Source organism: Nannobrachium achirus (genome assembly GCF_963921795.1).
Source record: "Nannobrachium achirus genome assembly, chromosome: 13".
NCBI classification, from domain to species: domain Eukaryota; kingdom Metazoa; phylum Chordata; class Actinopteri; order Myctophiformes; family Myctophidae; genus Nannobrachium; species Nannobrachium achirus.
This window is the reverse complement of record NC_137833.1, coordinates 44,046,389-44,334,746: the sequence shown is the minus strand read 5'-3', so window position 1 is coordinate 44,334,746 and position 288,358 is coordinate 44,046,389. Positions and strand designations below refer to the sequence as shown.

The 288,358-nt window shown below is 41.9% G+C and overlaps 7 protein-coding genes across 8 annotated transcripts; 4 read left to right on the top strand and 3 right to left on the bottom strand.

Moving 5' to 3' along the window:
- Positions 1 to 44,260: 44,260 nt before the first annotated feature.
- Positions 44,261 to 61,252, top strand: LOC308296634 (uncharacterized protein). The gene is made up of 5 exons (XM_080739964.1): positions 44,261 to 44,561; positions 45,970 to 46,178; positions 56,964 to 57,123; positions 58,266 to 58,395; positions 58,923 to 61,252. Exons 2-5 carry the CDS (start codon positions 46,132 to 46,134, stop codon positions 59,768 to 59,770), a joined length of 1,185 nt encoding a protein of 394 aa, XP_080596090.1. The 5' UTR covers positions 44,261 to 44,561; positions 45,970 to 46,131; the 3' UTR covers positions 59,771 to 61,252.
- A 7,969-nt stretch (positions 61,253 to 69,221) lies between these two features.
- Positions 69,222 to 101,603, top strand: ppp2r5d (protein phosphatase 2, regulatory subunit B', delta). Of its 2 annotated transcripts, XM_080740908.1 has the most exons (17): positions 69,222 to 69,331; positions 70,823 to 70,897; positions 78,489 to 78,663; positions 80,172 to 80,371; positions 81,997 to 82,107; positions 82,592 to 82,684; positions 82,861 to 82,991; positions 83,287 to 83,346; positions 83,892 to 84,000; positions 84,124 to 84,177; positions 86,023 to 86,193; positions 87,299 to 87,426; positions 96,447 to 96,548; positions 97,883 to 97,955; positions 98,539 to 98,586; positions 99,567 to 99,677; positions 99,978 to 101,603. In XM_080740908.1, the coding sequence occupies exons 1-17, from the start codon at positions 69,302 to 69,304 to the stop codon at positions 100,116 to 100,118; spliced, it is 1,812 nt and encodes a 603-aa protein (XP_080597034.1). In that variant the 5' UTR covers positions 69,222 to 69,301; the 3' UTR covers positions 100,119 to 101,603. The 2 variants fall into 2 exon arrangements, with proteins under 2 accessions (XP_080597034.1, XP_080597035.1); XM_080740909.1 differs by lacking the exons at positions 97,883 to 97,955; positions 98,539 to 98,586; positions 99,567 to 99,677; positions 99,978 to 101,603 and adding an exon at positions 97,356 to 97,420.
- A 5,746-nt stretch (positions 101,604 to 107,349) lies between these two features.
- mea1 (male-enhanced antigen 1) lies at positions 107,350 to 112,109 on the bottom strand. Its single transcript, XM_080739899.1, has 4 exons — positions 112,035 to 112,109; positions 110,081 to 110,385; positions 108,918 to 109,026; positions 107,350 to 107,728 (listed from the first exon to the last, which is right to left on the bottom strand). The coding sequence occupies exons 2-4, from the start codon at positions 110,336 to 110,338 to the stop codon at positions 107,547 to 107,549; spliced, it is 549 nt and encodes a 182-aa protein (XP_080596025.1). The 5' UTR covers positions 110,339 to 110,385; positions 112,035 to 112,109; the 3' UTR covers positions 107,350 to 107,546.
- A 382-nt stretch (positions 112,110 to 112,491) lies between these two features.
- On the top strand, positions 112,492 to 117,027 carry dnph1 (2'-deoxynucleoside 5'-phosphate N-hydrolase 1). Its single transcript, XM_080740257.1, has 4 exons — positions 112,492 to 112,732; positions 113,387 to 113,458; positions 114,540 to 114,650; positions 116,422 to 117,027. The coding sequence occupies exons 1-4, from the start codon at positions 112,597 to 112,599 to the stop codon at positions 116,538 to 116,540; spliced, it is 438 nt and encodes a 145-aa protein (XP_080596383.1). The 5' UTR covers positions 112,492 to 112,596; the 3' UTR covers positions 116,541 to 117,027.
- On the bottom strand, positions 114,723 to 115,778 carry LOC308296701 (kelch domain-containing protein 3-like; the record flags this gene model as incomplete). The annotated part of the gene is made up of 1 exon (XM_080740029.1): positions 114,723 to 115,778. One exon carries the CDS (start codon positions 115,776 to 115,778, stop codon positions 114,723 to 114,725), a length of 1,056 nt encoding a protein of 351 aa, XP_080596155.1.
- Positions 117,028 to 117,573: 546 nt separating the features above from the next.
- Positions 117,574 to 124,118, bottom strand: LOC308296540 (isoaspartyl peptidase/L-asparaginase). The gene is made up of 7 exons (XM_080739835.1): positions 124,000 to 124,118; positions 123,106 to 123,297; positions 121,107 to 121,249; positions 120,458 to 120,621; positions 120,073 to 120,191; positions 119,134 to 119,244; positions 117,574 to 118,631 (listed from the first exon to the last, which is right to left on the bottom strand). The coding sequence occupies exons 2-7, from the start codon at positions 123,287 to 123,289 to the stop codon at positions 118,426 to 118,428; spliced, it is 927 nt and encodes a 308-aa protein (XP_080595961.1). The 5' UTR covers positions 123,290 to 123,297; positions 124,000 to 124,118; the 3' UTR covers positions 117,574 to 118,425.
- Positions 124,119 to 131,990: 7,872 nt separating this feature from the next.
- khdrbs2 (KH domain containing, RNA binding, signal transduction associated 2) lies at positions 131,991 to 255,036 on the top strand (the record flags this gene model as incomplete). Its single annotated transcript, XM_080740759.1, has 9 exons — positions 131,991 to 132,081; positions 153,731 to 153,861; positions 193,974 to 194,090; positions 198,713 to 198,859; positions 223,039 to 223,169; positions 225,463 to 225,637; positions 250,833 to 250,915; positions 251,792 to 251,850; positions 254,942 to 255,036. 9 exons carry the CDS (start codon positions 131,991 to 131,993, stop codon positions 255,034 to 255,036), a joined length of 1,029 nt encoding a protein of 342 aa, XP_080596885.1.
- Positions 255,037 to 288,358: the final 33,322 nt, after the last annotated feature.

Genomic DNA, 288,358 nt, shown 5'->3' with positions numbered 1-288,358 from the left:
AATATGGAGATGACTGATGTCTCACATCATAGATGTCTGATGTCATAGACCACATGAGATTGACACAATAAGTCCATATATGGGCATTCCCAGATTTGGGCTTAATATTTATGACACCAGGGTACTTCATATATGTGCATAAAAGGGACAAGGACGGAATTCCCTTGCAAGTGTGAATCACGCTGCGGCAAAGGACAGCATTAATTTGCAAGGGTCTTGGCCGTAGTGGTTAGATAGATAGATAGATAGATAGATAGATAGATAGATAGATAGATGTCAAATATCATGAATATTCAAATATCATGACTATTCAATCAAAATGAGGTCACTGATTTTTTTTAATTATTTTTTTAAGTTGCTGTCAATGATTAGCCAATTTATTATTATTATTATTATTATTATTAGGCCTACTATTATTGTTGGATTATAGTTTGAGGTAAAACCAGTGGTACTCACATTCATTACTTGAGTAAAAGTATAAATACTGCAATATAGAAATACTCTGTTACAAGTAAAAATTCATGTACTTGAGTAAAAGTACAAAAGTATTGGAATAAAAGTAAAAGTAGAAAAAGTAAAAATAGGCCTACTAATGTTTGAAAATAGCAGATCTACAAGCTGAGAAAAAAAGAAAATACTCTGGTAAATTAAAAGTACTTGAGTAAATAATTAGTTACTTTCCTCTGGGTAAACCCATAGAGTTATAGGGTAAAACGTAGAGATGCTTTGTGTTGATAAAACAGACTCAAAAGATACGTTATGTATCTTTCAGGACCATTGCCTGCTTTCGTCACAGCCCCAGCGAGCTCCTACGGTAATTACTACATGATGCGCAGCGAACTTTGGACGTCGGCTCACTTCACCTCCCGTTTGGCAAAGTCGGATGGCTTCACTCCAGTCTTAAAAGCCCCTTGCTGTTTTCCCCCTCTCTTTGTCACTTTTCAATCAATCTGAGTTCCCAGAGGTCTACTTTTCAATGGTCTTCACACAAACGTGAGCAACAGTTAACTCGTAATGCATAGCCTACCGTACGCTATTAATCCTACCGTAGGAGACGCCGTTTGAAGGAGCGCTCGTTTTATTGTCCACGACATTGCAAGCGGCGCGAAGGCCAGCGGACCTTGGTCCTGCTCTTCGCCCCCGAGCGCCGCAGGCGCGAGTGGCCGCGAAGAGCGGGCCAGGGCCGCGCGGCCGGCGGAGAGCCGCGCGAGTTACGAAGCCGTGGTGAATGCAATCGTTATATTTATGCCCAGGCCGTAAGGCCTGGGCAAGCCCACGATAAACGCCCTGTCCACGATAAACGCATTCACACCCGCCCGCGCAGTCCAAGTGACCACAGCCGAGCGCTCCAGAACTCCGCTCCAGCCAATCACAGGCCGCGCTTTCTAATTCATGCACACGCGTCTCCTATGGTAGGAACATTCGCCTACCGTACTGGGGAGCTGTTCTGTCCTGGTCTTGTTCCTGGGATATATGGTTCACTTGAAGCTCAGAAAACAACAACGGGATGAATGAAATTAACTGACTGTACTATGCTAGCGTAGCGTAGCGGTTATAGCAATCATAACATGACCTAAAGCTCCCGAGAGACTAAAACATGAGACAATCCCAACAACGGCCACCGCTAGCTGCCACCAGTGTAAGCGACGTGGGTGTGGGTGTAGAAGAATACATCCAGTTCGACACTGTAGGCTAGGTATTATAGCCTACGTTACTGACTGTAGTCTTCCCCCCAAAAAAGAACAGTCCAAACAACACACTCTCCCTCCCAAAACGGCGGTCCAACAGACGTAAACAATAGAATGAATTAATCAAAGAGACCCCCATTCCTCTCTTCTTCTCTCCTTTCTTCTCTAGTTTTTCCCACAGTGCCCCTCTCATCTTGAACAATGTTAGCCTCGGGAACCCAGGCTTTAGAACAATGTAGCCTAATAACCACAAAGTCTGAAGTCACCGAATTAACTTAAAGGGGAGCTCCGGTCGTTTTAAAGGGCTTTTGTAATCCCATATGATATTAAAGTACAAATAATTAACCTTTCCGTGCAGTGCAGGCCCCACTGATCCAGCAGATCCACCAGTGATTGTAGAAGAATGATGTAGCGTAGCCGTAGAAGAATAGTAGGTCTATTTACATCTGCAACAAACCAGTTTCTCAAAAAATGCAATACTTGTCGTTGGCCACAAGATGTCTCACTGCACCACGAAATCAAGAGGCTTTCATTCATGCTAGAAGTTTGACAATCAACACCAGTTTGTCCAAAGGGGGGAAAGAAATCTTGGCTTTAGCCTACATGTGTAGGCCCACAGATCCACCTAAAATAAAGATATTGTGTAAAAGTTCATTTTCTTCTGTAATATAATTTAAAAAATAATGAAACGTGTGTGTGTGTGTGTGTGTGTGTGTGTGTGTGTGTGTGTGTGTGTGTGTGTGTGTGTGTGTGTGTGTGTGTTTTATTTTTATTTTTTACAATACAGCATGAATATCAAAAATCCACATGTCAAATATTAGAATATTACACGCTACCACACTTGAAAGAAGGATTTGTACAGAAATGTCAAACGTTCTGTTCATTTATGCACTTTGTACTGGAATACTTTTGAACAAATGTCCTCATCAATGGGGCGTGGCATGAAGGAGATCAGCCTGTGGTACTGCAGAGGTGTTGTCCAAGCCCAGGTTTTCTTTGATAGAGGCTGTGGGGTTCAGGTCAGGCCAGTTGGCTGGTCAGTTAAGCCCAATAATACCACGGTCAGTACACCGGTCAGTACCCCAGTCAGCATCTCCATAAAGCTTGTTGTCTACCTACGGAAGCACAAAGTGCTCTAAATCCATGGGTGAATGGCTGTGTTGAGTCTGAACTTGATAAAACAGTGGAGGAAAACCAGCATATTCCATTGTATTGCTGGTGTTGGCTCCTAAGTGACGCCAAAACCACATTATACATAGGGCTGAGCGAACATACTGTATAGGGTCTAAATTCATATTGGGGAACATACGGCTGAAGGAACATATAAAGCGCCTAATTGGAAGTTTCTTTTTTTTTTAGAGATTGAGGGAACATAGGGCTGAGGGATATATATATAGGCATCACCCCCAATATATGACCCAGTTAACTTCCGTCTTCCAGCATTGAACAGAGTTCAGATCTATGTTAGCTCTGAGTTAGCAGCAAGTCACAGATGGAGAAATGAACCCAGACATGATATTTACGTTCTATATGCACAGTATAGCCATATTGAGCCAACAGTGATGATATGAAGTGTTTCTCCATGCACCCCAAGAGGTTACATGAGAAATGGAATAAATGATAAAACATTGACAAACTGTGTGTGAACCTACTGATCTGTGATATGTAAAACCAAATTAATTAAAAAACAACTGTTACTGAATAGAAAATAATACTCATTTGCACATCATTTGAACATATTTACATCAAGTGGGGATGGGGGTGTGATATTTACTTTTAAAATAGCACAAAGGGGAAATTCAAAAACAAGGTTTTCTTCCATACACTTGGGTCGGGTGACAATGATACGTAGCAAAGAAAGGGAAAGACCAGTGCACTCTAGTGGAACAATTAAAAAGCCTTTATTGTATTGTATGGCTAATGCATACTTGCATTGACAGGAAATTATATAATGCACCTATAGTAGGCTACTGTATGCTTTGCATTACACAGCCATCATCAGTGTGTCTAAACCAGTGGTTCCCTAACATTTTAGCCCGTGACCCAAAAGACAAATTCTCTGTCTCCCTGGGACCCAACCTATAGTGAAAATAGCAGATCTACAAGCTCAGTGCGGCACAAAGAGACACTTTATGAGCTGGTAGATCTTCTATTTTCATTTCAGCTTAAAAGTTAGCAAAATAAATAAATAAATGGTGCAGACAACCACGTCTCCCCCAATACACTTCAGTCACCAGCTCTGCTTTTCACTAGACAGTGGGCTTCACTGGCCATTCAAAGTTCCCCTCCCCACTGAACAGGCACCCCTAATAGTGACGTGGACACTGTCTCTCCCTTGCTGGCTTCCCAGCCACCAAAACTGACAATTATGTTCGTTGGAGCGCCCAGCTTAGCCAGAGGCTCCACGGCCAGGAGGTGAAACTACTGTATACAGCAGAAGACCCTGGAGAAAGGAAGTAGGCCTATGTATTCAAACTTTGTCAGACCCCAGACTAATGTTATAAACCACACCCACCGCAATTTGAATGAATATTTTAAAAACATGGTTTTAAAGTTATAAAAAATAAGCTGTTGTTTTTCTACCGATGGGTGTGGGGGGTGTCCAATGAAGACAGTGCAACAATTAAGTTATCCTTACAAGTGCCATCAGATGACATCAATCAATCTCAACTGTGTCATCACATGAGGTGTTTATCCCCACCCAGAAAAACTGATCTCGCCAAAACAGAACATTTCCATTTTGCAGTTATCGTAGAGTGTCAAATATATAGTATTAATTGCGACCGTAGGTCGCATTTACCCTGAAAAACCTTGTCGCTTGAGTGACCTTCTGTACAGGAAGTGATGTCAGTGTGATGTCAGTGAGTCATGACATCACTTCCTGTACGGGGCGGCTACACAAGACTAAGAAAGAAAGAAAAAAGAGAAGGATACACAAGACTAAGAAAGACAAAAAAAGAGAAGAATAAAAAAGAAAAAAAGGAGGAGGATAAAGATACCAAAAGGAGAGAGAAGAAAGGGTGAATGAGGTACCATGTGCGGTATCTTCCTCCGATCTGATACAGGGTGGCTGGATTTAGATCATCAAAGAAAATGTAACAAGGAGGTGGCAACGGGGCGGCCAGATAAATTATTAGGCCTGGATCCGACTTTAAGTCGACGTACAGGATTCCAGAAGTGTAGCGCTTATTTGCTCTTGTATCAAACTGTTACTCGAAACGTTCTTAGAATTTAACATATTTTCTAAAGTAAATATGGGGGCGTCTGTGTTAAGAACGTTTCGTTGTCAAGCTCAACGTTGGGCATTTGGACCTATACATGGAGAAATGGAGCGAACCTGGTTGGTCTAAACATGGAGATGTGGAGAACACTATATTTGGAGATAGTCCAGTCTATCATGTCATATGGGACTACCGTCATAGACACTAGCCATTAGGCCGGAGTTAGGCCCTGCTTGGCATTACTTACGTACATTTTATACCCATATATGGAGATTCCTATATTGTCAATATTAAGGACATTATTAAGGATATTATGTTATTAATATTAAGGACATATAACTATCATGAAACATAACTATCATGAATGGCCAGGTGGCCAAGAATTGGCGTGACCTCGCCCTTTAAGGCGAGATCGCATGTCACCCTGAGGTCGCAACTTCTCGCAAGTCACCCTCAGGTGTCTTACTAGTATATCCATAGGTGCTTGTATAAGCTCCTTCCCCACGAACATATTAATTCTCACCGTTTCAGTGGAGATGATTTCCCCTTGATGTGCTTACACTGGTGTTTCTTAGGAGTACTTGACCGAGAGAAACTCGTCACTTGTATTACAATGGAAAGGTTTTTTCTCCAGTGTGGAGATGCGCGTGTCTCTTCAGTGTTCTTAACTCACTGAAACTCTTGCCACATGTATGACTATATGTGAAGTGAGCAGGAGTAACTTAGCAACAAGACTTCAGATGGCCGATCTCTTCAGAATAAGAGTACACCAAAGCCATTGAAAAACGTTGTAAAACGATTCATTTTGCCATGATATGCACATTCAAATATAGATAAAAGAACATACAAAATGCAAATTATGTTTCTGGGTAAAATTTATTTAATAACATTTAATAACATTAAAAAGAAAAAAAAAAGATAAATGGATAAATGCTCTTCATTGGAGTGCATAGCCTTTACAAATTTGACTCTGGTCAGGAGACGGCTCTTTGTGTCGCCACTTTGGACCCATGCACGCGTTCGGGGAGACCTCCTCTGCCATACCACACTGTCAGTGTCTGCTAAGCCGGAGAGGTGTAAAATAAAGTGCTCTTGGCTTTCCAGTGCAGCCAGATGCACAAAAAAAAATTAGTTTTCAGACTCTAGTTGGCGCTGGAAAGCAGACGGCTCTTTGTGTCGCCACCTTGGACCTTGTCTGCCACACTACACTCTCCGCTAAGCCGGAGAGGTGTAAAAATGGCACTATATACAGATCTACAAGCTCAAAATGCGTTGTGATGCAACACATTCTGCACAATGAGTACTTTTACTTTTGATACCTTAAGTACATTTTAATGATAATAGGCTACTTTTGTACTTTTACTCAAGTATATTTTGAATTCTGGAACTTAATAGGCCTACTTGCAACAGAGTATTTTTTATATTGAAGTTTTATGGTGAGTTGTTAGAAGTACTCTAGTAGGCCTAAAGAGACATACATCATACACACAATTTTTAAATACATTTCGCGCTGGACGGCAAATATTTTGTTTACACCTCTCTGGCTTAGCGGAGAGTGAGGTGTGGAAGAGGAGGTCTCCCCGGTTCAAAGTGCCGACGCAAAGAGCCGCCTCCTGTCCAGCGCCCACTAGAGTCTGAAAATGGGACCTTTTCTATGTCTGGCCGTACTGAACGGCCAGCAAATATTCTTTTTACACCTCTCTGGCTTAGCGGAGCGTGTGGTGTGGAAGAGGAGGTCTCCCCGAACGCGTGCATGTGTTCAAAGTGCTGACGCAAAGAACCGTCTACTGTCCAGAGTCCAATTTGTAAAGGCCATTCACTGCAGTGAACAGTATTTATCCATTTATAATTGTTTTATGTTATTAAAACTTTTTTTTACCCAGAAACATAATTAGCATTGTGTATGTTCGTGTAATGCTTAATCTATATGTTGAATGTGCATATCATGGGAAAATTCATTGTTGAAAAAAAAAAAAAAAAAAAAAAAAAACAATTGCCTCAGGGCGAGTCAGGGGTACTCTTATTCTGAAGAGATTGGCTTATATTCGCCTGTTTCACATAATAAGGATAAAGCAGAAGTATTGGCTAAGGCATTTGCTAGGGTTCACAGTGTGGATAATCTAACAATGGAAGGGAGAAGAAGAAGAGAGGTTAATTTTAGTAAATATCCAGGTGTACTTGATATGAGGGAAGAAGTGGGGGAGATGTGTGATGATAATTTTACAATGGCAGAGCTTGTGAGAGCAGTTAAATTAAAAAAGCAAAGCCTTCAGCTCCAGGGGGAGATCAAGTGAGTTATGTAATGTTAAAACATTTAGGACCAAATGGTATGGATAAAATGTTACAATTATACAATAGAGTGTGGAAGGAGGGGAAGTTGCCAAGTGTATGGAAGGAAGCGGTGGTGATCCCTATTAGGAAGCCTGGAAAGGATCCCTGTAAACCTTCAAGCTATAGACCTATAGCATTAACATCCAATATCTGCAAGATAATGGAGAGACTAGTAACAGAAAGGTTAACCTATGAGCTTGAGAAGAGAGGCATGTTGACTACCGTTCAAAGTGGTTTTAGAAAAGGTAGAAGTACTATGGATGCAGTGATACGACTGGAAAATGAAATAAGGAAAGCACAAGCAAATAAAGAATCAGTTGTTGTAGTGTTTTTTGACATAGAAAAAGCCTATGACATGATGTGGAAAGAAGGTTTGCTAATTAAATTGCATAAGATGGGAATTGGAGGAAGGGTTTTTAACTGGATAAAGATTTTTTTGTTTGATCGGAGATTACAGGTCCGAATTGGATGTGAGCTGTCAAGTAAATATATGGTGGGGAATGGCACTCCCCAAGGAGTGTAATAAGTCCATTATTGTTCATAATTATGATAAACGATGTATTTTCAAATGTTCCAGCAGATATTGGAAGTTCACTGTTTGCTGATGATGGGGCATTGTGGAAAAGAGGAAGAAATGTGGAGTATATTGTCAGTAAAGTCCAGTCAGCAATTGATGGAGTGGCAGAGTGGGGATTTGAATGGGGATGTAGATTTTCAGTAGAGAAAACACAAACAGTAATTTTCACCAGGAAAAGAATGGTGGAAGGGATGAAGTTATACATGTATGGCAAAGAGCTAGAAAGAGTCGGATCATTTAAATATCTTGGAGTGGTGTTTGACTCAAAATTAACGTGGGTAGACCATATAAAGAAAATTGAGGACAAATGTAAAAAAGTAATCAATGTCATGAGATGTCTGACGGGTAGAGAATGGGGGGCAAGTTGTGATTCATTGAAGACAATGTAGCTATGATAAGATCTGTTATTGACTATGGAAGCATAGTATATGGCTCAGCGGCAGTATCTCTTTTAAAAAAGTTGGATGGGATTCAAGCGAAGGCTCTGAGGATATGCAGTGGGGCTTTCAGATCAATGCCAGTATGTGCTCTACAAGTAGAGTTAGGAGAAATGCTGTTATAGGGCTGAGAAGAAAACAGCTGATGGGAAATTATTGGGCTTCGTTACAAGGCCACAGTGAGTCTCACCCTACTAAGAGAGTTCTGAAGGAATGCTGGGAGTATGGGAAATGTAAGAAGGATATCTTTGGTAGGGTGGTGAATGAAATTGTAAAATAGTTAGGTGTGGCAGAGATGAAGTTAAGCCCTACAGTGGCATATCCAATAATGCCCCCATGGAGGATGGTATGGCCAGAAGTAGACTGGCATTTGTTGTAAATAAAGAAAGAGCGGGAACAGGAGGACATGGTCAATGAAGCTACTCAGTATCTGATAAGAGAGTACAGTGAGTTTCTGGAAGTATACAGATGGTTCAAAGAAACCAGAAACCGGAGTGACCGGGTTTGGAGTTGTGGTACCTGTAAAGGGAATAGAATTGAACAGAAGAACTACTGACCACTTATCAGTATACACAGTGAAGATGTTGGGGGTACTTGTTGCCCTGAAATGGGTGGAAATGGTTCAAGTTCAAAAAGTAGTGATATGCACAGATTCAACAGCAGTCCTAGCCAGCATGAGATCTTTTCATTCGAATAGTCGGCAAGGGTTATTGTATGAGGTCCTTCAATCAGTCACTAGAATAGTGCTGTAGGGGTGTGAAATAAAGTTTTTATGGGTTCCAGCTCATGTAGGAGTGAAGGGTAATGAGTTGGCAGATAAGATGGCCAAGAAGGCATTAGAAAAAGTGGTTGTTGAAATGAAGGTAAATATCAGTAAAGCAGAAGTTAAAAGTGTTATTTGGGAAAAGGTTAATATAATGTGGCAAGAAAAATGGGACAATGAGGTCAAAGGAAGACATTACTATAATAATCAAAAGAGCATTCTAGTTAAAAGGGTGGGGAGTGGGAGAAGAAAAGAAGAAATGGTATTAACAAGATTAAGGTTGGGGCATAGTGCTCTAAATAAAACCTTGCAGTTGATAGGAAAGCATCATAATGGTCTTTGCCAGGGTTGTCAAGAAGACGAGACAATAGAGCATGTTTGGTAATGGTTTTCTGGTTTGCAGAAGATATGAGACATAGAGGGAGACATTGAGGGAAAAAATGAGGGAATTAGAAGTACAGGAAGTTACTATAAAGAGGTTATTAAAAATGGAGAACAGAAAACATGTAAAAGTGTTACTTGAGTTTCTAAGAGAAACAGGATTATATGATAGAATATAGAACAAGGAGAGTGAATGAGTGTGATTGAGTTTGATTAGTCTGGTCCATGAAAATGGACCAGTAGAGGGCGGTAATGCACCGGAGAAGGTGATAGAGGACATCTCCCTGAACGCGTGCGTGTCTCCAAAGTGCCGACACAAAGAGCCGCCTCCTGTCCAGTGCCCAATTTGTAAAGGCTATGCACTCCAGTGAACTGCATTTATCCATTTATAATGTTTTTCTAATGTTAATAAAACTTTTTTTTTACCCAGAAACACAATTAGCATTAGCATATCATCGGACAATTACTCGTTTTTCAACATTTTTCAATTGCCTCAGGGGTACTCTTATTCTGAAGAGATCGGCACCGGAAGTCTTATTGCAGCTAACGCTAATGCAGCTCACTTCACATAGGCCTTCACAGAGCTCGGGATTGAGTCTTTAATTCATTTGTTTTCCTGTTTTGCTTGGACACGAAGCATTTGAGGAGAACCCGATAAGTGTCGAACTGCAGTGTATTCTGCACCCATACGTTGTGGGCAGCGGTGGCCGTTGGGATTTTCTAACTTTTTAGTCTCTCGGGAGCTTTACGCTAGTTTAGCTTGAGTCGTTCACCGTTGTTGTTTTCTGAGCTTCAAGTGAACCACCACCAGCTGAGCTGAACAGGACCAGGACAACTTCCCACGGTATGCATGATGATGAGTGACTGAACAGTTGCTCACGTTTGTGAGGACTGAGGAGTCGGAGGACCATTGAAGTGACAAAGAAAGAAAGAAAAGGGGGAAAAAGAACAAAAATCAAATGAAGGGAAAGATGGTAACAAAGTAGGCCTACCTCCGTGAAGTTGGCACCCCATATGTGGAAAAAAAATGGTGTCATTATTTAGTGCTGAATTTGTGCTGAATTGTGCCGTAAATTTTATAATTTGTGCTGGTATCATTTTTGAGACATTTCAAGTTATAGTTTTGCTGAGCCTTGCACCCCCAATTTTTTGGCTCCAAATCGGGAAAAAGGGTCTAATTCTTTAGTGCTGGATGTGCTCTAATTTGTGCCGTTGAAATCATCAATTGTGCTTTTATATATATATATATATATATACATATATATATATATATATATATATATATATATATATACCTATATATATATATATATATATATATATATATATATATATTATGAATTAGCAGATTTATCAGCATTACAATGGTGTGGCCTGCAGAGGGCGATGGAGAGCAGCAGTGCTTAATGGTAGAACATAGGAGCAGAACAGTGGTGTTATGTAGAATATCTCAAAAATGATACCAGCACAAATTATACAATTTACGGCACAATGGACCAATCCCCAATCACATACACACCTATTGTAACAGTTACAATGGGTGTGTATGTGATTGGGGATTGGTCTATTCAGCACAAATTCAGCACTAAATAATGACACCATTTTTATATATGTTTTCAAATATGGGGTGCCAACTTCACAGAGTTTAATAAAGTTCAGATTTTTCAGGGGGTTATTTCATTGTTCAGGATATAAGTGCTCCTGCTCGGGGCACAGCATTACGTGCGCATCCCGCATCAAAAACTCATTCAAGTCACCCAGGGACTCATTCATGTCATGGTCCTGGGGTCCCGGGGACTCCATTGGAGTCCATGTTAAAATAATTTACCGCGTCGCGGTAAAAAAAAAGAAATGTCCACAGACACCACCATTGTTCATGGGTGAAAGCATCCTACTTTACCCTACGTTAACACAAATAAAATCCACGTAGAAAGTCTTAAACAGGCGATAGAAACGTCAATGTTTTGATTCCACCGACGTCCGACGCCATTTTGCGCGCGTAAACTTTATATTGAGGACCCAGAAAAAAACTTTTCTGGGACCCATTTGAATGACCACCTGTGGGTCCCGGGACCCATTACATTGAAAACCTAGTAACATCACTGGCACAGTCATAGAGGTAATATATAAGGGCGCAGTGGGAAAAGCTAGAGAAGGAGGGAGAGAAGAAGAGAGCGAGGAACGGGGCCCCTTTTAGCATTCATTCTATTGTTTACGTCTGTTGGACGGTTCTGTTTTGCTTAGAGACTACAGAGGGCTAGTCCCAGTTGTCCGACGTCCCAGATGTCCAACGTCCCAGTTGTCCTACTGTGTCCCAGTTGTCCTACTGTATGGGCGAGAACCTGATACAGTATCGAACTGAGGGGGTCCATCCTATGTTCCCCAGGTCTTATGTTCCCCCCAAAAAGGTTCTAGGATCTACTGTATGTTCCCCACCAAAAAAAGAAAGGAAAAGGTGCCCAGATGCCCAGTTATAACAAAAGTATGGTGTCCAGTTGTCCCTAGTTCCCCCTGTCCTATTAGTATTCGTATTTTTTCCCCCCATTATTGTGTGTTTTGAGTTGTTATTAAGTGTGCCTGCCATGCAACGCAATGGCAAAACACTTACTGTAATCCGCCATTAATTAGTTTCGCCACAAATTTCTGCACGTAAACTGCCTCACAATTTACGCCACCCACGCAATATATACATCAAAGCGTGCGGCTCGGCCGGGAATAGGTTGCTAATACTTTTCTTTCCGATTCACGTTACCATGGCGACGTAATTCGCAAAAAACGACGGCCAAATACCCCATTGACTTAGAATGGGGGAAATTTTGGCACATAATAACTGCCACAAGATTTACGCCACCCCTGCAATATAGACATTAAAATTTGCGGCTCGGCCGGGAATGGTGTGCTATTACTTTTCTTTCCGATCCGCGTTACCATGGCAACGTAATTCGTAAAAAACAACGCTCAAAAACTCCCATTGACTTTGAATGGGGGACTGAAAAAAAACCAGAAACTTTGGCCCCACATTACTCTGACATACTTTTGCCTAGCAACGTCATTTAAACTTTAAAATGCACACACAACTTTGGTCTTTTTCCGGCCAATAGGGATGAGCTGTAATTGATTAAGCCCTGCCCCCTCTGTAACAGGAAGTGCCCTTCGCCAAACAGGAAGTGCCTCTTTATCTCGTGAACCGTTTGTCGTACAGACGCGTGGGTGGTGTCATATGACTTGATTAAGAGTCTTAACCTTAATTGGGGCCTATTTCTCTAAACAGGAAGTGCCCCTCACCAAACAGGAAGTGACCCTTTATCTCGTGAACCGTTTGTCGTACAGACTTGTTGATGGCATATTATGACTTGATTAAGAGTCCTATACCTTAATTGGGGCCTACTTCGCCAAACAGGAAGTGCCCCTCGCCAAACAAGAAGTGACGCTATATCTCGTGAACCGTTTGTCATAAGACTTGTGGATGGCGTCAAATGACTTGATTAAGAGTCCTTAACCTAAATTGGGGCCTATTTCGCCAAACAGGAAGTGCCCCTCGCCAAACAGGAAGTGACCCTTTATCTCATGAACCGTTTGTCTTACAGACTTGTGGGCGGTGTCAAATGACTTGATTAAGAGTCCTTAACCTTAATTGGGGCCTATTTTGCCAAACAGTAAGTGCCCTTCGCCAAACAGGAAGTGCCTCTATATCTCATGAACCGTTTGTCGTACAGACGCGTGGGTGGCGTCATATGGCTTGATTAAGAGTCCTTAACCTTAATTGGTGCTTCCTTCGCCAAACAGGAAGTGCCCTTCGCCAAACAGGAAGTGCCTCTATATCTCATGAACCGTTTGTCGTACAGACACGTGGGTGGCGTCATATGGCTTGATTAAGAGTCCTTAACCTTAATTGGTGATTCCTTCGCCAAACAGGAAGTGCCTCTATATCTCATGAACCGTTTGTCGTGCAGTCGATAATGCTAAAGCTAATGAAAAGAATGCTAATGTTAAAAAATCTAAAGCTAATCTACCGCTAATGCTAACACCAAAAAAAATCTAACGCTAATGCTAACACCAGCCGTTACAGTAGGTTGCACACATTTAGCAAGCTGCAGGCACACTTAAAGTTTTTTTCTTTTCTAGTTAATAATTAGAAACTGTTAATAAATGAATGTTTCCTGCATTTTTGGATGAGTGGGGACCATAGAACCTTTTTTAAGTTGAGCGGGGAACATAGACCCTTTTTTGTGGCAGTAAGTGGGGAACATAGGACCTTTTTTGGTTAAGTGGGTAACATAACCTTTTTTGTGGGGGTAAATGGGGAACATAGAACCTGGAGAACATAGTTACGGTCCCGAACTGAGTGTGTTCTGCTCCCACACCCACTCACTCCACTTATAGACTAATTTACTGCTGTCTGACGAGTTTCCCAATGGTCCACTTATCAGTCATCAAATGCAGAGGAGAGACTGACCTGGACATGTTCACAGGTATGGTGAACAACAGTGTTCCCATGGTGTTTAGGCGTGTTTTTCAATGAAGTCGCTTGCAAATATTCGCAGGTGCGTTATTTTGAGGGGCTAGCTTGATTCTAAAGTTATGTTTTTTATTTGGGCTTGCTTCTAGGGATGTCTGATATTGTGTGTGGTGGGTCACACACACACAGGTCAGTTTATTCTCCCGATCAGAGCGCATGCCAGCGCACACACACACATTGATTGATTGCATTAAAAAGAACCTCTTCCTCCATCCAACCCTCTTCATCCATCCAACCAACACCTCTGTTGGTACACAACATTTACACAGGCTTTACACCCCATGTGCATTTGTTAAATTTTACATTGTGTGTGTGTGTGTGTGTGTGTGTGTGTGTGTGTGGGCACGCGCACGGTGACTCATGTCCAATAGTGATGGTGTTATGATGCTGATTGATAACTAAACATTTCTATTGGTGATTTCCACAGAGCACCACGGGAGGAGATCTACTCCATCAAGAGAGATGGCCTCCAAAATATATTTAGCCTGGTCAGAGAAACAGCGAGAGATGGGCCAAAGACATGGACTGTTTGATGCAACATTGCAACCCGTAGTAAAGTTGTACAGGATAGGTATGTACCGATCTATTTACAGGTAGTTAAACATGTGCTCCTTTTGAAGCGGGTATATCAGCATAACTTAAAGCTGCCCTTTGTAACCTTCCTGTTGTTGGATTCAAACGCCGGTTCTCCTGCACAAGTGCTGAAATCTTTGCCTCTGAGCTAATACAGCCCACCTGCTTTCTCTGTGGAGAAATGTAAATTGGACCATCAGGCAGTATCACTGCCAGTCATGTCAAAATAGACCTATGTAGATCTAGATCTATCTAGATCAGTGGTAACCAACCCTTTGAAGCCAGTGAGAACTTTCTATTCCAATGACAATGATTTTCTGTTTGCTATTCAATAATAATGTAAGCCAGACAGCCACACTCACATACAGAGCACTGTGCAGTGAGGGAGCCGAGCGTAGCCTACTAGTCTGCAGACTGGGTCAGTCCACTTTCAATAATTTGAGGTGGTGGACATTATTGTCACGTAGATTATGATCGACCAGTTGGTTGTCACTGATTTAGATCTAAATAGAAGACCAGAGAGAGCAAACACTACCAACCCAGTTGGATACATCCATTTCCATATGCATAAGCTCATGGAAGGACATTTCTGTAAAAAGGTAGATAGATAGATGGATAGATAATATTAGTTAATTAAATAAAATACTAGACATAATTAATAAACAAATCAATAAGAGGGAGAATTAATCTTATCCAATGAGAAAAAAATGATGAGTTGGTCTTTGCTGATGTTACATCCTCTCTCCTCCTTCTAGATTTCCCGCACCTCCCTGTGGAGGAGTTTACCCCTGAACAGCAGGAAAGCAGCCCCAGTCTGGTCCAGGTGAAACTAGAACCTCCACATATTAAAGAGGAACAGCAGGAAAGCAGCCCCAGTCTGGTCCAGGTGAAACTAGAACCTACACAGATTAAAGAGGAACAGGAGGAGCTACTGCGAAGACCAGAGGAGGCTGATGGGTCATCATTGAAAGTGAAAAGTGAAGATGATGATGAAAACATAGAGACAGACATGAAATCTCAAGCTGTTCTAGAGGACTGTGGAACTTCACCGCCAACTAGAAATGACCAGCTTCTCTCGTCACGTTGTTCTGAATCTGACACGGAAGACAGTGATGAGTGGACTCCACCCTGTTCTCAATCTGACACTGAAGACAGTGACTGGGAGTCACACAAGACACAGAATGTGGAAGGACGACGATTGTCTTTGAGCAACAAGCTGTCCCAATATCTGAAATCATCAAAACAAACTCCATCCATGAGCAGTCATGCAGGGAGATATCTGAAAGGACAGATGAAGACTGATACAGGTAAATAAAGAAAATAGTAATATTTACATCTAGCCTACAGTTTGTAAAAGAAGCATCTTTCAAAAGACTCATCTGAAGATGCACATGAATACAGACAAATACAGTGTCAGTGTGTGTGTTTGTGTGTGTGTGGTGACAGTGCGTGGACAGCCACACACACAACGTTCACATGCACAGCAAATAGCCGATCTACAAGCTCACAACACGTTGCGGGGGCGACGTGTTGTGTGAGTTTGTAAATCGGCTATTTTCTTTGTGCAAGGATCGGTGCGACGAAGTGCTTTTACTCGAGTATTTTATTCCAGACGTTTACTTGTAACACTGTGTTTCTAGATCTCAGTGTAACGGCGGGGCTTCGAACCGTGGCCTCCCGTGTGAGAGTCTAACATCTTAATCACTAGACCAAAGAGACATCTAGACTTTTGAGGCTTCAGGCTGGGGCTGCGACTCTCTCCGCCACACTCAGACCTCCTCCCACAGGGAAACCTGGCCCCACATCGGGCACCATTGTAACGCCCGGGCTTCGACCCGGGTCTCCCGCGTGAAAGTCCAATATTTAGACCAAAGAGACTTCTCCTTGGTTCTGGGCGAGATACTAGACTTTTGAGGCTTCAGCCTGGGGCTGCGACTCTCTCCGCCACATCAGTATTGATACTTTACTCATGTAAAAAATGTGAGTACTTTTTCCACCACTGAGTCGAATAGCCCCATGGTCGGGACAGCAGCAGCAGTCGCATAACTGCGTTCTCTCACGGGCCACGGCATGTAAACGCCATGAGTCAGCTGGAAGCGAGTCAACAACGGCGAACAACCCATCGCTAAAATACTAAAATGAAATATATCCTACTAAAACCATTGAAAATACTAATATGATAAAACACCAAATACAAAGAAACTACCCAAAATCTAAAGAACGGTCCGAATTGTGAGAGAGAAGCAGGAAACATAGACACTACACAGTGTTAAGTTAAACTGTGGGCTACTGTGGGAGTCTGTCTCTGCTCTCTGGCTGCGAGTACAGTGAAACCACGCCCCACTGATACAAATCTAAATAAATCAAACATTAATATTAATTAGATATGCTTGCAAGTTGCATCTTGCCGCATTAATAGAATGCGGTGAGCAAATATGTAATGAGTGGCTCTGCACAAAAAGTGATTTTGGGTTTCATGTCCCTTTAAAGTTATACTATGTAACTTTCTTTATAAAACATATCTTAAAATTGTCCTAACTATTGAATCGCTAAAGTTTTAGAACCCCCACTCCGTTCATTTCAGCCCCAAAAGCCTTTTCTTTATATGTTTTCTACTTAACCGTGACAGGGGCGGGCTTTCCCGGCAAAATTACGTCATTTGCATCATCTGTATACGTTGTGTATACGTTGGCCAATCACATCGCGGATCATACACACGTGATACACTACCGGCCAATCACAGTCTCTTCAGGAAGTAGCCTCCCTCAGCAACCAGTGTTTACGATGGTGAAGGATTCTTAACCTCTAACTCTCCAAATGCATACATACGCTCTTGGAAAATTACGTTCTACCCCTCCACGGACTCGTATGGGTTGCGGTGGTTTGCGGCGCCACTCCGGTGGTCCTCGGCGGTGGGCCGAAAAAAGCAATACCGCGACTGACCACTAGTTTAGCAACTTACACAGTATAGCTTTAAGTAGCAAGCAACGTCTTAAGGATGCTTATACATGTAAACTGCTTGTGTTCATATTTGGAAGCCTTGGTAATGTCCATAAATCTGTTGTGAAATGCCTGCAGATTGTAGGAATGCCCAAGCCAAGAGCTAAAGCATTGGAAAAAATCAGTTCAATGTCTTTGATAATTGGCAGTCGCCATATATGGAAGAGGTGGTGCTTCCTGTGCATCTACCATTGTTTTTGTTAAAGAATGTCTTGTTAAATGTGAACGCGTGTGTGTGTGTGTGTGTGTGTGTGTGTGTGTGTGTGCGCGCGCGTGTGTGTGTGTGTGTGTGTGTGTGTGTGTGTGTGTGTGTGTGTGTGTGTGTGTGTGTGTGTGTGTGTGTGTGTGTGTGTGTGTGTGTGTGTGTGTGTGTGTGTGTGTGTGTGTGTGTGTGAGTGAGAGACTTAGCTTAGTTTTCATGCAACAATCTCAAGGACAAGAATATAAAACAAATGTGAGAATGAGGAGTTACATTCAGTGTTGCATCCCAGTCTGAAACAGTTGATCAATGTCTACTTATGACTCTGACTCACACTCTCTCTCTCTCTCTCTCTCTCTCTCTCTCTCTCTCTCTCTCTCTCTCTCTCTCTCTCTCTCTCTCTCTCTCTCTCTGTCTCTCAGGGGTAAGGTCCCAGACTCAGGTGTTCTCTTGTTCAGAATGTCCTGATGCCTTCACATCTCAGGCCTTCCTCCATAAACACATCAAGTGGAGCCACAATGACCTCTACCGCCGAATGCTGAGGGATGGACAGATGACATCAGCAGCCTGCCAGCCAATCACCACCTCTGTAACCAGCCAGAAACACATAGACACAGACAAACCAGCATCTTACAGTCATCAACAGTTTACCGGGACTTTAACGCAACCAGAACAAGTAAAAACACATCAGCCAGCTTGCCCAAGAAAGAAAACTCAAAAATGTAAACACTGTGGCAAGTGTTTCAATAGCTTAAGTGCCTTGAAGACGCACCATTATGTCCACACTGGAGAAAAACCTTTCCACTGTAATAAATGCGACAAGAGTTTCAGTGAGTCAAGTTCTCTGAATCTACACATGCGTATCCACACTGGAGAAAAACCTTTCTACTGTGAACAGTGTGGCAAGAGTTTCAGGTTGTCACATCACCTGAGAACACACATGCTTGTCCACACTGGAGAAAAACCTTTCGAATGTAGCCAGTGTGGCAAAAGATTCGGAAATTCAAGTCACCTGAAACTGCACATGCGTACCCACACTGGAGAAAAACCCTTCCATTGTAACCAGTGTGACAAGAGTTTTAGCCAGTCAAGTGCCCTGAAGACACACCAGCGTCTCCATACATGGTGTGTCTTGAAAAGTGTAGAAAGACCTTTCCACTGTAATGCATGTGACAAGAGTTTCAGGTCCTCATATCACCTGGAGAGACACTTGCGTACCCACACTGGCGAAAAACCTTTCCACTGTAATGCATGTGACAAGGTTTTCAGTACATCATATAACCTGGAGAGACACTCGCTTACCCATACTGACGAAAAACCTTTCCACTGTAATAAATGTGACAAGAGTTTCAGACAGTCGGGTAACCTGAAGTTGCACATGGTCACACACACTGGAGACAAACCTTTCCAATGTCAAACATGTGGCAAGAGTTTCAGAGTGTTAAGAACATTGAAGAATCACATGCGTGTCCACACTGGAGAAACGCCTTTCCAATGTCATACATGTGGCAAGAGTTTCACTGAGTTAAAAACACTCCAGAAACACCAGTGTAAGCACACCAAGGGGAAATCATCTCCACTGAAATGGTGAGAATTAGTATGTTAGTGGGGAAGGAGCTTATACAAGCACCTATGGATATATTAATACTATTTGACACACAAACAGGAAATGTCTTTTTTTTTTTTTGCTTAGATCAGTTTTTCTTTTTTTTTAACACCTCATGTGATGACACAGTTGAGAGTGATTGATGTCATCTGATGGCAGTTGTAAGGATAAAATAATTGTTGCACTGTTTTCATTGGACACCCCCCACACCCATCGGTAGAGAAACAACAGCTTATTTTTTTATTACTTTGACAAAGTTTGAATACATAGGCCTACTTCCTTTCTCCAGGGTCTTTAAAGAATTGACAGTGACTTCACGGCACCACTGCTGTATAGAGTAGTTTCACCTCCTGGCCTTTGGCTAGGCTGGGCGCTCCAAAGAACATAATTGTCAGTTTTGGTGGCTGGGAAGCCAGCAAGGGAGAGTGTCCACGTCACTGGATTAGGGGTGCCTGTTCAGTGGGGAGGGGAACTTTGAATGGCCAGTGAAGACCACTGTCTAGTGTAAAGCAGCGCTGGTGACTGAAGTGTATCGGGGGAAACGTGGTTGTCTACACCATTTATTTATTTATTTTTGCTAACTTTTAAGCTGAAATGAAAATAGAAGATCTACCAGCTCATAATGTGTCGCTTTATGCCGCGCTGAGCTTGTAGATCTGCTATTTTCACTAGGCTGGGTCCCAGGGAGAAACAGAATGTGTCTTTTGGGTCACAGGCTAAAACGTTAGGGAACCACTGGTTTAGACACACTGATGATGGCTGTGTAATGCAAAGCATACAGTAGCCTACTATAGGTGCATTATATAATTTCCTGTCAATGCAAGTATGCATTAGCCATACAATACAATAAAGGCTTTTTAATTGTTCCACTAGAGTGCCCTGGTCTTTCCCTTTCTTTGCTACGTATCATTGTCACCCGACCCAAGTGTATGGAAGAAAACCTTGTTTTTGAATTTCCCCTTTGTGCTATTTTAAAAGTAAATATCGCACCCCATCCCCACTTGATGTAAATATGTTCAAATGATGTGCAAATGAGTATTGTTTACTATTCAGTAACAGTTGTTTTTTAATTAATTTGGTTTTACATATCACAGATCAGTAGGTTCACACACAGTTTGTTATTGTTTTATCATTTATTGTGACAGAAAAATAAATTATTCCATTTCTCATGTAACCTCTTGGGGTGCATGGAGAAACACTTCCATCATAGCATCACTGTTGGCTCAATATGGCTACTGTGCATATAGAACTTAAAGATCACGTCCCTTAACTGTCCACAGCCCTTCTCTGCTCTGAGACATACTAGACCTAAATGGTGCTATCTTAAAGTTATCATTCGTGAGGACCAAATGAAGATCGGTTGAAAATTATTTTATTTTTTACAGCATCTGGATTCATTTCTCCACCCGTGACTTCCTGCTAACTCAGAGCTAACATAGATCTGAACTCTGTTCAATGCTGGAAGACGGAAGTTAACTGGGTCATATATTGGGGGTCATGCCTATATTATGTTCCCTCAGCCCTGTGTTCCCTCAATCTCTAACACAAAAAAAGAAGAAAAAAAAACGTCCAAATTAGGTGCTATATATGTTCCTTCAGCCGTATGTTCCCCCATATGAATTTAGACCCTACAGTATGTTTGCTCAGCCCTATGTGTCCCCCCTCCCCAACCCTATGTTCCTGCAACCTCTAATAGTCTAGTAGGAAGAAGGGTTTTTCATGCACCCCCCGGAAATATATTTCTAATCAGTGTTTCCTTATTGGGAAAGAAATGCTGAAAATTATGAGCTATGTTAAAAAGGCCCTACTACCCCAAACCCCCCCCTTTTGTTATATAGCTCTGGTGAAATTGTGTAAAGCCAAATATGAATTCACTAAAATTACATAAATAGCCATGGAAGTCTGAAATTGCGCATGGAGTATCCTGAGACATAGGGAGGGCATAGGGGTAAGAAACAGAATAGGATTTTGGGGCGTGCTATGATTGTATGTTTAAATATGACCAGCATCATCCCCAGAAACACACAAAAATATACTGTCCGATTGACAAACAACAAGGATGATTAATTTCCAGCACTTTATGGTGAATACCACTGCCTCTGCAAATTAGTAGTTAATAGTTATTGAAAAATCGGCTGTCACTATGTCTCAGCCAATATTGCACTAAAATGAACAAATAAGGTGTCTAGACCTATGTTTTGAGGGTCGAGGATCTCATTGAAACTATTCTTAAAGTGGCCACACCTTGTTGGTGTGAAAATCAGTACCGCCATTACAATATAATCACAATATATTTCCGGGGGGGTTCATGAAAAGCCCTTCTTACTACTAGACTACTACTGTATGTTCCCTTAGCAGATCACAGATGGCCCTGCCATATACTGTAATGTGGTGTTGGTGTCACTTGTAGGAGCCAACACCAGCAATACAATGCAATGCTGGTTTTCCTCCACTGTTTTATCAAGTTCAGAGTCTACACTGCCATTTCACCCATGGATTTAGAGCACTTTGTGCTTCCTTAGGTAGACAACAAGCTTTATGGAGATGCTGACTGGTGTAGGCCTACTGACCTTGGTATTATTGGGCTTAACTGACCAGCCAACTGGCCTGGCCTGATTCACCTGAACCCCACAGAGATCGTGTTGTGTTGTCAAGAGGAAGATGAGAGACACCAGACTCAACCACACAGATGAGCTTAAAGGCCTCTATCAAAGAAAACCTGGGCTTCGACAACACCTCTGCAGTACCACAGGCTGATCACCTTCATGCCACGCCCCATTGATGAGGACATTTGTTCAAAAGTATTCCAGTACAAAGTGCATAATTTAACATACCGTTTGACATTTCTGTATTACAAATCCTTCTTTTGAGTGTGGTAGGGTGTAATATTCTAATATTTGAGATGTGGATTTTTGATATTCCTGAGCTGTAGTGTAAAAATCTAAATCTAAAACACACACACACACACACACACAGACACACAAAGTTTCATTATTTAAATTATATTTAAAGAAAATTAACTTTTACACAATATCTTTATTTTAGGTGGATCTGTGGGCCTATATAGCCTAGGTTTCTTTATCCCCTTTGGACAAAAGGGACGGACTGGGACTAAAATTCAGCCCTGGCATCTTGGCCAGACCAGCCCCCACAACCAACGCGCGCGAAGATACTCTACCGGTCGAGGGCGGCACATATAAATACACAAGTGTTAAATACCACAACTTTTACAGACAACAAATGATAACTACACAACTACACAATCCATAAATTGTATAACATACAGTTCTCACCACCAAACAGCGGAGTATGAACATGATTAGTGCCAAAATGTGTCAGAACTTTATATTTTCTTTCTTTCTTTTTTTTTTTTACACCAGCCCCCCCAGCCCCCTAGCCTACCAGCCCACCGGGCAAATGCCCTGTATGGCATACAGGGTATGCCAGATGGCCAGCCCGCCCCTGGGACAAACTGGTGTTGACTTGACTGTCAAACTGCAGCGCAGCAAACTGGTTTGGTGGATTTTCTAGCATGAATGAAAGCCTCTTGATTTCGTGGTGCAGTGAGACATCTTGTGGCCAACGACAAGTGTTGCATTTTGAGAAACTGGTTTGTTGCAGATGTAAATTACTATTCTTCTACAATGTAGAAGAATAATTGATGTAGAATCTACATCATTCTTCTACAATACTATTCTCATCACTGGTGGATCTGCTGGATCAGTGGGGCCTGCACCGCACGGAAAGGTTAATTATTTGTAGGCTACTTTAACATGTTAATTCGGTGACTTTCAACTTGTGGTTATTACATTTTAAAGCCTGGGTTCCCGAGGCTAACATTGTTCAAGATGAGAGGGACACTGTGGGAAAAGCTAGAGAAGAAAGGAGAAGAGAGCGATGAATGGGGGTCTCTTTGATTTATTCATTCTATTGTTTACGTCTGTTGGACCGCCGTTTTTTGGGGGGAGAGTGTGTTGTTTGGAGCTGTTTCTTTTTTGGGGGGAAGAACACCCACGTCGCTTACACTGGTGGGCAGCCAGCGGTGGCCGTTGTTGGGATTTTCTCATGTTTTAGTCTCTCGGGAGCTTTAGGCCATAACGGTATGATTGCTAACCGCTACGGTACGCTAGCATAGTCTATTAAGTAGGCCTACAGTCAGTTAGTTTCAGTCATCCCGTTGTTGTTTTCTGAGCTTCAAGTGAACCATCCCCTGAACAGGACCAGACCAGGACAGCTCCCCAGACACTACGGTATGATGAATGAACTGTTGCTCACGTTTGGACCATTGAAAAGTAGACCTCTGGGAACTCAGATTGATTGAAAGTGACAGACGGGGGAAAAAAGAAAACAAAAAAGCATTAGTCTATAAAAATCTAATGAAGGGAAAGAAAGATTCAGCAGTAGGCTAATAAAGTTCAGCAGTGGGAGAAGCTAGGAAGGAAAGAAGAAGAGAGCGAGGGAACGGGGCTCCCTGTAATGCAGGGGTCTTCAACAGGGGGTCCGGGACCCCTAGGGGGTCCTCAGAGTCACTACAGGGGGTCCTCCAAATCCCTTTTCTTCTTTTTATATATTAACCACTTGAACTCTTGTGTCCTTATTCTGAGAACTTTAGCCAAAAATAGCAGATCTACAAGCTCACAACGCCTGCAAGGCTTGTATCTGCTATTTTTGGCAAAGAGCTTTGGTGTAGAGTGGAACAAGAGCAGACTAATGACTGAGTGAAAGGTCATGTTTATTAAGTCTTGAGTTGTTAAATATCTGAAAACACAAATTGACACAAATCCAAAATACACAGATGATTGTGCCGTCCAACAATGAAACTATATGGAACCTATGGGTTGTGGGGGGTCCCTGCTTCATCTCTCTCTAGACTAGGGGTCCTTGGCCTGAAAACGTTGAAGACCCCTGCTTTCATGCATTCATTCTATTGTTTACGTCTGTTGGACTGTTCTGTTTTTCTGGGAGACTTCAGTAAAGTATTTGAGGAGAACCTGATACAGTGTCGAACTGAGTGTATTCTGCTCCAACACCCAGATGGGCGCTTTGCTTTCATTCCAATGTTTCATTCAGCATGCATGGATAGGAATCCCCAAAGTCGCCTATTAGCTTGATCTTGTTTGACAGTGAGTAAGGGAGTAAGGCTGCAACTAACGATTATTTCCATAATCGATTAATCAGGCGATTATTTAAACGATTGATCGATTAATTGGATAATGGCATTTTTTTTTAAATTACCTTTACAATTTAGCTAGAAGTTGTTTTAGGCATTTTCTAACCATCAATAAAGACAATATAAATGTATTCTTCCTTCAGAAATAATATTTTATATTTCTAGACTGTACATAACTGTACTTTTACATTTGATTAAAAAAAGGAAAGACATTTGTCAAGCTAAATTGTAACATATCTCTAACTCAAATGCATTTATTATTAGGCCTATTCATTCACATGTTTTATTTTACATTAAAAACAACATTCTAGTCCAGTGGTTCTCAAAGTGGATTCCAGGGGTTCCTTTAGGGCACTGGTTCCCAAGCACTGGTTCAGGGCCCATTTGAGCCAACTTAAGATAGCAAAATGTGTGGGAGAAACATGGGTCATGGGCCCCACGTTGAGAAGTAGCCGAATCAGTTTGTTTTGGGAGGTTTGTGTGTGTGTGTGTGTGTGTGTGTGTGTGTGTGTGTGTGTGTGTGTGTGTGTGTGTGTGTGTGTGTGTGTGTGTGTGTGTGTGTGTGTGTGTGAGCCAACTTAAGCTAGCAAAATGTGTGGGAGAAACATGGGTCATGGGCCCAACGTTGAGAAGTAGCCGAATCAGTTTGTTTTGGGAGGTTTGTGTGTGTGTGTGTGTGTGTGTGTGTGTGTGTGTGTGTGTGTGTGTGTGTGTGTGTGTGTGGGGGGGGGGGGGGGGGGGGGGGTGCGTGGTGCATCCAATAGTGATGGACACAGCATGTCCCATCAGGATGGTGTTATCGTGCTGCATGATAACTAAACATTTCTATTGGTGATTTCCACAGAGCACCACGGGAGGAGATCTACTCCATCAAGAGAGATGGCCTCCAAAAGATGTTTAGCCTGGTCAGAGAAACAGCAAGAGATGGACCAAAGACATGGACTGTTTGATGCAACACTGCAACCCGTAGTAAAGTTGTACAGAATAGGTATGTACCGTTCTATTTACAGGTAGTTAAACATGTGCTCCTTTTGAAGTAGGTATCAGCATAACTTAAAGCTTCCCTTTGTAACCTTCCTGTTTTTGAGCGGTGGTCTCTCGCCGCTCCTGTGTTTGGCTTTCACAATCTGTTACTGGCTGGCCGTGTCCGTAGCCTGCCATACCTCTCCTGACCACACACACACACACACACACACACACACACACACACACACACACACACACACAAGTTAAAGGAGGGGCACTGTTGAGCAGGACACAGACACACAGACACACAGACACACAGACACACACACACACAGACACACACACACACACACACACACACACACACACACACACACACACACACACACACACACACACACACACCACAGCATACGACAGCATGACACAGCAAGGGGTCAATCGGTCAGGGGTCATTGAGGTCCACACAAGCCAGAAGAGACCAGAGACACGCACACGCACACACGCGCGCACGCACGCACGCACGCACGCACGCACGCACGCACGCACGCGCGCGCGCGCGCACGCACGCACACACACACACACACACACACACACACACACACACACAGCCCCCCCCCCCACTAGCCCTTTAGAGAGTTGGATTCGATCATTTTCCATTACACAAAACCTCTATCGGTAAGAAACAAATTGACCCTTTTAACTGTGATTATAATACAATATACATTGTTAAAATGTATTACAACTATCCTAATTATAATACACTATAATGGATTATAACTGTGATTATAATACACTATAAATCATGTATTACAACTATATCTTGGAGGTCTAAATGAAAAGTCAGCCATTATGAAGTGTTGGGCCCTGTTTGTCCTAGCTCAGGCCTACTCTGGAGTGGATACTTTTTAGTACCACGTTTAGTACCACTTTCACACCACTCTACCCAGGTCCTTGTAGTGGAAAACCTGGCACAAGTGGGTGGTGTGGAGTGGTGTGGTGTTGGGCCATTTCAGTGGAAAAGGGGCTATAGAAGACCAGGGAGAGCAAACACAACCACCCCAGTTGAATAAATCCATTTCCATATGTATAAGCTCATGGAAAGACATTTCTGTAAAAAGGTAGATAGATGGATAGATAATGAATTAGTTAATTAAATAAAATACTAGACATTATTACAAAACAAATCAATAAGAAGGAGAATCAATCTTATCCAATCAGAAAGAACGATGAGTTGGTCTTTGCTGATGTTACATCCTCTCTCCTCCTTCTAGATTTCCCACAACTCCCTGTGTGTAAGGAGAAGCTTACCCCTGAACAGCAGGAGAGGAGCCTCAGTCCAGTCCAGTTGAAACTAGAACCTCCACATATTAAAGAGGAACAGCAGGAGAGTAACCTGGTCCAAGAGTACCAGGAGCTTCCACAGATTAAACAGGAACAGCAGGAAAGTAGCTCCAGTCTGGTCCAGGTGAAACTAGAACCTTCACAGATTAAAGAGGAACCGGAGGAGCTACTGCTAAGACCAGAGGAGGCTGATGGGGCAATGTTGACAGTGAAAAGTGATGATGATGATGATGATGATGATGATGAAAACATAGAGACAGACCCTATAGCCAGCACCTCAACAGAACACATGAAATCACAAGCCGTTCTAGAGGACTGTGCAACATCACAGCCAACTAGAGATGACCAGCTCCTCTCGTCACACTGTTCTGAATCTGAAACTGAAGACAGTGATGAGTGGACTCCACCCTGTTCTGAATCTGACATAGAAGACAGTGACTGGGAGGACACCGGGGAAGGTGAGTCAACTTTAAACAAACGTAAGTTACACATGACGGAAAATGTGGATGGACGACGTTTATCTTTGAGCAACAAGCTGTCCCAGAACCCAACATCAACAAAACAAACTCCTTCCATGAGCAGTCACACAGGGAGATATCTGAAACGACACATGAAGACTGATACAGGTAAACTAGACTGCACTCGACTTCACTATACGCAGCCCCCTCATTGGCTAAAGGCCCTGCCTTTGTACTGTCAGCCACATGCATAGATAGAAATCTCTTATTTGAACATGAACATGCTTTTTTCAAAGAAACAATTTGAGATGAAACGTGATATTTCATACCAGTAAGACTCCCTAATCGGGAGATAAGCGACCGTCAGGTCGCAGCGTGATTTTAGGCCAAAATGTGTAGGAGCAGTGTCCAAAAATGTTTTTGAAAAAATCGGCCTGATGGTGGCGCTATATGGGACAGATCCATGTTAATGAGATGAGTGTAGACATACTGTGTACCGATTTGCGTGATTTTAGGGCAAAATCTGTAGGAGCAGTGTCCAAAAATGTGTTTGAAAAAATCAGCCTGATGGTGGCACTATATGGGACAGATCCATGTTGATGACATGAGTGTAGAGCAAGTGTGTACCGATTTGTGTGATTTTAGGGCAAAATCTGTAGGAGCAGTGTCCAGAATTGTGTTTTGCAAGAATCGGCCTCATGGTGGCGCTAGAAGAGGGCCATGTGAGAATTGATGGGTGGAGGTTGTAGTTTGGCAGGCAAGGACTGTGTGTGCAAAATTTGGCATGGATCGGGGCAACGGTTGTGGAGATATGAGGAGGGCAAAAGTGTGACGTGTGACAGACAGACTGACAGACAGACAGACAGCTGGTCGAGGTTTTGATAGTAACTGCGACCTGACTGTCGCTACAAAACGTCCTATAGTGATTAACTAAATAGACAGTAACGTAGACAGTGACATTTGTACAGTATATACACTGTGTGTGTTACCCTCTGTTTGATCTTAGTAAGGGCTACTTTTATTGTTATTTATCACCAGACAGAAGTTCATACGTTTCATCATCTGCCAGAAACTATAAGCTATAAGCGCGCAATTGTGAAAATTATGCCTTTTCAGATGTCACAGCTAATACAGATGTTGTTGTTGATGACCATTCAAAGAATAAATAACGCACATCCTCTGTTGTTTGGTTGTCGTTCCCCTTGACTGAATTGCATGAATTTTCATGCAACAATGTGGTCTTTCGAGGCTTGAGGTGGACTATAATATAAAACAAGTGTTGCATCCCTGTCTGAAACTCTTAATCAATGTCTACCTCTCTCTCTCTCTCTCTCTCTCTCTCTCTCTCTCTCTCTCTCTCTCTCTCTCTCTCTCTCTCTCTCTCTCTCTCTCAGGGGTGAGGTCCCAGACTGAACACGTCAAGAGGAGCCACAAAGACCTCTACCACCGAATGCTGAGGGATGGACAGATCACCTCAGCAACCTGCCAGCCAATCACCAGCTCGGTAACCAGCCAGAAACACGCAGACACAGACAAACCAGCATCTTACAGTCATCATCAGTTTACCGGGACTTTAACGCAACCAGGACAAGTAAAAACACATCAGCCAGCTTGCCCAAGAAAGAAAACTCAACAATGTAAACACTGTGGCAAGTGTTTCAATAGCTTAAGTGCCTTGAAGAAGCACCATTATGTCCACACGAAAACTCAACAATGTAAACACTGTGGCAAGTGTTTCAATAGCTTAAGTGCCTTGAAGAAGCACCATTATGTCCACACTGGAGAAAAACCTTTCCACTGTAATAAATGCGACAAGAGTTTCAGTGAGTCAGGTGCTCTGAATCTACACATGCGTATCCACACTGGAGAAAAACCTTTCTACTGTGAACAGTGTGGCAAGAGTTTCAGGTTGTCAGGGCACCTGAAAACACACATGCTTGTCCACACTGGAGAAAAACCTTTCCATTGTCAACAATGTGGCAAGAGATTCAGTTTGTCAAATCACCTGAAACTACACATGCGTACCCACACTGGAGAAAAACCCTACCATTGTAACCAGTGTGATAAGAGTTTCAGTCAGTCTAGTGCCCTGAAGACACACCATTGTCTCCATGCTAGAGAAACACCTTTCCAGTGTAACCAGTGTGACAAGGGTTTCAGTCTGTCTAGTGCCCTGAAGAGACACCAGCGTCTCCATACTGGAGAAAAACCTTTCCATTGTAACCAGTGTGACAAGAGTTTCAGGTTGTCATATCACTTGGATAGACATTTGTATACCCACACAAGCGTAAAACCTTTCCCATGTAATACATGTGACAAGAGTTTCAGTGCGTCATATCGCCTGGAGAGACACTTGCATACCCACACAGGTGAAAAACCTTTCCACTGTAATACATGTGGAATGAGTTTCAGACAGTCAGGTAATCTGAAGACACACATGCGAGTCCACACTGGAGAACAACCTTTCCAATGTAATACATGTGGCAAGAGTTTCACTAACTTACGAAGTCTGAAGACACACATGCGAGTCCACACTGGAGAACAACCTTTCCAATGTAATACATGTGGCAAGAGTTTCACTAACTTACGAAGTCTGAAGACACACATGGGAGTCCACACTGGAGAAAAACCTTTCCAATGTAATACATGTGGCAAGAGTTTCACTAACTTACGAAGTCTGAAGACACACATGCGAGTCCACACTGGAGAACAACCTTTCCAATGTAATACATGTGGCAAGAGTTTCACTAACTTACAACATCTGAAGAGCCACATGCTTGTCCACACTGGAGAAAAACCTTTCCATTGTAATACATGTGACAAGAATTTCACTAGGTCAATGACTCTTAAGAGACACCAGCGTACGCACATCATGGGGAAATCATCTCCACTGAAACAGTGAGAATTAATCAGCTGTATGTTCGTGGGGAAGTAGCTTATTTAAGCAACATATTGATATTAATACTACGCAACACTATGATAAGTTCAACAGGAAATGCCCTGTTTTGGGCAGTTTTTTTCCCCCTTTTTTTTCTGGGTGGGGATGAATACCTCATGCGATGACACAATGTTAGTTGAGATTCAGTGATGACATCTGATGGCAGAAGACTGGTGTCTTACGGATAAAATAATTATCTCACTGCCTTAAGTGAGATAATTAAAACCTTGAAAACCATTTGACTTTGAAACCATTGTTCCATATATGTAACATGGTTTTAAAGTATCATTGTAATTTAGCTGGTGGTTTATAACATTATTCTGTGGTTTGAATACATAATACTGCTTATAGGCCTACTTCCTGTTTACAGGGACTTTATAGAAACAGGTTGTGTACATATTGTGAATTGTGAAAACACCACTGCCAGGTTTGCTCCCTGGCTGTGAAGTACACCCCGCATGTTAAATTACCCAATCAAATTAATTTATTGCAGTTACTGCCTGAAAATAGTATAGTAACTGCAATAAATTCATTTGATTGGCTAATATGGGGGGAGTGGCGGAGTTGAGTGTGCATATCATTATATTCTGAAACTACCCCCAGAGAAGCTGTGCGAGATGGAAATGCGACTTTGCAAAAAAAAAAAAAAAACTAGCCGCTGTTTTCAACAAACAAGCCGCTGGAGATTAGTAGCCAGGGTCTCGCTTTCTCCACCCCATGTTCTGGACTTTTCTTGCGGCTGTGTCCTTCAGTCTAATCAATAAAACATCCGGAGCGACGACCACGGGGCTGTTGTTCACTGTTGTTCAGCAGTGAGCGCTTCTCCTCCTCTCCCCCAACACTAAACGCGTGCGCGCGTGTGTGTGTGTGTGTGTGTGTGTGTGTGTGTGTGTGTGTGTGTGTGTGAAGTATACATTCACTACTAACTACGCAGTCAGTCACTCTGTGCAGAGTCTGATACAGTCCCGCCCCATTTTCAGACTGTTTGGAGAAAGACCACGTGACCTACTGTAGCATAATGTAATATGTTGGTGCGTGACATCACACCTCTAAGGAAATTAACTCATAAAAGGCACCGCTCACTTCACAATGGGTGTGGTTTATAATATATACTAGTCTTTTCTTTGACCTGAGAAGAAGAATGTGTCATATTGTTTATTGTAGAATGTGGTGCTTTCCTTCTACATGTTATCGTCATGTCCTGTTGTATATTGTATAATGTTTTGACTATGCTACTGTGATTGTACTTTGCTGTGAATTTTGTCTTGATGGCTGATTGGTTTGAACAGTGTTTTTTATGTAAGAATAATTTGATTGTTGACAGTCTTTTATATTGTGTTGTTTATAAGAGATGTGTATTTTGTGTTTTGTAGAGCGCATATACTTTATATCCCGAACGAAGCTCCTCTCCTGTGAATCTTTTATTGAAGTCACTTCATGTATAGCAGTGGTCCCCAAACCTTTTAGCCAGTGACCTAAAAGAGAAATTAGACCGGGACCCAAACTAGTGAAAACAGCAAATCTACAAGCTCACAACACGTCACTTGTAGATTGTCCATTTCCGCTACTTCTTAAACATGTGTTTTCTAGTTTATGGAATTTCTTCAATTTCTTTTTATCTATTCATGAAATTACATAGAAAAATCATTGCATTTTATTTTTATTCAAGAGAATGTTTTTTCTTTTTTTTAATGTTTTGAAATAATTAAAAACAAAATATAGGAAACAAAAAATGAAGGGACCCACACATATGTGTCTGTGACCCACAACTGGGTCCCGGCCAGGAACCAGTGATGAGTGATCTATTGTAGAAGCCTGGTCCTCTGTTTCAGTATGACTTAACAGCTACAGGGAAATACTGTTGCTGTAGGGCAGAAACCTCTTATCTCCATGTTAATAAATGAAAGTATGTAAATATAATAATGCAATAAATGATATAAAATGTAGACTGTATTGCTATTATCTCCATTTGCTTCTGAGGATGAATTGGCACAAAGAAATGTTATGAGCCAGTTACCCACATAAATCTGAGAACAGTGGTTCTGTATTGCTTCAGTAGCCCCTTTCCTGATTTCTTATTCCAATTCCCCCTTAGAAGAAATGGGATGAAAATGGCCGAAACGGCTGTACCAACCTTGCCACCGTGCCCCTCAATAAATAGGCCTAATTCTTGGCCCCTTTAATATAATACTATACATTGAAACTCAATAAACCCCTGCCTCTCCCCATATGCACAGGAGAAATGGTGCAGTCCAATTCACTCTTTGTCAAGTCCCACCCCATGTCGCTCTGTTACTAGGTGGGACAATAAAGCCAGGGAAGACTATTTTTATAATGGAAGTGAATGGGAAAAAAAAGATTTGTCATAGCCTCATTATTGCTATTTAAAGTACCAAAAGAAAAACATCTACTTGATATTAAAGGGCCACTTCTCCTCTGGGACAACCTTATCTTATTTTATTGTTGTTTGGGACACGATCAACACACTCCTGAGTTATTTTTTGTGTTCAATCTGTGTTTTTGGATATTTTAGTATTTCAGCATGACTAGTGATGCATTTTGCATCATCAGTGATGCGTTTTGCATCATATGATGCAAAACGCATGACTAGTACATGCTGAAATACTAAAATATCTCAAAAAACAGATTGAACACAAAAAATAACTCAGGATTGTGTTGATCGTGTCACAAACAACAATAAAATAAGATCGGGTTGTCCCAGAGGTGAAGTGGCCCTTTAATAAAAAAGGAACAAAAAAGTACAGTAGTTACATTGCAAAAAATACATGTTTTAATTTGTTTAATCCTCTGAAACAGGCAGAGGGCATAGAGAGAGAGAGAGAGAGAGAGAGAGAGAGAGAGAGCGAGCAGTGCATCTTGGGTACCTCGCACTGACCAGGAAGTTGTGGAACTATAGGCTCAACCCTCAACATAAAATGTATTTTAATTGTAATTCTGCCCATTTAAAATATATGTACTCAATCAAATATCTTAGTTACATCGATATCGTTCATGTGAACTAGTTTGTTGAAGCTTATTCAATTTCATTATACTTATCGAAATCGCTATGACCGCGCCGCATCCTGGCCGTACCGCGCATCACTGCACAATGCAGTGTCTAGCAGGAGATGTCTATGCAAGACTAGTAATCCACATAGCGATTTTTTATCATTTCAACAAATATTCACTGTGTATTCAGGGGAGGGGACATGTCTCCATTCCGACATGTCGCCACTCCCGACATTGACTTCTTATTGTCGGAGTGGCACTTCCATAGAGGTTACGTAAGTTTAGGGTTAGGGTAAGAGATAGGGTTAGTGTCGGAAAGGAGACATGTCGGAAAGGAGACATGTCGGCATGGAGACATGTAACCGTGTATTCACTCCATTTTGTTCCAAAATGTTCCTATTTATCATGACAAAGCAAAAAATATAAATAAATATCAATTTAAAACTACACTCTGGCCATTAATATTAATGGTAGAATGTGGACTTTGTCCCACTGCATAACTCCGCCCCCGGTAGCAAAAGAGAATGATTTTTCTGGTTGGCCAGTCAGGGTCCAATCAGAAGGCTGACAAAGGGAGGACGAGTGGATCCCTGTCTTAGATGATCTGAGTGAACGGGTGGGGTTGTAGGGGTTGATCAGGCTTTGGAGGTATATGGAGTTGCCATACCGTTGGCTGCTTTGAAGGCCACCACAAAATCAAGAGGCTTTCATTCATGCAAGAAAATCCCCCAAACCAGTTGTTGGCGCAGTTTGACCAAGACCAGTTTGTCAAAAATGTGATTTTCTATTTACACATTTTCACTGGCATATTTCTTTCTCAATAAAAATTTCACATACAGACAATTACTGTATGATACAGTAATTATCTCCGCCAGGACGAAAGGCATGGCCGAGACTATGTTTCTGCCCTTGTTCGTCTGTGTGCATGTCCATGTGTTCTTCCATCTGTGGACAGCTAATCTCCGGTACCGTTGGACAGTAAAGAGTTTTAAATGTGATGTAAAGTGTAATGAATAAAACACTCATCTAAAGTGCTGTTCCGTCCTTTTAGGAGCTGCTCTAATCTGAGTCCCCAGAAGTTATTTAGCTCACCACTAGGGGGATACAGTCAATCACCACCAGCTGACGTCACTTAAATCAGTGAGTCGCCACAGGGCTTAAGGGACCCCAGACCCAGACGAGTCTCTCAGAGTTATGGTGCGAAGTGCGAACTTGCCATTTCCAAGGATGTCCGAATAAGTATGGGTCAAAAAGAACCTTCCATCGTTTCGCCACGGATAAAGCCACCAGACAACTTTGGCTCGTTGCAGCGGGTTTCCCCATTCATACAGCATTGCCGAGGGTAAACCAACTCCGCATATGTAGTGATCATTTCACTCAAGATGATTATGACCCCACAAAGAAGAGGCATGTTTTGAAGTTCGGTGCTGTGCCAGCACCCCTAACACCCCAGGTAAGACAGGAGGACAAAGTAAACATACATAAAATATATCGTCTGTTACCAAAATTGATTCACAAAGTGGGGTCCGGGCCTCCAGGGCAGGGTCACTGAGTATAAGGGTTAGTAGACGGCGATTTCTTCTACCATTTACTTGTAGTGTAGATACTCCCAACAACACAGCGGTGTGTCCTTTTGGCAAATCTAGGCTGGAAAATGTAAGACTTCCGGTCGTCGATCTCTTCAGAGTATAGGGTAGTCCTGAAGCCATTGAAAAACGATTAAATATTTTGCACATTATATCGTAAACTGACACGTTTTACAGCTTCCCTCTAGGCAAACTAAAAGATATATTAGTACAAATTTACACATTTTCCAGTAATTTGGGATGTCCTAACAATGGAAGTTATCAGAATATATCTATACATACATTTTAGAACTGCAGCCAGCGGTATTTATTTATTTGGTAGACACGACCAAATGCAGCACTCCAATTGGCTAGGACTGATCACGTGGCACACGTGCCGGAAGTGCGTCCGGCCTTCAAATATGTCCGACTGGAAACGTTTTTTCAAAAAAACTTTTTTTTTTCAAAAACCTTTTTTTTTTTTCAAAAAACTTTTTTTTTTAGCCATATGAGCTTTTCACGTTAACAACGAGGCGAGGGGGCGTAGATGTGAGCGGCGCGTAGCGCCGCGAACCTCTAGTTCAATACAAAAGGCAGTGAAAATGTTTTTTTTTTGTTTGTTTGTTTTTTTGTAGCCTAAGTGGTCTTGTGTCTCACTTTACCCCAACACCGGGGTAAACTGAGACAGACCAGAGAAATCAATGGGGTAAAGTGATCCACTTACATTTATCACTTTAAAACTAGCATAAAAAACACAAAAACCCATTGTGTTGACAGGTTAAATACGGTAAGCACAATTAAAACATTTACATAGCAGAATTTTTGAATAGGGTTTGTCCTATCATTTCCACCGATGTGTCAAATAATTTGAAAGAACAGGAAAAACCCTATAAAAAGGGTTTACCAAACAGTTGATCTTTATGTAATTTTTTTTAAAACATGCACTACACGTTGGGAAAACGGTTTAAATCGCTTATTTAGTCTCGGAAAAGCCCCCGACGGCAGGTGCCAGTACCGCATCCTTCCTATTGTAGCAGAATAAACCAGTGGTGAGATAAATCCAAGGGTTCGGATTGCACCTCCTCCACTGCGCGGCACAGTGTGCCAGTGGAGTGTAGAGTTGCGTTGGCGAGCAAGCACCGCCCGTGCGGGAAGCACGATGGCGCTTAACGAACGCACCGGGAAAGGAGTCGCTGCTGTTGCGGGACCGTCGTAAGATGGCGCCCTTGGCCCGTCCCAAGATGGCATCGCTGATGACGCTTTCGGCCGCCTGGTGCGGCTGGAAGGCGTCAGCGATGGAGCTAGCACCGCCCGGGCGGGAGGCGCTGTGGAGCTCAACGAGCGCTCGGGCTACTGGAACGCACCCTCGTAAGATGGCGCCGGTGGTGACACTGCTGGCCGCTTGGCAGGGCAAAATGGCGGCGGGCCGGTCACGTGATGCGCTGTAGGAAGCGCAGTAAGACACCTGGGGTGTGATTTCTTTAGTTTTGCCCAACTCGGGCCTAGAGAAAGAGTTTCCAAACTCTGAGGGGAAGCGCGTTTTAACCTTAGCTTTCCTGGAAAAGTCCCGGAAGGTGTCACGGGGCAGCCGTGCCCTATACATGCATACACACACAATCAAGGACCGTGCACACATACCTCATAGCTGAGTCAACCTGATCAATTGACAACCAGCTGGATTGGAAGTGACTGTTCAATGGTGTTGCATATATGTGTACAAAGGACAAGTTTAAGTAATTTAACGGAGTGTAAATATGTCTATGTGGGTTCATTCATTGTCACTGAAGTTAAATGATGTGTTGATCACCTGTCTCTCCTCTGCAGTGCTGGCAATCCTGCTGATTGGAATGGGCCAAGCACTGTAGAGGAGGAGGGGTGTCTGTTTTGGTTATTTGGTATTTGTTTATTGTTTGTGTTTGGTGCCTGAAATATTTATGGAAGTATATTTTTTTGAAAATGAGTTAAAGAAGCACAGGTAATTGTATATCAACTCATGGGCCGTGGTTTGCCTTGTTTGAGCTAATTGATTCAATTATTACTTTTGTGCTTGGTTTGCCCCACCTGTTTAAGAGCAGGCATGTTGCAGGTGAGGGAAGTTCAGTATGTCTTGAGGCTTGTATGAGACAGCATCAGGGGAGAGCTGCTAGGGGCCTCATAGTCATGGAGGCATAGCCTTGTAGCAGTGTCTTAAGTTCCTGTTTGTTGTTTTTCTTAAGTTAGTTTCAAGTGTTAATTCTTTTTTCCTAATTTTGGAACGTTTACTTTTGGCCAGTGTTATTTTTGTTTATACTGTCGCCGGCTTTCACTGTCTGGGTCTTTGGGGAGGTAAATAAAATACCAAGAAAATGTACAAATGGACCTGTCTGCTTTGTGGAGCCTCGAACCGTCGACCAGCCTTTCCACATGTGGTGTCAGAAGAAAAAGTAAAGGGACAGTCCACAGTGCATCCAAAGGCAGCAGCAGTGGCCAGCAGAGGCCTCAGAGGAAGGGGGGCCACACAGGGACGAGGAAAGTGTCCAGCAGTGATCACCGCCTTTTCCGAGGAGGCAACAGCGTCCAACCGGGCCAGGAAGTTCCAGATGAAGGAAGGAGAGAGGGAGCAGCAGGAGTGGCAGCTTGGCTTCCTCAACCACCACAGCACCCAGCTCCTAGGAGCATTGCGGCAACCAGCGCGAGGCCAAGTGTACCTGCTCAGCGCGGCGAGGAGTGTCGGTGGCAGCGACAGATCGACACGGGCAGCAGGATCAGCGGCAGCACCGGTGCCAGGGGAGATCCAATCATGGTGGGCGACATGGACACAAAGGCCAGAATGAGGTGGTTCCATGTCATGTGATTGTTCAACTTTGTGGCCCTCCACAGAAAGGGGTTTGAACTGCAGCAGACTTCTTTCGAGGACGCCACATGGGGCGTCATTTGAAGGGGGGGGAAATGTCACGGGGCAGCCGTGCCCTATACATGCATACACACACAATCAAGGACCGTGCACACATACCTCATAGCTGAGTCAACCTGATCAATTGACAACCAGCTGGATTGGAAGTGACTGTTCAATGGTGTTGCATATATGTGTACAAAGGACAAGTTTAAGTAATTTAACGGAGTGTAAATATGTCTATGTGGGTTCATTGTCACTGAAGTTAAATGATGTGTTGATCACCTGTCTCTCCTCTGCAGTGCTGGCAATCCTGCTGATTGGAATGGGCCAAGCACTGTAGAGGAGGAGGGGTGTCTGTTTTGGTTATTTGGTATTTGTTTATTGTTTGTGTTTGGTGCCTGAAATATTTATGGAAGTATATTTTTTGAAAATGAGTTAAAGAGGCACAGGTAATTGTATATCAACTCATGGGCCGTGGTTTGCCTTGTTTGAGCTAATTGATTCAATTATTACTTTTGTGCTTGGTTTGCCCCACCTGTTTAAGAGCAGGCATGTTGCAGGTGAGGGAAGTTCAGTATGTCTTGAGGCTTGTAAGAGACAGCATCAGGGGAGAGCTGCTAGGGGCCTCATAGTCATGGAGGCATAGCCTTGTAGCAGTGTCTTAAGTTCCTGTTTGTTGTTTTTCTTAAGTTAGTTTCAAGTGTTAATTCTTTTTTCCTAATTTTGGAACGTTTACTTTTGGCCAGTGTTATTTTTGTTTATACTGTCGCCGGCTTTCACTGTCTGGGTCTTTGGGGAGGTAAATAAAATACCAAGAAAATGTACAAATGGACCTGTCTGCTTTGTGGAGCCTCGAACCGTCGACCAGCCTTTCCACAGAAGGGCTCATGGGTTTTAACCTTAGCACCGATACATAAAATATATTGTTACCGTAATTGGTTCTCAAAGTGGGGTCCTGGCCTCCGTTTGCTTGAAAATATAATGATCACATGACATGACCACAAATGTGTTCCATTGCCTAGATACAGGGGGTGTCTCAGTTTACCCGGTGTCTCAGTTTACCCCACTCTCCCCCAACAAAAATTATGTTTGTGTAAAAAAGATTTTAAATGTTTTAATAATAGTGGCGTGCATAGCCTTTACAAATTTGACACTGGACAGGAGATGGCTCTTCGTGTCGGCACTTTTGACACGCGCACGCGTTCAAGGAGACCTCTTCCACACCACACTCTCCGCTAAGCCAGGGAGGTGTAAAAAGAAATGCCGGCCGTCCAGTGTGGCCAGACAAAAGTGCAATTTTCAGACTCTAGTGGGCGCAGGACAGGAGACGGCTCTTTTTGTCGGCACTTTTGACACAGGCACACGTTTGGGGAGACCTCCTCTGCCACACCACACTCTCCGTTAAGCCGGAGAGGTGTAACAAAATCACACCGTGTGAACAGAGCGGTGGAGGCTGCATGTGTGTGTGTGTGTGCGTGCGTGCATGCATGCGTGAGTGTGAGTGTGCCTGGCCTGAACAACAGCGCCCCTCCCTTAACATGTGTGGTCATTAAAGGTATTGCAGGCTACATACAGACAGACACGCACGCATACACACACACACAGCCACGTATAGGAGACGGTGTGACCACCGCTCAAAAAAGTGTGGCAGGCTATCCAGTGTGGCCAGATGTGGCTTGCCCACTTCCAACCCATGCCCAGTTAGCCCATATGTAGACCATATGGGAACTCACAGGCTTGCTCATGTAAAGTGCACTCATAGAGTTGTCATTTATCTTTTATAAATGTGTGAAATGTAATAATGCACCACATTATGCATCACAATACAGGACAATGTGGAAAATATTGGCTTTGATTCCATACCATGTCCATTACCAATATTAGTAAGACGCCTCAGGGCGACGGGCGAGGTCGCGCCATGTTTTGGCCGTCTGGCCAGTGATGTATATCGGACCAGTTCCCCATATATGGATACGAAGTCCTGTTAGATATGGGCTTAGTATATTGATGACATCAGGGATCTCCATATATGGGCGGGTGGGTGACGTGACGTAACGTTTTCGCTGTCCTCGGTGTCAAACATGTATAAATAAAAAATATATTTGTCAAAAACCTTCTGAATATTGTGCAGGACATTAAGCTTTATGTGAACTTACTCAAGATTAAAACATTTCATTCCTCATTTCTTCAGAATTTTCAACCAAACATGGCAAAACTCATATGGTGTGACTGTCCTGACCTTGTTTCTCAAAGTGGGAACTTGAATAAAACTAAGAAAAAGAATTGCTAAAAATCATTTGAAAATGAATTTAGGCTAAAAAAATGTCTATTTGTGAGCCTATATCTTTTCAAAGTCAAAGCATAATGTTTTCAGTCATTTCTGATCAAAAACATTTTGTCCCCAAACCAAAATCATTTGGTGTGACACTAGTTTGGACAAATTAAACAGGCAATTATTTGGACACCTATTGGCTAGAGAGGTCCTTCTTCTGTAAGGCTATTCAGCACTCCCAGCACAACTGCAAGACAGGTGTCTGAGGTGAGTTATGATTTTAACATTTTCATGAAATGCCATCTTGTTGAAACTTTGACAAACTCACCACTTTGGATGTCCGTTGGTGTGACACCTTTTCATTAAAAAAAGCTTAAGTTATTTGAAGATTTGGTCATATTTCCATGTAGATCTAGGTTGCTTTGTTATAGCTAGCATGCTGTTAGCATGCTAATGTGTACATAGTAGCCTCAAGGTAAACCTAAATGCAGAAAACGTAATATGGTGTGACACTTAATCATAATGGTGTGACATGTCTGCTTGTCACGCCATATGACTTGATTGTCACACCATATGATTTATACTGTATTTAACTACAGATATAACAATAAATAACAAAGTTCCATGTTTCTTTTGTACATTTAAACATTTGTTTTAAACATTTTTACATAAAATGTAATTTAGCTTCATTCAGTGATACTTCAAATTCATCAGACAGAGCAGAAACCCCTTCACAGAAACCTTAACATATTGTTTCAATCTAAACAATATTTTCTCTTTGTCTTAAACTATACATTCCATTTCCTTTTGTCAGCTGGAAAATGACAAGTGCTGAGAGAACGAGAAAGTACAGGGAGAAACTAAACAATGACCCAGCAAGGAGAGAGGAGCCAAAGGGGCAAGACTGCATTTTCTACGAAGAGCAGGAGGTTGTCTGTGGCATAGCAGAACCGCAACAAGGCAGCCGGTTTGCTACCCTCACCAAATACGACTGGCTGATGTACAATACAGTCTAAATGTATAATCTAATCTGATCTAATACTTTTGTACTTTCACTCACTGGACTGGACAGTGGACAGTGTTAAGGTAGGACCCGAGACAAAACTAGCGAAAATAGCTGATCTACAAAACAAGTTGTGCTGCGAGAGCTTGTAGATCAGCTATTTTCGGAGTTGCGCAACCCAGCACTCTTTAGCTAGTGGAGATGTGGTGTAATGTCATGATTCCTAATTACATTTGTTCAACACAAAATGCTGTGTTCAAGTTCAGGAGACTTCGGAAAAAAGCAATTTACCTGAATGCTGAGTTCTGTTTCCACTAATTGGTGTTAATAAAATGTTGCCTTGGCTCCAAGTGTGGCTATGCGCCTTATTGTCTCTTTAGGATCCTTCTGCCGTGGGCCGGCAGAAGACTTAGGTGTGCGTAGCATTCCTGTGCACATCCTCATCATCCATCTACTACTACAATTCTTTCTTATCCCATGTTAAAGCCCTACAATAATATCCTGTTCAGAAATATTAAGGCCATGTTATCCTGGGTAATTGTTTAATCAATCAGTAAAGTTCAGTACTCACTAATAGGTAGGTTAAAACACAGTTTGCTTTGACACATGAAGATATGATCATACGGTGTGACACTAAATCATTTGGTGTGACATTCCAAATAGTGAAAAATCATACCTTTATTAATGATTAAACCAAAAAAATGTTTATGGATTACATAGAGAATATTATCAGGAAGAGTCACAAATATTTGTGTAATTTTAGAGAAAGTTTTGACAGAATACATTTAAAATATGTTGTAAGATCATGAACATGGGCCTCACACAGAGTGTTGATTATGAAAAGAATATACAGATATAATTAATTTTCAAAAAACTATAGTGGATCACTGGTTAGTTATGATAAAGGACTTTGATAAAGTGAGTAACTTAAGAAAGATGTACTCCATTTTCATTTTATGAACAATTATTTTCATGTCACACCATATGACGATTTTAGGCACAAGTACAACAAACTGCTGAATAAAGTCTGATTCCAATAAAATATCTAAAAACAAAATGTATTTCCATAAGGTTGAGAGTGAGTAGAACAAAAGTAAATAACTTTTATGCCTGCAATTTAAAGTTTTTTTAAAAACACATTTTTTGGGGCGTCACGTCACTGACCCGGGCATAGAGTGGTTCTCATGACATCGCCACATACAAACCCTTTTATGCCCATACATGGAGATCCCTGTCTGAACCAGCCACACCACTGTGATGTCACTTTTCCCGAAATTGTATTCACAAAGTAAAGGTAGTTCCACGCTCCCAGACTATGGTTTTCCATCCCACGGTACATAAATCGCTTATTTAGTCTCATTAAATTCGGAAAAGCCCCCGGCAACAGCTGCCAGTGCTGCATCCTTCCCAATTCCCATTGTAGCAGAATAAGGAGCAGTACTGGCAAATGCCGCTGGGGGAGTTCTGGTTAAATGGGAAAACATTACAAAACTAGCGGTTGTTTCATGCCGTAGAGCATGAAACAACAACATGTGCATGTTTTATGTACCGTGGGATGGAAAACCATAGTCTGGGAGCGTGGAACTACCTTTACTTTTTGGATGCAATTTTGAGAAAAGTGTTTTCTACCTCACCGTGGAGGTATTCTACCCCAGCCCGGGGATACCCCGGTAGGACCTCATCTCGGAACACAACAGTATGCAGCGGAGGTTGAGGTTCTTTATGGGGCTAGGGAACCACAGTGTCAGGCGTTACACATATAGCCTACTTTACACATATACAGACAAGCTGTGCCGGTTCTGACAGTAAACTGCAACTGACATTTCTAAAACAAACATCTGCTTTACAAAAAGGTCACACACGGCTTGGAGCAGCAGCTGCAGAATAGTGCCCATTTACTGGGGATCAATAGCCAATTTAAATCTGTAAAACACTGGTAGGGCACTTAGAAGTAGTCACCAGTATAAGCAATTTAAAAATACATATAGGCCTACATTTTTTATAAATGTATGTTATTAAAAAAAAAGAAAGGAAAAAAAAACATTTATAAATGGTTGTATTTTGAAGGCGAATCAATCAAACCGGAAAATGTGCTTCCTCTAAAACCGGATGTTTTAGATTTGCCAAAGGAACGGAGCTCAACAACAACATGCCAGCATCGCCATCTTTGGAATGTGGGAGGTGTCTCAGTCCTCTGTTCACACATTCACAGCTCAGGGAAAGTACCGTGCTATCTACACTACATTGTTGATTCTACTGTTTGTTTCCAAGGATATTATTCACAAGATAAAGAAGCCTAACTCATTATGGTTCGTGGTTGTGCTTACCCGAATTGTGTTAATAAAATGGACAGATTGAACCCGAAAACAACTGCGCTTAGTTTCCATAGACTGCCTTTACAGTGTCCACAGACATTGAAACTATGGCTCATTGTTCTGCAAATGGACGTAAAAAAATCTGCAGAAGAATTGAGGGCTAAAGACTATAGAGTTTGCAGCGTTCATTTCGACTACGAAGACTACATTCATAACCGAAGAAAGGAAAAAAAAGGAATAAAACCACTGAAGTTGTATCTGAAGCCAGATGCTGTTCCAAGAGCTGTCGGACATGAGGTAAAATAATAATTTCTTGATATAATGAAGAATAGTAGACGGACCTATATGCCTTGATGATGGTAATGGTAAGGAAAAAGGAGTGAATAGACAAGTAGTTGTTTGTCTGTACTCTGTACTGTGAGTGAATGCGCAGTCAGTCGCACAACTGATCGAATCAATCACTGGGGGCTGACATACTAGCCTGGCACGAATACAGGAAAACTCGACCTAAAACAAACTCGACTCGTTTCCCAACGGGTCTGTGGCCTTAAGCTAGATGCAGAATAGACCAAAATCAAATCTTTGCTTGGGGGTCCCTGTAGCCCTAGAATGTCTGTAATTAAAACGAATAAGTATTCGTGTTTAATACTCAGCCATAGAACGCCCCCATAGCACGGCGGTTAGCAACTAATCTGCACGGCACTAAAGTGCTGCACGTTACTTTCCAAGTCTTGGTGAGCCTTCCTCGGCGACACGTTTTCCGGCGACCTTCATTCCGGCGACTCTGCCGGTTACCATCATAGGTTACCATCGGTTACCATCCACAAAACAATGCTCGTTCAACTTTGACCCCTCTGTCACATGGTACTATTTTTCCTCTCGAGTGTATCACTGCGCCGCATTCAACTCAACCAGGCTCTGAACTAGGCGCATCCCGCGGCGGCAGCAGCCGCAGCACACGCCCCACCAAAACAAGCAGCGCTGGCAGCGCTGCAGTCTAGTAGCTGGTCGCAACTCGCAAGCTAGAACGCACGGTTCCAGTGTTTTACGTTACTAGTTATTGTTTCTGCCAGAGGATATCAACATGGTGCTAATTTGCCATTTCCAGTGATGTCCGAATAAGGCCATTGTTGGGCTAAAAACAACTTTCTTCCACCGTTTCCCCAAGGATAAAGCCAACAGACAACTTTGGCTTGCTGCAGCGGGGTTGCCCATTCGTACAACATTGACGAAAGTACAATATCTCCGCATATGTAGTGATCATTTCACTGAAGATGATTATGACCACACAAAGAAAAAACATGTTTTGAAGTGCAGTGCTGTGCCTGGCCCTGCACCCACAACACCCCAGGTAAGACGGACGGACCCGACCAACATACACCAGTTAAGTCTCTATCAGAGTCCAGGGTGAACTTCACCGCAGTGTAGTTTTCTAGCTATCACCTAAAAATACATAACAAAGCCTAGGTGACAGCTAGGAAACTACAATGCGTGAAGTGAATAGCTCTTCACCCTGGACTCTGATAGACTATCAGATATATGGGCATAAAAAGTATGTCACGTGACATCACTTCCTGTACTGACAGTCAAACAAGCTACGAGATTTCTCAGGGTATAAAAGTCCATATATGGTCATTCCCAGAAAAAGAAAAAAAACTTTTATGTCCATACATGGAGATTTCTGATGTCATAAATCCCAGGTCGAAAATGAGAATGTTAGGGTACCCCCTTATGCCCATATATGGAGATCCACAGGCATCAAACCAAGGCCCTAACTCACCAAGGCCCTGCTTGGCATTACTTAGGTACGTTTTATGCCCATATATGGAGATTCCTATATTGTCAATATTAAGGACATAAGGATATTATGTTATATTGACATATGTTATGTCAATATTAAGGACATATATGGGAATGCCCATATTTGGTAATGTCCATATATGGGCATGTTTTGACATAACATAACTATGTCTAAACCTAACTCTAACCCTAACCTCAGTCGACCCAACGGGAGTTCGACCTATGGGGCAGTCCCCGGATGCCATGCCACTTTAGCGCCTAGCTGGAAGTGCGAAAAGGTGATAATTTTATCTGTCAAATCTTGTATTGTCACTGAGGGATATTGGTCTTATTGTTGTACTGTCTGGCATTAGGTGATAAAACAGTTGCCTCAGTGGTGGAGGAACAGTATTCATGGAAAGGTTTTGTTTGATATGGAAAGGACGGCCAAGGCTTTAAAGGACCAGGTCACCTCTGGGACAACCAGATCTTATTTTATTGTTGTGTGGGACACGATCAACACAATCCTGAATAATTTTTTGTGTTCAATCTGTGTTTTTAGATATGTTAGTATTTCAGCATGCTACAACTGGTCATATGATGCATTTTGCATCATATGACCAGTTGTAGCATGCTGAAATCGGCTGAAATACTAAAATATCTAAAAACACAGATTGAACACAAAAAATAACTCAGGATTGTGTTGATCGTGTCCCACACAACAATAAAATAAGATCTGGTTGTCCCAGAGGTGACCTGGTCCTTTAAGGGAGGATTCACAGAGGGAGGAACACGCCCACAGCGTCCCCCGGCGGGAATCGAACCCAGGAGCTTCTAGCTGTGAGGCGAAGCGCTAACCACTGCGCCACCGTGCCCCCGTCTAAATCACAGACCGTAGTCGCATTGCATTGCTCACGCAGTTTGACATTACAAACTATAAAATGTGGTTGTAATGTCAAACATTCTTATCTCTTTACTAGTTGAAGGAGGAGCATGAGACTGCAGTGACGGTGGGGGAGGAGGGAGAGGAGTCTGTGGTTGCAGTGACAGTGAAAGAGGAAGAGGAGGAGTCTCAGGCTGTGACGGTGACGGTGGAGGAAGGGCAGGACTATGTGGTGGAGAAGGTGCTGGATCGACATGAGATGAATGGAAGGGTGAAGTACCTCCTCAAATGGAGAGGTTTCTCAGAGTGAGTCCAAGCCTCCTTTCTTCCCAAGTGATTAACATATCTGTCCTTCTTGTCTACCAACCCAATACATTCAATAATCAAAGTACCTTGATACATTGGCTACATATATGGCCAATTCCATGCCTCGCAATAGTACAAAATGATACACATCTGTTCTCTCAAGGGGTCAGTTTGGGCACGGTCACTCAACATGAACATCAGATCTCGTGAACGTCTTGTGATCACTGTTAATGGATCTGGTGTGTTGTGGTCAGGCCTGGAATGTCATCCTTAGGGTCTAGGCCTCTTGACCTTTTCCAAATTTAAGGGCAAGGAGAACATCAAAGTCATGGAAATAATGAAAATATATGTATACATATTAAATTAGAGCTCGGCTTGGCTCTGACGCGAGTTCGTTCCTCCTCGGCAGAACCTCTGTAAGGACTTCTTATAAGACTCTAACAATGCCTAGTCCTCTATCTGGGGTGCTGTGCTTATGTGCTTAAACTTAGTTATTGCTATGCCTGGTTCGGGACTTCGTCGGTGTTCCACTGGACTAGCTGGGACAACTCAACGATCTAACTGAGAAGCTGGTTTATATGCGTTCTGGTGACGTCATATTGATGACGTCACTCTGACCTGTATGCCGTTCAATCCTGGTTGCCATTGACTCCTCTAACAAATGGCTACTGTCTATGACGGTAGTCCCATATGACATGATGGAATGGACTATCTCCATATATAGTGTTCTCCACTTCTCCATATTAGGCCAAACGGGTCCGCTCCATATCTCCATGTATAGGCCTAAATGCCCGACGTTGAGCTTGGCAACGAAACGTTCCTAACAGCCGCCCCCATATTTACTTTAGAAAATATGTTAAGTTCAAAGAACGTTTCTTGATTCTAGGGCGATGAGACACCCTCGGAAGCTTGTGTGTCAGGTATTGCTCCAGGCCTGATGATCTTCATCTGGCCGCCCCGTTTATAACTTATTTGTTGCACTTCCTCTCCATGCTTAATGATTTCCACCTGGCCGCCCCGTGTTGGATTTAGGGAACACAAAGGTGAATTAGCTGAAGTAGGATTCAAGTTGTTACTGGATATCGTTCTGTCTCTATGACCTCTCAACATGGTAGATTATTAACTCTCCGACTTCTCAACATGTTGGACTGAAGCGTCCTGCCGTCCCATGAAGGGTCTTGCCACCTCATGAAAAGTTTGCCGCCCCTTGAGGGGACTGTCCGGTGTCCCTGAGTCTTGATGTCCGCAACATCTTGCTAAGCTGAGAAGGTCTTTGGTCTTGATCAACACGGTAGACTCCGTCCGTCACTGCCCGTATGCTCAACATCACCTTGCGCTGCCTGCAAAGCCTGCAAAAAGCTCAGATCCTCCTCTCCCAACCAAACTCGATCACATCCTGCTTTCTAGCATAGAGCCTGTATCTCTGGCCAGAGGAACATGGGTGCTTCCTCTATTCGTCATTCTTTTCCCTTGAGGTTTGTCCCCTGATTGGATAGTGGATGAATCCTCTAGTCCTCATTCTCTTCCCTGAGGTCCATCCCATGGTTGGAGGGAAATTCATAAGGCTTCCCGCTAGTTATAATGAAACGCCATCAGGTAAAAGTTGACACCCAAACTGTCGATAAGGTCTGGATCTTCTTCTTGTGTATCATCGTCCTTGATGATTGATTGACATCCCTCCACTTCACAACATTTCTTGCCACCTAGGGATGGTGTCGTCTTCCCCTTGCTGACGTCAGTTTCTGTGTGATCATACATTTCCGATCGTTCTCCATCTTTGACAATTGCTCTCCATCTTTATTCTATCCTCTTCACCAACGGACAATCCTTCTCCATCTTTGTTCCGTCCTTCCTGCCACAGAGTAGGGCCGAAGCGAAGCCCTTTACGCCTGTACTGAGGTGCTCTCCGTTGTATCTGTACATTCGCCGCCCCACAGATTTCCTTCTAGGAAATATGTAAAGGTATCCAGGGCACAGCACCTTCAGTGGTGAGTCTAACTATCCAGAGGAGTTTGGTCGTTGATCAACCAATCAGGTCCGTCCACACTCCGTTCCATATCGAGCACAATTGGCTAACACTGCTTTATCAAGTTAATTGCTGGCTGATGGGTATTGTAACTTCTATGAGCTCTTGGGGTCAGCCTGTGGCTTTGTGTGGCTGAACTGTGGCTCTGTGGAGGCATAGACTTGCCTTCCAGCTTCCTGATCTGTTACACCTGTCCATGGTCACTTCACCACCCTCAATCGACTCCCCCAGTTGGGGTCTCATCTCCAGCGTATCCAACATCTCTGGCATCGCCTGCCGCGTCCTCGCCTATCAAGTCTGCAGTGTCCTCGCTGATTGCCTGCAACCCTACATGCAGCATCTGTAGCATATCTCCAGCATCGGCAGTATTGCCTCCAGCATCAGAAGTATCCCTGCCATCGCCTCCACAACCTGGGGCATTCCTGGTGTCTCAGCCAGAGAACACCTCGTCCTTCCTTCCTGTTTGTCCACCAGGCAAGGCCTCATCTTTCTATCCTGTTCGTCCACCAGTCTCTCCACCCAGGCCATCTGCCTGACAATGCCTCTGATGGGCCGCCCCGTCTGGGCCTCCTCATCTTGTCTTGCTGTCCTGGCTGTCTGCCTGATGTCACTGGCTTAGTCCTGGTGCTGCATCCAGGTTGTTCGCCTGGCAACACAGCTGCTGCTTCATCCCAACATCCAGGCCGCCCTTCTGGCATCTTCCACTCAGCCCCAGTACATCATCCGGGCCGTCCTCCTGATTTGCCAGTCTTTCCCTCATCCTGGTCTCTGTGCCGTCTACCCAATGCTGCCAGTTCTGCCTCATTGCAGCCTCCAGGCTGTCTGTCTGGGGTCGGTCCATGTTTCAAGATGGTCTGTTTCTAGCCTTGCTCTCCCTCCTAGTAGGCCTGCGACATTGTAAATACCTCCTCTCCATGTCCCGATCTCCCTCTGAACGGGATCCCTCACAATTCACATCTCCATTCTTTGATCCATTATCATTTCTGGTCTAAAGGTAGCTTCTTACAGTCGTCACAGGAAGTCTTATCTCTGATATTTGCCGATCCACCCCACTGGGTCCGAGGCTAGGGTATGGACAGTGTTGGTCCCCATCTCGTCTCCTGTCAACATCCTTGGTGGTAGTGACACTGAGCCTGAGACTGGCATGTGATTGTATCCTCTTTGCCTGTGACACCCAAAGCCATGTCTGATGTCAAGGACAGCCGTAAGCAGCGCCTGCGCCAAACAGCTCTCTTCGGCTGTGAAGCGCCCGCATCCTCTTTGTCCTCGTCCACCAAAATGACATCTTTGGCCCAATCCTCTCCCCAAAGACCTATCCTGACCAATCCTCTCCTCCATGACCAATCCTGACCAATCCTGACCAATCCTCTCCTCCATGACCAATCCTGACCAATCCTCTCCTCCATGACCAATCCTGACCAATCCTCTCCTCCATGACCAATCCTGACCAATCCTGACCAATCCTCTCCTCCATGACCAATCCTGACCAATCCTCTCCTCCATGACCAATCCTGACCAATCCTCTCCTCCATGACCAATCCTGACCAATCCTGACCAATCCTCTCCTCCATGACCAATCCTGACCAATCCTCTCCTCCATGACCAATCCTGACCAATCCTCTCCTCCATGACCAATCCTGACCAATCCTGACCAATCCTCTCCTCCATGACCAATCCTCTCCTCCATGACCAATCCTGACCAATCCTGACCAATCCTCTCCTCCATGACCAATCCTGACCAATCCTCTCCTCCATGACCAATCCTGACCAATCCTCTCCTCCATGACCAATCCTGACCAATCCTCTCCTCAAAGACCAATCCTGACCAATCCTCTCCTCAAAGACCAATCCTGACCAATCCTCTCCTCACAGACCAATCCTGACCAATCCTCTCCTCAAAGACCAATCCTGACCAATCCTCTCCTCAAAGACCAATCCTGACCAATCCTCTCCTCAAAGACCAATCCTGACCAATCCTCTCCTCAAAGACCAATCCTGACCAATCCTCTCCTCAAAGACCAATCCTGACCAATCCTCTCCTCAAAGACCAATCCTGACCAATCCTCTCCTCAAAGACCAATCCTGACCAATCCTCTCCTCAAAGACCAATCCTGACCAATCCTCTCCTCAAAGACCAATCCTGACCAATCCTCTCCTCAAAGACCAATCCTGACCAATCCTCTCCTCAAAGACCAATCCTGACCAATCCTCTCCTCAAAGACCAATCCTCTCCTCTCGGCACTGGTCAACTCTGGTGACAGACACGACTGGAAGTCTGGGTACGTGTCGTCTTGTACGCTCGCCACAAAGTCTTCCACTGTTGAATCCATCGTGTCGATGGTAGGTGCTCCATCCGGGAGGCTGTCCGTCTCAACTGGGGTTCTGGAGCCTCTACCCAGAAGCTTGGTCCTACGGCTGGACCTAGGCATCGTGTCCTCAGACAGTTCTGCTATCCCACTTCTGACACCCTAAATTAGAGCTCGGCTTGGCTCTGACGCGAGTTCGTTCCTCCTCGGCAGAACCTCTGTAAGGACTTCTTATAAGACTCTAACAATGCCTAGTCCTCTATCTGGGGTGCTGTGCTTATGTGCTTAAACTTAGTTATTGCTATGCCTGGTTCGGGACTTCGTCGGTGTTCCACTGGACTAGCTGGGACAACTCAACGATCTAACTGAGAAGCTGGTTTATATGCGTTCTGGTGACGTCATATTGATGACGTCACTCTGACCTGTATGCCGTTCAATCCTGGTTGCCATTGACTCCTCTAACAAATGGCTACTGTCTATGACGGTAGTCCCATATGACATGATGGAATGGACTATCGAGAGACAGCCGCTGGCCGCCGCGTCCACGTCCATGGACGCGACCGTGGACGCGTCCATGGACGCGGCCGCGAAAAAAACGTCCGTGGACGCGAGGCCGCGTCCACGGACGCAAACGGCCGGCCGTCCCGGCCGTGGACGCGACCGTGGACGCGGCCGTGGACGCAGACGGCCGGGGACGCGGCCGTGGACGCGGCCGTGGACGAGGCCGCGGCCGTGGACGCAAACGGCCGGCCGTGGACGCAAACGGCCGGCCGTGGACGGGTCCATGGACGAGGTCGCGAAAAAAAGGCAGCGAAAAAGAAAAAAAAAGGTGTCTATTGTATGTATTTTTTGATGGAGAATTCAAATATGACCTTCTTTTTTGCATAGGACAACTCTAACCTGCATCAATTGGTATTTTATAATTGCCAATTGTACCCTATCCATCTAAAAAACAAATTGGATGTCTATTGTATGTATTTTTTGATGGAGAATTCAAATATTACCTTCTTTTTGGGATAGGACAACTCTAACCTGCATCAATTGGTATTTTATAATTGCCAATTGTACCCTATCCATCTCAAAAACAAATTGGATGTCTATTGTATGTATTTTTTGATGGGGAATTCAAATGTTACCTTCTTTTTTAGATATGACAACTCTGACCTGCATCAATTGGTGCATCAACCTACTTACTATCTATCTATCTATCTATCTATCTATCTATCTATCTATCTATCTATCTATCTATCTATCTATCCATATATCCATCTATCTATCCATCTATTTATTTATACTTCACCTTTAGTCCAGAAGAGAGTTCAGCCTCAGGAACTTGCACACATGGAACTGTGTCATGACTGTGTCATGGAGCTAAAACAGAGCCATGTTAAATACTCACAATGACTCTGATGGACCAATCAGGGTGGTGGTGGGGGGAGGGATCAACAATAGACAGAAACTGGATAATGCTTTGTTAACTGTCCCACCTAAGTCCCTGCTAGTCTGAACAAACATCACCTTCCCTCTCATAACACTACTACTACTACATTTATATAAAGCTGCTCTTGCATTTGAATTCAAGTCTGACACAAGTTAAGGTTAACTTAGGTAGTATTTCATTTTGCTGGCTTTTAGGGTCTGTGTGAGTGTGTAGGCTCACAAATTATTATAATTGTCATTAAGTGACTCTGAGATCTATCCATCCATCCATCCATCCATCCATCCATCCATCCATCCATTTATTTATACTTACTGTTTACATTTTCTATAAATATTTATTTCTATATAAAACTCAGTTGTGTGGAGTTATTGTGTGCCTTTTCTTGTTGCTAAAGAGTCCATTTGTTCACTAGACATTAAGTCAAGGTTACTATTTTGAGTTGAAGCTAAGTGTTTTATTGCTTTGTGGTTTAACATGATTTAAAAGGCAAATTCATTGTTATGGTTACTTTAGAAGACTGCTTTTGCATTCATGAGTTAAGAGAGCCAAGCTAATTCAAAGAGTTAGGTTAAAGGAACACAAAACATGACCTAACTCACAGCTGCCATTGGACAGACAGTTACAACATACTCTTATCTTTCACAGAACAGACAATTTTCATTTATTTGATCTATTTGAGACTATGTAGCTGCTCTAGGGGAAATAGAGCATTATATCAGCCTATTCAATTGATAATGACCAATGGGTGCCAGTTTCTAAGTAGTTAAAGCATATTAACATAACAATATATGTGGCCTAGACATGGACATTGCCCAATCAACTCGTAATCTACAGAAATGTCCACCACATCACACAGTATAAAACCTAGTAGGCTTAGTGGATTACCTATGTTAAATCATGTCAGGTTAGTTTGGTTCAAGATTCAAGTATAATAATTTATGAGACAAAAATGTAAACAGCACAAATGTACAATCACATCTAGGCTAGAATGATAACATAAAGTCCTGACTACTCCTTGTTATTGTGGTCCTAAATACTACAATGATTAGTTTGGATGCATTGCTTCTATCATGTCCAATTAAAAATAAATACATTACATACATACAGAAATCTGCCTTCTCCTGTATTGTATTAGTGACATTCATTATAAATAGTAAAATAACAGGACAGAGCAAAAAAGGCCTCTGTTGTGTCTTTATCTGATCACATGCAATCAGACACTCACACTGCACAGCAATACTTTATTACAGGCTCAAGGCCCACAGGGTAAGAAGACCATACATTACAAAGATAATAATTAAAAAAACAACAACAGAGTACATTCACCAAGCCCCAACAGAGCTAAAAAGGCACTCATGCCAGTGGCCTCTAACGGTAGACATGTACCTGACAGAGTTTTCCCCACATTGGTTACAGATATAAGGTTTCTCTCCGGTGTGAATTTGTTGGTGTATTTTGATATGTTCCAGTCTAGGAAAGCTCTTTCCACACTGGTCACAGCAATAAGGTTTCTTTCCAGTGTGATTTTTCTGGTGTGCTTTGAGATGATGAATATCACTGAACCTTTTCTCACACTGGACACAGCAGTATATGGCTTCTCACCAGTGTGGATTTTCAGGTGTCTTTTCAGAGCCGTCTTCAGAGTGAACCTTTTCCCACATTGGTGACAGCAGTAAGGTCTCTCTCAAGTGTGAATCTTCTTGTGTTGTACGAGGCTAGATTTTACAGTGAAACGTTTGCCACAGTGTTCACAGCAGTAAGGCTTTTCTTCGGTGTGAAATCTCTGGTGTACTTTCAGAGCAGCCGTTAAACTGAACTTTTCCCCACATTGGACACAGCTGTACGGTTTCTCTCCTGTGTGAATTCGTTCATGTATTTTGAGATAAGACAATCGAGTAAAGCTTTTCCCACACTGGTCACAGCAATAGGGCTTCTCTCTAGTGTGAATTCTCTGGTGTTCTTTTAAAATCCCCTTTTGAACAAATCTTTTCCCACACTGGTCACAACAATAAGGTTTCTCTCCAGTATGTGAACGCTTATGATCTTTTAATTGTCCAGACGAGCAAAATACTTCCCACATTGTTCACAGCTGAATGGCTTCACTCCGGTATGAATTCTCTGGTCTACTTTGAGATAATAAATTGAGCTGAAGGCTTTTTCCACATTGGTCACAACAGTACTGTCTTGGTTTAACTGAGGACAGCACAGGACAGGGAGAGAAAACACACACCTGATAAGAGCCAGATTCACACATTGATCAGCATTTAAGTAACATCATCATTATTATTGTTGAGTCTGAAAAGAACAATACAATGTGATAGATCTTTACACATCTGACCCATAACATTATTAGCAATTCACATGGTTACTATAATAGGTGAGTCTTCTAGCTTTTAAAAAAAATATATGTCATTAATTCTTTCTCTTACTAAGTGGAACATCCCACTTCTTAATTGTATATTATTTGGAAAGGGTTGAGTAGCAAAATGTTTGCCATAAATTCAATGCTGAGTTGCATTTGTTTTCCTACATTTCCCCTTCAATGTATTATTACAATGTATTTACTATTTCTTACTTAGGTCTACTTAACTTTGTATTTTTACATTATTATATTGATCAACATTAACACATAGTGTGTGTTAGGTTAGGTTAGTTGCAGAGGCCTTTTTTGCAATCCTGTTATTTTACTATTTATAATGAATGTCACTAATACAATACAGGAGAAGGCAGATTTCTGTATATGTAATGTATTTATTTTTAATTGGACATGATAGAAGCAATGCATCCAAACTAATCATTGTAGTATTTAGGACCACAATAACAAGGAGTAGTCAGGACTTTATGTTATCATTCTAGCCTAGATGTGATTGTACATTTGTGCACATTTTTGGCTCATAAATTATTATACTTGAACCTTGAACCAAACTAACCTGACATGATTTAACATAGGTAATCCACTAAGCCTACTAGGTTTTATACTGTGTGATGTGGTGGACATTTCTGTAGATTACGAGTTGATTGGGCAATATCCATGTCTAGGCCACATATATTGTTATGTTAATATGCTTTAACTACTTAGAAACTGGCACCCATTGGTCATTATCAATTGAATAGGCTGATATAATGCTCTATTTCCCCTAGAGCAGCTACATAGTCTCAAATAGATCAAATAAATGATAATTGTCTGTTCTGTGAAAGATAAGAGTATGTTGTAACTGTCTGTCCAATGGCAGCTGTGAGTTAGGTCATGTTTTGTGTTCCTTTAACCTAACTCTTTGAATTAGCTTGGCTCTCTTAACTCATGAATGCAAAAGCAGTCTTCTAAAGTAACCATAACAATGAATTTGCCTTTTAAATCATGTTAAACCACAAAGCAATAAAACACTTAGCTTCAACTCAAAATAGTAACCTTGACTTAATGTCTAGTGAACAAATGGACTCTTTAGCAACAAGAAAGGGCACACAATAACTCCACACAACTGAGTTTTATATAGAAATAAATATTTATAGAAAATGTAAACAGTAAGTATAAATAAATAGATGGATGGATGGATGGATGGATGGATAGATCTCAGAGTCACTTAATGACAATTATAATAATTTGTGAGCCTACACACTCACACAGACCCTAAAAGCCAGCGAAATGAAATACTACCTAAGTTAACCTTAACTTGTGTCAGACTTGAATTCAAATGCAAGAGCAGCTTTATATAAATGTAGTAGTAGTAGTGTTATGAGAGGGAAGGTGATGTTTGTTCAGACTAGCAGGGACTTAGGTGGGACAGTTAACAAAGCATTATCCAGTTTCTGTCTATTGTTGATCCCTCCCCCCACCACCACCCTGATTGGTCCATCAGAGTCATTGTGAGTATTTAACATAGCTCTGTTTTAGCTCCATGACACAGTCATGACACAGTTCCATGTGTGCAAGTTCCTGAGGCTGAACTCTCTTCTGGACTAAAGGTGAAGTATAGATAGATAGATAGATAGATAGATAGATAGATAGATAGATAGATAGATAGATAGATAGATAGATAGACAGATAGATAGATAGATAGTAAGTAGGTTGATGCACCAATTGATTTAGGTTAGAGTTGTCATATCTAAAAAAGAAGGTAACATTTGAATTCCCCATCAAAAAATACATACAATAGACATCCAATTTGTTTTTGAGATGGATAGGGTACAATTGGCAATTATAAAATACCAATTGATGCAGGTTAGAGTTGTCCTATCCCAAAAAGAAATTAATATTTGAATTCTCCATCAAAAAATACATACAATAGACATCCAATTTGTTTTTTAGATGGATGGGGTACAATTGGCAATTATAAAATACCAATTGATGCAGGTTAGAGTTGTCCTATGCAAAAAAGAAGGTCATATTTGAAATCTCCATCAAAAAATACATACAATAGCCACCTTTTTTTTTCTTTTTCGCTGCCTTTTTTTCGCGGCCTCGTCCATGGACCCGTCCACGGCCGGCCGTTTGCGTCCACGGCCGGCCGTTTGCGTCCACGGCCGCGGCCTCGTCCACGGCCGCGTCCACGGCCGTCTGCGTCCACGGCCGCGTCCACGGCCGGGACGGCCGGCCGTTTGCGTCCGTGGACGCGGCCTCGCGTCCACGGACGTTTTTTTCGCGGCCGCGTCCATGGACGCGTCCACGGCCGCGTCCATGGACGTGGACGCGGCGGCCAACGGCTCTTGCTGGGACTATCTCCATATATAGTGTTCTCCACTTCTCCATATTAGGCCAAACGGGTCCGCTCCATATCTCCATGTATAGGCCTAAATGCCCGACGTTGAGCTTGGCAACGAAACGTTCCTAACACATATATTTGTAATGGTATAACTATAAGTGGGGATGAAAGTGCTTACAATTGGGATAATCGCCTACATAATTGCAGACACCTACTGTATAAGCCGTGTCTGTCTGTCTGTCTGTCTGTCTGTCTGTCTGTCTGTCTGTCTGTCTCTCTCTCTCTCTCTCTCTCTCTATTATGTGTGTGCAGGGAGGAAAGCACATGGGAACCAGAAGAAAATCTGGAGTGTTCCGACCTGATCGCTGAGTACATGATGCAGAAAGAGAAAGAAGAGAAGAAGAGGAATGCAGACAGTGAGACGCCTGCAGACGGAGGAGAGGAGATGGGAAGCAAGAGGAAGAAATACAAGGTGAGAAGAAAGGAATAGAGGAGGCCTAGAAGGTATATCTTACTTTATGTACGGTGTCAGAGGAGAGAGCGAGAAATACCAGCAGCACAAAAGAATAAATACAAAATAAATGCTAGGTTATAACAGTGGTTCTGAAACATTTTCACGTGAAAGACCCTCAAATGGATAGCCCCACAAGTCACAATGCATCATGACACATTATGACTTAGTAAATACATTTTTGAATAGGGTTGCCAACGGTCCCGTATTGGCCGGGACGCCCCGTATTCTGACCGAAAGAGGCGCGTCCCGTAAGGGACGTCGCTTGTCCCGGTAAAGGGACTATGCCCATAAAATATATATGTTTCTGTGCGTGCGGCAGACATCGTCTGCCTGCCTTTGTGTGTGTGTGCTGTATGTGAAGGGCTCTAGGACCCTGGGGGTGCCTCGTCGCGTACGTGCGTGCTGCGTGCGTCCCTGTGTAACATGAACGCTCAGCTGCTGTGCGTTGTTGAATGCGAGCCAGCGCGGGCGACACAAAACAAAAGTTGCAACTAACATTTCTCTACCGAAAATAAGTACCTGCATGTGAGATGAGGTTTGTTAGCCAAAGCTCGTTTTGCCCCAAAACTGTGGGACATTCTGAAAGAATGAGTCTCATCTGCAGCAGGTGAGCTGTGTGGGTCTGTGTGTCTGTAGGCTATGTGGCAAAATGCTATAATACTATCTATGGGTTCTTGAGAATCTTCACGTTGAAGAGCTCCAAGCAGATTACTTGTTCCCCCCTTTCTCTGTAGCAGTATATTGTTGACCAGTGCAGTGGTTCCAAAACATTTTAGCCCAAGACCCAAAAGAGAAATGAGACATTTACCCAAACTACGGTTAGGTTTTGGTGGTCGGACCAAAGGGTGTTCGACCTAATGCCATGTTACCGTTTGCACAGAAACTAGTCAAACTGAAGGCATTGAGATGTGGCTTGACAGGAGCGTCTCAGAGACAACCCCTTTCTAAACATGAAAACCTCCCTGCGGGTCCGTTACAGTTGTAGATCTACTATTTTCGTGTGACACCATTGTACAACAAAGTATAATAAATGATTAAGTGGTTACTCAAACTACTCGATTTAGTCAAGTTCAGCTCTATTTTATGTTTATGTTTTACAGGTAGTGCACTCAGAGGACTGGGTCTCGGATGAAGAAGAAAATCAGACGGTCCCAGAGAATGGTTCTGACAGTGATTTTGAACCCTGGGATCAATACGATATCGACAGCGAGTTTACAGGCAGTGACTCAGGTATAGAGCTGCAACTGTTCTCATCAATCTATGACGTAGCTGTCGGGTAGCAACCTTATCTCCATATTTCCAACTCTTTTTGTAAATTAACATCCGACTCCGACGTGATCATACTACAGCGTCACACAAAAGTCACAGAACTGCAAGCTCTAAACGCGGAGCAAAGCGACATGTTTTGAGCTTGTTGATATGCTATTTTGTTTTTTGGAATCCGGTAAAGTTACACTTTTGGACTTTTGGTTAATTATATATTTGTTAATTAACCTGAACACACATTTTTTTTTTTTTTTTTTTTGCAAAAATAGTGAAAATAGCAGATCTACAAGCTCACAACGTGTTGTGATGTGAAACGTTGTGACCTTGTAGATCGGCTATTTCCACTAGCTTTGAGCTGAATTTGCCTATAAATACATGCCCAAAATTGGGATAGATTATTCATTGATTACTTTTTGCAATTATTATTATTAATATTTTCTTGTTTGATAATCTGTTAAATCGATTAGTTTTACTTTTGCACCTCTACTCAGGTACTGATGAGCTTGTTGAAGATATTGATGGAGGAAAACGTCCGCTCTGTCCCAAACGCCAGCTCTGTACCCAATGCGGAAAGTTACTCAACAAGCTTCATAGGAAGACTCACACGTGTGAGATATACAAACTTAAGCCCTATCCTTGTAGTTTGTGTGGCAAGAGTTTTGTTTCTGAGAGGGATCTGAAAATCCACAGCGGCAGGGTCCATAAGGAAGGCTACAAGCATAGATGCACCTTCTGCCTCAAAACCTTCAAAGTAAGGGGAGAAAAGATTGCTCACGAGAAGAGCCATCCGCCCGCAGAGAAACCCTACCAGTGTCCCGACTGTCCGGAGGTGTTTGCCAAGCGTCAAGAGCGCCACGACCACCGGAGGAGCCACAGAGGCCCCCACTGTCCCGTGTGTGACATGGAGTTTTCTAATCACTTTAAATTGGAGCGGCATATGGTTGTGCACACAGGAGCAAAGCAGTTTGTATGTGAGGTGTGTCAACGTTCATTCGGCCAGGCAAGCCACCTGAAATCTCACATGCGTGTCCACACAGGAGAGAAACCCTACCGGTGTCAACTCTGTGATCAGAGCTTTACTCACAAGGTTAGCCTGAAGAGTCACGTCCAGCGTTACCATGGACAAGACCCCCCTGACACAGGAAAGAAGACGGAAAGGAATGAATTCGATGTGACGAATGAACTGGAGAACAATGCTGCTGAGGCTGAGCAAAGTAAGAAAGACACAGAGTACAAGCCTGAGGAGGAGGGAGAGATGAGAGAGGAAGGTACAAAGACAGGGTCTCAAAAGACCACAGGTAGACCCAGAGGAAGGCCAAAAAGATATGCAGTGGATTAGGGCAGGGAAATTAACCAAAAATACTGTATATCGAAACCGATATTTGTTGATGTAGGTTAATTGATTTATCAAATAAATCACTTTTTGTGTCATTTCTTAGATGAAACGAATCGAAGCAAAATGATCTGTCCGAGATAAAATGATCATGCATTAATCATAACAAGGGCGAAAGTTTGAAATTGTGATATTGTTTTGAAGTCATATCGAACAGCCCTAACCCGTAAGTTTAGACGGAGATGTAAATGAAGGTTCATTGGTCTGACTGTCCTGTAAATGACTTGGAGTTGTTAATGAAGACTGACAGAGGTTAGCAATTTGAAGATTTGTTTCTGTTCTTGCAGACGTGATTGGAACTTCCACCACTATACTTCCACCACTGACTGTAAATAGTAGTAGTAATATGAATACTACTTGCATAGATCCAGTTATCCCAATAGATGGCAGTGTGCCCCCTAATATTGGGATCCTAATGAAACATGAGCATGTGATATTGATGAAGGTTACTTGTTTGAACATGTTGCAGTGCTCCATGCATAAAGAGTGTGCATATGTACTACAACAGCTTTGTAAGTGTATCTCAAGAATTTAGGTTAACTTTCATTTTATGACTTGTGTTTTAATCTTCTTACTTGCCTGTAAAGGGAAATTCTCACTGTTGGAAAGTAACAAGTGTTGTACTTGCTGTATTGTGTTTTGAGCTATTAATGTTATTCTCCCCAAAGTATGAGAAATATTGAAAAAGGTTCTGTACTTTTACTTTGAAACTGTATCCAGTATATTTTGATGCTAATACTTTTGTAATTATCTTTCACGCAATTATCGCTTACGTAAGTGTACTATATATTTTTTTTCTTCATATTGAGGTATTGCTACTTAAATTTCTCACCACTGCCAAAAAGCTGTTTTGCAACCAGATGATTTTGGGAAACTGCAGGGCCCCCATTGAGAGCAGCCTCCCCATCCCAACTCGTCATCTCAACACGTTTTGCACAGGACATTTGTGGGATGATGTAGGTGGTCCAAATCCAGCAAGGATGTGCATTGTAAGGGGACTAAATTAGCCAATTGAAATCGTGAAAGCATCTGCGTCTTTTACATTTTAGCTAAGTATTATACTTTGGCTATTCAAATATAGCAGATATACAAGCTTGTAGCTTAAAACAAATACAAATCAATGAAAATATATTCTTTACACGTGAACATTTTGAACTCAAATTTCCTTCTGGGGGTCCCTGGAACAACCTGGAGATTGAGAGTGACCCCAAAATGTCATTTTGGGGGTCCATTTGAGCACCACTGATAGATAGATAGATTCCCCCCCCCCCCCCCCCCCCTTTTTTTCAGAATACTGTTACAATACATTTGTAGAATTGTCCTCAGGTCTCAATGGGTTGGGCTACTGTTTGAAAGAAGGATGAGTGAGTGGTGATCAAAGGGCAACAAGTTGCAAGGACATATGGGAACCAATAGGACAATTGTAGTAAATCCATCACTATCGGGATGATACTTTTTGATAAACGTTAAAGCAGCACTATGTAACTGTTTTGAATGAATAAAATGTAAATCCAGTCGGTATGGGAGAGTATCTTCTTCTTTTGTGTATCATCGTCCTTGTTGATATAACTAAAATGTGGGGTGGTTGTAACACCAGAGAAGCAGTCCGCACAGTGAGTGGGAAGGTCTATGGGCTGGAGCCAGGCTAGATCCTATCTAGTTCAGAGCTTAGGTCCTTTTTAACCTTCCATTGGTTCCAGCCCGCAACACCACCCCATGGTGGTGGTCGATGTCGGTCTGGTCTCGCTCCAAAAAGCTCGCTTCAAAAGCACAAATGTAAGTGCTGGTTGCTTTATATACTGTATGCCTATCGTCTGTGTATTGTGTACAACTAGAAGGCGAATATCTATGCATATAACAGCCTTATGACAAATTATACATTCAACTCACTAGGCATTAACTATAAAATATTTACATTGTTGATTTGATATCCTTCTATTGACAGGCCGCCTCACACTGCACATAATACACATTTGAACAGTCGCGAGGCGAGATGGAGACACAACTATTGGCGAGAATACTGTATCTGACTCGAGGCGAGAATTCCACCACTATTGATGAGATTTCCCGGGCGACTCTTCCACGTTTCCCGGCGACATTATTTCTGGCGACTTTACTGGTATTCCTCCCCACAGCTAAAACGGTCTCTTCGTCATCGCATTTTTTTTAAATCCCCAATACTGATAGGAACCAACATGTAGGAACCAACGTGTGCACTGTGTAGCTGTACTGGGAAAACGTTGGGTGGTGCACCACATTCATGCGCATGCCTGTATGTTATTGACTGTTTACAAACTAGATTATTTTGCTGCTGTTTTTTTGTTATTTACCACGATGGCGCGTTGTGGATATCCTGGCTGTAAAGTGTCAAGGACAAAGGCTTCTATACGCTACAAAAGCTTTCATAAAATACCTTTTCTGGATATGGGTTTGAGAAAACTTTGGCTCGGAGCATTGCGAATGGACCCGAATATTACTCACGAACAGACAAAGGAATTTTTAGTCTGCAGCGATCATTTTGCGCTAGAAGATTTTCGCCCAAAAGAACAAACAACCTCTACTACCTCGACAAATAAAAGACCTGGTCTGAGACAAACAATAAAATGGGGTCCAAAAGCACTGCCAAAGGTCGGAACCGAACGGCCAAGGCTGAAACCACACACAGTTCCCAAACCTTATACAGCTGAGGTAAGTTTACAAATACTATTATTGTTATGATGTCTATAGCTAATCTTTGAGTTCTTTCTATGCAAAAAGTAAGTAACCCTTCACCATGTTTATCTTTCTAAAATATATCCAACACCATTTAATTAGACTACTAGTAGTTAGTTACTACGCAAGTAACGAATATCAGAAAAGCCTGGGCTGATGGTTTATGCCTTTTGATTGATTGATTGATTAATTAATTGATTGATTGATTGAGGTATATATTAGAAGGAATACATGAAAGGTCGACCTAAAACAAAGTCGACCCAAACTCGTTTCCCAACGGGTCTGTGGCCTTAAGCTAGATGCAGAATAGACCGAAATCTAATCTTTGCTTCTGGGGGTCCCTGGAACAAAATATTTTGCGATAGGGGTCCATCCGTGGAACAAAATATTTTGAGATGGGGAACCGTGGCCAAAAACACATTTTGGGGGTCCTTAACCACTGATAGGCACATTCTAAAAATGTCTTCCAAATCCTAACAGTTTTCCTGAAAAAACTTATGTTGCTATCATTGTTTCTCAAACTTTGTCATGTCAAGGACCCCCATAATGATATGTATTTGGCCATGGACCCCCATCGCAAAATATTTTGTTTACATTTTCTCCCTTACATGTTTTGGTATCTCTTTACTAGTTGCAGGAGGAGCATGACGATGATGATGATGATGATGCAGTGATGGTGAAGGAGGAAGAGGAGGAGTCTCAGGTTGCAGTGACAGTGAAAGAGGAAGAGGAGGAGTCTCAGGCAGTGACGGTGACAGTGGAGGAAGGGCAGGACTATGTGGTGGAGAAGGTGCTGGATCGACATGAGATGAATGGAAGGGTGAAGTACCTCCTCAAATGGAGAGGTTTCTCAGAGTGAGTCCAAGCCTCCTTTTCTCCCCGGTTACACCCCGCCACTCCGACATGTCTCCTTTCCGACATGTCTCCATTCCGACACTAACCCTATCTCTAACCCTTACCCTAAACTTAACCCCTATGGAAGTGTCGCCACTCCGACAATAAGAAGTCAATTTCGGAGTGACACCCTTTCTCCCCACATGATTAACATATCTGTGTGGAATAAACTCCTTCTTGTCTACTGACCCAATATGCTCAAAAGTCCCTTGATATATTAGCTACGGCCAATTCCACACCTCGCAATAGTACAAATTGATACACATGTCTGTTCTCCCAAGTGGTCAGTCTGGCCACCCCACATGAACATCAGATCTTGTGAACGTCTTGTGATCACTAATGGATCTCTTGGGAGTGTGTTGTGGTCAGGCCTGGAATGTCATCCTTTTAGGGATTAGGCCTCTTGACCTTTGCCGAAATTAATGTCAGGGGCAGGAAGAACATCAAATAAAACAACGATTAATCCATGGAAATAATTAAAATATAAGTATATATTTTTAATGCATTGTATAACTATCAGTGGGAAACAAATATTTCCCAATGTGTTTTTTTATTGGTATTTAAATGACCAATTTAGAATTGTAGAATCTTCAGAGCCAACAGTTCATACATGTTCAGCCCTGCAGGACTAATCAGAGTCATTGGATTAATTTGATTTAGGGCAGTCCCCTAACTAGGGATGGCAGGATGAAGTTGGGACAATCGCCTGCATAATTACAGACACCTATAAGCTCTGTGTGTGTGTGTGTGTGTGTGTGTGTGTGTGTGTGTGTGTGTGTGTGTGTGTGTGTGTGTGTGTGTGTGTGTGTGTGTGTGTGTGTCCATGTGCAGGGAGGAAAGCACATGGGAACCAGAAGAAAACCTGGAGTGTCCCGACCTGATCGCTGAGTACATGATGCAGAAAGAGAAAGAAGAGAGGAAGAGGAATGCAGCCAGTGAGACGCCTGCAGACGGAGGAGAGGAGATGGGAAGCAAGAGGAAGAAATACAAGGTGAGAAGAAAGGAATAGAGGAGGCCTAGAAGGTATATCTGATCTTATGTACAGTGTCAGAGGAGAGAGAAATGCCAGCAGCAGAAAAATGATATATAAAATAATAATAATCTATTCTAGGATATAACAGTGGTTATATGGTATACATTTTTATGTAAAAGATCCCCAATTTGATATTTATTTGGCAATCTGACAAGAATTCGCCCATAAGAGAAGATTTGTTTTAAGCATGAAAAAATCATGATCAAAATGTTTGTTCACAATGCATCACACGACACATTATGAGTTATACTTAGTAAATACATTTTCAAATAGCTGAAGTCTAAGTATAGAATTATATTTTTTTAATTGTGAAGGTATAATACAGGATTAATTACAATTTACAATAAGCAATGTAATACATCAACACATCAAATTCATAGAAATAGTAATCTAAGAAAAACGAAGGTAAACCAAGCAACAACAACAAAAATGCTATCTAAATGACATGTATGGTCATTGAGGGTAAGCAAGTGCTACGGTAAGTGCTGTGGGCTAAGGTGGGGTCTGAAGCGGTGAGTCTTCAGAGCACAGCGAAAGCTAAGGAGTGAGTCTGCTGTTCAGTGGTTAATCAAACTACTTGATTTAGTCGAGTTTAGCTCTTGTTATTTTATGTTTGTTTTACAGGTAGTGACCTCAGAGGACTGGGTCTCGGATGAAGAAGAAAATCAGACGGTCCCTGAGAACGGTTCTGAAAGTGATTTTGATCCCGACAGCGAGTTTACAGAGAGTGACTCGGGTATGTATATATTTTTTGGTAATTTAACAGCGCAAACCTTTTTGAGCTGGTCGATCTATAAGCTCGACGACCTCGATCTACAATCTCACAATGCTGTGACACGTTATGACCTTGTAGATCGGCTATTTTCACTAGCTTTGGGCTGAATTTGAACTATAATGACTTGCCCAAAATTGAGATAGATTATTTATCAATTACTTTATAAAATTAGCAATGTTTTTATATATTTTCTTAATAATCTGTTAAATCGATTTGTTTGATTATATTAACTGTTGCACCTCTACTCAGGTACTGATAACCTTGATGAAGAGGATGAAGAGATTGATGGAGAAAAACGTCTGCTCTGTCCCAAACGCCAGCTCTGTCCCCATTGTGGAAAGTTACTCAACAAGCTTCATAGGAAGACTCACACGTGTGATGAATACAAACTTAAGCCCTATCCTTGTCATTTGTGTAGCAAGAGTTTTGTTTCCGAGAGGCATTTGAAAATCCACAACAGCCTGATCCATAAGGAATCCAGAATCCATAGGTGCATCTTCTGCCTCAAAACCTTCAAAGTAAGGGGAGATAAGATTGCACACGAGAAGAGCCATCCGCCCGCAGAGAAACCCTATCAGTGTCCCGACTGTCCGGAGGTGTTTGCCAAGCTCAAAGAGCGCCACGACCACCGGAGGAGTCACAGAGGCCCCCACTGTCCCGTGTGTGGCATGGAGTTTCCTTATCTCTTAAAATTGGAGAGACATATGGTTGTTCACACGGGAGCAAAGCAGTTTGTATGTGAGGTGTGTCAACGTTCATTCGGCCAGGCAAGCCACCTGAAATCTCACATGCGTGTCCACACAGGAGAGAAACCCTACCGGTGTCAACTCTGTGATCAGAGCTTTACTCACAAGGTTAGCCTGAAGAGTCACGTCCAGTGTTACCATGGACAAGCCCCCCCTGACACAGGAAAGAAGACGGAAAGGAATGAATTAGATGTGACAAATGAACTGGAGAACAATGCTGCTGAGGCTGAGCAAAGTAAGAAAGACACAGAGTACAACCCTGAGGAGGAGGAGATGGGAGAGGAATTGAATAAGCATACAAAGAAAAGGTATCGAAGGACCACGGGTAGACTCAGAGGAAGGCCAAAAAGAAATGTAGTGCTCGTCTCAGATTAAGGTGGGGCAATTAACCGAAAATACTGTATATGGAAACCTATATTTAGAATGTGTAATCTTAGGACTTCATCTTGTTGGTGTAGGTTAATTGAATCATCAAATTAATCACATTTATGTGTTATTTTTTAGATGGCAACGAATCAAAACAAAATAATCTGTCTGGGATTAAAATATAATTAATTAATCGTAACGGAGGCAAAAGTTTGAAATTGTGATATTGTTTCGAAGTCATATTGCACACCCCTAACTAAGATCCAAGTAAATGCATGGGACTCAAACCAGTAAGGACAGAGGGAGATGTAAAGAAAGGTTCATTGGTCTGGCTGTCCTGTAAATGACTGTATATGAGTTGTTGATGAAGCCTGTCAGAGGTTAGCAATTTGAAGATTTGTTTCTGTTCTTGCAGAAGAGATTGGAAACTGTCCTTCCACCAATAGTGCTACATGAATCACTACTTGCACAGAACCAGTTCGCTCACTTGATGGCAGTGTGTCCTCGCCTTGTGCTAATAATATTGGGCATCCAAATTAAACATGGGTATGTGACAATTAACAAAGGTTACAGTATTGTAAGTGTATCTCGAGAATTTAGGTTAACTTTCATTTTATTTAAATCAATGACTCCAACTAAACAAGAACATCAATACATCAAATGAATGCATAGAATGTTGGATGAAGGAGAGGCTTAATGGCACATGCCTGGGGGGCTGCAGTGAGGAGAGAGTTAACTTACAGTAGTCAAGTTTTGATATGACTGATGTCTGGATGAGTAGCTGGGCTGACTCCTGGCCTGGGTGAGGAAGGGTCTGATCCTACGCATGTTATAGAGTGTGAACCTATAGGATCCAGTGGCCGATGCAATGTGTGCCAAATGACAAATAAAGCAATCTTGATCTTAATCTTGAGGACTGCAATGGAAACAAGCCATGCTAACCTGGTGAATGTTAACCACTATGCCTTAACTATGACATTGCGTTCAAAGTATCAATAAGGATACAAGCATTTCCTACAGATACGCCATGAAGCTGTCTGGCAGAGAGATAATTCACTTCTGACTAATTAATTAGGAACTAGAAACTGTGCCCAGTAGAACACAGACCAACGCCAAAGTGGCAGTTTGTCTATTGCCCACACTCACTGCCAGGTTGCCTGTTTGGCCAGTCAGCAGGAAAAGGTGAACCAGTTCTTCCTTAATTGGACCAGGACCAACAGCAGTGGTGGATAAACTCCAGCGCTTGTACTTGATGTATCCTGGTCAAATATTACTCGGCTGCAAGAGAAAACGTTGCAGAGTCAAAATTCTACTTGGGTTAAGGCGGGCTACTTGAGTAGTAGCTTTAAAAAAAAAATACTTTTAGAAATACATGAGCATTCAAAAGATCAAATTTAAAAAGTAAATTTTCTTTAATATCAAAACATTGAATTTAGAATTTAGAAAACTATAAATAATGGTGCAGTTAAAGCAGATCTGCAAGCTTATCACATCTCAACATGTTGTGTGCTTTCTATAAATGCTCCCCCCCCTACATGACCTCATTGATGGACAGAAATGATTGGCTGGTGCTGAAACAGTTTGGCTGTCTGTCTCTCCTTGGTGTTTGTTAGTTTGCGGCTGCAGAATCCTCGGGTCGTTGCAGGACTACAATTACATCTCAGATTTATCTCTACGACACCCTGGCCAAGTGGCCAACGCTCCAAGTGTAGCAGAGTGACTCACTGCCTCAGCCTGACAGTAAACAAATGAAACCAAATGGACCCTTACGTGTCCATTTGGTTTCATTTCTATACTGTCAGAGTTAAGTGGAGACCTTGACATTTTAAAGTTTGAGAACTGATGATTTTGACCAAAATGCAGGTTTAAATTGAATTCTGCAAGGCATCTCTATTTACGATTAAACAGGATTTTTTACAATGCTCCGTCAATTCTATCACGATTTATACGATACCTCTGAAAAGGCATATCGTGGAGACATTGTATCGTCTCAACGATAATTATCACCATATCGCCCACCCCTACTTTCACATGGGAGTACCGAGTTCGAACCCTGGGCGTTACACAAGCATCCTAGACCCTTCTCCCTCCTGGCTCCCAAGCTGTGGGATGATCTCTGACCATGTGCAAGTTATAATTTGATGTAGGCTTACAGCATGTATGAATTAAAAAGAGCAGTTCATGTGTTTCTTTTATAGAAAAACATGTAGGCCTATTTACAGGCTATTGTAAAGAGGATAAGACCACATTTAATGTAGTATTTTATCTTATGTTTACCCACTGTTGTATGCCATCCATCCATCCTGCATGTTAGACAGATGTTAAGTTGATGTTGTATCCTCTATTTACTCTGATCATACTAACTCTTTGTAAGTCACTCTGAATGAGATCTGTTTAAATTGCAATTTATGAAACTCATTTCATAAATGGACTGCAGGGCATAGCCTCTGGTCACAGGATTCCACAGGCCACCAGGTTGCGTGCAACAGCAGCATCTTCCCCTTGCCCCCCATCATAAAACTGTACAATGTTTACAGACTTGACGTGTTATTCTATTGGACTATTTTATAGCTGTGTTCTATACATGAATACACTTCTTAGGATATTTCGATATTTTCTCTGCTCTATGAGTTCTGACTGAACCGTCAACATAGAGTTATAATGACCGTCAAAGTAATTTCCATCCTCATTGGGCAGGAGGAGGTCCGCTATTCTCTTCTGTCCAATCACAAAAAAAATAAACGCTGTGTTCGTCACTAGGCACTAGGCAGGTTAGAGTCCCCGTCGACCAATCGGCTTCCTCCGGGGCTCAGAGCGCAGACTAGAGCGACCGACGCAGCGAGCTGAGAGGAGCCGAGAGACAGCGTCTGAGAGCCGGGGAGCCGCTGACGGATGTCCCGCTGAAAAGCCTGCTCCTCCACCAGGACCACCAGCACTACCCAGGCAGCACCATGAATAAGACCAAGAGCAAGAAGGACAAGGTGAACATGACCGTGATGATAAAACATGAACACCATGTCATAACGGGACGGTGTGAATGTTAATATTAATGTGTTTTTTTATTGGGCTTATATGGAGCTAGCCATATAGCGGGCTAGCAGACAGATATACCCAGTTATTGTAACGCTATAAACGATAGGTTATGGTAGTGTATTATGTTGGCTATAATAATACATTATTTGTTTTGAATATTTGGAATTCTATTTTTTTTGTAATGATTAGTTGGATTTTATTTTATTATTAAATGTACTATGTTTACAAACGTGTTATTGGAGTGTTTTAAAGCTGTGTATTTATGTAGCTTTGAATTATTTTGTGTGAATTTTTATTTCTTGAATGTACATTTATTCGATTTAAAAAATAATAATAGCATAGGGGGCGGGGGGACTGCACTGTTACTGTAGCTTGTTGCTGCTTTATAAAGGCCTGTCTCCGCTAAGCTAAAGCGCTAGCTGTATTAGTTGTGTTGAATCAAAGCTTCATTCATTCATTCATTCAGTGATCAGGGTGGGAGGGACGGTTCGGCAGCATCACTTGATGAAGCCATGAATTCAGTGGTTTGACAGAAACCCCCTCAACGACAACCACAGTATGAATGTATGATTGATGCCTCAGCTCAGCTGTTAAATCAACTCATATTTTATTCAGTGTTTGCTTACTAGATATAGAATACCGTGGTTAAATGTGCTGTGTGTTCTATTTGGGGGGAATGATTACTGTTATGTATCCTCAAATGTAGCCTATGCTCAGTTATATTGTATACTGTATACCCTCAAATACAGTGACCTGTGTATGATGCATAATTGATCAAATTCTCAATGAAACAGTCTAGGCATCATTTTTTATTGTGATGCTGCATAAAAATATGCTACTTCAACTTCACACCATTTACACCAACATGATTTGATTTTGATTGATGTAAAAACAAAAGAAGCCGTACACAAAATATAAAAATAAGAGCCAGGAGGAGGCAAGAAGCCCAAAGCCAAGGTCTTATACAAGGCCTCTAACATAGAGGCCTACTAATTGTACATGATTTGAAAACAAGTTATAAACGTATAGAATTTACAAGTGATGATGCCATGATCAAGTTCAGGCTATATATATATATATATATATATATATATATATATATATATATATATATATATATATATATCGTCACTGTCGGGCAGAAACCTCGTACCTCCAAGTTTCAAATTTGTACGTTTTTTCGTAAAGTAAAGCCCTAGTTCATCACACAAGACTAAAGCACAGAAGTAGTGAAAATAGCTGATCTACAAGCACACAACGCATCGCGGTGCGAGGCGTTGTGTGCTTGTAGATCGGCTATTTTCACTAGTTTAGATCATTTTTAAAACGATAAATACAAAACGAACGGTTTTGGACATAAAAGGTTTCCACCCGACAACGACGATACAATAGTGATGTATGTAACACAGGGTAAATAAGCAGTGTGTTCTGGTTGACAGGAGCCGGTGAAGGCTGCTAAGAGCAGCAGTAAAAACAGTGCCAGTAAAGAACCGACAGCCGAGAACTCGGATGAGGTGAGTCTGACATTACTGACAACCTGTTTACCTAAGGGTACTGTTGGGGAAGTGGTATCTTTTGGTTAAAACAAAACGTTCTTAAAAGGTTAACGCATTATATTCTGACAGTGAATTGAGTGTTTGTCAGTAACAGGAGTATCCCTGTCTCTAGCTCTTTATTAACAAGAAAATGTTTCTTTTGGTGGGTTGCCAAGTTTCAGCCAATCAGGAGAGAGTACCCATTTATCAGCTTCATTTTTATAGTGTTCCTTTTCCAATTTTATCTGCTCATTTCTTTGTGCCATCACTTCCAATTCCACTTGTCTTGTTTATCCTATATCCCCAGATTGACATCCCAATCTGAAAATGCATTTTCTGTTCATTAAAGCATTGGAGAGACAATCTGTTACTGAACAGAATATATAGTTATTTAACACTTATTTCTATTAGGCTATTCCTTAATTAGCAAAGGAATGATTTAGCCCACCTCATATTTAGCCTACTCTATAAACATTATATTACATAGATTATGAATACATATCGTCTACATAACATTATATTTCACACAGACTCACAGACAGAATGCAGATATGTTTTATTTCTTTTTTATGACCGATAACCGACCCTCGTTAACAGTTAATTAACTGTTAATTAACCATTTAGAATGGATGAATGTCTGGGACTCACTCAGGTCTCAGATTAACACCCTGCATGTAAGGTCATAACACTGCTACAGGGAGCCCACTATAACTAAACAATGCTACTGTAAATGTAATCCTTAATGAGTGAATAACAGAGACTATATCCACTACATGTTTGGGGCGGCTGTGGCTCAGGAGGATGGCCAATGATCCGTGGGTCGGTGGTTCTGGCTCCTCCTGTCCACATGTGGAAGTGTCCTTGGGCAAGACACTGAACCCCACATTGCCTCCAGTGAGTTGGTCTGTGCAAGCTTGCCACCATTGGTGTGTGAATGTGGGAAGTGAGTAGGACCCTGGTGTTGAATATTCGCAGCTTAACTTCCCAATGTATGAATGAATGAATGAATGGACCATTGTAACTTGCTTAGAAAAGCTCTATAAAATGCCATCTATTTATATGTATATAGGAAACCTGTATTTCTTACAGTCAATGAAGAGGTTTGCTGTCACAATCTGCTGGCTCTGTCATCATGGATCAAAGTTCTCAGTCTGAGATCAGTCATTTGGATTCCATAGAAGTCTGCATGTCTTCAATGGAAGCATTTTGTGCAGCCAAAATAGCCGAGCTATAGGCTGTTTTCGGTATATACTGTGTATATATTATATATATAACCAGTAAGACTCCCTAATCGGGAGATAAGCGACCGTTGGTCGCTTTTCTCCACAATCTGTCGGTAGATAATGCCGGTCTTATATAAGGGTCATTTGTGTACGGTGTGATGTCATACTGATGTCAGCAGTGTGATGTCATACTGATGTCAGCAGCTATGTCTCTATATATGGAGTTATATGTTGTTCGTGTCCAAATATGGGGCTTGTGAGGTAGTGAGATTCGTCGGTTATCTCCATATATGGAGGGATGTGTTGGTTATCTCCATATCTGGAGATTCAACCTTCAACGTGTAACTATGGCTACCTAACGACTAGCCACATGACGTGAAGGTGAGTGAGGGTCTTTGTAACAGCCACCCCCAGATTTCCCGTGGAAATCTGTACAATATCGAGAAGGCCCGAACGGAAACTCTTAGTCAACTGGCCACCCCATCAAAGAGTAAAGGGACATCAAGGCCTCTCTCTTGTCAATGGGCTGGTGTCGGCCACCCCGTACGGGTTCTAGTCTGAGGTGATAGCCTGCCACCCCGTTAGTAGGCAGGGGTCCCGACAAGCCAAGGGGTCGATTGCACCAGCTTCCTCCTGCCGCGAAGGGTGCCAGCATGACTCACACCATCCTTCCTAGACGATTTTGACATCTTGTTACTAATCTGTCGGTAGATAATGCCGGTCTTATATAAGGGTCATTTGTGTACGGTGTGATGTCATACTGATGTCAGCAGTGTGATGTCATACTGATGCGGAGATATGAGCAGGGCAAAGGTGTGATGTGTGACCGACCGACGGACGGACGGCCGGTGGAATAAAACCCTAATGGTCTCAGATATTTCATAAAAGCTAAGGTATCCTCAGTCTGTGATTGCTTCACCTGGTTGACAGTAAGTAGAACAGCAGGGACAACAGTGTTGATATTATTTCTCACAGGATGATGGTATACCTGCTGGGCCATGGGCCTGATGCACCTCCAACGGTGCCGATAGTCATTTTACATATTGTGTTAATTGTTTATCAATTACAATCATTGTCTATTCAAGTACAAATACGTTTTAATTTGGGGGTCCTTGACATGAAGATTTTGGAGAACCTAAACAACATTAGGACGAAAGCCCACATAAACAACTACACTTTATAACAGGGTTTCTCAAAGTGGGTGCCTTGACGCAAGTCCAGTGGTGCCTTAGACCCTCTATGATTAATAAAACAGACTTGAATTGCGCTGACACTTTGTGAGTTTGTAGATCTGCTATGTTTGGCGAATGTTCCCCCCAGTCCCCAGAATAAGGAATAGGGCAAGTCATTTTCAATCTGTCCTAATGGACACAGATATTCTCTCAAGTTTTCCTTGTGCTGTACTGTATCTTAGGGGGAAAGATGTACCTATTTATGCACATAAATGTAAGGTTCTATAAAGTAACACTGTAATTCAGGGATGTCTTGTTATTTACAGGGGTGACCTGAGACAAAAAGGTTTGAGAACCACTGTTCTAGAAACAAGCCTACCAAGTTTTGCCAAGCAAAAGTACTAGATAAGCTCGAAACTCGGTGCGGAATGCGGTACGGAACGCAGTGAGAAGCAACACATTTTGAACTTGTAGATCATCTACTTTGGCTGTAGTGTGAGCAGTGTTATTAATTAACAAAAAGATAAGAAAAAGAGAGAGGAAAAAAAACACAAATATTTAGAACGTGGAGATGAGAGGTTTCTGCCCCACAGCGATAATACGATAAGCGGACACTGTGTTTGGGTCTCCCTGGCTGATGAAGGTCAGTGCGACCCAAGCGTTGTATGTTTTTGTATTAAATTGTTGCTGTAAGTGAAGCCAGGGTATTCTTATGCGTTTGGCTGTCCACCCCTATGCACCCGTCCTTTTAAGTTATTAACTGTGGTTCAAAAGGACTTCTTGTACTAACACATGAACACTACATTATATTAAATACATTATGAAGACATGCTGCATTATGTAACATCACATTTTATACTTATACTCATACTGTATTCATACTGTATTCAGACCCTTACAGTTCCATTTGGCTCTTTTTGTATACCTGAGTTAAACTCTACACTCTACAACAGTTAAAGAGGTGGTGCCATAGTTTTGTACTTTTTTCTGTTTTGTATGTGTCTATGGAGTTAACATTACTCTAATAGACCCCCATGTATGGTTATAATGTGCAGATTTGCCTTCCCTGTGTATTTTTTGGTTTCTTCCTGCAAGCTGAAAGCCTTTGAGTCAAAAAACACTGATTTAATGACATCATAAAATCATCACCTCCCCTTTTACCACAGAGCAACACTGTGGGTGTGGCTGGGTCACCATCCACATGGCAACCAGGCATACATAATGAACCTGTGGGTGTGGCCATATAAAAACATAATTTTAACACTTTCTGTACTCTTTTTTTTGGGGGAAATCTTCCTCCTAGTATAATCATAATACCTGATCATCATGTTTTTGGGGGGTGGGGGTAATCATGGCACCCCATCTTTAAATGAACAGTGACGAATTTACTCTACACCATTTAAAATGTAAATGAACAGTGTTGATTTTACTCCGGTCTTGAGTTTCTGTTTTGCTTTAATCCATGCACTTGCTCAAGGGTAGGGATTCAAACACAGACACATCACCCAGGGAAGAACTACTTTAATAAAAGAAAATGTGAAATTATAAAGTTATTAAACGTGTCAGTCTTCTCTTTGTATATTTAGTCATATTATTAGTCATATCTGCCCTGTGTAACTGTTGTTTATGAATCCTAAAGGTCTTTTTAATGTTTCAAGTGCAATGCCAAAAACACAATTAGATTATTAACCACAGTCATTTGAGTGACAAATAATCGTCAAGTGAAATGTCACGACAGTTACGTCCCTAAATGTCTCTGTTAACTCTAAGGGGCCTTTTCCACCGGCAAAGAACCGGTTCTGGTTCTTTCTCCCGCCTATGGGATGAACCAGAGGTGAGCTTTTCCACCGAGAACCGGAGTTGGTTCAGAACCGTAAAAGTTGGTTCCGAACGGGAACCACAAAATCCTTGGTTCCTCTGATTCAATCATGGTTCAATCTGGTGGAAACGCAAGCCGGTTCGCAAGAACGAACCAAGGTTCCAAGAAAGTTGAACCGGCACTGGTTCTGGAACCAGTTCTTTGCCGGTGGAAAAGGCCCCAAATGTCCCTGTTACCTCTATTTGGTTCCATTTGTACACTCTCCTTGAAATGTAAAGTTTGAGAACCACTGTGCTACACTAAATGCAACAGAGCCTTAAACCTTTAAGATCTGGAACCAGGCCTGGAATTTCGTCAGTTTAGGGGCAAGGCCAATTGGCCTTTGGTGTTGTCAAATTTTTGAGGGCACAAAGGCCAAGTGCCAGGGCAGGAAGGCCATCATTAAAACAATGATTTTAAGTCCACGCCACAGTCATAATTAATTTAGCTTAAACGTTAAGGTTTAATGTAATACCTTTCAATTAAATAAATATCAAGAACCTGTTTATTTCTGTTTTGCCATGTGCAGTGGTGTAAAGTAACTAAGTACATTTACTTAAGTATTGTACTTAATTGTTTATTGTAATTTTGAGTATTTCTAACACTTACTTCTACTCCACTACATCTCGGATCCAAATATTGTACTTTTACTCCACTACAATTATTTGAAACCTTTAGTTACCAGTTACTTTGCATATATAAATTATAATATTATTAAACATACATGAACCACTTTAGCCCTATTTAGGCTATTTGAAAATAACCAAGCTTATAGAAAAAATAGCAAATCTACAAGCTCAAGATGTGTCGCATAACTATGCGTTGTGAGCTTGTAGATCTGCTATTTTCAAACATTTTGTACTTTTACTTTTGGTAATTTAAGTACATTTTGATACCAATACTTTTGTACTTTTACTCAAGTTTATTTTGAATTTGAGGACTTTTACTTGCAACCGGAGTATTTCTACATTGCAGTAGGCTATTGATACTTTTACTTAAGTAAAGCATTTGAGTACTTTTTCCACCACTGGCCATGTGTTGTGCACGCACGCACGCACGCGCGCACACACACACACACTCCTCCCTCCCGTTCGCGGAGTGATCCTTTCTCAACAATAATGTACTTTCTGACAGCTCAGCCTCTTGGGGAAAGAATAGCTTTTGGTTCCCTTAGTGCTGCATTTTGGTTGTTGTCCTGAGCTCAGCAGAGCTCCGTTTGAAAGCATTCGTTCGCACATTCGGATTTATTCAACAGGCTGCGTTAGATGTAACTCCCGTTTAGCCCGGTGATGTTTTTGTGTTGTATAAACACTGTGTCGCGGGACTCCGGCGGCTCCACTATGCGGCGGCTGCTACTCTGTTCTGTTGCTACTACGAGCGTAAATGGAATCTACTACTGGTCATGTGAGGAGCTCAGCCAACCACGCACTGCTGTTACCGTAATGACTGGAAAATCGCGCAGAGGAAAAAACGGTAAAAAGCAGTTAATGGACTGCTGTGGGCGCCGGGGCACCACGGCCACTGTGGCCGTTTGGGCATGTCATTTTTCGAGGGGCACACGGCCAAAGAGAGGGGCAACGACGGCCATGGCCGTCGTGGCCGCCGTGATTTTCCTGCCCTGTCTGGAACACATTATTACGCATTATTACTTTAACTATTATTTTAAGCTTTAACTATTCAAAAATAGCAGATATACAAGCTCACAGTGCTATTTTTGAAGAAATTGTGAAACTTTGTGCAAGTCTTTGTATAGTTTGACCCGATTCTAAATTCTTCTTCTAAATCAGTGGTTCTCAAATGTCAAGGACCCCCAAAATCACACGTATTTGGCTGTGGACCCCCATTTCAAAATATGTTGTTCCAGGGACCCCACAGAAGCAAATATTTGAGTTACAAATGTTGCTTTTAAAAAGATATTCAAAGATTAAAAAAAAAAATAGCAGATCTACAAGCTCTGCAAGCTTTTATAACTGCTATTTTTAATAGTTAGAGCATAAAATAATGGTTAAAGTGTTAGGTCTTATCTAGTGTCACCTGTGAAAGAAGTAAAGAAGAGGCCCAATTTATTTTCCAATATGGCTGCTGTGCATAGAGCCTATTGATCTGAACTTCTCATCTGCAAGGGCATTGACCATCAGCATACCGTAAAAATGCACAGTGATGGAGCCCATCTTTCACTTTGTTCATTAGTGTTTTTGTGTAAACAGTGGAGATTCAGAGTTGGTGCTGGTGCACGGCCATGGGCTGCTGTGCAAGAGACACAAGCAGCCAGGTCGACCAAAACAAGCCCAAAAGAAGCAACTAGGCCACATGAACACACACACACACACACACACACACACACACACACACACACACACACACACACACACACACACACAGAGCTATTTGAAAATAGCCGATCTACAAGGTCACAGCGCATCACAGCGCATTGTGACCTTGTAGATATGCTATTTTTATTATTTATTTGGCAGCCCTGCCTGTAGTAACTGAGTTACTACCCTATCCGAGACCCTAGGGGTCTTGTAGCCCCTGTTGAAGTCTAGAATTTTAAAAGGATAATATTGCCTTCAGTATTTTCTACTAGAGTGTCATTGATTTCTTAGACCAGGTTAATACAGTATATTTTTGTTATTGGTTTGGTGCCTTGCATGGTGTGTGTGTGTGTGTGTGTGTGTGTGTGTGTGTGTGTGTGTGTGTGTGTGTGTGTGTGTGTGTGTGTGTGTGTGTGTGTGTGTGTGTGTGTGTGTGTGTGTGTGTGTGTGTGTGTGTGTGTGTGGATGTACTATGCACTAATGCACTATCTATGTAAAGCGCCTTGGAACATGGCACTATATACATTCACCATTTAAAATGAATTACATTTTCAGCACCTCCATGCAGACTGAGTTTTGAAAACATCGCTGTTCACTGATTTGTCGTTGTTTAGATTTCTTTGTCATTATAATGTATGGCATGTGTAAACTAGAAGCAGTGCTCTTCCGAGCACAGGTCTCCACCAGGCCACACAAATCGGCCTGTTATAGCGCCACCATGAGGCTGATTTAAAAAATGTGGGGCAGAGGTTCTGAATTAGCATCCAGGGAGTGTGTGTGCTCAGTTTGGCAGCGATCGGGCCAACGGCGCCGGAGATTAGCTGGTAACAACCAGGCCACACAAATCGGCCTGTTATAGCGCCACCATGAGGCTGTAAACAGACAGACTGACTGACTGACACAATTAGTGTGCGTGGTGGTTTGGCATGAATCCATATGTATGATTTGATTAATGACAATGTTGTTGATTGTCCATCATGACGTTATGTTATTTATCCTCAGGCCCAACAGCAGCAGAGCAGTAAGAGAGCCAGTAACTCCACCCCTCCGCCCACCCAGCTCAACAAGATCAAATACTCTGGAGGCCCTCAGATCGTCAAGAAGGAGAGGAGACAGAGCTCCTCTCGCTTCAACCTGGCCAAGAACAGAGAGCTGCACAAACTGCCTGCTCTGAAAGGTACAGGACTGCTGACAGAATAGCTACTATTATTTTTGAATACTCCAGACTTTAACGGATTCATTTTGATTCGTTATTCACTGTCCATTGCGCTTAGTTTTTGCACCACATAACCTTTCTCACTAGATCTAGAATTCTAAAAGGATAATATTGCCTTCAATATTTTCTACAAGAGTGTCATTGATTTCTTAGACCAGGATAATACAGTATATTTTTGTTATTAACTCATTGAGTGCCACCCTAGTCACCACTAGAGGGCGCCCAGTGGCCATAGAAAATCCCATAGAGATATGCTGGTATATGCAGAAGCCCTGCAGCCATGACTTGCCTGAACACTTTCCTTTGTGCATGTACAGGAAGAGGATGAAGTTAGCTTGAAGTTAGCTATTGGCTACCAAGCATTTTAGAAGCCTTATTTTCGTCAACTTAGCCATGATTAAACCTTGCACACCTCATGCATGGGAAAAAACAGAGAAGAATGAGCTCTAAAAAATCCAATGCAATCCTGGATTGCATTGGAGTGGATTTGTGCAGTTTGTTCACAGCTTTCAAACAAAAAAATCCGATTGGAAATCCGTTCAGGCATTCTTGAGATAATCGCCATTATGTTTTACATGTTATGTAAACAAACATGGCTGCCCTGTATGTTAGATGGGGTTGTATGGGGGTGGAACATGCAAAATCGCGATTGAAATCATGTTCACTAGATTTGATGGGGTCCAAAAAAAAAAAAAAAAATTCAAATTTTTTTTTTTTTTTTTTTTTTTAAAGCCGAACTAGTTCGGGATCGGCACTCTGCGATACGCTAATAAAGCCGAACTAGTTCGGGATTGGCACTCAATGAGTTAAAGGGATATTTCACTTTAATTTCACATACAGTAGATGAGTTTCAGGCTTACCGATCATAGCAGTGCAGACAACAGACAACAAACCCCAGTATGGGAGAAGAAGCCAATCGGAACACTTTACTTGGCCCAGTGGATGGGAAATTTAAATTTGAAAAAAAAAAACTCATTGATTCACACTTTTTGATGGCTGGTGGTAGGGCATAGCCTTGGATACTCCAAGACCACCACCACCTCAGTGGCCCTTGGCATTTTCTTCTTTAGACATAAGACATAAGGCGTTGAAATACGGAGATACAAGGTTTCTGCCCGCCAGCAACGATAATGCATAGATATTAGAGTTTTCAACGGATCTGAAAATGAAGGCCCGACCCTAACTGGGCCCTACTGGGCCGGCCCGACAATTACCATACCTTTAGGCCCAAAAACCCTGCAAACCAAAAAAACGTGTCAATATGCTCAAAGTCACGCATTCCAACATGCTTTGAATTGAGCAGATTGGACCTTCTGTTCCAGAGATAATGGCCAAAACATCAAATTGAAAACCTGAAATGTGGAAAATGCCATTTCAGGAGGAGGCTGGTTTATGAGGCTAGGGTCCGGGCAGAATTTGAGAACTCTAATAGATATCAGACTGACTGACTGACCTCCTGTCCTTCTCAGATGCGCCCCCTATAGAGCAGGAGGAGCTGTTTGTCCAGAAGCTGCGGCAGTGCTGCGTCCTGTTTGACTTTGTGACCGACCCTCTGAGTGATCTGAAGTACAAGGAGGTGAAGAGAGCCGGGCTGAACGAGATGGTGGAGTACATCACCCACAACAGCGACGTGGTCACCGAGAACATCTACCCTGAAGCTGTCATCATGGTATGCTCTTAAAAACTCAGTCGGTGCCATATTTAAAGTGGGACCTCTTATATTGCCGGTTCGCCAACAAAGGGTTAAAAAAATAGTGTGCACGCTGGTGCACACATTCGTGCACAGATCATGCACTATGCATGTGCATGCTTTTCACAGCTTTCAAACAAAAAAATCCGCTTGGAAATCCGTTCAGGCATTCAGGAGAAGGCAGCCCTTATGTTTTCTTCAAATGTAAACAAACATGGCTGCCATGTTTGAAAGATGGGGTTGGTATGGGGGTTAAACATGCAATTTCGCGATCGCGATCATGCCTAGTACACTGTTGGAGGTCCAAATTTATTAAAAGATTTTTTTTTTTTTTTTTTTGTTGAAAAAAGACGTCCAGAAGACGTCTGGCAGGGAGGTCCATAGTTAAAAAGACGTTTTTATTATAGAAAACATCATTTTTGGCAGGGTATGAGTTAACTCATTCTCTATGCCATGAAAAAGAAATATTTTTTTCACTTACAGGTACCTTTGAAAAAGCGCTGAATATTCTGCTGTCGCTTAGATCCACGCAGCATTCAAAAGACAGACACAGAAAATAAAATCCCTGTCCACTTGCGACGATCCACTCCAAAGTTATCGGCCTCCGCGTCAACCTAGCCCTATATAGAACCTCACCCTCCACTGTAGAACTGTTGTGCTCCGACTCTCTGATCCTTGGAATTTGTATTCCCGTTGCGGAGGAATTTCTCCACGGCGGGGATCACCCTTTTCGCCACCCCAAAGTATCCAAAAAGTAAGGGTACCCACTAAACAATTTGAACCAGAAGTATAACTTTATACGTATAAAAAATGGTCTACCAGAGGTATAGATATGCAAGTTTTTTAGACGTCTAAACTTAGACTAGACGTTTATACCTGGGTCTAAATTTAGACGTCTAATAGACGTCTATATTTAGACCTTAACGGCCGGACGTCTATTAGAAGTCTAAATTTAGACCCAGGTATAAACTTAGACGTCTATTAAAAGTATATTAGACGTCTAGTCTAAGTTTAGACCTCTAAAAAAACTTGCATATCTATACCATTTTTATACGTATAAACTTAGACCTCTTGTATAAGTTTAGACGTATATTAGACGTCTAATATACCTCAAAATGTTTGCTGGGTAGTTCCACGCTCCCAGAGTATACTTTTCCGAATACCGGTACATAAAAAGTTTAAGTCAGGGTTGGGAAAACGGTTTAAATCGCTTATTTAGACTAAATAAATGATTTAAACCGCTTTCCCGTAAACTTTTTATGTGCTGGTGTTCGGAAAATCATTTGGATGTGTTGTGGCGAAAAGGGTAATCCCCTCCGCCATGGAGGAATTCCTCCACAAAGGGCATAGAATTTCCTAGGACCTAATCCCGGAGCACAACAGTTCTACAGAGGAGGGTGAGGTTCTATATGGGGCTCGCGTCAACCTTGAGCCCAGGAAATGTTTACTATACTTGTGGGGACGTTAGGCCTTCACAAGAGTAGTAATAAAAGTACACATGTGCACACACAGACACACACACACACACACACACACACACACACACACACAGTTTTCAGTAAAGCTGTTTTCAGGTCAGGGATTAATGCGTTGTTTTCTTGTAGTTTTCAATCAACTTGTTCAGGACACTGCCTCCATCGTCCAACCCGACCGGAGCAGAGTTCGACCCTGAAGAAGATGAACCCACACTGGAGGCTGCCTGGCCTCACCTACAGGTAACCACGCACATACTGTACGTACACACACACACACACACACACACACACACACTGGAGGCTGCTTGGCCTCACCTACAGGTAACCACACACATCTACACACACGCATATATATCAGGCGTGTCTGCACATGCACATACACCAGTGACAACAAACACACACACACACACACACGCACAGGCACGTGCACAATAAGCTCATCAGAATCACAAACCAAATGCACAATGAAGACAGGAAAGACATAATAAGAAGTTAATAGATGGACTGTGAGAGATGCAGAGAAAGCTGGTTAGAGAACACGTTCAAGAGTTTTTGAAAGAAAGGAAAGGAGTGATACCAGTCTGTAGTTCTTGACAGTTCTTGACATCCAGTTTAAATGGATATGGAATGTTATGTACATTTTCTCACTTTGGCAAAACATTAAAAAAACCGATGTGTGTATCTCTTTCTGTGTGTCTGTCTGCCTGTGTGTCTGTTTTTCCAGTTGGTTTATGAGTTCTTTCTAAGGTTTCTTGAATCGTCAGACTTTCAGCCAAACATTGCCAAAAAATACATCGATCAAAAGTTTGTTATGTCGGTGAGTAATGCTGACCTTTCACCTTTAACCCTTAACCCCCCCCCCCCCCCCCCAACCGACCCTACTATTGAATGTGCATTTGTGTGGATGCTATTTCATCATTGTTACAGAATATTGTGTTCCAATAACCATAATATAATAAAGTAATATAGGCCTAAATAATGATGGCCCTACAGCTGCTGGAGCTGTTCGACAGTGAGGACCCCAGAGAGAGAGACTTCCTGAAGACCATCCTCCACAGAATCTACGGGAAGTTCCTAGGACTGAGGGCCTACATCAGACGACAGATCAATAATATATTCTACAGGTAAGACATCAATGATAACAGATCAATAGTATATTCTACAGGTATCAATAATGTATCCTACAGCTAACAGATCAATAACACATTCTGCCGGTAACATTGATCAATAGGATACAGGACAAAATGGAATGTAAACATATGTGCATAATGTAAAGCACTGGTTTCCAAACAGCCCGGCCCCCTTTTCTGATTGGATATTTGATAGTTCCTATTTTCTTTCCTATAAATTAGCTATGCTGACTAAAACTATGTTGTTGCTCTGAAAAAAGGCGCGTACCTGATGTCCATGTTTTCCCAGGTTTATATACGAGACAGAACATCACAATGGTATTGCAGAACTGCTGGAGATATTGGGCAGGTAAAACACACACACACACACACACACACAATTTGTAACTGTTCCTCGTCAAGTCTAAGCATAAAGGAGTAGTTCACCCCCAAAATGAGTTTTTTTCTATCGATTACTCACCCATGGAGACTTGAGTTCATTTTTTTTTTAATTATCGCATTCCTAAGCCAATAATTTGAGGAGACTCTTTGCAGGCCCATTGATTCCGGATGGGGACCCAAATGCATTTGGGTCTCCATCGGGAATCAATGGGCATAATTTTATTATAATCAAATTATTGGCTCAGGAATGCGACAAAAAAAATATATATATATTATTGAACTCAAGTCTCCATGGTGTGAGTAATCTATAGGAAAGAAAAGTCATTTGGGGGGTGAACTAGTCCTTTAACACCAGAATTTAACCCCCACACCCACGACCACTTGTACATACTATGTTCTCTCTCTCTCTCTCTCTCTCTCTCTCTCTCTCTCTCTCTCTCTCTCTCTCTCTCTCTCTCTCTCTCTCTCTCTCTCTCTCTCTCTCTCTCTCTCTCTCTCTCTCTCTCTCTCCAGTATAATCAATGGTTTTGCTCTCCCTCTGAAAGAAGAACACAAGATGTTTCTGATTAGAGTGCTGCTGCCGCTGCATAAAGTCAAGTCTCTGAGCGTCTACCATCCACAGGTACACACACACACACACACACACACACACACACACACACACACACACACACACACACACACACTTCCTAATGCACCTATATGCACATCCTTAAAAGAAGTGTCTGTCTGTCTCTTTCTCTAGTTAGCATATTGTGTGGTCCAGTTTTTGGAGAAGGACAGCAGTCTTACTGAGCCGGTGAGTATTGGGTTAATATGATTAATCTGTAGCACTAGTCCTTGCCCGTTCGAACATATGTGCTCCGAATTATGTGCAGAGTTTGGGTTATGGGGTGTGCACAGCGTACTGTATGAGGATTGAGGAGGGATTGAATGTAGGTGAAATAGAGAGCTCAGACGCTGGAGCTCAGACACTGCTTACTTAACCTGCAAGCCTCTGAGAGGCTAGCCTTGCCTAGACCTCTAACAAGGTGAACCAACAAAGTCTATAATACTGCTTGGATATAGCCAGGTCGCAGAACTATCGGGTCCCGTGATCGATGGAACTCTGCTCTGCCTGAGCCGAACGGGCTGTTATACAGTATAGCAGGGTTCCCCAATTCGTTTTCCCCAAGGGCCGAATTATGTCTAGGGTACCAAGCCGAGGGCCACAACATTGCAGGGGGCGACGGTGGCGTGACTCCAGCGACAGTTCAGATATCGTCGTTGTCAGGTGAAAATCTTGTATGTCCAAAACTGTTTGTTTTGCATTTATCATTTTAAAAATGATTTAAACTAGTGAAAACAGCCGATCTACAAGCACACAACGCCTCGCAATGCAAGTTGTTGTGTGCTTGTAGATCGGCTGTTTTCACTACTTTTGTGCGACGGCCTTGTATGATGAAGCAGGGCTTTACTTTGGGAAAGAACATACAAATTTGGAGATACGAGGTTTCCCCTCAACAACAACGATATACTAGTGTTGTTGCTGCTCTTATACCACCATTATTACCTTGCAGTATAGGCAGGATTTAGACGTGAGACGTGACACGTGTTGCCATTGTACGGGTCATGGCGTCGGCCCCGGCAAGCCCCCAGAACGGCTTGTACATATTGAAGCTCAAGCTGGCCAAAGCTGGAACTGCAGGCGGGGTGAAAAGTAATGCACAAGCAAAAGAGCGCACCGCTGGGGTCTGCTATGGGGTTCAATGGACGGTTGTGATGTTCGTGACATAATTACGTCTCGACCTCCAATATTTTGGCAACTAAACAGTTGCCAATTTCCCCCACAATGCGCCTGGATTTACCCACAATGCACCGGAATTCAGCTTCTTCCGCATGCTTCAAAACGCCACTGAGCGCTTGCATTGAAATGATTTGCTGGGGGCGGGGCTATCCGCTCTCTATTTACAGTATATGGGCCCCGGCAACACATGCTGTCTATGACGATAGTCTCATGTGACACGAGGGGGGTTATCTACATCAGGCGTTCCCAAACTTTTTTTGTCTCAGGGCACCCCATAAATATTTTTTTAATCCGAGGCACCACTAATTTATGATTTTCACTCCCAGCACCTTATATTTATAGCATATCGTCGTTGTCGGGTGGAAACCTTGTACGTCTAAAACCGTTCGTTTTGTATTTATCATCTATAAGATGTACTAAACTAGTAAAAATAGCCATTTTGGTTAGAACTGACTGAAAATAACTTTGTACTTCAAGTTTCCAAATAAATTCCAAATATCATCAAATTATCTCGCGGCACCCCTGGACTGCCGTCACGGCACCCCAGGGTGCTCCGTCACCCACTTTGAAAACTCCTGATCTATATATATATATAAGGTTCTCAACATCTCCATACACAGTATAGGACACATTTGGGCTCTGTTTCAGCATGTGGCTGTTACCATGGCGGCGGTAACAGTGATGTCAGTCATCTCCAAATGTGGGCACTGGTTCAGCATGCGGCTCAGTATCTGTGACATCAGTTATCTCCAAATGTGGGCACTGTTTAGTATTGGTGATTTCAGCATGCAGGTATATCAATCAGACCTCTCCTCTCCTCTCCTCTCCTCTCCTCTCCTCCCATACCCTCCCCTTCAGGTGATCATGGGTCTGTTGAAGTTCTGGCCTAAGACCCACAGTCCTAAGGAGGTGATGTTCCTCAACGAGCTGGAGGAGATCCTGGACGTCATCGAGCCCTCAGAGTTTGTGAAAGTCCAGGAGCCGCTGTTCAGACAGCTGGCCAAGTGTGTGTCCAGCCCTCACTTCCAGGTACACACACACACACAGGCACATGCACACATAGACATGAAAGGGGGTTTTCACTATGGTGAAAGAAATGCAAATGCCCTCTTTCCATGGCATACCTGAAGGCAGCATTCAAGAGAATTGCCTTGTCCAAACTCTCCTGAACTTGAATGCAGCATCTTATGTTGAAAGAATTGCCCTCACTGTCCATGCTGTACGCCACATCTCCAGTATTGCCTTTTTTATGCTTAGTTTAGTGTGGTATCAAGTACTGAAAATAGCCGACCTCCAAGGCGACGCGTTGTCTGCTATTTTGTGTCTAGAAATACATATTTAGCCATTTGTATGCATGCCCCCAACCACTGAAATCAAAACCGTTAAAATCGCTAAAACGTATGAAAGCACTAAATGAAAACATTTTAACACCCATCTTTTATTGTTTCTATTTACAATCTAAAATATGAACCCTTGTTGTGAAAAAACAAAGTTGTCCTTTAAGTTCAGTAAATCTAACCCTACATTGTTTCACTGACGAAAACTAAATAAAGACTAAGTTATGATTACTAGAACTATGACTAAATACACTGACAATGTTGTGACTAAAAAGTGATTTTATGCTTGTTTGTGTGCTTATTTGTTTTGTGCCCCACAAAAATAGCCAATCTTGTGAGCTTGTAAAAATGTTGTTGAACCTTTGGCACAAAGTATAAATCAGGTATTTATGACACCGTCACGGTCCGACAATGACATTGTGTGTTTGTTTACAGTACATGGCAGCCATGTTGGATACGGCACAACATAAAGCATCACAGTTATGAGCCAGGTGCTCACAGCTTGGCCATTGCCATGCTGTGAGCACCACTCACCGCTCAAAAATAACATATCGCTGAATTCAGCGACTGACCAATCAGAATCAAGCATTCAACCAAGTCGTGTAATAAATACAGTTCTGTATTGCCGTGTATCATTATTGTCCAAACGTGTGTGTGTGTGTGTGTGTGTGTGTGTGTGTGTGTGTGTGTGTGTGTGTGTGTGTGTGTGTGTGTGTGTGTGTGTGTGTGTGTGTGTGTGTGTGTGTGTGTGTGTGTGTGTGTGCGCGCGTGCATGTACCATATGTGTTTGTGTGCAGGTAGCAGAGAGGGCGTTGTATTACTGGAACAATGAGTACATCATGAGTCTGATCAGTGACAACGCTGCTAAGATTCTCCCCATCATGTTTCCTGCTCTGTACAAGAACTCCAAGAGTCACTGGAACAAGTGAGACACACACACACACACACACACACACACACACACACACACACACACACACACAGATGCTGCAAATGAAAATCAAAGCCTGGGTACTGAGGCTACTTTAAAACTATCACCTGCTTTCACTGCTGGCAGAGTAAAGCATGGGCTGAACGCCAAAGGGAAAAAAAGTATCACGCCCACCCAACTTCTGACCACTCGCACTGTCAGAACCAGGCATGTGCGCACATAGACATCAAAGGGGGCTTGAGCCCCTGTCCTTTTATCTGTCTGTAAAAAGTGTCCTCTCAAGACCATGAATGCAATTTTTACTATGGTGAAAGAAATGCAAATGTCCGCTTTCCATGCCGTACCTGAAGGCAGCATTCAAGAGAATTACCTTGTCCAAACTCTCCTGAACTTAATGCAGCTTCTTATGTTGAAAGAATTATTGAAAATAGCCGACCTCCATGCTCACAACGCGTCGCAGCTCGGTGCGTTGTGAGCATGGAGGTCTTCTATTTTCATTTTTTTCACCAAAAGGCCCTTTTAGAAATGTCAGCCCCTGCCTCTCTAACATTCTCTGCACGTCCCTGGTCAGAACTACATCTAGCAGTACGTTGTGCATTTATATATCGCCTTTATCCAAGGCATGGATTGTGTATTACATTCACCCATTCACACACACATTCACACACCGATGGCAGAGGAAACCATGCAAGGGCACTGACCTGCTCATCGGGAGCAATCAGGGCTTCAGAGTTTTGCTCAAGGACACTTCGACACTAACTCTGGGAGAGCCCAGGATTTAAAGGGATCCCTGGCTAATACGACAAATATGCCTTAATACATTATAATTGTCCTCTATAACTACAATGTATAATTAAAAACACCTTAAAGCTATACTGTGTAAGTTGCTCAACTAGTGGTCAGTAGCGTCCGCGTCTTTCGGCCGTTTTTCGCCGCGGACCGGGCCTCACACCCCCGCGTCACCCCCGCGTCTGCCTCCACCTCGCCGAGATCTATCTTGGAGGGGTCCCTGGTTCCTGTGCGTTCAGGCATTCCGGAGAAACGGAGTGTTTCACCCGAGTATAGATAGAGACACACGGGCGCCTACAAATATGGCCGCCCTATTGTGATAGCTAGCGACCCCACTTCAAGATGCGCTGTGATTGGCCGGCAGTGTATAACCCTCGCTGTGATTGGCCGGTAGTGTATGATGACGTCATTTTGCCGGGAAATCCCGCCCCTGTCACTGCTAGAAGAAAATATATAAAGAGAAGGCTTCAGAAGCTGAAAATAACGGAGTGGGTGTTCTAAAACTTTAGCGATTTAAGAGTTAGGACAATTTTAAGATTTGTTTTATAAAAAAAGTTACATGGTATAACTTTAAATATTGTATTTCTTCTAGAAAAAGCTAATCTTTCACTCAATAGAGGAAATGCCTGTCGCAAGTTGATGATGTCATAAAACCATGTGTGTTCTATCCCTATGGAATTTATGGCAAGCATGTGCAAATAAAAACAAACGTAATACTTCCTATGGTTAATATGAGCATCAAATCAATATTTCAAATGTGTGTTTTTTGCGCATGCATGTCATAAATTCCATAGGGATAGACCACGCATGGTTTCATGACATCAACTTGTGACAGGCATTTCCCCTATTAAGTGAAAGATTAGCTATTTCTTGAAGAAATAAAATATTTAGGGTGTTTTTGATATTACATTATAGTTATAGAGGACAATTATAATGTATTTAGGGTGTTTTTGATATTACATTATAGTTATACAGGACAATTATAATGTATTAAGGCATATTTGTCGTATTAGCCAGGGATTCTTTTAACTGGGAACCTTCAGGTTCAGATGACAGTGAAGTGACAATTTAAGAATTAAAAGTAACTTTTAAGACCTTTTTAATACCTCAATACCATAACTGCATCGAAACTAATCAACAAACTATACTATAAAAACTGGTCAAACATTGGCCAAATTGGGAAATAATATATGAAAGAAGCAACATTTTTTTAAATAGCTGATCTAAAAACGTTGTGAGCTTGTAGATCTGCTATTTTCACAATATTTATCTATGGAACCGAGTCAAACAAAATACGGCACAATGCCTCAACTCCTACAATTCCAAGTGCTTATCAAGGTGGGGGGTCCCTAGTTCACATGTGATTATGTTGGGTGGTCACTGCCTGAATAGGTTGAAGACAGTAGAGGTTATAAGAAAAAGTATATCCCAGGGAGATTGTATTGTATTGTATTGTATTTCCTGCCTTCAATTTGATTTGATTGCCTTTGCTTGGCTTCTACAAGTATTAATAATTTTAACCAAAATCATATTCCTTTCGAAGATGTCGATGATCTGTGATCGATCCCGTAGTCCAGTGGTTCTCAACCTGTGTGTCTGGACCCCCAGGGGGGGGGGGGGTCCTCACATGATTTTAGGGGGTCTCCAGATGACAATTAAGTGACAGTTTTGTCATCAGTGGCATCCTGGGCCATAACTACTAGGGGTGTGTATCTCTCCCTTCCAAGACGATACGATATGTATCCGATACATGGCCTACAATTAGTTTCAGAGATGATAAATCTTACATACAGAACGATTCGATGCGATTCGATGCGATTCGATTCGGTGCAATTTCGTTGCGATTTCGATTTTGTGGAATTTGATGCGATGCGTTTCGATTCAATACAATAAGGTGCGAGCTGATACACAAGTTTAATGAAACATTAATTTTGCATTTAATTAAGAAGCTAGATCTATAAAGTAGCATTGCTGACCTTCAAATAATGGATAAAAAAGACCAAGGAATAACAAAAACTTGTAAAGAAAGATGAATGACAAATCATTTTAGTGTCTTGTCATTGTTGTGTTCATGCTAAATAGACACAGACATGTAGATACAACAATGCTTAATGTAAACTACAAAGCCTACTGACATGGTTTGGAAATCTGTCTCACACACCCATTTCTAAGAGCTTCACTTTAGCAGTTAAAGTTAGTCAGGTGGAGAAATATGAAAAAGAACACACAAAAGGCCTGGCCCTTCAGGCTTCGGTACAGTGCAATTATTGTAGGGGTCCATTTGGTTCCATTTGTACACTCCCCTGAGTTACACATACTGTACCCCTATCATTTAGCTGGGGACCCCCTAGAACTCCCTCAAGGACCCCTGGGGGTCCCCGGACCCCACTTTGAAAACTCTATTGTAGCCCTTTGCAATAAAAACTGATGCTGTGATGCCTCAGCACGCCATTTTACACTGTCGACCTGTTGAGTTAACGGCGGCAAGTCGGTCCGACAGGCGGTTGACCAGCACTGCTGATCTATAGTTACTCACACCTCCCGCGAGGGAAATTCGGTATGTTCAGCCCAACCCAGCTGATTCGCTGCCCACAAGGAACGTGTGAGCAATTAGGGGTTAAGCGTCTTGCTCAGGGACACACATCGACATTGCTGGCCGGGCTTGGAATCGAACCTGGGACAACCAGTGGCTCTGGTTCCCCAGTTGGGCTCCCATAATAATTGGGATATACTGATGACATCAGGGTTCTCCATATATGGGCATAAAAGGAACAAAGGCAGACAGGCAGACAGATACAGTGATCTCTAGACTATATATGTGTATAAAGGGACACAGACAGACAGACAGATACAGAGATCTCCATATATGGGTATAAAGGCCTGGGCGATATATCGATTATATCGTATATCGCGATATCAAAGGGCAATACCGATATTAAAAATGAATACTGTATCGTCATTAATAAAATATATATATACTATATATATTTTTTTTCTTTTTTTTTTTTTGCTACTTTAACTACTTTTTTCCAAGCACTGTAACTGTATTTATGCAATAATTGTTCGAGTCTATTGTAAAACGACTATAATTCTCCTAATGGAGAACTTTTACACGACGTTTTGCATGCGTTGCGTGCTGCTCGTGCGTGACATATGTACGTCAGCCCCTATGGTCAGCCCTCACATCACTCAGATCACACAGAGATAGAGCAGAGACTTCGTTCGTGCCCTGACTGTACATTGTCATGCAGGAGTAACTTAGTTACATGTATGTGAAGAAGTCATGTGTGCTCCTCATGGAAATGTGACCGTATGGATATAATCCCAACCTCCATTCTGAATTTCTGTTGTTAGCGATAGCAACACTGCTAGTTAGAAAAGAATTAGCACTTTGCTAAAGCCCTGTTGCCTTCATAGTCATGAGGATACAATAGTGTGACATAAGTTTCAGTTCATCCATGTTCAGACAGTGTTTGATTGAATATGCCAACTACGCCAGGATTATATCCTGAGTGAACACTAAACAAACTCTGCATTGTCACACAAAGCATTGACGTTCACTTCTCATTGCTTATTATGCAACAAATGGAGGCAGCCGGGCACACTGCCTCCATCTAATGGAGTAAAACTAACATTGCACTTGAAAAAATAGATTTTTCTTTCTCCAATTCTAGTTTCTTTTATTGGACGATAATACCGAATATCGCGGTATTATTTTAAATATCATACCGATATTTATAAAGGCCATATCGCCCAGGCCTACAGACAGGTACAACAGGTACTCTGACAACAGGTATTACATAACCAGTGTTATTCCTGACTTGCATTGACTATCCAACCGATATGCCCAAATATAGCCATACAGTATTTGGACATCCGGTTGTCCAGAACCGCCAATCCCACCAATATGCCCATATATGGACATATGCTGATGACATCAAGGATCTCTATATATGGGCATAAAAGGCACACAGGTAGACAGATACAGAGATCTCAATATATGGGCATACATGGGACACAGACCGAAACACGTATGTGCGTACGTACGACGGTTACTACTGGTACTCTGACCCCGGGTTTTACAAAAGCAGGTGGGGTTTGCATTCACAACATGCATTGTTCCCGATTAGGTAGGTGGCACCGGCCTAGTTTGGCTAATTAGCAGTGACATCACCTCCTTTTAGGGAAATTCCCATATAAGGAAATCCTTTATGACACACATACTTATATGACATCAGTTTGTGTAGTTTGTGTAGTGAGTGACATCACAGCAGAGCTTTGTCAGTCAGTCTACTGTATATAAGCTGGTGCTCACATCTAGAGAGAACATTATTGTGATGTTGGTCTAAACAGAGTTTGAGAGAGCCAGACCAAGAAAGACACAGAGAGAGAAGAGAGATGTTACACTGGACTGAGCCAGTGAAAACAACGGTGGTGCGTCCAAGAAGAGGACCAAAGCCACACCTCCTTGGTTATGCTACTGTGCCTGTTGGACACAAGGTTTACTTCTTTGGAGGTTTCCATAATGGGAAGGCCTACGACACAGATCCCATTGATGTGCAGGTCTTCAACACAGTGTCTTTGCGCTGGATGACGTTGCCCCCAGTGACACCTGGAAGAGAACGTTCTCTTGAAGACGTTCCCTCCATGCGCTTGTTCCACACAGCTGTGCTGATAGATGGTATCGTCTACATCTGGGGAGGGTTGGTGAATTGTCAGATAATTGTCAGACATTCTCAGACCAGGGGGCACCTGGACAACATTCTTTATGCCTTTGATGTCGACACCCACAGGTGGTTCAAGCCTGAGGTTTATGGAGCTCTTCCAGGGGCGAGGTGCGGCCACTCAGCCTGTGTCTTGGGGAAGGTCATGTTTATCCATGGAGGATGTTGTAGGTCTACCCACCACACAAGATACACTAATGACATCTACAAGTTGGACACCACCATGATGGTCTGGTCTTTAATTAACACCAGTGGCACTCCACCACCTGTTTCATCATGGCATTCTGCCACCATCATTGGGACAAAGATGTTTGTATTTGGGGGAAAACCCGGCCAAGAGCACCAGAACAACAACATCAGTGTGTTTGACACAGAGACCAACTTCTGGCTGAACACATCTTCTGGATATCTTCCAGAACAACGTTATGATCATAAAGCCTTTGCCTACAATGAAGAGCTGTACATATTTGGCGGCTTCAACTTTCGTGATTTCAACGATTTCAATGATCTGTGGAAATTCAATCCAAAGACCTTCTCCTGGAAGAATGTTGAGCCCAAGGGAAAAGGCCCTGCTTGGACTCATAGTAGGTGCTGCTGTTGCATGGTGGGAGATCACATGATACACTTTGGTCACTTAACCTCTACACAACCCATTGTGCAGATCTTACACTTCAACCCTAGTCTGAAGACATTATGCAAGCTGGTGGTTATCCAGTACGATCTGGAGTGTTCAGGACTCCCACACGACATCAGGTGGGAACTGGCAGCCATGACCAACAGAAAAACTGGCTGGTGTGATTTGTTGGATGGCTGGATGCTTTTTAGGATGCCTTCCTACTTTCTGGCTGGCTGGCTGACTGGCTGGCTGATTTTTTGGATGGCTGAATGGATGATACATAAATAAATGCTAGTGTTAAATTAGTTTATAATATGGTGTGTGATCTTAAAGTATCACCATAAACACTGATTATCCCTCAATTCACCCTTTGTTAGCCTTCTGGTTGGTCCCTGACTGACCAACCAGCAGGCTCTATCTGCCTTGTCCCGCCCTGGTTCCGCCTTTTTTATGTTGAATTTGCTAAAACATAATTTATGGAGAAATAAAAACATATTAAAACATGCTGTTTCACTATGCTGCCACTGAGCAGCTCCATTTGACTGAAACCAAGTTTGAAATTAGAATTGATCACACAGAATAACAATACGAAGCAACTGAATTAACATGGTAGTGGATGGAGTGTCCCACTGAATGTCCCACCAAGACACAGCAACCAATGGGTGTGGAGAGGGGCAGGACAACGGGCGGGACTTGACAAAGGGTGAATTCAGCAAGTAATCAATAAGAGCATGTGTGTCATAAATAAATAAATAAATGCATGCACACACACATACATACATACATATACAGTACATACATACATACATACATACATGTACATACATAAAATATTATTTTCTGAACTAGTTTTTAGGCCTCTAAAGATTTTGTTAACGTGACTGTCAGAGAGAGGATGAATTTAAATAGGTTAGCAATATCCACTAGCAATATCCACTATTGCTTAAGTTATGATATTACACACTCCAGTTAAGTGTCAAGCACCTTTTTGCTTTGTTGCTGAAAGCGACAAAGGCAATAACCAGGTTCCAAAACTGTCCTGAAGCAACGTCATCATGAAGCGTTCGAAAATTCCGACAGACGTTCTGGCCGGTCACAGCACATTGGAATCCGCACTTGCGCTGCAACGATGAGGAAATCGCACGCTCTGAGCAAGATCTTCCCCCCTAGTTGATCCGTCTCCCTCCTTTCTGCTGGACTAGACCAGGGACGTGCAAAGAATCTTAGAGAGGCAGGGGCTGAAATTTCGAAAAATATTGAAAATAGCAGATGCTGCGACGTGTTGTGAGCTTGCCTTGGAGGTCGGCTATTTTCAGTTCTTGACACCACACTGAACTAAGCATATAGTCAATAGGAGATGTGGAGTAACGACATGGATTTCTACACAGAGAGGGCAATTCGTTCAACATAAGATGCTGCATTCAAGTTCAGGAGAGTTTGGACAAGGCAATTCTCTTGAATGCTGCCTTCAGGGTATGGCATGGAAAGAGGGATATTTGCAATTCTTTATCATAGTAAAAACTGCATTCATGGTCTAGAGAGGGCACTTTTGTTACAGACCGATGAAAGGGCAGGGGCTCAAGCCCCCTTTCATGTCTATGTGTGCAGTCTCTGCACGTGCCTGGACTAGACTGTTCGCCCAATCAAAACAGGCCATGCTGTTTGATTGGGCAATTTATTTATTTATTTTCCCACGACCGGGGGTTGAGACGAGTCCTCCTGCTCAAATCATCATTTGGGATTTTCTATTGGAATGGAGCGATTTCTTTACTGTGTTCTAACTTCTAGGTGGCCAGACACTAGCAGATCATCAGGCACGATGATATCGGGTAGCATTAAACACTACAGGATAATTGTTTAAGATTCGCCTTTCAACACACACGCACGAATGCATGCATGCACGCACACACAAACACATTAATGTTATCCTCCACTAAACACGCCATTGCCTCGCGCAACGGAGGAAAACACACACGCACGCACACACAAACACATTAATGTTATCCTCCACTAAACACGCCATTGCCTCGCCTCGCGCAGCGGAGGAAAAAAACCGCTTCAATACGGAATTTGTGACCCATTTTGATGATAATATGAGTTCACTTTGACACGTTTCATGTGCATCCATGCATGGATCTGTTCAACTCTCTGAATTTTACCCTCTCTCTACACTGCTAAACTAGTAGACCTACCTAGTAGTCAACGCAATTATGAAGCGTTACAAATGAGGCGGCTCTCCCCTACATTGGTGTAGCCGAATTTAATATTCTTTGTTATGCTAAAGAAAGAAAGAAAGAAGAAAGAAATATTTCAATTCTAGTTAACCTATAGTTAACCAGGCAAGAATATTAAGAACTCAGTTTTATTTGCAGTCGTGGCCTGGCAAAAGGTGGCTAAATTGTTTAGCCCAGCCGAACAATTACCATACTTTTAGGCCAGAAAAACCGGACGGGACAAAATAGATACCTGAGTAAAGTTCACTTTGAGCTGCATCCAACATTCCCACTGCCATTTCCGTTGACCTTACCGTTAAGCCGCTAGGGGCAGTTCACATTTATTTTATTGGGGTAATAGATTTGTATTTTTAATGTTTTTCATGGAACCTTAGGCTCAGCCCGACCCAACTAATTAGCATACATTTTGGGCCTCTGCCCGGCCGGGCCCGAAAATGTCTGCTCGTGTTAGGGTAGTGTGATATTTGAGAACTCACAGGAAGGGTGATATTTGTCACTGAACGTACTCCTTTGGGCTGTAGGCGTGTGGGCGGGAGTAGTAGGACAATATATATATATATAAAAAATGAAAGGGTTAGGGTTAGGGTATGCGTATGCTACCATATGCTACTGTATGCTATGATGTTGCTGATCAGTGTGTTTGCGTTTCAGGACCATTCACGGTCTGATCTACAATGCTCTGAAGCTGTTTATGGAGATGAACCAGAAACTGTTTGATGACTGTACACAACAGTACAAGGCTGACAAACACAGGTAACACACACACACACACAAGCTGACGTCTAACTAACATTGTTGACCACTTGACCCCTTGCGCTCCTATATTGTTGCTGAGAATATCCATAACAATAAGTTAACACGTCACTTTGGATTGACCATTTCATTGTATAAGGTTTAGGTACTCAATACTCTATTGGGTTAGATGCATTCCACTACATCTCAGAGACGAATATTTCACGTTTTACTTCACTACAATTATTTGACAGCATTAAGTTAAGTTACACATTACCTTGCAGATTTACATTATTATTCCAAAACGTAATCCGTACATTAACTGCTTAATTCGGCTATTCGAGAATAGCCGAATCTAAAAGCAGAGTCTAAATGAAGCATTACAGTCCTTCTGTCCTGTCTAGATGTCCTCTGAAAGACCTTTTGTACCTTTTGCCACTGATTTACCATTCGTCGCTTCTGCAGTGCATTAAATCAGTGGTTTTCAACCTTTTTCATGTCAAGGTTATTATTATTTATTCTGCACTTGAGTCACAGACATGCTGTTGGTAGCATAGGAGAGATAACAGCCACACGTTAATCAAAATAACAATTATTCTACATGCTATAGTGTAATTGTGTAGACTTCTTGTAAATTAGTTAATGCAGTAGGGATATTGGCAAGAATCTCACGATGCAATACGTATCACGATACTTGGGTCACGATGCAATAGTATCACGATATATTGCGAATCTTTGCAATACGATACTATTGCGATACTATTGCGATATATCAGCTTTAAAAGCCGAAGGCGCTGCTCTAACGTTGTTGTTTTCATCGTTCTTTAGAGACCTCACTCACTGAACCGTGGGAGAAGTAGCTACAGCGACATCTAGAGGCAGCAGAGTGTCAGGACCGGACTTCTACCATTGGTTCCTATGCATTGGAACATATTTTATTTTCCTCAAAGTATCGCGATACTACGGCCTGAAGTATCGATACAGTATTGGCAAATAAACTATCCCGATGTATTGCGATATCGATTATATTGCAGGTGTTTAACAATAATTGAACTCTTGGAGAGCGTAAAATGAAACCAAATGGACCCGTAAGGGTTAATTTTACACCCTCAAGAGTTAAAGATCTATAAGGGTCCATTTGGTTACCAACTCCATCATTTAGCTTGAAAACCACTGCATTAAATCGCCTGGAACATTTCTTTGTTTTTGTGTTGGAGATCATTGGTCATCGAAGAACAATAGTAAATTAATTATCTCTCGCTCTGTGTGTGTGTGTGTGTGTGTGTGTGTGTGTGTGTGTGTGTGTGTGTGTGTGTGTGTGTGTGTGTGTGTGTGCACCCTAACCCACGTTTCAGAGAGAAGTACAAGCTGAAAGAGAGAGAGGAGATTTGGCATAAGATAGAAGAACTGGCCAGACACAACCCCCAGGTCAGTCTGTCTGTCTGTTCCTCAGGTCTGTCTGTCTGCCAACAGTAGAAGTGCGAGGAGCTCAATCGGCTGAGGTTTTGGACAAGGTTGGCTCGCGTTGCAGAAGGGAGAGGGAGAGTGCGTCAAGCGCGTTTCCGCTGAAAGCACAGTGGTAACGGGCGACGGTATTTTCCCCCTTTTTTCCTGCATAGTAGGCCTACGTGCGCTTTATTTGTCTGTCATTCTATATTAAATGCACGTCTCCACAGAAAGCACGGTGGAAGTGGCCGACGTGTAAAATAAAAGAAATAAACACTTCTTTGGTATTTTATGAAAATGTTGCAACACTCAATGTTCACTGCCATGAAGCTTCAGCAAAACCTCAGCCGATTGAGTTCCTCGCAGTAGAAGTACTGGGCAACTTACAAAAACCAAGCACAACATTAAAAATGTAAACATTATATTGATTGTGTGTGTGTGTGTGTGTGTGTGTGTGTGTGTGTGTGTGTGTGTGTGTGTGTGTGTGTGTGTGTGTGTGTGTGTGTGTGTGTGTGTGTGTGTGTGTGTGTGTGTGTGTCTGTCTGTCTGTCCTCCTTTCCTCCAGATACATAAGCTCCACCCACTCCGCCCTGGACTCCACCCACAGGAAGAGGTCAGTTCAGACTTCTCAAACCTTTTTCCCAGCAACATGAATATCGTTGTTGTCAGGTGAAAACCTTGTATGTCCAAAACCGTTCGTTTTGCATTTGTTTAAAAATCTACAAGCACACTGCTTGTAGATCGGCTGTTTTCACTACTTTTGTGCGATGGCCTTGTCTGATGAAGCACTTGTCTGATGTTGTACACTTTGCGAAAAAACATACACATTTGAAACTTGGAGATACGAGGTTTCAGCCCGAAAGGTGACGGGCCCCGATCTGAAAAGATGTTGTTCCAGGGACCAGATAGGAGCCTTCCGTTCAGGGTCATTCCCACCGGGCAAGATAAAGATAAAAAATCTCTCTCTCAATTGAAGTGGATGGGAGTGAATGGTAGCGTCCAGTGTGGACACCACCATCCACTTCAATTGAGAGCGATATTCTTTTATCTTTATCTCTATCTTGCATGGTGGGAATGACCCACAGGTATAATGGCCAAGACATCTTGAAAACGTCCACTGTCGCAGATGTTTTCAATTGAGTTTTAGCCATTGTCGCCCGTTTTTCTTTAATAACACGGACTAGGAAGGTCGGACAGCGCTTTTCCTGGCTTTTAGGTGCCGCAGGGCGGCATCAATCTCCTCTGGTGGGAATTCACCGGAGACATTAGCGCTGCCGGGTGTCGGAACACTTCTTTGGCCACGAGTTGTGCTGACTCACAGTGTTAATCCTCGTGTACAGTAGGCTACACCATTTATCACGAAATGGTGAAGCGATTTTATTTGAAATTTGATTTTTAGAAATGGCCCACTGTGCTAAATAACATATGACGTGTTCCTGCTCTGTGTATGTGATCACGGTGTGTGTGTGTGTGTGTGTGTGTTGTGTGTGTGTGTGTGTGTGTGTGTGTGTGTGTGTGTGTGTGTGTGTGTGTGTGTGTGTGTGTGTGTGTGTGTGTGTGTGTGTGTGTGCGTGCGTGCATATGTGTTTATAGTACATGTTGTACAGTGACGGTGGTCTAGCGTTGTACTCCATGGAGACAGACACTCCCACGGCTGAAGACATCCAACTGCTGAAGAAGACTGTGGAGAATGAAGCCACACCGGTAACGTTCACGCACACACAACACGCACACACACACACACACGCACAAGCACACGCTTGTTTGCTGGTTGTCCATTGTGTCCAATGCTGACTGTCTTCTCCTATTTGCTAGTTATACAAAATCGAATGCCTCAACTCTTAGTGCTTGTCAGGGTGGGGGGTCCCCAGTTAAAATATGATTATTTTGGGGGTCGCGGCCTGAAAAGGTTGAGAACCACTGCTGTACATTAAGTACTATCTATCACGTTGTTGTAACTTCCAGCCTTTCCAACGCCCTGTCTTCACTGTGTTCCCCATGCAGGGAAGCAAGGAGGCCAAGAAGGAGAACAAGGTGATGATGAGGAGGAAGTCGGAGCTTCCTCAGGACGTCTACACCATCAAAGCCCTGGAGGCGCACAAGAGAGCCGAGGAGTACCTGACAGCCAATCAGGAGGCTCTCTGACCCTGCTGACTCCTCCCCCTCCTCGGAAAACAAAGACTCCTTATTGGACGAGGAGTCTGAACACACTGAGAGAGACTCCCCGTTGGACAAAATAGGGCCGACGGTGGAAGTTGACCCTGGGGTGGCCCTGGAATCATTGGGTGCGCTCGTTTAAGGACACCCGCGCTGCTCTGGCTGGTCACGTGACGAAGGGCGGAGTGTGACGCAATAACTGAGAGTATAAGCCAAAAATAGGCAATCTACAAGCCAGTCAAACTGTTTTTGTTTTCTTGGGGGTCTTGAGTTAAAGGGTTTAGGAACCACTGCTGTAGACTTGATCCAAAGTGAGTAGGTTTTCACTGAGATGAGATCATTCTGTTGTAAAGAGGTTTAGATTGAGATGGCTGCTCTTTCAGACCTGGCATGCATCTGTGTCACTTTAGATTTGAACCACTTTAACCATTATTTTATACATTAGCTATTCAAAAATAGCAGATATACAAGTTCATTGCGTTCATCTGTTATTTTGAATATTACATACAGTATATTTTTAAAGCGACCATTTGTAGCTAAAATCTTTCTTTCTCTGGGTCCCTGGAACAAAATATTTTGAGATGGGGGTCCGCGGTCAAATACATCCGCCTAGTCAGTACAAACTCCGCCCAGTCAGTACAAACTCCGCCCAGTCAGTAGTACATCAGCACCTGCCCCGCCCCCCCCCAAGGGATCTCCTTAAACGAGTGCCGTGCACCCACTGATCTGGGGTCAGTGTTCTGATAGGCCAGGCTGGATCGATGATGTCATCATCGCACATACACAGGACACAAGCCGATCCCTCGTCAGTGTTTAGTCACGGTTTCCAGGGCAACTTCACTCCCGAGGCCCCCGCCTCTTCACCTCATCCAATCAAATCATGTGCTGTCCGCCTCCTGACCAATCAACTCAACCTGTTCCCGTCCCCGTCACACACACACACACCAAAGCTGGACTAGAGAGCCGTCTTTGTGGCACACACACACACACACACACACATACACGCACACGCACGCATGTGCACACACACAACACACATGCACGCGCACAGATTGTATTACCGTTTTTGTTTATTTGTTTTCTTGTTTTGGTGTTGCCATGGGGATAGCGTCAGTGTTACTGCCGCTCACCTAATAGTCGTCTCCTGCCACTTAGGGCTGTCATCACATCTTCCTTAATGATTCAGTTGTTGTACAAATTGTGTTTTTTTGTGGCATTGAACATTGGAACATATATAAATGTAAATTATGTTTCTGTTTGGCCTCGTGCGATAAATATACTAAGGAATCAAATATTAAGAAATGCAAAATGGCCAAAATATCCCGTCAAAAAGAGACGATGTACAGTCTCACACACCTACTGCCTCACGTGTTGTGATGACTTGAGATCTTGTAGATCTGCTATTTTGGCGAGAAAAAAAAATATATACAGTATATATATCTTTCTTTTTTTTTTTTTTTACTTTTTGCCCCAAATGCCCCAAATAGGTTGCATACCCAGGTCAAAAGTGGTTCAAAGAGAATTTACAACATGGACATAGAAAATGAAAACATGACTTCTTACCCTACTTTACATAACAGGTATGATCAAACATTATTGCAAATGTAATAATGTAATAATGTAATCGTTCCCACTGAGGATGCATAGAGAGACCAAAGGAAACCATGCAAGGAGAGAAGGAAACAAAAAAATATGTTCTAAGACCAAATGAGCTGTGGTGTCCTCTGAAGCAAACTGTTTCTGATGTTTCCAAATTTACATTTAAAATGGCCAAACATATTTATATTTTGGAGTAAATAGATTTTTTTCCCTTTTAAGTGGCCAACATTTATCTTAAATATGGTGAAAATGTATTCCCATGCTCCAAAATATATTTTCAAATAGTTTATTATTATTATTATTCAGCCCAATATCTGTCTTTATTTGTCTTTTTTACCTGACATTTATGTGTTTTTATGTATATTGTTATTGTTTTGTTTGTTATGTGTTTTATTTGAGTTTTTTTTTAAGGTTTGACACCAGTCAGTTAGCTTAGTGTCAGAACTGAACGCAGAACAGCCTGTCTGCATGATGAATGTAAGTCTGAAGTATGGTGGTGTGGCGGTGAAATTTGTGACCTGCTGAAATATTGTGACCATCTTGTTTGTCCACAAGAATGGTCACATATTTCAGCGGTTCACCAACTCCAGCTCAGCACCACCACCATGCTGGAAGACGGAGGAGGCCGAATTTTGCAGTTTGGCAACAGAGTCTGTAACGTTAGTTTTAATGTGAACCCGGGTGCTGCTGGGAAATGTAGTGACCTAATAATCCTCGCTGGTTGAAGAATAGAGACTGAACTGTCACGGGTTTGGTTCGTGTCCATCACTCTGATTGAACAGGTTAACCCATTTAGAATGGGTACACATTTTGTGTATCATTATTTTATGCTTTTAACTATTGAAAAATAGCAGATATACAAGCTCACAGCGCGGCACCGAGTGCCGCGCTGCGAGCTTGTAGATCTGCTATTTTTGAAAAATCGTGATGATTCGAATTTTGACCCGATTCTATAAGTGTCTTTTGAATCCTTCTAAGATTTTTTGAAAAACCTATGTTTCTATGTCCGCAATCTGGCAAGCCATCGTCAAAGAAAAGGTCCTTTTCACTTAAATGGAGCTCAGTTAGTCTGTTCTTGAGAGACTACTATGTCAATGGTTCTCATACTACATAAGGACCCCCAAAATGATATTTATTTGGCCACGGACACGCATCTCAAAATATTTAGTTCCAGGGACCACCCAGAAGCAAAATTTGAGTTACAAACGTTCGCTTTGAAAATACATATATTCAAATATTTGCAAACATTTTCACGACTTTTTCAAAAATAGCAGAAATGGGTTAAGGCCAACTCAAGCGTGGACTAGAGGCGACAAGTGTCACACCAGGACATTTCGATAGTCTGACGTCCCATTAGTCCATTTTTTCCGCGCAGCTCCACACTTTGTCGCCCCAAGCATAGATTGGCATTCACTCCTCCTGTTTCTGGTTGTTGTCACGGTTACTATTGTTGTTTACCCATTGTTGTGTTTTTTAATAATCTCCATAATTCATTTTCTCCATCTAGCTTTTTCTCTCCTCTTTTGATCGAAAACATTTCCTCAGTTTAAATAATTGTAAGACCTTTGTTTTTTTATACTGTATGATTTTTTATTTATTTTAATATTTCATTTCTCTAAGTGAGTGACAAGCAATATTCTTTTGAAGAGATGTATTCCTGTGCGCAGAAACAATCCTCCTTATGAGAGAATATATATATATATTAGAGATGGAACAAAGTATTTAAAACAGATGTTGCTTTATGGCACAGTATACAGATGGTTGTTGTCAGGCAGAAACCTTGTATATCTTCATATTTTTCAACTTTTCTTTCATAAACTAATGCCCCATTTCATCGTACAAGAGTGTCGTGCAAAGATTGAGTAGATCAGCTATTTTATGCTACATTTTGAAAGTGAAAGTGTTCGGTGTGCCAGTGGGTTTTTATTTTTATTTTTATATTGAACCAATGAAAAGCAGTGACAAGAACTTGACTTAATAATTACTGCATTGGAACATAGGTCATTCTTTTTGCTATTCCTCAGTAGTAACTGTTTTGGACATACAAGGTTTCCACAAGACAGCGACAATATTGTTTATACGTAAACAATATTGTATTTGTGCCACGCCCCTTCAACTGTTAATGTTTACATTGGCCAGTACACCGCTGGCTCCACCCACTTCTGAATAACTCCTCCCTCTCCCTCCCTTCTTTCCCATAGGTCAGTTGGCTTCACTTGCTGCACGTTGCCACCCAACCCCCCTCCCCCTTTTAGGGGGCGTGTCCTTCTGAGCTTTGCTGTCAATCACTCTGAGCATTCCAAAAGGTGGGGACAAGCCCCTCCCCCTCTGGACGCTGGACAAAATGGAGTCTGACTCATCTGGAAAAACCTTGATATTAATTCATATTTAATATTTGTGCACAGCTTAATTACAAGGAGCACTTCACCTAATTACAACCTTATCTTCATAATAATTGGTACTTACGAATGCTCATTTACTATTTTTTGAGCAGTGCTCTTGGAAGGAGCTAAGCTCCAACATCTGGCTTTGCCCGTGACGCGAAGCATGGCCTACATCTGGCCTACATCTTTGCACACAGCGCTCACAGTTTGTTGTATGCCAAGGGTCACATTGACCAAACTTTAATGAAATTAACTCATACATAGCACCGCTCACATCACACTAGGTTGTTTTAGACTAATTCTGTGTCTGTGCACAGTTCAAAAACATGCCTACCAATGACAAAATCAGAAGGTTTCGTAATTTATAAAAAGAGAGAAAAAAAGGAAAGGTTCAAAGCTTCTTGTTTGTTCAATGCAAAACAACGGCTTCTATTTCAGCATGCTAACTTTCCTGGAAGATAAAGGCTGCAGTTTCTATTAGCTTGGAATCCCCGTCGATGATGTCACTGGTAGGCGGGTTTCCCAATCGACCACAGTCCACCAATGAGACTCAAAGTGAGTTAACAGAAATGGTGCCATCTTAAAATGAGCATTAGTCAGGAGCAATGTTAATGAAGATAGTTGAAAACGAGGGAAGAGCTCATTTGCGTTGATGTAAACGTAATTCAGCTTAGAAAGAAATCTATTGTGAAAGAGGTCTGTGTCTGTGGACACTTCAGAAACCCGCCTACCAGTGACATCATCATTAGTCTTTTATTTTTTTAATTCCGATTTTTATTGACACAAGAAATATGGCTTCTATTAATAGCATGCTAACTTTCCAGGAATAGAAATGCCGCGGTTTCTATTCTCCATTAGCTTGGATGGATTCCCCATCATTGATGTCACTGGTATGCAGGTATTCCGAGCTGTCCACAGCCCTCCTCGTGTGAGTGAGTAGACGAAAATGGTACCATATTACGAGCGTTAGTGAGGACCAATTATATGAAGATGGGTTAATTAACGACGATTTAGTCCCAATAAGTCTGTCATAAAAGGAATGTTTTCATATGAGAGCCATTAGCTGTCATATAACTGTAATGTAATATGTGATCAATATGTGAAGGCCATTGACACAAACAAGACACAAGCTCTCATTTTGTCCAGCTGCCAAGAAGCAAAAAAGAAATTGACCCTTGGAGGTGTGATCTGTAAAACCCAAATCCGCAGGCCTAATTATCAAACCGGGGTTCCTTTGGAATTTCATTTCAGAATCACTGAAACAAAGGGGTCGTCCCAAAGACTTGTGTAGTTCCGCTGCATCTCCTGTCATTCTGTACATAGCGTGTAACTCTTTAAGTAGATAGAACAGTACATAGTATGAGTCTGATTTTGTACAGATGTTATGTATGTACAGGAAGAAAATAAGAAGTCCAAAATAAAACGGTCATGTTTGACATCAAGAGAACCAAGCTGTCTGTCTGTACTTTCTCACAGCCTGCGAGAGAAAGCTGTTTTTTGTTAAACCAACACTTTATTTTGTTAAAAGGTTCAAAGGTAGGTACGTTTTTGGGGTTCAAGTGGTGTTAGATATACTAAGATTAGAAGCTGTTTGAACTTGTAAGATGTGTGTCATCAATTGATTCCCAAATATAGTACGGAAGCATCTGAAATCGTTACGTTAATTCACTCATTTATTCAGATTTTTCTAATCAATCATCAATGATTCAGTTACAGGTATGTACATAATAATCAGACACAACAAAAAGAAAATGTTTAAAACAAGAGGCCAGGTAAAATAAAAGGTGAAGATTGAAGGCTGTACAACAACAGATCACTGTTGCCTAAAGGTTAAAGGTCCCCCCCCCAACACAAATCTTTTATGGGGTCCCTGGCACAAAATATTTTCACAAATACGTCTCAAATAAGTATGAATTTGGGGGTCCTTCACATGAAAAGGAGGATTTTGAGATGATTTTGATTTTTTTATAAGCCACATTACATTATGGTTTGTAAAATGTTCTGATTATTAACCCCTTGTGTACTGGTGAAGAGATGAAAGCAACGGCTGACCAAATAAGATGTCTGAGTTTTAAACACTAGCGCCACCTATTCAGGCCATATGGCTTAACAGGCAATCGTTTGGTGAAAATAGGCAAAAAAAGAACATATCTACGATACGATAGGTTTGCCCAATGCGAATAATTGGTTATCGGGCAAAGTTTCGGCATCACGCATCCCTACTTTGGAATGTAACAGTGAAATATCACATTTAACGACTTAAACCCTTTACTCAGTAAAGTTGACCGCATTCCCAAGGTCTCTAAACCTGATTTCAATGTCTACTGTGAGCTTGTAGATCGGCATTTTATTTTATTAATTATTTTGCAGAATGTTATTCCCACAATGGAAACACTATATTTCATGTGGCTAAAGCTGAATTATGCAAGTTATTTTAGGGAATAACACGTTTTGTACAATCTGTATGGTAGAGTGTGTTAATACAATATAACTGACACAATCGGGGTGGTTGTATCTGCCTAGTCTCCTTGCTCTTATCGAGACATGCAGAGCCTGTGGACCTTTGACACGATCCCGTGTCTGGTTTTGACATGAATTTAGAATGTCAAAATGACATTTTCCCCAGAGCAAGCAAGGGGGCTCTATTAGCTCAGCGGACAAAAAATAAAATAAAAACAGTAAGTAAAAAAGAAAAAAAAATCAGCTCTTGCGCAGGAGAACCGGTTCATATTTTGGGAGAGAACAGGAAAGGTTACACGGTGTGGCTTCAGATGAACTCAATAGAGTTTCAGATTTGCATCGACATCGTTTTCCAAGACCTTCCATGTTGGGGTTGGTTGGCTTCAGGCGGGGCTTCCTGGATGAAGTCTGGGAGTCGTGACGGGGTTGTGGTTTTTCCTTCATGTTTGTGTTCTCTGTGTGTGTGTGTGCGTGTGCGTGTGCGTGTGCGTGTGTGTGTGTGTGTGTTAGGGCTGTCACGATTATGACATTTTACATGACGATTATTTGTCACTCAAACAATTGCGATTAACGATTTAATTGTGTTTTTGTCGTTGACAATTACATTTCTGCTTTTAAGTTGCACATGGTAGATATGACACACAATTACTGACATATTTGACAACTTTATACTTAAAAAAAGAACATTGATAGTGGAAATAGCCGATCTACAAGCTCACAACGCGTCGCGATGCGACGCGTTGTGAGCTTGTAGATCTGCTATTTCCACTATTTTTGACCTTTTATTTAAATATATGAACATTTTTCAACATGGAAACGATTATGACGATTATGAAAAATAATCACGATTATGTCCAAAAATCACGATTAGACGATTATGTAATAATTGTGACAGCCCTAGTGTGTGTGTGTGTGTGTGTGTGTGTGTGTGTGTGTGTGTGTGTGTGTGTGTGTGTGTGCGTGTGCGTGTGTTCTAGTCGCTGTTGTTTTTTTTACAGTTCAGTTCCGTGAGGGCTGCAGAGCTCTGTCTGGTTTGCAGGGTGTGCTCCACCATGTCCTTCCACTGGTCGTCAGAGATCTCCCGGGCCCAGGGCGGCACGGCCAGCGTGGGCAGAGCCACCAGGGCCATGGTGCGCTTCACCAGCTCCACGTGGTCTGAGGGAGAGAGAGAGAGAGAGAGAGAGAGGATGGATGTCACCAGTGTTGTATTGGTCATGTCATGAGATATATCCATTTTTCTGCAGCCATGATGAATACATATCAATGGACAGCCGGATGTCCTGACCATAGACATAAAAAGGTAGACGCCTCCTCCGGCTCTGGGGCGTTGGTAAAAGAGGACTGGCAAGCTTCCGGAATTCTGAAGGACGCTTCCTTGTGCGTCACAGAATGGGATGCTCTGTGGGCCAATCAGATGAGAGACTCCCTCTTTCCCACTGCAGGGGGCAGAGTGCCTTCCACAGTTCCGCCAGTCCTGTTTTACCAGTCGCGCCAATGAACTGCAGCGGTGGATGAGGTATCTAGCTTTTTATATATGTGGTCCTGACTACATTATTTCGCAAGGCATCATGGGAAACTGAGTCGATTTCCCTCACTCCGGTCTGCGGTAGAGCGCTGGCTATTATTGGTTACCATGGTAACCAGTTAACACATTCCTGGACGTGTTAACGGGGCCGCTGCACTTCATGGGGGGAATCGTTAGAGCGTCTGGGAAACTGTTAGGCACTCCAACGAGCCTGGATGCATATCAATGGTCTGCTAACTCCAGTTAGTGTAGGTGTTAAGCGACGCAAGTGTGACATTAAATTAGTGCAATCATTAACAACACAACACTGGATGTCATCGGGCTAGCTCTGGTGACAGTGAGTAGCAAAAGTGTATTCAAAAGTGTGCCATTTTCAGAGCACAACGGAGCACAGCCAAACTTAAAATGACTTGTCTTTTAGTTCTACTGGATCTACTCTTCTCCACTAGTCCCTCCCTAAAATGTTAGTCTAGTTTTTATTTAGTTTTCGTCAGTGAAAAAAGGTTGTCGACCACTGTTAATTTTGACAGCAAATTCTGATTGAGTCTTGGTCGATTAAATATCAAAATCTTAGTCTTTTGGTAAAGATTTGGTCTTAGTCTTTTGAATAACACACCATTTAGTCTTTAGTCTTCTGAAATTGTTTAGTCGTAGGCTTGTCTTAGTCAACTACTTATCAAAATCTTAATCTTTTTAGTCTTAGTGAACAAAATTAACACTGGTCGACCAACATTTTTCGTCATGTTTTTAGTCTACAAAATTAACACTGGTATTAAGGCACACGTGTCTCATTATTCAGGGTGCTTTTAGCATGGTTACCTGGGTCCATGGGGATGGAGGCGTGGCTTCGTTGGACCACTGCCCCCTCTGGTTCAGCCTCTTCATCACTGTCTGGAGGCGGAGCCTGAGGCAGGTGCAGACCCATGGACTGATCACACACACACACACACACACACACACACACACACACACACACACACACACACACACACACACACACACACACACACACACACACACAACACACACACACACACACACCAAACATATAATTTTCGGAATGTCTGAGTGAGTGTCTGTCTGAGTGTCTGAGTGTCTGTCACAGCGTTTCTCCTCAGTGGCTGGAGCAATTGATCTGAAATCGCATCACCATAAGCATATGAACACACCTGACATAACTGTGAAGCCCGTTTGTCACTCACTTTCACAAATCATATGTTGTATATTAGCATTTTTTATGGTGTACCTATATCTATTCTGCATCTAGCTTGAGGCATATCTATTCTGCATCTAGCATGAGGCAACATGTTTAACCAGCTCTGTGTGTGTGTGTGTGTGTGTGTGTGTGTGTGTGTGTGTGTGTGTGTGTGTGTGTGTGTGTGTGTGTGTGTGTGTGTGCAGGCGGGGGGGGGGGGGGGGGGGTCGGTTGTCTGGCCCTGATACAGATTTTGTCCAAAAATCATGCAGATCTCTGTAGCCATTAAACGAAACGGGTATTTCTTACATTGATGCTCCTACATATTATCATGCAAGCACCAGTTAAAGTTACTTTCCATCCCTCATATACTGTGTGCACAGTACACATCCCATAACCCACCCACTGCACATCATTTCGGAGCTCATATCTTTGAACGGGTAAGGGCTAGTTTATTTCAAGGACCACAATAGCTCTCAGAGTTATAGACCTGTAAGGGTCGATTTGGAAGCTGAAAAAATCCAAGTGAAGCGACCTGCGCTTCCCCTCCACTCCACCCATCGCATCCTGACAGCCAATCAGCGTTGATGTTGTCCGGAGACACAGAAAAGTTTTGGGTGTTTGGTTTTGGGATTCCCTTTTTTCCAGATGTTTCGCCTTGATTCTGACGTGACCATTGTTTTCCAACGCTGACTGACCAGCGTGACCAAAGTGAAGCGACTTAAGTGACAATAAACAAATATATCTCTTCAGGTTTTAAATGCACGATAAGGACGCTCCATCCTACCTGTATTCTCTCGTGGACTTGGTGCAGTTGTTGGTCCGTCGGGGCGTCCGCCTCGTCCCCTTGCGTCCCCGGTGCGTCCGGCTCCTGGTTGAGAGGCTGGTAATAATACCCTCCTCCTCCTTCGGCGTCCTCCCCCTCCTCGGTGTCCTCCCCGCTCCACTCCTCCCCTCCTCCGGCCTCCGGGGGCAGCGCAGCGTCCACGGGCTGGTCCTGGACCAGGTCGTCGTCACAGTTTGGTAGGATTCTCTCTGGACCCATCACGAACCGAACCGCCGTGCCCTGCTGGACTACAACTCCCACAAGCCCTGAAACGACACATTGATTAAATGATGGACCACAACTCCCACAAGCCCCGAAGCAGTAAAATTATTAACAGATTTTAGCAGTTCTACAGTGCAGCTTATATTTTGTGCTAGATATTTTTAGTATTAGTATTTGTTGTTTGAAAGTAAGAAACCAGTTTTTCTGGTGAGACTGGAACTAGAGAGGAACTAACTTTGGGGGCTGGGGACCCCCAGCTAAATGAATTCATATTACCACAGCATATGTCGGCCAATTAATGTAATATAGCCTGATCTACAAGCTCACGCATCAGAGATGCGTCGTAAGCTTGTAGATCAGCGATTTTTTAAATATCTCAAAACAGTGTGGGGAAAAAGATATATATTAGTGAAACATTTTAACAACGCAAATCTTCCATGGCGATTCCTGGCACAAAATATTTTCAGACGGGGGTCCTTGAACCAACAGTATATTACATACCATTATTACACGGCTTGGTTGAATGCTTGATTCTGATTGGTCAATCTCTGAATTCAGCGATGTGTTATTTCTGGATAATGACCGATGAGCTCTATCAGAGACCTCTGTCTAATCAGACTAATCAGAATGTGATCAGGGTTCCCACACATTTTTACCAATTCATTTCCAAAACTTGTCCAGAATATTTAACCCAATTTCCAGGACTATATAACAATAATTCAGCTCAATAACAGGTCGCTTACTCCTATGCGCAATGCCCAAAGACTGGTAGTGTATGCCCGTGGTTCTCAACCTTTTCAGGCCGTGACCCCCGAAATAATCATGTTTTAACTGGGGACCCGGCACCCTGACGAGCACTAAGAGTTGAGGAATTTAGTATAACAGGGTTCTATTGTGAAAATAGCAGATCTACATGCTTGTACAGCATGTAGATCGGCTATTTTCACAATTTCTGCCTCTATATATTTGACAATTTGGACCATGTTTAATTTGTCATTTCAGAGGTATTAACAAAATCAATAACCAAAGACAATGCATAGCTATTTTTTCCAGGACCTTCCAGGACCCTTGATCAATTCCAAAACTTTAAAGGTCAGGTTTACCTTTTCAATGGTATCATCTTTTTTATAGAACTTTTATAGAACTGCACTGCCAGTTTATTTTTTACTGTTAATAAAGTATGGATGGAGAGTTGGTAACCAAGTGGACCCTTATAGATAACTCTTACCGGGTCCATTTGGTTTAATACGCTCTCAAGAGTTAAATTATTGTTAAACATCTGCATTACTTAATTTACAAGAAGTCTACACAATTAGAGAATGTAGAATATATTTATTTGGATCAGAGTTTGCCTGGTATCTCTCCTATGGTACCACATCAAATTCAATAGTCAATACACAATCCTTTCCAACGATAACAAAATATTCTAAGTTTTGGGTCTGAGAGGCTAAATTTCATCAAATGGTGGTCAGTGGCTCAAATGCCGAATAAATAATGGATCTTGATATGAAAAAAGGTTAAAAACCACTGAGCTATTAAGGTCCTTTGGCCTGAAAAACGTCCAAGACGGCAAGACCCCTCAATTTAGGTTGTTTTTAACAGAACCACCGCTACAGAAGGTCTGATCATTATAGCAATTCATTGATTTACTTGCCATTGCATCATGAGATCATCCATCATGATCATTTCTTACCTGAAGGTGATTTTTAACCTTTTTATGGTCGAATAAACCCGTCAACTGAGTCAACCATAGAGCTATAAGGAGTCAACGCTCCTCCTGCCGCTTCTGTTTGTTGTTGTTCCGGGTTACTTCCGTCCTACGTACGTCTGCCTATGACGTCAGCACGCTGGGACATTTCTGACTGGAGAATCATCGTATGCGATATTATTATTAAACATGAAATAATATACACGTTTATATTGAAATGGTATCGTATTAATCATAGGTATTAATACCATTTTATTCATAGTATAGAATAGAATAGAATAGAATAGAATAGAATAGAATAGAAGAAGCAGGACCAACCCCCAGAAGAGGGCAGTACAGTAATGCAAGACAAAGGATATAAAGCTGTACTTTAACCCCAAAACAAGAAGAAATGTGCACTTATGCGCATGTGTGTGCATGCTCTAACATTTGCATACAGGGCGCCAAAGCAGCAGCGTGTATGTCGGTTGCAGTAAGAACCAGTAGGCTACAGAACAAAACAAAACCAGTACAGAACCAGAACAGAACCAGTTCAGATTAGATCACAATGCATATTTACTTCTGTGGCAGCATCCGTGGAGGCAGACAGGATGTGGAGATCTATCAGACAATAGTCAAGAAGTTGCAGACTTATGGAAAAGTCCTGACTGAGCATGTGAGTCACACTGAACTGACAGAGAAGGGTGAGTTGTTAGTTATTATGACTATTATGATTTGTATTATGATTATTATTATGAGAAGGTTGAGTATTAAGGACTGTATTCAAAATTTGACTTGAGTAAAAGTACAAAAGTATTGGCATCAAAATATACTTATGAGCGCCCATTGTGAGCTTGTAGATCTTCTATTTTAATATGTTGATGTGTAATGATAATCTAAATCTGAAAAGTAAGTAACTAAATCTGTCAAATAATTGTAGTGGAGTAAAAAGCACAAGATGTGCCTCTGAGATCTTGTGGAGTAGAAGTATCCAAGTATCCAGAAATAGAAATATTATAGTATAGTAAAGTAGCCTACCTCAGAATTGTAGCTACAGTACTTAATTACAATGCTTGAGTAAATGTAATTAGTTATTTGGGTCATCTTGAGTATAGTAGACTATGAGTAATCTGAACAGAGTACGCTGTTAATAAGATAACTAAGTTATGTTTTTCTCTAAAAGTATATTTCTATAATTCACATTATTCAGAGAGAGACCTGACAGTTTCACTCTAGGAATTGATTTTGATTTTGAGTTTGATTTGTGTGTGTGTGTGTGTGTGTGTGTGTGTGTGTGTGTGTGTGTGTGTGTGTGTGTGTGTGTGTGTGTGTGTGTGTGTGTGTGTGTGTGTGTGTAGACAATGACGCAGAGCTAGTTGGAGATAAATTCATCCATGACAGAGACTTGGAGTGGCTGAACATGTCTGATGGTAAGAACAGAAACCTTATATATCTCATTCTCCATATATGGTCTTTTTATGTAGTTGTTATGACTAAATAATAATTACTATTGGAACGCAGATTATTATTATTTTTTGTAACCGTTTTGGACATACAAGGTTAAAGGCCCATTCCCACTGGGCCAGATAACAGATATCTGGAGATATTTCTCCAGATATTTTTCCATGCAAAGTGGATGGTAGATACAGATAAAAAAAATATTTGCCACAGATAAAAGTATCTGTGGCAAATATCTGTGGTTTTATCTGTATCTACCATCCACTTTGCATGGAAAAATATCTGGAGAAATATCTCCAGATATCTGTTATCTGGCCCAGTGGGAATGGGCCTTTACACTTGACAGTTTGAAATGAACCTGGTCACTGTTGTGAAGTTAAAGTTACACATTAAAAGGTCCAGTTAAACTTTGTCACTGTTTATTTTTTCTCTCTTTTCTTTTCTACAAACTCGCACTCAATGCCACTCTGCGAGCTCGTAGATGTGCTATTTTTGAAGAGTCGTGAAGATTTGTGCAAGTCTTTGAATATTTTTGATCCGATTCTATAAATGTCTTCTAAATCCTTCTAAGGTTTTCGAAAAGAAGCTTTTTCATGTCAAGGACCCCCAAAAGTACATGTATTTGGCCACGGACCCTATCTCAAAATATTATGTATCAGGGACCCCCCAGAAGCAAATATTTGAGTTACAAATGTTCGCTTTAAAAAGTTGGAGGATTTGGATGGAGGCTTTACAGTAAAGCCTCCATCCAAATCCTCCTACCCAAGGGTTAGGGTTAGGGTTAGGATGTAGCGGCTACATCCTCACGTTTGGGGCTCCTCACTGGTAGGTGTCTGACTCAGTGGGATACAACAGCAATGACAACACACAGAAATGTGTGAGGGGAGGAATACATTGACATAACGACTACCTTGGGGAGCAACAGGGTTAAAAAGGCAAAGAAAAAAATTACCAATATGACTTACCAATTCCCAAAGACAATAAAAAAATATGTTTCTGTTCAAATATGGAAAAAAATCAAAAATGATTTTTTTTTGTGTCTTTGTGTTTCAGTGGTCGTTGCCGAGGTAACGCAGCCGTCGCTAGGCGTGGGTTATGAGTTGGGTCGGGCTGTGACCATGAAGAAGAGAATCCTGTGTCTGTTCAGACCTTCATCAGAAAGAAGTAACGTTTGTTTGTTAATGTATTTTTCTTTCTTGGGGACTGGGGAGCAGCATGTTTGCCCTATATGTTATTTTATTTGTTGCTGTTGGTAGTCATGGCTGCCAGTTCCCACCTGATGTTGTGTGGGAGTCCAGAGACTCCAGACCGCTTCAGTCCGTACTGAATAACAGCTAGCTTGCTCAACATCTTCAAGCTAGGACTTAAGTCTAAGATGTACAGATCAGGTTTGACATATCCTCCAAAGAGGATGATACGATCTCCCACCATGCAACAGCACATCCTATGCATCCCACCGGTGCCTTTTCCTTTGGGCTCAACCTTCTTCCAAGAGAAGGTCTCTGGGTTGAATTTCCATAGATCATCATTTAATAATCTCTTTCCAACCCAATGAGTGCAGCCACCAAATATGTACAGCTCTCCATTGTAGGCAAAGGCTGAATGACTCTTGCGTCCTTCTGGAAGAAGCTGTGTTGAAGGCGTGTTCAGCCAACAGTTGGTCTCTGTGTCAAACACTCTGATCTGGTTGATAGGTCTGACCACCCCGCCCCCAAATACAAACATCTTTTTCCCGATGATGGTGGCAGAGTGACATTCTGAAATGGGTGGTGGAGTGCCAAAGGTGTTAATTAAAGACCAGACCATTGTGTTTGTGTCCATCTTGTAGATGTCATTATAGAGTCCACCCAGTCCAGTCACAGTGTTGTATCCTCCATGGATAAACATGATCTTCCCCAAGACACAGGCTGAGTGGTCTTCCCTTGCCTCTGGAACAGTTCCAGAAACCTTGGGCTTAAACCATCTGTGGGTGTCGACATCAAATGCAAAAAGCAAGTTGCAGTTCTCAAGTGTTTTGGTAATACGCCCTCCCCAGATGTAGATGGTGTATTCTATCAGCACAGCTGTGTGGTAGAAGCGACTGGAGGGAATCTCAAGGTGAAGTTCTGCTCGTCCAGGTGTAACTGGAGACAACTTCATGCAGCGCAAAGACACAGTGTTGAGGATGTAAACCTCAAAGTGATCACTGTCCTTGTCATCTCGTCCAAAGGAGAACACTTTGTGCTCCACTATGACAGCAGCATGGAGGGCTATCTTTGGGCCTCCGTTCAGACCTACCGTCCAACGAATCATTTCACACACCAGCAACACCTTCAATCAATGTCGCTTAATAGTTTCCCTGGAAAGTTGTTTCACACAGGTGGATAAGTTGCTAAATGATGTTTTGTCTCCTTGACAATTCATTTTGAAGGGCAATTACATGATGTCATTGTGTGATGATGTGTATAAGTTATGTGTTCGTTTTACTTTTGTCATCAGTACTATGACATCACTATCAGTACTATGACATCACTATCATGGTGTCATCTCCATATTTAGGCGTATTGGTATCACACAGCTGTTCATTTCCCTTCAGTTTAGTGACACTAAACTGGCATACTGTTGCATGAGGACACAAGTATTACAGGGCCTTGATGCTGAGTGCTAAGCAGGGAGAAATTGGGTCCCATTTATTTTTGTCTTTGGTATGGCCCAGCCACGGAATCCGACTCCGACCTCCCAATCTCAGGACGGATCATGAAAAAGTTGAGGAATGATTTCTGAGCTTGTTCTTCTATTATTCTATCAATTACTTTTTGGATTAATCGAACAACCTAGATTTAGTTTATATATATTTAATATAATGTTAATGGATTGTTTGTAAATCCATTAGTCCGATTAACCCCTTAAAGGCGGTATGGTGTTGATGCTAACAGTAGTTGTGTGTTGTGTGTAGGTCTGTCTGCCATGATCCGAGGAGCCCAGGATGGACATGTGGTCCAGGTGAAGGACTACAACCCTCAGCAGATTGAAGACATACTGGAGCACTACTTTAACACCCTGAACCAACCCTGAGGAACACCTGAAATACTGGAGCATTACTTTAACAGCCTGAACCAGTACCCTGTGGAACACACCAACACACGTTCAACACATCATAACTTACATTATTTAAGTGAAAGCTCTTTTGTTTTTGTTTTCTGTTCTGTTAGGAGATCACATTCAGCGGTTTACAACAATTACAACAAAATTTAGCTGGGGACCACCTGGAACCTCCTCAAGGAACACTGGTGGTCCCCATACCACTGATTGAGAACCACTGTTTCAGATGGGACAAGATAATCTTTTTGTTTAGTTTAACCTCTGTAGGACAGACAGACATTTCTTAGAATCATAAATCAATAACTCATGTCTACACAGTACATTCAATTAGTTGTCTAAACTGGGACGAATTAATGATCAAAATCGCTCAAACATGATGATTGTAAAAAACTAGAATGTTTGTCTTCATGTTTAACATGCTGTCCTTAGAAAACACTTCTTTCCACTAGGTGTCACTGTAGCCTCATCACAATAAAGTCCAATGTTGTGGAAGTGTTTGGTTTGCATATTAGTGTTTCTAACTTTATATAAAACACTATAATTAATTAATGAATTATGATTAGTAACAAACATGTTATTAGATAAAGTTGGTTGACAATCTTCACAATGAGTTTAAAGCAGTTTCCTCACACTTGATTTCAAATCAGAATATTTAATTGGATTCCCGACGTATGAAAAACTTTAAAAAAAAAAGAAAAAATATCAATCAAGTTTTTACCTTGTTTAGTCAAAAAGATGCTTTGTAATATATTCCAGGGTTCAAAACAGTCTTCCACCTGCCTGCCTCCAGGAGGGCTGGCAGTTATGCAGATTTGTAGGATATCATACAACCCCTTGCGCTCTAAAACAAACGTCCAGAGCCTGCAGTTTGCCTCATCAAGGCAGTAAAACTCCTCCAAACAAAACAGGCCACGCAAACATTCACATTTCAGTTTTTATATTTACCCTTTTAAAGACAAGATTATCATGAAACCACAATCATTGTACATAACATCAGTTCTCAAGCAGCAGCAAGAGACAAATATAATAGTCTCATGTTAATTTAACTCAGAAGATGTACTATAGCCCCTCCCTTCTCAAGCAGCACTTAATACAGCGTAGTTATGAAACGTTCCTTTATACTACTTCAAAGCTCCAGTTGCTCATTGAATGGCTTCTTTTACGCTTTTGACAGAAGGCTAATAATATACAATACTATGCAACCTGACTAAAAGTTTTCTTTAGCATTATGTGTGATGATACCCGAGTGGATACGAGAAGACCCTTGCTCAGCACTGATCAGGAGAAAGTATATGAACTGAAACAACACAATCCTTGTAAAAGTTCATTCAATCACAAAGATTGGATATTAGAAAACAATTGTTGATGTATTCTAACACAATAACAGCAGAAAGTACAGAATACAGGAAGTAGAAGAACTATTGCTTTGAATCTCATACAGTTGAGAAGGGAAGAAGAAAACGAAGAAGAAGAGTAGGAGGAGATGAAGCCAGCAAATCCGATCAGTAGCTTCTCCAGTGTGGAGTGTAATAAAAATGTACCCCATTCACATTTTAGATTATATTATTTCCACTTCTTGAAATTTCCACAACAGAAAACATTACAAACATGGAGAAATTCTGATTCTACTACTCTGCAACAAAAATGTGTAATGCCCTAACACCATCCCTTAAAAAATCTGAATCACTGGCTTCTTTAAAAACAGATCTGAAAATCTTTTTCAGGTCTACAGTTTTCAATCAATCAGTCAATGGGATCTCAGTGACATAATTCTCAACTACAATTCAGGAATATATCTCAATTTAACATGGTCAAATTAATACCTAAAAAACTACATTATGGGAATGTGGTCAAAGAATCACTGCAATTCCTCTTTAAACTTTTCATTTGGGTCTAATCCATACCACAAAACATCATTTTCCACTGCGGCCCAAGCCATTCGCTCTGTGGTGAAGTTGACTGCCCAGTCCCCTGATGGAGTCACTGCTATGGCACCCCCTCCACCCTGGACCCGATCATTCATGTACCTCAGTGACAGTTCCACAGCCTGGGACACCTCTTTTCCTGTGGGAAGGAAGAAAACAACATTTCATTAATGTGTTACTATTTATTTATTTAAGCCTGATTCATACTGAGTTGTGTGCTGATGTCACATGCTGGAAATAGTCAATCTAAAGGCTCACAATGCATTGTTACCGTAGTTTGCAGATCTATTATAATAACTAAATATTTGTATTCAAGTACAGTACTTAGGTGCAATTTTACTTTACTGGAGTATTTCCAATTTTTACTTAAAGTAGCCGATCTACAAGCTCACAATGCTTCACATGTAAATCTGCTATCTACACATGTGCTTTTTGAAAACCTGTGAAATTGGACATTCTGTGCAATGAGTACTTTCTACCGTTGTTTTTTAAAGTACATTTTGATACCAATATTTTGTACTTTTAATTTTGAATTCTGAACTTTTACTTGTAACAGGGTATTTCTACATTGCAGTCCCACCACTGTTTTCTGCACATGACACTGGTGCACAACAATAACAACAAAAAGTTTGATACTCAGCCTTGCTCCACGTGGAAAAGTATAAGCCTGGCCAAAGTGATTTTAAGAATGGACTCCCCATGGCCAGTACAAGATACTGCACCGCTATGGTTGTCTGCATATCCTCCAGAACCTTATTTGCAGCAGAAAAAACACTTCAGCGGGATACCTCAAGAATGATTCAGTTAAATTCCATTGTTATTCCAAAGGTTATTCATAAAAAATACCTGGGGTGCACAACAAATAGGAACAAGTTTTGTGACTTTTGCAGTCTCTACAATCTCACTCCCTGGGCATAGCAATTTACAGGTCCAGCTAATTGCATCATTCAATGTGCTCTAGCATCCATAAGAAATGTCAAAATATACCATACATGTGGATATGGATGTGGATGACAAATAGATCACCACTGAGTGACAATATGTACCGTCTATCGTGTAATCTGCCTAGGAACGGAGCCAAAAAGGTTCTAAAAGTCCCCACCGACACCTATGCCAAGAGCAATGACTGGAAAAACTTAAAAGTTTGGATAAAGACATTCTGACTGATTTGCCAAGGCAATGCTAAGGATGCTGCTTTCTCACAACTAATATAAGACTTGAAATGTATCCAACCGATGTTGGATAGATACCATGGGGCAGGGGCTGTATTTCGATTGTCTCAAGTACCAGCTCTTATGCCTTAACTTAAAGGCCTGTCCATACTGTCTCCCAACGTGTCTTTCCGACGTGCAGCTTTCCGAACTCTAATTCGAGGTAATGCTTTTCAGAAGATGCAAGCTACGAAATTTTGTAGTTGAACCGAACCTTTCTGGGTGAAATGTTTGGTGGTCGGAGACAGTATGGACAGGCCTTTAAGTTAAGGCATAAGAGCTGGTACTTAAGACAATCAAAATATAGCCCTATACAAACTCATAGGCAAATGAACAGATAAGATGAATGAAAACAGATAAGAGTAATACCAATGACAGGAGAATCTCCTACTCGGCCAACCATTTTATTTCTTATCCCTCCAGTTGATGTTGCACAAGCAACATTACCGGAACAGTCAACGGCAACTGCACCCACGGTATCATGGCCACTGGAATGCAAACAAAGACATTTACAATGATTTAAAAAACAAATTAAAACAAACAACCGCAGTGCCTCTCTGCCAAATTCCCCTCGGCCAAGTGAGATATTAGGCATCTGAGCTACAAGCAGGGTACTATGTTCAACTTAGCAAGACCAACTAGATCCTTGAACCCTCAAAGTATTTACACTATAGCACAGGGTAACTGAGGGTCTCAAATTCTGGTACTTTATAACAGGAAAGGGACACTCAAATACAACACTACAGATACATACCACTGAGGATTAAAAAGGTCCTTCACTCCAGTAATATACTTCTTGTGTTTCTCCCACTCTTTTCTCTCATATTCGGTCACCAGGGTCTCTGTAGGAACTGTATGAATACCAACTCTCTCTGCAAACAGGTTTGCTCCTTTGCCAGTCAGCATGACGTGGTCAGTCTGGTATAGCAAACAAAGGGAAATCATGAATCAATCTTCTCTCCATGCAGTGACTATTTCTTTATTTTCTTTCTTCTTTTTAATTTTATTTATGCATATTCACACATAGCATTTTGGCAAGACTTCAAAATTGTTGTAAAATGACCTGAGGCCAGTTCTACATAATGTCTTCTAAATCCTAACAGCTTTCTAGAAAAATGTATGTTGCTATATCAGTGGTGCTCAACCTTTCCATGCCAAAGTTAATGTATTTGGCCGTAGACCCCCATCTTGAAATATTTTGTTCCAGGGCCCCCCAGAAGCAAGGATCTAAAACAGTGGACCAATAAGCCAACTCTCAAGATGACTAAGTAGTGTGTTTCAGTAGTTAAGAAGTTGATGTTATAAACATTTCCCAAAGGAAATCAGCGCATCAGTAACTTGCCTATATACTGTACCTCCCCCACCCATTCTTGATTAAGGTGAAACATTAAGGACAAAAGCACCTTCTCCATCACAGCCCGTGCAAGTGACACAGGGTTTGCGATGTTTTTTACTGAGGACACAGCTCCAGCAGCAAGTGTCCTCCCATCCATGATTATGGCATCCAACTCCACTTCCCCATCAGTGTTCAGAACTGATCCATGACCTGCAAAAAGATGTCACATTCATTCATCAGCTGGAGTCCAAGAACAAGTTCATGCTTACTCCTCTTACTCCTTTTGCCCCTGAGCTACATTCATGCTGATTTGCTTAAATGTGTATTTATTTTATTTAAAGGCCAATTTGAATAATGTGTAACTTGTGTTATTCAGCACCCTGGACAGAGCCCAGGGCACAGAGAAGCCTGCTCAGCAGGGTGTGGGAAGACTCATATCTCCCTCTGCTTGCCTTGGACTTGTAAACTGCATACTGCACCAGTATGTACAGTATTCTACAGTATTACATGCTGCTCTGCAGTATAATATCCATTAGACAATCATTACCATGTAGTGTACCACAGTGGTCACATGTCACAATGAATCATAGAGGTGGCAAAGAAGGTTGGTGCAGTGTTCTTATTTCTGAACTGCCAGGCACTGTTTTTGCTGCCCGCTTCATCACAGTGTCATAATACTTCATTGTGTCTGTGGGTACATTTAATTTAGCCTAGTTGTACCAGAGAGCACTTATCACCATTGTCATTGCTTCCTCTTTGGCAAACCTAAATCAATCTGACTCATTATTACTTGAATTAGCTGCAGCTGTCTTTAACCTGATATGACACGACAGTGAAAAGACTCACTCAGTTTTGAAAATGCAATAAAGTGTCGTTTGTATGCCATTCTAGGGACATACTCGAAGCCGCCCAAACCTCTAGTAATAGGCTATACATTGCAGTCATACGTTTAGGCCAAATTTTGTATGAATAATATAAAAGTAGGCCTATATATGCAATTCTGAACTCAGCCTGTAGAGAGCACAGGTGAGCAAGGCTGAGGTTGAGGAGGACAACAAACTGACCTGTAAAGAGAGAGAGAGAGAGAGAGAGAGAGAGAGAGAGAGAGATTTTGAACTTGGATTTAGATCACAGACTGTGGATTGACTCCAACACTGTATTTGTTGCACACCAGTGTCTCGCACCGACAATAAAGGTCTACAAGCTCATAACCCGTCGCGCTGCGATGCATCGTGAGCTTGCAGATCTGCCATTGTCGCTGCGAGACACAATGTGCAACTAAGTATGAATGAGGCTTACAGTAGATCTTATGTATTTGGTACAGAGCCTCTCCTGGATGGTGGATAACACGCAAGTGTAAACCTTGGGGATCGGACTGCTACAGTGGGAAGTTGGATATCTGACATGGATCACGCAAGACTAGATTTCCCTTCTGTGTGTCTATATATTTCATCCCTTGCCTTCTGTGTATTCCTCAGGTTTTACTGTAACTCTCAGTCCGTGCAAAAGAAACACCCAGTCAGATCCTTCGAGCGTTCCAGGCTTGCAGCCACAGCAACTCCCTCGATCCCATTCCCCACATCCGCAATAAAATACCCTCTGCTTTACACCTCATCAAAGACCGTCTTGATCTCATTCTCCACACAGCAAGGTGCCACACTTCCTTTACACACGTTTAGTTTTTATTGCTTTTAACTTATTTGTATTGCTCTTCTTTTCCATTTCACCATCTATATTATTAAGTTCATGTTTTTTATTTTTCCTTTTCCTGCTTCTGTATTTTGCCCAATGGCTTTTCAAAATTGCTGTATCAATATGTTTCTTGTTTTGTTTTGTTATCAAACTCAACAAATGAGATTTAGGTTCTACTATACACCAATAGGTTTCTGAAAATACCCCTATGTACACATGATTGCTCATTATTGTAGTGAAAATCTACAAGCTCAAAAGGCACCAGAAGGCAATTTTAAAAAGTTGTGCCTTTAAGGACATCTCCAAAATCGAGATTCCAGGTTTAAAGTGGTTAAATAATGGTCGTAATAACATAATTATATATTATGCCTTACCAGCATCAAACGCTGTGTTATCTTCCATTGCCCTGACAGCCACCTCAACAGCATCCAGAGCACATCCATTCTTCAGCACTGCAAGGCCTTGACGTGCTGCACTCTGCACTCCTTCAACAGAGGCCTTGGACAGTTCTTCTGGGATGGCCCACGCACCACCATGCACAACTAGCACTGCTTTCATCTTTAAACCTGAACATTGAAAATAAATACAATAAAAATGTTAGGGGACTTTCCCAAGCCATGGTAGATGTAGGATGATTTGTTTTGGCTATTATTAATTCATTAGCTTTTTTTATTGGATTGCTGTAGATCAGCATGATATGATGAAGAAAATTGGACATTGAAATTCTTGCCTGTACATGGACTTCTTAATTGTCTTGAATAGGCTGCAAAATCCTAGTGGAATGGTAATGACTAGCCAATACAGTGAATTTGTAAAAATAAATAAAAAGGAAAAAAAAGGGGGGGGGGGGGGGGGTTCTCAAAAACATTGGAAACAGCTGTCTCACTCATGGGCCAATATAGGCTACTTAGTTATTGTGTTGTGCTTGGCTTGTGAACTTGAACTTGGATGTTTTACTACAGTAGGCTATATGGCTGTGTATCACGTACGACAATCTATCACAAAATAGCAATAACAAAAAGTTTATTTTTGTTGCCATATGTCACCACATGATTTTCTCAAGTCAACAAGCACGTCACACTCGGAATCCCCCCTTTAGTTTATAAATAATTGAAGCAGCCGCGAAAAGCAACATGATTTATCTCTCAACCAGCCACAGCCGACTCAGAAAAATATAGCTTTAATAAAGCTACGAGCAGCAGTTTGAAAGAAACGGCGGTAGGCTACATATAGATATAACACTGGCTTATAGAGCTTAATTTACTTACCTGCTCACTTCTTATTTGAAGGCTTTCATTGACATGCAGTGTCAAGGGTAAAATTATACTTTAAAGATAAACACGAGGCCATAAACAGCAAATCAGTAACCAAGTTGCAGGGACTCCGTCGTCCATTCATGAGCTCAAATGGGAGGGGCTAGTAGCTACACATGGTCCACTAAGCAATTCATTACGTCAGTAGTTCTCAAAGTGGCTGTGGGGCCCGGGCCCACTAGGGGTCATTAAGGTCATTAGGTTCCAGGCTGGAATCCAGGGTCGTCCCTAATCCCTATGGCAAAATTATTCAGATTTTACCAGAAAGAAATGACGATTTAGATCATAGGTTTCAATCTCTTACCCCCACCTAAACAGTTCTAGAATTCTACTAATTCCAAAGAAGCAACATTCTTCTCCCATGGGGGTCCCTGGCTCAAAATAAATTCAAATTGGGGTTCCATGGCCTAATAACACATCATGCCAGCTTCGGGGGAAATGTTTGAGAGCCACTGTGTTTTGTGGTTCAAAATTAAATGCAATGGAACCCTCTTATCTGGTTGTGACCTCCGCTCTAATCAATAGGCCTAGTTACAAAGGCCATGACTCGGTCTTAGACAACTGTGTGAATGAGTAAACAGGCAAGTGAGGCAATAAAACTGTTACTAACCATACAGTTGTAAAATTCATGCAAATTTCACCTATTGATAACCAATTATTCATGAGCAAAAACACTTAAAGGAGTAGTTCACACCCAAAATGACTTTTTTTTTCCTATTGATTACTCACCCCATGTAGACTTTAGTTCAATAATATTTCTTGGTTTTTGTCGCATTCCTAAGCCAATAATTTGAGGAGACTCTTTGTAGACCCATTGATTCCGGATGGGGACCCAAATGCATTTGGGTCTCTATCCGGAATCAATGGGGGTACATTTATTTATTATAATGAAATTATTGTCTTGGGAATTTGCAACAAAAACTAAAAAAAATATTATTGAACTCAAGTCTAGATTGGGGTGAGTAATCGATATAAAGAAAGTCATTTGGGGGGTGAACTACTCCTTTAAAGGACAATGTCCATTTTCATCTCCATATAATTGTTCCTCACCAATGCAGTCAACTATGCACATTTCTATTTCTCTTCAGATTACTTAATTATTAAACCTATACTTTGCAGGAAATTAATGCTAAAGATTCAATTCAATTCAAATGTATTATAGTTCTAAATCACAAGTTGTCTCAAGACGACTATAGGCCTACATTGGAGCAGCGACTGGGTTTCCCTTCTGAGCTTAATTAATTTCAGTGAGAAATTGCACTGGATGTTATTCACTTGAAACCAGCACGAGGGAGAGGCACTGACTGTTTAGCCTGGAGCAATAGGCTGGATTATTACATTTCTACTATAAAAAAATGATGTCATGGTTCCTCTGCGTATATGTTCTTCACCTATCTACCATTGATCACATACCGGTATTCATTGCTACAGTAGTTAAACGTTTTAACAAGTGTATTTCTTGAAAATAGAGGTTTTCATGACATAAACATAGAAACAAAAATGTACAACTCCTGAAAATAAATAAATAAAACCGTATCATTGCACATTTTATGGGATGCAGATGAGTAAAGAAAAACCCAGGGGAAAAACTATTCTCAATAAGCTATTTTATATCCACGTAAGAAAAACAGATATATTTACATGATGCACTTCTATTTCATCAACATCATTCCATAAAGGACTAGGAATGATTTAACCACCCTGATAACCCTGATGGCTCTGTTTTGTACCGTACATGTCCATATAGGTGAAAATGTTCACCTTAATTAAGTTCACACTAAAATGTGTTATGACTATGAGATTGTGTAATGCCCAGGATTTGAACCCTGGTCTACAGCATGAAAAGCCAACATCTTGCAGTAGACCAAAGGGATATTCATTATTGTATTGGCCTCCTCAACAATATGCCAATGTAAATACAATAAGAACACAAAAAAGTCATAATAAAAAGAAAATTGTGAAAAAAAAACAATACTGTACAGTGCAAATAGCATAGAATAAAATAATGTAAAAGGAAATTGCATCTACCATAGATTGTGAGGCTAGTCCTGTACAATTTGTATACACATGGCCAACCATACATACCTGCACAAGTTATTAGTTAGTTAGTTATGTATAATACATTACATCAAAACAAGCATAATTAGCCTACTTGATGTTCTGCCTCTGAATGGAAGGAAACCCTATTTAGATCTTAAAAAATCTAATTTATAACCAAATGCTGCAAAAACACTGAGATCAATATATGGCAGAGCAGCCCATAAAGAAACTTTCCCTGAACACAATGCATAATTATTCAGGACTAGATTTCAGTGAATTTTGCAATGTTCTGCATTGACCACTAGAGAGCTGTAAACCCCCATAGTTTGTGACCTGCCTCATGAAAATACTCTTATGAGGAAGTCCTCTGCAGTTGAACATCACTTTTCATACTGAAATACACTGACAAAATCCACAACAAAACAATGAATAGTATAACAAAGGGCAACACAACACACTATTATACATTATCAAAAGAAATATGAAGTTTACATCACAGCATTGAAACATGTAAAGCGGTTTATGTCTCTACTCTTTGTTTTGTCATGTAAGTTTGCACATGTGTAATATTAGAAATGCTCATAAATCTCATCCTTGTCATCAATTGCTTGGTGATACATCAACCACTTTCAACCCCGCATCACTATTTTGGGCATATCATCATTATATAGTCAAAATGTAAATAGAAATAGTGAAAAAATAGCAAAGATGGCAGATCCACAAGCTCAGATCATGACGCATTGCAGCTACTGAGATCGTAGATCAGCTATTTTTGTTATTTGAGCAACAGTTCTTTATTTGATAGCTGCAGTGTAAGTGTCATGATGCGACATGTGAATCTGGTATCTTCACTATTTTTACAACAATTAGACTATTTGTCTATAATGATATGCCCGAAATAGGGATGCCATGGTTGAAAGTGGTTGATGTATCACCAAGCATGCATTGCAATAATAATATTGTCTTCATTCTGGCCTGCTCTTCCTGGAATTATATCTAAGCAGATGAAAACAACATCACACGTATATGCCTGCATAGAAAGCAGAAGAGAGAAAAAAAAAACTCCATTAGCAATAAAGAATAAACCATGTTGCAGCAACACCTGCAAGAATGACCCTGGGTTGACCAATGATGAGTGGGATGAGTTGAGTCACAATCTGGTGGGTTGGATATTGGATTTTCTGACAAACACAAAGGGTAAAAGTAAACTGAATTGTATCAGATTCATTATGTTCTTCTATACTGACTCACCCCCCAGAGCTATATTGCACCCTCACTTTATATTCTGTACACAAGCATCATGTGCCGAAGTAAACATGAGAAGAGAACCATATGACATTTTCAGGAGATTCATATAGTCATTGTGAGTCTGCGACACAATAATGCAGCCTTGGCCCAGTCATTGAAGAGTTGGATGGGAATCTTTGTTGGACAAAGGACATGATCATAGATTTCAGAGCTCATAATGATCATAATACTGTACTAATAATAGTAATTGCTTCAGCTTTGACTATGATCATTAAAGGCCAGGCTGTAGAAAGCTACAAGTATCATGTGTTGTGACAGTCATAGACTAAATTGACTTTCAACAGTGTGCTTTGTCTCAGAAAATAGTTGTGTTTTCTCATTGATAAAACCATGATGCCCTCTTATCTGCCTTGAATGGATCTGGTTTACTTCCCTTCTGTCATGGATTTGGAAGATTTCTCTGTAAAAAAAACAGTTGTCATGTGGGTTATTATTAAGTAAGCTTATGCTGGTAGGTGAATCTCAACTCAACCTATCAGTTATTTACTCCTCATAGCTCCAACACAAGAATGGACTTACCTAGCCTATATTTTGGTATGTATCTCAAAAATATTAAAAATATGTCACATTTCTTCAATACATTTTGAAAATAGCTTTGTAGATCAACTATTTTCAAATAGCTGATGTGTATAGGGTTAAACTGGTTAAGAGGATACATTAATTTGCTGGGGACCCCCTGGAACGCCCCCTGGAACAAAATTATATCAGAAATACTTCTGTACCTGCAGTCATTGCACCACTAAAAAACACTTTCCCCTATGGCCTCTTAAGCTCTATTCTATACTTGTCATAATAAGTCATACAGAGGATATCATTTTATTACATTTATTTTATGAAAAGCTGTTTTCAATTATTGTCGCTGTCAGGTGGAAACCTGTCCAAAACTGTTATTTTTTCAGTTAATGGAATAAAGAACCTGTGTTTCAATGTATTCTATGTAGTTATTTAGTCACAAGCTCTTGTTACAATACTTTACTAGTTCAATATTTAGAAACCCCACACATGGAATTTCCAAAATGTCCAACAAAAACAGCAAAAAAACAGCTCTACAAGCCAACAACATGATGCATTGTGAGCTTTTAGATCTGCTATTTGTGTTACTTTGTGTGGCACTACTGTAATATGACTAAGCATAGGCCTAGCAACATACATTTTTCATAAAACTCTTAGGATTTAAAACAGTGGTTTAGAACAGTGCTTTTCAAAAATAACACATATTTTTGAACAATTTAGATACTTTCAACACAAAACGTCTCTTCCCTGGCACAAAACATTTTTAGATGGGTGTCCACGACCAAATACATGCAGTATCATTTTGGGAGTACTTGGCACGGAAAAGTTTGAGAGGTATATAGAAGGCCATGTCTTATATGTGTTAGAAATGTCACCATATAATGTGAAACAAGCCTCTTAAGACTTAGTATGTTTTCGCCTCCGTCCGTCTGTCCGTGCGTCCGTCCGTGCGTCTACAGTCATGTGATCAACATGGATCTGTCCGATTTTCCATATTCCATCCTGATTGGCTACAATTGGCTTCCAAAGTTTGCAGGATTGCTCCGTTTTGAACAAAATGCCTCAAATCATGAACACAGCGTGCAATCTTGGTGAAATTGGGCGCGCACGTTCCCACTAGGCCAAGGAAGAAATGCCACTTCAAATTTCTCAAATCAGCCTCATGGTGGCGCTATAACAGGGCAATTTGTGTTTTTACCTTTAACTCCACCGATAAGTGCAAAACTTTGTATGTGCACTCTAGAGACTAAGGATAAACCTTTGCCCTGCATTTTTCACATTGCTATTACTCCATCAGATTTTCTCCAACAATCATGCAAATCAGTACACAGTATCTCTATAGTCATGTGATCAAGTCTGATCCGTCTGATATTTCATATTCCATCCTAATTGGATAATATTGGCTTCCAAAGTTTGCAGGATTGCTCCGTTTTTGAACAAAATGCCTCAAATCATCAACGTAGCTTGCGATTACCGTGAAATTTGCCACGCATATTCCCACTACATCAAGGAACAAATGCTACCCTTTACACATTGGCCTGTTATAGCGCCACCAGCAGGTAGACTTTAGCAAAACACATTTTTGGAACACAATGCCTCAAATTATGCATGCAGTCCGACTGCCATGAAAGGTCTAAGATTGGCCTATTATAGCACCACCAGGACGCCTGGCCTGGTGCAGACCTGTGCTCGGAAGAGCACTGCTTCTAGTTTTCTGTCAATTACACACCTATTCATTGAATTCATGGAGATATTTATTTTCTTTTCACTTTTTCTTTTTGTTTTGTCACATTGCTGAGCCAATAATTTGATGACCAAATACAGGTCAATTGTGTCTCCTCCAGTCTCGGGAATGTGACAAAAACTAATTGATTTTCATGAATTCAAGGCTTCATGGGGTGTGTAATTGATAGAAAATAAGTCATTTTTGGGTGACCAACTCCTTTAAACTTCTATTGGCCACCTGTATGATATTAAACTATTAATATTCACTTTAATGCTGGAACATTGTACAGCTCAAATAATATCTCCAATTTAGCACATTTCAATAACACAGTATATCAATCCTAAATACGTATCAACTCCAAATCATGTAGCTATTGTAGTTGCGGCCACTAAAAGGTATAGCATTATATAGAAATCAAATACTTTCTATAAAAAACAAAAGACATATGGACAATTTGTGTCAGGAAGTGTAGAGTAGAACAAGAATCTGTGGTAGACAAAGTTCTTCAGTAAAAGAATAAATCATTTGCAGCCTTAAGACGCAGATAAATCTTTAGATTTCACTAGTAATTAATTCCAGTTGGTATCTTTTCTCAGTATCTGTGCTGATAATGGACATAGAATGGATGCACTCGGTGTAAAAGTATCAACTCCTTATTGTTGTCATGTCAACAGAGGCAAACATTTTTAAAATCATTTCTTTCACATGGAAGCTCAACATTACAAGCTTGCAACATTTTGGGATGCAATGCGTTGTGAGCTTTGAGAGTTTTCAAATAGTTCTTAAGTGGTTAATATCACCTCATTCAGCTCCAAGAAGGGAATAATGCAGTCATTTCAACATTGTAGAACATCATTATACAGTTAGGCTTTGAATAATACTTTTGTAGCCAAACTAGCCATTCAAAAATGTATTAAGCAAATGGCATAGGCCTACTTTTCAAATGAATCAAACATACAGTATTTATAATTAAAATAACGACTGGTTGTAAAGTGCTCATCATGAGTTAATCACTTAAGCCCTTTAGAGATACTTTGTCATAAGACAAAGTAAAACAATACGAAACTGGATTAGAACCTGGGTGTCCTGCGCACATGCTGAAATAGTAACAGAGCCTGCATTCCTGCTTAAATTTGGGTCAAACCAAAAACATGATCGTGTCAAAGGTCAATGTCTAACAGGGCACAAGATCTAAATGTCTCAATAGAAGAGCAGGCGAGACCAAATGCAACCACAGAAGTTCCAATTGTAAAAGTTATATTGTATTAACATTCTCTACCAAACGGATTGGACAAAACAACATTGTATTCACTAAAGAAAATGATATAATAGAGTTTTCATGTGGTTATGTACCATGTCTAAGATATTTATGAAACACATAAGGACTGTATGAAACTGCAGAGCGGTGTAAAAAAAAAAGAAAGAAAGAAAGAAAGTTGAGTTTAAATTACAAATCACAATGGAAAAACAGCCATATGTGCAAACTGCAGCACCATGGACAGCGACTGCATGGTCTGCACCAGCAGCACCATGGGCAGTGACACTGGCCACGTTCCATTCAGGTGCAGGACAGGTCTGTCTCTCTCCCCCCAGAACCATGGGAGTGAAAATAATGAGCAGCCCGCTTGGCAGATTACTGGAGTACCAATTACCTCAAACACAATCACATTTACACACTCGCCCTCGTGGGCCACCACCACAGGCACATAGTAATTTGCTTGGTGCAGTTGAACCTAATGTTAGTGCTGTTTGTCAATGACATTATCAGTTTGTGTCATCGTGTGTGTGTGTGTGTGTGTGTGTGTGTGTGTGTGTGTGTGTGTGTGTGTGTGTGTGTGTGTGTGTGTGTGTGTGTGTGTGTGTGTGTGTGTGTTGTCAAAATGTCAATAGAGAAATGCTTGGGTTCCTGCCAAGTGCAACTTCAATTGTGCATGTGGTGTCCTCCTCCTGGACAGATAGCAAGATGTCTTGCCACTTTATTGCCAGGAACTCCTGTCCTCGGATATGGCCAATAATTATACGGAGGGGCGGGGAGCATCTGGAAGGTTTGCAGCTCTGGAGAGGGAGAGGAGAGAGAGAGAGAGAGAGAGAGAGAGTGAGTCTCCGGCGGGGTCGGTGCTGAGCACAGAGGGAGCAGGGTTCGGAGAACTGGACACGCACACCTCTGAATTCATTCATTCAACTGAGAGTCTTCTTCAGTCAAACGTCGCGTGGATCTGTGAAGATTGTTTGGTTTCCCTGCACTGCTGCTGAGCCATATACGGACTTGCGATCAAGAGGAGGAGTGTAGACTTGCATTCCGACGCTCATGACTTCGTTCGTCTCACCTGCACGAACGGTGAAGAAGAGGCACGCTATAATGCATCAAGACAAGTACTTACCTGAACTGACGGTCGAAAAGGATACCCTAGACCCCTCCTTTGTGCATGCGATGCGCCTGCTCGTAGAAGGTAAGCTGGACAAAGATTTTCTCTTTCCCCCCTTTTTTTCGTTTTTGTTTTAAGTAGTATTTTGAGTGTGCGTATCGTTCGTGTATTTGCATATTATGATTAGCGCTTCTCAGCGACAGTGTCGGCAATAAATCAAAGCAAACCTGCTGTATTAGGGTATGTTATCTCGTCCTTGACTTAGAAACATGTCCTGTTTAGCTATAGAATCCATAACTTTGGCAAGATGTTCTTCCTGTCATTGGAGAAACGCAGCGTGCAGAAAGTAAAGTGCATATAAGACCTAATAGCCTGAAGCATCCTCTGAAGAGTGGTAACAGACAGGAACCCAACCTGAAAGACTGCCCTCCAAGGTCAACATTTACAATATTTGGACATTTTGGTTGGATTAGGAGTGTTATTGACTACCATGCACTTCAGCGTGCAGTAGAGATCAGGGACATTTAGCCTGTGTTAATGAAATGGTAAAGTAAATAAAATAGTCAAAATTAATTGTGAGACTGATCTGATTTAAAACCTGCACCTCACGTGTCATTAAAATTACATTTGGTAACATCTGGCATGTTCACTCAATTTAAGGATTGTTGCATCTGTGTATGTGTGTGTGTGTGTGTGTGTGTGTGTGTGTGTGTGTGTGTGTGTGTGTGTGTGTGTGTGTGTGTGTGTGTGATCAGTTAATGTGATGACTGTATTGGCAAAATGTGCCTTCTTATATTGTGGCATCCTTTGGCTAAATATTACTTTTGTCATGTTTAAGTATGTGTTTCTGATACTGTATCAAATTAAAACCATATCATTCTACTCCAGTGGTTCTCAACCTTTTCAGGCCGTGACCCCTTTTTAATATTGGGTATTACTGGGTATTAAAAAGGTCTTAGTCCTTAAAATGTCTCTTCAGACTTCACTGTCATCTGGGGACCCCCCAAAGTCATGTGGTGACCCCCCTGGGGGTCCCGGGCCACAGTTAACGTGGTGTAGAATCTACAACACGTTAACTGTGGAACTCTGGAAGCATTTACAACAAGAATCACACCCAGTGTGAAGTGAGCGGTGCCTTTTGTGAGTTCATTCCATTATGTCCCGCGAAGCTTGGCCAATGCCAGGCTTTGCGGGACGTTATACATACACACAAAGCCAGATGTATAGGAGCGCGGGAGCGGTTAGCACCGCTCAAAAATTAACTCTCAGAGTTACTGTACACAGGGGGTCACAAGGGGGAGAAAGTGGGACTGAGTTACAAGGGCCCAAGTTTATACCTTTAGCTATTGAAAAATAGCAGTGCCTCGCTGTGAGCTTGTAGATATGTAGCTATTTTTGAAAAGTCGTGAAAATGTGTGCAAACCTTTGAATATATGTATTTTTTAAGTGAACATTTGTAACTCAAATTTTGCTTCTGGGGGGGTCCCCTGGAACTAAATATTTTGAGATGGGGTCTGTGGCCAAATACATATCATTTTGGGGGTCCTTCACATGAAAAGCTTTGAGCACCACTGACATAGAAACATACCGTAGGTTTTTTTTTTTTTTTTTAAACCTTTGTAATAGACTTCACGATTTTTCAAAAATAGCAGGTATACACTCGCGCTGTGAGCTTGTATATCTGCTATTTTTCAATAGTTAAAGTACCCTGGGCCCAGAATTTGGTGCGACACCTCTGACTATATAAACACTGAGGATTTGACTGTGTGCATCAACAGTTGTAAGCAGTACTCTGCCACAAGAAACGAAAGGAGCACAACACATGACTTATACACAGTATTGGGTATACACAGCTGTTTCTAAAGGATCATTTGCATAACACACATTTTCTATACATGAATGCTTATTACAATGAGCCAGTTATTGCAACACAACAGATTGAAGTATATAGGTTCAGTTTCAGTCACATGTTTAGAGTCTGTCAGTATTTAATAGCAACTTAAAGAGCTTGTTTTAGAAGTGGTGTCTTAAGTCCAGAAACTGCTCTTTAGCGTCATAGATTAAAACTTTATTTATTACATGGAAATATGTCTTTGACCTCATCCCAGGCACAATGAGAGAACGTAAAAAAAAATACCAGAAAAACCTCAGTGCATAAATAACAGCAAACTGCACACTCTGGCCTTCCTGTGACCTGATGCAAAAATAAATCTTAAACAGTGGGTGCTTTGCGTCTTACTGTGCCCTTATAAAATATCAGCATCTCAGCTGAAACAAAACAAAAAAACAAAACAGTATCTGCACAAGATCACTATACTACTACTACTGTAGGTCCACAACTCAAAGCCCGGATAAATTGACGAGACACCTGCAAATTCAAAAGAGTTTAACACTCTTTTGAATTTGCAGGTGTCTCGTCAATTTGGGTTGCTCAAAGAAAGGACAAGACCATACATACAACACCGTCTCCCACCATAGAGAATTCCCCTCTGATGGAAATGTCTGATAACTCGTAGAGGATGACTATTCTACAGCGATGGTACATGTCCATGTAATGTAGAGGGGGTCATCTGTTACATTTCTTTTACAAATTTACTTGAAGGTAGACTTAAACCTCAGTCTACAATCGTTTAACTGTTAGCATAATATCATAATATGGGACACTTAGTAAGCAATGATATGTGTTGACCACTTAAATATATACTTTGTGGACTGGGGTCCCAGGGATTTTATACTACTCACAGCGTTGTGAGCTTGTGGATTGGGCACTAGGTGGTTAATTCATTGCATTTGTAGTCCTACACCGGCCATGTTGAGGACCAACACAGGTGTTCTGATTGGTAGAACATTAGTTCTGTGCCAATCAGACAATTGAAACATCTGTGTTGGTCCTCAACATGGCTGTTTAGGACTACAAATGCAACCCATGAATATAAAAAAAGAAGAAAAAAGTTTCTATCACATGAAGATTTGGAGGATCCCCTGTAGTAACTCCCAGACCCCCTGTTGAAGACCCTTTGTTTAGAGAGTTAGGACTGGACTGCTCAACTCTTGCAGAAAATACACTATTATGCCGAACACATGACATTTAGGTGTGGTAAGACCTTCAGATAACATTATTGTCTCCACCAGCCGAAGGCATGGGGGAGAGTATGTTTTCGGCCCTGTCCGTCCGTGCGTCCGTGTGTCCGTCCGTCCGTCCGTCCTTCCGTCCGTCCGTCCGTCCATCCGTCCGTCCGTGCGTCCGTGCGTGCGTGTGTGTGTGTGTGTGTGTGTGCGTGTGTGTGTGTGTGCGTCCGTCTGTTACCAGCTAATCTCCGGCGCCGTTGGCCCGGTCGCTGCCAAACTGTGCACACACACTCCCTGGAAACCAATTCAGAACCTCTGCCCCAAATTTTTCACATGGGCCTGTTCTAGCGCCACCAGGAGGCCGATTTTTGCAAAACTAACCTTTGCCAGTACTCCTACAGATTTTGTCCAAAGATCACGTGAATCGGTAGACAGTATCTCTACAGTCACATGTGATCAACATGGATCAGTCTGATTTTCCATATTCCATCCTGATTGGCTAAAACTGGCTTCCAAAGTTTGCAGAATTGGTCCATGTTGAATAAAATGCCTGAAATTATGAACGCAGTGTGCGATTTTGGTGAAATTGTTCATGCACATTCCCAATAGGCTGAGGAATAAATGCCACTTAAAAAAATCTAATCAACCTCATGATGGTGCTATAACAGGGCTATTCGTGTTTTTACCTATAACTCCACTGATCAGTGTACAACTTTGTATATGCACTCCCTAGAGTCAAGGAAAAACCGTTGCCCTGCATTTTTCATATCTGCCTTTTATAGCGCCACCAGGAGGCCGACTTATGTAAAACAAATTTTTTCCTATTATTCCTTGAGACTTTATCAAAAAAACATGCAAATCAGTACACAGTATCTCTATAGTCATGTGATCAAGACGGATCTGTCCGATATTTCATATTCCATCCTAATTGGCTAACATTGGCTTCCAAAGTTTGCAAGATTCTTCCATTTTGAACAAAATGACTTAAATCATGCACGCAGCTTGTGATTACAGAGAAATTCTGCATGCACATTCCCACTAGGTCAAGGAACAAATTACACTCTTTTCATATTGGCCTGTTATAGCGCCACCTGCAGGTCGACTTTTTCCAAACTCATTTTTGGAACAAAATGCCTCAAATCATGCATGCAGCGTCACATTGCCATTAAAAGGCCAAAGAAGGCACCCTTTTCACATTTAGCGCCACCAGGACCTACCTGACCTGGTTACAGTTTTATGCATTCAAAGCTATTTATTACCAAGCACAAAGATTATGTTCTCCATCCACAACATGCACATTAGTTTAATAGGTACATGAATATGGAATACATTTACTATATACAGTATGTAATGTATAGCATTTCTCAAACGATGTGTCTCACTAGATTTATAGTCATTAGAACAAAGCCTTAGTTTAAAATCTCACCCACAGAGTCAGTGTAATGTAGCACTTCTTAAAACAGACTTAATGTAAATGTATTGTAGAGAATAAAAAATAAATTCCACTAATTAAGAAAGCATTTACCACTAATTACAAGCATTGCAAGAAACACAAGTACAATGGGAGAAAATACATATACAGTAAAAGTCTGTCTGTCAAAAGGTGGTTCTTCACTGCACCTAGCAACAAAGAATGGACCACTTGTGGTGTTAAAGCCAAGACTTTGAAAGAGGACCAGGCTAGCCTTGGCTGTGTGGAACTGTCATACAAGTGTAAACAGCTGGATTCCCCACATGAGGGGGAAAGAAACGACAACATCTACAGCTCAAAGGACAATCCATACTAGAGAAAATAAGGCCAGCTGACGTATTAGGAGGGTATTATGAGTCACCAGAAAAAATAACGAGTGTTTAACCCTTAGTGCCATTTATTCACACTGAAAACACAACAGGAACGACCCACAGCAAACATCTTTACCCACATCTTAAACATATGCATCCTACTACTTTAAATCAATTCTACCTACTGAACAATCTACACAAACAAATATAATACATAGGCTTCATGGTTCTTAATTGCCTATTTAACAGGACAACTAAAATATGTGAAGGAAACAAAAATACAATTCCATGGACACACAGCATGAAAAATAACACTTTTCATGAACTCTGATTTTTTTCCCCCTCTCCCTCCAGCTGATTTATATCTGCCATGGCTATTTTGGGGTTCCTCTTTGGTAGATAGTAGAGCAGGGTTCCCCAATTAGTTTTCCCCAAGGGCCGAATTATGTCTAGGGTACCAAGCCGAGGGCCACAACATACTCCAGCGACAGATATCGTCGTTGTCGGGTGAAAATCTTTTATGTCCAAAACCGTTCGTTTTGCATTTATCATTTAAAAAATTATTTAAACTAGTGAAAACAGCCGATCTACAACCACACAACGCCTCGCACCGCGAGGCGTTTTGTGCTTGTAGATCTGCTGTATGATTTGCGAAAGATACGAGATTTCCACCTGACAACGATATACAACGACAACAATATACTAGTGTTGATGCTGCTCTTATACCACCATTATTACTGGGGTTGGTGTAGGCCAGACAGTAGTATGGTTACACAGCTGTATGGTTGGGTCTGTCCCCTATCGGTATTACACAGCTGTATGGTTGGGTCTGTCCCCTATCGGTATTACACAGCTGTATGGTTGGGTCTGTCCCCTATAGGTTTTACACAGATGTATGGTTGGGTCTGTCCCCTATAGGTTTTACACAGATGTATGGTTGGGTCTGTCCCCTATAGGTTTTACACAGATGTATGGTTGGGTCTGTCCCCTATAGGTTTTACACAGCTGTATGGTTGGGTCTGTCCCCTATTGGTATTACACAGCTGTATGAGCCGGTCTGTCCATGGTTCCCATGCAGGAGAGCAGGGGTTTGAATTCAGGAATCCAGGCGGTCAGAGTTTAGAATCAGACCATTATTTTCTCGCAGCTCACGTCTACTTAAGTGCATGAATCCTATAGGGTCCGGACAAAAATAGCTTTTCTACAAGCTCACATGTTGTGAGCGGCTATTTTAGGGTTAGATATTTGGTGTAGAGGGGAAAAAAGGAGGAGGCCTACCCCTGGGGGATGCCAGTCAACTAAGTACAGTAAGGCATGGGTGTTGTTCAACATGTTTCAGGCAAAGGACCCCTTAGCTGAGAGAGAGATGAAGCAGGGACCCTCACTACATATTGAATAACATTTTCATACCTGTAGATGGCTTTGTAAACTTGTTTGACACAATAATCATCGTGGTTGTGTAAATGTATGTTTTTTGTTTGTTTGCTAACACATTATCGTTGGATTCATGTTCATGTACGTATTTTCAGACATTCAACCACTTAAACTTGACCTTTGGTTCTGTACTTGGTCTGCTCTTTTTTCTCCTCTACACCAAACCTCTTTGTCGGAAATAACGGATCTACAAGAGGTTGTAGAACTGCTATTTTCAGTGACTGTTCCCCTCAGAATAGGCATTCTAGGCATTCACACAAAGATTTGGCAACCCCCCTGTAGTAACTCCCCTAGGGGTCCCGGACCCCCTGTTGAAGTGGTTAAGTGCAATTCAAATGTGAATACAAAACACCATTATGGACATGTCCGTATTACACCACTCAAAATACGTTTACATAATTTAATTGAAACTATTGTTGTTGTCAGAACTGATGTAGGTAATAAATGAGTACACGGTTACCAGCTGTTGAAAATAAGTAGGCCTGTTTAGCAATGTACAGTAGCCTATACGATATAATACTGCATCTGTCTTTGCTTATCTGACACTATACCCTGTATTCAAATACAGTCTGCAATACAATATAATCCGATACATTAGGACACTAATCCTTTCTTTACATACAGAGAAAACTGTATGCCCGATTTCCAACCTGAGTAAATTCTGCCAATACCAGACTAATCTAGTATTTTTACATACAAATCAAATCACACAATGAAGAAAATAAAGCCACAAAACTAAATTTACTAGAAAAATAAAATGTGCTTTTGTAAAAAGGCTTTTCCTGTGCAGGTATGTCTTAACTGGGTCTTTAAAAAATGAGTCCTTTTGACAGGGCATTGCAATGCCTGGGAGCACTGACAGGCAGTAAATGCCCGCTCACCTTTTGTATTAAGCTTAGTTCTCAGGTCAGCTAAAAGGGCTCTGGCAGTACACCTCCAGCCGCTTTCAGGCTCATAAGGGATTTACAGATCTGACAACTGAAGCATAGATCTGGAATCCCAAGATGCGCCACAATCTTTCATGGCAGATGTGACTTATGGGGGCTAGTAGTGTTACTGTAAATAGTAATAAAGACATCAGCGGCTTATTGTGTCTAAAAATACATATTTTGTCACTTGTATGCATGCCCCCATCCCACTGAAATCAAAATTGCTACAATGGCTAAAACGAAAGAAAGCAGAAACTGAAAACATTTGAACACTCATCTTTTCTTTTCTTTAATTACAATATGAACCCTTTTTGTAAAAAACAAAACAAAGTCCTTTAATCCTCCTTTCTCCTTATTGAGTTAGAAGTCTTGCTGCTGCATTTTGACTGCACTGATGTAGACAGAAGTAGAGGGAATTACAACAGTCTAACCACAAAGTAACAAAAGCATGAATAATTCAAGGTGTTAAAGATCCTGGAAATCTGAATATTTCTCAGTTGGAACAAGCAAGACCCACTTTAACTGATCATCAAAACTTTACCTGATCATCAAAACAGTCTTCGTTATTTATGCCTATTCGTGTCCCAATTTCTGGATTGCCTCTAATGTTCGCAAATCTAAACAAAAACCTATATATATATTCTAGCCATGTGTTTGATAACTCCAGATAGATTGCACTATCATTATTATTTTTTGTAATAAGCTGATGGCGTTTTGGGGAGCCAATAGATTGAATATTTGCATGTGACCTGTGTAACAGTGGAAATTGATATCACAGTTAAGATCAAGATCTATTTGCAAGGTCAGTTGCACAGTAAAAACCCTTACAGGCCCATTTGTACACTTAACAGTACCAAGTAAAATTAACTCTCCGGAATTTGCTGTGTAGCTAAGGGATCAATATTACAAGATAAAACAGCTGGCCTGACAAGAATCAGTGCAATAATGGAAGCTCAGAATGAGGCTTATTAATGATACATATTTCTTTGTTTGATGGCTATGGAAATAGTGCTTTCACCACACCTTGAATTCTTGCCCTGAGGTACAGTGTAGATGCAACTGAACAGCCTGCAGAAGGAAATCTATACTCAGTGCTATAAAAGGTACCTTTTGGCAGGACAGCAAGCCTTATCTCAAGGTGCATTATGCACAGTGTATGCAGTAGGCCTATCTAGCTACACAGACCCATAGAAAGACAGGCAATGCACACGCACACGTCGCACACACACACAAATACCTGAGTCACCCACTGGCAAAGCAGTGCATATATATATTTCCACTTGATTTGAATAATGCTTGTCAGCAGAGCACAGCCGTGACCGTACATAGACTGTAAACATTGGAAAACATATAGGTCACAGAGGGTAAAACATAACCTGTGATTATCTTGAACATGTTCACCACTGGCCCAGGGAAAATAGACCAGTGAACTGCTCTTTCTGAATACTGTATAGTCCCTATTTTACACACTATTTTACAGGCATCATTCTAGCAATAATAATATTATCTTAAATCTCACTGAATTTGTGAGCTGGCCTCGCCAGATATAAGTCCTTTCACGGCTGCCAGAAACTATCTGCTGTATATAACAGAAACAAAACAATAAAACATGAAAACAAAACAAGCAAAGATAAAAAAAAAAAAAAGAGAGAATCCTTGGCAAAAACTATAACATTGTGTTTTAAGAAGAGATTTAAAAGTAGACAGTGATGTCTAGCGTAATCTCAAGAACGCTGTTCCAAAGCCTCAGGGCCCCAACAGTTGCCTTCAGTTCCGACTTTAGAGTCTAGACTCTATAGTCCTTGGAACTGCCAGAATGGCCTTGCCAAGGAGCTTAAGCCAGATTCATACTGCTGAAAATAGCCAATCTATACACAAAGCGTTGGGAGCTTGTAGATCGGTTATTGTCGAGACAGAGTAGAGCTTCGATTCATAACTTTCAATAGTACTTACAGAGAGAGGAGAGGTGTCCTTGGTTGCTGGGGACTGTGGGGAAGCACAGGAGTTATTATTAGTCATTGAAGAGAGGCAAGCAACTCAGAGTGACTGGTATGTGATATTTTCCTTTTCAGAATAGCTCAGCTGTGATTCATCTCAAAGAGTGCTGTCCTAGTTATTATTACTGTAAAATAATAATTTACTCATAATAATTAAGAGTAATGCATTCCCCCATTGTGTATTTCCATAGAACAATCCATCAGAAAGGGTCTGATTAGTTAGTAATAATGGGAAGCCTGTAGTGTCGCAGAAGTCTCTTAAGAAATTCAGGTATAAGCCCCTTTTCATCCAGTGAATATGATGACATCAGGGCTCTCCATATATGTTCATATTATGCCCATACATGGGGGATCCCTGTCTGAACCAGCCACACCACAGCTTATGCCCATATATGGAGATCCCTGCTCTGAGTATCTGACATCACTGTGATGTCACCTGTGATGTCACAGTGATGTGTCAGGGGAACCACAGTGTCAGGCGTTACCCGTATATGGACGAATACGGACAAGCTGTGCCGATTCTGACAGTAAACTGCAACCTACGGTCGCAAAAAGCAGACCACCGATTCTATTCCAAAATCATATATCGTTGCTGTTGGGCAGAAAACTCCTTTTTCCCTATTTCATCACACAAGAGTGTAACACAAAATGTGAGAAAATAGCAGATCTACAAGCTACACGCAGTGGTTTTGGAAATACACTGTGCAACAGTGATATTGAACTGTCTGTTGAGAGTCACAGCATCATGACATTCAGCCCGGGGCACTCTTGAGAGATTGAAAAGAAATGTACGACTGTGTAAAAGCTAATGGATGTAGAGTACATGGAGACTTCTTTCTTTGATGTGATGGTCAAAATCTACCCACAACTCAGAAATAGCTACAAATAGATGGAGATGGCGTGTTAAAGGACCTCCTCACCAATTTTCAGCCTATCTTCATATAATTGGTCCTCACTATGCTCATTATAAGATTGGACCATTTCTGTCTACTTTCGTCTTAGAAGGAGGGCTGTGGACAGTTCATAGAGAGAGAGAGAGAGAGAGAGAGAGAGAGAGAGAGAGAGAGAGCTCATGATGTGTTTCATGAACCATTAGTTGAGAGTTAGAGCATCATGACTGACATGAGTGATTGGAGTCAACTCAAAACTCAGAAATAGGTAGCTACAAATTGAGGGAGATGGCTTTTAATAGACGAACTGCACTCAAAACTCATATACGGTTTCTGGTTAAACCATTAACTTTTCTTTTTTGTTTGTGTAGCACCTGACTTTAACTCTCCTACTGCCAGATTATTTATTTATTTATTGGGTCTGGTGCCATCAAAAAGCGGCTTACCTTTGCGACGTTATAGTAGATAGACAGACATTTATTTATTTATTTATTTATTTATTTTTTGATTGTGCAATAGTGCACTTTGGTCTGCCAGGCAGCAGAGGGCGGCGTCATGCGAGAATGAATGTGAATTTGCCTGTTATGTGTTGCCGTACATTCAGACCAGTCACTGGCCACAGAGCCTTACAGCCAGGAAGTTATTTAAGAAGGAAGGGAAACACGTGACCACATGGGCATGTGTATGGAGCTCAGCATGGGTGCCAGAACTCGCACCGGAAGTACGATAAAATACATGTCAGTGAAGCGACCGCAGTTTTCCCAGTGACCCTGAGCACAAAGGTGGGGGCCGATGGGCAATAGGCTTCCCACCATGCTTCCCACACTCCCGCGCCCCCACCGTTGCGCTCAGGGCCGTTGGGAAAACCGTGGTCGCGTCAGTGAATGGAGCCGGCTTGATCAGCTCATGAACAAACCTGGAACAAAAACTATTTATTAACTACTGAGACCTTTGTCATCTAATCTGTTCAGGAATATAAAAAAGACATACCAAAGGTATTTTTACAATCACTTGCTTTTCGATGTGCACAGTACATCCTACTAATAAAGGAGCAAACTCACGCTCTAACGCTCTAACGCTCACGCTCTAACGCTCTAACGCTCACGCTTATCTACGTTTATCTATTCACTCGCTTCAGCAACTGATCCCAAAGTTCACATGGTATTGGCCATTAGCATTATACCAACACTGACGGAGCCCAAATTTAATTTCTCCCAAATTAAAGCAGTTTTTTAGCGTTTTCTTAACCACTTCTGTTGAACTCTGCTGTCTGTTGCCAGGGTTACGGTCCGTTCCTCCAGGCCATGGGATCTGTAGCCCCACACACACACACACCCCTTTCTCTCACAGTTAGGAATGTTTCTCTCTCTCTCTCTCTCTCTCTCTCTCACACACTTTCACCGGGTGCGTTTGACATATTTTGGAGCACATATCTTTGAACGGGTAAGGTCTAGTAATGAAATAATAATAATAACAGTAAATAATAATCGTTTCTGTCTCCGAAGTATCGCGAGATTTGGTTCCCAGACAGGAAACGGTGGATAGTCTCGCGATACTTGGCTCGTTTAGAAACATACTTTTTGCTCTTTAGATACTGCTATAAAATGACACAGTGCACACATCGAAAATCCACACAGCACAAAAAAATGTGTGACATGCCTTCTTTTATTTTCCTGAGCTGAGTATGTTATAAAGGTCTCACTTTTTCATAAATAGTGTTTGTTCATGTTCATGTGAGCTGCTGGGAGGCTGCTCCACAGTCTTCCACCGAACTTCCGGCTGCAGTTTGGCACCCATGGTGCGACGAATCTGCCGGTTTGAACTGCGAGATAGCGAAAGGGGCGTGGCTGTCTGTACCTCTTTATTTACCTTGCTTACAGCCAGAGGAAATCAACAAGGAAGTGAATTGGTCTCCGTTGATGTTAACGCATAATGGATTTTTTACACCATCACCGCGGAAAATGTGTTTACAGTACACGGCGGCGCGACCCCTCATCAGCTTCAACAAGGTAAACGAACGAACGAACGAACGCGAACGAGCGCCGTATTGGCGCGGAGGTCTCTTGAGAATTGGGGCGAACAGGAACGTCCAAAGCAGTATAAGAGTTAAGTAATTTTACAATTGTGGCCCCCTGCCTAACCTAGTTGAATACCCCTGCTGTACAAGGTTTCCACCCAACAGCAAGGATATACTGTGTTTCAGTGGTTCCTAACTTTTCAGCTTGTGATCCAAAAGAGAAATTAAGCGTTTGCCCGGGACCCAAACTAGTGAAAACAGCAGATCTTCAAGCACACAACGCGTCGTTACTTCTTAAACATTTATTTTCAAATTTTGGAAATTCTTTGATTTTTATTAATGAACTAGTTTGAAAATGTATTGAAATAATGATAATAATTCAAAAGCAAAATGTAGCTAAGAATTAAGGGACCCATGAAAATGTGTCCGCAATCCACAAATGTCCAATGTTGGGAAACAGTGGTGCAAACCATAGCACAACAGCATTCTACATTTGTCAACTTGTATCAATAAATGTAGCAGCTGCCGTAGGAAAACATGCATTTGTACAGCTCAACTTTACTCTCTCTCCCTACCTCTTTCTTCTCTCTCTCTCTCTCTCTCTCTCTCTCTCTCTCTCTCTCTCTCTCTCTCTCTCTCTGTCTCAGTCTCTCTCTCTCCCCTTCTCACACACACGCACAAGCACACGCACACGCACACACGCATGCACGACGCATGCACGCACGCACGCACGCACGCACGCACGCACGCACGCACGCACGCACGCACGCACGCACGCACGCACACACACACACACACACACACACACACACACACACACACACACACACACACACACACACACACACAGTGACTTTATTGTATCCATCAGCCTCTGCATGCGTTTTCTGTAAATCCTGCTGTGCTGACATCTGTCACCAACAGTTCAAGTTGCAGTATATTTCCATTCTCGCTGGGAAATGTATGCAACCAAAGCATGATTATAACTCACGCTCGGTTTGCTTACCTTCTAATTTGTAATTAACAACATTTTTCAAGTCAGCGTCAATGCATTTATAATCTTAGGAGAATCCTGTGGTGGCATTAATCTTTGGAGTTAAAGGTGGAATTAAAAACTTGGGAGAATGGATTCGACATTTGGTCTTGCCCTTTGAAATATTATATTATCTCTCTCTCTCTCTCTCTCTCTCTCTCTCTCTCTCTCTCTCTCTCTCTCTCTCTCTTTCTTGCACACACACACACACACACACACATGCACGCCCGCCCGCACGCACGCACCCATTACAGCAAGTGTGGATTAGGACTGGATTATATTATAGTACTGTAGTTCAAGCCAGCCAACCTAATACTGTAGGTTGTTGCTAATATGTGTTGTAGTTGTTATTAGATGATTTATTATCGTAGGGAAGGACCCACTTCATAATTTCAACGACACATACAATTTCACTAACCATCCTTTTCCTCTAACATCTAAAAGAGTTACTAGTTAGTTAGTTACTAATGTACTTGTAAAAATCCTATTTTAATTCACTTTCCTTTTGTGAAAAGACTTCTAAAGCAATTAGCATGTTAACAATCAACATTCACTGATATTATCTTTAGTTTGGAGACCAGCTCCAATTCATAAGGCTATCCACAACTTTCCAACATCCCATCGTGCATTGCGCAGAAGTTGCACGGAGCTTCCGGCGCCGCAGCCGAGTGTGATCTACAAGCTCACAACGGTTGCATCTGCGACGCGACGTGAGCTTGTATGTCTGCTGTTAACCGGAAGTGTGGTGCAAGAAATTCTCCTGTAAATTCCCGTGGAAAGAGGTGGATAAAGAGACAACTTTCTACTTGATCTAAACTTAAAGGGATATTACACTCTCAAAAAATGTTTTGGTAATTTTATCGTCTACTCAGGCTTTGTGAACACCCTGGACAGATTTTAATTTGCTTCATTCAATATTTAGATGTGCGATATCCATTTTATCAGACACTCCCCATCCAGGGCCCATTCTTATATACAAACTCATTGAGACTTCAAACTCCATTTTATGTAACCATGATAGATTGAACAAAAACACCTGTCTTTTTTTTCCGGGTGACTCGTACTACGCTCCTAGTACGTGAGCTGGCCATGTTTTTTCCAATAACCTTTTTCATTTATTTTTAAAAATATTTTTTTTGGAAATGGAAAAGATTTAATACAATAAATAATTATTAAAAATAAATGAAAAAAGTTATCGGAAAAACACGGCCAGCTCACGTATTAGGAGAGTAGTATGAGTCAACAGAAAAAAAGACTGGTGTTTTTGATGAATCTAGCATGGTTAAAATGGGAGTTTGAAGTTACAATGGGTTTGTATAGGAATGAGCCCTGGATGGGGTTTGTCTGATGAAATGAATATCAAATATCTAAATTGAATCAAGCTAATTAAAAACTATCCACGGTGTTCACTAAATCAGGGCTTTTCAAAGTGGGTGACAGGGCACCCTGGGGTGCCATGACGGCAGTCCAGGGGTGCCGCGAGATAATTTGATAATATTTGGAATTTATTTGCACACTTGAAAAAATATATTTTTCAAAGTAATTTTCAGTCAGTTCTAACCAAAATGGCTACTATCTCAACGTTTTCCTCGCAACATAATCACTAAAATATCGTCACTGTCAGGCAGAAACCTCGTATCTCCAAGTTTCAAATGTGTACGAGGTGTTGTGTGCTTGTAGATCTGATGTTTTCACTAGTTTAGTACATTTTATAGATGATAAATACAAAACAAACGGTTTTGGACATACAAGGTTTCCACCCGACAATGACGATATGCTATAAATATAAGGTGCTGGGAGTGAAAATTATAATATAGGGGTGCCTCGGATTAAAAAAAATGTTTATGGGGTGCCCTGAGACAAAAAAGTTTGGGAACCCCTGCACTAAAGCCTGGTTAGATGATAAAATGACTTTTGGCTTTTTTGAAAGCGGAATAGCCCTTTAAGTCTGACTTTGTGGTAGTATCAGAGCCAGTGAGGACTCTGTGGTTTTGCATGGAAATGAGCTTTATTTCATCGCAGTAGATCCAGAAGTGAACCAGAACATGTACTCAGTGTACTGTGAAATCACCTGGGGAGACTCTCAGTATCACTGTGCCCCCAAATTGCTCTTGGTAATGCTGTCTGGGGATAATAAGTCATTCCCACATCTCTTTTATCTAGAGACTTGGTTTGCATTCACAAATATCAACAAGCTCTACCAAATTTCCTATGCTACAGACTACAGTATCTTGCGCAACACAGAATAAAGCATTTATCCTGAGTAAAAATTATATACCGGGGCAAATACTGTAGCAGCCGGGCACCAAATACCCGCCGGGGGTCAGACCGTTTTGCGCATCGCCTGCCACAGTGGTGTGTTCTAGACTTTTTTTTTTGAGGGCATACTATAATCTATGATCCGCAGCTATTCGTGTGGCCAGGCCAGTGCATAATACCTATCAAATACGCTACTTTGAAAGGTTCACGAGGGCAGACGCTATTCATATTTTTATTTCCGACAGCAGATGCCGTTTAGGGCCTACGTGCGTTACAGGTAGAACACAGCACTGGCCCGCCATTCAGATGGACGTAAATAAGTATTGTAAATAGCCACCCGGTTCTTTTAAACACTGGGGGTTCAAATTGATTTTGCAAATTAAACGCCCAGGCTACTATTTGGAAAAACAGCGATACTCACAGTATATCATTTATTTACACAATTATATACTGTGTATATTGTTGTATGTCCCAATCGGTTATTTTTCAGGAAATGGGTAAAAAAGAACCTGTTCCGATAGATCCAGTGTATATTTATTAAATCGCATCTTGAGCTTGTAGATGTACTATTTCTTTCCACTTGTGTCTAATACTTTATAACAAAGTAGGGCATTCATTTGCCATGAAATAAAAAATAAACATAAAAAGTTGAAATTATGGAGAAACAAGGTTTCTGCCCAACGGCGACGATGCAATCATTTCAAAGGCCTGTTCTGTGAGCTTTTCCCCACTCTTTTGGGAATTGTGATAAAAACAAACATTGCCATATTGCACGTCAGAATGTACACCATCAGCAGTGCTCAGGGAATAAAAGGTTAGACTGGTCATCAGAACAGTTACCAGGAAGCAGTCTTGTGTATAACTAAGACCCAGTGCTTCTATTCTGATCTTTCTTTGAGTTAAACTCAAACAGTCCTTTACAGCACAACCCCAGAGTTGCAGGCTGGTTGCAGTTAAAAATATACCAGCGCACAAAGTTTAATGCATTTGTCACAATCCCAATTTGGCTTCTTAATAGCATATTGTTGGACTGCAATGGCACCGTAAAGCAGTCGTCAAATATAATAATGCAACTCTGACTTGCTTCAGTGAACAGCTTTCAATGCAGTTTCTAGCTTTGACTTTGGATAGGCAAATTCTCTCTCTCTCTCTCACACACACGCACACACATGCGTCCGCGCGTGCGCGCGCACGCACGCACACACACACACACACACACACACACACACACACACACACACACACACACACACACACACACACACACACACACACACACAGTCCGGAGAGACATTTTAAAGGTTCATTTCCTTGGAGCGTCCTCTATTTTCAGTTTAGTTAGCCACTGGTCTTTTGGGAGAAATGGTGAGAAAAAGGGAGATTGTGTTCCAATTTAAAGACTCTTAGTGAAACAATTAGGGCGTCATCCAAATAAACGTGATGAATGGTTTCATGTCTTTTTGGCATTGAACATTGGGAACATGTAAAATGACAGCCCTTCAGGGTTCAGGCTTGTAAACAAGAAATGCACTGCAGGGCAGATATGATAAAACTTGATATAAAAGGCTTATTACTATTAGCCTACAAATAGCCTAAATGACTGCTACCAATAATCAAAATGACTCACAATGACTGCTACCAATAATCAAAATGAAAAATGACTCACAATGACCACTACCAATAATCAAAATGAAAAGTTACTATGGCTAAAACGGGCCATATACTTTTACACTTTAAAAGATTTTCCCACAATAGCGAAAATAGCTACAATACCCAAAGTGCGTCGCATTATGGTGCGTTGTGAGCATGTAGATCTGCTTCTTGGAAAATGTATGAAAGAAAAGATCAGCAATTTATTTATTTCCCTAAATAAAATAAATAGGGACGCCAGGTTGACAGTGGTTAAAAGAGTGTGGACGATGACATGAACATGAAGTATGACATATCTGTTAATTTCACCGTTTTGATACAGATGAATGAATGGAAGTGAATATAACGACTGTGGGAGCTCTGTTCAGCGAGGGACACCGTCTTACAACAGCATATCGTTGTTGTCGGGTGGAAACCTTGTATGTCCAAAACCGTTCGTTTTGCATTTATCATTTAATAAATGATTTAAACTAGTGAAAACAGCCGATCTACAAGCACAGAACGCCTCGCACCGCGAGGCGTTGTGTGCTTGTAGATCTGCTGTTTTCACTACTTTTGTGCGACGCACAAAAGTGCATGGCTTTACTTGGCGAAAGAACGTACAAATGTGAAACTTGGGAGATACGAGGTTTCCACCCGACATCAACGATATGTACGTTAGGCAGAACCCTCTCACCGTGGCCCACCCAGGCAATTCAATTGTTTGTTTTTTTCCTTTTCGGGCACCCAATTTTCCCCTGATTAATAATAGAGAAGTGAAGCATCAAACCAAAGCTCACGTACAGTGTGACCCCGATCCACCTCAACAACGGCAGTCATGAAAACCGCAATGAATAAACGTCTGAACCGTGTGGAATTGAGAGATCGTTAAGCTAGATTTATGGATACGCCGAGGGTCGTACATCACGCGAGACGAGACCTCACCTGGATCACTCTCGTGGAGCATAATTCAGAAATACAGTGATTATTAATTTAGCCTGACGCATGAATTATGCGATACCTCCTCAGAGGAAACTGTGCATATTGATCATTAGCCAAATTGTGAGGATTTGACAGCATACTGTGGTTCTCCATGGATGCACTCTGGAGCTACTGACAAACAGGGGTCTTCAACAGGGGGTCCGGGAACCCTAGGGGGTCTCCAGAGTTACTACAGGGGGTCCTCCAAATCTTTGAGTGATAGAAACTTTTTTTTCTCCTTTTTTATATTACCACTTGAACCCTAGCGTCCATATTCTGAGAACTTTAGACAAAAATAGCAGATATGCAAGCTCACAACGCCTCGCAGTGTGAGGCGTTTATTAAGTATTGACAGTTCAAGTGGTTAAATATCTGAAAAGACAAATTGACATGAATCCAAAATACACTGATGTCAAACAAAGAAACTATATGGAATCTATGAAAAGGTTGTGGGGGTCCCTGCTTCATCTCTCTCTCTCAACTAAGGGGTCCTTGGCCTGAAAACGTTGAGTAGTACAAGTACAATTTTGAGGTATTTGTACTTTACTTGAATATTTCCAATTTCCAATACCTCTTTTACTTCTACTCCATTACATCTCGGATCCAAATATTGTACTTGTTGTACTACTAGAAAATGTATTAACCTCTGTAGGGCCTTTCTGTGTGGAGGTTGCATGTTCTCCCCTTGTCTCCTAGGGTAGGTACCCTTACAAAAACATGCAGTAATCCTGATCTCTATAATGCCTCCTTCTGGCCAGCCGAGGCGCCTGATGGTGGGGAAAGGTACTGGTTGGACTTGGAATAACGTGTTCCTTCCACATGCTACGTCCAACCGGGGAAGCTCCCCCTGTCAAGTGAAGAAGCGGCCTGCTCACTCCTCATGCACTGAAGGAAGCATGAGCTCAGTTCAGGGCCCTCCCCAGGTTGGCAGAGAGAGCGCAGCGCCCAGGATTACAGCTTAGGCAATTGGCACCGGGTGAAAAATGGCTTACAAAATCGTGGGATAAAAAGAAGAAAAAAAGAAACCATGATAAACTATTAAACTATAGGTAACACTTTACAATAAGGTACAAATTCATACACATACAGTAATTAATGCTAAACTAACGCTGAATTGACGCTTAATTCCTGATTAACTAATGCACAGCTAAGTACAGAGTTACGGATCCCCGCAGTGGCCACTGGAGGGAAAAAAAATATATAATACTAATTCGTGGCCACGAAATAGTAATTGGTGGCCACGAAATACTAATTCGTGCCCACGAAATAGTAATTAGTGGCCACGAAATAGTAATTGGTGGCCACGAAATACTAATTCATGCCCACAAAATAGTAATTGGTGGCCACGAAATAGTAATTGGTGGCCACGAAATAGTAATTGGTGGCCACGAAATAGTATAGTAATTGGTGGCCATGAAGTAGTAATTGGTGGCCACGAAATAGTAATTGGTGGCCACAAAATACTAATTGGTGGCCACGAAATAGTAATTGGTGGCCACGAAATACTAATTCATGCCCACGAAATAGTAATTGGTGGCCACGAAATACTAATTCATGCCCACGAAATAGTAATTTGTGGCCACGAATTAGCGCTATATATTTTTTTCCCCTCCAGTGGCCATTAGGGGGCTCGAACAGAGTAAAGTACATCTTCAGTCTAAAGAGAAGATCTTGCCCACAGAGAGACGCGTTTCTCTGCTAAACTGTGTTCAAATCTATTGTGTTTTGTTACAGTGCAGTCCAGGTTAATAATTATTCATCCTGTTGAGTTTAATTAGCTACCGAGTACCAACAGAGGGACAGCTCTTCAGGTGATAGCCTCCTACTTAAATTAAAGCTTGGTAGAAGAGCATTCTCTTATCAGGCTTGTCAAAGGTGGAATACACTCCCTGACACCACAAGGGTAATGGCCTTTTTTTCCATTATCTTCAGTTAATTATGCGAGACAATAGACAATACAGTATGTAGTTGATGATGATATGCAGTAGTTCATTGTGAAGTTACATATATGAGGTGGGTTCCTGCGGTACATAGGGTTAGTTTTACTCTGTTGTTTTAACGTTTTATTGTTATTTTTGAGAACCGTTGGAAGAAAAGCCCAGTTGTGCTCAAACAGATCATAATAAAATAAAATAAAACTAGAAAAGTTTGCTATTCCAGCCAGGCCAGGTTGCCTTCCCAGGGCCCCCAAACTTTTGTAGTCATAGCTACTTGGAAACAGGATCTGAATAATCAGAAACGTATACTTCTTGACACATGGCCCCAGAGATAACGTTTACTGACAAATGTATGCAAAATGGCAGAAAATCTTGTCCGGTAGAAAAATGTAGGGAGTTGCGTCACCTGTCAAGAAATCAAGGACGGAACAAACTCTCAAGTTCAAGAGTTATAGGCAAGGCCTCCAGGCACTTAGGCTCTAATGTAGCCTGACAGCACATCGTGGGTTCGAGTCACGTTCCGTTGAATTCTGCTGCATGTTTCTCCCCATCTCTCTCTCTCTCTCCCTGTGTCCTGTCCATCTCCACTTAGACTATCAATAAAGGCAGAAAAGCCCAAAATAAATATCTTTATGCGTTATTTCTGTAGTTTCAAATCTAGGTGAAGTCAACTATCTGAATAGTTAATTGCGACCGTCAGGAAGCAGTTTACTATGAAAACCTCCACCGGCCGTCCGTCCGTCCGTCCGTCCGTCCGTCCGTCACACGTCACACGTCACACCTTTGTTTGTGTACGGTGATCCACATGTGTACACAAACCTTTGTGTACGTTGCTGTGGCAACAGTCTGTTGTTGCTGGTCTGTTAGTGTACGTTAGCAACCACCTTAGCAACCATGGTTTTACCCTAGCAACCAACTGTTTACCCTAGCAACCAACTGTTTACCATAGCAACCATGTTTTTTTACCCTAGCAACCAACTGGGCATAAAAGGGATTTTGTTAGGGATCTCCATATATGGGCATAAAAGGGATTCTGTTAGGGATCTCCATATATGGGCATAAAAGGGATTCTGTTAGGGATCTCCATATATGGGCATAAAAGGGATTCTGTTAGCTGTTAGTGATCTCCATATATGGGCATAAAAGGGATGCTGTTAGGGATCTCCATATATGGGCATAAAATGGATTCTGTTAGGGATCTCCATATATGGGCATGAAAGGGATTCTGTTAGGGATCTCCATATATGGGCATAAAAGGGATTGTATCCCAGATGATGCCCTGTTAGGAGATCCACACTAACAGAATCCATATATGGTCCTACCGACAGCTGCTATAAGCCAACCCTGGCGATAAGGTCTGAGTCGAAGAAATGCTTCTTTCCTGGCAAGAATTGCCCCTTTATACTGTAGGGCTCGTTTGTGTATTGTATGACATCACGCCACATCATCGGCTGAGGACTGTGTGATGTCATCATATCTCCATATATGGAGACATAAGTTGCTCATGCCCAAATATGGGCTGGTGAGGTCAGACTTAGTGTGATGCGTAGGTTATCTCCATATATGGAGATTCAACTTCAATGAGTAACCATGGCAAACTGTCAACTGCCCGTATGTCTTGATAATTGGTAAAACAAACTTTTGGCCTATTTGTGGAGAGTTGGTCGCTTATCTCCCGATTAGGGAGTCTTACTGGTTTAGTTGAATGTCTAACACATATACTGTACATGCGTTTGTTCATATTTCTTGTTATCTTTTCTTCTTTTTTTATTCCAGAAATAGAAAAGTATGAGTCCAACGAATCAACAAAAGATGATGAGGACGTGAAGAAATATCTAGATATCATCAGTAATAAAAATATCAAGCTCTCCGAAAGAGTTCTTATTCCAGTCCAACAGTATCCAAAGGTAAGAAACTCTCCAACCCAAGACTTTTCTCCTTTGCATTCTCTTTCTAGTATGTTGAGAAGACAATCAAGACATACAGTACAGTACAAGTTTCCTGCTTACTCTGAATCAGAGGCACTCCTGGATGACTTTTACAGTATATTTGTGAGGTTTATGTACTGTATAGCAGCTCTTCTCAGTGAAGAGGAATTTGCTAGGGCTGGGCAAAATATCTATAACCAAGAACTTGCTCATGTAGGTTTATCAATTAATCGATTAGTCTGATTAACCACTTAATACTTTGTTGTACAATGTTGGCGCACAAAAATTATGAAAATAGCAGATCTACAATAATGAAAATATTGAAAATAGCAGATCTATAATGATGAAAATAATGAAAATAGCTGATCTACACGGGTTGTGAGCTTGCATATCTGCTATTTTCATACAAAAAATTATAATAATAATAATAATGATGATAATAATAATGATTACTTATCTGTAATCGAGGCAAAAGTTTGAAATAATTATGATATTGATTTGGCGTCATATCGCTTTTAATAGTGATTATGCAGCCACAAATCAAATAAATCATAAAAAAAACACATTCAAAGGTGTAGGAAATATGAATAATGACCTGCAATTTCAGGTTAAATAAAAAATCTAGGCGGTGGAAATTGCCCCAGCTTTATACACTGAACAGCATGGCAGCATGATGGGGCAACATTCCCGCCATGAGCAGGCTGTGGAAAAGTGCCTAATAACAATTCATGGCAGCATCTCAATTCACTCTACTGTCGCTGTGTCTTATCTTTCTCTGTTTTACAAGCTCTTTTTTTGTTTAAGATAGCATAAAAGTAAAATATCAGTGTTGCCAAAATTGCTTAAAAATGTTCCGCAATTTCTTCCAAAAGTAAAGTAATGATATTGCAAATGTAAAATACTTGAATGTGGATCCCACAAGGAGAACTTTTCCTGTTGACTCCAGCCAGGTTGTGAAATGAACTGGCAACAATGTTTCTCCCCAGTAATTGGATACAGTTTCTATGGAAACACCCATTTTAGTCTTGGGGTCTTCAGTAGGATGGAATTAGAGCTGGAATATTCTAAAATAATGTTTTGAATCCTATAGTGAATAATACACAGTACAGTATGGCCTGTACAATACATTACAGGCCATCTTGAAAATGCCCAGTTTTTGATTAGTGAAGTATTTCATTTTCAAAGATGTTCAAATCATCTTCATAAACTACCACAAAACAAGCTAACTTTGAGACTTTTTCTTGTAGTATATCAGGGTACAATATTTGATGTCACCAGTACCACAATACCATGTTAGCTGTCCCCTGTGGAGTCCATCTTGATTTGCAACTGTTTTTTGCTGTAATACTCGCAATCCACATGATGGAAAGACTGACCCACCACTGTGAATAGTAGACATTTCATACACTATCAAAGGCTTTCTGAAACCCACTGTCCATGTCCTAATTTTACTTGCTGTTTGGAGAACTAATTGCGTGCTGTGAGACACACATTCTGCAACGAGACACTGAATGATATAAGATTTAGAAACTATATTTTGCTTATGGGATTGTCTTGATCATAGATTTTGTTTGAACATTTTCGGGTATTTTTGCAATGCAAATTGTGAGCGCTTTGAATGCCATTTCAAGCACTCTGAGCACTTTTGGATGCAGGATCTATTTCAGTGGTTCCCAAGCTTTTATCCTTGGAGCCCCCGTCATTGCATGTGACAAAATCTGAGACACCACACGCACGCACGCACGCACGCACGCACGCACGCACGCACGCACGCACGCACACACACACACACACGTCGTGTGGGCGTCGGGCGGCGTCAAATAATTAACCGGGGCGAATCGAACGCCACCGAATGCAACGCAACGTTGGCAATGAGTACCCTTCATTAAAAAAAAAAAAAAAAAACATTCCCTGCATTGACGATGCAGCGACACCCGATGGCTGCAGTGGAGCCCTGGCCTCAACAACCCAATAGTTTGGGGGGGGGGGGGGGGTCCCAGATGACAGTGAAGTGACAATTTAAGGACTTTTTTAAGACCTAGTGTAAGTTATTTCATTTAAGTCTCAGTTTTAGTTTTGATGTAGGTGACAGGTGGGGGCCTTCCTCCAATCATGATCAAGTGGGGGTGCATGGGCCTTGGTGCGCATAAGGTCCAGCCCCACTCTATCCTGATTGGAGGAAAACCTGTCTCGTCCACCAAAACTAAATCTGTTTTTTTCTCCTCACAGGGGATAAGGCAGGGGAACACTCTATAGTACTTTCAGAACATAGACCCATTTTGTTATTATTTAAATTCAATGAAATCACTTACCCTACATTTAATAGAGAATCATCTAAATGAATCAACAAACAATTACTATAAAAACTGGGCAAACATTGGGCACATTCTCAAATGTAATAAGAAAGGCAAAAATTGTGAAATAGCAGAGTCAAGCTGTGTACATCAAGGATGGGAATCTGCTGACTTCAAATGAGGAAGTCGTATAGCGTAGGGCGGTGGAAGGAACACTTTGAGGAACTCCTGAACCCAATGACATCAGACCCTCCCTGACAGGAGCAGAGCCTGAGGATGATGGGGGGGATTTGTACGTTCTTTCGCAAAGTAAAGCCCAAGGCCGTCGTACAAAAGTAGTGAAAACAACAGATTGTGGTGCGAGGCGTTGTGTGTTTTGGACATACAAGGTTTGCACCCGATAACAACGATATGACAGTTGTGGAATCAACATCATTTTCTCACTCTCAAGCCGTGCTATAGGGACGGTCACGGCATGGGACAACATCTGACTTGAGCCACGAGAAGCACACAGGCAAGCGAGACGTCGTGCCGAACTCAGCGGCGTTCCAGTTGCGTACCGATAGTGACAAAATGGCAAATCATCATGTCCCCCCCCCCCCCCCCGTCAGCATGAGAGATTGCATGTACCAGCGAAACGCCACTGGTGTGAGAATGTGTTGATAGAATCAATGCGCTTCAAAGTAAAAAAGCTAAAAGTAGGCAAAGATCATACATGACAAAAACATTTAAGATATGAACATATAGAATAGAAGGTACTGTATATAGATAGGACTAGGAGCATATCAAATGAGATAATACTAAAAAGTTGTGTTCGGTACAGCGCAGATCTCTGCCAGGTTAGTGTCCCCTACCTCCCTCTGTCTGTCTGTCTGTCTGTCTGTCTGTCTGTCTGTCTGTCTGTCTGTCTGTCTGTCTGTCTGTCTGTCTGCCTGTCTAAGGGCGTGTGATTCTAATGAGGTTGTGTGCTTATGAGAAAAGGTCACAGGGCAACGAGGAGAAGGACATGGCTCTGACAAAGGAAGCTGACTGTTAATGCCTTGTATCAATTATGCTTGTACAGGGGCTGACTGGGAATACAAATAAGTCAGGGAATTTAAATGGCAGCAGGACCCATATCTGTCCATATTGACTTGATCAAAGATCATTTAGTACTAGATAGTGCATGCAGTAAAAGCACGTCAACTAGTGGATCAGTCTGCCTATGAAAGTAATACAAACTAAAATAGGACCAGTCCTCTATGAGTGTTTTGTATTTTATACTGCACAGGTTGATGAAACAAAGTAATATTTTGATGACACGTTTTCGACTAAGGAAAACTGAGGAAGAAAGGATCACAAAGAACGAAGTGACAGTCAAATATTATCAACTTGATTTTAAAATGTGTTGTCCGGCAAAACATATCACATGATAAATTAATTAAATAAAATAAATGCATGCCCCAAATTGACATAAACATATGTTGTAACAACACTGGTCTCTGTCTTCATACAAATCAAGCTCTGTTTTCTCTTACGTATGACAGCAGCTTGCACTGAAGTGAATTACTTCGAATTAGACAGCTTGAGCCTGATTGGCTAGTTGCACTCCATAGACTTGTGGACACTTATCTCTCTTACCTCAAATAATATAATTGTCGTGTCAATGGCTGATATGTGAAAACTATTGAGTTCCTTGGCCTACTACTGTCAGCGTACACAAGAAATATGATGCTAATCGATGCATGCGCGCGCGCACACACAACACACACATACCGGTACATGCGTGAAAACATTACTCTCCACCCTTCCTTCCTTCAGCCCTGTTCTTTTAAAGTGTTCCCAGGACAAAATGCAGAGAAGATTGTGTGATAATGCTGATAGGAAAGATTGCATTAATCAGGGATGGAAAGTCACAGAAGCTAAATCAATGGAGTCAAGAGTCAAAATGAAACCAGCGAGCCCACTAATTAAAGAAAGGTTGAAGAAAAATACTGCTAATAGTTGTTGGCAAAACTGTCATTTATATTTCCTCGGAGTCCCGACTGTGTTTAATTAACATAACACAAGTCACCAGGGGCGTCACAAGGGGTAGGAAAGTGGGACTGAGTTACTGGGGCCCAAGGTGGAGGGGCCCTAATAACTGTATCTATTGAAAAATAGCAGATATACAAGCTCACAGCGCGGCACCGAGTGCCGCGCTGCGAGCTTGTAGATCTGCTATTTTTGAAAAGTTGTGAAAATGTGTGAAAATCTTTGAATATATGTATTTTTTAAGCGAACATTTTTAACTCAAATTTCGCTTCTGGGGGGGGTCCCTGGAACTAAATATTTTGAGATCGGGGTCCGTGGCCAAATACATATCATCTTGGGGGTCCTTGACATAGGTTTCTTGCACACATTTTCACGATTTTTCAAAAATAGCAGATATATACAAGCTTGCAGCGCGGCACTCGGTGCCGCGCTGTGAGCTTCTATATCTGCTATTTTTCAATAGTTAACATTCATGGGGGGCCCGCAGTGAATCCTTGTACCCAGGGCCCAGAATTTGGTGTGACGCCCCTGCAAGTCACACAAAGTAAGCAGAAAAGGGCATTTGCTGTGACCTAGTTGTGCATTGTCAGCGCCCATGCTACTAGTGTGTCACTGTCTTAAATCGTAATGACAAGATGCAACCAATTACAAGTGTTATAATTAGTTACATGTATCGGCCCTGTGATCGTATGCCTTCCCAGAGAAATGCAGAGAGAAGCACTTTGAAAGACGTGTAGACCTTATTAAGTTAAAATTCTTTGTGACAGAATTCATGTCTCTGGCCAACACCAGAGACATGGATGATGAAGAAATGTGGCACTAGCTATAATAACATGATAACGCAGTCACTGACAACGCCCGATACGATTAACCAGCTTTTTTTCATGTACTGTACAAACATACAGCATTGTCCAAACGGTGCTATTTTGAATATTATATAGTATTTGTAGTTAATCTGTCTGTTGCGCATCAAAACTCTATTGTTAGGTCTTTGCTGCGGAGCTGTCAAGAGACCGCCGGGCTCAAAATAAGATTCAGTCTGGCTCCCCATATGCTGTGACAGCTTGGTGAAAATCCCAAATTATTTTACCGGTGGCCACATGCCTCCACTCTGAGGATTATTTGATTAGTGTCAAACATGCTGCATCGCTCAGAGCTCAATTTAACCCTCGTAGGATCCTCGTGTTTTAGTCACACCCAGGGCCTTCGGGTCACTTTGACCCGGCTCATATTAAACCATTCTAAAGTAGTTAGAAATCCCCCAAAAATCATATTAAACACAATTTGATTGTCATTACTAACTACTTTACTAACAATTCAATCAATATTTTGTATTATCCCCGCCAGGCCGGGATGGCCAAAGGTGAGGGATTATGTTTTCACTCCTGTCTGTGGACAGCTAATCTCAGGCAAGTTGGACCAATTAGTGTGAAACTACACACACACACTCCCGGGAGGCCTAGGAAGAAGCTCCTCCCTAAATTCTTCACATTGGCCTCTTATAGCGCCACCATCAGGCCGTTGTGTGAACATCTAATCTCAGGCACCACTTCAGCATCAAACTTGGCACACATACGCCCAGGAGACCTAGAAAGAAACTCCACTAGAAATCTTTCCCATCTGTCTTTTATAGCACCACCATGAGACTGATCTTTGCAAAATATCGTGTTGGTATTACCATTTAGACTTTGTCCAAACCTCACACCAATTGGTACATATTATCCCTATTGTCATTTGATCAAGAACTATATATCAAATATTTCTTGTCCCATTCTGATTTGCACAAAGTGCTACAGGTACTCGGGTGGCACAGTGTCCCTGCCACCACCACAGAGGTTGTGGATTTGAAACAATTGTGGGGCATCTATGCAAACACAATTGTTGTTCGAGGGAAGGGAAGCTGGGCGGAGAGGGTGATGATTGTCACTACATGTATTCCTACAGCCAGACTCGGCGGCAGCTGGTTTTGGGAGGGAGGAGTAGGACGAAGGGCGAATGCCCTACGTCCTCTCGGTGGGGGCTCCTCACTGTCAGGTGATTCAGTACGATACAACAGCAGTGACAACATAGGGGGGGAATCAATTAGCATAAGGTCTGGATTGGGGAGAAAAAGAGGGTAATAAACCATAATTGGCTACTCAAAATAAAATAAAATAAATGCTACAAATCACGTCGGAATGCTGTGAAACTTGGAATTTGTAAAGTGACATAGGGATGAAGTTCCCATTTGGTAGCAAAATGTGCCACTCCCGCAAAAATCGTAAGCATCTTTGGAATCGTGGCCAATCTGAATAGAAAATGTGACACATACTGTGTAGGTCATGACATTGATCAAATGACCAGAGAAAATCGGTATTGTAAATATCCCCCAAAACTTGTTTTGCTCAATTCTGCCTCATGGTGGCGCTATAACAGGACGATTTGGGGTTGAATATCTTCCTAGGCTTCCCGGGGGAGTACATGTAAAGTTTCACGCTGACTGGTGACTGAGATTAGCTGTTCACAGACAGAAGCAACGAAAACATAATCCCTCACCTTTGGACATCCCGGCCTGGCGGAGATAATTATCAATGTAGTTTGTAATGGTGAGCAAATTATGTACTCGAAAATCCATATGTCCAATGTTTTTTCAGAAAGAAATGGTCTAAATATTAGCCATTTAGCATACACTTTCAATGGCCGGGTCAAAGTGACCCGAAGACCCTGGGTGTTATATGTTGATACAGGGGGGTGTTGCAAATGCATGACATGTACCATTTTCATATCACATGTCTAATACAGTAAATAAGCCAAGCAGAAGAAGTTTCATGGAAAAAAACATATTTTAACATACTTTTTCTTGATGTTGAAAGTTGAAAACCGGGTCAAAGTGACCCGAAGACCCTACGAGGGTTAACCACATGAACCCTCGTCCCCTGTGTCCCTTTGCTGGGGGCGAACGCTCAGGGAAAACGGTAGATCTACAGGTAGCGTGTCACAACTCAACGCTTGTAGATCGGCTATTTTGCGGTCGGAGATATTTGGTGCAGAGGGAAAAGCGGAGGATGCCTAGTATAGATAGAACCCTGGGGGACTCCGGTCAATGAAGTATATCGTCGTTGTCGGGTGGAAACCTCGTATCTCCAAGTTTCAAATTTGTATGTTCTTTCGCAAAGTAAAGCCCTGCTTCATCATACAAGGCCGTCGCACAAAAGTAGTGAAAACAGCAGATCTACAAGCACACAACGCCTCGCGGTGCGAGGCGTTGTGTGCTTGTAGATCGGCTGTTTTCACTAGTTTAAATCATTTTTAAAATGAAAAATGCAAATGAATGGTTTTGGACATAAAAGGTTTTCACCCGACAACGACGATACATGGGGTTTAAAATAATTAAAGAATGAGTTCCCTATGCAACGCTAACTAACCCCTGCTCTGATCTGCTCATTTTATTATCCATAAAAGCATAGCAACTGAATCTTGTGTGCACTACAGTATACCTCCATATACATTATGTGCACCATATATAGGCCTACACTGCAGTCTGTTGTCAGCCTCCCATGTGGCTTGCACTGTATATCGTGCCAGTGTTTGTGACAGAATGCGCACATACTGTATATGCATACAGTATCACCGTCCTCTGTTGTTATGTCAGGAGACTCCCTTCCAGGACAGGCTTCAGACACGCCTCCTCAGGAGACTCGGCTCAGATCTGAACCCATTTTGATTTGGCGTTAGGAGCCTGTTCCCAGCGCATGCCCTTACTGATGACATACACAATATAAAATGTTGTTTTTAATTAATGCCATAATTCATCTTCCAGTACATCCACGATGTGACCAGTGGTGAAAGTGGTTTGAAATTCTTGCCGGAACTGTCCGAAAAGAATTGGGAGGCTCAAACCCCCCAAAACCCCTGAAATGCATAGAAAACTGCATTTTGGCATATTTATACACACAATAAAAACACTACAGGTCCTACACCTGAATTAGGCAACGGCATTACACTTACTGTAACATGAAACCTGATTGAAATCCTAAAGGAAATATCTATAATAAGCCTCTTCATATTGTTCATTGTTCCATACAGAAGGGTAAGCAGTAGGGCTAGCAGAATCACCTAAGATAAGATAAGATGTTTATGGTCACTGTACAACAACATTTTGTTGTGTATAGCCACATAAACACATACAGGATCTCTGGGATCCGTTCCTTTCAAAGAGCCGTTCAAAAGACTGGCTCATTCGAAGGAACGGCTCCCTATACTGTGAACCGAATCCTATCGTTCATTTCAAAGAGCCGTTCAAACGACTCGATTCGTTCACGAACGTCCCATCTCTACCCGCTCCGTGTCAAACACTGAAACAAACAGAATCGATTACACTGACCTACACAAACCCACGGGAATAATTTAGAAGCACTTTATCAGAAAATATAGTCTAACTAGTAACACTTGTGTAGCCTACTGTATGTTAATCTGACTTTAGTATAGGCTATTGTTTTCTTCCTGGACGTGCGTTTGTGGCAGGTTATTTAACATGGGATTTTGACAGCTGGCTTCTCCTTTTCTTAACAGAACGCCGTTCCGGCCCCAAATGTTTTAACGGAACGGGGGTTCCTGCCGTTCCGGCTCACTTTCACCACTGGATGTGACGCGTTATGAGCTTGGGAGATTGTCTATTTTCTCAATTTTAAAATGTTTTTAAAATAATAATGAAGGAACAGTTTTGGACAAACAAGGCATACATTGTACATCACTTCGCCGTTATGATCATCTGACAAACTATTTGAATTTTGAATTCCACAGTTACAACATTAACATGCAGGGAGGTTTATGAGAGGAAATTGTTTCCTTCCTTTATCATAAAAGCTTTAAAGCAAACTTGTTTGGATTGATTGTTGACCCTTTCATACTTATAACAGACTCTGCACCTACACTAAATAACACCAGCCAGTGGGTTCATTTGCATGCACACTAAAACTCTAACCTCTAATTTAATCAATACTGTAACTGTAGAGGTTTGTTATAGGTCAATGGGTGGTTTTGATCGTCAATTTGAACAACAAACTAAAACAGAAAATCCATCTGATTGCTGGATGTCGTTATCACATACCGGTATACGTACATCCATAGTATAAATCCCCTGTTAACTGATGGAAAAGTCCCTCTGAAGGATTCAAATGCTTTGTTTTCTTATCGAACATGTTCAAACCATTTTCACAGCAACTGGAGTGTCACATGCATATGAATGTACCTATTATCTTATCTTTTCTCAGGTGCCCGAATGTGGGCGTAAAGTGGTTGCAGCTCATGCTGATCAGTAGGGTGCTTCAGTATTGATTATTAAAATTGGCCACTTTGTTCTTCAGAACACAAACAGAAAATTATTATGATGCCATAGCAAAGTCAGCCAATCACAGGATGACACTAAAAATGCATGCCAACCTTTGGCTGTAAGTACGTCGGTAAGTCATTAGAAATCAGACATGATTCATCCATTATTACGTCTCTCTCTCTCTCCTCTAATGCTTGTCCTTTCATTTTAATGCTTGCCAAGAATGGAAGACTCCTGTAAGCTATAATCTCTGCAACGCTTATGATTAGGCTAACGCTTTTTATAACTATTTCCAAGAGGCACATTCCAAATCAAAACCAGGTTCATCTGTGTCATGCGGATGAACAGGGAGAGCAGGTGCAGCAGTGCCTGTTCTGTGCTTTCATGTAAACCAATAATATATTCACGGGGCATGTTTGAGATTGTTCAAATTGTTTGCGAGATCATTATTTACCCGGGAGAGCATATTTATTTTCAACATTGCGGGATAAGTTTGTTTTTTCCTCTGCTGTTTACCGACACTGACTGATTACTGATTACCATCTTATAACCTGAAGGCATGAAATGGATTTTCAGTCCTTGATACTGCCAGCCGGTACAGGGTCCAGCAGTGTGAATTGAGATCGGGTTTGGCGCATGAGAATTCCTTTAATTTATTCAGAACGGGTACACAGTATTGTGTATTATTATGTTATGCTTTAACTATTGAAAAATAGCTGATATACAAGCTCACAGCGCGGCACTCGGTGCCGCGCTGCGAGCTTGTAGATCTGCTATTTTTGAAAAATCGTGAAAATTTGAATTTTGACCCGATTCTATAAGTGTCTTTTGAATCCATCTAAGGTTTTTTGAAAAACCTATGTTTCTATGTCAGCAATCTGGCCAGCCATCGTCAAAGAAAAGGTCCTTTTCACTTAACTGGAGCTCAGTTAGTCTGTTCTTGAGAGACTACTGTGTCAGTGGTTCTCAAACCTTTTTCATGTGAAGGACCCCCAAAATGATATTTATTTGGCCACGGACCCGCATCTCAGAATATTTAGTTCCAGGGACCACCCGGAAGCAAAAATTTATTTACAAACGTTCGCTTTGAAAATACAGTACATTCAAAGATTGGCACACATTTTCACGACTTTTTTCAAAAATAGCAGATCTACAAGCTCGCAGCGCGGCACTCGGTGCCGCGCTGTGAGCTTGTATATCTGCTATTTTTCACTGGTTAAAGCATTCAATAATTCTAGGCCTAAATGGGTTAATTTATTCAAGACATCCATTCATCCATCTCCAATTGCTTATCTGGAGTTGGGTCGCGGGGGCAACGGTTCTAGCAGGGAGCTCCAGACTCCAGGCAACATTAGCCACATCATCCTGGGGGACCCCGAGGCGTTCCGAGGCCAGTGGAGATATATAGTAATCCCCCCCATCTGGTCCTTGGTCTGCCAGGGGGTCTCCTCTGTGGAGATGTGCACCAAGACCCTCAGGGTTTCCCAAAGTGGGTACCGTGATGCCAGTCCAGGGGTGCCGCAGAATCATTTTATAATTTGGAATTCATCAATATCACTTCAGTAAGTTTAACCACTCATGCTTAGTAAAACAGTAAAACAGACGTGATTTGCACTGTACCGGTATTTTTTCCATCTACCCAACTCTCTTCACCAAAAATAGCAGATCTGGGTGAACCAGAATAGGGATGCTAGGGTTCAAAAAGTGGTTAAATGTAAAGTATAAAGTTATTTTCAGTCAGGTCTGATGGAAACAGATATTTCTCTGTGACATACTGTATCTCAGGTGGAAAGATGTGCAGATGGGCTTTTTATGCCTTTATTTGATAGGACAGTAGGCTGACAGGAAATGGGGAAAGAGATGGGGAATGACATGTGGCAAAGATCGTCCGGATCGGGAATCCAACCGGCAACGCCAGCAGGCATCATAGCCTAGTATGTGGTATGCGCCTTGACCACCAGGCCAGCGGGCACCCCAAGATGTGCATATTTATTGGGGCGTCTGGTTGGTACACGTTAAACTTCCTGTCCACCACCATGGAGTACTACCTTCATGGTGCATTCGGCTTGGCCAGGGGCTCCAACGAACACAATTGGCTGTGTTCGTGGGAGGGAAGTCGATTGGGGAGGGGGGACAGATTCCTGTCTCTGCATTAACGGTTTCCACAGTGGTCAGGGCGCCTGTTCAGAGAGGGGTGGAACTGGGGAGGATAGCGTGTACCTCTGCATGCGTTACACCCCCCCCCCGGTGATGCTCCTTAATGTCAGGTGAAAAGAAGATGGTGGCATGACGGATCGGGTATCTGAGGAGACCCGTTGTTGTCTTCACCCTCCCAATGACTATTATGGGGATTAGCAGGGATGGGTCTAGCGTAGAGTATGGGGAATGGGGGGATTGGCTTAACACTAAATTGGGTATATGGAGGGGATTATTATTTTTTTATTATTATCTTCTATGGGCAGGGTTTCTCTTCTTTATACTAAATTTGTACGTACCGTGATGGCCTCAGATCTCGTGCTAATTTGTACCAATGATTACTGTGATGGGAATGGGACTTGGGGTGTCATCAATATGTGTATGTACCTGCCTCATTATGACACTGTACTGTAATAAAAAAGATTTGAAAAGAAGAAAGATGTGCATATTTACATAGTGTAATATGATTGAGTCAAAAAAGTTTGAAAACCCCTGCCCTAGGGAGACACTCAGGAGGCATCCATAGTAGATGCCCAATCCACCCTAGCTGGCTCCTCTCCAAATTGAAGGAGCAGTGGCTCTACCCCAAGTCTCTTGCATATGAATTAACTTCTCACCCTAAGGAGAGGCCAGCCACCCACAATTTTATTCTTTCAGTCATGACCCACTGTTCATGACCATAGTTGAGGGTAAGAACGAAGATTGCTCAGTATATCGAGAGCTTCGCCTTCTGGCTCACCTTGCGTTTAGTCACAACAGTGAGTGTGGTACAGTGACTGCAATACCGCTCCCGCTGCTCTGATTCTTTGTATTGAAGGTATTAAAGATGGGGTGCAATGATTGCCCCCTCTATAAAACATGATTATCTACTATTATGATTACTAGAAAGGCTTCGCGCCCTGTGGGCGCTCAGGCAGGACTGCTCTATATTTGATCAACATAAGGGGTTTAGGGGCGCTCAGGCAGGACTGCTCTATATTTGATCAACATAAGGGGTTTAGGGGCGCTCAGGCAGGACTGCTCTATATTTGATCAACATAAGGGTTTAGGTTTTAATTCAGATTAAAATGTTTTCAATACCTAATTGTCAATATCTATCATGAACAAAAAGGCACACTTGGTCGGACACCAATAACTCAGGAAACAGGAACAATTGTGTAAGGTGTCAAGTGTAGTCTGGGCTGACAGTCAATACTTTTGTACTTTTACTGACGTAGCCTATATGTTGAATTGAGGACTTTTGAGTGGTGTGGGGGTGGGGGGGGGCTGTAGGCAAATTTGTGAGGTTGTTGTATCTAGACTGATTGATTGATTGAAGAGTTTAGCACTGTTTGCAATAGAAGACGCAGTTACAATACACAACATTGGCACACACACACAGTCCCATTTCGCGAGCCACCCGTGGGTCGAGACCCACACAGTACTTGGGAAACAATGCTTAAAACATCATACTCACGCAGCTTTATAGACGCTGTCTGTATCTGTGCTCTCTCTATCTCCGAGGCATGAACGCACACTCACTCATTCACTCACTCACACACGCGACGCAAGCGAAAAGCGGTTGTCCGTGGTGTAACCTACTTATTATAACTCTATGGGTGTAACATGTTGAAAATTAAAAAATATCTGTGCCGTGTGGCAAGCGACGTCGCAAATGCATCATCCCAATGAGCAAACCTCCTTTGTTACAGAGGTTGAGTAGGTATCGGCGTTATGTCGCTGTACTGTCTGGGTATATAGGTGAAGTGAATGAATAGGCTATCAGCCTCTCACCAAATCTGTCATGTGTGCGCACTATAGCCCATGCAGGGACTCATGGGTTACGCGAGGCTACAGCAAGAGTGGACACTGTCTATTGACAAACTATTGGTCCCGTTTGAGCTACTCTGTTCTGTTGTGCTGGTCTCACTCTGCTCATTGATACTTTTACTTCAGTCTAAAATGTCCACCACTGATTTCACACGTTACGTGTTCACTTTCAACATCAAGGCAAATGAAATGGCAGCTTTTAATCTATGCATAAGGATAACACTTGTCGAGTTACGTTCTAGACTCGCATAGAAACACGACACATATTCGGTAACACTTCCCAACTTCAGGTCTCAAGTAAAAGTACAAAAGTATCGCTACCAACGTACCATGCTTGTTATTAACGGACTACACAAACACACGTGTGTCTCGTCAAACATCGCTGTTTTTAGGTGATTCACACATCCAGCATAGAGGTTAATGTTGTACTTGGATCCATTCCACGCGCAATGTAAGTAGTGGGAGAGGGGTAGCCTATATTCCAGCTCACTGTCTCCCTCCCTCCCTCCCTCTCCCTCTCCCTCTCCCTCTCCCTCTCTCTCGGAGGAAGGGGGGGGGGGGGGGGGGCAGTCTCGCTGCATCGCTGCTTGAGGCTTGAAGCAAACTGTAACCTGATACTTTCGTGACGAAAATTGCGTAGGAGGACTTCCGGGAAAGATATGCTCAGTAAACTTACACATTACTTTTGTACAAAGTGTACATCGTGCAAATACCATAGCTTCAGGAGAAGCAGCTAAGAACATTCGGGTAAAAATGCGCGATTTTTGTGCAAAAGGTGGAGTCTTTAGAAGCAGTGTAAATGTGATTCTATCGCGGAATAATCGAAAAATAATCGCTCTGAATTAGGGATACTAGGAGGAAGAATTTTTCCAAAAAAGTTTACAGAAAGAGTTAAAATTATGTTTTTATGTGGCCACACCCACCAGTTCATTGGTATGTGTGGTTGTCATGGTGGGTGGTGACCCAGCTGAAGTTAGCCACACCCACATGTGTTGGGTGAATGGTAATTAGGGGAGGGGTTGATTCTATGATGTAATAAGTATGGGTGTTTTTGGAACGGCACGTCTGACCCAGCAGGTGGCATCCTCCAGCTAAAAACCCAAATAAAAAGAGAATGCATAATTGCTCATAACAACCACACCAGGGGGTCTAATGAAGTACTGGCAAGTAACCTCCGGCTCCTAGACACATGAAAACCAGAAAAAGTACAAAACTATGGCACCACCTTGTTAAAGACATATTTTTCCACCCCTAAAACATGATGATCAGGTAGCCTATTATGATTATAATAGGAGGAAGATGTTTTCCAAAAAAGTGTACAGACAGAGTTAAAATGATGTTTTTATGTGGCCACACCCACCAGTTCATTAAGTATGCCTGGTTGTCAGGTGGGTGGTGACCCAGCTGAAAGGGGGGGGGGGGGGAATGATTATATGATTTAATTAAATCTGTATTTTTCGACTGGGCCTTTTGACTCAGAGGCTTTCAGCTTTCAGGAAGAAACCAAAATACACAGGGAAGGCAAATTTGAACATTATAACCCCACCCGCTGGTCTATTAGAGTAATATTAACTCCATAGACACATAAAAAAACTGAAAAAGTTCTAAACTATGACACCACCTCTTTAAGATATATTTATATTGGGTTAAAAACAGCAGGAAGTACATTCTAAATAGATACCAGCATATGTTTATATTAAACAAGACAAAGAGTCTTATAATGGTGTTGCTTCCCCGCTAAATTGAAAAGGCTTTCAGACACTTAGCTAAATTAACATTTGGCTGGCTTGAATCCCACTACATGTATAATAGCCTCCCTCTTAAAATGCGAATGAATTAAAAAAATATCTTCAGTTTTGCTCTAGGGAGAGAATCGCTTTCCTCCACCCTCTTGCATTGGGCTGCAGTGATGTGCAGTGTATATCTTAAACAGTGATGTGCATTGTATATCTTAAACAATGCCTGCACTTCTCAACAATGATGTGCTAACATGAGCTTTGTGTGCTACTGTTGTCGATAACGTGGACTTGATGGTCCTTTTGTTCACTTTATGCACGTAGCTAAGCTGAGTTTAGTGTGGCAACGTAAGTTGAGCTGTGTGGATTGCTGTATGGACACATAGCCGCGGGGAACTAGGGGTGCTGAGGGTGCGACCGCATCCCCACTTTGCCCAACCCCCAGAAGGTTGAGAATGAATGAATATTGATGCAAAGAAATACGTTATTCATATAAATAATAATGGGACTGGGGCAAGGGAATAAAAGAAAACAGGCCTATTTATTATGTATATATTATATTCTGACGGGCTGCTGCTGTTCGCCAATAGTCGCTTAATTCTAAATAGATTTCTGTCAAACATTCTCTGTAATCTGCTATGACTGACTATTACACACCAGAGTGAGAGGGGGAGGGGGGTAATGAATGGTTAACAGAAAAGCCTATGTATTTTTGAGGGTTTAAAATTAGGATTGCAGGTGTTATGTGAGAGCCGTTGCTGTCCATGGTGCTGAAAGGGGGGGCGTCATTTTACGATCCATTTGGTTACCAACTCTCAATCATAGCTGGGGACTACTTGGAATCTCTTCACCACTCACTGGTGGTACCTAGACCACTGGTTGAGAACCACTGTCAAACCATTCTCCGGCTAACATTGCAGTGAGAATGAGTTATGATTGGTGTGATTTTGTGGGACAGAGAAAGCGACATACAAACTCTGTGCTAGACGCTGTAAAAAAATATGACCCATTTAAAAGATATTGACCAGGTACTGTACACACTACACAGCTCATAAATCGTATGTTGCCCTTGGGCCCCATAATATTCAGCTTATCACTCTTTTGTTATTGTGACCTTTGCATAGTGGTACTGCTGTATTCTCTTCATAGGAAAACATTCTGTTGTGGAGCAGGGAATTGTAGTGTCCCAAAGACAGGCCTAAGGTGTTTTAGTTAGATAAGCGCTGAATGCTGTGTAGAAGCTTCAGAACGTGGATACAAATTAAGTACCTGTACAACAGAATCACAGTTGCACTTCGTAAACCCAGTCGGTGTCAGAACTATGTTTAAACACAACGTTGTTTATGATATAGGCTACAACAGTAGATACGATATGATTTCCAACCACTGCGTATGTAACAAGCCTCCTGCCAAAGGCCAAATTGACTATGAGCAACAACAGGGGAAAAAAAGCATTGTGCTGAATTTGACATTGACTAGCTGTCATTCATTTACTGGATGCGGTTGCTTGTCAGGGAATATCAAGAGATGGACAGTGACATGAGAATTATTTATTTAATCTACCTAAAAGGCTGTTCTGACTGCAAATGCCCGTTGTAATGGTGCTATACAACTTTATTGTGTGTTCAACTTAGTGGACATCCCATCTACAGTATATGGATTTTTGGCTAACTTTGTTGTATTTGTGTTAATGTGTATTTTCAGACAATTAACCACTTTAATACTTAGTCAACTTGACCGTTGGCTCTGTATTTGCTGTGATCTTTTTTCCCTCTACACCTAACCTCTTCCCCTAAAATAGCCGATCTACAAGCTCTATGACGCGTTGTAAGCTTGTAGATCGGCAATTTTTGGTGAATCCTCTCCCCGAGATTAGAGATGTTAGGGTTCAAGAGAGAGAAAAAAAAATGTACCCATCACACAAACATTTGGTGCCACCCCCCTGTAGTACCTCAGACGACCCCGTAGGGGTCCCTGACCCCCAGTTGAAGACCACGGCTCTAGAATTAATAGGAAGTAATTATATCGTATTCGTTTACTCAACCTCATATGTGATTAGTCCATCTGGACCACAGTTCAGTTAATGATAATTATTTTTTCTTCCCCTTCAACATTCAGAATGCCATTTAATTCTTCGTTATTATTCACAATGGGATCAGCACTCTTTAACTCATGGCAAACAGATTAGCATTTCATAACCTCACACTAATCCCTTCATTTTGGGATTCCATGCTAGTTCATTATGCCTGCGACCAAACATATTTATAGCTATGTCAACATGGGAAAGCCTTTTCAATTCAGCTATCTAAATAGTGGAGTGGCGTATTTGTCCCAACAATGGAGAGTTGGCACTTAGATGTATATTTGATGATGATCGAATCGATGCCAAGTCTTTTGACTGACAGTTCAAGGACGACACTGTGTCGACTATAGGACATGAAAGTATGCAGTAAACCCAGTTATCTTAATGATTTATACTACTGAAGACATTAACAGTGCCATTCTTGGCCTGGACCGCTGGTGTATCGGTCCAGGCACCCTAGGCTGCAATGCCTGCCTGACAGCGCGGGTTCAATTCCCTTTCCCGACAACATTTGCTGTGTGTCACTCCCATCTCTCTCGCCCCGTTTCCTGTCAGTGTAGACTGTACTGTAAATTATCAATAGAAAAGGCCCCAAATATAAATCAAAAAATAAATGAGTTTCCAGATAGTACTCAAAGTTAACAGCTTCCCTTCAATCATTCGATTTGTTTCCTAAAACCTACAATATTGTCTGCAGAAATTATAATTGAGCATACTGTTCTCCAGAACGGCCCACATAGCCTCACACTGTTTTTAATCATCAACAAAAGCTGCAATTAGGGCTGTCACGATTATGACATTTTACATGCCGATTAATTGTCACTCAAATAATTGCGATTAACGATTTAATTGTGTTTTTGTCGTTGAGAATTACATTTCTGTTTGGCTTTTAGGCTTTGAAGTTGCACATGGTAGATATGACACATAACCTAAATATACAAAGAAATTATTGACATTTGACAACTTTATACTTAAAAAAAGAACATTGATAGTTGAAATAGCCGATCTACAAGCTCACAACTCGCGTTGTGAGCTTGTAGATCTGCTATTTCCACAATTTTTTTACTTTAAAAAAAAGATATGAATTTTTTTTCAAACGATTATGACTATTATGAAAAATAATCGCGATTATGTCAAATAATCGCGATTATGTCAAATAATCGCGATTAGACGATTATGTGATAATTGTGACAGCCCTAGCTGCAATGCAATGTAACTTTCCTCTTCTACCCTGGATTTGAACCCGGGCCGAAATGTTTTACTAGCGAGCTAATAGAGCCTGCCTGCTTGCTAAGGAGAAAAATTGAATCTTGACCATCAGCTCAAAATTCGTGTCAGATCCTGTGTCTAAGTGAGACATGACCTTTGACGCGATCTAAATGTCTCAATAAAAGAGCAGGGAGACAAAATACAACCACCCCGATCTACAAGCTCCGCAATCTTTGAATATATATATTTTTTACGTGATTTTTAATTCAAATATTTGCTTCTGGGGGTCCCTGGAACAAAATATGTTGAGAAGGGGTGTCTGCGGCCAAATTTTGGGGGTCCTTGACATGGAAAAGTTATATAGCCAACAACATGCGTTTTTTTCTGAAAACTGTTGGGACATATTTTGTAGAATCAGCCTCAAGTCTTAATGTGGTGTTATGCCCTGTGGGACTATTTATTCCCCACTGAATGCTGTATGACAAGTGCCTGCCAAGTCACTCCTGCCTAATCCTCTACCTCAGGCTTTATTACCCCGATCATGCAGGACCTGGGTTTCCCCAGCAGCACAGTTGGCTGACCAGGCAGTATAACAACCTCAGGACCCAGTGTGCTCTGTCTGCATTCTAGGGTGGCCACTACTATACACACTGACCCCATGGGTGCTGGGCAACATCCTGAAAGCTTTCTTGAGAAGTTGTCTATTTGCAGCATCCCAACTTGTGCCATTGTTGTTCAGTTGTTGTAGTTATGTCTCTGGCATCGCTTTCTATAGTTTGATTTGAAAAGAAGAAGATACTGTCTAGTAAAACACATCAAGCTCTCAAATCTTTATACTGTTCTATTCATGGAATAGAGTGCATTGGATTTGTTTGTGTTCAATAGAGACACTATTTTACAGTAAGTGAACAAATCACTGAGAAAAACCTTCACAGGATGCTTTTACGTAAAAGTTTGGGAACCCCTGCTGTAGGAGGACCATCAAGAATGTGGTCTTACATGACCTCTGACCTCTACTGAAGGACACATTGAACCCATACACATTGTCATAGCGGGATCACACAGGGGTGGGAAGTGTCATCATATTGTTGACTCCCTCTGGGCCAGGCTGGAATCTCTGTGAAAAGTCATGATCTTTGACTACTCCGTCACTTCCAAGGTCATTCTAGAGGTCTTTTCTCTTAGGGTGCTTAGGCTGATGCATGTGGAGTTCAGATTAATTTACAGACAGACAGTATTTATTCTCTTATTAGGGGCTGTGTTCACAGAAAGCATCTTGTTGAGCTCCCAGTGCCAGTCTGTCACGGCAGCTTCAGCACTCTATTTATTTGGCGGAGCGCCCTGAAAGCTTCAAGCACAAAATAGTTTCACTTTGGAGAAGACTCAGAGGAGCGTCTGCTCATTTGCTCCTGCTGTCTGTGCCTGACAACCCGGTCATTTACGACCTGACGTTTCCACAACCAAGTTCATTACCGTTGTTTCAGCTATAGGCTATTTGTGCTAATAACACAGAGAGGACATAATGTTTGAGCGCAGCTACTGTATAGACAGGTTAGAACGCTGTGGGTCGTCAATAAACGCACCGTGAGTGAGCTCTGGACATGATATCCCAAAGTGCTCCTCCTCCACTCATAAAATGCTTTGGACACATATGGCCCCTTACTGTGTAGTGTCTCAAGCTCTCCGAAGAGTCACCTCTAGGATAGTCTAACCTAAGGCGGACATTCTATGGCCCCGACATCTCAAAATCTCAAAAATACTGATGTAATAAGATATCTGACATATATATTTATATACAATTAAAATGTTGTGAGCCACAGTTACAGGGGCGCTATCTCAGGCTTTTCTTTCTTGAAAAGTCCGGATCCCGAGGATGACCTCTGGGATGAATCAGTGAGGAGGAGGAGAGATCTGTTGAAGAACAACCTGCGATCTGATTCCCAGCAAGACAAAGGAGCGCAGGTTGTTGGCCTCCAATGCAACTAGTCCACTGATACCTGTTAGTGTCCAGGAGGAGAACATAGAGGGCATATAGCACAGCCCGTTGGGGATGCAGATGAACAACAACGCTGAAACTGGGACACACTTTGAAGGGCCTCGGGTCCCAGGGACGTGCTGGCCATTGGGAAAAGCGGGACAACTCCCGAACGGCCGTTTCATTCCCGGCCGGTCCAGGCCGGCCATTAGGAAAAAATAAAAAATAAAATTTCGGCCTTTGTTCCATTTTCGTCACTGTCGGGCAGAAACCTCGTATCTCCAAGTTTCAAATGTCTACATTTTTTCGCTTCATCATTCAAGGCAGTCGCACAAAAGTAGTGAAAACAGCAGATCTACAAGTACACAACGCCTCGCGTTGCGAGGCGTTGTGTGCTTGTAGATCGGCTGTTTTCACTAGTTTAAATCATTTTTAAAATGATAAATACAAAACAAACGGTTTTGGACATACATGGTTTCCACCCGACAACGACGAAATATAACTCATGTAATTGGCCCACTGGCTTGTCACTTGTCATGATCTGAAAAGGGCAAATCTTTGAGTAGCAGCAGCGCTATAGAGAGAGAGAGATCTCTCTCTATAGCGCAATGAGGGCCTCTCCAACTCTTTTTCCCAGGCTGAATCAGGGGCCCAGCACGTCCCTGTCGGGTCCTCAGTGTGTCCAACAGAATGTTCTCTAGCAGTCCTCAGTGGCCAGTGCACCGCTCTATGCTATAGTGTCCCTAGGAGAGAACATCAGGCAGAGGACACCGGAAGGATCATGTTTGTCATTCGGCACTGAGCGCAGACTTCCAAAAGTGTGTTGACAGAGGATGTGCTTCACACCGAGCTCTGTGGCGTGTCAGTAAATCCTGTGGGATTATCAAAGACCCCCGCCACCCCAACCATGGACTGTTTGCATGTTTGGAATAGTAACACTTGAAATCAATAATATATTAGTATTCTGATATTAACCTGTGGGCCGCATTATGTGAATACACTAAGACACTAAGACCTCATGTACATGTCATCTTGAAATCCGATAATGTGAATATTAATGAATGTGAAAGAAGCATATTTGCTTTTAATTTTCCTTTCCTTATTTCAATATTCATTTTATCAGACATGCCCCTCCTATATAAGCCCAATCAACGTACACGTGAAAGAAGCATATTTGCTTTTCATTTTCCTTTTCTTATTTAGATATTCATTTCGTCAGACATGCCCAATCAACGCACAAAAGAAGAAAAAAAATCTTCTCCCTGTCTGAAAAACAACAAAATTATGCGTCCCTGACTCAAAATTTCACCCAGTTCTTTAAGCCTGTAAACATGATTGAACTTTGACAAAGGAATACATAATTTGGCACATTGTTAATGTACAACATGAGCGAGAAAGACGTGATCTGTAAGGCTACAAAGGCATTTTTCCGCACATACAGTACATCTTTTTTTGTGTTATTTTATCTCATGTAAACCAACGCCTCTGGTGCATTAAGCATCACACTATGTCCTAATATCTCCATGCTTATCTGTGTTTAGACCGTAGGAGACACATTTCCTTATTTCAGACCTCATTTAACACTGAACCATGCCTCTTCATAATGCACAAAGTGCCCACCATGGAGCTTCAGTGTGGGCAGGGGTGTCACAAGGGGGGGGGGGAAGTGGGACTGAGTAACTAGGGCCCAAGGTGGAGGAATTATTTTATACTTAAGCTATTGAAAAATAGCAGATATACAAGCTTACAGCGTGACACTCGGTGCCACGCTGCAAGCTTGTAGATCTGCTATTTTTGAAAAGTTGTGAAAATGTGTGCAAATCTTTGAATATATGTATTTTTTAAGCGAACATTTTGTAACTCAAATTTCCGTGGGTCCGTGGCCAAAAACATCATTTTGGGGGTCCTTCACATGAAAAAGTTTGAGCACCACTGACATAGAAATAGGTTTTTCAAAAAACCTTAGAAGCAGTTCGGTGCCACGCTGTGAGCTTGTATACCTGCTATTTTTCAATAGTTAAAGCATTAAATAATGCGTAATAATGTGTTCTCAATCTAAATGGGTTAGTTAGAACATTCATGGGGGGCCCACAGTGAATCCTTGTACCCAGGGCCCAGAATTTGGTGCGACACCCTTGCTTCTGCCGCCCAGAGGAGGGCCTCCTCGCTGCGGCCACGGCGAGCCATCTGCTCTCCGGCTTCCCTGCCAGCTACAGGAGCTTCCTGTCAGAGCGGCTCCTGTGAAGTAAGACAGCCCACAGGCCCGCTCTGTGCCTTATTCATTTACATCAGACGAGGAGGAGGAGAGGCATGAAGGACAGAGGTGTGCTGTTGTTGTAATGCTGGGTGCATCGTGCGACAGTACCACTACTAGCTAACCCAGTGCCTCTCAAACTTCGGGAGACCCAAGTCTAGCCGTCCCTGTGTTTTCCTCAACTGTGACAAACACACATACACACATAGTTAAAATGTCCATAATATGTAGTATAATATTGTACATACTGTAAGATTAGACATCTGATTGAGAAATCAACCAAGCCAACCTACAACCTGTACATAAACCGGTTGCCATTTTGATGTGAAAATGTATTATCCAACAAACTAAAACAATCACTGTATTCTTTCACATAAACAAAATGCCTGGGATTCGAACCCAGATCTCCCGTGCGGGAAGGGACATGAAAGCCAAACGATGTTTGTCATGTTCATAAAATCATTTGGGGACACTTGACCAACACACTCATGATTTGCACTGTAAAATGTGTTAAAAAAAATACACCAAGTAGGGTGAGTGCTGTCTGTATGTACAGTATGTGGGTGCACAAGTTGACACTCTGTCAAGGTGCCAACTTGAGCCTAGTTATTTATATCAGGTCACCAAGAATGCTGCTCCCCCATTGGTCAAAGAGGTGGTGCCATAGTTTTGTACTTTTTCTGTTTTGTATGTGTCTAGGAAGTTAAATTACTCTAATAGACCTGGCTGGGGTTATAATGTGTAAATGCCTTCCTTCCTTCCAATTGCCTTCCCTGTGTATTGTTGGTTACTTTCTGAAACTGAGAGCACCTGAGTCAAAAGGCCCAACTGAAAAACACTGAGTTAATGACATCATAAACTCAGCCCCTCCCCCTTTACCATACACCCAACACTGTGGGTGTGGCCTGACATACAAACATCATTTTAACACTTTCTGTACACTTTTTGGAAAAAAAGTCTTCCTCATAGTATAATCATAATACATCATGTTTTAGGGGGGGAAATAATCATGGCACTGCATCTTTAAAGCCCTGCCACTCGGCCGGATACAGACAGCCGGATACAGAGAGCACTGAACACAGTACTTGCGCGCTCTGCTGGCCTAAGTAATCACTATAAAATACAAAACACTGCCTTGATATCTAGTGCATCTAGGCAGAGACCACCGAACTCTCGAGCGGGATCAAAAGCCAAGGCATAAGAGTGAGACAATATATTGAGAAGTAACTCGTTATTTTTCACTTCATCTTGGCCTGATCACTGGTGCATTCCCAGGAACATGATAGGTTTGTGTCTACAGTATGTTCTTTCTTATTGTAGTTCTCACCACATGGATGACCGGAGCACCTGCGTGTCACATGACTAGCTAGGGTATTGTTCAACATAGAGGACCAGAAACTATACTGCGCCTCAAATAAGAAACCCATTCTCCTCTGTAATGTGCTGTATTGGGAACAATTATTTTGATTTATTATGCGTTTTTTCCTCCCTCACTTGAAATACTGTGAACGGAGTGCAAGACTATAATTGTTGACCCAACAATCATTCATTTTCATTAACCTCTTCTCCAAATACAGTATAATATTTTCTTTTCCATTTCTGCAGTCGTGATTACAGAAAGTAAGACAAAGGGAAATTGCGCTTCATGTTCCCTTCATTAAGCAATGTGTCGACATTTTGCAAAAAGCTTTTCTGCATATTGCATATTATGCAAAGTATTACCCATACAATTTAGACCAGGGATGGGCAACCTTTTTGGACTTTTCCAAGGCTGCTAATTACTTAGAATGATAGCATAATACAAACATAGAATAAGTATGTTTGAGAAATGCTGCTCATATGTGACACTTGCAAATGATTTAATAACAAAATGCAAGATAATCTTTTGATTGGGAGAAAACTAAGTGCACTTAAAAAGTAATGAAAGCCTAATTTATGGGAAATTCTGATTATAGCACTTGATCCTGTTTCATAAAAAAAAATTAAAGTGTGACTACTTTGAGTTCAAATTTAAAATTAATAAGCTTATCAGTTATCAACACAATACCACAGAATATATGCTGCAAAAAAAATGCAATAAATAATCCAATCATATTTATGGACTTCAATATAAAATCTGTCCTGCAGAAAGTTCACATGAAATCCAATTTCACATCTGTTGCTGTCTAGACCTTGTGGCTTGTGGGTGGAATTGCGTTGCTAGGATACAGCTTATGTCCAAGTTTGTTTCCTGTCAGCTCCTAATATTCACAAACACTGCGAGAGGATATAAACCTGGACCCATTTATAATCTTTATGTAGTCGGGTGTGAAAAGGTCTATTTCACAAAACTGTCTTCTGTGGCGATGTATCTCTCTGGCACTGAGAACCTACTGCCAGACCGTTAAAGTCAGGCTAGTTGTTTGCAATTCTCAAAGAGGCAAAGCATGTTCGAGATCTCCTTCATGAATGTGTGTAGAACCCCAGTGTTGTCAGATTCTTGGGTCCGATGCGATTCTGATCTTGGAGATTCCTAGACTACCGATTAACCTATGTTGACTTGTATTAGGGAACATTTAACTTACTACCACATCTACGTTGCACCACAGATCCAACGTATTTGCCCACATATTTGGGCCACTTCCTGACTTGCCTACGTAATTGGCGATGTTTGGAATTGATGTTGGATTTGCTTTGTAATAAACTCATCTCAACAGCTCATCTGTCACGGATCAGACTTTGACTTGAAAAGCGTAATGTGAACGAACCGTAATGTGAAATGCCCCTGTTTTCTCTTTGTGTGATCGAGCAATTCCTCTCGTGCACAAACAATAGTTATGACGGCTGCCATAACTTTACCTAACAGCTTTGCGAAAATGGAGTGTCACGTTGCTGGTTGAGAATCAACTTGTCAAATGGTTTGTGGTTTGTCGGAAAATGTATTTCCGAGTTCCCTTCCTTCGCTATCGCTGCACAGTTACAGATGAGACAAATGCATCTCCCATTCGTCATGAGGAAATATTGTTATGACCAAGGGGGTTGCTGATTCCCAGGAAAAACCATGGCATCTGCTTTCAACAGAAAACTCTTTTATTTGTAGCTTCCGCACACAAATTGGCTCCAAACAAGCTCACAAGTAGAGCGAGACAAGAGGAAGGGCATCATTTCCCCTAACCTCAACAGATTCATTACCCATGGTTTCCAACTATTAACACATAAACGATATAATAATAAGCAACATAACAGCCAATACATACCCCATATACCAAATAACAGCTCAATAACGCACTAAACAACAATGAAACAACATGTGTGCACCGCAAGGCATACTGGGAAGACCTTCTCCTGTCCATGCAGTGACACGCTACAATATTTCTTCATGTCGCACAGACATTGCATTTGTTTCATTATATTATAATAATAATTTTCTTCACATTTTGCATGGACATTGTATGTCTCTTGTCTCATTCTCAATACTGCTGTCTTGTCTCCTGTGGACCGTAGAGGGAGACTGCAGACATGGAGCACAGGCACTATCAGCTTGAACAATGCTTCAACAAAATCTGCCGGTATTAATTTGATTTTCCCCTCTTTTTTGTTTTCTTTTTTCTTAGTAGAACAGGTGATTTGAACCAATCAGAACTAACAATGCCGTGTTTTGAACGTTGGTGAAATGTATTTAGTCGTAGAGCCTGCCTACTCAATCCGTTAATTCGCGCTCACACACACACACACACACACATACACACACACACACACACACACACACACACACACACACACTCACACACACACACACACAGGCACGGACAAATGCCATTTCCGAATCCGCTCTATACCGGATCTCCAACCTGCAAAGTGAAATGATCCCCATTGCATTTAAGCGACTCGTGGCAGGTTATTTATTATGGGATTTTGACAGCTGCCTTCTCCTAGCCTGGCGGTGCCAGCCTCTATCACACACTTCATTACACCACCACTACCGCCTGGGGGTGGTGTTGTGCGGTCTGGTTTATTAACCAGGCTAGCCATTCCGGCCGTGAATTCTTTACTGGATCTGAGTTCCGGTCCGTTCCGGCCCACTTTCACCCCTGCCAATTAGAGCATTAACCAAAAAGGGTAAAAAGAAAGAATATACAGTATGTGTGCAGCATTATATAGACAGATTTCTAGTTTAACCTACCAACATTTGAGAATGCATGCCTACATGTAGGTGCCTGTTTCATGTAATCAATTCCCCAAATGGGTTATTTTGGGGACCGCTCATCCTCAGCGCATGTTTCAGTTCTTTCGTACCTCTTCTTTGTTGGCTGGTGAGACGTGCGTTATAAGCTCCCAGCAAGACATTTAACTTCACCCGGCCGCAACGGCATTGAACGCTGAGAACAGCTGACTGTCAGCTTCACTGCTTCACTCATACAGTACAAGCTCACTCACATTGCGTCGTGGATGTGCCCGTTATGAGCTTGGAGGTCTGCTATTCTCTGCACGCAAAACCGTCACGGGACAGCAGCTGCTGTGATCATAGATGCGTCAATACATTTTACTTGAAAAAAACTTGAGTTGTTGCCCTACTGCCTATACTCTAATTACTGAATGAAAAATAAATAAACTGGGTCTAATAACTGCGTTATTATGATAATATGGAGGGGCAGCAGCCTGCAGCTCACATCGGTGTTGTCAGACACGGCAACCGGTTGTGTTGTGAGTGAGGTCAGACCAGAGCTCTGCTCAACATGTATAAGATTTGAAGTTTGAATTCCACTTCATTCCACAGAGACCAGAGTTGTCAGAGTCCTTACTCAGTGTTGTGAGAGGATATTAACAAAAAACATAAGGAGTCAGAAAAAGGATAAATAAATTGCCCATTGCCCAAACCCTGTCCTTAACAGTCCATGTATAGATGCAAATTTGATGATGAGCCGCAACTCCAGGAAGGAGTGTGGTCACAATCCTCCCAGGCTAAGGTCCGTCGTTCTGATTGTACATACTTCAGACCTCAATCCAGCCATGACGACCTCTACTGCCAAATTCCCATAAATGGACAGATCCCCTCAGAATCCTTCCAGCAAATCACCAGAATTGTAACCAGCCAGGAACAAGGAGACACAGATGAACCAAAATCTTACAGTCATCAAAGGTTTACCAAGACTTTAACTCAACCAGGAGCAGTGAAGACACATCAGCTGACTTATACAGGGAAGAAAACTCACATTTGTAAACAGTGTGATAAGAGTTTCAGTAAGTTAAGTCACCTGAAGACACACCAGCGTATCCACACAGGAGAAAAACCTTTTCACTGTAAAATGTGTGACAAGAGTTTCAGTGAGTTAGGTTCCCTGAAGAGACACCTGCTAATCCACACTGGAGAAAAACCTTTCTGTTGTAAACAGTGTGACAAGAGATTCAGTGATTTAGGTAACCTGAAGAGGCACCAACGTATCCATACCGGAGAAAAACCTTTTCACTGTAAAGAATGTGACAAGAGTTTCAGTCTTTTAAGTCACCTGAAGAGTCACCTGCTAATCCACACTGGAGAAAAACTCTTTGTGTGTAAACAGTGTGACAAGAGATTCAGTCATTTAAGTCACCTGAAGGGTCACCAGCTTATCCACACTGGAGAAAAGCCTTTCTATTGTAAGCAGTGTGACAAGAGATTCAGTGATTTATGTAAACTCAAGAGACACCAACGTATCCACACTGGAGAAAAACCTTTTCACTGTAAAGTGTGTGACAAGAGTTTCAGTGATTTAGGTTCGCTGAAGAGACACCTGCTAATCCACACTGGAGAAAAACCTTTCTGTTGTAAGCAGTGTGACAAGAGATTCAGTGATTTAGGTAACCTGAAGAGGCACCAACGTATCCATACTGGAGAAAAACCTTTTCACTGTAAAGAATGTGACAAGAGTTTCAGTCTTTTAAGTCACCTGAAGAGTCACCGGCTAGTCCACACTGGAGAAAAACTCTTTGTGTGTAATCAGTGTGACAAGAGATTCAGTCATTTAAGTCACCTGAAGAGTCACCAGCTTATCCACACTGGAGAAAAACCTTTTCACTGTAAAGAATGTGATAAGAGTTTCAGTGAGTTAGGACAACTGAAGACTCACCAGTGTATCCACACCGGAGAAAAACCTATCTATTGTAAACAGTGTGACAAGAGTTTCAGGGATTTAGGACAACTGAAGATTCACCAGTGTATCCACACCGAAGAAAAACCTATCTATTGTAAACAGTGTGACAAGAGTTTCAGTGAGTTAGGACAACTGAAGATTCACCAGTGTATCCACACCGAAGAAAAACCTATCTATTGTAAACAGTGTGACAAGAGTTTCAGTGAGTTAGGACAACTGAAGACTCACCAGCGTATCCACACCGAAGAAAAACCTTTCCACTGTAAGCAGTGTGGCAAGAACTTTAGTGTGTTAAGTAAGCTGAAGACACACCAGCATCTCCACACCGGAGAAAAAACGTCCAACTGTAAAAAGAGTCTTAGTCACTTGAGGAGTCACCTGAGGAGTCTCCAGAGTATCCACACTGGAGAAAGCCCCTTTTACTGTAAACAGTGAAAACCACCATCTGCACAATGGAGGAAAAAACCCAATGTGGTCATACCGAAATATGGCTGGAGCCTGATAAGTGCAGGTTGTGCTCGCCCGCCTGTTTTGTGCAGCAAAGTGTGAAGTGCAGATGGTGCATTTTATGAGTTAATTTCATTGATTGATTGATGGAAGACTTTATTAGAAGTTCGCATAGGAAAAGGCACAGTTTCATGACGTTACAGTTCACTGGTACAAGGTCAAATAAAAGAAGATCCTAGAAAAGCACTTATTTGCGCAGGAAACCATTGAAATATCTCATATAACATTGAATGACAGACGGAACACAGTACTATGCAGTAGATATAGTCAGGAAAAAAAGGAAAATAAAAATAAATAAATAAACAGTGTAAAGAAATATATACAGTAGGTAAAAAAAACTAAGAAGGGTCAGGGGAGGCTAAGGCTGCGCTAGGTTTGTTATTGCCAGTTGCGAACGGCTGCCTGTAAGTCGTTTTTCAGGGCGATTTTAAAAGATGCTAGGGATCCACACTCCTTTAAGGCCTTCGGTAAGACGTTCCACATGACTGACTTGACTCTGGGTTGGACTTGATCTGTGGCGCTGCCTCTGGTGTTGTAATTATGGACATGGTACATGGGTATCTTAGTAGTGTATTAAAGACCATGTCATCCAGAAGAAACTGTACTGTACTGTATATTGTATTGTATATAGGAAAACCAGGAACTGACCTGATCTTTTTTTGAGCGGTGCAAACCGCTCCTATAAGTGGCTGTGCGTGTGTCTGTAGCCTTTTTCCTCAGCGTTTTGCCATAGTAAAATGTGAGTACGTAGCATCATGTTTGTCTAGTGATGTCATATGTCGTATGTCTGTAGCCTTTTTCCTCAGCGTTTTGCTATAGCAAGCACGACCACCGCTCACTTCACTTTGGGTGTGATTTTTTTTATCGGTGTATATAAAATATAGTTTGTTATAGCAACATTGTACATATCAAGTAGTTGCTTGTTTGTTGAAATTATGGTGAATTACCATACATACGTACAATCAGAAAAAACAGATGTACAGTAGAAGCGGTTAGCACCGCTCAGAAAATAAGGGGTGTGTGTGGACCCCTTTGAGTACTACTAAACAGTTTTCTGTAATGGTCGCCACTAATTTGCATATTTAGGAGTAGGCTTACCACTTATTTAAAATGCCTTGATCACATTGACTGACACTCAGAACAGAGATATAGACACTTTATTTGTCAGTTTTGCTTGCCTCGCTACCAGTGGTGCAGTGGTGATTCAATGTTACAGGTCTATTGATATGCAAATAGGCTAGTTTCTTTGTTAAACAGTTGTCAAGGTGTGAACTTCGGGGGGTTCGAGACCCCGGCTCAAAAAAGGTTTGGGTCGTCGGGGGCGCGCGACCCAAGACCACTGCAACACTGCTCGCTACAGAGCTATTGAGGAAATTGTTAAGAATTGGCAGTTCCTGGAGGCATTTTGTTATGCAAACTTGAAATTTCACAATTTGGGGAAATAACAAGTGTGGTTACGCCAACGCGAGTCGTGGGGTGCGTCGCCAGGACCAGAGGAAAATGCAGAGACCTGAGGAAAACGAAGACTAATAACGTCAGAAGCCATGCGACGTGCGATTCAGATGCTGATCGGATCCTGCATTTGTGATATACGGTGTCTTGTTTTTCGGAAATAGGTTCCTCCCACAAATTTTGCAAGGGATTTACACTGTCACGTCACCCCTGAGATCACTTGTATTTCATTCTGGGAGGACTGTTCCCCCAAAAAAATCATGTTTTGTAATGAAATGGTTACATTCTGCGCGTTTGTGGCACCCCCTATGTGTCAAAGTGGAAATGCTTTAGGGAATTCACTGAGCATATGACCCTTGACGTGATTCAAATTTGGTGATGACTGGACGTTTCGTTTGTGATTTCTGGCATTCTTTTGACGAACGGTATGGACTATCAAAATCTCTTTTGAATATGTTTATCGCATGGGTCCAAAGATCATGTTAACCGAAAAAATATGTAGGAAAATGAGCAAAAAGTGTTTTTTTTAAGAAAATTCTAAATGGCGGCGCAAATGGGCGTGGCCTATATGGAGAGATGCATCACGACCCAAGGAATCCAGAGTTTTTTTTTTTTTATTATTATTATTTTACGACCTACGGTTCAAGAGTTATAGGGCAAAACGTAAAGTGGGCTGTTATAGCACCACCATGAGGCCGACTTATGTAATTATTTTTTTTTTTTATTAATTTCCGTAATTATTATGAACCTCCCCTCCAAGGTTGGAAACTTTAGCCCTTACGGTTTCTGAGAGAAACATACTTGGAACGGGAGACTTCTCAATTCCCATTATAAGTCAATATAGGGAAAATGAATTAACTAATAAACTACAACTTTTCTCTACAGAAAATGCAAGCACATGATTCCCGATGAAGCCAGTCAATTTGGCATATGGCTCAAGTGTATGGCGCAAAGAACTGTGGGAGGAGTAGCGTGCCAAACCTTTGGTTACTCTAGAACAATAAAGTCGGACAAGTACTAGAGTTTGGTTGCCCTAAAACTTGAACTCTTTCTTTTTTAGTCCTGTCCCTGAAGGACATTTACGCAAGCAGGTGCTTTAGGGCAAAAAAGCACCTGCATCATCCTAACAATGAACTGTTCGTGATGATGCGAAGTGGGAAACACCTGAGATCCCTTACAGCCGACAGCTCTTGGCTAAACGGCTCATGGCTAAATGGTAGCCGTCAGAGCACTAAACGAAGACAAAAAATTAAATTAAAATAAGACAAACCGTGTATATGCTGACTCCTTTGCACATTCTATTGGGTTAAGTGGCTCTCATTTATGTACAGTATATGCTCAACTCCTTGCACATTCGATTGCTGCTATTGATTTAGATATGCCTGTGCTCTTTACCTGCCCTGTTAGATAGACTAGTCCTTACCCGTTCAAAGATATGAGCTCCGAAATGATGTGCAGTGTGTGGGTTATGGGGTGTGCACTGTACACACAGTATATGAGGGATGGAAAGTAACTTTCTGGTGCTTGCATGATAATATGTAGGAGCATCAATATAAGAAATACCCGTTTCGTTTAATGGCTACAGAGATACTGTGTACCGATCTACATGACAACATCTGAAAGAGGGCCAGCCAACACCCCCAACCTGCATATTGATAAGCTAATGTAGCCTGGCATGGCCAGACTAATATGACTGCGTTTTGTTTAACAATTCATGAAAGCGTAAAATGAAACCAAATGGACCCGTAAAGGTCAATTTGGTGTAGATGGAAAAAAGAGGTCCAAATACAGAGCCAACTCGGGTCCAGTTAGACTAGATCAGGGGTCGGCAACCCAAAATGTTGAAAGAGCCATATTGGACCAAAAAAACCCAAAGCAATTCTGTCTGGAGCCGCAAAAAATTATAAAAGCCTTATATATCGTCGTTGTCGGGTGGAAACCTTGTATGTCCAAAACTTTGTTTGTTTACCAATCTCCAGTCAGCACTCCACTCCTATAGGATGACGCAGTCAGAACACTCACATAAACTCCCGAAGGACGATTCCCATTGGCCGCAGGGTATGTCCGTCAAATGACGTAACCGCCCAGAGGCGGACCCATATAAATTCCCCATCCACCGGATGCTCCCCCTCTTTTCTGCTTCTGCTTCAACCTGGATTGTTTGTTCACTCACTCGCTCCAACGAAGTTTTCAGCATTAAGAAGTTCCTAAAGTATTTATCTACGTTCCTCAAAGAGAAAGAATTTCGTCTCGTCTGAACTGACTTTGGCAAGTAAGGTCGAGCCACCCGGTTTCGAGACTCATTCCATTCTTCTCTTCGTTCTACTGTTATTGTTCTCTGTTAGCTCGCTAGCCTCGTTAGCTTGTTTACGCTCGCAGCCTTGTTAGCGTTTCTTGTTAGCTTGTTAGCTTGTGTTAGCAGTGATGGCTACGGCTAGCTCCACGCCCGCCGGCCGTGCATGCACCACTCCGAGTTGCCCCTTTCTCCTGGAGTCGGTGGACTTGCACCAACTTTGTGTACGCTGCAGGCACTGGGCCCACGCCGCCGACAGCCTGTTGCCCGAACCGAACTGCAGCGAATGCCTCCGCACTCCGGTGCTGATTAGGCAACGACACGCCGCGCAAGCGGCTAGTCTCTTCAACATCATGGCGGCGTTCCAGCCAGGCCCCTCTCCAGGGACCGTGGAACCACCTGCCTCTCCCCCCGGTACCTCTTCAGGACGACGGGGGATGCAGGCCTCATCCTCCACCCCTCCCACCCGGCGCCGCCGTTCTCCCTCCCCCGCTATACCAGCGGGGGCAGCGGTGACTCAGGCCCGGACTTCACCCAGAGCCTCTTCAGACGACGAGGAGGCTGGGGCGGAGGTCATCGAGGGTGAGGAGGATAACGCTCCTCAAGTGGAACAGATGGACACACAGTCGGTGGAACCGGAGATCATCATCTCTATCCCCGAGACTGATTCCCCCCTGTCCGTCTTCCCTTCGGTTGCCGCCACGGCTGGAGCTGCCGCCCCCGGTCCAACAGCCGCCCCCCCATCGGCGGGGGCTCCAGAGCAGGCTATGCAGGAAGGCTCCGCTTCCTCCCCTGTTGCCTCTGGTCAGCTGCCGGCCTCCCAGGTGTCCACGGAGGGACAGGCTCCCCCTCCCTCTCCTTCAGGGGGAGCTATTGGGTCTGATGCGGTCCTCTCTGCCTCTCAGACCTCCTCTCTGAGCTCCTTGGGTCCCGCTCCTGCCTCCTCAGGCGCCATTCCAAGACCCAACAACGCGAGCTCCTCCTCCCAGGGCCCCCCTCCTCTTCCGGAGGCCTGGAGTGTACTAGAGAGAGCCACCAGTTACCTGGACCTGCCTGTTGCCTTCGCTCCACAGGCAGAGAAGGCTAAGGTGCACCGCCTAGGGAAGGCTCGCCAAGCCCCCCCCCCGCAGGTGATGTGCATGCTTCCTCAGATCCCCGGTTTCCAAGAGGCGCTGCACGAAACCTGGGAGAAGCACTGGGACCCAGACAAACTCCCCTATTCTTCGGAATTTGTGGGAGGACCAGAGATCGGAGTCCCATCCTGCCCCAAGATCAGCCCGACTCTGGCCGCTACTCTTCAGGCCAAGTTCTACAAAAAGAACCCCAAGGCTACTAAGGGGCCCTTCACCCTGAGACCCGCCCCCAAGCTGGTCGACAGCTTTGAAGACCAGATGTCCAAGGGCGCACGTGACACCTACAGGTCCATCGGCCACTCTGCTAGGGACCTGAACGTCACTGGTCTCCTGGGAGCCTACATTCAGAAACAGATTCAGAATGCATCCAGCTCCCTGCCTCCTGCTGTTGCCACAGAACTCCTGGCCTCGGTGGACCACCTGATAGATGCCAACTTCCATGCCATCTCCTGGGCAGGTCGTGCTATGGACCTCATCATGCAACAGCAGGCTCTCCGCTGGCTCTACCCAGTCGCCGCGGCCAAGGACTTCGAGGAGAGAGAGGAGCTCCTCAAGCTCCCCAGCTCCCCCAGAGAGATCCTGGCGGACGGTTACCAGGTTTTCCAGAGACAGGCGGCAGCCCGCAAGGAAACCCTGGAGATTGTACAGGACATGATGCCCCCCCCTCCCAGCCGGGGCCCCCTGTTCCCGCCGCAGTCCACTAGAGGCTCCTATGCCCAGGCAGCCTCCAAGCCAAGAGCCTCCCGCTCCCAGAACAAGAGTAAGGGCTCCAAGACCTCGGGCCTCCTCTAGCTCCAGGTCTTCCTCCAAGACGGCCCGCCGCCATCCAAGCCAGGAGCCGCCCACTCAGAGGCCCAGGGAGGAAAACCCCCAGCGTCAGCCTTTCCACTCCACGAGGGGCCGCGGAAGGTCTCAGTGCAAGTGACACTCTGGGGAGGGGAAAGCAGGGGTCATTAAAAAGTTCGTTTTATTCAAAACCTGTAACTCGGCCTCCTGCTGGTTCTGTCAAAATATTGTCTCCGCAAGAACTGACAGTAAATATGTGTGTGCCAGAAAACTGTGTGGTTCCTCCTCTCGCACGATCGACACAAGTAGCTCTAGATTGTCAGCCCCTTCGGGCTCTTCCTCACAATCTGCTAACTTCACAGACACACAGTCCACACACAGCTGCTCTAAAAGGTACAGGGTCACAGCCTATTCAGATGCTTTTTCCCAGTGTAAATCCTCTTTCTCACGGTTCTCCACTAGAGAGCAGCATAGCTTCCCCTCCACACTCTCTAACTGTTCCAGGGTCACTCCTTTCTCCAGAGCAAGACTCTTTGCTAAAGGTATCTATGAGCCCTCTCGGGACGTTTTCAGTCAGGCCAAACGAGCTAAAGTTAAAACGTCCGTCTCCGCGGGTTTTGGAGACGTTTCCTTTAGGCCCTCCTCGGGCAAAGGTCAGAAAAGTTCCTTTACCCTCTGTTCCAGCACCGCTAGCTTCGAACCACGTGACCGTTCCTCCTCAGGTGCACTCGGTCCGTCGTTCCGGCCGTCCCGCCCGAGCGGCCCCTCGGCAGCGGGAGCGCTTGTTTTCCTCTCCGGCTCCGCCGGTTCCCGAGGCGCGCTCGTTTTCTCCCCCGGCCCCGCTGGTTCCCGGGGTACGTTCGCTTCCTCCCCCGGCCCCGCTGGGGCCAGAGGAGCGCTCGTTTTCCCCTCCGGCTCCGCCGAGGAGAACGTCTCACGCCCTCCCGACGTCATCACGTCAGGACGTGTCGACGGAAGCAAGGCCCCTCAAGAGGCGCTCGGTAAACGACACCGGGCGTCCCGCGAGGGCGGTGCCGACCGATCTTCCTCTCTACACTCCCCTGGCAGACTGCTTTTCGCAATGGAAGCGGTGCAATCCAAACCCTTGGATCTCTCGCACCATAAGAAGGGGCTACAGGATTCAATTCTACAAATCCCCCCCTCTAACTTCCAAAGTACTCTTCACCAGGGAGAAGGGCCGCAAGGCGGCCGCGTTACGAAAGGAAATACAAGCCCTTCTTCTCAAAGGCGCAGTAAGGGAGGTCTCTCGAAACGAGACTCGGCTGGGGTTCTACTCCACCTACTTCCTCGTGCCCAAGAAGACGGGAGGGCTACGGCCCATTCTAAACCTAAGTGTTTTGAATCAGTATCTGAAAACCTTCAAATTCAAGATGCTGACTGCTGCCAGCCTGCTGCGTTCGGTGAGGGTGAACGACTGGTTCACCTCTCTGGATCTAAGAGACGCGTACACACACGTCTCCATCTATCCTCCTCACCGAAAATTCCTCAGGTTCGCCTTCCAGGGGAAAGTGTACGAGTACACAGTTCTCCCCTTCGGCTTGTCGCTGAGCCCCCGTGTCTTCGTTCTAGTGACCAAGACGGCGCTCGAACCCCTACGGCGCCAGGGCATCAGGATTGCAAACTACCTGGACGACTGGTTGATTTGCGCGAGCTCCGAGCAGGAGGCGGCGCGTCACACCAGGTTGGTTTTGGACCACCTACAGTCTCTGGGGTTTTGCATCAATCTAGAGAAAAGTGCTCTCACACCCTCACAGAGAACCACCTTTCTGGGGACCATTCTGGACTCGCAGTCAATGATCGCCCGTCCCTCGCAGGAGAGGATAGAGAAGTTTCTCTCCTGTGCAGCCCTCTTCCAAACGGGAAACTCAGTCCGTTACGAGAGGGTCATGCGCCTCACGGGTTTCATGGCCTCAGTCCTGCACCTTGTGCAACTAGGACGTTTCCACATGAGACCGTTTCAAAGGTGGATGTTATCCCTTCGGATCCCGTCCACCGAGGGTCGCGCTCTGGTGCAGGTCCCTCACAGGGCTGTGGAGGCGCTGCTACCCTGGCGGCGAGCCGACTTCCTGTCGGCCGGAGTCAGAATGGGAGAGGTGATTCACCGCAAGGTGATCACCTCGGACGCCAGCCTTTCAGGCTGGGGCGCGACCTTAGAAGGTCGCACAGCACAGGGCCTTTGGGGCCCGGAGATGCGACACCACCATATCAACTACCTGGAGTTGATGGCGGTGATGCTGGCCCTTCGTCACTTCGAACCCCTGATCCTGGGTTGGCACGTCCTCGTCAGGACGGACAACACCACGACGATGTGTTATGTCAACAAACAGGGGGGGCTGAGGTCCCGGGAGCTAGACGAGTTAGCTCGGGACCTGACACTGTGGTGCCATGGTCGACTACAGTCGATCAGGGCCTCTCATGTTCCAGGCCTCCTGAACAGCGGAGCAGATCTGCTGTCCAGGGGGGAACCACGTTACGAGAACTGGTCTCTCCGCCCTTCAGTGGCGGAGGAGATCTGGCTCAGGTTTGGCCACCCGGTGGCAGACTTGTTCGCGTCGTCAGAGAACGCGAAGTGTTCTCTGTTCTTTGGCCTGACGGGGACTCCCCCACTGGGCCTGGACGCTCTGTCTCGCAGCTGGCCGCGGGGCCTTCTGTATGCCTTTCCACCGCTAGAGCTGATTCGTCCGACCCTCGAGAGGGTCAGACGTTACTCCCTGGAGTTGCTCTTGGTGGCGCCGAGTCAGGGGACTTGGAGTTCCCTGATAGCGCCTCTCCTGGTCGGTCGGCCTTGGCGCCTGCCCCTACTCAGGGACCTGGTGAGCCAGGCGAACCAGGAGATTTTCCATCCGGACCCCCAGCGCCTAGACCTGTGGGTCTGGCACCTGAAAGGGAGAGGCTGAGGGCTGCCGGCCTGGCCCCTGCGGTTATAGACACGATACAGAGGGCCAGAGCTCCTGGTACTCTGGAAGTGTACAGGGGTAAATGGGAGGCCTTCCTGGTGCAGGTCGAACCGCCCTTCGGTGGTTCCGGCTTCTGCGTCCTTGAAAGACCTTTTGGACTTTCTGCAGTCCTGTGTAGTCCAGAAGCTAGCAGCCTCTACTCTTAGGGGCTATGTGGCTGCCATTGATGTCTGCCACAATGGCCTGGAGGGTTCTAAACCTTCTAAGAACCCTTGGGTGTCTCAGTTTCTGGCTGGGGTCAAACGAGACGCTGCTGCAGCTAGACCGTTGGTCCCCTCATGGGATCTTGAGGTGGTCTTAAGGGGTCTGAGTCAGGCTCCTTTTGAGCCTTTGGAGTCTATCTCCTTGAAGCTTCTTAGCTTTAAGACGGCTCTTCTCCTGGCTCTGACTACAGCCAAGAGGGTCAGTGACCTTCATGCTCTTTCAGTAGATGAGGGCTGTATGAGGTTTTCGGGTGAGGACCGTAAGGTCTTACTCAAACCTCACCTCAAGTTCTTACCCAAGAACGGGAGGATTCAGGAAGTTCCGGTGGAACTTCTGGCCTTTCACCCTCCTCCTTTCGCTTCGGAGGAGGACAGAAGGCTAAACTGTCTTTGCCCGGTTAGGGCACTGAGAGTTTACTGTGAGAGGACTAAGGACCGAAGACGGTCCAGTAGTCTGTTTGTCTCTCACGGAAAGTCCACTGGTAAGACTGAGATCGCTAAGTCGACTCTGTCGGGGTGGATTGTGGACGCCATTAATTTGGCGTATGACAGTGCGAAGGTGGCTAGACCCTTCGGTCTTAAAGCCCATTCGACTAGGGGAGTTTCCTCTTCCTGGGGTCTCGCTAAAGGGACCTCCATCCAAGAGGTCTGTATGGCGGCTAATTGGAGGTCGCCTTCCACTTTTGCGGCTTACTATCACCTGGACTTAACGCCTCATTCCTTGGCGCATTCTGTCCTTGGGGTGGCCGCTTCCTCCCCTTCCTCCTGAGCTGAGTCCCTTGGTAGGGTTTCTCTCTCAGGGAGTTTTGTAAGTGTTTTTACACTTTTCTTCCTCCACCAAGACCAGAGGGTAGTGGCTCTGGTGGAGGGGGGCCCTTTTCCTGAGTTTTTCCCTTCGGTTTTAACTTGGGGCAGACTAGGATTGAGGTGGGTTCTGGTGGGCCTAGTCTGTAAGGGTTCCTTAATTCCTGTTGGTTCGTTTCCACGTCCGGGAGTTTATGTTTCCCATATGAGTGGAGTGCTGACTGGAGATTCGTAAACAAACACAAGTGTTTCGTATGAAACACCTGTTTGTTAAGAATCGGAAGGAAGCACTCCACTCCGGTGAGACCCTGTTCGTGAGTTTGCGCAGAGCTCTGAAGAGGGGGAGCATCCGGTGGATGGGGAATTTATATGGGTCCGCCTCTGGGCGGTTACGTCATTTGACGGACATACCCTGCGGCCAATGGGAATCGTCCTTCGGGAGTTTATGTGAGTGTTCTGACTGCGTCATCCCATAGGAGTGGAGTGCTTCCTTCCGATTCTTAACAAACAGGTGTTTCATACGAAACACTTGTGTTTTGTATTTATCATTTAAAAAATTAACTAAACTAGTGAAAACAGCCGATCTACAAGCACACAACGCCTCGCATCGCGAGGCGTTGTGTGCTTGTAGATCTGCCGTTTTCACTACTTTTGTCCGTCAGTCTTGTATGATGAAGCAGGGCTTTACTTTGCGAAAAAAAAAAAAAAAAAAACATACAAATTTGAAACTTGGAGATAACAAGGTTTCTTCCCGACAGTGACGATAAAAAAATCGTTTTTGCCCCCATCTTTTTTCATTTTCATACATTTTTGAGAAAGCTCCAGGGAGCCACTAGGGTGGCGCTAAAGAGCCGCATGCGGCTCTAGAGCCACGGGTTGCTGACCCCCGGACTAGATGGTTCAAGTGGTTAATAGATATCAACTATCCTTTTCTCTCTGTTTCAGTTCAATTTCGTTGGGAAGCTGCTTGGACCACGGGGAAATTCCATGAAAAGATTACAAGAAGAAACGGGAGCAAAGATGTCCATCCTCGGTAAAGGTTCAATGAGGGATAAAGGCAAGGTAAGATTACTGCAGAACATGTATCTGATAACGATAAATCTGAGAGAAATCCCCCTTTGGCAGTGCCCATACAAATAGTATCCCGACTGTAAAATATGAAATGTGGCATCAACTAGTGTATGGATTTTTTTAGCATTCGCTCAAATAGTGTGTTAAATCAAACATTAGAGAAAAGGACAACTGCACAACAGCATGCAATTAACACTAGCACACATCGTGGCCAATGAAGTTCTCTGCTGAAGCTATTTATCATCGCAGTCAGGCAGAACCTTGTATCTCCATATTTTAACTTTTTTAAGATATTTTTCATAAATGAAATAAAAATGTCTTACAAATGTTTTTGAAAGATTTGGAAAGTGAAAGTTATAATGATTAAGTCTGTGACTCTGTGGGTTTCATACATATTTAACTAATGAAAAGTATTAACAAGAGTATGTGACTAATACATAACTAAATTAGATCCAGGAGTTGACACTAAGGGCTGCCCACCTGCCCCTGTCAGGTAAATACAACTTTGGGGAGGTGGAGTTAGCTTTCAGGTTGCCCGACTGGGCAAGTGCTCGTTTGAGAGGGGAAATAACAACCGTCCCCTCACAAACACAACATGATATATCTATCACAACACCTGAATGTGGATTGTGGTCTGTGGAATGTAAAATAACATAATTTTTAGCTATCATTTTTTCTTTGGGCAAGTAGAACATGAACTGTACTTGCCCGACGGGCAAGTGCCCCTGAGACCTTAGTGTCGATCCCTGAGATCCTTTGCAATTTGGAACAAAGGTTCCTACAGTACAAAAGTGACGGTTTTGGGCATACTGTACAAGGTTTCCACCCGACAGTGACATTATCCAGCAGACTTAGTTGTTGGATCCCCTGGAGCGAGTCTTATCCATGTGTATACACATGGATAAGTGCTGGATCGGAGAGCTTAGCCAAGGTCATGACAGGCCTCGGCGCTCTCTGATAGAGTTACACTACTGAAGGTAACACACTGTATCAGGAGATGACAATAGACTCGCCGTCATAATAAACCTCCTTTGTTAATGTGGAGCTGGACGTTAAAGCTGTAATCCGCAGTGGTGGAAAAAGTACTCACATATTTTACTTAAGTATTGAGTAAAAGTATGATGTGTTTGCATCAAAATGTACCTAAAGTACCCAAAGTAAAAGTACAAAATGTTTTAAAATAGCAGATCTACAGTAGAAGCTCGCAACGCGTTGAGATGAGAGATTGACAAATTCTCATCAATAGGATGTCTTAGACTGTCCTCCAAGTACTTACGCGAAATATCTGCATACGTCCGAAATCTCAGCGGATGACACATAAATATGTATTGCCTGTTCTAGGAAAGAATAAGCAGCTGTAGATGGAATATGGATCTCCCAAAGAGGAATCCCCCTCCTCCAAGGCTACAGTGGTCGAGTGATTGGCCAAGCCAACTCAGTGCCATCTGAGTTGTATACCGTTAGGGTGGGAATCAGTTACGACATAGGACTAAGGGAACATAACTGCAGAATATGTATCTGATTGAAAAACAAATTACTGTACCATCCAAATCAAAGTTGGCGAGAAACCTCTCGTTATGGCTTGAGATATTTTGTTCATAATCGAGAGAAAATAAACTGGGTACAAGGATTCACTGCGGGGCCCCCCATGAATGTTCTTCATTGGGGGAGGGGGTTGAACCCATTTAGACTGGGAACGCATTATTACTTATATCTTGTAGATCTGCTATTTTTTTTTTTATCTAGATTTCTTTTTGTCAGTAGTGCTCAAACTTTTTCATGTGTAGGACCCCCAAAATGATATATTTTTGGCCATGGAACCACATCTCAAAATATTTAGTTCCAGGGACCCCCCAGAAGTAAAATTTGATGTTCGCTTAAAAAAAATACATATATTCACAGATTTGCACACATTTTCACGACTTTAAAAGAAATAGCAGATCTGCAAGCTCAGTGCCACGCTGTGAGCTTGTATATCTGCTATCTTTCAATAGCTATTAAGTATAAAATAATTCCAGGGCCCTCCACCTTGGGCCCTAGTAACTCAGTCCCTCTGTTCCCCCGCTTGTGACGCCCCTGGGGTAATATAAGGATAAGGAGGAGTAACAAGTGTCTGGATCTGCCGCACACGGGACCACTCAAATTTTAATCCTTTCTCCCCTGCAGGCAGTGGAGATTGATCAATCAATCATTTGCATGTAAAACAGAGATCTGGCATATAGGGAGTCATATGATTTTAATTATGAGCATATTCAGGGTTGAGAGGATTGATTGACTGCCAATGGAGACAACAACTGAAGCATCGGAATGCATGTTAATGCACAAGCATTATTGTCATCACATATTATTCCCCCTACAGGGCAAAGTTAATTTAGAAACTCGATTCCCTTCCTTTGAGCTGATGTGCCCTTTGTCTTGCCTACATGTGTTGGCAGTGGACTATGACACTGAACATAACAACCCACATAAAGATTGTTCCCCAAAGCTATTTTTGTATTGTTGTCAGACATACATGGCAAAAGAAAAATAAATGAAATGTATGAGGATTAATTCTTTGAACTAGTTAGTAGTTAGAGCTCACAGTGAGCTTGTAGATCGTCTATTTAGTAAAACAAAGTATAACACATGATTAAGTGGTTAACCAGACTAATTTATTTAGTTGATTGTGAACAATCTATTAAAAATAATCCTGTCAATTCGTTGATATAAGACAGCGGTGCTCACACTTTTTTGACTTGAGAGCTACTTTTAAAATGGCCAGCTCAACATGATCTACCCGCCCCAAAAACAATGTACCTGAGGGGGCTTTGGAATAGCGGCACTGGCGTTACAAAGACAAAGAAATGGGGAAATAGCGGGGAAATGTCTTAGGTTAGTTTTATGTTTTCGGGTTCTTTGTAATGCTGACTCTTGATACTGTAGCAAAGCATTGCATTGGGGGGGTTAGACTTGTGGACTGCGCCGGAACGCGTCGCGTTCAGGCTGATCTGGTCTCGATGTAACAACCCCAGAAATTGCATTTTGGATCCTTTAGGGGTTTGCAATGAAATCCATCTTTGCTCATGCTTAGGAGAAAGGCTGTTTAATCTTTGGGTGCGTGGATGGGTGTTCGCTGTTCGAAGCACAAACAAGTCAGTCTCTGCCCAGCTCAGAGTGCTCTCACTCTCACTGTCATCAAGCGTGTGTCAGCGAGGCTGGTTCGCGGCCCCAACAGGAGCGGAACTGGAGCGGAGGACGGTCCTCGATCGCTCCAAGCTGTTCTGGCGCATTTTAAAACTACTTATTAACGGTCACCATTAACTGCAGTGTTTACCGGTAACCTATTTTGTATTCTTTCTTATTGGCTTGGCTATCTCTACTACTGTGATATTCTAAATAGGCCTATCACATTCTGATATAAAAAAAGAAAAAACCTGAACCCATTAATTTAGAACTTCGATTGCCAACGTCACGAACGAACGTTCGAATCCCCGAACGTTCGCTTGCAGCCCTAGTGTCAGCAATGGAAAGTAATAGTCACTTGAGAAGTTCAAGATAAGACAATAAGCACTCCATCACTTGAGAATATTTAGCTTAATGCACCTGCATGTTATGGTCCTAGGAATTGTATGCAAGAATCTCTAACATCAAAGCCTCTTCAATGTCTGAACGTCTGCTGTTTGCGCAATAAGATAACACTAAATTGCAATCCTGGCAAAACTCATTACTGAAATGCTTTTAGCATCCCTCCGCAACTGTGAGACTTTGACACATGACTGGTGCCTTAGATTGGGCTGTCCAGGCATTTTGGATGCGCTAGTCAAGCTCTGGCGACGCTTCAATAATAAATGACCATACGACAAAATGTCAACAATGCTTTTTCTTTGATAGCACAAACCATGACTGATGTGCTCTAATTCCACATGCTCCAATTCCAGAATTTAGGCTGATTATAGAAAAATCCTAATCATCAGAATCACTATTATATTAATACATTCTTCCAGCATCAGCAGAATAATTTTAAGTTCAGAGTTTCCTTTGAAGTAGTCAGGCATGTACAGAGAGAGTTCAAGAGACGTAAAATTAGAAGATTAAATGAGCTTCAACGTATTACTTGTCAGATAAAGGTACACACAAATAGGGATGGGACAATATGAAAATGTCATATCACGATTATTGTGACCAAAGAAATCGCGATTTACGATATTATCGCGATAATCAAAATCCATTATCCTGGGGCGGAACATTTGCCAAAAAATAGCAGATCTACAAGCTCACAATGCGTCACAACGCAACGCATTGTGAGCTTGTAGATCGGCTATTTTTTGGCAAAGACGTTAATAGACACTTTTACCAATTATAGAGGGTTTAAGTGGTACTGGATATGCAGATCGGCAAATACAAGGTGAATTGATCCCGGTGCATGACGGAGGACGATATCACGATAAATGAAATCTCCGCGAAACGATTATCGTGAGTGTTTTTTATTACGATAAACGATAATATCGCGTATCGTCCCATCTCTACACACAAATTGTGTACCATAAAATAAATGTATGAAGATTCTGACATTATGTCATTTCAGTTCTCTTTATGTGGATAACAATACTTGATCTGTTTTCCTTCATCCACAGGAAGAAGAGTTGCGGGAAAGTGGGGAGGCTAAATATGCCCATTTGAGTAACGATCTTCATGTTTTAATTGAAGTCTTCGCACCGCCTGGGGAGGCTTACTCCCGCATGAGTCACGCCTTGGAGGAGATTAAGAAATTCCTAGTTCCAGTAAGTTAGTTTAAATCTTTACATTAACTTCTTATTCTGTCCAGGTAAATGGGAAGGACTGTATTTTGAAGCGTCACCTCTTCACCTCCACCTTGACAGCTGTTCTGTCAAGTGTGTATTTTCTAGTTTTATTATCTGGGGGGATTATTAAACACAGTTCTGAGCAGACTTGGCTGACAAAAATTGTACTTCACTGTGGAATAGGAAAAAGACTTAGAAAAGAGGCTCTGGCTTAATTTTAAAACCCACAAGTGTATGCCATTGGAATTAAAATTATATTCTGTTTTTCACCGACGAACAGTCATTCATTCATTCATTCATTCATTCAAATGAAAATTATAATTTGAATGGCCGTTGAAGCAGTAATGATAATTTCTACAAATGCACTACAAAGTCAAGCAGATTCATTTGTACAGTTGTCACAGCAGGTGAAGATAATTACTTGATCAAATTACCAAGCAACACTCACAAAACAGTTAAAGTACACAAGGCGAGGAGAGAGCTACGACACTGTAACCACAATTCTAAACGGCATGCTCTTGCTAACAAGAAAGTATAATGTATTCCACAATTAACAAGTGTAGTATATGGAAGCCTCTCCCAGGCTCCTCTAACGTATGGCCTGGAGCACTTAGCAGTAATTAATATGCATAGTGTGTACCCTCCCCGAGTCTTAGGCAGTAAATATTAATAGTGCTTCAAGTGTGCAATGCCTAGAGGAAGAGGTGCTTTAGAAGTATACTTACTGTTTCTTCCACCATCGAAAGCCGTATGTATTTCTTATAGCACATCTGCTCCCGTAAGCCATTACTGCTGCGGTACAGACCAAGGCATGTCATCGTTGTCGGGTGGAAACCTTGTATATGTCCATGTTCGTTTTGTATTTATCATTTTAAAAATGCTTGAAACTAGTGAAAATAGCCAATCCACAAGCACACAACGCTTGTCGATCTGCTATTTTCTGCTATTTTCACTAGTCTTGTGCGACAGTCTTGTATGGTGAAGCAGGGCTCCTTTACGTTATGAAAAAGAAAGTACACATTTGAAACTTGGAAGATACGAGGTTTCTGCCCGACAGTGACGATGTCCTCCCTGACTTCCAATCAGCAAATCCCCTCAACCGTCTGTCAGACAAGGGAAGACCAGAGGTGTAATTAACTTATTTCACAAAGAAAGGGGAAACGTGCTCCTGCTCTTCTCTTCTCTGGATACCTTGCAGTAAAACTCTGTGCTTAGCTTATTAGGTACAATCGTTGAGTTCAAGGCCAGGCTGCTGTCAAACCGGCAGCCATGGATTCGACAGGATGTCGAGTTTGGTCAGTGCCAGTACCGCCTTTCCTTTTTTTTTCCTTTTTTCTTATTTATCGTGAGCCCATTAGCTTCCAAGTTTGTGCCTTCTCTCCTTCAACAAGCAGAGTTCTCTCCCAGGACTGCCACTGACTGATGTCTATTGTTGGTTGCACCATTGCTGCGTGGGATAGAATAAAAAATAGAAAACGCCAGAGAATGGGAGTCTCTGATCAACTGGAGCTGTGGCACCCGCCTGGCACAGCTCATTATATACTGTACCGACCTCCCTGACGGCCAAGTCACACATATTTGCTCTAGCAAGCCACTGTCACATAACTCACTGTTTGTAGGAATGATCCATATTCATGAACAGGGGGGGAAAAACCTAATTACCGTAAACTGAGTATACTTTGCTGTACATCAAATAGCGACAAGCTCATATTTAGTCTAGTAGGATTCACCTCGAAACATGGGCTGCAGATTGTTGTAGTGTTGGTTGTTTGGTTTCTATTCTGAATTTTTTTAAGGTTTACACAGGGCTCTACATCCGATATGGGTCAGGCTCAGATTCTGAGCCTGGAACAACTTCCTGGCCAGGAATATCATAGTTTTGGCCCAGAAGTTCTTCTGGGCCAAAACTATGTTATGTGTCTATGTTATGTGTTATGTTATGTGTCCATTTATGCCCATATATGGAGGTATCTGTCTGTCTACGTCCATTTTATGCCCATATATGGAGATGGGCGGCCGAGCGTCTAGTGTAAATAGGGAATGAATGCCCTGCCCTTTAATGCAAACCCCATTATACCTGTTGTCATAGGATCTGTTTTGATCATCTGTTTGCGTGTGTCCATTTATGCCCATATATGGAGATATCTGTCTGTCCACGTCCATTTTATGCCCATATATGGAGATGGGCGGCCGAGCGTCTAGTCGGCGCCCTGGCCAACTCGGGAACAATGTAAATAGGGAATGAATGCCCCGCACTTTAATGCAAACCCCATTATACCTGTTGTCATAGGATCCATTTTGACCATCTGTTTGCGTGTGTCCATTTATGCCCATATATGGAGATATCTGTCTGTCTACGTCCATTTTATGCCCATATATGGAGATCTCTGTAGGACCCGTTTTGACCATCTGTTTGCCTGTGTCCATTTATGCCCATATATGGAGTTATCTGTAGGACCCGTATTGACCATCTGTTTTTCCCGTGTCCATTTATACTCATATATGGAGATATCTGTATCTGTCTGTCTGCATCCATTTTATGCCCATATGGAGATCTCTGTATCTGTTTGTCTGTGTCCCTTTATGCCCATTATGGAGATCTCTGTATCTGTCTGTGCCTCCGACTGTGTTGCAGACAGTGCCGGTTCCCCCTTTAATGCAAACCCCATTATACCTGTTGTCATAGGACCCGTTTTGACCATCTGTTTGCCTGTGTCCATTTATGCCCATTGACTCATGTGGTGTACGTGATGTCAGAGCCTTTTATGAAGTGATGTCACAATGAGTCAGCGCTTGCGCCGATTTCCTCCGGAACAACCTGATGTCAACAATCAGCTCCGCATAAGGAGATTCCGAAGACTTAATGAGATGTGTCGGGTGTCTCCATATATGGGTTTCAACATTCAATACGTAACCATACGCAACCTGTCAACTGCCCGTATGACGTGAGAGCAAGTGAGAGCCTTCGTAACTCACCCCTTACTTTCCCTAGCCCCGGAGTTCCCTAGCCCCTGGGCTCCTTATTCCCCTTTATTATTTAAGTTTAGCGTGAGAGGGAACTGCCCGGGCTTATCCACATTATTCACCTGGTTCTCTTAAAGGCACAGCCCGCTAATTCCCCTGAACCCAACCGCTCTGAAGAGCACCCTGAACTTTGCTCACCTCGAAGTGAGAAAGAAAGACTTTAGTTTATGCCACACTCCGAGAGATTTTTTGTTGAGTCATCTAGCGTATGTGATGTCAGAGCCTTTTATGAAGTGATGTCACAATGAGTCAGCGCTTGCTCCGGAACAGCCCGATGTCAGTCATCTCCGCATACGGAGATTCCAAACCTTTCGTGCCGGATCCAAAGAACTGTGTATCAGGTCGGGTCCAGGCCTAGCTAAGAACGTAGGCAAAGGTCTGAGCTGTCTGTGTGCGAAATTTGGAGTCTGTAGCACCAACCATGTGCTGTCAGGGCTCATCCATGCGATTCGGGCCAATTCGGATTTGGCGTCCATTGGCTTCAATTTAGTAGTCAGGACTCCGCATATGGAGATTCCGAACCTTTCGTGTTGGTTCCGGAAAACCGCAGATCGGGTCGGGTCGAGGCCTAGCTAAGAACGTAGGCAAAGGTCTGAGCTATCTGCGTGTGAAATTTGGAGTCTGTAGAACCAACCATGTGCTGTCAGGGCTCATCCATGCGATTTGGTCCAATTCGGCCTCGGCTTCAATTAGTAGTCACGATAGTAATAATTTTGAGTCGCGGTGCTTTATTATATAAAATGTGCCAGACAATGTACGATACTTTTAGTGTTTTCCTCATAAAATATAGAATCATTTGACCAGTGGGAACTATTTCTTCAATAACTATAACAAAGCAAGCAAAACAGACAAATAAAGTGTATATATTGTTGTTCTGAGGGTCAGACAATGTGTGTAAGGTATTTGTAATGCAATTAGTGGTAAGCTTACTCCTAAATATGCAAATTAGAGGCCATACAGAAAACAGTTTAGTACTCAAAGGAGTCCACACACTTCGCCCTTATTTTCTTCACTAATAAGTGAGTCTTGTAGAAAATCAAGAAACGGCTTAAATGGATCATTTGAGTTAACTTTAGGCGCATTTCCACTGCAGGGCCAAGCCAGAACCAGAACCAGAACTTTCCAGAACCAAGAACTTTCAAGAACCCGTGAAGTTCCAGAACCAAGTTCTGCTTTTGTTTCCATATAACCAGACCCAACCGGGAAGCTCAACTGGTCAGCCTGATTTGGCTGAGACAAAACAGCTGGTCATTTGAACAGCAGCACATTCGGGAATCTAAAATCTAAAATAACAGCTGTATGTAAATACGTATATTATTAGTTACTACTTTCTGAATAAAAAAATAAAAAAACAATAGAACGTTCAAACAAGCTGCTGACTGAGCGTTTGGTCGGTACGCTGCCTTTGCTCTAGGGAGGAAAAAAAGCGTCTCCCTCTCTCTCTCACACACACACACACACACACACGCGGCGCGCGCGCGCACACACACACACACACACACACACACACACACACACACACACACACACGTCACAGCACGGCTCGGCTGCTGCCTCGCGACTCGGGAGTCACCAATGGACGGGCGAATGTAGAGATGCGTATCTCCACCGTAGTTTGTTGTCTGTCTATCGACGTACATTTTCTTTATTTTTGCTTGGCACCGTGTCTGTCTGCTTGTGCACTCGACACTCATTTCAGAAAGACGACGGCGACGGAATTCGTTTGAAAATCCTTAGCTCCTTCTGGATATGGCGTCGCGTCCATAGTGTTTCTGTGTTTCTGTCTGTCGGAATAGGATTTTAAAAATGACGCTGTTGTGTTGTGAGAGATTTCTCCCCGTTCTCCTCGGTGTCGTTACCTCCGCTCGACCAATCGAGAGCAGGAGCGCTGCTAGCCCCGCCCATAGGTTCCCAGAACTCAAGTTTAGTTCTACATCAGGAGCAGGACCTAAAAAAGGTTCCAGGAGGTTCCAGGAACCTTGTCTGGAACCGGGCCGTTCGCAATGGAAACAAAACCAGAACCAAAAAAATAGGTTCTGGTTCCTGAAAGTTCTGGTTCCACCTTGCAGTGGAAAAGCGCCTTTTGAGTGGTAGATAGATTTGCACATCATCCTCATAACAGTGAAAATATATGTAAAAGAAAAATGCAAAAAATATAAATATATGCACCTGAGGTGACGAGAATTCCCCTAAATGAACAGAGAAACCTCTCTCTGAGAGTGGAACCAACCAAGTTGTAGCTCTGATTTTGAATGTTAAAACAATTACAACTAGAAAGGTGCAATTCTGGGAAGTTGTGGTTGCACTGACGCATTCCAGAGGAATGTGATGTCAAGTTAACTCACCTGGAACGCGCCCAAGTCGCATTAGATTTGAACCACTTTAACCACTATTTTATGCCTTAACCATTGAAAAATAGCAGATATACAAGCTCACAGCGCGGCACCGAGTGCCGCGCTGCGAGCTTGTAGATCTGCTATTTTTGAAAAATCGTGAAAATGTGTGCAAGTCTATGAATATCTTTGACCCGATCTTTGACCCGACTTCTAAATCCTTCCTCTAAATCAGTGGTTCTCAAACTTTTTCATGTCAAGGACCCCCAAAATTACAGGTATTTAGCCACGGACCCCCATCTCAAAATATGTTGTTCCAGGGACCCCCAGAAGCAAATATTTGATTTACAAATGTTTAAATAGATATATTCAAAGACTTGCAAAGAAAAATCATGATTTTTCAAAAATAGCAGATCTACAAGCTCGCAGCGCGGCACTCGGTGCCGCGCTGCGAGCTTGTATATCTGCTATTTTTCAACAGTTAAAGCTTTTCTGTTGTGCAGCCTTACAACCCGGATAACATCACTCAAAAAGTTGACAAAACACAGGTTCACTTTCTGGAAAGTAATTCTTTGACCAAATGCAATAGTGTTGCCTATAGCAACCACACTACTGTAAGTACTGAATGACAAAATAAATAAACTGGGTTTAATAACGGTGTGGCATCTATGTGGATCTCTTCCATAATGATCTCTTCCTTCAAGGTGGTGATGTCATATGGATGACATCACTCTAGCCCAAATATGGAGGGGTGGCAGCCCGCGCCTGCACCTGAGAGGCTATAAAAACCCAGTGGATAAATAAATTGTCCATAACCCAACAGAACCTAAAAATCGGTCCCTATGTATAGATGCAGATTTGGTGATGAACCGCCACTCCAGGAAGGAGTGTGGTCTCAATCCTCCCAGACTAAGGTCCGCTGTTCTGATTGTGCATACTTCAGACCTCAATTGAGACAAGATGCCCTCTACTACCAAATGCCCATAAATGGACAGAGAGCAGGGCTCTGGTACCAACGTAACCCTAACAGCCAGGAACAAGGAGACACAGATCAACTAAAATCTTGCAGTCATGAAACGTTTATCAAGACTTTAACTCAACCAGGAGAAGCAAAGACACATCAGCTGACTTATACAGGGAAGAAAACTCACATCTGTAAACAGTGTGATAAGAGTTTCAGTAGGTTAAGTGGCCTGAGGCTCCACCAGCGTATCCACAAAGGAGAAAAACCCTTTCACTGTAAAGTGTGTGACAAGAGTTTCAGTCGGTTATGTCACCTGAAGAATCACCAGCTTATACACACTGGAGAAAAACCTTTTCACTGTAAACAGTGTGACAAGAGTTTCAGGGAGTTAGGTCACCTGAAGAGGCACCTGCGTATACACACTGGAGAAAAACCTTTTCACTGTAAAGATTGTGAAAAGAGTTTCAGTCAGTTAGGTTACCTGAAGAGACACCTGCTAATCCACACAGGAGAAAAACCTTTCATCTGTAAAGTGTGTGACAAGAGCTTCAGTCAGTTATGTCACCTGAAGCGTCACCAGCATATCCACAATGGAGAAAAACCTTTTCACTGTGAACAGTGAAAACCACCATTTGCACAATTGAGAAGAAATCGGACATGTGCAATGGTATCAAACACGACACACGTATATCTCCTTGTATGGGCCATTCTGTCCCTGATGTCAGTTATCTCCATACATGGAGATCCGTGCGCATACACAAAGCCAGACATATGTGGTCACACCAGATGTGGTTGAAGTATCTTAAAGTCTATGAGTTAACTATTTCTTAACCTTGTTGCTTGGAGGAAGATAAGCAGAGGCACAGGCGATTGCAGGCAGGCAGGAATAGAGACGGAGAGATGTTGAGATGATCAGAGTTTCCAGTCAGGTTTATTGCATAGAGTATGAAGCCATGGTACAGAGCTACCCTTCAGCCTCACGGCTTTCCGGCGGAGAAGACCCCCAATACATTATTTTGCTCAGGTTTTAAAGCAAATGAAGGCGGACCCCTTCATTTGTCCAGACAGGTTGAGTAGATTAGCATCTGGTCAATACACTGACTTGTGGCCTTGTAGCAGAAGGCCCTGTTGACGGTAAACACCTATCAGTAGCTACTCACAGCAGGTCACAAAGACAGTGCCCTGTGACTTTGTTCCACCCAGGAGCACTGGGGGGTGAATGCAAATTAGCCCTCTTGTTGCAATGAGAGACAAGCAGGCAGACTTGATTGAATTACCAAATGGATAGATAAAATACACCATAAACTATGAAATTCCAGACCATATTTGGTGGATATGGTTTCCCTAGGATACTGCATGGTCACACCAAAATATGTCTGTATGCTGATAAATGCAGGTTGTGCAGCTCAGTGTGACGTTTTTTTTTTTTTTTATGTATCCCACAATTTTTCTAACCCATGCATTTGTTAATTGCTAAGTGTAATCCTGGGCGGTACTCTCCCTCTGCCAACCTGAGGAGAGCAACGAACTTGGCTCATGTTCCTTCAGTGCACGCAGGGGCGTCACGAGGGGTAGGAAAGTGGGACTGAGTTACTAGGGCCCAAGGTGGAGGGGCCCTAGTAACTTTAGCTATTGAAAAATAGCAGATATACAAGCTCACAGCGCGGCACCGAGTGCCGCGCTGCGAGCTTGTAGATCTGCTATTTTTGAAAAGTCGTGAAAATGTGTGCAAATCTTTGAATATATGTATTTTTTAAGTGAACATTTGTAACTCAAATTTTGCTTCTGGGGTGTCCCTGGAACTAAATATTTTGAGATGGGGGTCCGTGGCCAAATACATATAATTTTGGGGGTCCTTCACATGAAAAAGTTTGAGCATCACTGACATGGAAACATAGGTTTCTTGCACACATTTCAATTTTTTTCAAAAATAGCAGATCTACAAGCTCGCAGCGCGGCACTCGGTGCCGTGCTGTGAGCTTGTATATCTGCTATTTTTCAATAGTTAACATTCATGGAGGGCCCAGAATTTGGTGTGACGCCCCTGAGTGCACGAGTCCAAGCCACTGAGGAACACTGTTGTGTGGAACGTGTGGAAGGAACACGTTATTCCCACCAGTTACTTTCCCCTCCATCATGCGCCCCGGCTGACCAGGGGGAGGCAAAAAGTAAGGGGTGTGTGTTGTGGACCCCTTTGAGTACTAAACAGTAACAGTTTTCCGTAATGGTGGCCACTCATTTACATATTTAGGGGTAGGCTAATGCCTCATAAATGCCATGATCACATTGTTTAACACTCAGAACATAGATACTGTATACTGTCGAGTGTCGACACTTTATTTGTCAGTTTTGCTTGCCTACAGGGTTGTAGCTCCCATGTGCTCCCCCATGGGAGCGGTGCCCTCTCACATCTAAAAATAAGATTTGTGTTTTGGTCAATTGATTTAGTTTGTTCATTTAACATTGACACAAAGCTGTCAACGCAACCTGCAGCGGATGAGGCGAGACAGAGCCCGTCCACCGATTGGTTGTGATATCCCCCTGACAACCAAAAACAACCAATAAAATGGCAGATTTAGCTATACAATCTATCTCTTGGAGACGGGATCCTAAAACTCGAGTTGCACTACAAAACTTCATGTCCATTTTAGAAAAAGGTCTAGTTGAGAGCAAAATGAATGGCCCAAGGTAAGGGTAATGCTTTACAAAATGGTACGAGAAATCCCCTCATCTGACTTAGCGATCTTGTCAGCGTCTGATAGCCTAATAAAAGTAGATGAAATTTGCTCTATAGTCAAACCCCAATCAGCAATTAATTCATTCTGCAGCAGTTTACTTTAAGTGGCCTTGTAAAATAAAACCTGCAGAATAAACATGCTACATTCTGTCTTACCGCTAGTTAGTAGAGTTGCTGCTTAATTCCATGTATTTATTTATTATATACATACACAGCCACAGAACATGTTTTCATATCGTCTGCATGTTTGTGTGTCACTGTGTGCGTGTCCGCACGTGCACGTGAATGTAATGTATGCCGGTAGGTGCGGGTGTCCCCCCACTTCTAAAATTAGCACTGTACAACACTGCTTGTTACAGAGCTATTGGAAATAGTTCAAAATTGGCAATTCAGGTAGCCATTTTGTTGTGCTACTGTAAATTAGAAGGTGAAAAACTCAAATGTTCTCTTGGGATCCATGTTTTTCTGATTCAGCACCCTTGAATTATGTAAAATGGCCTGGTTACCCACTTTTGCCCCAAAATGCCTCTGACCAGGGGCGTCACGAGGGGTAGGAAAGTGGTACTGAGTCACCAGGGCCCAAGGTGGAGGGGCCCTAGTAGTAACTTTAGCTATTGAAAAATAGCAGATCTACAAGCTTGGTGCCGCGCTGCGAGCTTGTAGATCTGCTATTTTTGAAAAGTCATGAAAATGTGCGCAAATCTTTGAATATATGTATTTTTTAAGCGAACATTTGTAACTCAAATTTTGCTTCCGGGGGGGGGGGGGGGGGGTCCCTGGAACGAAATATTTTGAGATAGGGATCCGTGGCCAAATTGATATCATTTTGGGGGTCCTTCACATGAAAAAGTTTGAGCATCACTGACATGGAAACATAGGTTTCTTGGCACACATTTTCACGATTTTTCAAAAATAGCAGATCTACAAGCTCGCAGATATACAAGCTCACAGCGCGGCACTCGGTGCCGCACTGTGAGCTTGTATATCTGCTATTTTTCAATAGTTAACATTCATGGGGGGCCTGCAGTGAATCCTTGTACCCAGGGCCCAGAACTTGGTGTGACGCCCCTGCCTCTGACCTCCTTATAGGGCCTTTTTGAGCGGTGGTCACAACGCTCCTATACGTGGCCGTGTGTGTGGGTATGTCTGTCTCCGTCCGTCCGTCCGTCCGTGTCTGTCTGTCTGTCTGTCTGTATGTAGCCTGCCCTACAGTACCTTTTATGACCACACATGTTAAGGGAGGGGCGCTGTTTTCAGGCCAGGCCAGGCCAGGCACACACACACACACACGCAGGGGGGAAGGGGGAGGGGGGGGGGGGGGGGGGGGGGGGTAAGAGGGTGCTGTTGAGACTAGCCTGGGGGGGCGACAGAATTCATAGATCTAGAACACATAGAATTCATAGATATAGAACACAGAATATGTACAGTACAGTACAGTTAGGTACAGTAGAGTACAGTAAACCACCGCTCAGTTCACACGGGTGTGATTTTTTCTGAAATCCCTACGGACTATGAAGGCACAGTCAAGTGAGTCCACTGCCAATCAGGGACGTGCAGAGAATGTTAGAGACATTTCTAAAAGGGCCTTTTGGTGAAAACATAACATAACAAAATAGCAGACCTCCAAGCTCACAACGTGTTGCGCTGCGGCGCGTTGTGAGCTTGGAGGTCGACTATTTCCGATGCTTGATTTATACACATTTCTTGATTTCAACATGAGATGCTGCATTCAAGTTCAGGAGAGTTTGGATAAGGCAGTTCTCTTGAATGCTGCCTTCAGGTATGGCATGGAAAGAGGGCAACAAGCATTTCATTCACCATATTAAAAACTGCATTCATGGTCTGGAGAGGGCACTTTTTACAGACGGATAAAAGGGCAGGGGCTCGAGCCCCCTTTGATGTCTATGTGTGCACGTGCCTGCTGCCAATTGTGGGAGAATGGGATTATTGCGACCGTAAGGTCGCAGTTTAGTATCAAAACCTCCACCGGCCGTCCGTCCGTCCGTCGGTCGGTCGGTCGGTCGGTCACACGTCACACGTCACACGTCACACCTTTGCCCTGCTCATATCTGGGCTCGTTTGTGTATTGTATGACATCACGCCACATCATCGGCTGAGGACTGTGTGACGTCATCATATCTCCATATATGGAGACATAAGTTGCTCATGCCCAAATATGGGCTGGTGAGGTCAGACTTAGTGTGATGCGTAGGTTATCTCCATATATGGAGATTCAACTTCAATGAGTAACCATGGCAAATCACACCGTACACAAATGACCCTTATATAAGACCGGCATTATCTACCGACAGCTGCTATAAGCCAACCCTGGCGATAAGGTCTGAGTCGAAGAAATGCTTCTTTCCTGGTATAAGACCGGCATTGTCTGTCGTACATTTCGGTCAATTCCAGTGGGGATGCCATTGAAAAGTTAATCTAGTTGTACAAAGTAATCAAAGAATGGGTTGACTGGTAGGCTGGTTGACTGCTTTATCTGTGGAGAGTGTATGTCACTGAGAGTCCTTTTATAGCGATTGAAATCATGATGAGGTCACGATGAGTCATCTATGCCCAAATATAGATTTCTAGGTCAGATGGCCCATGGAGTTTGTGATGTCAAACCTAGCAACCCAATATAAACAAACCTGATGTCAGACCTGAAGTATCCTTTTATACCCATATATGGAGATACAGAGATCTCCATATATGGGCATATTAGAAAGCCCATATATGGGCATATACGGATGACATCAGGGATATCCATATATGGGCATAAAAGGGACAAGGGCTTACAGTTAAGAGATCTCCATATATGGGCATATCAGAAAGCCCATATATGTTCATATACTGATGACATCAGGAATATCCATATATGGGCATAAAAGGGACAAGGACTTACAGTTAAGAGATCTCCGGGCATAAAGGGACAAGGACTGTTACAGTAGATATAGAGATGTCCATATATGGGCATAAATGAACAAGGACTGACAAACACTGAGATCTCCATATAACCTATGGGAATATAAGGGACGAGGACAATGCGTAGCATTGTGAGCTTGTAGACCTATTTTCTAAATATTGTTGTACATTAAAAACTTGAAATGGGTCGTTCTGCATAGTACTTGGGATTTGTTGATGTAAATGTTCACATAGAGTGTAATAATTGGTAAAACAAACTTTTGGCCTATTTGTGGAGATAAGCGACCAACGGTCGCTTATCTCCCGATTAGGGAGTCTTACTGGTATTTTACCCTCTATCACTAACGCGGGGTGAAATTCACCCGGACACCTGCCTGTAGAAAAAAACAGGGATGGGGGCAGGGGAACAAACCTATACCTTCTATGATGTCACAGCAACATTATGAAAAACATATAAATGTAATTGTAGTGTCCAAGTTAAAATTTGCAGTTTTAAGGGGTAGTTTTTCTTTGCCACCATCGCAAAAATGCTTGCTGTGTAAACATCGTCTCTCAGCTCTATTATGTAAACTAGTGGTCCTCTAGTTTACACCTATCTCTAGTTTAGGTTTTTCGGTGACTGAGGGCTCCAAAAAACCTGCACCTTTTAACCGTACATTAGATCGAAAATAATATTTGAAGTCTGATTTACACTTCGACACACATCGCTGTTGTGTGCTGAAAATAGCCTCGACCTACAAGCTGAAAGCCACACTTTGTGAGCTTGTGCTTCTGCTATTTAGTTTCAGCATGTACTGCCATGGTACAACATACAATGGTACATAAATTAAGCATTTAGAACGTTGCAGAGGAAAAATCGCATCGGTCTTAATTTCCCCTTAAGCTGCACTTCAAATGCAGAACGTGGCTAGAAGGTGCGGTCCCACTCCGCGATTGAGTAATTAGCTGCTACCTTCGTAAATCAGACATTAATTCCGTTCCGTGCACCTTTCCAGCACAAACCACTTAAGGCGCAGGGCAATTTGCACTGCGCCTTTGATTAATGTAAATGTGGCCCTGAGTGGAAGTCAATCGAGGATTCCGAAACACAACAAACAAACCAAAGACACGTCGGCGTGAATGCATTATATCGATACATTTTATCAACAGAGCCAATACGGTATGCCTTAGATGACCACTTGTCATTCTAACGGGACTCCGCACTCCACCTCAGCCTGTCTCACTTATGGTCAGCATTTTGTATTCCGTGCGGTATTTGCTTTTTCTGTTTACTTTCATTACCTGAATTATACCACCCTCATTCACTATTCAAGTCCATGGATGGAACAAGTGAAAAAAATATGTGTTTATTAGTGTGTTCAGCTCTTAGCCTTGCTGCATTGCCTTGGTAAAACAGGAGTTGTTTAATGAAGTTAGACTTGCCTCGCTTTCTAATCGCCGTGCACACAGACTGCGTGTGATGTGTTTATTTAACCCCATGAACCCTAGCATCTCTATTCTGGGTACGAAATCATAATAGGTGAACATTCGATGAAAATGGGTGAACGTTTGCAGAAAATAGCCGTAATCTACAAGCTTATGGCGCATCGCAACGCAACACGTTGTGAGCTTCTAGATTGGCTATTTACGGCAAAGAGATTTGGTGTAGAGGAGATTAAAGGAGGGGTACACACAGCACCCCTGGGTAAAAAGGCGCGGGCAGGATGTGGGCAGGCCAGGTACAGTGTATCCATACATATTTGACAGTAATTGTTGCAATACATGGACGGATGACGGACCGACGTCAGACACTGACATGCTGACATCTACATCGACATGTTGTGAGCTTGTACTGTAGATTGTCTATTTGAGCCATTTAAAAATGTTTTTCGAAATAGTAAAAAAAAATGTAAAAAAAGGTTAGGAATAAGGAGTACGGTAATGGCAAAAATAGGGCCCATATGTGTGGTAATGCAACAATTACTGTGAAATGCTTCTACAAACAATGCAAAGTATAAGCATGCATATACTGTATGCCTCTGCAGTTTTGTCAAAAGTTGTCCCCTTGTTGACATGGAAAACATTAAGCACTATAGTTCAAATATAACACAAGATCTTAGACTGGCAATATCAAGTAATGGAATAGTAGCAGGGGAAGAGTACAGATATGTGGTCATACAATAATCCATCTTCTGTACACAGCTGGCATACACGGTGGACCTCCCTGCCGAGCAGTGTAGCCCGGGGCCGTGTTATTTGTCAGTAGAAACAGGAAAGCGGGGCGAGAAGGAAAGCTCTGCCCTAATGGGAGCTTCTACCATTTGACCCGCTGGCTCATCAATCAATCAACGAGCTCAAGCTGAGGGACTATGGGTCACTGGCGTGCCAGTGCTTGATCTTTCTCACGGTAAGCAGCGTGCAGGCGGGTTCTGCACGCCAGTGACCTGACAAGCTCAACTAGCTCCAGGTGTGTGTTGGAGGTGACTGTGTGCTGCTCCCTGTGGACACAGGATGGAGCCAACAAGCACGACCTCTGCCCCTCCAACCCAGTGGCTCTCGGACTTTTTCACTTGAAGGATCCCCAGTTTGGTGTTCGTTTTAGGAGTCGACATTGGTTCTCAAAGTGGGGTCCGGGCGCCGGGCGGGGACCCCCCCAGGGGTCCACGAGGGAGTTCCAGCTAGGGGGGTCCCCTGCTAAATGATAGTTAAGACCCTTATGGGTATGTAACTCAGAGAGTGTACAAATGGAACCAAATGGACCAAATGGATTTGGTTCCATTAGGGGCCACCACAAATGAGCAGTACATGGGTCACAATATGCATCAAAACAGCTTTTCGATTTTTAATAGGACTACTGTAAATTGGCTTGTAATATGCTTTCAATATTAATGGGAGGGCTATTTATTTTTCTAATCACGAGTTGAGTAATCTCTCAAATATTTAGTTTTTACATCGAATCGCTTCCCAGCTTAAGTTGAGTGGTCTCTGTAGAGCAGTGTTTCTCAACCTTTTTTCTGCATGGGCACACTTTTCATGTCCCAAGAATCCATGGGCACACCAACATACGGAGGTGTAAATATTGTCACTGTCGGGATAGAAACCTTGTATCTCCAAGTTTCAAATGTGTACGTTTCTTCGCAAAGTAAAGCCCTGCTTCATCATACAAGGCTGTCGCACAACAGCAGTGAAAACAGCAGATCTACAAGCACACAACGCCTCGCACCGCAAGGCGTTGTGTGCTTGTGTGCTTGTAGACTAGTTTAAATCATTTTTAAAATGATAAATACAATACTGGCTTTCAAGCGGTTTCAAGGGGCACACCTGACCCTTCTCAGGGGCACACCTAAGGTCCCCAGGCACAGTGATTGAGAAACACTGCTGTAGAGCTCAACTCCAAAACCACTTCTTTCACTTGTGATCAGAAGTTGTGGCGGTGGGAATGCCATTTCCTCCTGCAGCTTCCACGGGTCCCCGGCAGCTGCAACCTGCAACTTACAGCTCTGGCCCTGTGTAGACCAGTGTTTCTCAACCACTGTGCCTGGGGACCTTTGGTGTGCCCCTGAGAAGGGTCAAGTGTGCCCCTTGAAACTGCTTGAAAGCCAGTATTGTATTTATCATTTTTAAAATGATTTAAACTAGTGAAAACAGCCGATCTACAAGCACACAACGCCTCGCGGTGCGAGGCGTTGTGTGCTTGTAGATCTGCTGTTTTCGCTACTGTTGTGCGACAGCCTTGTATGATGAAGCAGGGCTTTACTTTGCGAAGAAACGTACAAATTTGAAACACGAGATACAAGGTTTCTTCCCGACAGTGACGATATTTACACCCCTGTATTATGTTGGTGTGCCCATGGATTCTTGGGACATGAAAAGTGTGCCCAAGGCCCCATGCAGAAAAAAGGTTGAGAAACACTGGTGTAGACGACCCGTCCTGGTGGAGATTACACTCTCCACAGAGCTGCCTAGCTTCTAGTGTTATTTGTGTGTTTATTCATGAATGTAACTGTTGGAATTATGGAATTCTCTTAATTAAGAGGCCCACTGACATCATGAAATAATTTCCCATTATCCTTCAAGGCTTTAGAGGAATACGCATGAGTGCATTTATTTCAGTCAAACAGCTTGATTATCCACAGAATGCAGGATAACAAACGGAAAAACAACAAAGACAATAAACTCATTCATGCCGCCGTGTCCACAGCGAAACTTTTACAAGCGTGAAAAGCTCATATTGGCGACTGTTAATTTAGAGAGTATCCAGTTACTTTATGCTTCGTTGCACGACCCTTTTGTTCCACAAAATGATAAAGTGAAAGAATTCCTTTTTGTTGAGAGACCTTTGTTTTGTTAATTGTTTTACTCAACAAAAAAAAAATCACATTCTCATTAATGTATCCATTGTAATGTGATCAAATGGACCATTACACTATCAGAGTTAAATTAACACAATTAACTGTGTAATGTTACGAACAGAATAGTGAAAATGAAACTAGCGCTCGTCTGCCAGTAAACTCTGGTGAGGTGCTGGAGCCAAAGGGAACCAAATGAACCAAGGCAACCAATCATGCTCTGCACCAGGGGTCAGTAACCTTTTTGACGTGAGCCATGTTTTTATTTTCTACATAGTCAGTGTGCCGCGTCAACATACATTTTAATGACACCCCATTCTGACATATTTTGATAGTCAGGATATTGTTATAATGCTCATTAGACTCAGAGCAATAACCCGTCTATCTCCCTGACTCCCTCCCCAGTCAAAGTTCAGAATTTTAATCATCGTAGAATTATGTGCACGATGTAATTTGCTGCAAATTAGGTGACTTAATTTAATTGATAAATAAAATACCGGTATAAATCCTCTCTCTCACACTTCTGCCAGTGTGACAGTGATCACCAATGTACGGGTGCCAATGTTGGCACCCGTGCCTAAGGTTGCCTACCCCTGCTCTACGCTGTGCAAGAATGACATGTTTTTTCTTCTTTTTCTTTTTCTGAGATTTTTTGTCATAATGCCTGAAGCAGTGGTAGAAAAACTACTCACATATTTTACTTAAGTAAAAGTATCAATACTGCAACATAGAAATACTCTGTTAGGGTGCCCTCAGACCAAAATACCTATGAGAGTGGAATCCGCGTTCCGCCAATGCATTTCAATGAGAAGGGAGCGTTTTTTGCAGAAATCCTCTGCTGGCATGAAACCGCTTACACCAAAATACCTAGAGTGGAATCCGCCAATGCATTTCAATGAGAATGGAGCGTTTTTTGCAGAAATCCTCTGCTGGCAAAAAAACACTCCATTCTAATTGAAAAGCATTGGTGGATTCCACTCTAGGTATTTTGGTTTGAGGGCACCCTTACAAGTAAAAGTCTGGAATTCTAAGTGTACTTGAGTAAAAGTATGAAAGTGTTGGCATCAAAATGTACTTAAAGTTATACCATGTAACTTTTTTTATAAAACAAATCTTAAAATTGTCCTAACTGTTAAATCGCTAAAGTTTTAGAACCCCCACTCTGTTATTTTCAGCTTCTGAAGCCTTCTCTTTATATGTTTTCTATGAGTTGTGAGGGGGGGAGAATTTCCCGGCAAAATGATGTCATCTCCCACATGATACACTACCGGCCAATCACAGCGCCGATCATACACCACCGGCCAATCACAGCGAGTCTTGCTGTCTCTAAAGGAAGTAGCTTCCCTCAGCAACTGTGTTTACATTGGTGAAGGAATCTTGCTTGCTACTCCCTCAATTCTGGTCTAAAAATGACGGGAGACGGCTCTACGGAATCGTATCGGCAAGGCGGAGGTGCTCGCGACGGCCGCGGTGGTCCGCGGACCCCCGTTCCGGTGGTCCGTGGCGACTCCGGCCGAAAAAAGCAATACCGCTACTGACCACTAGTTGAGCAGCTTCCACAGTACAGCTTTAAAGTACCAAAAGTACAAAATGTTTGAAAATAGCAGATCTACAAGCTCACAACGCTTCGCAATGAATAGCCACAGTATAAAATAGGGCTAAAGTGGTTTATGTATGTTTTATAATGTTATAATGTACTGTACATCTGCAAAGTAACTAGTGACTAAAGTGTTCAAATAAATGTAGTGGAGTAAAAGTACAATATTTGGATCCGAGATGTAGTGGAGTAGAAGCAAAAGTATTGGAAATTGGAAACACTCAAGTAAAATTCAAATACCTTAAAATTGTACAGTACTTGAGTAATTGTACTTAGTTACTTCACACCACTGACCGAAAGCTTGAAATAGAAAATCTAATTTTCGCCCAGCGTTGAGTGTGTGCAGAGGCTGCCTTTCTTGTTCACTGTGTAATGTTATAACATGTTGACCCCTGTAAAGCCAGACAAGGTTAAACTGCTACGCAAGGCTGATATTCTCCATTTCTCACATATCATTATACCTGTATCAATATTACAGGCTTTACAAATAACCCTGGTAGGAGATAACCCCAATTTATATTATTCATTGTCAGACAATGAATAATGTGTTATCCATTCCCGTTATCTGCCATGCAATTCTCCTCCATATCATATTAGATGGCAAGTACCAGGGGCGTCACAAGGGGTAGGAAAGTGGGACTGAGTTACCAGGGCCCAAGGTGGAGGGGCCCTAGTAACTTTAGCTATTGAAAAATAGCAGATATACAAGCTCACAGCGCGGCACAGAGTGCCGCGCTGCGAGCTTGTAGATCTGCTATTTTTTAAAAGTCGTGAAAATGTGTGCAAATCTTTGAATATGTATTTTTTAAGCGGACATTTGTAACTCAAATTTTGCTTCTGGGGGTTCCCTGGAACTAAATATTTTGAGATGGGGGTCCGTGGCCAAATTCATATCATTTTGGGGGTCCTTCACATGAAAAAGTTTGAGCATCACTGACATGGGAACATGGGTTTCTTGCACACTTTTTCACAATTTTTTAAAATAGCAGATCTACAAGCTTGCAGCGCGGCACTCGGTGCCGCGCTGTGAGCTTGTATATCTGCTATTTTTCAATAGTTAACATTCATGGGGGCCCCGCAGTGAATCCTTGTACCCAGGGCCCAGAATTTAGTGTGACGCCCCTGCAAGTACAGACAGAATGCTTTAGAATCATCAGAAGACTGCAATTATCTTTTACATAAAACTGTTGAAAATGTCAGCCTGCTGAGCGCATAAAGAAAAAAGAGAAAATTGCTTTTCCTGTAGTAATTTATATGAAAGGGCACCCTTATTTAATATCATGATTTCGAATCCTAGTGAATATAGAAATTGATTATAGCCCATAAACTGGAAAGATTGTTTTTACTACATCCCGTGCTATAGCAGAGCAGGTAGAAAATGATAACCTCCGGTTTGGAAAGCATTCTCCAATCCGAATGGTAATTTGTTGAATTTCACTAAAAGCAGCATATTTTAGTCCATTAAAGCCGTCTCAAAATGGAATATGTTTAGGAAAAAACACAAAAGGTGCCAAGTTTGAGACATTCGGGAAAAGCTTTTTCAACCACCATAGTGCAACGTTGTCCTTAAAAAGTCAACAACAACACGACCGAAATATGTTCCCTCTTCAGCAAAGTTGTTTTATGCTTCCACCGGCACTAGCTGTGGCCAGAGGCAATATTAATGTCAGGCTGTCCACATAGAATATGTAGCCTACGTCCCATTATCATGGAAAATGCTATCTCAGGAATGCCTGGTGGGAATTTCATTTCAGTTTCATTGACACAAACAGTCCACTTGAATCCAAGGGTTTTACGATTTGGTGGTCAAAGGTCAAGGTCATCGTGACTTCACAAATCACATTCATTTTTAAATTGATTCAAAGTCTTCGTTATATGAGACAGACATGGATTACCACTACAACTGGTTTCAATGTTTTTCATTGCAAGGACCCCCTAGCTGAGAGAGAGAGAGAGAGAGAGAGAGAGAGATATAGAGAGCAACAGAGAGAGATGAAGCAGGGACCCTCACTACATACTGTATACAATTATGTTGCAGATTAAACGTTTCCATAGATTTCATGGATAGTTTCATATAGACTTGTTTGACAGCAGCGTCCTCAGTGCATATTGGATTCATGTTAACTAATGTGTATTTTCAGACATTTAACCACAATTGAACCACTCTTTCACTCTATACTTAGTCTGCTCTTTTTCCCTCTAACGTCTTTTACACGATGCAGGCATTGTGAGCTAGTAGATCTTCTATTTTTGGCTAAAGTTCTCCTCAGAATAGGAATGCTAGGGTTCAAGTGGATAATGTAAAAAATATACCTGTAGCCTATATATCTTATCACACTAAAGACCCATTCCCACTGGGCCAGAAGATAAACATATCTGTGACAGATTTTTTTTTATCTGTATCTTACCATCAACTTGAATGGAGAAAGATATTTTTGTATCTGTTTATCTGTCCCAGTGGGAATGGGCCTTTAGTATGAGCATGTGCAACATACAGTATGTGAAGTATTGTTTTGTAGTGCAGGTAATTGCAACAACCACGATCTTGTGCAAAAAAAACGCGATACTCGTGCATACTAGTACATGACGTATGTGTATCCAGAAGAATATTGCCTATTGGTACAAAAATCATAGGAATTGTACAGTAGGCCTATGTTGTATACTCTTCCAGCAATGGAATCGAAGAAAAATAAATTATGCAAAACACAAATATTGTTCTCATGCATGTACTAAAAATTACTACTAATTACTAATTTGTATTTACGTACACTAAATACTACAAATACTACAGGAAATAGGAACTGTGTTTTACAGTTTCTTTGCTCATTTTGCTCCTGCGTTAACGACCTCTCATCTAGTTAATTATTCTAAAACCGGCTGGACACCCAAACCGAGGCATTCATTCATTCCTCAATGAAATAATCGCTGCTCAGCAAAAAGTTGTATTTTCTGTGTGTGTGTCGGAGTTTTAATTTGATGACATTTTGCTGCTGTTGCAAGCAGAAAGGAGGCTTTTATGCATGCTGCGCCCTCAGCTTGGAATTCATTGCAAATGGATTTAAATCTCGGGGAACGAGCATCACTGGATGCCTTTAAAACGATGTTCGAGGAATTGGAGGCAAGGCAAATCAGGCTGTCGATGTTTCGTGGGCTAACCTAATTTCGCTTTTTGATCTGGCATGCTATGCTGACTTTTGTTTTTTGGCTCATTTTATTGATTCTGCTGATCTATGTTATGCACTGTGAAGTATAACTTTTAATGTCTGTATTTTGTTATACGTTGGTTGTTTGGCTGCAACCATGTTTAACACGTTTTGAAACCAAGAAATTATTGTATTTTAACCACTTTAACCATATTTTATACTTTTCAAAAGTTATTCAAAAGTATCAGATATATAAGTCACTTCGTGCTGCACTATGAGCTTGTAGATGAGATATAAAATAAAATAAATTGAACACTGCAAATGTTTGACTTTGAATACATATATTTGTATAACCCAAATCTTTACTTCTGGGGGTCCCTGGAACAAAATATTGCAGCATGATTTAGATCTTGTGGTCGAGTATAACTATGGTTGACGAGATCATGTATTTGCAGCATGAAGCTCAAAGCGCAATATATCCTCCACCAAACAGGGCTTTCTGTCTTAGCTCACAGTAATAGTAAGTTCCTCTGTGCGTGCGGGGGACCCGGGCTCAAACCTCAGCTGGGACATGAAGGTTATGGATCGCAACTTTAATATGCTGCTGCCTGTCTTGGCCAAGAGCCCAAGACACTCTTGTTTAAAGATATTTCTAATCTCAACATGATAGGCTGTTCTCCTGTTGTGTTTCACTTGTGTTTTTCCCCGGTGGTAGAAGTAGATAGTAGCAATACCACACAATATAGAAATACTCTGTTACAAGTAAAAGACTTGCATTAAACATTTGACTTGAATTGCATCAAAATATACTTTAGGTTAAAAGTACTACAATTCTTTAACATTAATTTTGTCAAACCTTTTGGAAAATAGCAGAATAAAATAGGGCTTAAGTGCTTTGGTTTTGTTCATAAGTAACTAGTAACCAAATCTACTAAATAATTGCAGTGGAGTAAAAAGTATTAATTTGCCTCTGAGAGGTAATGGAGTAGAAGTATGAAGCAGGCCTAGAATTTCGTCGTTTTAGGGGCAAGGCCAATTGGCCTTTGTTGTTGTCAAGTTTTTGTAGGCACAAAGGCCAAATGCTAGTGCAGGAAGGCCATAGAACAAGGTTTAGTCTGTTGAAAGAATTAATTGGTCATGGTTCATCAACCCATAGGCTTGTGATGGACATTTTCCTCAAAATATATTTTTGCCACGGACATACAAAAGGAGTGGTCAATAATGTTATTACATGAATAAAATAATAAAAGTATACTAGTCCAGTAGACATGATGGATAACATATGCTGTGTTTTTAAAGAGGGAGAGTGGTTAGTCCTCATCCCTTTGATGTTTTATTACATAGATAGTATGTAAGAAAGCTGAGAGGGAAGGCGTAGATTGAGCAATTTATAACCCATTTTAAAAAATTGCTTTAAAAGTCAAGTGAATTATTGTTATTATTTCTATGGCCATCTCTGAACTTTTGTCTACTTTCTTACCTTCTACACGTTCTACTTTTTCCTAAGTGATGGCTTTGAATTTTCAAAGCACTAAAGACAATTAGAGAAGAATTGTCATATTGTCATCCACATTATTCATTTTGCTTATAAGAAACTGGGCTCTTTATTAGAGTGTTAATCTCAAAGGGCATTTGAGAAACGCAGCTCTTAAACTGTTAAGTTAAAATCAGATCATTCATTGGTTTGGAAGACATTTTTTGGTATGGTTCTCTGCAATGGCGTTTCTGGGTGTACTGGCACCAGTGGACAGTGGTTCTCAAAATCAAGGGGTCCTTGAGCGGGTATTAAGAGGATATTAAGCAAAATTGCTTAATATCACAAAAACCTGTTTAACAACATCAAACCTATTTTATACATCAGCATACAACAACGGGCAGCAGGCATTTTGATGAGAGGGCCTATTGTGAATATGAACAGTGTGGAATCTGTGGATAATCAATTATCATGATGAGTGACTTGCAATTATATTCCTTGTATAAAACCTGGAGACTGCACGGTAAGTCAGCCACTGTATACTGGCTGTAGTACTTTTATTTTTTACATTTTAAAGGGGACATGGTCTTCAGTCTTGCCACGGACACGTTTGTCTGTGTACGGACACTTGATGACCCCTGGCATTGGTTTAAATATGGGGACGTAAAAGTTCAGAGGGCTCTCTTTTCATCCATGCCTTAATTACCCCTTATCACTAAACCTTTTTGCCATTTTTAACTATTTTCAAAAATATTTTGGAATATTTCAAATAGCTGATCTACAAGCTCACAACGTGCCGATGTACATCGGCTATTTGAAGTAAAATGTTTTTAAAAATAGTAAAACAAAGGCAAAGAAGTTCAAAGCGATAAGGAGAACTGAGAATCTCAACAAAAGACACCATTGTCTACATGACAGGAAAGAGACACTGGTGTCTACATATTGACAAGAAAGAGACAGAGGGGAAAGTGGTACAGTCAGCTGGGGCATTAAGAGTTGAGGCATTACATTTTGTATAACACGGTTTATTGTGAAAATAGCAGATCAACATTGATGTTGGCAATTTTTGGAGCGGTGTGAAACAGCGCTCCCTATGGATAGGTTTGTGTGTCTCATGCCCTCCTTGTCCAGAACGAACAGGATCTACATCAGTGGTCCTCAACCTTTTCAGGCTACTACCCCCAAAATAATCATATTTTAACTGGGGACCCCCCACCCTGACGAGCACTAAGAGATGGGGCATTACATTTTGTATAACACGGTTCTATTGTGATAATAGCAGATGACATGCTCACAACGCCTCGCGTTAGGCGTTGTGAGCATGTAGATCGACTAATTTCTGCCTCTATATTTGACAATTTGGCCAATGTTTAATTTTTCATTTTAGAGGTATTAAAAGATCCTCAAATTGTCACTTTAGAAATGTGCAGATACCGTATACACACTTAAACTTTATGTTGGTTTGTTTACTGTTTGAGTGAGAAAACAATGTTGCACATTAAGTTAATCATCTGGGCACCCCCCAAAATAATTTGGGGCCCCCCCCTGGGGGTGACATTTTAACCTTTGCATAAGCCTGCAAGGTGGTCAAGTCAAGTACAGTGCTTAGTTACTTTCCACCACTGTTTGGTTCCCGCAGGACTACAACGATGAGATCAGGCAGCAGCAGCTAAGAGAACTGTCCTACTTGAATGGGTCTGATGACTCCAGTCGAAGGACCAGCGCTCCTCCCGTACGGAGCTTACGGCCAACCTCCACCGCATCCACAAGGTAACATAACTTTCAAAATAGCAGATCTACAAGCTCACAATGCGCCGTGAGCTTGTAGATCGACTATTTTCCGAAATTTATATTGGCCTATATTGATTTCACAACTGAATATATTCATTTGACAGGTCTGAATCTTGGACTTAAAAAATGTAACACAGTTAACCTACACTTTCTGTAGAACTGGCTGGTGTATGCCAGTTAAGTTACAAGCACTGTAATACCTATTTTCTACCGGGAGCGTGTCGATATTGCGACATAGCATCTGTTCGACGGTTCATTCTTTCAACACGGGTGAATGTTAACCTGGTGAAATGCTAACCTGTCGACGCGGGTGAGTAGCTAACCTGCCGACGTGGGTGAATGTTAACATCTCTTAAACCTAACCCAAACCCTAACCACAGTAACTGTGATGATGGGTGAGTAGCTAACCTGCCGATGCTTATAGTCGAAAGAATGACTTGTCGAAAGAGTGAGATTTCCCCATTTCTACCTGCCATTTGATTTCTGCAAACAAATATGATATAAATATGCTAACAAATATGAACTTCCACGCTTATAGGTAGAATTAAACTTTGGTGTGACCGCGCCCTATAAGCCATGTTTTTGGTCTCGTCCCAAACTTGCCGTCGTCTGGTGTAGATACTTTTTTCATTTGTATGTATATTCTACATGTAGACACTTCAGACATAGGCCATTTCTCTCCACGCTATTGTGTTCAACTCATGGGATTTATCTTGAAAATCAACAAAGCCTTTCTTTAGAAAGTGTAGCATCGTACCTTATTCTAACTCGGGAAACAGAGGACCTAAGTACGGTACAGCCGCAACATTTGATGTTGGCAATTCTTTAAATCGTGACCAATTCCCTCCCCAGATTTTCTCCAACATGGCAATGTAAATCTCCATGAAAAATATGCACCAGTAGTTCCTTCTGAGTGTTTATATTTGCCTCACAATGGACTGCAACCTCGTTAAGGATCTGCTAGGAGTAGATAGTGTTCGCCTCCCTGCGTCCGTTAAAAATGTAACTTCTCAAAATAATAGACCTCATTGTGACCCTAAATCCAGCCGGCAATCCTGGAGATGTTTGGCCGACAGATAAAGCATAAAACATAAAATACAAAACCGTATCCATTCCCACGATGCTCATTTCGGGCCCAGGCGCCGGGGCTCAAGCACCATTTGCCTTTGATGTGTGTCTACTGAGGCACGTTTGGTGCACATAACTCCTGGAAATGATGGCCGCCCTCATTGCCGATAAGTGCAGACTCGGCAGAAAATGTGGGAAAGATATGGCTTCATGTGCGAGCGCGTTGTTTCATCAGGGTAATCAAAGCAACTACTTTTACGCCGTGCCCAAAAGGCATGTTTCCAAAAGGAGTGAAACGGACGTGCTACAGTATATAAATACTTCAATAATAAATCAATCTATTAGCATTGATTGAAGTCACTCGTTGTCGGTTCCATCGTTTACTTTCAACCTGGTGTCCCAATTTTGGGCACAGCATTTTAATACATTTAAGAATAAATACATAAAAAATTTAAAAAGAATTTCAACATTTTCGAAATAGTCAAAAATATGCAAAGAAATGCAGATCTACAAGCTCATAACATGTTGCACCGCGATACGTTGTGAGCTTGTAGATCTGTTATATTTTTGCTATTTGTCATAAGATGGAAGTATACTACTACTAGAGGTTGAACCACTTGAATCCCATGTACTTCAGTTGACCGGGGTCTCCCAGGGGTCTATACAGTATATGGTCCCCTCCTTTTTCCCCCCAAACACCAAATGTCATCGCCAAAAATAGATGATCCACAAGCTCACTGATCTGCTTGTGCATTGCTAGATCTGCTATGTTTGCCTAGTACGAATGTTCCCAGAAAAGAGATGCGGTTAGTTGGCTGCTAGGGTTCATGTGGTTGGTGGTTAATGTACTCTAATGAATAAAGCTCTTGCATACAGATTATATGGACATGAAGAACGTAAACAGATGGATGTGTGCAGACAGTGATGGAAGATGTTTTTTGCAGTGTTGGCATGAAAATATACTTAAAGTACTAATTTTACAAGTTCAAAATGTATAAAGATCTTTGTAATAGCTTACAAGCATTGTGACATTTGTGACGTTAGACGTTCGTCAACGTAAGAAAAATTGCACCTGGATTCAGCTACTTCCGGCAGTCTTCCGGGTGCTTCAAACGCCACTGAGCAACTTGCATTGAAATGAATATCTGGGGGCGGGGCCGTCCGCCCTCTATTTATATATTACCTCTATGTTTTGTTCCCCCAGGAGTCATGGAGCAACAGGAAGGGGTCCAGCAGTGGTTCGGGCTGCAGCAGGAAAACACAGCGCTCTCCCCAGTTTATCCAGGGAGGTGAAAACTCCACGAGCCAGGACCGCGTCCGCCAACCCAGGATACAGGATCCCGCTGTTATCAATCACACACGAGACATACGACGACCACGTGAGTCTTGGAGACCATAATGGAAAAGCCGGTTGGCAATGTTCTTCGAATTATATGCTTCCTATAATCATTCATTCGAGTATATTTGCTTGAATGAATGCAAACTAATGCGCTCGGGTGGCGCAAGTTGTAAAGTAGCTGCTCACCCCGACGGTGTCTAGGGTTTTAAATCCACCGCGGTGCATCCGACTATTGTACGAACACAATTGGCCCGTGTTCAGGGGAGGGCCTGGCGGGAAGGGTGATATTTGTCACTGCACAAACTCCTATGGGCCGGGGAGGCTACTGTCAACATGGAGTTTTGGTCAGTAGATGGAGCATAAAGGGGTGGGAGTAATAGATGGACAGTCTCATCATCGCAACTTGTTAATCACTTCAGACTCAGAGTCCATTAGAAAAACAGGATAGGACACAAACAAGCTTGTGTTGTGCGATGTCTTCAATTTGGGCACTTAGTAATACCATGTTATGAGTATGACAGGGGTCAGTGCAGGCTGCACGGTGACCCGCAGGCCACTTATTAATTACGCATTCAGGCACTAGGGCTAGGCTGTGCTGACCCAAATGGAAACTTTAGTCAAAAGGATTGGATTCTGAGATGTCTTGTGTGCAAAAGTGACATTTTGGTGCTATAAGGCTCACCTGAATCAGTATGGATCATCATCCGGGGACCATGAAGTTGCTCAGCAATTTCCACAATAATACTGACAGTAGTGTTCAAGATATCTTGTTTGGGAGTCAAGGGATGGACAGACTGACAGGAAATGTTCTAAACCATTGGCCATTAAAATGGTATGGTTTTAGAATCTTTATTCGTCGTGAAAATATTCAAGTTATTACCATGCGTGTTCTCAGATTGTGTGAATTCTCAAGGTTGTGTTGAGAACCCCACAAGGTGAGCTCCCAAGTTTCCTCCAAAAGAAAAAAGGCAACACTTTCCCCCAGTCAATTTCCTCAGAGCTTTCTGGCAGAAGCAAAGCCCTGCTATGTGTGCTGGCAATTGCTGATTGGTCTGCCCGCGTGTGCATTAAAATCCTTAGTGTTAATTTAACACCTGAGAGTGTACAAATGGACTCGATAGGGTCCATTTGTACACTCAGAGTTAAATTAATACTTTTTTTTTTCTTACAGCATTGGGAAATGCACATACAGTAGCACAGCCTCATTACCAAACCAAATTGAGTTCGGATGGAGAGCCTGTATGTTTCCAACAAGTACCAAAAAAAAACACAGTTTTCTCTGTGTAATTGGAGGTTGGAAGGACAGGGGTGAGAAGAGGGGATTGTGAAATGGGGAGTTTGTCCCGAACATTTTCTCCCTCAAATCACACTATGCTGGATTTATCTATATACTGTACATGCTCCATTTTTTTTAAGAGTTCCAAAGTGTAGCGAGACTCCTCTGCACACAATTTATTTCCCTTCACACCGTCACTTGAAGTGTCTGTGATATTGCAACGCTGGTTGTTTTTCTTTCATCTTGTGGAGCACAGTAACAGATCAGCAAAACGCAGAGTGCCTCCATCGCTAACTCTCTCCAATTTGCCTGGCTGAGCACATACAATGTGTATGCTTATCATGTAACAGGGATTTCTCCGGAGACCGTTTTGATTGATGGAATTTGTCTAGTTGTCAGGGTCTCTCATAAAACTGATACTGTGACAATATCCATAATTGTATCTATTAGAGGGTGGTATTGATTCTAAACTTGAGTGGACAGCATTTTGGACCTTCCCATATGAAAAGAGAGAAGTATGAAAGTGGCTGTGTGTCAATGCATTCTTTATAATTTATGATTGTAAAGTTTTCTCACTATTCCACTATTCCCCCGCGGACGCACGCACGCACGCACACAGACACACACACACACACACACACACACACACACACACACACACACACACACACACACACACACACACACACACACACACACACACACACACACACACACACACACACACACACACACACACACATCTCACCTTGCTGTATCCTCTACGCCTGTACTCAATTATCTTTGAAAGTGTTCCAGAGTCTAGTGGTGAGACCTGCGTATAGTGGGTCAGGTTTATTTATTTATTTTATTTTTTTACCACTCAGGAGTGCAGGATAGCTCACCTCTTGTTGTTCATCCACCAGAATCCAGGGGAACACGCATACACAAAACCAGGCAAGCTTCTCTGAGCCATACTGTTACTTCCCCTCTGTCTTTGTGAGAACAGGCGGGCATAGCAACTTTTAACCTGGCATCCCTATTTTGGGCTTGTCGTTACATTTTCAAAAAGCCAAAATGGCAGATCTACCAGCTCACCATGCATTGCATCATGACACGTTGCGAGCTTGTAGATCGGCTATTTGCTCTTCATTGTAGTACACTAGGGCTTAATTTAAACAGTAATTCATTGTACGACCCCTTCGATAAGAGTTGTATGACAAAAATAATGTATTTTTAGCCCCACTACGCTAGTGCTGCCACTATGTTGGCTAACATATCGTCATTTTTTGGTAGAAACCTTTTAAATCCAAAAGAGTTACTCTTCGTTAAAAGAAAAGAAAAGACAAAAGAAGCTGCGTTCCAATGGATCGAATGTAGTTACAAGCTCTTGTTAATACTTAAGTCATTGTTTCAGTATTCATAAAACACACACACACACACACACACACACACACACACACACACACACACACACACACACACACACACACACACACACACACACACACACACTTCACCACTTTCACTTTCAAAATGTTTCAAAAATAGCAGATCAACAAGCTCACAATGTGCCGGAGGGCCGCGATGCGAGATCGGCTATTTTTGCTACTTTTCCGTGACAATCTTGCACTACAAATTATAACCTACATTTACAGGGGGGGGGGAAAACACACAACACAAGAAGTTGAAATATGGAGAGTCATGGTCTCTGTTTCTGCCCGACAGCGATGATATCTTGACAACTACTCACTGGATTGCCATGGAATCGTCTCGGTTCCTTCATCTCTGATCGGGCTGAAAATATGGAGGTCATGTAATAGATCAGGGGTTTTCAAAGTGTGTGACGGGGCACCCTGGGGTGCCGTGATGCCAGTCCAGGGGTGCCGCGAGATAATTTGATAATATTTGGAATTCATCAATATCACTACATCAATATCACTTCACTATACTTAGTAAAACAGACCTGATTTGCACTGTACTTGATGAGTTCTTTTTCCATCTACGACAACACTCTTCACCAAAAATAGCCGATCTACAAGCTCACAACGCGTCACAACTGTGAGCTTGTAGATCAGCTATTTTTGGTGAACCTTCCCCCCAGAATAGGCATGCTGGAGTTCAAGTGGTTTAACGTTATTTTCAGTCAGTTCTGATAGAAACAGATATTTCTCCAATAGGATGTAAGATTCTAAAAATGAACAGTGTAATTCAGGGGTGCCGTGGATGAAAAGGTTATTTACAGGGGTGCCCCGAGTCAAAACAGTTTGAAAAATCCTGTAATATATGACTGACGTCAAAGATGACTGATGTCATAGTCAACTGACGTATTGTAACAGGCAGGCCACATGAAATGTGAGATCTGCACTGGAGCCTCGCCGTTCCCGTGTGAATTCTAAGACCACAGGGTTTTATAATCTTTTCAGCCAGAATGGCTCAAACCACTTTGATGAGTGTAGCTTGTTGGGCATTTATACTCTTCTTGTGTACAATATTTGTCTACAGTATACACATTTGTATTAAAAATGTATACAAATTATACTGTAAATTAGCCTTCACTCAGATGGCAAGATAGTTTTGACGTGCAATAGCTAACCGTGGCAGCCATTAAACAAATTGCATGTAGATTACTGAGAAAGCGTGCCCCTTACATTTTCAGGGGTTAAGCAAGTGGAGTGCAAAGTGGTCAAGAGGTTATTTATTCTTACTGAGTAAATGAAACTGACTTATTAATTTTAATGAATAGCACAAATGTTGGCTCTCTCCACATTATGCTTTTATGCCAAATATTTTATTAACTTCAGATGGAAAGTTTATTACAGAATACTAATTAGAAGAAAAAAAAACATCCTTCTGTAGACTTCACATTCTTGAATACTGGCTTGAATACTGGTGACTGCTACTTTTATGTAACATGGTGCTGGCATCTTAGGATATGGTGTTCACTATTCTAACATTGTTTTAGGGTACATCATTTGATGAGGATTATCTCAATACAAAGAACATGTTTGTGGTTATGTTCTTGAGCAGTGGCGTCAGTTCAGAAAAAGCTAAGGTATGGCAACATGACTGGTGTCTTGCACAAAGACACCAGTCATGTTGCCATACCTTAGCAACAGGCATGATACAGTACATTTATTTTAAGAAGTACATTAAAATTTTCCCCCATTTCTACGGTTTCTTGGGCTGGATATGGCAGCCTGGAACGGTTGTTCAAGTGTTGCTAAACTTGGCATGTTAGTAAACGTGCCACAATTAACAATAATGCATTGCACCTGTGCAGCTGACCTGCGTAACCTGGGAATTTAACATTTTCTCAAAATGGGGAGAATAAAAGTGTGGAGAATATAATTATAATACCTTGTTAAAGTGAACATTTTGTAAAATTTTGCATTTGTAGTTATTTTACTGTAATTTAACAACATAATAACCAGCACAGATAGACAAAGAGACATTCATGGATTTATATTTAAAAGTAACTTTTATTTGTCCTTGAGGTGGGTTCAAATGTCTCCTTATGGGTCTGTAACTCTGAGAGTGTACAAAGTTTTTACACTCTCAAAACTGCTGTACTACAATAAATGGAACAGAGCAAGTCCCAACATGTCTGCTGTGCATAGAGCCAGTTGCACACCTTAAATTGATCGTTATGCATCCACTGGCTTCAGGTGCTTCTACCATTTAATAACCTTGACATTTCAGGAGTGCACTGTATTAGAGTCAGGCCCTCTGTGGGACTGGCTCAGATATTAATATGTTGCCAGTGCCACAACCCCTGGTGAATTTAGACCAGTGTTTATGCCGTGGAGCAGGGATTTCTCCAGAGACACTTGTGATTAATGGACACTGTCTTGTTGTCTTTGTCTCTCTTAAAACTGACACCGTGACATTGACCATTATTGTTCCTGTTAAAGCATAGTATTGATTCAAAACAACAGCAGTATTACCACCAAAGGGTGGGCAGGGGGATTCAAACTGAAAGAAGTGAAGCAACTCCCAGATGTTCCAGGCATAACCAGTGTGTGCATGTATGCATGGGTGATCAGAGAAGGGTTTTATAATTATTTATTTTTTTGCTGTGTGGGACCCACTGGGATTAATGTAACAGTTCTTCCATTCCTCCCATATGGTCAATTGATAGTCTTGGATGGATAGTTAATGAATGCAATCATCAGGAAACAAATAGTTTACCATAATTTAAAAAAAGAGAAAGGGACACAATAGCTTTCTGAAAGTGTGCATTTTATAATCACTATGTAATTACAATGTATTTTGTCTACCTTGAGTGTGTCCGTGACAGCGTGGACATATATTACTGTTTGCACGTATAATGTCTGCTTGCAGTTAATTTATAAAAAGTGTGAGAGCTTGACCAACATACATTTCTAACAGCCTAATATCTACAATGAGTATAAAGTTAATAAATGGAAAATCTCAGATTTCTTTTTAGGAAATGGGGAAGTCCCAAATGTACCGCTTGCTGATATTGACTCAGCTGATTATGTGGAGTATATTATTCTCAGTTCCGTCACTTTCATTATGTGATTAATCTCAACAGCATTTTGAGGCACACACAGCTGTCATTAAACAGCTGATAATGATCTGACGTGTTCAATGTTTGTGCAGTATTGTTAATTAATCAAAACAAGCAATCGATCATTCATCGGCATCAGGATGCAGAATGAATCTGAGGCACGCGCAGGGCCGGATTAATGGACGTGCTTTAGGTGCTGCAGCACAGGGCACCATGCTTGGGGGAGCACCAAGCGGTGGGGAGAAGGTGACTGAACTATCGCTGCAACTATCGCTGACTGAACTATCGCTGCAAGAGCGGCAAAATCTCGAAGCAAAGGCTGCTGAAGGAGCACTAAAACGGTGAAACACGTCCGCGAAGCGTCTAGTACTATCAATCTTATCCTCATAAGTCAGAAAAGGCCGGCTGCCAGATATTGTAAACGTGTAGGTCGGACATAGTCTTCTAATGACATTGTTCTATCGTCAGATGATTCATAACATCCTTTAATCCATAAAGGTCAGGAGGAACCTTCTTAGTCACCTGGACAAAAGGGTTGTTAAACCTATTATGTGTTGTGAAGCAACGTCAAATATTTTGATCTCCTCCAGGTATCCCTCTCTCTCTCTCTCTCTCTCTCTCTCTCTCTCTCTCTCTCTCTCTCTCTCTCTCTCTCTCTCTCTCTCTCTCTATGTGTCATATAAAGTGCAAGTTGTGGCGGGCAGGCGGGTGTACAGACACACAAACACACTCACTCACTCACACACACTAAGTAAAGCTTGGGGTTATTCAGAGTTGAAGTTGCCAGACGGGCAGTGTTTGTTTGTTTGTGTGCCTTCTGTGTGTTCATGCACTTGTGGAAGTCTCTAGTTTTGTCTCAGGGGAGGTCTATACTGTATGAATAAGATTTTGTCTAAGTAGCTTCTGTATGTTGAAATGTATTGTAGGAATGGGTTTTTATCCTGCTCGAACAGTCCAAGACCTGTCTCCAGACCATGAATGCAGTTAAGAAATGCCATGCCATACCTGAAGGCAGAATCCAAGAGAAGTGCCATGTCCAAATTCTCCTGAACTTGAATGCAGAATCTTGTGTTGAAAGAATTGCCCTCTCTGTGTAGAAATCCATGCCGTACACCATGTCTCCAGTATTCCCTTGATTATGCTTAGTTTAGTGTGGTATCAAGTACCGAAAATAGCCGACCTCCAAGCTCACAACGCGTTGCGTATTCTCAATATTTTCACCAAAGGCCCTTTTAGAAATTGTAGCTACTGCCTCTCTAACATTCTCTGCACGTCCCTGGTCCAACATGACATCTGCAGAAAGAAATCCTTCTCAAACACAAAGTAGTTTATGGCCAACACAGTCTGAATGGGCTCTAAAACACACACTGTGTGTGTAGGTAAACTTTGCTTGGCAGAGCTTTGTTGGTATATGTGTAGAAATAAAACGCAGCTGTCCTCCTCAGCCCCCCTTGTTGGTGTTGGTGTATTAAGACTAAATATCAGTGGGCAGATGGTACAGTAGTCACTGCAGCCTGGATGAAATCCATAGTCTTAATGTACGACACAGACAGGACTGATGGCAATGCTCTACAAACGCATGCAGTACAGCAGTGGTTCCCAAACTTTGAGACCCAAAAGAGAAATGAGAGGTTTGCACGTTTCGTGACAAATTATGAGCTTGTAGATGGCTATTTTCACTTAATTATATAGTTTTGTTACATTTATGGAATTTCTTAGATGTGTTTGTTTGTTTGTTTGATTTAAAATGTTTAAAAAAATATATTAATGTAAGTAAAAAAAATAAAAAATAAAAGGTTCTTGACCCACTGTACAGGTGCAGTATATGTTGTTAGGGAGCCTATTGCAGCTACAATAGGTCTGCCTGGTGGGGTGCCGTTGCAGTCTACACACAGTGTTACTTATGGGTGAGGCAAAGACCATTACATGTACATCCACATAGCCTACTTTAAATTCTGTGAGAGGCTTTCCATGTAGCTTTTCAGTAAAACGTGTCAATCCTCAGTTGTTTCATCCTTTCCGGATTGTCGGGGGTTGCGGTCTAGAATCCCCCGTCCCTTTTTTGCAGTTTGAATCACCATAGTGTTGATATTTTTAAAGGTGACCATTCTGCAAATCTTATGCCTTAACTTAAGGCGTATTCATACTGTCTCCGAGCACCGAACCTTTCGTCGGAGAAAGGTGCAGGTATGATGATTTCCCTCTGAAAGGAGGTGTAGGCCTACTGTATATGTGGTCCAGGTGTCTGGGGGGAGTTTCCTTCTGTGGTTATTATTACAGTATGTAGCCTTGTAGGCATATAATATATAAAAAAAAAACACTCTGTTCCAGATTATATTCACCCATTTATGTTTTTCATAACTCGGTTGTGTCACAGTTTCTCCACCTGTAGTACCTCTCTCACTCTGTGTGTGTGTGTGTGTGTGTGTGTGTGTGTGTGTGTGTGTGTGTGTGTGTGTGTCTCTCTACCTGTTTATAAAAATTGTATAGGCTAGGACAGAATATACCCAGATTATACACCCCCTCAGGGCGTTCATGTTTTAGGCTCGTCTTAGACCCGGCTCGTCTTTTAACCACTTAAACCATTATTTTATGCTTTAGCTATTGAAAAATAGCAGACAAGCTCACTGCGTGGCACCCGATTCTATAAACCTTTTCATGTCAAGGACCCCCAAAAATACATGTATTTGGCCGTGGACCCGCATCTCAAAATATGTTGTTCCAGGGACGCCCCAGAAGCAAATATTTGAGTCACAAATGTTCGCTTTTAAAAAGATATATTCAAAGATTTGCCCCCCAAAAAAAGCAAACTGCAAATGCAAAAAGTATCAAATAATGGTTAAAGCGACACAGATGTGTTCCATGTGTGAACCATAGTACATTATGTTGTTTTTGTACATACTAGGCCTACTTGATCTACTGTCATTTGTTTTGTATTGTCATTCATTCAGTGGCGTCAGTTCAGCAAAAGCTAGGGTATGGCAAAGATGGGAGTCCTCATGGAAAAAGAGGCATTACATTTTGTATAACACGGTTCTATTGTGAAAATAGCAGATCTACATGCTCACAATGTGAGCATGTAGATCGGCTATTTTCACAATGTCCGGAAAAAAAAATTGGCAATCTTTTACACAGGTTTCTACCGTTTCTTGGGCTGGATATGGCAGCCTGGAACGGTTGTTCAAGTGCAGCTAAACTTGGCATGTTAGTAAATGTGCCACAATTAACAATAATGCATTGCACCTGTGCAGCTGACCTACGGAACCTGGGAATATACCATTCTGCCATGATGGGGAGAAGTGTGGAGAATATTTAAAGTGATCATTTTGTTACATTTTGCATTTGTAGTTATTTCACTGTAATTTAACAACATAATAACTAAATAACCAGCAGTCCAGCACAGATAGACAAAGAGACATTCATGGATTTATATTTAAAATTAACTTTTATTTTCTCCCCTGGCCCCAGGGTATGGCAGCTGCATACCCCTGCCATACCCAATTGACGCCCCTGCATTCATTACATATTATCAGGGATATCACAGTATATACGGTAGAGGATATATCGGGCGTCGGCAAGTAAGTTTGGCTTCGGGGCAATTATAAAATGCTGTAAACAATATGAGTTGTATTTCCCCTTTATGAATAATAAATGTGCATTATATGAATTTTGAGAAGGACTGAACGCTTGACCATGAAGTGAAGTGTACTGTACGTATTCTCTGACACACAGCATAAAAATGCAAACATTAAATTAAATGAAAAAAGGTGGAGCTCCTTTATATCAGACGCTGGCGAAAACAGAATTTCTATGCCAGTATAGTCTTCCAGAGGAATCTCTCTCCTAATTTCAGCACAGCTTCAGCTATGTGCCAATACACGATAAGAATGAATGGGATGCCTTTGCTAACAATTTAAATTGTCTCCTCACTGTAAATGGGACAGCCATTGTCACCTGCACACCCATTAAGTTATATATGTCCTGGTCGGAGAAAAGAATGTATTAGAGGGTTTCAGAATTATCATGTAGCTGCCTCGGTCTAGAGGAGGTGTGAGCGACTCGCTTGTCGTGGGAACAAGCAGACTTCAAGTTTCGACGTTTCTTTGTTATTTGTTTGGTGCAATGTGTAAGCTAGGTTGTATGTGTATGTACTGTATATAGCTCCCGTTATCCGCAACTACTCAAATCACAACACAAGGCCATGAAATGTCATATTGTATGTGTCTGTGTGTGTGTGTGTGTGTGTGTGTGTGTGTGTGTGTGTGTGTGTGTGTGTGTGTGTGTGTGTGTGTGTGTGTGTGTGTGTGTGTGTGTGTGTGTGTGTGTGTGTGTGTGCGCGTGCGTGCGTGGCCTTTTGTAAAGCAATGAGCCTCCAATTTCTTACCTGGGGCATGCCATCCCTTGGTTCCGCCATGTTATGTGTGGATGAAAGCAGTGCTGAATGCCCTCCATTGTGCCTATGCCCTAGCTGTAACCATAGCAATAACATCATTTATAACTATAGGCTTGTGCACATAACAAGTCCTGGAAGGTCTTTTCTCCAAACTTTAATTACACAACGTATTTGAGTAACTGTTTTGTTTTGTTAGTTGACAAACTTGGATTCCTTCTCAGGATGCCTACAAGCATCTGATATGCAAATCTTTGGATGGCTATATCCTATAGGTCTAAGGTGCGTTTCCCAGGAGCATTATTAATGTAGATCTGCAATTTTTTGGCAAATGTTTCGCCCCGGGATAATGGATGTTGCGGATATTTTGATTATCGCGGTAATATTCTAAATGGCTATTTCTTTGGTCACAATAATCGTGACATGAAATGTTCATATCGTCCCATCCCTAGCCAGAACAGCACTTGGGGATCGGGGCTGTGTGTACAAGCAGACAGGATATACAAGCTCACAGCGCGGCACCGAGTGCCGCGCTGCGAGCTTGTATATCTGCTATTTTTGAAAAATCTTGAAAATGTGTGCAAGAAACCTCCAGTACATATCACCCCCAAGATGATATGATACTGATTATGGCCACGGACCCCGATCCCAAAATATTTAGTTCCAGGGACCCCCAGAAGCAAAATTTGAGTTAGAAATGTTCGCTTAAAAAATAATAATAATTCAAAGATTTTCACACATTTTCACAACTTTTCAAAAATAGCAGATCTACAAGCTCGCAGCGCGGCACTCGGTGCCGCGCTGTGAGCTTGTATATCTGCTATTTTTCAATAGATAAAGTTATTAGGGCCCCTCCACCTTGGGCCCCAGTAACTCAGTCCCACTTTCCTACCCCTTGTGACGCCCCTGCAAGCAGACGATCGAATGTTATAACTTTCACGGAATCAAACAGTTAATAATAATAATACATTTCATTTTTAACGCCCTTTACATTCTTACGAATCTCAAAGTGCTACAAAGCAGAAAACTATAAAACAAGGCAAAAAGAAAACAGCATATAAAAAAAGCATATACGGTAGGCAACCAGTCCATTACATAGGACCTAGTCTGGGATCACTTCACTTTTCGGGCTTGTAACCGGTCTGGAGCGGAAACCACAAAACGTCATGTTGTAGTACTCAAAGGACTACAATTTGGCCGGAACTATCCACCGGAATCAGTTTTAACCCAAAATGTTCCCCTGCGCTCAAGGACATACTTTTAGTGCCTACCTAATAAACTCCTTGATGCGGAGTAGTTTTGCTTTTGAAACATTCGTTTGGTATATGCATCTTTTAGTCCAACTGTTAGCGACTGGCAAGACTACACTAGGCTACTCCAGCATTTTAAAAGGGATTGGGGAAACAAACGGAGGGAACCAAATCAAAGCGACGCCGCTTCTCCTAGTGGTTTCCGCACTTTAGGCGGAAACCAAACGGCCTGTTGTGAACGAACACCAGGCTTTCTCTCAGAAAAGCCTGGTGGGCGAGGTTACATAGGACCCAACTTAGCTTGACTAATGGGTCAGATAAAAACTAAGCTAAAACAGGGCAAAGACAACATTTTACTAGGATCATTAAAAAATGCTTTGTTAAAAAGGTATGTCTTTAGTCCATTTTTAAAAGCATCAGTAGACTGCGGCGCTGTCAGGTGTTCAGGGAGAGCATTCCACAGGCTTGGGCCTGCCAAGTTCTTTTAGAAGGGGAAATTATTCCTACCAAAAAGCAGTTGTTTGGGGTTCATAAAGTTAGCTGTGGCTGCAGGAATGCTGCTGGCAAAATACACTTTTGGAGTGAAATGCTAATTCAAGTCACATTTTGAAATATTATTTAAATGTGGATGGGTGCAAAGATTGTGACGGTTTTATACTGCACAACATATCCAATAGTGCCCCGAAGACCACCACTGGGTCACAGGGTATTGTGCAACAGCCTGGAAATGTTACCTTACATCTCAGTGCCTTTCAATAGGGAGCAAGTATTTTCTGGTAGTAAAAAAATTAAAAGGTCCTGCACCATTTATGGACAGAAAGTCCCTGAAAAAAAAGCCTAGTTTACAGTATACATGCCCTGTGTAGGAATGCACTGCGGCAGGTTAGTCAGGATTTACAAACCATTAACCATTAATGCAAGATCTGTGGCAAATGATTGCCTTTTAATGTATTGTCAATGCCTAATTATAGTTTACCTTAAACATGTATAGTTGTTTGATTGCTCATATAGGGAGACTGGGGACAAAAGTAACACCAATTACATTTTCCTTCATAATTCACAGACTACTAGAATTATACTAGTCATCGTTTGTGTCGATCCAATTTTAGCACCACTTTACCCCGCCCACCCCATAGTCTCAATAGACCCCACCCCAAAAGTACCGCCCCTGCTCCTCAGTTGCCTGGAAACTGAAGTGGAAGGGCGGTGCTATGGAAATGTGACATAGAATGGGGCCGATTTCAAAAGAGTACCGTCCATTCAGAAAATCACTGAAACGAAAGGCATGGCTTAGAGTTAATGAATTGTTTTTTGGGGGGCTTGAAGAGACACTGGGACCAAAAAACTAGAAAAAAAATGAAAAATTTGAAATTCATGGTGTGGTCCCTTTAAAAAGTCTTAAAATTCCTTAAATTGTCACGTCACTGTCACCTGGGGGCCGGGGAAGATAAAGGCTCACAGCAAAATATTCTAAAGTGGTTCAGGGATGGAAGGACAGACTGACAGCCATTCTTAGAGTCCTGCCGCTAGCGGGACTAATTCAAATGCATGCTGGTGAACTTAAAAGTTCAGGTGGAAAATCAGTTGTCCCTGCTTTGTTAGACACATCTTTAAAGATCTCCACCCAGTGTGTTGGATGCAGCGATTCCCTTAGCTTCATTCACATTTGAGGAATCCAACTCAATTAATTCACAGGAGATTTCAGGCTCATAGTCAATATGTTATTTAATCAAATCATCGTTAAAGCAATGGGGTGGGAGGTTTTTGTAAGAGTCGATCACTGACAGTAGGACGGTGAAATACAATTGCTATTAATTGCCCAAATCCATTCTTCCTCAAATGGACTCTTTGTGAATATAGGCTGCCATTGATAAAGGTGTGGAGACTGAGATTGCACCCTTTCCACAGACCATAAATTGCACAAATCACTTGCATCAGAACAAGATGAATTGCTGGGTCTCAAGCATGAGCGCAGCAACCATACAGAGGCTATGCAGCCAGTGTCGTAATGTGATTAAACACAGAGCTTTGGGAGGCTTTGAGAAAAGGGAGAAAAAAATGTTTAATCCATTGACTGTCGAAATAGCACAAGGTCATACTTTGAAAATGGAGGAAATTCTCCCTGTATCATCTGTTTCATTGACATAAAAGATATGTAAAAGTTTGCGTGAACCCTGTGTGTTGCATGGCTCTTTTCATGTGTATAGCATTTACCGTACTTATAGGCTGTATGAAAATAAATACCTTGAGAATAATACAATAAAACGAGGCTGCTTGGGGTACTTTTAAGGATGCCTTGCATATCTGCTGGATACACTAGCCGGGCTGACATTTGTGAGATTAGCCAATTATGGGGATGAAAATAATTCATGCTGAATAACTTCAACATACTACCTCCAGTAGACGTTATTTAATCACTTAAACACTTTGTTGACCGCAGTCCCCCTGCAGGGTTCTATACCGTACTAAGCCCCTCCTTTTCTCCCTCTACAAGTAATCTCTGAGCCGAAAATAGACAATCTAAGCTCACAACCAGGGCCGTATTAATGACAAACTGGGCCTAGGGCCCTAGGCACAGGCCGATTTTCATTTTTGTTTTCTCGGGTCACTTAACAATAATTAATAGGCTAATATAATGTAAACCGCTCCCCTCCAGCTCATATGTAAACACTACAGCACTCTACCCTTTCTTCCTTAATAAGTCTTTTATTTTGATGTTAATATTATAGATTCCACTGCAACCAGTATCGTTGAATAATAATAATCCTGATTCCTATTTATTGTTGGATCCAACAGGATAAAGTTGGTGCAAAGATCATTTTTATTTTTTTCCAACTTTCGAATTTTCCTGGTGGGAGTCGACTTTTGTTATGATTATGGTTAATGCAGCACGCGCCCATGTGCACACGCCCTCGCATTGTGAGCTTGTACATCAGCTATTAAAAATAAATAAATTACATTTTAAAGTTGTGAAACGGGACATTCTGCATAATGTGTACTTTTACTTTTGTTACTTTTTATGATGCTGATACTTTTTAACCTGACTGCGCCAGATGGTGGCAGCAGAGCGTATGCCTGCATAACGCTCTGCCTTTACCATCTGAGATCTCTCGGGGAGAGTTGATAACACTCGTAAAGTCCCGGGCCGGACGAATCAGCGGCAGCTACGGGCGGGCTCTGAGCGGCTCTGAGCCAATAGAGTCTGATTGCAGACCACGTGGAAACCCAGGAGGCGGATTCTGGGTGTAACGTCATGCAGACAGGCCAATATGAGTGGTTGGAGTTGGCACTCCCAGACTGTGAAAGAGACGGCCCCATCCAATCACCTGCTAAATAATTTAAAAAAATGGCCCGCCCCTTACATCGGGTCTGCCCGAGCAATCCCAGATGTAAGGCAGAGCGTTATGCAGGCATACACGCGGTGCTGCCACCATCTGGCGCAGTCAGGTTAGATACTTTTATGTATTTACTCAAATACATTTTTAATTTGGGAATCTACTTGTAACAACAGAGTGTTTCTACATTGCAGTATTAATACTTTTACTTAAAGGACGACCTCACCACTTTTCAACCCCTCTTCATATAATTGGTCCTCACTAATGTTCACGATATAATAGCAAAAAAAAAAAAAAAAAAAAAGAAATCATCGTTGGGCAGATTTTTTTTTACTAAGATTTTTCTTTTACATATTTAGATTTGTATTATTTGCGAGAAGAATGGCTTCCATTATAACATACATTGTAACTTTTCAGGAATAGAAAGCCTACAGTTTCTATTGGCTTGGATTCCCATCGATGATGTCGCTGGTAGACGGATTTCTGAACTGCCCACAGCCCTCCTATGAGACACAGAGTAGAAAGAAAATGTGCAGTTTTATCGTGAACATTAGTGAGGACCAATTATATGAAGATAGGTTGAAAAGTGGCGAAGTCGTCCTTTCATTAAAACATGGGAGTACTTTTTTTTCCACCACGCTCAGGCTTTTACAGTACGTGCACTGAAGCGGTGCATGTGAAGCGGAGACAAAGAAGTGCAGCTCCCATTGTCTTGCGATGATAGGTATTCACAGCCAGGCCTCTATGAAGATGAGTCACATTACATACAGGCTTTCTACCAGGGGTGTCGCACCAAATGCTGGGCCCTGGGTACAAGGATTCACTGCGGGGCCCCCCATGAATGTTCTTCATAGGGGGGGGTGGGGGGGGGTTTAACCCATTTAGACTGGGAACGCATTATTACACGTTATGTTGTGCTTTAACTATTGAAAAATAGCAGATACACAAGCTCACAGCGCGGCACTCTGTGCATTTTTGCAAGTCTTTGAATATTTCAAATCCTTCATATATATATTTTTTTAAACCTATGTTTCTATGTCAGTGGTGCTCAAACTTTTTCATGTGAAGGACCCCCAAAATAGGCCACGGACCCCCATATCAAAATATTTCGTTCCAGGGACCCCCCAGAAGCAGAATTTGAGTTACAAATGTTCGCTTAAAAAATACATCGCACACATTTTCACAACTTTTCAAAAATAGCAGACCTACAAGCTCGCAGCGCGGCACTCGGTGCCGCGCTGTGAGCTTGTATATCTGCTATTTTTAAATAGCTAAAGTATAAAATAATTAAGTCCCCTCCACCTTGGGCCCTAGTAACCCAGTCCCACTCCCCCCCCCCCCCCCCCCCCCTTGTGACGCCCCTGCTTTCTACAGATAATGGAACATGGAGCATGAGGACCTTTACGATGTTGGTGTCCTAATTAAACTGAGCTAAGACTCCCTACCACTGGTGTAAAGACCTGATTTATTTTCCCCGCTTTTGTTCAATAGGCACAAGTCTTAATTGTCTTTCCAATTAAGTGTCAGACTGTAAGAACCCAAGCTTCATTATCTGGGCTGCACTTTATACGCAAGTCGCTTTCAGAAATCCATTCAAAGTAAAGTGCAGCAAGCTTAGAAGACGGATCAATGGTATTTGTAATAAGAAATGGTTGCAAGACATAATATTATATTTAAGAACCACTTACAGTTACAGCTGAAATGTGTTCAGGTGCTATATCAGAACTATGTGTTCTACACAGATATGATATTAGTGTTTAGAAAGCTTACAACACCTAATACTATATCGACACACTTATTTGTTTGATGAACATTACAACCCATCAACATCCCATGAATGTTTAAATCCCTGTGCTGCTAATTGACGTCTGCACTGTTCTGAAATTGTTCTTCAATGTTCTATGTTTTTATTTCTCTGCTTTATTGTAATCATTTTAATTATTTCTTTTTATTCTGTATTTTTTATTTTATTTTACTTTTTCTCTGTTAACTCATTCCCCGCCTCCCCCGATAGTCCCGAGAAATTTTAAATGTCGTTCCCCGCCAGGCCCGATAGTCCCGAGAATTTGCTTTTATATAATGTAATGTTTAATTAGACTCTTAATTAGCCCGTGACAAAGTTTGGGGTTTCTCACTTAAAGGGAACCAAAGATATCACTCATCAAAGTAAGTGTGTTTGAAAACAAGAGTGTAATAATGTATAAATCTCAATAAAAATGAATAAAACTCTCAATAAACCACAGTGAATGCATTTAGAGTGGCAGCCTGCAGCCCGCAGAGTGAAATCAGCGACACACTGGGCACACGCATGTAGAGGGATGTGGGGCAGGGATGTGCAGAGAATATTTAGAGAGGCAGGGGCTGACATTTCTAAAGGGGCCTTTTGGTGGACAATTCTATTGAATGCAGCCCTCAGGGGCAGGGGCTCAAGCCCCCTTTGATGTCTATGTGTGTACATGCCTGGTGCAAGGGCTCGCAGAAGCGAAACGGAGCAGCTGGATCTGAGACCATGCACAAATCAAACAAAATCCAGTAAAATGTTCACTTGGAAAGCCATAACCTGCCACATGGGCCAACAGAACACACACCTTCATAACCCCCAAAGTCTCCACGACAAAATATTATGTCCCAGGCCCAGTCAGACAACAAGATCAGAGCAGGAGCGTCACAACTCACAAGGGAAAAGTGGGACTGAGTCTGAGTTACTAGGGCCCAAGGTGGAAGGGGCTTCATTATTTTATACTTTTGCTATTGAAAAATAGCAGATCTACAAGCTTGTAGCGCGACACTCGGTGCCATGCTGTGAGCTTGTATATATCTATTTTTGAAATCACCCAAGAAAATTCATGGGGGGCCCGCAGTGAATCCTTGTACCCAGGGCCCATCATTTGGTCCGACACCCAGTTGGAACAGATCCTCAGCCCACTACAAACACACATATATAAAGCCTGGTGAGGCGAGGTTACAAACAACACAATCACCTACTGGACAAGATGCAGCGCCGTTGGCCGGTCCAGTCGAGCACCAACCGATCTTCAAGCCCTGCTACGGGAGTGGAGAGGAGAAAATATCCCCCCTCCCCCGCGGACTCCTCAAGTCAGGCAACCATTGAAGAAAAGCAACGCGTCGCGTCCATATAACTTCCATCGGTATGTAACAAAACTGCTGAAAATAGCAGATATGCAAGCACACAACGCCTTGCATCCAAGCGTGACCATGGAGGCTGATGAGGAGTATTATATTCCAGTTCTCACAAGAAGGTTGCGTCCAAACTACCAGCGGTGTAACAAAAGAAAAGTAGTGAAAATAGCAGATCTACAACGCGTCGCGACCGAGTGGAATCCAACAGGAAGAAACTCAAACACGGCGATCGTCATTGTCAGTAAGTTTACTGTTGTGGTTTACATCCTAACCTAAACTATACTGTTGTTGTTCTGCAGCAGCAGCGTGCGTCCTCCCTATGGCGTGCACGCGCAATCGCGCATGTGCTCGTGTTTGAGGCGCGCCGCGCAACAACTGCTTGGAGTGCTTGCAGCTTGAAGGAGGGCGTGGGTGTCTGTGTGATCGCTGCAGTCTGTTCCGTTCTAAAGCCCGCCTACTGTATCCGGTTATGTAACATTCACATGCACGCAAGAAACGTCTCCGCATCCGGTACAGACCCAGGCCGGATCACCAACAAGCAGAGTAACTTTATTGCTATCAGTTCTCTAGTTGTCGGGTGGAAACCTTGTATGTCCAAAACCGTTCGTTTTGTATTTATCATCTATAAAATGTACTAAACTAGTGAAAACAGCAGATCTACAAGCACACAACGCCGGCGTTGTGTGCTTGTAGATCTGCTGTTTTCACTAGTTTAGTACATTTTATAGATGATAAATACAAAACGAACGGTTTTGGACATACAAGGTTTCCACCCAACAACGACATATAGAGAACTGATAGCAATGAAGTTACTCTGCTATTTTGTGCGACAGTCTTGTATGATGAAGCAGGGCTTTGCTTTGGCATGAGAAAACATAGGCTACGTTTACATCGCCAAAGCAAGTGCCACAAATAAATAAAAAAGTTGAATATGGGGAACATATTTACAGTTATACACATAGGCCTTATATAAAGTTATGTGTGTGTGTGTGTGTGTGTGTGTGTGTGTGTGTGTGTGTGTGTGTGTGTGTGTGTGCGTGTGTGCGTGCGTGCGTGCGTGCGTGCGTGCGTGCGTGCGTGCGTGCGTGCGTGTGTGATCTGTGCAAAATAAAACACTTGAATGCTGAATAAAAGGTAAAAAGCTTATTTCTATTTGTGTGAAGTCAGTAAGACGCCCTAAGGGCAAGAGGTGACCTATTACAGCCCTATTACACTATTCCAGTTATTGCCCTATTACACAATTACACTTATTACACTAGTACACTTATCTGATAAGTGCCTGACGCCATAAATACAAATATCAACAGAGTTATTCGCTCGAAAAGCCATCAATCACAAAAAGGTGAATAACTCCTGTTATTTCAAATATAGCTGGATTTTGGTCAAAAATGGCTATTTTGAGATGGCTACAACTATAGAAAAAAAAGCTTTTTATTCAATTTCTTTATTTTTTGATGAGACTAGAGCTTGTCTTCTTTCATGTCAGGTACGGTAAAACATTGTCGAAAAAACACAGAATTTAGGAAAAATGTCAATATAAAAAAAATATATCAATTTTTTCATTAAACAAAATGGCAGGGGAGCCATACAGTCAATGTTAAAATGGCGGCCAATGTGTTAAAGGAGTAGTTCACAACCAAAATGACTTTTTTTCTATTGATTACTCAGGCCATGGAGAGTAGAGTTCAATAATATTTTTTGGTTTTTGTCACATTCCTAAGACAAAAATGGGATGACAATAAATTTACCCCCATTGATTCCGGATGGTGACCCATTTCGAAACAGGTCACCATCCGGAATCAATGGGGGTAAATTTACTCGAATCAAAATTTTGTCTTAGGAATGTGACAAAAACCAAAAAATATTATTGAACTCTACTCTCCATGGCCTGAGTAATCAATAGAAAAAAGTCATTTTGGGGGTGAACTACTCCTTTAAGCACTTGTGCTTCATGTTCTGCTCTGTAAAGCGCTTTGAGCTGCATTTCATGTCATGAAAGGTGCTATACAAATACAGTTTTATTATTATTATTATCCAAAACAAAACTGATTGGTTTAAAACTTTAAAGAGTTTTTAAGTATCAACCTGATATTGTACAGTACTTAAGACCTTAGAGAAAAAGAATATGGAGGAATAACTTATAACCGTACTGTGACAATATATCACTACACTTTATTGCAATTCATTAAAATGTCCTTGCCTTTGTTTTTGGCAAGCTCAAGACAATGTCCCATGTATCCCTGCGGTTGCAACGTGACCGTTGGCTGCCAATAGCATTCCTGGCACCCACATTAAAACAATGATGGCGACAACCATACAAGGGCAAAAATGGGTTCCCACAGTCTATATTTTTTACAGTCTACGCATCCAACAAAGTACTGTATATACATTAGGTCTGGTTAACGTGGAGCATTTTGTCATATGGGAACACTAAAAAACTGGTCAATTAGTGAGATAATAATGTACTATACTGTGCCGCTCATCCCATGAAATGCCTTCAACACAGAATTGAAATAACGTTAGCTCCTCTGAACAACTTAATCCCTGACATAATCCCCAACTTTTAATTGAGTCCAATATCCAATCCATGTTCATATAAATTTGGCACACTGGAACTTGCACTGTATCAGGGGTGTCAATTGGGTATGGCAGGGGTATGCAGCTGCCATACCCTGGGTCCAGTGGTGAAAATAAAAGTTCTGGTTCTGGCTATTATGTTGTTAAATTACAGTCAAATTACTACAAATGCAAAATTTAACAAAATGGTCACTTAACAAGGTATACAGGGCCTATTATAATTATATTCTCCACACTTGTATTCTCCCCATCTTGACAAAATGGTATATTCCCAGGTTCCGCAGGTCAGCTGCACAGGTGCAATTAATTATTGTTAATTGTGGCACGTTTACTATAAACATGCCAAGTTAGCTGCACTTGTTCCAGGCTGCCATATCCAGCCCAAGAAACCGTAGAAACGTGGGAAAAAATAGAATGTACTTCTTAAAATAAATGTAGGCCTATCATGCCTGTTGCTAAGGTATGGCAACAAGACTGGTGTCTTAGACACCAGTCATGTTGCCATACCTTAGCTTTTTCTGAACGCCACTGCACTGTATTATTAGAGAGTTGAGTGCATGGTTATAGCTTTCCTTTGACAATGTCCCACAACAGGGAGGAGTCGGTCTGGTTTGAACAAGTAATCCCAAAACTAACAACACTTCGCCGACATAATTCAGGATCATGTTAATCCTTTAAACAGACAGATATCAAGGGATTATGTTCTGCTACATTATATACAGTATAATGCAAGCACATTTTGGGATAAACTGTGAAATTTTGGACCGTCAACAAAGTCACTTATACTGCAGTATGGTCACAACTAATAGAGAAGCGTTCCATGTGTCTGACTGCATTAACCACTTAATCTGTATGTACTGTATTGTGTACTACGACGTCATATGACATTGCAGAATAGCAGATCTACATCCTCACAACTGACGCAACACGTTGTGGGATATGCATTGTTTTGTTATATTTATTGACATTTTTTACATTTTGGAAAGAGTTGTGATATTTCTTTAAGAATAATTCTATTTAAATTAAATAGAATGAAGTGAACACCCTAATGTTGACTGTTGTATTATAAATAGCTTTACTTGATGCCAGTGCTTGACATTCCAAAATAAATGCCACCCAGGTGCTGTGTTCTGTTCACATAATTGTTGATGCTGTTAGCCGGACGTTATTGGGATTTGAAAGCAATGCACGTCGTGCTCTGGATCACATTTAACAGAGAAGGGGTCATTTGTTGTGGTTTTTATTTTGTGATAAAAGTTGTGATTTATGTGGAAAAATCCAATATAATGAAGACACAGAGGGAATGAATCACGTTTATCTTGGAACAAGACTAAGGCCTCTTAGTCTGAGGGGCGTAAATGCTGATGTTTATCAGCGACGCAATTGATGCGTTGAGAAGTTTGACACACAGCAGCAGTGCTGCTCCAGCTGCAGTTAGACTACAGCCCAAAGTAAAATGTTCTGGAAGACCGTAATAGAGAATTTGAAAACAAAAGTGGACAAATAAATGGGGTGTTTTGGGGTGAGCGATCCGGAAACCTGTGTCTGTCCATCTGTGGATGTGACTGTCCCAGGCATCATTGTGTGTGTGTGTGTGTGTGTGTGTGTGTGTGTGTGTGTGTGTGTGTGTGTGTGTGTGTGTGTGTGTGTGTGTGTGTGTGTGTGTGTGTGTGTGTGTGTGTGTGTGTGTGTGTGTGTGTGTGTGTGTGTGTGCGCACGCGCGTGGTGTGAGAGCTATTTGCAGTAGGAGGTGCTGTAGTGTCACAACTCACAAAAAGTTTGTATTTCATATTAACTATAATGTTTTTTTAACCAACTGTTTCCTCTCCCTCAGGGTAGCATGTTTACTCCATGAAAGAAACATATACGCATATATTATTTACATATTCTTCACATAAAATATGTTTAAGCACTGTACTATGTGGAATTTCAGGGTGAAAACAAGAAAATTGTATATTTTGTCTTCTTTGAGTAAAAACCTACCTGAACAGAACACTGATTTGAGCCAAAAACAAAAGTGATTCTGACAGTATATCAGCCTGCTTTAAAAGAAGACTTGAGGCTACACTGAGGACCATGATATAGGAACAGCCATACATATCGTTGTTGTCAGGTGGAAACCTTGTATGTCCAAACCGTTTGTTTTGTATTCATAATTTTAAAAATGATTTAAACTAGTGAAAACAGCCGATTGAGGCGTTGTGTGCTTGTGGGGTGTAACGATACATTTTAATAGTGATTCGATACATATCACGATACATGGTTGACGATACGATACATGGACAATATTGGTTCATTCATGGTGATACGATACGATTCGATTCAATGATTTAAAATCGATATAGTAACTATTTAGCAAAGAAATTAAATCTGTGTGAAAGGTGTGGATATAGTGCAGGATTTTAAGGGAAACATGTATTATTATGGATATAAATAAGTAAACACAGTGTTTATCTGACAAATACATGGACATTGTATATTGACAAACCTGCACCTTGACATGAACCCAGAGATTACACACATTTATCGATAGACCAGTGTAGCTATATGCAAGGAAAAGTAATTAAACCACTCCTTTAAATTGTTTCTTCTTAAAAATGCTAAATAAGTATCGATACAATCGATTCTTTACACTGCCGATTCGATACGATACGATTCGATTTTATCTGTTTTCATTTCGATATTCAATTTTTTAAGTTAAAAACGATATTTTGATGCAGTTACTATATCGTTACACCCCTAGTGCTTGTAGATCTGCTGTTTTCACTACTTTTGTGCGACAGCCTTGTATGATGAAGCAGAGCTTTACTTTGTGAAAAAATTTACAAATTTGAAACTTGGAGATACAAAGGTTTCTGCCCGACAGTGACGATGACGATGTACTCTTCTACATACACTATGGTCTCATTAACAACCAAGCTTATACTATAATATAACAATTAATTGTACAATAAATAGGTTGAACTGGTGCTATCACATTTCATCATATAAATACTTAATGTTAAGAAGCGCTTGCTGCATTGTGGTTACCATTCAGCCGTTTGCATTGATATCTAACATTTTGCCAGCAGTTGCACACATTCCTCTAGCAGCAACTTATCAATAGTTCAGATCGATGAGTGAGTTGGCTGGGATCCCGTCAATTGGGTCTGCCCTATTACGATCTATTCAGCCTGCAAAGCTTAATCAATACTCCCTGTTTGACACCACTTTACGTCCCTTCCTTTCACTGGTGTGGAAGAACTTCTGCTTGTGGAAGTAAATCATGTACCTTTTTCATATACTCATATCAAACCCTGAACCAGTGGTGTAAAGTAACTAAGTACATTTACTTAAAGTTGTACTATGTAACTTTTTTTATAAAACAAATCTTAAAATTCTCCTAACTATTAAATCACAAAAGTTTTAGAAGATCCGCGCCGTGAATTTCAGCCTGTAAAGCCTTCTCTATATGTAAACTGAGATCCTTGCCGTGGACCGGATCTCGCGCCAAAATTGCGTCATCACACTACCGGCCAATCACAGCGAGGGTTATACAACTGCCGGCCAATCACAGCGCATCTTGAAGTGGGGTCGCTAATACTCGCTATGGCAGCCATATTTGTTGTCGCCCGTTTGTACCATCCCTTCTCTAGGTAATTTCGCCTACCAGGCAGGGTGAAGGAGTCCGTATCTCTGGAATTACTGAACGCACAGGAACAAGGGACCCCTTAAAAGATAGATCTCAGCGAGGTGGAGGCAGACGCGGGGGTCTGAAGGTACGAAAAACGGACGAAAGACGCGGACGCGACCGCGGTTTGCTATAGGGCTAATGACCACTAGTTGGGCAACTTACACAGTATGGCTTTAAGTACTGTACTTAAATGGGCACTCCACCACTTTTCAACCTATGTTCATATAATTGGTCCTCACTCAAAAATAGTAAATAAATATATTTTTTTTCTTTTCTTTTTTGAGGAGGGTTGTGGGCAGGTCAGAAACCCATCGTCTTGTGACATCCTCGATTGCCAATCCAGCTTATAGAAACTGCAGGCTTTCTATTCCTGAAAAGTTGCAATTTTAAAGTGGAAGCCATTGTTCTCGCAATAATAAAAATCAAAATATTTTTTTCAAAAATATTGATTAATTTTTTTGGGGGGAAAATGATGATGTCACAAGACGATGGATTCTGAACTTCCCACAGCTCTCCTAGGAGACTTGGACTGAGTAGAAAAAAAATGTGATATTTTATCATGAACATTAGTGAGGACCTATTATATGAAGACAGGTTGAAAAGTGGTGAACTACTCCTTTAAGTACAATTTTGAGGTACTTGTACTTTACTCAAGTATTTCCAATTTCCAGTACTTTTACTTCTACTCCACCACATCTCGGATCCAAATATTGTACTTTTACTCCACTACATTTATTTGAAAACTTAAGTTACTAGATACTTTGCAGATATGAATTATAATATTATAAAAGATACATTAACCACTTTAGCCCTATTTTATACCTAATCTACAAGCTCACAACGTGTCACAATCTGCTATTTTCAAACATTTTGTACTTTTACATTTGGTACTTTAAGTACATTTAGAATTCCGGACATAGTATTCTTTTACTTTACCTGATTATTTTACTTTACCTAATCTGAGTTCTTTTCCCACCTCTGCCCTGAACAACTTGACAGGAACAAAATGAAGACTGAAGTCAACTGCACTGTTCACTGTCTCCACAGGGTTACAATGACGGCTGTTCACTGTCTCCACAGGCTTACGACGACGGCTACGATGGAGAATATGACGACGAGAGCTACGAGAGTTACGAAGAGAACAACGTCAATCAGTCAAAGAGGTGAATCAATGAGTCAGTGAGTTCCATGATTCATAGTAGTCAGTGAGTTCCATGAATGACAGTATTGGCTCAAAAAAGGAGGTCCCTAATGAACATCATGTGAAAAAAAACAGTGTTTCTGTCAATCTGACATCCCACCTACCGGTATGTAGCTATACAATTAGTTTTGAGCAATCTTATTCTTTAAGGCAGGGGTCTTCAACGTTTTCCAGGCGAAGGGCCCCTTAGATGAGAGAGAGATGAAGCAGGGATGAAACTGTGTTGCAGATTAAACCTTTTCATAGATTTTATAGCCGGGGCGGCTCCAGGGGAGGGGGGGGGGGGGTTAGAGGGGGCTAGAGGGGGCTTTAGCCCCCCCTGATAAAGGCTTAGCCCCCCCCCCCCTCCCCACAAACCTAATTGTGATTTAAAAAAAAGTTGCTGTAGTAACTCTGAGGGTCCTGGACTTGATGTTGAAGGCCATTGCTTGTTTAAGGTCTAGAAACAGTGAATTAACTTAATCTGTACTCTGTTCTTCAGGAGGCATTAAACGCTGCACTCACAGCAGCTGCATTTAAATCATATTGAACGGATCAAATCAAATAGTCATAACAACATCATCAGTATTTAATACATTCATTTCATTTTCTGTGCCAATCCCGGGTGTTCGCCAGCATAGTGTACCAACAATAAGCAATAGGCTCATTTATATTTATCTAATTTAGCATTAATGAGCTGCATAATTAACAGCATTGTGCAGCCTCACTGAACTACTAACAGTAGATGTATGAATAGTTTTTGTCCCAGAAGTTCCATAATTCTGCATATTCTAAAATTATAATAGACATAGTAACATAAGGCCTGTTTTGACTTGTGATTCCAACTTTTATATTTTAGTATTTCAGAATATTACGAATATGGACACGGAGCCAATGATGAGACCTACAACAACTATGGTAAGGACAGTTCATTTGGTGAGAGGACAATTTACAACAACTGGGCTCAGATTCTGATGTATTTGTCCGTCCCTCAAATGCTCTCTCTCTCCCCAACCAGCAACCACTGTATTCTATCTAATTAACTAAAATAAATCTTTCACACACATGCACGCACGCACGCACGCACGCACGCACGCACGCACGCACAAACGCACGCACGCACACACACACACACACACACACACACACACACACACACACACACACACACACACACACACACACACACACACATATTTCAGATGTAACACCAAAGTACCATGACTAAGAATTCTGTGTAATTAGGATATTGAAAACATCCTTGGACTACCTAACTTATACGCTGGACCCAACATTGCTGGCCAAACAATTGACACAGTAAGATTCTCTGTGTTCATTTATCAGCTACTAAATGTCCCAAATTTGGTGACATTTATACCCTTTCGGAGTATTTTACTGTGTATTGCCCATTCTGCACTTAAACAGGAAATCTTGCACAGCAAATGAATAAAGTAACAGCCTTGCAGTTTGGGTAAGCAATCTAATCCAATGAACAGCTAGATGCATCACACATAGCCCTGCTATAGGCCGAAACTGACTAGCACAGCAAACGTGCAGGCTGCATACCAGAAGCAACTGATGCCCAGTGGTGGAAAGTAAATAATTACTTGTACTGTACCTTACTTACAGTAAGTGCAATTGTGAGGTTTTACTGGAGTTTATTTTTACGTATACTCTACATCACAGAGGCAAATATACTTTTACTCGACTACAATTATTTGAAAACTTTAGTTACTTACTAGATTTAAATTATTACAAAACATACATTAACCACTTCAGCCCTACAGTACTACTCTGGATATTTGAAAATAGCCGATCTACGCATTGTGAGCTTGTAGATCTACTAATTTCAAAGGATTTCTTTTATTTAGAGTACTTTTACTTTTGGTACTTAAAATATAATTTGATGCCAATACTACAAAACGCAAGTACATTTTGAATACTGGTCTTTTAGTTGTAACATTTCCACATGATGGTATTGATACTTTTAGTCAATCAAATAAAAACTTCTTCCACCACTGCTCATGCACACTTAAAAAGGTGGCACTGCATCAGTGAGTTGCCTTTTGCACCACTTTTCCCCCCCAGAGAAGCACTCTTACAATTTTTCTGAGAATTACTCGCTGCTCTCCACGTAAACTGGTTTTCACAGCGGGCCTGCAAGGCCATTCATTCCCATCCAGTGAATTGTGAATGAGGGGTTTGGAGAACTGAGGAAGAAACCAAAACGAAGGCAATGATTTGATTTTCTGCCCCATAAACTTTGACTTGGACCTAAAGCTGTGTGCTATGTACCAGAGCGGGACAGCTTTATGTGCTTGGCTCTTTAGCCAGTGGTGGACAGTAATCAATTACATTTATTATATTTACTTTTTCTTTTCTTTTTTGTATTAAGTATATCTTTTTTTAAATAGTTGTGACTTATCACTGCACTACATGTATTGATTTTTTTTGCGAAAATGTCAGGAAAATCTTTGGAAAATGTTTAATGCGGCTATCCTGGTTCCTGAATCGTTAGCCACGGCCCTTTAATTTTTTTTAGCCGATTCAGGGGTCTGGTGATGCTCTTATTGAAGTGGTTTTCATCGGTTGAAAATCCGAACAGCAAATCAGCGTCGCTTCAACTCGATGACGTCGAGGCTTGTGAGCAGCATGGGTGGGGTTTTCCCAGAACTCATGTGCAATTCCAAGTAACTGTAACCCAGCGCCGTCGCCGGACCGTATACCACATCTTCCCAAACATAAACATCACGCTGGCCGCCGCGGTAACATGTGATCGTATCGATCTCGCTATGAAACATCAGTAGCAGACATGTTTTACTGTGTTTGATTACTAGTTCGTAGCGCTCTTATTCAGCCTGTTTCTTTGGTTAGCAAGTAGCAAGCAACAGGCTAGCCACTGCCAGCCACATAACACCAATAACAACTATGTTATGTCATCTGCTTTGCTACTGTTGTGATTGGTCAGGCTGTAGAAACTGGCTGTAGAAACTGCTGTAGATGGAAGCACTTTCAGACAGAATAACAGAGTGAAACGAAATGTCAATTCAGGCTGAGTGTCAGGCTATAATGCGGCAATTCATTGATGTAATAAAACTTGATGTAAAAATTACTTTGTAATTTGTACTTTTGAATCTATATTTTTGACTGAGCAACATTGTAGTTGAGTAATATTTAGTTGACTCATTAGTCAAGGGGACTATTTTGTCCATGACTGTCTTCAACCACATGAACCGTAGCATCCCATGATGCATTGTGAGATTGGCTATTTCCGCTATTTGACGTTTCTGCAAAAAAAAAAGTTCGGTTATGTTCACAATATTTATCTGCAGAACCAAGTCAAATTAAATGTAGCCGGTATGCCTATAATTCTATGTGCTTGTCAGGGTGGGGGGTCCCCGGTTCAAATATGATTATTTGGGGGGTCGCGGCCTGAAATGTTTGCGAGCCCTTGCTATATACAGGAAGGAGGGCTAGTAAACTAATTTTCTGTGGAGTGAGCAGCAGCAGCCCCTGCAGTGCCTAAAATGAAAAAGAGTATCGCTTGAATGTCCTTGGTCTGATGGGGTAGAGCTCAAATTATAGGAAGGCACACTGACTCACTTGATGGATTGAAAACTGTCCATTTCTAAATCTACTGGAGGTGCAATTTAGTCACTATGGTCCTACTCTCTGGAACTAACTGCCTGATAACCTGAGCTCTGTCACTATACTGTGTCATCTTTTAAAAGCTTTCTCCCTGCTGTCCCTATTTTGGGACATGTCATTCTAGGCGAAGAAGTCAAAAAAATGTTGAAGGAAAAAACTATAAAGTAAGTTATGTCTCAGAGAAAAATCAACAGAAACAGTAGAGTGGGGTAACAGTAAAGGGGGTGAGCGCTTTTGTGTGTGCGTGCGTGCGTGCGTGCGTGCGTGCGTGCGTGCGTGCGTGCGTGCGTGCGTGCCGCGTCTGAATTTGAATTTGAATAAACACAAACACTAAACGCATTTCAAATTCATATTTTTGCAGAGGAGGAATGGGCGACCACCCGTCCAAGTCTTAAAGCTCCGGCAACGCGGCTGTCCAGGGCAGGCTACAGAGAACATCCCTATGGAAGATACTGAAGGTGCTCCAAATCTTTGGCCTCCAACTTCAAAAGATCCCCCACAACATGTTGTAACAGACTTTCCTTTTGCATCCACCCCCTTCAGGACTTTTCGTCAAGGAACGCCATTTAGCACAATATTCCCTTATTGTTCAACATCGGTATTTACATTTTTTGATATAAATTGACTAACTTTTTTAGCACACACAAAGGAAATATCTCAAACAAAGGACATTTATTGTTTTAATGCCCCAAACTAACATTAAGCACTAACCATATATACTTGAGCACTGAGCAGAGTCCCCCAGGGGTCTATGTTAGGCTAGCCCCCTCCTTTTCTCCCTCTTTACTTCTCTGAAATATCCGATCTATAAGCTCAGAACGTGTTGTCAGCTTTAGATCAGCTATTACTCTATCTGCCACCAGAATAGGCACGCTATAAGGTTCATATGGTTAAAGGGTTTTTATATTAAACCTTTGAGGTTACCCGAAGTGATAGAGACTGCACAGAAATGTTCTTCCATGGAGACGTTTTCATTTTGTCGTTGTCGGGTGGAAACCTTATATGTCCAAAAATCGTCCTTTTTTTCTTATTTTAAAAAGATTTAAAATAGTGAAAATAGACGATCTACAAGCACACAACGCCTCGCAGTGCAAGGTGTTGTGTGCTTGTATATCTGCTATTTTCACTACTTTTGTGTGACACTTTTGTATGATGAAGTATAGGGCTTTAATTTACGGGAAAAAAAACATAAAAATTTGAAACTTGGAGATACAAGGTTTCTGCCCGACAGTGACGATTTGTTGCCCCCATAATGCAGTGGCTCTCAGAATGTTACGGCCATCCCCCCTGTTGCTACTGAAATGTTGGTGCTCTCCACTCCCAGTCACCCTGCCGTTTCTTGATGAGCCTGGCACATAACTGTACTAATAATAATGAAACACTGCTTTAATGGATTCCTTTGGGGTTGTACGTGATGCATACAGGTCATTCAAAAGTAGACACAAGAAACCCAGCAGTAGGTTCGCCATAATTTCAAGCAAGGTTATGTTCATTATGAAGATACGTAAATGTCAACACATTGTTATTATTACACCTTTAGCCCCCTTTGGCATACCTGCGTTCTACAGAGGCAAAAACATGTACTTATTTATTTATGTAGACTTTACAAACATAATATTGGAATATGATAAACATACAGGTACATAATATAAACATATATTATTAACCATTACAAATGGCAGGAGTAATGCAAAAACGGTTCCTGTTGTGTTTTCAGATTATATACGATATATGACTTTTGTATCATTTGATAATTACATTGTCCTTTACACAAACCATTGTTTAATTCTGTATGAAGAAATGTATTACACATTGTGCAAACACAGAACACTCATACACTGTGGGCATAGAGAAGAGATACTTTTGACAGTGTGGCCAACCCTGAAGAAATCCATTAAATGAAATAGATGGAAACCATACCATACCTTTGTTAAAACTGGCACAAGAGTTTTTGATACAACAGCAAACACTGTCTCCTCAAGTCTCGATTACTACAAGAGCATAAACAGGTTTAAAACCCATTTAGAACGGGTACACATTATTGTGTATCATTATTTTATGCTTTAACTATTGAAAAATAGCAGATATACAAGCTCACAGCGCGGCACCGAGTGCCGCGCTGCAAGCTTGTAGATCTGCTATTTTTGAAAAATTGTGAAAATTATAATTTTGACCCGATTCTATAAGTGTCTTTTGAATCCTTCAAAGGTATTTTGTCAGCAATCTGGCTAGCCATCATCAAAGAAAAGGTCCTTTTCACCTAACTGGAGGAGGGACTACTATGTCAATGGTTCTCAAACCTTTTCATGTGAAGGACCCCCAAACTGATATTTATTTGGCCACCAAAATATCTAGTTCCAGGGACCACCCAGAAGCAAAATTTGAGTTACAAACGTTCGCTTTAAAAATACATATATTCAAAGATTTGCACACATTTTCACAACTTTTTCAAAAATAGCAGATCTACAAGCTCGCAGCACGGCACTCGGTGCCGCGCTGTGAGCTTGTATATCTGCTATTTTTCAATAGTTAAAGCATTCAATAATTCTAGGCCTAAATGGTTTAATGTGCAAAAATCTAAACTAAAGCTTTAAATCATGCAACTGTTCCAGAACTTGGTGATTTCTCGATGGTTTGATTACTGTACATTAGTGTATAAAACACATTTAATCCTCGGTTATAATGACATTTGAAACAGATATTAGACAATGATCTTTCTTGGCATTATATTTGATTTTATCTTTGGGGCAGGGTTGAAAGTAATTTGTTATATACAATGACAATGTGTAATTTATAATACGTGCTTTGTTCTGTGTTCAATCTGTATTTGTACATAAAGCATTTAATAAAACAACATACTGCACCATGTGGAAGCCTCTCTAAATAGGGCCATTAACTGGTATAGGAAGAATAAAGGTGATGGCTAAAACATTCCATAACAAAAGCAACAAATTTACTTGATGAATAATTTATTCCAATAACTCACACAATTCCAATTTGCCCACTGAGTCTTGGGTACAACGTTATAAATGATAGTGGAGAGCAACTGTACAGAAACCATTAAACTGACTTTCTTAATCTATTCTCTTAAGTTTGACATTATTAAACAGATATTCTGACTGGTTTGCACTACAGTAGCATGACTCTGAGAATGATATGCCGTTTAACGAGGTAAGACGTCCCCATGTCCTCTTCTAACGATGTGTTCAGTGCGGTGACACTTGAGCAGGTTCCTACACAGAGAATAACGTAAAGGATGTGAGTATTGGTGATATTTACACTCGTACTGTATGTTGTCAATGAGTGTAAAAGAATATACATACTAGTTGCCAGTCTCTTTACCTGCAACCCACTGGTGTCTGCTTATCTTCATTTATTTTGTTACTAACATGAGAACTGTATATCCACTGCAACTGTTCATGGTTTAACTATAACGACTGACGGCCGTTTAGCTATTTGAATTCTCTTTTGTGACTAGTACCGCAGGCGGCTGACATTCATTAAGCGCATAGATCACGGGACTCAAAGGAAGGCTAAAAAGCTAAGCAGGTAACCCTAATAATAATAATTCTAATGTTACGATGATAGCCTCTTACGCTTAAAAAAGTAAACCTTTCCCTTCTAAACCCCAATAAGTATCCATTTAACCCCCCCTTTAACTAGATAATCCAAAAAGCAATTAACCTAAATTGTGCTAAATGACATAACACACGTTTCAATAAAAGACACTAAAGTCACACCCCTACAAACTAAACATATCAGTGATATAACTAGAGATCAAAACGGTCATAATTCCGAAATTTAACCTGAATTGGTTTACTTTTTTACAGTAATGAATTGTAAGCATCCTTTGTTACGTTGCATGCAGTATACATGTATTGCAACAGTCTTCCATCTTAATTCATACCACCATCATTTGCCCAATCGTAATCACATAAAATATATTTTTTTCTTACAGATGTAACACACTGTTCTGTGATCCGGACAATTCAAAGAGGACAGTTAAAGGTAAGTCAGTATATTCCCCTCGTCTGTTATGATACCCTTACCCCATGGTTCCCCAATTAGTTTTCCCCAAGAGCCGAATTATGTCTAGGGTACCGAGCCGAGGGCCACAACATTGCAGGGGGCGATGCCAGCGTTCCCGCTACTCCAACGACAGTTCAGATATCGTCGTTGTCGGGTGAAAATCTTGTATGTCCAAAACCGTTCGTTTTGCATTTATCATTTATTAAATTATTTAAACTAGTGAAAACAGCCGATCTACCAGCACACAACGCCTCGCACCGCGAGGCGTTGTGTGCTTGTAGATCTGCTGTTTTCACTACTTTTGTGCGACGGCCTTGTATGATTTGCGAAAGAACGTACAAATTTGGAGATACGAGATTTCCACCCGACAACGACGATATACTAGTGTTGTTGCTGCTCTTATACCACCATTATTACTGGGGTTGGTGTGGGGCCAGACAGTAGCCCCCCGTGGGCCGCAAATGGCCCACGGGCCGCCTATTGGGGAACCCTGCCTTACCCAATACTCTTTGTGGAGTTAGAGGTAATTAGTGTCTTGTGTGCCTTCTGAGTGTAAATATAATCTATTGCTATCCGTGTCGGGTGGCTCAGCCAGTTGGTGCGTGAACAATGTGAGCATGAGTTTGAGTTGGACTCCAGTCTTGTCTCTCCTCTCTCTGCCCTCAGTTGCCCGTCTCTCAGTCTCTATACGCTCTTCATTGTGAAATAATAAAGCATAACATTCCCAAAATAAATCTCAGAAAGAAATATTTCTTGCCTTCTTCAGTATATGCACATACACGGAAGAAGGCTGGATAGCCGAAACGTCTGTATCTCATCCTAAGATGCAATAAAGCAAAAGAAAAGCAACTCTTGCCACTGTGTGCGATCCATTTCCTATACATGTTTGAATGATGATCTAAGAGGACACCACACCAGTCAAGTCAGAGTGCGGTGGTAAAAGAAAAGTCTATTCATCAGAAAGCTCCTATCTGACAAAGCAAACTAATGTAGTATACTCATTCCTGTTTAGTCCTAGACCTGAAATCAGTAGCTTAAAATTGCAACCTATAATGCTGTGTGCGCTATGATCGAATACACCGAGTGCCGTGCTGCGAGCTTGTAGATCTGCTATTTTTGAAAAATCGCGAACATTTGTGCAAGTCTTTGAATATCTTTGACCCGATTCTATAAATGTCTTCTAAATCCGTGGTTCTCATGTCAATGACCCCCAAAATTACATGTATTTGGCCGCGGACCCCCATCTCAAAATGTTGTTCCAGGGATTTTAGTTACAAATGTTCTCTTTTAAAAAGATATATTCAAAAGAATAGCAGATATACAAGCTCGCAGCGGGGCACTCGGTGACGAACTGTGAGCTTGTAGATCTGCTATTTTTCAATAGTTAAAGCATTAAATAATCCTTTAACTAGGTCTAAATGGGCTCCTCCTACCTGCTCCAGCTGGATTACTGACCATGGTTTCAACTTGTCCCGCCCACAGTTTATGTTTGACCACCCGCTCCCGCGCGCAGCAAGGTTTAACCCATTATGGCCTGGGGCCGATTCTACAAATCATCTATCGTCGGGTGGAAACCTCATAATGACCAAAACTGTTACTTTTCAGGATTCAAATTCAAAAACGGCAAAGGTAACAGATTGACAAGCTCAGCTACTTTTGATACTTTTGTGTCACTTTTATCTCCGGCACCGTTGCCCCTATCCATGCCAAACTTTGCACACACACTCCGTGGTTGGCAAATCACAACCTCCGCCCCTGATTTCTCACATGCCCCAGTTCTAGCGCCACCATGAGGCTGCTTTTTGCTGACATTAATGGACACTGCTCCTACAGATCTTACCTAAAAATCACACAAAGTGGTTGCGACCGTCAGGACACACAGTTACTATGAAAACCTCCACCGGCTGTCTGTCAGTCAGTCAGTCCCTCCGTCAGTCAGTCCCTCCGTCTGTCCGTCACGTCATGTCACACTTTTGGCCCTACTCTTATCTCCGGCACCGTTGCCCCTATCCATGCCAAACTTTGCACACATACTCCTTGCTTGGCAAACCACAACCTCCGCCCCTGATTTCTCACATGCCCCTCTTCTAGCGCCACCATGAGGTTGCTTTTTGCAGACAACATTAATGGACACTGGCCTATGTATACATGCGACCTGGCGGTCGCTTATCTCCCGATTAGGGAGTCTTACTGGTATGTTATTACAAGGATTACATTCTCCGCTTCGCAGTCACTAATTGACAAATGTAACCAAATGGACCCGTTACATACTGCTTTGGCTTCAGTGATAACACTTTCATTTTGCCTCCAAATGCCTAGAAAGTGAGGTATCTGACCTCTCCTTCAATACTCCTTGGTTATTCTGGGAAGGACCAGCAGGGTTGCTCCTGTGAGATTTGCTTTGGGTCCCGTGGGACCCTAATGCAGGACTACTGTGGAGCAATAAGGACCACAGCAAATTCAACAGCAGTCCAGCAATTTACAGTGCATTGGCAGAACATTGAGCTTGTAGATCAGCTATTTACCGGTATGACCTTTTCTGGATTCTGCTTTTCAATGGGAATGAACAGCAGAAAGGGAAAATGGGAGAAAGAAACCTGTGGAAAAAATGCATTTGCAGGAAATGTTCAGGAAAAGATCGGTAAAGCCCGACGATTTGAAACGGCACATCGTTATGTGGCAATACATACCCACATACCCAAATATGGGGTGAATATAGCCCCCTTTCCCCTGCTAGGTGGAACCAGAACTTTCAGGAACCTGAGGCAGAACTAAACTTGAGTTCTGGGAACTTATGGGCAGGGCCAACAATGCTGGCAGTGCTGCTATTTTTTGGGACCTTCCCGGTTAGGTCTGTCTATGTGGAAACGTATACAGAACTTATGATCCCGGCACTTCACAGGTTCTTGAAAGTTCTTGGTTCTGGAAAGTTCTGGTTCTAGTTCTGGGCCGGCCCTACAGTGGAAATGGGGCTTATGATGTTCATATTCACCCCATATTTGGGGTCGCACTTGTTGTTTTCTTTGGAAAGTGACTAGAATTACCAGCCATATTTGGCTATGGGGCCAGCCAACAAGGCGCAAGTTGGCACCTTGACAGAGCGCAGTCTAATTCTTAAGAGCACAGCCACTGGCAGGGCTAAGATAACCATAAAACATTTAAAAGAAATTGAAGCATGTCAGTTACTGTAAATGGACCATCGTAAGTTATTGAAAGCAGGGTCCAGTGTGGCTCTGTCCACTTGTGATGTGGGGATGGGTACCATTCTGGACCTCTACATGATAAAGTGCATTCCCCATGTATGAATACACCAAAAGTGGTACATCCGTGAAATAATTTGATCGAATCCCTCCTCACCCTGTACATTTGTTAAGGTTTATTCTATGGCGAAGTAAGCTGTTTATATAATGCACAATACTATATTAAGAATTCTTTGCTTTATGCCTGTGTAGTGGTGTCCTGCTTTTAGCCAGAGGATAGAGCTCTCTTTATTTACATTCATACATATTATTCCTTAGTCTGGAAACTGGAAATGTATGAATCTCCGTTACTGGACTTTTCTTTATGCATACAGCACATTTCTATAAATAAAAAAAAAACAGATGAGTTATGGAAGCATTTCTAACTTTGCTGCAGAGAAGCAAGTGATTATGCAGAGAAACAGCTTGTTGTCTATCGGTGTAGGTAGGGCGATGACATTAAGACAGTTGCCTTCTTTGCTTTATCTTTGCCAGATACCTGGTGGTTCCAGAACCTCCCATCGATTTCTCAACTGTGATCTGAGATCAGATGATGGAGTGAACGCTGGCATGTGGTTAATTGAATTCCATGCTCGTCAAACCACTCAGTGTCTGTGGCTGGAGGCATCCAGGGAGAGACTGTTCCCTTCCAGATGTATGGGCATGTAGCTCACCTATAACAGGCTGAGAGGACCAAGGTAAAGGAAGGCATTATTCAATATTCAATATGTATACTACTAGCAATATAGACTTTTCAGTGGTGGAAAGAGTACTCACATTTTTTAGTTAAGTAAAAGTATCAATACTGCAGTATAGACATACTCTGTTACAAGTAAAAGTCCCGAATTCAAAATGTATACTGTACTTGAGTGAAAGTATGAAAGTGTTGGCATCAAAAAGTAAAAGTACAAAATGTTTGAAAATAGCCTAGGTATAAAATAGGGCCAAAGTGGTTAATGTATGTTTTATAATATTATAATTTATACCTGCAAAGTAGTAGTAACTGAAGTTTGCAAATAAATGTAGTGGAGTAAAACTACAATATATTTGCCTCTGAGATGTAGTGGAGTCGAAGTAAAAATAATGGAAATTGGAAATACTCGAGTACAAATAACTTAATTTAATGTACTTAGTTACTTTACACCACTGTCAATATGTATACAGTACTTGGTTTTTGACCTGTTGATTAATAACAAATTAATCTCTTTGAAAGACACAATTGATCCAGTATCAGCCGTATGTCTTTATCCGAGCCTGAACGATTACAGATATTGATGGAATCCAGATTTCGGAGAGTCCTAGTAGCCCACTGTCTGATTACTGACATTTTGACTGATACTTTGTCGAAAAGGTGATACATCAATTGAAATCAATTAGGGGGGGGAAAAAAGATTTTATTGAAAATAGACAATTGAAAAAACTCAAAGTGTCAACGCTATATGCATTGTGAGCTTGGAAAAGATTGATCTGCTGGTACGTGTAACATTTTGGCCAAGGCTGTGAAGGTAGACGGAAAGTTGGAGCTACATAATGAAGGTCAGACAGTGTATAATAATGTCAATACTATCCTCCAAAGAAAGATGTCAACCTCACCCTTGCCCTGGAGTCTGGGATCTTGAATCATTTGAAAGAATGCAGTCTGGTGGCTGGCAGAAAGAAACGCTGGAGGTATTTTAACACAATCTCAAGCTCAGTGGGAACTTCCACATCTAAGAGATTATCTGTACAGAAAATAAATCAAATTCCAAAGAGAGGGTTTTTTAAATCCGTAAAGTTGTGATTATCCACAAAAAATGTGAATAAAATATGCTATTTATCCTTGCACAAGATTAATATGTTTTAGTTTAGCATGACAAGTTTGACATTTTCTGTGAAAATAAATAAAATAGTGTATTTAATGGCCTTTTGCCATGGCTACATACTGTAACAGAAGATAAGAAAAAGCAATAAAATGTCCATGACTTAATTCCATATGAAATGATTTGATTAACTGTGTGTATGTGTGTGTGTGTGTGTGTGTGTGTGTGTGTGTGTGTGTGTGTGTGTGTGTGTGTGTGTGTGTGTGTGTGTGTGTGTGTGTGTGTGTGTGTGCGCGTGCGCGCACATTCGTGCGTGTGTCTGCATGCGCACGTGCATGCATACATACATGCATGCCGTTATATGACACAGTTGATGCAAGTAACTATTGCAAGGGCAACTTTATATGTAGACTACCACTCTTTTGGAGTATATTTTAACATTAAGGATACAGTACATAAACTGACAGAGAGAGGTAATTGCAACGCTGTCTGAACCGAAAGAGTTGCATCCAGTGTGCTATTATTGTATCCATAGGAGGTGGTGCGTTAGAAAGCGCTTGTTTGAGAGCACTTGTTTTGCCGGGTGCAAGGCGGGACAATGTCAACCGACCACTGTCCTACTGTACCCCTAACACCACTGTCTACATGTCACAATGGAGCAATAGATAGACCACCTCCAACCACTGCAGATGCTAGTTAAATTCTATTGCAAATGAATTCCCTGATGTCATCAATATTAAGCCCATATCTGGGAATGCCCATATGGATATATTGTCTCATGTGGTCTATGACGTCAAACATCTATATGTCAGACGTCAGTCATCTCCATATTTGGAAAAATATGGCCACATTTTGGCCACATTTGTCCAACTTAAACAACCAACCAGGTCTGTGCATTTTTTTTTTGGTCAAAGTTGATCCCATTAATTAATAGTGTTTAAAAGACGAAGAAGCGTCCGCACACACTGTGGCAAGTGCCAATATTTATTTTAGGACGTGTGCACGCACCCATGTGCGCAACCTCGGTCGCTTCTCTCCCTTAGGGCGTCTTACTGGTATTAGCTTAGGTACGCATGTACACAGACACTCCACACAAGACAGAAAATGTCTAAGACTTTCAAAAACATTGATCTAAAAGATTTGGCAACCCACGTTCGCCTTGTTCAGTGGTTCTCAAAGTGGTGTCCGGGGACCCCCAGGGGTCCTTAGGGGGTACCATGGGGACTTTTTTTTTTTTTTTTTAATCTGCTTAACCACTTTGAACCTTGATACGTCGCCTATTTTCAAACAAAATTGTACAAACACAAATATGTGGTCCAAAATATTATAATATTATTTTCATGACATGAGTAAGTTTGGGAACCCATGTTCTAGTTTATACTATGCCTTTCATAAAAGGGACATTTTGCTCTATAAAATTCCAGGCCATATTTCCAACATCACTATCAGCTAAAATTGGGGTCATTTTTAGCAGCAGTTGCTGTGTTGTCCTTGGTACCCATCTGTATCTAATTTCTCCCTCACCCGGATGCCAAAGTGGTAATTGCTAATTTTGAAAGGATCAATATAGATTAGAATAATTAAATTCTCAAATTAGATCAAATGCTCACAAGCTCCCCAAATGTGCCGTAGTTAGGAATGAGCTGCCCATTGCTCCAAAATAGTGGCGTGATTAATCTACTTTACAGACACTGTAAGTACATTAATCAGCTGTGGTTGTAATCGGTTACTTTGTAATTCTGTCAAATTATGCAGAATTCACCACTCTAGACTGCAAGCAGGCACTGCAGTTTTCATTTTCAATGACCATAGCATAATTAAGGAATGCAGATACCGGTGCAAATCTAATTAAACATTAAGGTATCATTTGCTTTGCTAGAAATAAACAAAACATTATAAAATTAGATGAGATTATATGTCCAGTCGTATTTTGACTCTTCATAGTGCATGATAGTGTGTGCAATCATTTCACCGTGGTTGATTACATTGTTGTGTTAAAAACATTGGTTAAATGGATAATTTACAGTATATAGCGTCTTAAAGGGGTATTTCACCTTCAAAAACACTTTTGGTAATTTCATCATCTAATCAGGCTTTTATGAACACCCTGAACAGTTTTTAATTAGCTTGATTAAATATTTAGACACACCCATTGTAACTTAAAACTTCATTTTAATGATAGATTCATTAAAAACACACATTATTTTTTCTGGTGACTCATACTACCCTCCTAATATGTGAGCAGGCCGTGTTTTTTCGATAACATTTTTCATTTATTTTTAATAATTATTTTTTTGTATTTAATTTTTTCCATTTTTCCAAATAATTATTAAAAATAAATGAATGGGTGTTTTTAATGAATCTATCATGGTTAAAATGGAGTTTGAAGTTACAATGGGTGTGTATGTGGAGAGAAGCCCTACCACTGCTCCCTGTTGAAAGTGTAATATCCCTTTAATCTAAAGCACTTTACACGCGCATGTACACGCGCACACACACACACACACACACACACACACACACACACACACACGTACTGTACCAACCTGCTCTTCGGGAGCAGTTAGGGGGTTCAGAGTCTTGCTCAATCAAGCACACTTGGATGCTAATCCAGGGGGAGCTGGGGATCGAACCAGGGAACCGTACGATTCCCAAGCAGCTTTGAGCCACGTGCCGCATTAATCCTTTAGTAGTGGTTGGTGAAATAAATTAGTTTCAAAGTGTTACCGTTCAACTGCTACATGCACTCTCATATTCTGCTACACGCTCACATGAAGCTTATTTGCAAATTATAGTGCACTGTAATAGTTGTTGCTTATGTGTTTATTTCCAGTGCTGAGTGTGCATGCAGCCGCTCTCAGGGGACAGAGGATTGTGTTGACCTATCAGGAAAGTGGACGCACATCATCAATCAGCCGTTTGTGCAAATGAGCCTGGTAGGTATCTCAAGTTGTGCTGCATAGAACATATGTTGGCGGGGCTGGGGGGTTAAGTCCTGTCCTTCATATCTACATTACAAACAAATAGTCTGGAAAACATTGAGGCTTGTGTTACATAGGCGTATCATTTTGTCAATTTGACAGCAAGGAACTGAGGTTATTCTTTAGCTTCTTGACAGGTCTGATAGTTGAAATAATATCGTGATTCTAATGTAGAGTAAATTGATAATAGCTTACCGTTACTGTTATACTTGAAATGTGTCAGCTTTACTTGACAGTTCTGTCCATGTCTTTCATCAAGTGTATTTTAGATAATAGACTATTCCGTGAATGCTTTTGAAGGATATATTTTCACGTGCAGAGATGGAGCTAGAATTGGTTGAACCCTGCCCCACGAGAGATTATTCAAACCTGTTATTTCAGTTGGTGTCAGTTCCAATGCTGACACCAATTTTGCCTATTTTTGTGAAATGCCAGCCAATAATAGACACGCTAGGGTTGTGGTTATGAAACTAACCATGTAAAGAATTGTAATGTTGTGTTTACAGTGGACAATCACAGACTGATATCAATACAGTACTTAAAGGGGTACATTATATGTGTTGCCCTACACGTTGAAAAAAGTAATTCCCTGACTAAATCTGATCTGAAAGGCTCAGGAAGTTTGATCCATAACTGAATTTCATGGAACCTGTGTGTTTGTAACCGTGACTGAAGTGATTTGTGTGGCTGGGTAAGAGTTATTGTATGCCAACGCTTGCATTCAGCCAAAGGCAGCCAAATCCATTTCCTTAACAAAACGAACAGACAGCTTCAGCAACAGATGAAATTCCAAAGCATGCAAAGTATGTTCAACTTACATGACCTCTACTGAAATCTCTCTCATGTTAGCCAAATGTATAAGATAAACCTTTATAAATCAACCTTTATTGATCCCTGGAGGGAAATTCAAGTGTCATAGCAGCAACATCAGTAAGAGTGTAACACAGGACAGGTACAGTATAGGTAAGAGTAAAAGATAAGGACCAAACCACGATAAACAAAAATAAGTACGTCAGAGAGGCTTATTGTCCGTATCGGGGGGACTACCCATAAGTTCGAAGGTTCATTAGTCCAAAGGTTCATTAGTCCGAATTTAGTTAGGGTTACTGAGGTTAAGGTTATGGTTAGGGTTAGAGTTAGTAGGCATAGTATTATTAACACATGTTTCAGTACGCTAGACCCCTGGGAGATGGATTGCTGAGGTGGAGCACCTACACCTACATTCAGCTCCCAGTATTTACCACACACACGACTTGCTGCACCAAGGCGTGCTACTTACATGCTCAGCTGAAGGTGCCCCTGATCAAAGCCATGACCTTGCGGTCAAAAAAGCGAGTGCTCTATCTAAATCGAACTGCTGGCCCTGCTGTAGACGATCTGCAGGATCAGGATCTCTGAATGAGTGAACACTACATTTGCATACAGTCTTATCAATCAATATAAATTAAGTGAATATATGTACACTAGCCCTTACCCGTTCAAAGATATGAGCTCCGAAATGATGTGCAGTGTGTGGGTTATGGGATGTGCACTGTGCACACAGTTTATGAGGGATAGAAAGTAACTTTAACTGGTGCTTGCATGATAATATGTAGGAGCATCAATGTAAGAAATACACGTTTCGTTTAATGGCTACAGAGATACTGTGTACCCCCCCCACCCGCCTACACACACACACACACACACACACACACACACACACAGCTGGTTAAACATGTTGCCCCATGCTAGATGCAGAATAGATATGCCTCATGCTAGATGCAGAATAGATAGTAGATACACCATAAAAATGCTAATATACAGCATATGATTTGTGAAAGTGACAAACGGGCTTCACAGTTATGTTAGGTGTGTTCATATGCTAATGGTGATGCGATTTCAGATCAATTGCTCCAGCCACTGAGGAGAAACGCTGTGACAGACACTCACTCAGACAGACAGACAGACAGACAGACAGACAGACAGACAGACAGACAGACAGACAGACAGACATTCGCAAAATTATAGTATAGATAGAATATTGTTTATCAACAATGAGTACACAGGTGGATATATGCATGGTCTGTAACAGTCTTACAGGTCTAACAATCTATCAACACTGAACATCAATTTTATACAGTATGTATCAACTATGGATATACAGTACTGTAACCTGTTATGTATGAATATACTGTACCAGTATACCAAATATCAACAACGCATATAATAATGTATAGTATATGTGTACAATCTATCAAGAGTGAATGTGAGTATTAATAGGCAATCTGACAACAATGAGTATCTGGATGAGTTGGTGAGAATCTAAGTGCAGTCGCTCAATAGTTTTCCAAAACAGGCATCTATTAAAGTTAATTCTACATCCTAGTAGTACAAGTGCAAGTCGGGACTTAAGCGTCAGTAACATTAAGTGCAGCCTCTAAACGGATCAAGCTGGATTAGAGCCTGATAGATACTGGCACAAAGAACGGTTCAAGGCCAGTAAACACTAACAGCAACTCCTCACACAGGTCTGTTATGTTTGTTGTTGTCCTGAGGTGTTTTTATCCTTGAATATCGTCACTGTCAGGTCCAAAGTACACATGTGAGTCTGACCTGTGTTCCAGTCAGTGGATCCATTGTAGTTGTTTAGTCAGTTCTGTTCAGTTCTGTTTTCATTGGTTTTTATGAAACCCACACACAGACTTTATCTTATTTAATAAACAAATAATAGCAAAAATATGATTTAATTAGGCGTTGTGAGCTTGTTGATCTGGTGTTTTTGCTACTTTTACATGATAATCTTGTACGACGAAGTAGGGTAAGGAAAAGATATTAAAAGTTGAAATACGGAAATACAAGGTTTCTGTTCGACAACAATGATCTAGAATTAGTCGCGGGAGCATGTCGATATTGCGACGTACAGTAGCATACTAGCATTTGTTCGACGTCCCATTAGTTCGACGCTGGTGAATGCTAACCTGGTGAAATGCTAACCTGCCGACACAGGTGAACCTTGGGGAATGTTAACCACTATGCCTCAAACACTAACCCTATCCTCAGTAAAACTATGCTTAAACCTAACCCTAAAACCTAACCCTAACCTTAACCCTTAGTCAAACTAATGACACGTAAAAATACTGAGATTTACCCGAACTAGTCATAGTAAGAGTTGTGGATGGAAATTGGACATACAAGCTTGTAGCGTATATGATTGTGAGAGACGCTATGATTTTGTTTGCAGTGATTTTAGTAGGGCCGGTCACATTTGAATATTTGAAAGTGAATATTTAAGTTAACTTTTTTGAAAACAGCCGATTTACAAGCTCACAATGTGTCCCATCGCAATAGCATCGTGAGCTTGCAAAAAACACAAAACACTGCATTTTGGCCATTTGAAAATAGCAGATCTACAAGCTCACAATGCGTCACGATGTGAAGCATTGTGAGCTTGTAGATCGGCTGTTTCTGATAGATTTTTATACATTTAAAAACATGTACATGGGACATTCTGCATAATGAGTACTTTTACTTTTGGTACTTTAAGTATACATTTTGAATATTGATACCAATACTTTTGTACTTTTACTCAAGTACATTTAGAATTCCAGACTTATACTTGTTGTAACAGTGTATTTCATAATTGCAGTATTGATACTTTTACTTAAAACATTTGTTGTACTTTTTCCATCACTGTACAGACCACGCTTCCAGTGTGATTTTTTACAAGAAACAGAATTGCGACAGATGATGAAATGTTTTCAGATATCATTTAGCATCTTTTTGCCATTAGTTCCTACAGTGTGTGTGGACTACACAGGATGCGCCATCCATCAAGCGCTGCTAGACAGCAGGTTAGGGCAGAACATTGTGTACCTTTGTCAGCTCACCGACGTTGCCAGGTTTATTTATAGAGCTTCTGCAGCCATCGTACCTATGGAATATGATTGCATTTGCAAACATGTGGCTGAATTGTTCCGATTAAATGCAAAGAGGGCAGGACGTCCAAATTATTTCATGAATATATAGTGTAGGAAGGTATTAACAATGAGTCAACACAAGTCACAAACATATTAATGTAACCTGTTTGTCTATGCAATTTGTAGGCATTCATTCACTTGAGTCCACCTAGTATAGTAATTATGCCATTGTGCAAACCTTTCATGAGAAATAAGATTCGCAGAGTGAGAACAAAGGGATAAAAAATAATAACAGATTACATTGAGGCACAGACTTGCTTCTTTTACACATTGTACTGTACTGTATGCAATTTAAATTAAAAAATCTCACGTCTTTGACGCACAACACACACACCAGTAATTAAATTCTGAAAGCAAACATTGCTGTTTAGCTTTGGACTTTAATTTGGCTGGAAACGTACCATTTGATGGTCTTGTTTAACGTGGGATCAAATGCTATGTGCATGTGTGTACAGATATGTGTGTTAACTGCATTTAGCTTTTCAGTGTAACGATTAGTCTCTACGCATTACGCCCATGTTATTCTTTCTACTGTAATTGCTCCAACTGGTGATGTTGACAATAGCAGTCCGACTTAAGAATAACGAGGCCCCTGTTTCAAAAAAACATCGTAATCCGAGGGATGAGCCGACTGTCTGCGGCTACGCCGCTTCTCCTGACAGCATCTCAGCCCCGTCAAGCAACCTGCGCCCGTGAAGTCAGACCCATGTTGACAGATAATAACTGGAGGTGAAAGTGACAGTCAGTGAGCCCAGGGCAATTACAGTACCATACACTGGCTATCCACCTGCCTGTGAGGCTGAACCCCGGCCTTAACCCATTCAGAACCCATTCAGATTCATTATTTAATGCTTTAACTATTGAAAAATAGCAGATATACAAGCTCACAGCGCGGCACCGAGTGCCGCGCTGCGAGCTTGTAGATCTGCTATTTTTGAAAAATCGTGAAAATTAGAATTTTGACCCGATTCTATAAGTGCCTTTTGAATCCTTCTAAGGTTTTTTTTTGATAAACCTATATTTCTATGTCAGCAATCTGGCCAGCCATCGTCAAAGAAAAGGTCCTTTTCACTTTACTGGAGCTCAGTTAGTCTGTTCTTGAGAGACTACTTTGTCAGTGGTTCTCAAACCTTTTCATGTGAAGGACCCCCAAAATGATATATATTTGGCCACGGACCCGCATCTCAAAATATCTAGTTCCAGGGACCACCCAGAAGTAAATTTGAGTTACAAACGTTCGCTTTGAAAATACATATATTCAAAGATTTGCACACATTTTCACGACTTTTTTCAAAAATAGCAGATCTACAAGCTTGCAGTGCGGCACTCGGTGCCGCGCTGTGAGCTTGTATATCTGCTATTTTTCAATAGTTAAAGCAGTCAATATGCCCAGGCCTAAATGGGTTAAAAGGTGTTCTAGTGGTACAGAAGACACCAAGGACACACGTTTCATCTGTCATACGTCCACAGAATCCTTTTGAAATGATCAGTATACAGTTAATAATAATACGCTTTATGTATAGAGCACTTATCAAAACCAACAAAGCGCTTAACACAAACGCAAGAAAATTTAAACGAAAAAAAAAACGTTCAAAAGGTGAGTGAAATAAAAACAACTACGACAATCAACAAAATTTACCAAAATTATGGAAAGGCCCTTCAATAAATGCAAAGCAATAGCAAAGGATTACTAAGGGAAAGCAAATTTGGCTTGAAACTGTTTTACCTCATCGCAAATCTTTGGTCTGAAACACGCTTTACAGATAACGTTATAAGCTATCACTAGGCTAAGTTTGGTGGTGCAACCAGCCCCTGAAGCTGAGCTGCAATCATCAAATAGAATTACCCCCCGTGTGTGTCCTAAATTTGCTAATAAATGGGGCTACCCAGTGCTGCCAACATGAACATGTTAGTTCATTAGGCAAGTGTGGCCTGCTGCTGGCATGCAGGCCAGATGTCACAGCTATTTCGCTTGCCCGGCCTGTCCCTGCCACCCAAATGCGCGTCACCATTATAGCCACCGATCATGCCTCATGCTGCTTTCTGAGAGAGGTGCTAGTTGTAATAAATGGCACTGTCAGGAGCCCTGCATATGCTACGCAGTGATTAACATGAGATTAACACAAGCAACATCAAAACAGTGAATGTGCACGTTCCACGGGGCGGCTCAAAGTTTATATGCAATTAAGGCATGTATATTGCAGAGGGCAGCGCAATGTTTTACACAAGCATTTTATTTCTCCATTTGTTTGCCTGTCACTACAACAATAAACAACCATGGGAAGCCACCGTAATAGCACAGCCTTTCCTATGAAAAAAAAAGTAATATTGTTTTTGCTTGCCTAAGATCTTCTTTGAGAAAGAAATGGGGAATTCAAGAGTACCCATTTCCGCTTCAGGGGTGGACTGCCTGCCTCTATCACAACATTTATCTATAATTTAGGCCTTTGCCTAATTCATTTGGCCAAAGACACACATATCCACTGGGTCTCTCTGCTAGGATAGCACACCATTTATCTTCCTTTATATTTGGAAACACAAAGAGCTGGAAGTGTTCTCAGGAACCACGTAGCTATAGCCAGAAAGGTCCAATGATGCAAAGCGGCACACAGTTATAGTTCAAATACACAGCAATTCCCCCAGCCAAGCACAGGTAACTGAGTGCACTCAGCTGTTTAAATAGCTGCTAGATAAGCCAAGATGGAAATGAGGGCACTTATATGCAGGAGGGGAAAAGTTCTTCGCCGATATTAGTGTGCAACTGTGTGCAGTGTCAAGAGTCCTTGACATCTGTTGGTGATTTCCTTTTCTTTCTTACCTTGTATTGACAGCTGGCTGGGACCCAGACGTTGTGACAGAATGCGGGGATGTTCGGGGCGAGCCGAGACCTCAAGGAAGTTGTGTGCTGCTGTATACTGTACATACTGTAGCCTATTCTGTGTCAAACTGTAGCTTTCTCACTCGGAGGCAGCCAGCCGCTTCAGCTCACTGGAGTCTTTTCTGGGACAGTTGATTATTGCTAAGGTGTGCTCTGCATGGCCAACGGTTCTTTCTGCTAAACAGTCATGTGGATCCAATACAGTTGATTGAGCCGTTATGCTGGTTTGTTAGCACTGCAGGTGTATCTTATACAGAACAATTCACTGTACGATCGCCTTCAGAAGCTCATAGTAGGCTGAATGTAATGGATTTGAAGATTATCTCGTAGTGGAAGTAAAACCTCCCGCACAGTGTTTTCAGATAAAACAATACTTGAATTGGACATTTCCCAATCAAAGTACCTTTTTTCATCTGAAGACTGTGCAGGAGTTTTTTCTTCCACTTTGAATTGACCCTTGGTCTTCCTACGCATCTGTTGCTGTATAGTGTAAAGGTTTTGCTTCTTTGAAGTCAATTGGAAAATTTAATTCACTAATACATTCATATCAATTAAACTATTCAAGATATCTCTTAGCAAAATCTAAGCACACCATTCGTCTTTTTCGCATCTTCACATTAACCACTTTCAGTTTATAAATTGTTTAAAAAACACCAGTGTGAAGTGAGCGGTCCTGATGCTGAGGATGATGATAGATCCAGTATTTGATCCCATGGGAAAACCCTTGCAAAAACAAATGGACATACACACAAAGTCACGTATTGGAGCGATTAGCGCCGTTCAAAAATAGCAGATCTACAAGCTCAGAACGTGTAGCGAAGAAATGCGTTGTGAACTTGTATGTAGATCAGTTGTTTTCACTGCTTACTGTATGCGTGTCACTCGTGCGTGTAAGGAAAATTAGGGCATTCGTTTTTGGATTTTTATATATAAAAAGATGAAACAAGGTTTCTTCCCCCATCAACAGCGACGATATGGCATGTTGTCTGCCTCTTTGTTTTTACGTAGTTTTTTTTATTCATTCTAAAACGAGGGAGCACCCACAAAATCAAACTTTTTTTTTATTTTATTTTTTACGATGGCTAGCCAGATTGGTAAAACTGTGGCAAATAAAACGGACTGATTTGATTTGTTTATTTGATTTTATTCTTCCCAGTCTACGTGCAAATTGCTAGGTCAAAAATAGTCATATCATTTGAAACATTAATGTTGCAATAGCTGTCTGTTATGAACCGTGCACCCTGCAGTCTGTGATCCAGTAAACAGCACAATCCCAGACAGTTAACTGTATGTGACATTGTGCAACATCCTGCAACTCTCCTACAAAGTTTGACTTTCAGACTGAACAGTCCCCCTTTAATATGTATGTAACAAATACATACTACATACTACTACTAATTGTGGTCCTTAACGTGAATGTTTGAGAACCACTTAGATCTACAAGATCTACAAGCTCACAATGCATCACATCGAGATGTGTTGTGAGCTTGTAGATTGGCCATTTTCGGTGAAGAGATTTTGTGCAGAGGGAATTAGTGTTTTCACATTTGGTTCTTCTCTTTTCTGGCCTGCATTTATAAAGCTGAATGTCCTGGGGAACCAGCTGCTGCTGGTGGCTCTGTGGCTGCTGCTGCCACCTGCTAGCATCTCAAACAGTCTGTGGTTGGCATCTTATAAGCTGGCAAGCTTTTCTGACACACTGTCCGTCGTATAGGCCATGTACTATGGAAGGAAAGCTCGCATATAGGGGTGCAACAGATAATCAAACTAATTGATTTTGATATTAATAAATGATCAATGATTTAATAAAACTAGCCCTTACCCGTTCAAAGATATGAGCTCCAAAATGATGTGCATTGTGTGGGTTATGGGATGTGCACTGTGCATACAGTATATGAGGGATGGAAAGTAACTGTAACTGGTGCTTGCATGATAATATGTAGGAGCATCAATGTAAGAAATACCCGTTTCGTTTAATGGCTACCCCCCCCCCCCCCCCCCCCACCCGCCCACGCACACACCCGCCTGCCTGCACGCACACACACACACACACACACACACACACACACACACACACACACACACACACACACACACACACACACACAGAGAGAGAGCTGGTTAAACATGTTGCCTCATGCTAGATGCAGAATAGATGAGCCTCAAGCTAGATGCAGAATAGATAGTAGATACACCATAAAAATGCTAATATACAGCATACGATTTGTGAAAGTGACAAACGGGCTTCACAGTTATGTTAGGTGTGTTCATATGCTAATTGTGATGCGATTTCAGATCAATTGCTCCAGCCACTGAGGAGAAACGCTGTGACAGACAGACAGACAGACAGACAGACAGACATTTGCAAAATTATAGTATAGATAATAGATTAAAGGACAACTTTGTTTTTTTACAACAAGGGTTCATATTTTAGATTGTAATTAGAGAAAAGAAAAAGTGAGTGTTAAAATGTTTTCATTTGCTTCATTCTATTGTTTTATCGCGGTTACCGTGCTAAAATGTGGGGCATGCGTACGCATGGGGGCATGCGTACAAGTGGCTAAATATGTCTTTTTAGACACAATAAGCCAGCAGTTTCTTTAATGCTATTTACAGTAACACTTCTAGCCACAAGTCACATCCAACCATGTAAGGTTGCATTATATCTTGGGAATGGGCTTATTCTGTGTAAAATGACATATTTAGCCACTTGTACACATGTCCCCAAACACTGAAATAAGAATCTCTAAATCAATAGAAAGAAGTAAATTAAATAATTTTAACATTCATCTTTTATATTATTTAAATACAATCTAAAATATGAACCCTTGTTGTAAAAAACTATAGTTGTCCTTTAAAAGGAAACTATGTAAGTCTGTGTGTGTACAAACACACTCCCACCTCCCCCTCTCTGACAGGCATCAAACAGGTAGCTGTCTTTGATGCTTTCATTGATTAGAGGGAGCACTAACGAACACATAATGAGTTTGACACTTTTATGGCGCAAACAATCAACTCAGTAATTAAGAGCTCTGACCGAGCTCACCCCTCCCCTCACAGACAAAGAATCCCTGCAAGGGATGAATGTCAACTTAAACAGTGGAACAAAACCAAAATACTTTGGAATAGTTAATGTGTGTTCTCAGTGAGCTTCACAGAGACACAGACAGACAGACAGAATCCGAAAACTAAGTTTGAGCTGTTTATAGTGACACATTGTATATGAAGAAAGAATGCAAATACATAGGCTATATCAAGACCCTGACAGTGATAATTGACTGCTTTTGTTTTGAACACAAACAGAATTGCTCATGGAAATTGCCTTCACTCAGTGCTACATTGGTGCTTCATTCTCTGTTTACTGAGATACAGTAAACAGGTCAGATGCCAGATGAAGGAATTATACAGAATCCTAAAGTAGGCCTACACATAATTAAAAAAGTCCACTGCCTGCAGCAGGCTTCATCCTGAAGATCAAGTCTGCTTGACAAAAGTCTGTAGTAATGAGATTCCCTCAAGCTACAGTTCAGTATTTTGGTATTTAAAATGTAGTTTACAATTAGGCTACATTTACAATACATTATCAAGTGTTTGCATTATTGTTAAACATCAGTTTTACTTATGCTATACATCATTTTATATTGTGTCACTAAAGCAATGTATTTCGATTGGGACTTTTGGCTCAGAGGCTTTCAGCTTTCAAGAAGAAACCAAACATATACAAGGAAGACATTTGCATATTACCGGTATAACAACACCTGGGGGTCTATATAGATAGAGTAATGTTAACTCCATCCATAGATACAAAACAGAAAATGTGCAAAACGGCACCACCTCTTTAACAATTGGTATTGTTGTTACAGCTACTATGTGAGGTAATTCAAAACCTCTGTCATTTATTCTTTTTGAACCCCTTTCAACGTGGTGCCCCTATTTGGGGCATGGCATTACTGGTAAACATTAATTTAATTAATTAAGTAACTCAAAAGTAATACAATTTATAAATACATGTGTTACTTACTTGACACAGAAAGTAATAGGCTATTGTAATGTGTCCTTATTTTAACTGAAAGTGACAAAAGAAAAAACACACAATTGTTTGGATTCATTTGTCTTACTGTAATGTGGTTATTTATTGTGATATTTTTGCTTCACGCGTTATGTTGCGTGCATCATTTATGTACAGTATTAATGTGTCCTCAGTTGGTCTCTAAAGATAACAAACCCTGTTTTTATTTACAACTTTTTTTTTTAATTGCTTGACTTGACTGATTTATGGATGCCAGTCATGTCTTAAAGGGAAAGCCAGCATGACTAAATCCCTCATCAACTCTTCCTCTCATATTCTGTGTATACTACCGTTGGCATCTTATGTGCTGCTGTTGATTTACAGGGTCAGATCAAAGTACCAATTCTCTGCCCTACGTCATCGCAATACAAACTTCATTTTCATTTTCAATAATAAAAAGCCAATCTACTTTATCTAAAATTGATGTCGCCTAGAAAGAGCTGCTGCACCGGTAATGGCATTGCTCTCTTCTGCCGCATAGAATGTATTGCTTTCAGTGTCACGTGCGTGTCCTGTCAGATGAATGCATGCTCTGACAGGTGATGACGGACCGCGGTGTAGCTGACGAGACTCCGAGACACCCATAATGAGCCAGTTTACTTTAGCTTCTAATGTACCGTACGTATTTCCTTTCACAGCTGTGAGAAGTGCACGGCGGTCGTGTATTTGATCTGTGTGACAAGACTACGTGGCGGAGCGGTTGCTCACGCGGGCGCAGTGATCCATCCAGCCCCACACGAGAAGTGTCAGCTATTGATTCAGCCCGCCGATAGCCAAGGTCATGTTTATGGCTTGGCGTGTGTAATTAAATGAATAGCATCCGGCGTCATCCCACATAACGTTCACAGAGTGGCTGCCAGAGCACACATCCAACAAGTGAAATGAGTCGAGGAGGAGGAGGAGGTGTCACATTCGCTCATAGTAGAACCTACAGTCAGTGCTTGTAGCTGAATAAAACATGCAATGTGTATTATACATCACCACACTTTATGGTAAAAAAAAAAATATATATATATATATATATATATATATATATATATATATATATATATATATATATATTAATAACTAATGGGACTCTGCAAGAAGTTTCCATGCATGCAGATATATCAACATCATAACTGGGTCATGATTCAGCGAACAACCTATAAATTCCAGAATAGTGCATGCCTTCTCTGTCAGAGAGAAGCACCTTTCATTTAACTCTGCGAGACTGCAATACATTATAATCACTTTAAGCACTATTTCTATACTTCATTAACCCCTCCCCCTCCCTTGAGGTCTGGCAGGCTCAGTGTCAGCTTGTAGATCTTCTATTGTTCTATTATGCCATGCCTAATAGAACAGGGACGCTAGGGTTAATTTGGTTAAATTACATTTTGTCTCTCATTCAACTGGTAAATTGATAGTGTCCCAGTGTAAATGCTATGCTGGGATCTACACTGTAATCTGTATTGGTCTCAATAATGAAAACAGCAGCGCTCATTATTCACCTTTATCTTTTCTTGTATGAAATACCCATAAAACCTTGGGATCTGAAATGGATAATTTCTAGCAGCAATTCTACTCATCACCAGTCCCCATATTATTCCACCACAATGCTTTGTTTCTATGCTAAAATACCCAAGGGGTGAGTGTGCAATAAGCTGTTGAAGTCGATTACAAGCTTACGTTGACCTCACCTTATCAATGTGGCAACCCCTGGGGCTATAGGAGGGGAGGGGGGGGGGGGGGGGGGGGGGGTAGTCCAAATCATTTCCAGGACTGAACAAAAGGCAACTAACAAAAGTGGAAACTAGAGGAACTTTCTTTCTGACATTTTCTAATTAACATTCTCTGAGACCTACATGGATGTCAGTTATAGCCTATGATTCCCCTGTCATGATGCCTCTGTGGTAGCAAAATTGCTTAACGGCGGTGAAAGAATGAAATTGTGGTGTGTGTATCCCAATAATCCCCGTCCGGGACAGTGTCTTTTGCAGGTCTTTCAGTCCGAGTGTATCAAAAAGGCAACTGGGTTAAGGCAGCGGAAGCTTGTGATTGGCTGCGCGGAGGTGCCGAAAGTCGGGCGGACGAAGATGCAGCTAAACCTAACCTTAACCCTAACCTCAGTAAAACTAACCATGGTGAACCAACGTGCCGACGCTGGTGAATGCTAACCTGGTGAAATGCTAAGCTGCCGACGCTGGAGAATGCTAACCTGGTGAATGTTAACCTGGTCGGACCAACGGGAGGCCGTCTCCACCTTAACCAAGGTGCTTTTTTGATACACTACTCGGACCGAAATGACAAATTGTCAAATATTAGAGGCAGAAATTAGCCGATCTACATGCTCACAACGCCTCGCAACACGAGGCGTTGTGAGCATGTAGATCTGCTATTTTCACAATAGAACCGTGTATGAAATGTAATGCCTCAACTCTTAGTGCTCGTCAGGGTGGGGGGGGGGGGGTCCCCAGTTAAAATATGATTTGGGGGGTCGCGGCCTGAAAAGGTTGAGAACCACTGATGTAGAGAATCACAGAAAACACGTTGCACCTGTTGGTGTTTGATATGAATGAAAGAAATTGCCATTCAGGAGGTACTAATCCATTACAACTAATCCATTTGACATGGAACTACGAAAGGTTCTCTTGAAAAAGGCTGATGATAAACATCTACCAATGTACTGTATATAAATAAACAGAAGTCAACAAGGCATGGCTATACGTTGACATACAGTATAGAACTGTGGTTCTCAAAGTGGGGTCCGGGGACCCCCCGGGGCTCCTTGGGGGTGGTTCCAAGGGTCCACAGCAAAATGTGTCAATCAATATAGTATCAAATTCAGTTCAACTTATTTTATGAATATTTTTAAACATGTTTAACAGCACACATCTTCTTTCAATTAAGGGAGGGAGGGGTCCCTGACACAAAATATTTGGTCAAATACATGGAACAACTTGGAACAAAACGTTTGAGAACCACTGCCGCCATAGACAAGTGAGAGATAGAGTGATTACTAGCTGCAGCCACATGTGAAGCACGGCTAGAGAATGTCTGTGGTCATCATCAGTCAGTGTGCAGTGAAAGATCAGTCAGATGTGTCCTGTTGTGCTTGTGTGTGCTTGTGTGGGGCTACGGGCAGGGGCGTCACAAGGGGTAGGAAAGTGGGACTGAGTTACTAGGGCCCAAGGTGGAGGGGCCCTAGTAACTTTAGCTATTGAAAAATAGCAGATATACAAGCTCACAGCGCGGCACCGAGTGCCGCGCTGCGAGCTTGTAGATCTGCTATTTTTGAAAAGTCGTGAAAATGTGTGCAAATCTTTGAATATGTTTTTTTAAGCGAACGTTTGGAACTCAAACTCAAATGTAACTAAAATATTTTGAGATGGGGGTCCGTGGCCAAATTCATATCATTTTGGGCGTCCTTGACATGAAAAGGTTTGAGCATCACTGACATGCATGGGTTTCTTGCACACATTTTCACAATTCTTCAAAAATAGCAGATCTACAAGCTCGCAGCGCGGCACTCGGTGCCGCGCTGTGAGCTTGTATATCTGCTATTTTTCAATAGTTAACATTCATGTGGGGGCCCCGCAGTGAATCCTTGTACCCAGGGCCCAGAGTTTGGTGTGACGCCCCTGCCTGTTGTGCTTGTGTGTGCTTGTGTGGGGCTACGGGCAATCTTTTGCACTGCGTCTGTTCTACTCTTGGAAGCTCTCCTCATTGCAATTCTCGTGAGTGCTGCTGTAGACCATGCTGTGTGAAGATGGAAGGAAATGCATGTCAGCAGTGACAAACCCCAATTCCCCAAATGCAGCTGTGCTGATGTGCTATAGTACACCGTAGACCTCAGAAAGCATGCAGTACAGCTCCAAAAACGTATTGTTTACTAAAATAAACAAAACAAAAGACAAATAATAAATGTTTTTATATGGCAGTTACTGTAACTCGAATATCCAAAAGGAACTTTTGTTAATACAAATACAATTCCGTATTGCTCACTGCACAGAGGGCTTTAATCTAATACAGTCCCAAAAAAAAGAGCAATTATTTGTACATTTTATGTGACTATGTCCCTGAGCCCTAATCACCTCTAAAAGCATGTGAAAGTCATTCCTGTTTCATCTTTAAAAACAATGTTTTTTTTTTGTTTTTTTTTTTCACATCTCCCCTTGGATTCCATTTCAACAGTGCATTTCATGACTGAATATAAAGTGCTGTAGTTGATGTTTTCCACAGATGTGTTGACAAGAACCTGGAAAAATAAATTAATGAGCTGATGAAGAACAATAACCTGTCGTTATTTATTTGCCTCTCTTATTAGGCATGCATGTTTTCACCAAAAGCCTTTTGCATTTTGACGTATAAGCATCAAACAGAGATAGTATTTTAACATTACCCCAAACCGTGAATATCTTCCTGGTGTCTTAACAAGCACACAGTTGCAAGGTGAACGAACGATGATTGATTTTTCAAAGGTTTTCCTCTGGCTGGAACTTATCGCGATGTTCCTCGTTTAGAGGCTTAACATGAAAAACAAAACAACCTTTCTTGTTTTTATCTGTCAATGTCAAGGGGCCACAATCTGCAGGCTTGCTCCGCAGGAGCTGGCTCGTCAATCTATCAATGTCAAAGGGGGAAATCCTAGTGATTGCTCCTCGGTCTGTGGTGTCTCACAATCACACATCGCCCTCCAGTTCTTATCTCTGATCTGCTCACAGTGCTATCTGAGTGGCAGGTTGCAGAGCGACAGAAAGCCACAGAGCCCTGTACAACCCGTGATGGAAGAAGTATTTGCGTGTTTTACTTAAGTAAAACTATCAATACTGCAATGTGGATAATATATATGCCTACTCTGTTACAAGCAGAAGTCCTGTATTTACGTGTCAAAATATACTTAAAGGAGTAGTTCACCCCCAAAATGACTTTTTTTCGATTGATTAGTCACGCCATGGAGACTAGAGTTCAATAATATTTTTAGTTTTTTGTCGCATTCCTAAGACAAAAATGTGATAACGATAAATTTACCCCCATTCGTTCCGGATGGGGACCCGTTTCGAAACGGGCCTCCATCCGGTATCAATGGGGGTAAATTTACTCTAATCAAATTTTTGTCTTAGGAATGTGACAAAAACCAAAAAATATTCTACTACTCTCTACTCTCCATGGCATGAGTAATCAATAGAAAAAAAGACATTTTGGGGGTGAACTACTCCTTTAAAGTACCAAAAGTAAAAGTAGGCCTACTCAATATTGTGCAGAATGTCCCATTTGACAAGTTCAAGATGTATGACAACTCTTTTGAAGATAGCCGTAGTACTGGGGCAGAGGTAAACGAATGGAAAATGGAAAATACTGAAGAAAGTAAAAATGCCTCAAAAGTGTACTTACTTAAGTACAGTACTTGAGTACATGTAGGCCTACTAATAGTTACTTTACCCCACTGCCTACACCCCAGCCCCCCCCACCCCCACCACACCCCCTGCAGAAAAAAAAGGAAATCCACATCCACTCAGTGGGTTGATTGTCAGTGCCATTATGTCCAACTAACATCCTCCACTTCAAGCTTCCACAATTCACTCCATTAACAGGGGGTTGGTTTCCATTTCCCCTTTGATGTGTCACACATTGCAGCAGATTTGTTTTTAATATGTGTGACAGGATCCACTTAACTGGCAGCTTGGGGAAGTGAGGAGACTTTTCTGTGGTGCTGGAAAAGGTTGCCCGGTGGCAATTCTACTCATGCTTTCCACTTGATGTTAGGAGTGTGTCTCAGCTAAAGGCAGTGATCAGCTTAAAGATGAGTCATGTCAGAGATGGGATAGTAAATCTTTGTATATGGCACGCTAGCAAATAGCAAGACCAGAAACTGTCTCCTGTATTTATAAATTGGTATTTTTTTATTATTTTTTTATGTTATACGACATTACAGTGACAGTCTTTACATCGTGGGAAAAGTGTGGATGTTCTTCCATCTTCTATAATGGCATCGTTATTCCCTTACTTTACATTCAAAAACAGTGCGAGGTCGACAATTACAATGTACAATTTAGGCACCTAGGAGGTCGTCATAGGTAAACCAAGCCTAACAGTAAAATATCCCAAAAGATCTATAATCTGCACATTGAAACTACATGCACGCCATAGGATGCCAGGTCAACAATGACCTGGCATCTGTCTACATAACATGCTATTTAAATTACATTTTAGTCTTCGCATAAGCCTGATATGAAAGGTTGTTGAGGGTAGGGCAAGGGCTACAGGCCAAAGTGGAGTCTGAAGATGTGAGTCTTCAGATTACAGTGGAAGATTTGGAGTGAGTCTGCACTGCAGTTCTAATTGCAATGGGGAGTTCATTCCAGAGTTTGGGAGCCAGACAGCTCTCGTCTCTGCTGGCGTCTGGTGCCTTCAATGCTCCCTGCTAGAATGTATCCCAACATGAACCAGGGTGAAACCATCTTGTGTTGTGTGCCGTTGTGATTAAACCGTGCTAACCAAACAGAGGTGGTGTCCAATATACGGAAGGCTGATATGATGTGACTGTGAAAAAACATGGCTGCAGGTGAGGCTTGCAGAGAGACAAGTCTGTGAGTGAGGCTAATCACACGAATAGTGGCTCATGCATCTGTCACGTTAATGAGACAAATGCCCAAACAACTAATGAGCGGTCTACAAACAGCCACAGGGGGTTATTTTTCTTCTTGTCGACATGATGTCATGGAATGTCGACAGTGGTTTAATCAAGTACTGTATTTAAGTGCCACTTTTACTTTACTTGGTAAAGTAGTATTTCTATTTTTCAATACTTTATACTTTTACTCCACTGCATTTCAGAGGCAAATTATTGTACTTTTTTTTATTCCACTACAATCATTTTAAAACTTTAGATACTAGTTACCGGTAAATGTGTCTGTGGCAAATATTAGATTTCCTGTTTTTAAATGTCAAGTCTCGAGGTTTTCTTCAGAATGTATGTCATTGATTTACTAGGCCTATATGACACTATGGCACCACTCGTTAGTAATTATGAGTCCATTAGTATTAGTGGTTCTCAAATGTTTTATTTGCAAGGACCCCCATAACTCTGAGAGTGTATGTAGTGTATTTCCGGAGAGTTCTGACGTACGTATTAGACTGAAAGTACGAAGTTGCTGTGAATAATTCTAGCCCTTGTGCTGGAGTTGGAGAAATGAAAAGCAGTCAGGTGTTCCTCCATCAGTTTATTAGGCAGACAGAGACAACGGAGCAGCGGAGACTGAGCGAGCCCGTCGGCTCACCCAGTGGGAGACACACACACACCAAACATACATTCAATGTTGCTTATATTGACAATTCTGTCAATCATTGCATGGCTTATCTTGACCCAAACCATGAAATATAGCCACGCTAGTCTCAAGGGTGAGAATGACCATAGCTGTTTGTCCAGTTACACTTACATAAAGATGGGCTTGTTCATGCTTACCTAACATTAAGAATATGGAGTTTTTGATCCACTTTGATCTACTTCATGTACAAAAGTTAACATTTGTAACACTCTGTTACAGACCTGTTATTGTCATTCAGGGCTATCTCTTGATTTGTTTCTGGTATGTCCTCTCTCTTTCCACCTCAAGCCAACATGGCAATGACCCCCGACCCATTGTTTGTGATCTTCTGTTCTAGATGAACTAAAATAGCTAAGAAGCACTACAACCTTCCTGCTTTGTGTCCTGGTGGGGATGATTAATGTGTTGGCCAGATTTGGGATGTAAACAATACTTTCCTATTAGAAGAGTTGTTATTTTGGGCCTAATCACAAGCAGAGCAAATATATCAAATTTGTGTAATTCATCTCATTGGTACAACATTGTTGGAATACATTTCTGGCTTATTAAAGGCATTGGGGTTGTACTTCTAGAGCTTTTAACTAAAATAAATAATTCATCACTTGCTAATGCATATTATTCAATAGATAAATAATTGCTTTCGAGGTATCTTATAGACTAAATAAAAAAAGGTTAAATTACTCACTGATTAACATTTTATCGAAAAATGGTCTTTTGTATTGCTACGGGCTACTGTATGTCCAGGTTATGTTTATCTTCATCTTCACTGCCTGAAAGGCAAAGGTCTCTACCTTTGCTCTCTCTACATAGACAGACAGACATACTGTATGATCTCTCTCAGCAGGCAGACAGACAGACAGACAGACAGATAGATATGATGACCTGAGATCTATAACAACAGTGTCATCTTTTAAACGCAACGCTTAAGGCTTTAACAGGAAGGCTTAAGACCTTCCTATTCTCTCAGGCATAATGGCTAGTTAGTGTGTGTGGTGTGTGCTTGTGTGTCTCTCTGTCTGTCTGTCTGTCTGTCTGTCTGTCTGTCTGTCTGTCTGTCTGTCTGTCTGTCTGTGCGTGCGTGCTAGCGTGCGTGCGTGTGCCCAACCACCTGAGTATCAATAGCCAGAGGAAACAAGACTGACTTGCTAGAATGGCCTTGTACTGGGGTTGAATTCTAATCTGCACTGGGATGACTTTAGGACTCAAGCATCGAGGACTTGGTTCAGCCTCTGCCCAGAATGTTGTCAGCTCTGCATGTTTTTCTTTTTTCCTTCTATTTCTCCAGCCAGCAGAGACGCCAGAAAGCTGCCTTCTGATGAATGAGGCGACGGGGAAAGACTCATTTGTTTCCCTCATTTTGTCCTCCTCTAAGCTCCCACAACAGGCCACCTCTGGGAATTAGCAGCTATACCTCCCACACAGTAAAAAAGAAAAAGAAAATGCTTGGCGTTAATTTAACTCTGACAATGTACAAATGTAACCAAATGGATCCGTATGAGTCCATTTGGTTCCATTTTTACACTGTCAAAGTTACAAATGGAATTTACCGCACTGCCCTCCAGCTAGTTATATGCCCTTGAAATCTGAGACAAGAACTTTGGAATTTTGATTCCTCTAAGGAATATATAGGTCTTTGAAACTCACTCAAACACTGCAGTGTTTGTGCATATTTGCATACTGACAACAGACCTGTATCTTGTTGCATGATGCTGTGATGATAGACATTGTGTAGTGAATCAGTATTAAATCAGGTACTAATGTAGCAGGCTTTGCATAACTTTATGTCTACATGAAACCCGATTACCTTGAAACAAACACATTTTCCCGTCCTTCTAGTTCTGTCGAACAGCTCTGACAGGCAAGGAGGATTAATGTGCAGAGTAACATGCTTGATTTGAATGGAATCCCCCAAAGGAACTCAATAGTTTTTTCTTGATTCCATTATAACATTACAGCATCAGACCTGCCAACATTAAAGAAAGTCTTGGACTACCACCTTATGCCAAAAAACGTTTCCAGTTAATTTAGGGTACATACTGTAATCACATCCGGCCAAAAAACACGATAAAGTACTGTATTACATTGTGGATCGCCAGTTCATTCCAGCTTCCAGTTCAAGCCAGAAATCTAAATTTGAAGTAAGTAAGTACTTGAAAATAGAAACTGGCAGGAAAAGGTTTCATTAATTGCATTCTGACTGTAAGCTTGACCTTGAGGAATTTCTGACTCAGCATGTACTTGAAAATAAAGTGAACTATTTACAATAGTTTAAGGGGCGGTAAGTGATATGTTTTGTTTAAAATAAAGTTTGTTGTAAAAAAAAAAGTTACAGCCCTGTAATATATTCCAAGTCATCATTGCAATAGAGTGTTCAGTAACAGGGGTCTTCCTGTCTCCCCACCTCTATAAAACAGGTTTTCAGGTTAGGATATCAATTTGATCTAATCAGGACAGAGAACGACACAAAGATAATTGACTGACTTCATAAAAAAATAAATAATAATAATCACTGCCAATGTCACTTACTCCTGTACCCTGTATAAGTTCTCTCTAATGATTGGATCAAATTGATATCCCAAACCTGAACATTTCTTTTCTGTTTACTAAAGAGCTGGAGAGAAAAAAGGAGGGGACCTATTGACGATAGTCACAAAGCGTTTATAATACTTTATAAACCTTGTTATAAGTTGGCATAGAGGATTATAAACATTTATAACGAGTGTTATAATGTCTTATAAATGCATTATAATGCATTATATAGACCCATGCTTTAAGTCAGTGTTTCTCAAACTTTCAAATGTCAAGGTCTCCCCTTAACTCTGGCAGTGTACAAATGGAACCAAATGAACCCTTTAGGGTTCATTTGGTTCCATTTGTACACTGTCAGAGTTACAGACTTGTATGGGTCAATTTAGACCCCCATGAAGGAACCCACAGAGTCCCTGGAATCCACTTTGAGAACCACTGCTTTAAGTGAAGTGTTACCACTTTTTTTAGTTTTTGGAGTGGTGAAAGCACTCCCAATAGACAGGTATGTCCGTGGGTGGCTGGGTGGCTGGGTGGCTGGCTGGCCGTGTCCGTAGCCTGGCAATACCTTGAGTGGCCACACACAACACACTAGTTAAAGGAGGGGCGCTGTTTTGTGCAGGCCAGGCACACTCAACACACACACACACATACACGCACGCACACACGCACGCACGCACGCACGCACGTACGCACGCACGCTGCTCAGATTCACCACTCCACTTCGAACCGAGGTTTGATTTTTTCTTTTTTCTCAATGTGTCTCTGAACCTGTCCATGTGACACACACTGTGTTTGGCAGCCACCGTGGCCTTTCTGGTCACCAGAGAACTTAGCATATCAGTAATAAGGCTGGTACAGTCTTGCATTACTGTGACAAATGACAAGGACCCCCAGCATGACAGGGGCCAGGGGCGTCACAAGGGGGGGGGGGGAGAAGTGGGACTGAGTTACTAGGGCCCAAGGTGGAGGGGCCTTAATTATTTTATAT

Excerpts from the sequence above, each read along its gene's own strand:
- LOC308296634 (XM_080739964.1), top strand. The coding sequence starts at position 46,132 with ATGAATGGAAGGGTGAAGTACCTCCTCAAATGGAGAGGTTTCTCAGA. Across the intron at positions 46,179-56,963 it reads AAATGGAGAGGTTTCTCAGA|GGAGGAAAGCACATGGGAAC; the intron begins GTGAGTCCAAGC and ends ATGTGTGTGCAG. Across the intron at positions 57,124-58,265 it reads GCAAGAGGAAGAAATACAAG|GTAGTGCACTCAGAGGACTG; the intron begins GTGAGAAGAAAG and ends TATGTTTTACAG.
- ppp2r5d (XM_080740908.1), top strand. The coding sequence starts at position 69,302 with ATGAATAAGACCAAGAGCAAGAAGGACAAG. Across the intron at positions 87,427-96,446 it reads TCCAAGAGTCACTGGAACAA|GACCATTCACGGTCTGATCT; the intron begins GTGAGACACACA and ends TTTGCGTTTCAG. Across the intron at positions 99,678-99,977 it reads TGGAGAATGAAGCCACACCG|GGAAGCAAGGAGGCCAAGAA; the intron begins GTAACGTTCACG and ends TTCCCCATGCAG.
- mea1 (XM_080739899.1), bottom strand. The coding sequence starts at position 110,338 with ATGGGTCCAGAGAGAATCCTACCAAACTGTGACGACGACCTGGTCCAG. Across the intron at positions 109,027-110,080 it reads AAGTCCACGAGAGAATACAG|TCCATGGGTCTGCACCTGCC; the intron begins GTAGGATGGAGC and ends GTGTGTGATCAG. Across the intron at positions 107,729-108,917 it reads CTCCATCCCCATGGACCCAG|ACCACGTGGAGCTGGTGAAG; the intron begins GTAACCATGCTA and ends TCTCTCCCTCAG.
- dnph1 (XM_080740257.1), top strand. The coding sequence starts at position 112,597 with ATGCATATTTACTTCTGTGGCAGCATCCGTGGAGGCAGACAGGATGTG. Across the intron at positions 113,459-114,539 it reads GTGGCTGAACATGTCTGATG|TGGTCGTTGCCGAGGTAACG; the intron begins GTAAGAACAGAA and ends TTTGTGTTTCAG. Across the intron at positions 114,651-116,421 it reads CAGACCTTCATCAGAAAGAA|GTCTGTCTGCCATGATCCGA; the intron begins GTAACGTTTGTT and ends TGTTGTGTGTAG.
- LOC308296540 (XM_080739835.1), bottom strand. The coding sequence starts at position 123,289 with ATGAAAGCAGTGCTAGTTGTGCATGGTGGTGCGTGGGCCATCCCAGAA. Across the intron at positions 121,250-123,105 it reads TAACACAGCGTTTGATGCTG|GTCATGGATCAGTTCTGAAC; the intron begins GTAAGGCATAAT and ends ATCTTTTTGCAG. Across the intron at positions 119,245-120,072 it reads AGGAGATTCTCCTGTCATTG|GTTCTGGAGGATATGCAGAC; the intron begins GTATTACTCTTA and ends GCTGCAAATAAG.